This window comes from Pan troglodytes, chromosome X (assembly GCF_028858775.2).
Source record: "Pan troglodytes isolate AG18354 chromosome X, NHGRI_mPanTro3-v2.0_pri, whole genome shotgun sequence".
Lineage (NCBI taxonomy): Eukaryota > Metazoa > Chordata > Mammalia > Primates > Hominidae > Pan > Pan troglodytes.
The window spans coordinates 83470563-83714355 of record NC_072421.2 but is presented as its reverse complement, the minus strand read 5'-3'; the positions used below and the strand labels follow the sequence as shown (position 1 = coordinate 83714355).

At 37.0% G+C, this 243793-nt stretch overlaps 1 protein-coding gene, 1 non-coding gene and 1 pseudogene across 11 annotated transcripts; all 3 read left to right on the top strand.

Moving 5' to 3' along the window:
* The first annotated feature begins 269 nt into the window (after window positions 1–269).
* On the top strand, window positions 270–188033 carry CHM (CHM Rab escort protein). 10 transcript variants are annotated; one of them, XM_063804186.1, is made up of 16 exons: window positions 285–358; window positions 15512–15595; window positions 20830–20896; window positions 66506–66578; window positions 69424–69548; window positions 84281–84668; window positions 89366–89482; window positions 90369–90489; window positions 91964–92189; window positions 137026–137103; window positions 147209–147313; window positions 147688–147751; window positions 154886–154982; window positions 170136–170234; window positions 175999–176159; window positions 184387–188033. In XM_063804186.1, the coding sequence occupies exons 6-16, from the start codon at window positions 84411–84413 to the stop codon at window positions 184576–184578; spliced, it is 1518 nt and encodes a 505-aa protein (XP_063660256.1). In that variant the 5' UTR covers window positions 285–358; window positions 15512–15595; window positions 20830–20896; window positions 66506–66578; window positions 69424–69548; window positions 84281–84410; the 3' UTR covers window positions 184579–188033. The 10 variants fall into 10 exon arrangements, with proteins under 10 accessions (XP_001146272.2, XP_024208996.1, XP_054532695.1 ...); XM_063804189.1 differs by lacking the exon at window positions 15512–15595 and adding an exon at window positions 53899–53973 and having other exon boundaries at window positions 288–358; XM_001146272.5 differs by lacking the exon at window positions 15512–15595 and having other exon boundaries at window positions 270–358.
* MIR361 (microRNA mir-361) lies at window positions 144680–144750 on the top strand. Its single transcript, NR_035766.1, has one exon. It is a non-coding gene; the product is annotated as a microRNA mir-361 (primary transcript).
* Window positions 188034–199084: 11051 nt separating the features above from the next.
* LOC100609563 (swi5-dependent recombination DNA repair protein 1 homolog) lies at window positions 199085–199812 on the top strand (annotated as a pseudogene).
* The last annotated feature ends 43981 nt before the right edge of the window (window positions 199813–243793 follow it).

Genomic DNA, 243793 nt, shown 5'->3' with positions numbered 1-243793 from the left:
CTTCAGTATTGTCAAGGGGTATCCAAGTCTCCCACATTCATCCTAGCTAACGGAATAAAAATCTACATTTCTTTCCTACTTCAACCCTCCAGGCTACATGAGCTACAGCATTCAGCCTGGAAAATGAGTCGAGCTTTTAACTTACGTGTAAACATTTTAAATATAATACTGTAGTCGCCTGCCTGGACCTTCCACCCAAGAACTACAACACCCAGAATGCACTGTTTTCCTTTCCGCCTTCCACGGAGGGAATGCCTAACTTGATCTCATTTCCACCAGTAATAGTCACATGACACGTTTCCCGTCAAGATGGCGGATACTCTCCCTTCGGAGTTTGATGTGATCGTAATAGGGACGGGTATGTGTAGCCTGGTGCTTCCTGGACAAAGTTTAGGAAGACTGTCTTGTTTCGTTTTTTCTGTCAGTGGCGAGTTTTGGGACAAACATCGTGGGTCGAGAGTGGGAGGGAGAACTGAAAGGAAGTGAGGTAGTCCGGAGTCAGCGCGGGAGTTGGCAGTTACAGGGAGGGGCTGGGACCCGCAGTGCTTATCGCCATTTGAGTAGGGGTTGATCTGGTCGATGCTGATTGCTGAGGTTGGTTGCTGCGGTGATTCCTGTTAATTTCCTTAGAGGGAAGTGGATGTGCAGTGTCATGAAATGGAGGGTCGGGATTTTATCAACGGAGACGACTTTGGCAAGACATTATGATTCCTTCCTTATTGATTTGAAGGTGATATTCCCCATCATTTTGTCTCGCCATTTCATAGGACTTTTTCATAGATTTGTATGATCTTAGCGTACATCGCAGCTCAGACACAGCTTAATCCTCAGTTTTACAAGAAAGATGCTCAATTATTGCCCATGTGCGTATGAATTTACTAGGGAAAGTAAACGGATTCTATTTTGTTGAGAAACCTAGGGAATTGTATTTTGTTGAGGTAGCCATTATTCCTGCTTTATGGTGCTTAAAGCATCTTGCTTTCTACCATCAATAACTAAATGTGCTGAGAATAAGGTCCTGAGTTCCAGTTCAGGTGTGTGACCTTATCTAACTCTTGTTTTCCCGTCGTTTGTTCTTCATGTTTTGGGTGGAACCAGACACTCCTCTGCAGTTTCTAGTTGACATATTCAGTGTACAACACGTAGCAGAACACATGTGGCAGCAATTTCAATTTTTTTTTTTAATAGTGTAAGGGATGATCATTTTAGATGGAATGAAATAGGTTGTTTGATGGGGTTTTTTACTGTTTGTAGAATGTGGTAGGCCAGAGAAGCTCTGGTGGATGGGACCCTGTCCATTGTGTTAATGAATTCAGTTCGTTGTCTTCTCATACAGCCATGATTAGGAGCAGCCATGTTTTCAGGTTGGGAGTAAAAATAATAGCTACCTGTTTTCGAATGCTTAAAATTTCCTAATCACTGTGCTAAGCACTTTACAAGCCGAACATAATCCTCACAACCTTGTTAGAGTAGTAGGTACTCTCTGCATTTTGTAGAAGAGGAAAAGGGGACTTGGAAAAGTTGTAATTTGCTCAGGATCACACAGCTGGTAAATTTCCAAAGGCCCATTCCATCCCAGGAAAACAGTCAGTGGTTCTGATCCTCAGAGTTGACCCATATTCATAGAAACAATTGAGAAAACTTGGTTTTAGGTCTTGCTTAGTGCTAGTATGAATTGCTTGAATTGGGAGGGCTAGGCACTAAATCTCTCTGAGCCTCAGTTTCCTTGTTTTTGAATATAAGGAAGGTAAAATAGATGGTCTTTATGTTATCTAACAAAAAATGCCTGGGTAACAGTTCTCAGAACAGCATGGACAGGTTTATTCTTAGCCTGAAAATAACTGCATGGCTGCAAATAACCTGGTTGTAGTTGCTATGAACAGATGTTGGATGAGAGCTGGAAAGAGCCAATGGACTATTCATTTTTTCTTTTAAGTCTATACTAAAACTGAGAACAGCATCCATTTTGGAATAGTTGTTATACCATACTTGAGTTTTATAATCCTGCTTTTTTTGTGTAGGAACTTGAGGTGTTTTTAACAATTTTTTTAATCAACAATTTTTTTTTCAGGTCTGGGTTCAAATTTTAATTGATGAATGTTAATTCTTATGAATGATGCTAATGTTTTTCATAAATATTTTGCCTTCTGTACAGTTCAGAATTGGAAGACATCCATCCTGATGGAGTCTGTTATGGTAGAGGTAGGAAGTTACAGTGAGTGAGCCAGAGAATTGCATCAGGTGACATCGCTTATATTTGGAAAAATACTCATTTTATACTTATCCCAGTGAGTGCAATGTTATTTTTCAGTGTTTGGGAAGAACTTATTTGAAGTTAATCTTAAAACTTAAATTTTTCATGTTGTTTATTGGTGACACATTCTAGGTTTTATCAAGCACATTGCTTAAATTTATGATATGTAATTTTGCTTTTAGGTACATCAAAAGTGTAAAAATTGAATAAAAGAGTCATTCCCCAAATAAATGATTCCAACAATTCCAATCATGATTTAATTTGATTTATTTTTTAGTGTGCTTGGGATATTTCTCTTGTGAAATAGTTTGCTGAAAGTAGCCTTTAAAATGTTTGCTTTATTAAATGTATTACATTGAGCAAATCATAGAAAAAGCAGTGTTTCATAGATTCAGTTGTATTAACAAAAGTAGAAGCAATAATGCATGCATCAGAAACATGAAGAAATAGGCTATTAGATATACTTTTTAGCAGATTTAGTCCTAGTTAAAATGTCATAAAGGAACAATTGCTTCATCAAATATAATCATGTGAAGATAATATTTTATAATCCCTTTCACCTTGATTAACTTGCATTATCATTTTCTGTAATGCAAGATGGAAATTGTTCCTTAAGATCATATTTTTGGGAGATTATGGAAAAAAATAAACTTTGTATTTTCTTAGTTAAGCCCATTTCCTTCTGATTAGAAAATACAGTAAATATCTCTTGAACATCCAAAGACAGAAGAGTAAGCTAAAGTGGAATTGCGGAAAAAATAGAAGAAAATGGAATAAAGAAGGAGGGCCAACTGGAGTCTCAAGGGAGAGGATAAAAATAGATATATGTGGTAAGGGTCTAGAAGGTGCTCTTCAGCTTGGGTACAGAATTGTCATTTTCAGGGTATTTTGCCATTTAAAAAGTCATTTAAATGACAGTTTTGTGGATTATAGACAAGTACCATTGGTTGAAGGTTAAAAATAGTCCCAGTAACATTACATCTCACTGGAGGTGACTTATCTGGAAGCCTGTGTAATCTGCAGCACAGCAGAGCCAAGAACTCAACAGAAGAGCAGTCAAGATGGAAGTTATAAGATCTATATGATAATATTGACATGCTTCATACATAGGGGAATCCCTGAGATCATCACTTAGAACATATTTATCCTCATTTTAAAAATAATTCTAGCAAGCTCAGCATATTAGAACCACCCCCTTAGAAGATGCAAGGAATGTTATCAACTTCTGCAAAGACTATGTTTGGTGGGGTTGCTATTAGACATATAAATGACAGTTTATATCTGTATAGGAAAGGGAAGAGAAAAACACCTAAAATGCAAACTTACATCAAACATCACAAAGGCCTGATAACATTTAGTGTAGTGACAAATACTCATTTTTCAGGTCATTCAACCCACATTTACTGAGAACCTAGTCCCTTCCCTTGTGAAGTTTACTGTATTGCCTATTCTCAGGAACATTCTGGCCTTCCTAACAGTCATATCCCCAAAGCTGTTCTTAAGACAATGTAGGCTTTTCATTGCATCCTTCTTTCTTTTTGAAGACCATGTAGACATTCAGCCTGCATTTTTTCTTTTTAAAAGCACACTGCTCACATCTTTTGGAGTTCTTCCACTAAGATGGGCTGCAGAGTAGGTTAGCTTAATTTTTCTACTGCATAGGATAAACACATATATTCTTTTGATTTAAGAGTTTTATTGTTAGCCAAGCATGGTGGCACGGGCCTGTAATCCCCATTACTCTATAGGCTAAGGCACAGGCATCCCTTGATCCTGGAAGGCGGAGGTTGCAGTGAGCTTAGATGGCACCACTGCACTCTAGTCAGAGAAACACAGTGAGACTGTCTCAAAAAAAAAAAAAAGTTTCATTGGCCAGGTGCAGTGGCTCAGGCCTGTAATCCCAGCACTTGGGGAAGCCGAGGCAGGTGGATTGCTTGAGCTCAGGAGTTTGAAACCTCAGCCTCCCAAGTAGCTGAAATGGGCGACACAGCAAAACTGTATTTCTACAAAAAAAATACAAAAATTAATTGGGTATGGTGACACGTGCCTGTAGTCCCAGCTACTTGGAAGGCTGAGGTGGGAGGATTGCCTGAAACTGGGAGTTTGAGGCTGCAGTGAGCTATAGTTGTGTCACTGCACTTCAGCCTGGGCAACAGAGCAAGACCCTATCTCAAAAAAAAAAAAGTTTTATTGCTAAAGATTATGGGGAAAGAGAAGGGATAGCAAAGATAAACATGGAAATTATAAGGAGTACTGCCCCTAAATCCTGATTATCTTGCTAGATAGTGTTTAGCACCATACAGTAGTAGATGTGGCAGCATGGTGTATGATAATCACATGACCATCCTATTGTGTGATTTTGGGAAAATTACAGAATTTCTTGTGACATCATTTAGTTCATCTGTAAAGTGAGAAATTTCAATAGTTGATCTCCAAGGTAGGGATCTACCAGCCCTAAAATTACCATTGTATATATCTATTTATGACACCATGTCCTTGAGAAAAGGCTAAATTCTGTTCTGTGTAGTCTTTTTAAGAAGGAAAGTCAGTGTTTCATATACTTCAGAAATTTTCCTATAAAAATGGCTGATATGGTTTAGATATTTGTCCTGCCCAAATCTCATGTTGAAATGTTATCCTCGTTGTTGGAGGTGGGGCCTGATGGGACGTGTTTGGGTCATGGGAGTGGATCCCTCATGGCTTGGTACTCTTCTTGTAATAGTGAGTTCGTTCTTGCAGGATCTGGTGGTTTATTTTTTAATTTTTTTTTTTGAGACAGGGTCTTGCTCTGTCACCCTAGTTGGAGTGCAGTGGCACAATCATGGCCCACTGCAGCCTTAACCTCCTGGGCCCAAGCAATCCTCCCACCTCAGACTCCTGAGTAGCTGAGATTACAGACATGCATCACCATGCCTGGCTAATTTTTTTTTTTTTATTTTTGTAGAGATGGGGTCTGCCTATGTTGCCCAGGCTGGTTTTGCACTTCTGAACTCAAGCAGTCTACCTGCCTTGGTGGCCCAAATTGCTGGGATTACAGATGGGAGCCACTGTGCCTGGTTGACTGGTTGTTTAAAAGTGTGTGGCATCTCCCCACACTTGCTTGCCTTGCCTCTCACCAAGGGAGATGCCTGCTTCCCCTTTGCCTTCTGCTATGACTAAAAGCTCCCTCAGGCCTCCCCAGAAGCCGAGCAGATGCCTGTACCATGCTTGTACAACCTGCAGAACCCTGAGCCAATTAAACCTCTTTTCTTTATAAATTACCCAGTTTCAGGCATTCCTTTATGGCAACACAGGAACAGCCTAATACAGTGACTGATTAGAAAAGGCATTTTCTTAAAAATGATAGGCTGCTTTTTTCAGAAAAGGTCACTTAAGTAGCCTTTCCTTGATGTTGGGATGTTCCAGTCCCATTCCTTGATGTTGGTGAATTTAAACATTAAGGTAGTTAACCTTGACTGGCAGCTCATTGACTTATGATGATGTTGGAATAGCATCACTTCTGTAAGCCTTGGGGGATAGTAATATTGCAGGAGGAGTTGTGAAAACTGATATTTACCAAATATCTGTTTGTGCCAGCCTTAGCACAAGTGATTTCCTATATTTCTAACTTAATCTTCTCCCAGGATGCCTGAATGTGGTTCTCACATCACAGGATGTCCATAGTCCTCCCTGTGTATTTCCAAAATCTTCACATCTATTGTCTACAGTGGATTTTTAAAAATTGTAAGATGCCACCTATTAGTGGATCATGGAGTGAATTCCAGCATTATAAAAATGAGGTAGAATATATCAGAATGCATGTAGTAAGGATGAATGTTGTTTTATATATATATATATATATATATATATATATGTATATATATATACACACACACCATATATATAACATATATATACACACACATACCATATATATAACATATATATATACACATAAACACACATACACACATATGTTTTTGGGGAGGGCAGGGTCAAAAAATTTAAAGCATAGAGTATATTGATCAGCTGAATGACATAGTGAGTAGGAGTGAAATGGTATTTCAAAAGTCCTTTAGTTTTAGAAATGCCGTACATTACATATATATATATTTTTTACTTTGACATACGTGTGTTTCATTTGAGCAGTATAGTGTAGCGATTGACAGTGTGGCTCTGGAATCAGACACTCTGGATTTGAATTCCAGCTATTCCTCTTGTGTCATCTTAGACATTTTCCTTAATCTCTTTATGTTTCAATTTTCTTATCTCTAGGATAAACTTAACAAGACTGTTGAGGATTCAATGAAATAATTCCTATAAAAAAGCTTAGTAGGTGCTCACAAAATGCAGTTAATTTGTGTGGTTGTAATGCCATATTGAGGTGCTTTTACTACTACTATTATTTCATGAATGCTTTCCAGGAAGGGGTCATGATTTTCGTGAAGAATGGTGGAAGGATTCAGTTGTCTGATTTATGTTTCTCGTCTTCTCATTGGCTGCTTGGTGGGAAAGACCTTTATGTGTCTATTATCACTATTTCTATCAGATTTCTTACCTAGTGGCTTACTGGTTTTATTTTTTTCTTTATTTGTTGTCTTCTCTTTTGTTCACCAGCTTGCATTATTTATCATTTGTTTTCCTCATAGTTTTTGGAACAGATTTAGTATCGGTCTTATTTGAGGTATAGTATGAAACACTCCGTTGTCAATGTAAGAGATGCTATAGGAGTGAAAGATAGCCTGCAGATTTTGCTGTTCTGAAAAATGCTTTGCACTTCTTCAGGCATTTATTGATGGAAAAGTATGTTTTTGTTTGCTTCCAATACCTAGAAAAGTAAAGAGTTATCTAACTCTGGAGAAGACTCTCTGGGAGATGCTTACCCTTCTCTGTAAATCGTGAATTTGAGCCACTACCTCAGAGAGAGCCACATCTGTTGCCATAATTTCCTCTGCAGCATCATTTTCATCTCCCATGCCTCATGTCATTTTTCTCATTTTCTCCAGTGTTTTCTTGATGTTTTGGATAACAGGCTACAGTAATTAAATTCAAATATGGCAGCCCACCATTACATTCTCATGTTTAACATAAAATCCCAATGCACAGAAACAATTATAATTCCATATAATTGACCTGTTAACTCATGCTAAATCATCTGCTATTCAGTCTCAGTGCATTCTTTAACTAAAAAGTTAGTCTGTGCGTGTTCTGTATATAAATATATTTAAAAGTAAAATAGGCTAAAAATCACTGTTGGTACTCATTGGAAACATTTTGGGGGCGTTTAGTTGTGGCCAGCAAAATAGGGATACATTGAAAGGTTGATGTTTTGTTTTTGCTTTTCTAATAATTTCATTTAAGGTTTGGTGTAAAAAGAGTTGATAATTTATCACAGATATTGCTTTTTTAGAGCATGATTATGAGAGCTAGCATGTTATCATATTGAGGGTGTTTTTGAAAAGAACAGTTTGCAAATAGACAGGAGAAGAGACCAGAGGCAGCTTGGCCAGTATGGTGCTTAAATAAGTGTTTCATCTCATACTGGATTTTATCAGGAGCTGAAGTTGGTAATGTATTCCTTGACTGATTTGGTTTTTATCACATTTTAAAAAGTACTGATGAAGCAGGATATTTTCCTGACCCCTTCATGGGACTTGTGAAAGGGGCACCCTGTTTACTCAGCCCACCACTTTCAACTCCTCATAGGAGGGAGCACGTGAGTGAACAAGGCAGGAACTGGAATACATGAGTGCTGGAGTCAGCCTGCCGCTCTTGTGCCAGGAGGAATGAACTCCACTCACTCGGACCTGCTGTGTTTCACCCCTCACAAGAGGGGATGTGCAGTTGAGTGGGTGCAGGAGCCGGGGCGAGTGCTTTTGGGCACTGGCAGGAGTCAACTCTGTGCTGGCCCTGTGGTAGCATCTCTGAGGGTGGTGCCTGCAATCCCTGAAGCTCCAGAGGGAATGTTACAGTGCTCTTTTAGCTGTGCTGTCCGCAGACGGCTTAAGGGTTAACAGCTCAGTGGGCCCTCTGCCTTTTTGTGTTAATCGGCTGCCTTCTACCAGTGAGGGCAAAGGGCAAGTGTGACAGCCTTTTTGTGTCCACACTCATTGTTCCCGAGCTCTTGTCCGGCATCCAGGAGAAATGAGGTCACATGAATGAATTGAAGGATGGTAAATGTAGGGGATCTTATTGCTGATGGAGATGGCTCTTAGTGGGAAGGGGAGCTGCAAAGGGCAGGAAGGTAGTCTTCCCCTGAATGCCAGCTGTCTCTGGCCAGATTCTTCTTCGAAGTTAGGCTGTCAAGGTGTCCCTCTGAAGTCGAGCCACTTCTCTCTGATGTCCGGCTGTAGTCTCTAATGTCCAACTGCTTCTCTTCTCTCTGCTGGCTGAAGCTGGGGTTTTTATGTACACAGGATGGGGTGTGGGGTGGGCCGTAAGTGGTTTCGGAAAAGGCAACATTCGCACGGGAAAACGGGGATATAAGTTCTCACTTTGCGTCATGGTTTCAGGCTTGAGGGTGGGGTTTTCTCAGGGACCTGGCCTTTTCTGCCTAGAATTTCCCTGCCTCCTGTCCCTGTCACTAACTTCTACTCTTTCTTTTGAGTATTCTCACCTGTCTTTTTTTTTTTTTTTTTTTTTTTGGTCTAGGCCAGTGTTCTCATTGAGTTATTATGGCTACTAGTTAATGGTGGTTTTAATCATTTTATATTGCTTTGAAATGTTTTGAATCATGTTTCTGTGATCTGACTTTGCACATTTGTTAAACTAGTCTTATTTATGTGGATTTAAAATCATCATGAGAAAATTTACACAAGCTAAAGTATAGAGAAAATAAAGTTTTACACATGGATATGAGGCATATTAAGAAGATGCTGAGCTGTGAGTTCAAATCCTTATTTTCTACACCTGTGTTACTTTGGTTTAAGCTATGTAAGCAAAATCAATGATAATTAGAAAATTGTTTTTAGTACCTACAACACACTGTCAAACACATGAAAAATATTGTCTAACATTTGTTATATGCCAAGCACGGTGATAAGCCCCTACAATGCATTGTCTCATTTTCACAGTAACCCTGCGGTAGATACTATATCATCTCCATTTTTCAAATGTGAAGCCTGAGGCTCAGCTAAGTTTGATGTAGGTGAAACAGTTAAGACGAAAGTTTTTCTGACTAAGGTTGAGGTATTAGATTAAGTTTGCTAGAATCTTTCAATTGAAAAAATAGCTCATAGTATCAAGATTAGATTATTTTAACCTGGGTTTGTGGTTGGCAGTTGTTTTATTTTGGAGAGTTATCATTGTTGACATTAAAATCCTGATTCCAGCAGTAACCTCATGATGTCAGCTTCTTATTATTGACAGCATCATGACATCTGTGTCAGCTTGCAAACCTTCTTTTGATGAAGGTGAACGGAATGACCTGGTTGTGTTTATCCCTTAAAACTGAAGAGAGAATCAACCACTAAAGCAATGGCCAGAAATGGGATCAGAGATTACAGTTACATTTTAAGAAATGATTTGCTTCAGTAGGAATTCTTCATTGATCCTGTAAACCAAAATAATTTAGATTACCAAATTAATTTAGAAAGTTTATTTTACCAAGGTTAAGGATGCACCTGTGGCACAGCCTCAGGTCCTGATGACGTGCCCCAGGCGGTAGGGGCACAGCTTGATTTTACACGTTTTAGGGAGACATGAAACATTAATCAACGTTTGTAAGATGTATAATTCATTGGTTCCATCAGGAAAGGCCAGACAACTCGAAGTGGGGAGGAGGCTTCTGGGTCATAGTTAGTTAAGAGACAAATGAGGAATAGTCACTTATGCCTTAGTCTGTAGTGAAACAGTAGGGCGGAGGAAGCCATCAGATACGCATTTGTCTCATGGGAACAGAGGAATGACTTTGAGTTCTGCCTGTCCTTTGGTTGTCCACAAGGAATTTCCTTATGGGCAAATTGTGAGGGAGGTATGTAGCTTTTTAAAAATCTTTGTAGTGATCTTATTTAGGAATAGAAAGGGAGACAGGTTTGCCCAACACAATTCCCAACTTGACTTTTCCTTTTGGTTTAGTGATTTTGGGGAGATTTGTTTTCCTTTCACAATCCCAAGGTACATAATTTCCCACTGAAATACTTGTGCATGTGCTGGGGTTTGCCATTTTGTGTCTTTTTTAGTGTTCTTCCAAATTAAATTTTCAAGATCAAATATGGGACTCATTGTCCTGTTTATGGAGCTTTTTTTCTTTTGGTTGACTATTCTTTTGTTTCCTACAGTCTTCAACAACTGTCAGTGCTTACAATGGATACATCATGCATCTTAATTGATAGGATGGATATGATAATACCTTTTTTGGTCCAAGGGCCCGCTCATTAAAAAAAATAGTTTATAAAGCTGAAAAGTTTTTATTTCTATTTTTTGTAAAATGATTTTCATGATAGGATTTTATATAAAGGGGAAGGGTTTTTTGTATCATTTTTATAACATTTTTGAAATGAGTACTTATTCTCTTTCATCATCTATTTTAGACTCACAGTTTTATGAGTAATGCAGTAAAGGTCATGTTTCTTCTGTGGCACATTAGTAAAATATGTTCTGAACACAGAAACTATTCTCCTTATCACAAATTAAATTTTATGTTAAGTTTGAAGAGCACTGGCCTGGGGTATACTTTGCTGTGAAAAGATCATTTTGGTCACTTAAATTACAATAGAAATATTTGTGTTAAGAAAATTAAGTAAAAATTAGGCTGGGCACAGTGGCTCACACCTGTAATTCCAGGACTTTGGGAGGCCTAGGCAAGTGGATCACCTGAGGTCAGGAGTTCAAGACCAGCCCGACCAACATGGTGAAACCCTGTCTGTACTAAAAATACAAAAATTATCCAGGTGTAGTGGCAGGTGCCTGTAATCCCAGCTCCTTGGGAAGCTGAGGCAGGAGAATCGCTTGAACCCGGGAGGCGGAGGTTGCAGTGAGCCGAGACTGTGCCATTGTACCCCAGCCTGGGTGACAAGAGTGAAACTCTGTCTCAAAAAAAAAAAAAAAAAAAAAAAAGGAAAAATTAGTTGTAGTGGAGATTATTTCCTGGCAAGGATAAGGTCTTCAGCAAACATTTATATTTATTTAACAAAACTTCAAGAGATTTTGAGTTGATGTAGTTTTCTCCATTTAGATAAAAAACAGGATGCTACGTCCATTTTTAAGCTTTTTACAATGGAAAATTTCAAACATAAAAAAGTAGAATAAAGTAACCCTCCACATACCAGACTCCCAGTTTCAACAGTTATCAACTCATCGCCAGTCTTGTTTTCTCTGTAATGAGGTCTAAGCTCTGATTTTTTATCTTGCCCAAATTCCTACCTAAGGGGTCTAGGGAGTCATGCCCTACAAACCATAAATTCTCATCAGATGGGTTTTATTTGACCCTATGTATTGTGACTTATTTTTCAGTCTGACTCTGGCATAACATTATGAGACAAGGAAAAGATATTTAGCCCCAAAATATATTTCCTTGCCATACCTTGAAATTGCCCTGCAAAGTCTCTTGTGGGAAAAATCCACATTCTATAGAGAATACCCTCCCCCCTTTATTTTGCTTCCTTTCTTTCCAGATCCAGGAGGTAATCAACTAAGAGCCAGGCACCCTTTTAGGTCCAATAGGAAACATTTTACAACCTGCTCTGTCTCTGAGGTCTGCTACCTGAAAGATTCCTCTGCACAATAAAATTTGGTCCCCACAATCCTTTATTTTAACCTGAACTTTCCTTTCCATTAATCCCAGGTCTTGAGATAAATTCAACAAATTGTCAGCCAGAAAATGTTTAAATTTACCTATAGCCTGGAAGCACTTCCCCCCCCACCAGCTTTGAGTTGTCTCGCCTTTCTGAACCAAACCAATGTATTTCTTAAATGTATTTGATTGATGTCTCATGCCTCCCTAAAATATATAAAACCAAACTGTACCCCAACCACCTTGGGCACATGTTCTCAGGACCTCCTGAGGGCTGTGTCACGGGCTGTGGTCACTCATATTTGGCTCAGAATAAATCTCTTCAAATATTTTACAGAGTTGGCTGGGCATGGTGTCTCACGCCTGTAATCTCAGCACTTTGGGAGGCCGAGGCGGGCGGATCACGAGGTTAGGAGATCCAGGCCATCCTGGTTAACACGGTGAAACCCCGTCTTTACTAAAAATACAAAAAATTAGCTGGGCATGGTGGCGGATACCTGTAGTCCCAGCTTCTTGGGAGGCTGAGGCAGGAGAATGGCGTGAACCCGGGAGGCGGAGGTTGCAGTGAGCCGAGATCGCGCTACTGCACTCCAGCCTGGGCAACAGAGCGAGGCTCCATCTCAAAAAAAAAAAAGAACTCTTTTCGTCGACAGTATCTTCCACTGTTTCTCTCATTTCACCATCCAACCCTGTTATTTTGAAGCAAATCCTAAATATCGTATCATTCTATCTGTATATATTCCAACATATAACAAAAAGTGTAGGGCTCTCCTTTTTAAACATAACTACTGTTTTGTTTAACATGTGCTTAACACTTACATCACATGCCCTCCTTTGCATCTTCAGTTTTTTCTAAGGCATCTATCCATTTTGTTTCTTTGGTCTTGTGCTCTTCCTAGTTTAGTTTTCTTATCTGAAATGATTTTTTCTTTAATTTTTTAACTCCATTTTTTTCAAAATGTTCCTGTTCTCTAATCACCTTACTTTTGAGTTTTTCTAATTTTGATTCATGTTGTTCTCTCAGAGCTGCCACCATTTTGTTAATTTCTTTTAGCACATAATACCATAATTAGCTACGTTTTTCATCTAATTTGTGAGGCTGACATTCTTTTATTGTCTATTGGGATATTATTTTGTTCCTTATTCCCTTTTTTCCAATGTACATTGAATGTGATTCAACTGAAATCCTTTTGCGTTGCTCATTTTTAAGTGAAAAATGTTTTCCTTTTGTTTTCAATAGGAAGGAGGGGCCAGTAAAACTATTCGAACTGTTTTGCTGTAGACCTCTCTTCTTTGTTTTCAGGAAGTAATCAAACATGTAGCCTGAAATCTGCTGGCTCTGTTACCCTCCCCTAGTTTTGTCTAGACCTTCTCTTTCCTTTGCCTCTATTTTCCCTGCTGAATTTGGATTAGGTTCCCAGCAGTTACTCCTCAGTGTGGGACTATCCCCTCATTCACAAGGTGAAGTCTGCAAAACCCCTTCCCAGTTTCTGCTGCTGTTCTCAGAATGGTCTGCCAAGCTTCCAGTGAGTGCCTGATAGCACTTTTGGGGTTTTCTGGCTCTCAGGGCTGTAACAGTTTTTTTGATCTTCTCTTCATTTCCTTTTGCACACTTTCTTTTTTTTTTTTGTTTTGTTTTGAGACAAAGTCTTGCTTTTGTCGCCCAGGCTGGAGTGCAATGGCGTGATCTCGGCTCACTACAACCTCTGCCTGCCAGGTTCAAGCGATCCTCCTGCCTCAGCCTCCCGAGTACCTGGGATTACAGGCACCTGCCACCATGCCTGACTATTTTTGTGTTTTTAGTAGAGACAGGGTTTCACTATGTTGGCCAGGCTAGTCTCGAACTTCTGACCTCAGGCGATCTGCCCACCTCAGCCTCCCAAAGTGCTGGGATTACAGGTGTGAGCCACCACACCCAGCCTGCACACTTTCTAATACCATGTGGGTGTTACAGCTATTGGTGGCTTGTAACTACCCACTTCTATTTTGGGGTTCATGATGATATTGTATCACCTTGCTTTGTTATGGATGTTGTCCCTGGGAGTTTGGTTTGGGTATCCTGATTGTACTGTCTGTTTTTATGGGAGTTATGGGGGAGATTCAACAACTGCTGCCATCTTTACAGAAGCCTCTTTTTATCTTTCACTTTATCATTTGCTCAAGAATAGAGGTCAAGTTGTTGACCTAGCATAAACATTCACTTTTCAGAACTTGAAACAAACCTTTGGGTCACTTATTCCAAGCCCTTTATTTTATCTAATAAGGATATCTATAAGGAATCTGAATTCTAGAGGTTAAGTGACTTTCGTGAGGTCACAGCTATTTAGTATCCACCTAAAAACAGGAAGCCAGTCCTTCTGATTCTTAATTCAGTACTCTTGAATACTGAAACTCTTTTAATTAGCCATCCCTAAAGGCTCACACCATAGTGAATTTTTAAAAATTAAAATAAATTTTCCAAGTTAATGTTTTAATGGGTAGTATATTTTTCAAAAAATTGTAAAAATTACATGGCTATAAATACACATTTTGTTCCACGAGGAAGAAGTTCAGAGATTTTAAATGACATTTACTAATATTTAGTATTTTGTGGGGAGGTTAGAGTGAATAAAAATAATTGTCAATTTAAAAATGATATTTTTATCTTTATGTTGTGGTAGTTCCCTAGGCTACTTCATTTGCAATTTTTCCCTTTTTATGGTAGCCACTAAAAAGTAGACTTAAGATGTAAATATTTAATATAGAATTTAAGATAGGAATCAACAAAACTACTTAAACCTGGGTTGAAATTCAGTTTCTGCTTAATTTTGTGATGTCATTATTTTGAGTGGCTGCATGAATTAAGTATGTAGTTTCACCTTTGCATTCATTGCTCAATCAAGTTTTCCTTGCCAGCAATTCTGTTTTTCCTAAAAAAGAACTTACTCTTTATTAAAGCAGTCACAGTAAATTTTCTAGTTCTATGTAATTTTCTTTCCATTCTGGTCTTCACTGGTTATAAATAACACATGGAATGACTTTCAAGGTAGAAAGCAGAAATCCATTTTGAAATGTTCTATAAAATAAAGAGTGATTTATGGTTTCATATGATTTGAGCTGAAAGTACTTGGGCTTTGCCAGGTCATCAAAGTCCTGTCAGGGGAATCTATTATTTATTGTTCGATATGCTGGGAGTGGTGTAAGTACTTTATTTTATGTTTATCTCGTGTAAGCATAGTGTTAGGAAAAATCAATCCCAGATACTAATACATTTTAAGAATATATCATGGGGAACTAACCTAAATGTTATAGTTGTAAATGATGAGATTTGACATTAAGAATTTGGATTAAAGGGGGGTTTTGAAAAATGAATGGATAATGGTTTTATCCCTGTAAAATATCTTAGGTGAGGTTCTTGGGTCCTGATTTTAGCCTAGCTCCTTCATTTGATAAAGAAACATCTCTATTTCATCTAGACAGGTTTTTAGAAAATTGCAGAAAGCTGGTACCATACATATTAGTGTATGATGATATAACATTCCATAAGCTTCTAATTTTTTTTCTAGCTGCCACCTTTGTAACAGAACCTCAACTGTGAAAGTCATGATGGAGGAAACCTCAGTTTCCCCCACTACAACTGTTATGAAATGGTAATTTAATACCTAATATTTACCTGTGTTTAATAAAAATGACTTGCCAAAGTTGTTGTCTTGCATCAGAATTACACATGCTTGCTTATAATACTGTGGCAGAGCAAGTTGTTTGGTACAGCCTCTCTAATGAATGTAATAATTATATTTAATAATGTGAAATGTTTAAATGATATTAAATGTTTGATGAACCTCTATAGTTTACATAAAGAAAAGGTTATTGGACTTTTTAAAAAATGATTTTAAGTTGCTAGATCTTTGAAGGTAACTTAAGTAAATAGTAAGCAAGTGATACCTTTTTTTTTCCTTCAAATAACTAATCTTATTGAAGGGGAAAGGAAGAGGAGGGAAGAGAAGCAACATTTACTGAATGCCAGTGACATGCCAACAGCCACTGTGTATAGTGTTTGATATCGTTTTGTACCTGTTCTCCCTGCACCCATATGAGATGTATTATTAACCTCATCTTACAGTTGAAAACGTTGTACTTGTATATTTGTGCTCACACATTTTACAGAGTGTTTCCAGTGGAATGCTGTAGGATTTGACCCTCATCTAGGTTATCTGTTTCTAACTCATGTCGGGCTTTTCCTTGTGGGAGAGACTGTATAGTTCAAAATAAGCACGTACATATTTCATCTAAATGCCTCACAAATATATTGTGTGAACTTGAGTAGTAGTTCACTTTTTTAAGCATTGAATTTGAACAGGTGTTATTTTGAAATTAATCAAGAGTTTAAGTGCCATTAAAATTGAGCTTAGAAATATTAATTTAAACAAAAGTCATTATTTTACTACATTAGCAATAAGACCAAAAACTTTTAAGTATGCACTTAGAAATATTAATTTAAACAAAACAAGCAGTCATTTTATTATTTTACCAAATTAGCAATAAGACCAAAAAGTTTTAAGTATGTTAACTTTTCCTAAATAAATTTTTTTTTTTTTTGAGACGGAGTTTTTCTCTTGTTGCCCAGGCTGGAGTGCAATGGTGCGATCTTGGCTCACCGCAACCTTTGCCTTCCGGGTTCAAGTGATTCTCCTGCCTCAGCCTCCCGAGTAGCTGGGATTATGGGCACGCGCCACCGCGCCTGGCTAATTTTGCATTTTTAGTAGAGATGGGGTTTCTACATGTTGGTCAGGCTGGTCTCGAACTCCCGACCTCAGGTGATCTGCCCACCTCGGCCCCCCAAAGTGCTGGGATTACAGGTGTGAGCCACCGTGCCCAGCCCTAAATAATTTTTAAAAACCATGAAGCATAAAGCTCCAGTTTTATACAAGTTTATCCTCCTTGCTTTGACTACAGTTTTTATTTTTATTTTTTGAAACCCTGATTTGACCATGATCTGGCTAAAGTCCTTTCAAGACTCCCTATTCCTTAGAGGCTCAAGTTCAGATACTATAATTTGGCTTCAACCTCTTGGGAATTTTTTTAAATTTTGTTTTATGTTGGTAAGAAGACTTGACATGAGATCTCTGCTCTTAACAAATTTTTAAGTGTGCAATACAGTGTTGTTTACTATAGGTACAATGATGTAGAGCAGTTCTTTAGAAATTATTCTTCTTTCATAACTGATACTTCATGCTAGTTGATTAGCAACTCCCCATTTCCCTCTCCCCCAAACCCATGGCAACCACCATTCCACTTTTTGATTCTGTGAATTTGCCTATTTTTAAATACCTCATATAGGTGGAATCATGTGGCATTTGTCCTTCTGTCACTGGCTTTATGTTTGTTGCAGCAGTGTTCACAATGGGTAACATGTGAAAACAACCTAAATGTCCATCGACAGAAGAATGGATAGAGAAATGTGGTATATCCATATAAGGGAATATTACGTGGTTATTAAAAAAAAAAGTAATGAAGTACTGATCCATGCTGCAACATGGATAACCCTTGAAAACTTTATGCTAAGTGAAGTAGGCCAGTCCAAACACTTTTTTTTAAAGCATCACTTTTTGGTTCTCCCTTCCTCCTTTAACTTTGCCAGGAATGCTCCTTTCCACTTCCTTTTTCCATCTTCTGCACTCCTCAGTTAGGGTTGTTAGAGACCCTGAAAGACCCAGCTAATTTCTCCTGTTCTTTGGAGCTTTCCATGACTCCCTCTACAGAGGGAGTGTTTCTTTCCATTGTGTTTCTATCACAGTTTTAAATACACTTATTATTTTAATCTCTTTAAATTCTTGTTACATAGACTCTGAGCTCTAACAGGCTAGGGATTATCTTGCAAAAAACGTATGGCAACCTCTCACTACCTAGCACAGTTTGTTCTCTCTCTCCCTTCCTCTCCCCTTTCCCCATTTTCTTTTTCTTTTCTTCAGCAAATATCTATGGAGAACCTACTACATGCCTCCTGTATCCTGGAAATTCTGTTTATTGAATGGGTGGGAAGAAATATGAAATCTTGGCCAAGAAGACATTGTTAACTGTATTATTAGTTTGCTATTTTAGTCATTCTAAGCATGAAGATAATAGGCCCTTGCCATTTAACATTAGAACAGCTTATGAATTTCACAAACTTATGGGAATGTTTGGATGGAAGTATTAAGGAAAAACACAAATGATAGTCATTTTGGCTTTATGTAATTTGGACTCAAATCATGTTCAGTATTGAAATCCATTCTTGGCTTTGCTTTAATAGCAGAGATTTGACTTCTGACATTGTTGATCACAGCCATGGAAATAACCACGTGTATAACTGCCTACCCTAAGTAAGAGTTATTTTTGGCCAAATGGAGGCGAGTAATTTTATTATTGTTCACTATTGGAGCTGGCATCTGGTGAAAATAGGTTTATGTTTGGGGTAGTGTTAGATGGAAATAATGCTTCTAAAATATCATTCTGAAGGATAATAAGAGTAGATAGTGTTCATAGGGCAAGTACCCTTGCTAACAACAGAACTGAATTCTGTGAGGTAGATCATGATATTCTCATTGATAGATGAGGAAACAAAGGCTCAGAGAAGTCAAGTGACTTATCTGAGGTTGTGCAGCTAGGTGAGTAGCAAAACCAAGATTCAAGTCTAAGTCTGTCTGATTGAGACCATGCCTGTTTCATTTTGTTGCTGTATTGTCCTTAAATCTTCATTTTCAAACTTGCATCCAAGTTGGAGATAGTGAATTATCATGGTAATTTGAATTGGGGATATGGAATTACCAAATTACTTGGTATTTGGCAAGTTATTTAACCTTTCTTAACCTATTTCCTCACATAGATAATACTGCCTGCCTCCTAGGATTATAATGAGGAATAAATAAGATGATGTATGTGAAAATACAGTTTGGAGGATGAAACCCTATACTAATATTTGGTGGCATTGTTATTAATGCTGTGATTATTACACATAAGAGCATTAATCTTTAACTACTAATTCTGCTTCCTGAGTATTTCTTTGCCATTATCCTTTTAACTAAGCTGCTTATCAGCTTTTAAAGTACCATAATGACTGCATTTCACTAAAAAGGAACTTTATTTCTTTAAGTGTAGCAAAAAGTTCAGATGGTCTTTTGATTTCAATAAGGGTTTTAACTTAAAAACTGCATTTAGCTATTTAAAACTTTCTCCTATTTCCCTCTACTCCAGAAATTCTTATTTTGTTTACTTAAATTATATCTAAAGTTAAGCTTGGAACTTTATGATGGCTTGTTTTCAATGATTGATATTTAATGGTTATTTTCAGTACATTTGTTAGAACTTCTTTTGTTTTGAACCAAGCATTATATTCCCACAAAATGTTCAACACTGGAAAACTAGTTCCTCTGTGAAGGCAGGCTGGAGCTTGTGTTTAATATGGATTTTAGCTAGAGATTGACTGTATCAATTGTTTCCATATGCATATTGCTTTTTATATACAGAAGATGACTTTCCCCTTTCCTGAAATCCTTGATGCTTAGTGTGTAGTTTAAACCCTTGCCAAAAGACTGGTGCTGTTTTTTTTCCACTAAGTAAAAACATGAGAGGATCAGGATGTTTCATCATGGTGAAGGAGTTCGTAGTAGCACTATAGAATTGCACTAAACTTTTAAAACATGCTTTATTTTTATAACTAATATAAAAAAACACTAGCTTCTATCAACATGGTAGATCATATGACAAAAATTTTTGAAGAGTCTGGAACTTACAGGGTATTAACTATCAAATAGAAAACTTGAATTTTTAAAATCATAAAACATCATTATCTTTGGCAACTTTTAATTTTTGGTTGGTGCTGGTAGAAATAATATATATATGTCTTTTTATGATAATCAGCTTTATGGTATGATTAAGTTTGATTTTAAAGCATAAATGTTTTGTTTTTATACTGCTATATTGGTCAAAAGCAAAATAATGTATCTTGTAAGCAGCCCCTTTCTAAACTAGCTGACATATTTCTTAAGCTAAAAAGTGTGTGCCATTCCCCCTCAGAGGCATTGTGGCTTCGGAGTTATATCTGGGTTTAAATTTCAACTCTAGAACTTTTTTTTGTTTGTTTTAAGCATTGGGCAGAAAGTTAAGATATTCATGTCCCGGTTCTTTTTCTTCTTCTCTAAAATGCATATGCATATGGTTATCTCTCAGTGCAATTGGGAGACTCAGATGAGCTAGTGTGTGAACATGGTTTTTAACTGAACAATATATAGTAGTTACAGTTGCTCATTGATGGTAATTTACATACAAAAAGATTGTAAGTACTTTTAAAAATTATTTTTTCTTGCCAAATTAAGCAGAACTGCTTTTTAAAAAATATCTCTGGCCGGGCGCGGTGGCTCACGCCTATAATCTCAGCACTTTGGGAGGCCGAGGTGGGCGGATCACAAGGTCAGGAGATTGAGACCATCCTGGCCAACATGGTGAAACCCTGTCTCTACTAAAAATACAAAAATTAGCTGGGTGTGCGGCGTATGCCTGTAATCCCAGCTACTCGGGAGGCTGAGGCAGGAGAATCATTTGAACCAGGGAGTCGGAGGTTGCAGTGAGCCGAGATCGCGCCACTGCACTCCAGCTGGTGACAGAGTGAGACTCCGTCTCAAAAAAGAAAAATGTCTTCCACATAATAAAATTTTCAGTATGAGTGGTATATGTTTAAGAAACATCTTACAGTATAATTAATATAAACTTTATAATTCTGAATACAAGCAAGGATGGGTCTCTTTGGTTGTTAAACTGTTCTATACAGCAATGGCATGTATTGAACATTTTATGTAAAATATGTATATTTCTACATTCTAAATGATACAGGTGTGTGTTTTTGTAGGTTTGCCTGAATCCATCATTGCAGCTGCATGTTCAAGAAGTGGCCGGAGAGTTCTGCATGTTGATTCGTAAGTTTATCAACGATAGCATTTAATACTTCCTAAATATCTCTATACAGGATTAAAATTTACATAAACACATATATGTCTGTACGTATGTACATGTATGTGTATATCATACATAAACTTAAGTTAGAAGAAAGATTGGAGTTGTTTAATTTTAACCACTAATATGTGAAATATATAGCATACAAGTTTTACTGTTTTGTGAAATAGTGATCTTTCCTTTGAGAATAAACCAAATGCATCATTTTATTTTTCTCATGAGTGATTTTGTTTAAAATAACAAGTAATTCTCCAAGAGGCTTGGAAACCTCATGCCTGCCCCTTTTCCTACATATGTGTGTGGGTATATACAACCTATATATGCTATTGTATTTTAGGCTTCATATTTGATGGTTGTAAAAGTCAGCCAATAGATTTTGAGCATTATTTTCTTAAACTTCATCAAAATTTAAACTTAGGAAGTCTTAACTAGGAAAAATATCTACCATTATGTTTTTCCCTTTTTTTCTTAAATGTGATGATAAACAGGAGGTTGATGGAAAACTCAAGTTTAAGATAAAGCATAGGTTAAATCTCTCCATTTCTATATCCGCCCAAAACAAACCCCTAATCTCCCACCTATTAAGTGCTTTTGACTGTTAGATCTTGGCACTTTAATTCTTCATTGAATAGGAATAGAAAGAAGAAACACACTTTTTATTTTCTGTTAGATATTAACTACAGTGTTTTTCAGAATGCTACAATATAAAAAAAATTAGATTTGTCATAGCTTATAGTGTCTTCCCATATGTTATCTCATTGTAAATATGTAGGAATCCAAAAAGTAACATGAGTTAATCTTCTTTTAACCTGTTCTAAATTCATTTTGAAAGCATATTCTGTTATAATAGCTAAGATTTGGGAGCAACTGGATGAAATTTCTAAATTGGATTCAGTTTTCTACACGTCCTGCCTTTGTAATTTGCTTTTACTATTTCACTATTGTATGCACGACTGCTTGTGTCAATCTCTCAATTCAGTCTTTTTGACATATCATGGGTTTACATGTTAGAAAATCTGCTGCCTTGGGCCAGGTGTGGTGGCTCATGCCTGTAACCCAGCACTTTGGGAGGCTGAGGTGGGCGGATCACTTGAGGTCAGGAAGTCAGGAGTTTGAGACCAGCCTGGCCAACATGATGAAACTCCATCTCTACTAAAAATACAAAACTTAGCTGGGCGTGGTGGTGCATGCTTGTAATCCCAGCTTCTTGGGAGGCTGAGGCAGGAGAATTGCTTGAACTTGGTCCGGTGGTGGAGGTTGCAGTGAGCCGAGATTGCGCTACTGCACTACAACCTGGGTGACAGAGAAAGACAGTCTCAAAAAAAAAAAAAAAAAAAAAAAAGAAAATCTGCTACCTTGAAAGCCCAGGTACTGAGACAGTATACTTTAAAATATTAATTCAGATATATTTTTCATGACCTTATTTAACCTAAAATTAAAAGTAAAATTCTTGCTTCTCATTTCTCAAAGGTAGAATGATAGTAAAAGTTATTGTTTGTTGAGCTTGCACTACGTGCTAGTCAACATATTAGTTTCTTTACACATGTTATGTAACTTAATTCTCATCACAGCCAAGTAAGGTAGGTGGTGTTATCCCAATTTGACAAATGGGGAATATGGGACATAGAGACATTAAGTAATTTTTCGAAATTTACCTTCCTAACATGTATAATTTTAGTTTCAGATTTACTTTGTGTGTAGGTATGTGTTTTTTTTTCTTTTTCTCTTTCTTTCTTTCTTTCTTTCTTTCTTTTTTTTTTTTTTTGACACAGGATCTCACTCTGTTGCCTAGACTATAGTACAGTGGCATGGTAATAGCTCACTGTAACCTCAAACTCCTGGGCTCAAGTTATCCTCCTGCCTCAGCCTCCTGGGTAACTAGGACTACAGGTGCATGCCGTTGCACCCAGCTAACTTTGAGCATTTTCTTTAGAGATGGAATCTCGCTATGCTACCCAGGCTGGTCTTGAACTCTTGGCCTCAAACGATCCTCCCAAAATGCTGGGATTACAGGCATGAACTACCGTACCTGGCCTATTTTGTGTTTTCTTATTCCAGAACATGAGGTCTTCCCAGAATGAAGACTATTTTACAAATCAAATTGGGTTTACTCATATTCCAAAAATAAAGTTTGATTAAAAATATAAGAACCTAGGTCTTACTTTGACAAGCAGTGAATCAATTAGAAAAGCTTGATAATATGGTTGTCTTAAGACATTATAGTATAATAAAAATGGCATTTCAAAGTGACAAAACTTTTCTTCTTCTCTTGTACATCCTCAGACTTGGTGGCTTTTGAAAGTTTAGATACATCTAGGTATTGATTCTCCCACATCTTAAGCTTAGATTTGGGGGCTTCTTTGGCACCACTATCTGAGGGTAGTGGTTGTCTGCATACTGATGATATCTCCTGATCTGAATCTGTTCTGAGCCCCAGTTTCATATAGTCTATCATCTGATATCTTCATCTAGATGTTCCACAGGCACCTTAACATGGCTAATATTAAGCCATGAATTCATCCTCCCCATTCTCACCTCAAAATGTACAGAACCCAAAAAACAGCATCCTGCTCCCAGTCTTTTGGAATGATAACACCGTCTACCCAGTTTCTCAACTTAACGAAACTTGTAAACTTCTGTTGATTTTCTTGCTTTATCCTCCAGATTTATTCAGATGATTTTGATAATAATAGAACACATTTATTGATCTCTTCTAGGTACTATGATACATACTTTGAAAACATAATTTCACTTATATCCCCTAACTTTAATAGGTCTCCATATCTCTTTTTCTTTATGCCACTGTCATTTCCCTAGTTCAAACCTTTGTCATTTCTCAACTGAATGAGCTCATAACCTCCTGACTTTATCTCCAGCTCTCTAGTTTATTTATCACACTGCCACCAGTCACATCACTCTGCTGCATGAAATCCTTCAGTGTTTCTCTGCTGCCTATGTTAGTGATTTTCCAAGTTTAAAAGAAAGACTTAGTGAGGGAACCGAAACAACTTGAAAAGATGAAAGCAGAGCTGCTGTGGTTGAAATGAGTGGGTCTGGGTCAGTGTAGGTATAACTGGATTTTAGGAGAAAGTCCAAATTTTCTGTATGTCATACAGTGCCATCTATGATGTGGCCTTGCTTAAAACACCTTCAGCCTCATCTCTTGCCACTTCAGTCTTTAGGTGTAGACACCAGCAATGCTGAAATTTGCAGTAGCTGAACATATTGTAGTCTTTACTTCATCTTCCCACTTTTTGTCTGGGATTTACATAAGGCATCCCCTCAGCCTGGATTGCCTGTCTCTACCCCTCAGCCTGGCTAACTTCTATTTGTCTTTCAATGTTTAGCTTACATACCACCTCCTCAGGGAAGTCCCACTTCCTTAAACCCCACTGGCTATGTGTCACAACTATGCCCAGGTTTTTGTAACACTGTATAAGAGTGCCATGGCATTTATCATACTCTTAATCATTCACTTCCCTGTCTTCCCCACTACCCTTTAAGCCCTTACATCATAGGTCTTATTCATCTTTGTATCTCCAGCACCTAGCACAGTTGCTGGTATACGTTAGATATTTGATGGGTGGATAAGTACTAATACATATTTGTGTGTATGATTTTTTTTTTGTTAATGGTTAGTTTGGTGTTGTATAATCTTTATGTCACACACATTTTGGATAAATAGCCGTTGTTAGAGATGTAATCTGTGGCTAAAAATTAAAGTATGCAGTCAGTAACCTTGACTTTTAGTGTCAAGTTTTTAAACTATCACTATTCATTCATTTTTATTGAGAATCTTTGTGCAAGGAATTGTGCTAGATGTTAAGAATGCAAAGATAAATAAAAATACACTGACTCACAATCTAGTAAGGGAAGTAAAGAAATAGACACACATGCTATGCTATTTGATGGAGGTATATATAAGGTGCTATAGGGGGACAACTAACTCAGTGAGAGGGCTTCCCATAGGAGTAGGTACCTTATCTAAGGTTCTAAGGACAGGTAGGATTTCATCGGATGAGATGTACTAGTAGGGGTTGGAGCTGGGAGTAACATTTTGGACAGATGGAGCAACATGTACAAAGATTTGAGAGATGAAAGAGAATGACAAGTTTGGGAAACTACACGTAGTTGAGTATGACAGGTGCAGAGAATATACAATTAAGTACAGGTTGGGGTGGAAAGTTGAGGGTACAAAGGTAGGGCTCAGGTCAAAGAATTACTTTATCTTATAGATATTAAAGAGCTATTAAATGCTCTTAAGCAGAGGAATTAAATGATCAGATGTGTGTTTTAGTACTACACAGTAGAGGGTTGGTTGGAGAAAGGTAGGCAGACTTGCTAGGTGGCTGTTTGCAATGGTCTAGTTTATGGATGATGAACTGAAGAAGCTATTGGCAATCAGAATGAATAAAAGGTAGAAGGATTTGAGGTTATAGCAAGAATTTTTGGTGGTGGATCAGATAAAGTAGGTGAGGGAATGGAAGGAATTACAGATGACACCAAAGATTCTGGTTTGAGCCGTTTGGTGGATGGTGGTGACAATTTCATTTACTTACGCAAGGAATTCAAGAGAATGTTCAGACGTAGGGATAGAACTGAGGAAGGGAAGATAATGTGTTCAGAATTGAAGATGTTGAGTTTGAGGTACCAGTGACATACCTTGGTGAAGAGATCCGTTCACCTAGGGATGTGTATGTGTATGTGGGTATGTGTATAAGGAGCCTGAGTGGAAGATCTAGAGCTGGAGATAAGAGATTTGGGCATTATTTGTGAATAAATGGCTGTTAAAACCAAAGAAGTGAATAGAATCATCCTGAAAATGCATATAGTGAAACACAAAACAGGCAAGTATAGAAACCTGGGCAAGAGCAACTTTTAAGGCATGGGTAAAAGGAGAAAAGCCATCAAAGGAGATTGAAAGGAAACAATCAGAGGTTGAGAAGAAAAGCAGGAGGGTGTAGATTTTCATATATGGCGACTTCACTCCTTGAAAACCTTAGTGTCTCTCTACCCATAGAGGAGAAAGTCTGAAGGAAAGGAACATTTATGTAATGTTTTCCTGCTCTGGGCCAGGATTAAATATTTTATCATTTAAAATTCATTTTAGCATTTAAGACTCTTCATCAGGTTCAGTCTACTTCCCCAGCTCTATCTGTCATGTCTGCTTTACATGTAAAATTATACCATATATCTGTGTTCTGTGGACATGCCTTTATTTGCTTTTCTAAAAATAATTTTTAAAAAATTGTCATTTAAACATGCAAAGTTTACCATCATAACCATTTTTAAGCATAGAATTCAGCAGTGTTCAGTATGTTCACATTGTTGTGCAACAGATCTCCAGAGCTCTTTTGATCTTGCAGAACTGAAACTGTGTACCCATTCAACAATAATTCCCTATTTTCTACTGCTCTTCCAGCCACTAGCAACCACTACTCCACTTTCTGTCTATGATTTTGACTACTCTGGATGCCTCATTCATATAAGTGTACTTATGCAGCACTATATTTGTCTTTTTTTGTGACTGGCTTATTTCACTTAGTACAGTGTCCTCAAGGCTTATCCATTTTGTTGCATACTGCAGGATTTCCTTCCTTTCTAGGCCTGGATAATATCCCACTGTGTGTGTATGCCACATTTTGTTTATCTCTTCATCTGTTGATAGATATTTGAGCTGCTTCCACTTCTTGGCTATTGTGAATAATGCTGCTATGAACATGGCTGTGCAAATGTTTTTTCAAGATCCTGATTTCTGTTTTTTTGGATAAATTAAAGTGGGATTGCTGGACCATATAGTAGTTCCACTCTTAATTTTTTAGGAAGTGCCATACTGTTTTGCATAGTGGCTATACTGTTTCACATTCCCACCAACTTCCTATTCTTTGGCTTTATTGGGAAGTTGTATGTGAGCTTTTAAGCCAGAGTGCCTGTGTTCAGATCTTGGTTTCTCCACTTACTAGGTGTGTAACCTTTGGCAAGTTATTTAATCTTTCTGTACCTTAGTTTCTTTATAAAAATGACATAATATTGGTACCAATGTTAGCAAAAGAAAAAAGGGCATAATAATATTTAATATCTAAGATTGTTGATGGGATTAAATCAACTAATCTATGTAATGGATTTATAACAGTGCTTCATAGTAAGCCCTCAGTAATGTTAGCATCTACTACTCTTAACAATGCTGTTTCTGCCACTACAGGTGAATAGCCCTTATCTGAAATGCTTGGGACCCAAAGTGCTTCGGATTTCATATATATATATATACACATATATATATGTATATATATATGTGTATATATATAAAATATATGTGTATATATATGTGTATATATATGTGTGTATATATATGTGTATGTATATGTGTGTATATATATGTGTATATATATGTGTGTGTATATATGTGTAAATATATATATATATACACACACACATCTGGGATTCAGATGTATATATACACACATCATATATCTCTGATAGATAATGATATATATCTCTGATATATAAGATATATATATCAGATGTATGTATCTATCATATATATCAGATATATATGATAAATATATATAAATATGATCTATATGATGTATCACATATCAGAGATATATATAAGAGCATCTACTGCTCTTATATATTTAAATGCTGCTTCTGCCGCTACAGGTGAATGAATAGCCCTTATCTGAAATGCTTGGGACCAGAAGTGTTTCGGATATCGGAGATATATATCAGATGTATTTCATATATATCGGAGATATATATCAGATGTATATCATATATAAATTTTTGTAATATTTGCAATATATAGTAATATTTGTAATAGATATATTTGTAATATGTATATTTTGTAATGTTTGCAACATATATAGTAATATTTGCTATGTATACATATATTTGTAATATTTGCAGTATACTTACTAGCTGCGTGTCTCTAATCTGAAAATCTGAAATGCTCCAAGGAGCATTTCTTTTGAGCATCATATTGGCACTCAAAAGGTTTTAGATTTTGAAGCATTTCAGATTTCGGATTTTCTAATTTGAGATGCTCAACAGGTACTAATACTACTGCTACTATTAGATAAGAGTAGTAGGAAGCCAGATTAAAGGCGTGACTAATTATGCCTGTGAGATTTGTGGAAAGCTTCACAGAGGTGACATTTCAGCTGAGTCTTGAAAGATGATTGGGATTTAATGAGGAATTGGAGCATTTCAGAAAGAGGGAACATACCGAAAGAGCGTGGGATGCTAGGTGAATGGTGAGAATTTTAGTAGGACTGGAAGGTAAGCTAAGTGAATTGGGTTCATGAGAGTTGAAATTAGAAGAATTAAACTGGAATCATTCTGAGGACCTTGTATGCTGAGGTAGGAAGTACTGATTTTTGTCTTTAATAATTATCTTTAATCTCATTCTGTCTTTCCTTCAAACTCATATTTCATGCTTCAGCATATCCTGTCACCTCTACTTCCAAAAACAGTTTAAATCTGTTTTCTCTGTCTCCACTCTTCCTCACCATCATTGCCATTGGACTACTCTGATAACCTCCTTATTGATCTTTCTGTTTCTACTACTACCCCAATTTTTGGCCTTTTCCCCATTTCTAACTGCATCATTTATATTCTCTTTCTTGCTTACTATACTGTGCTATTGCTGTAACTATGCACTCATTTTTTATTTTTTTTTTTAGGCTAGTCAAGTGAAGCAGTGGGAGTTGAAAAGGAGAAGGAACAAATAAATCTGTAACTGATTATGATCAATTAGTTGTAAATACCACTGCACTTGGACCAGCCTCTGGACATTTTTTTCATTGTTAATATTATTTATGCCTCTTCTCTGTTTCTTTCTCCTTGATCTTTCTTGCCAGATATTTGTTTGTTTTATTAGACTTTTCAAATAACCAGCTTTAGCTTTGTTGACTCCTTCAGTGTTATCTTTAATATGTACTTGTATCTTTATTTCCTTTCTTTGGCTTGGAATCCCTCTTGTGCTTTTTCTAACTTTTTGAATTAAATTCTTAGCTCTTTATTTTTAAGCCTTCTTTTTTGCTTAATATAATCATTTATGACTATATGGTTTCCCTTAAGGACCACATTAGTTCTCTCCCATGAGTTCTATGTATTTTCTAATAGCTGTTATGATTTCTTCTTTGCTCTATTGGTTATTTAGAGGTTATTGTTTTAAATTTTGAAATATATTTTTAAATTTCAACATCTTTATTGACTTTTAAATTCCAACACTCATGACAGAACATGCAAATGACACAAAGTAAAAAAGTTCAAGTGTGCCTCCTCTTCCTGCCTACACCCCACCCACTCTGTCCCCTGTCCCATCTCCCAGAAGCAGCTACTGTTACCTTTTATACATTCTCCAGAGAAGTAAGTTACAGAAAAATATGTATTTATAATGTGTATGTTAGATTTGGTATAGAAAAATTATAAGATACTGAGCAGTTAACACCAAGGATCTCTCATGTTGCCTTTTTATAACTGTATCTACCTCCCTCCTCTGCCACTCCCCTGCCTTCAGTTCCTAACCCCAGTGACCACTAGTCTGTTTTTCATCTCTATTACTTTGTCATTTCATGTATAGAACTGTACAGTTTGTAAACTTTTGGCATTGGCCTTTTTCACTCAGCCTGTTTCCCCAGAGATCCATCCAGGTTGTCGCATGTATCAGTAGTTCATTTATTTTTATTGCTGAGTGATATTTCATATTATGTATGTATCACAGTTTGTATAAGTATTCCTCTATTGAAGGGTACCTGGAGTGATTCTATTTTTTGGTTATTACAGATAAAATTGCTATGGGAACATTTATATAGTTGTTTTGGTGTGTGTGAATGTAAGTTTTTATTTCTCTGGGATAAATTTCTAGGAGTACAATTGCTGGGTCATATGGTAATTATATTTATTTAGCTTTTTAAGAAATTGCCAAGCTATTTTGCAGAGTTCCTATACTATTTCCCATTAACAGTGTATGAGTGATGCAATTCCTCTGCATCTTTGCCAGAATTTGGTGTTGTCACCTTTTTTTGTATTTTTGGTAATTCTGATAGGTGTGTAGTGATATCTCCTTATTTTAATTCACATTTTCTTACTGGCTAATGATCTTGAACATTTTTCACGTGGTTATTTGCCATCTGTATATCTTTTATGATAAAATGTCTTAATGTATTTTGACTGTTTTCTAATTGGATTGTTTGTTTTACTGTTGGGTTTTGAATTCTTTATGCCTTCTAACCAAATACATTTTTAACTTTAGTTTTTCTTTTCATAAATGGTTTCCAATTTAATTACACTATTGTCAGAGAATGAGCTCTGCATGACATCAATTATTTGGCATTTTTTAGAATTGCTTCATGGTTTGGAAGTATATGGCTTCATGTGGCTTGTTGTGTTTTCTCTAATTGTTAGAGCTTTATATGTTAGATCAAATTTGTTAATGTTATTGTTTGAAATTTATGTTATCTATTAATTGAAGAGTATATTAAAATCTCCTATCCTGATTGTGGAATTCTTATTTTTCCTTGCAATTCCAATTTTTGCTTTATATATTCTGAGTATAGATAGGGGCATACAGGTTTAGAATTGTGATATCCTTGTGTAATTACTCCATTTGCCTAGATTTTTTCTTTTTTCTAGCTTTTTCGTAGCTTTTTTCTTTAAAGACTATTTTGTGTGATGTTAATGTAATGACATTAGGTTTCCTTGTTGTATTAGTCTGTTTTCACACTGCTGATAAAGACATACCTGAGACTGGGAAGAAAAAGAGGTTTAATTGGACTTACAGTTCCACATGGCTGGGGAAGCCTCAGAATCATGGCGGGAGGCAAAAGGCACTTCTTATATGGTGGCAGCAGGAGAAAATGAGGAAGATGCAAAAGTGGAAACGCCTGCTAAAACCATCAGATCTCGTGAGACTTATTCACTACCATGAGAACAGTATGGGGGAAACCATCCCCATAATTCAAATTATTTCCCACTGGGTCCCTCCCACAACATATAGGAATTATGGGAGTACAATTCAAGATGAGATTTGGGTGGGGACACAGAGCCAAACCATATCATTCCGCCCTTGGCCCCTCCAAATCTCATGTCTTCCCATTTCAAAAGCAGTCATGCCTTCCCAACAGTCTCCCAAAGTCTTAACTCATTTCAGCATTAATCCAAAAGTCCACAGTGCAAAGTCTCATCTGAGACAAGGCAAGTCCCTTCTACCTATGAGCCTGTAAAATCAAAAGCAAGCTAGTTACTTCCTAGATACAATAGGGGTACAGGTATTGTGTAAATAAAGCCATTCCAAATGGGAGAAATGTGCCATAGCAAAATGGCTATAGGGCCCATGCAAGTCCGAAATCTAGTGGAGCAGTCAAATTTTAAAGCTCCAGAATGATCTCCTTTGACTCCAGGTCCTTTGACATCCAGGTCACCCTGATGCAAGAGGTGGGTTTCCATGGTCTTGGGCAGCTCCGCCCCTGTAACTCTGCAGGGTACAGCCTCCCTCCTGGCTGCTTTTATGAGCTGGTGTTGAGTGTCTGCAGCTTTTCCAGGTGAACGTGCAAGCTGTCTGTGGATCTACCATTCTAGGGTCTGGAGGACAGTGGCCCTCTTCTCACAGCTCCACTAGGCAGTACCCCAGTAGGGACTCTGTGTGGGGGCTCTGACCCCACATTTCCCCTCTGCACTGCCCTAGCAGAGGTTCTCCATGAGCACCCCGCCCCTGCAGAAAACTTCTGTCTGGGTATCTCGGCATTTCCATACATCCTCTGAAATATAGGTGGAGGTTCCTAAACCCCAATTTTTGACTTCTGTACACTTGCAGGCTCAGCAACATGTGGAAGCTGCCAAGGCTTTGGGCTTGCACCCTCTGAAGCCACGGCCTGAGCTTTACATTGGCCCCTTTCAGCCAAGGCTGGAGCTGCTGGGGCTCAGGGCACCAAGCCCCTAGGCTGCATACAGCTGGGGGATCCCCGGCTTGGCCCAAGAAACCATTTTCTCCTAGGCCTGCAGGCCTGTGATGGGTGGGGCTGCTGTGAAGACTTCCTACATGCCCTGGAGACATTTTCCCCATTGTCTTGGGGATTAACATTGGGCTCCTAGTTACTTATGCAAATTCCTGCAGCTGGCTTGAGTTTTTCTTCAGAATTTTTTTTTTTTCTATCACATTGTCAGGCTGCAAATTTTCTGAACTTTTATGCCCTGCTTCCCTTATAAAACTGAATGCCTTTAACGACACGTGAGTCACCTTTTTTTTAATTTTTATTTTTTGAGACAAAGGCTCACTGTGTCTCCTAGGCCAGAGTGCAGTGGTGCGATCTCGGCTCACTGCAAACTCTGCCTCTCGGGTTCAAGTGGTTCTTGTGCCTTAGCCTCCTGAGTAGATAGGATTAGAGGTGCCCGCCACCATGCCTGGCCAATTTTTGTATTTTCAGTAGAGACGGGGTTTCACCATGTTGGCCAGGCTGGTCTCAAACTCCTGACCTGAGGTGATCCACCTGCCTTGGCCTCCCAAAGTGCTGGGATTACAGGCATGAGCCACCCCACCCGGCCCCAAGTCACCTCTTGAATGCTTTGCCGCTTAGACATTTCTTCTTCCAGATACCCTAAATCATGTTTCTCAAGTTCAAAGTTCCACAGATCTCTAGGGCATGGGCAAAATGCCACCAGTCTCTTTGCTAAAACATAACAAGAGTCACTTTTGTTCCAGTTCCCAACAAGTTCCTCATCTCCATCTGAGGCCACCTCCGCCCAGACCTTATTGTCCATATCACTATCAGGCTTTTGATCAAAGTCATTCAACAAATCTCTAAGAAGTTCCAAACTTTCCCACATTTTCCTGTCTTTTTCTGAGCCCTCCAAACTGTTCCAACCTCTGCCTGTTACCCTGTTCCAAAGTCACTTCCACATTTTCGAGTATCTTTCAGCAACACCCCACTCTACTGGTACCAATTTACTGCATCGGTCTGTTTTCACGCTACTGATAAAGTCATACCCGAGATTGAGATGAAAAAGATGTTTAATTGGACTTACAGTTCCACATGGCTGGGGAGGCCTCAGAATCATGGTGGGAGGTGAAAGGCACTTCTTACATGGCAGCAGCAAGAGAAAATGAGGAAGATACAAAAGCGGAAACCCCTGATAAAACCATCAGATCTTGTGAGATTATTCACTATCACAAGGACAGCACGGGTAAAACCCACCCCCATGATTCAGTTACCTCCCACCGGGTCCCTCCCACAACACACGGGAATTCAAGATGAGATTTGAGTGGGGACACTGTCAAACCACATCAGAGTGACACATGAAGAAGTTTCTATTCCTTTAGAATAAAAAAAAATAACTTTTTCATGTATATATTGAAACTAAACTTCTAAGCTAATCAAAGTGTTTTCTCAAGCAATGCAAGGCCCACCCCTCTCATGTTTTTTGTTATGTAGCATTTTGGTGACACTTTGACTTTAAAATCCTTATTTTTTTAATCCTTATTGTTATTATGTTTGATTTTGTAAGTCAATGCTTATCTAGATTTGCCTTTTTGTACCAGTTTCTTTGCTTGCTCTTCATTCTGGCACTAATGTCCTGCTTCCTGAAGTTCTTTCACCCTGAGTCTGTTGTTTCACACTCTGTCTTTGTGATCCGCCCGCCTTGGCCACACAAAGTGCTGCGATTACAGGTGTGAGCCACCGTGCCTGGCCTATTTCATTGTTTTAAAACATGTAAAGCATACTTGTTATATAGTGATGCAGGATTTTTCTTGGCCACTTTGCCAACCAGAGACCTCCACAGCCGGGGACACCCCCACTGCCTGGGCCTCGCCTGGTCCTGGCAGTGTCTTGATTTCACCTTCAGTCTCAAATTACAGTTTAGTTAGTTCTGTAATTCATAGTGTTTTCCATCAGCACTTTGTCCTCTGGCTTCTTTTATTGCTTTTGAGAAGTCTGCTGTTAGTCTGTCATTCTTTTGTAGATGAATTCTCTTTTCCTTCTGATAACTTTAACATTCTCTTGTTTGTGTTTATAGTCAGGCAGTCTTGCTCTTAGCTGTCTAGATTTGGGCTTTGCTTTTATTTATCCTGCTCGGGACTTGTTTTGCCACTTGAAATCAGATATTTTATGCCTTTTATTGGGAGGAAAGTGCCGATATAGTTTTTTTAATGTTGCCTGTCTCTTATTCTTCCTTTTGGAAATTCTTAGAAATATATTGGATCTTCTCATTCTTTTATTCCTCATAACATCTCTTTCCCATTTCTTGTCTTTTTCTTTTCGATGCTGTATTCTGAGTAATTTCCTCAGCTTTATCTTCTGGTTTTGAGTTTGCAAACTATGGCCCACTGGCCACTTGGTTTTGTAAGTAAAATCTTATTGGAACGCATATTTACACATTAACTATGGCAGGTTTCACACTACAAAGGCAGAATTCAGTAACTGCAACAGAGGCTGTGTGGCCTGCAAAGCCTAAAATATTTACTCTCTGGCCCTTTATAAACATTGCTTGCAGGCCTCTTTGCCGGTTCTTCAATTCTTCCTTAAGATGTGTCTGATTTTAACTTAGCTATCATTTTTATCTCAATGGCTTCTAGAAGTTCTGTTTGGTTATGTTTTTTAAAGCTGTCATGTTCTTTGTGTTTCAGTTTATTACATTGTTTTTCTTTTCTTTTTTTTTTTTTCTTTTTTTTTTTTGAGACGAAGTCTTGTTCCATTGCCAGGCTGGAGTGCAGTGGCACAATCTCGGCTCACTGCAACCTCTGCCTCCCGGGTTCAAGCAGTTCTCCTGCCTCAGCCTCCCGAGTAGCTGGGACTACAGGCACGTGCCACCATGCCTAGCTAATTTTTGTATTTTTAGTAGAGACGGGGTTTCAAAACATCTTGGCCAGGATGGTCTCAAAACTCCTGACCTCATGATCCGCCCGTCTCGGCCACCCAAATTGCTGGGATTACAGGCATGAGCCACTGTCCCTGGCCTATTTCATTATTTTAAAACATGTAAAGCATACTTGTTTTATAGTGACGCAGGATTTTTCTTGGCCACTTTGCCAACCAGGGACCTCCACAGCCAGCAACATCCCCACGCCTGGACCTCACCTGGTCCTGGGCCTTCCACTGGAGGTGACCCGCCCACTCAGCCTGTGTTGCAGATTGTACTCGAGTTTGGTGGTTCCCCGAGCTCTTTTCCCGTGTTCAGGAAGAATGAGGACACACTGACAATTAGAAGGGTCTGGATGGGCAGAGAAGAATTTTATTGAGCGATGGAAGAGGAAAGGGGACTCCAGGTGGTTTCTCTCTCTCTCTCAGTATGGCTGTGTCCGGGGTTTTTTATGGGCTCAGAATAGGGGAGTGTGTGCTGATTGCTGAGTATGCAAAGAAAGGCTAAAGCAAAGGCACCACTCAAAGTTGGGCATAGCAGTGTAGAAAAGCAATTAGGAAAGGGTAGCTATAAGTAAAATAGGTGAAGGGTGGGGATCAGTCAGAGAAAGCATGCCAGACAGGAACACAGGTTTTCAATCCGATCTGTGGATTTGACTTCTAGCTTGGCTTTCAGGCTTTAAACTGTCTTCAGCTTGGAGGTGGGGTTTCACTGTAGACCTGCCACTGTCTGCCTAGGCCTTTGTCTGCCTCCTGCCACTATCAGTAGCCTCTTTCACATATTTCTATTATATTGCCAGGTGAGGTATCAGAGCCCTGGCACTGGGAAGTGGTCAACTTCTGGGTTGGTAAAAAGAATTTGCCAACAACAGTATAGGTTTGAAAAAGGAGTTTATTAGGAAGAACTCTGCAAAAGGTTCCAGCGGGGTGCCTCAATGAGAGGACTGAGCATTCAGCCTTGGCTTTTTCCTTAGGGGTATTTATGGACCTTAAAGTGGGAGCTTAGGGTTGTAAAATGAGTTTCAACATGGCATTCCAGAGATGTATAGAAATTTTAGTTACTTATAAAAGTTGAAAGAGGCCTGGAATCAGATGTCAACTTTATATACCAGGGAAGTTTAATTATTTCTAAATTCCCTAGATAAGGAGTTTATCCTCCAAATGGCCTGTTTGATGGCCACCAGGTGGTCTTTGCTCCCTTTTAAATTCCTCAGATAATGAGTTTTTGTCTCCAGGGCCTGTTCAATTGCCACCAGGTGATTTTCACTTTCCTCATATATAATGTTTTTGGAGGGTTTAATATGATTTGTTATTTTCTCTCCAGCTTTAGGGTCAGTATTTTTCCTTCCTTTTCCCCCTGAAACGTTGAATTTTGAATTTCTCTTAAGTGGCACTTTGCCTGGAGGATCCCTATGTTTCTGCTGAGTGGTTTTGCATTTCCTTTTGCCTCATCACTTACTGCTATTACTAGTGGTCTTAGTTTCCTATTACTGCTGTTATAAATTACCACAATTGTAGTGGCTAAAACCAATACAGACTTATTCTTTTACAGTTCTGTAGGTCAGAAGTTCAAAATGAGTCTTACGGGGACGAAGTCAAGGTGTAGGCAGTGCTGCATTAGTTTTGGAGGTTCCAGGGGAAAATCGGTTTCCTTATCTTTTCCAGTTTCTAGAGGTCACCTGAATCCTTTGGCTCATGGCCCTTCCTCCAACTTCAGAGTGCATCACTTCAGACTCTGCTTCTCATTCCATCTCCTTCTTCTGCCTTTGAATTTTTTGCCTCCCCATTTTAAGGAACTTTGTGATTACATTAGGGCCTACCTGGATAATCCAGGATAATCTTCCCATGTGAAGATCCTTAATTGCATTAACAAAATCCTTTTTGCCATATAAGATAATATATTCATAGCTTCTGGGTATTAGGACTTGAGCATCTTTGGGGAGCCATTGTCTACCACCTTGGGCCAAAGCAATGTTTGTGTTTATTTCTAGAATTGAGGGTTCCTGTTGTATGTGAGTAGTATAAATTAGAGCACTATATTTACTTGTGCTCCAAGTTTACAGTTATATATGCTTCTCAGGAAAATTTCCCCTCCCTCTACAGTCATGCTTCAGCAGCATGACACCATGCACCTTGCTGTCTGAATATATATTCTCTCATACCTTTATGCCTTTTTTATGCTGGTCCCCATTGTACGTGAACAATTCTTTCTCCTCCTTCAGGACCCATCTAAAATACTGCTTTCTAGTGATGGCTTATTTGATAATCCCGGTAGTATCAATTTTTCTCTTTGTGCTTTCAAGTACCATGCATGTTTTTGTAATATAACATTTTTCATACTGTATTATTGTTTATAGATCTGTTGGCCCTATTAGACTCTTAAAGATGGGGGATCATGTCTTATATGTCTATATATCCTCAGTGCCTAAGATTGCCTGGAATATAACAATCCCTCAATAAACCTTTGATAAATGAATAAAGTTTAAGAATATGTATATGTGCCAAGCCACTGTGCTGTTGGTAGTAATTTACAATTGCCTAGTACAATTGCCTAGTATAAGGGAAGCATTGATCCCTTGCTGATCATCTGTAGATTTATAAATTTATGGTAGTTCAGATGGAAGTCATCTGTTGATGAGAAAGTTGAGGTGAGCCCAGTGTCAAATGGACAGACCACAGCAGGACTGGTGCCAAAACTAAGATCTTCTTGTTCCTATTCCAGCATTCTTTGAAATATACCACACTAACTTTGCTGTTGATGATTTGTATTACTCTAATTATAATTTATAGACAAAATACATCATCACCTTATATTTTTGGATATTCCTCAATTAAGTTCTGCTTTTGAATAGGCTAGAAGCATGCTTCTAAGAAACTGTAGTCGTATTCTGGCACTTGGTGGGGTGGTGGTGGAATATAAAGCCACAGGATAAACACTGGAGCATCTGCCTGGTATATACGTTTTATTAAATTGAAAACATTAAAGTTTTTATTGGTCTAAGTTTAGACTTACAGAAAAGTTGTGAAATTGGTATAGATAGTTTTTGAATATATTTAATTTTACTTTCCCTAATGCTAATATCTTATATATCCATAGTATAATTATAAAAACTCAGGAATTAATATTGGTAGAATACTATTAACTACAGACCTTATTTGAATTTCACCAATTTTTTTTCTTTCTTTTTTTTTTTTTTTAATTATCCTTTAAGTTCTAGGGTACATGTGCGCAACATGCAGGTTTGTTACATAGGTATACATGTGCCATGTTGGTTTGCTGCACCCATTAACTCATCATTTACATTAGGTATTTCTCGTAACGCTATCCCTCCTCCAGCCCCCCCCACCCCCCTACCCCCCCACCCCTCTACAGGCCCCGGTGTGTGATGTTCCCCTCCCTGTGTCCGTGTGTTCTCATTGTTCAACTCCCACTTATGAGTGAGAACATGCAGTGTTTCGGTTTCTGTCCTTTTAATAGTTTGCTGAGAATGATGGTTTCCAGCTTCATCCATGTCCCTGCAAAGGAAATGAACTCATCCTTTTTATGGCTGCATAGTATTCCATGGTGTATATGTGCCACATTTTCTTTATCCAGTCTATCATTGATGGACTTTAAAATTATTATTATTGATGGATTTTTTAAAAAATGTTATTCTGTTCCAGGATCTGGTCCAGGATACTACCTTGCATTTAGTTGTTAATAGTCTCAGATCATCTTCCCCATGATACACTGTGGTGTTTTCCTATGCTGATATTTTTCTTGCTCTTGCTATAGAATCAACCACTTACCTCTATGAAAGAGGTTTACATTAGGTATTTCTACAAGAGCCTTGCCTCTATGTATTTGAGAGTGATATTTAGAAACCAAGATCTGAAACACTAAAAACCATAAATCTGTGTTGATACTTTCAATTAAATGGAATACATTTAAGAATATTATTTAAAACATGGATATACAGTGGAATAAGATGCAAAATATACCAGATTTTTTTGTTAGGATGACCCATGAAAATTAAACATTTTGTGTTTATATAGGACGACTGTAAGCTCTCTCCTGGCTTCCCCTAGCATAAGCTTTCCCTTAAGCCATGAGAGCTGCTTTGAAGGAAATGTTGGAAGCCTTGTGTTAGTGTACACTTTGTCTGCTCTGAGATGGTTGGCACATAGTAGGTACTCAGTAAATACTTTCTGGATGTATGACTCAATATAATAGTATATGACTGGTGGGACCAGAAACTTACATTGTTCCATGATCATGGTCAGAATTTGTAACCCTGGCCATCTTGCCAGATGTATATCATTGACCATATGGGAGATTCAATAAATAAATTAACCCTTTCAATTCACCATCACAGCTAGAACAACAGCAGTTAGCACATATCCTGGCATCATCTTGTCATATGAAGGACCTTCCTTATTTTTGTTACTTGGCAGAGCACCATATGAGGGTAGACACTTCACAAATGCTATTTGGTAATAGGGTAGTGTTGAAGATAGCTTACTGTTCATTTCTATGAGGATTAGTATATGAAAGTTTTCACAGAACTCGTTTGATTTGCTTTTCACCTTTTCAATTTTTAAAGATTTTTCCATTCATGGAGAATGAATGCTACTTGATATTTTCTTTAATATTTTAAAACAATCTAAACTATAAAAATAGTACAATAAGGACTATGTTCTGAAAGGGTTGGCAAACTGTGGCCCACAGTACAGTTGCTTTTGTGAATAAAGTTTTTCGGAAAACAGACATGTCCATTCATTTTTGTATTGCCTCTGTCTGCTTTTGTTAGACAATGGCAGTGTTGACTAGTTCCAACAGAGACCATATGGCTTAAAATATTTACTATCTCATCCTTTACGGAAAATGTTTGCTGACCCTCCACTAGAAAATTTTTTTAGCCCATATAAACGCATATATTGTATATTTAACTGTACAATAGCTGTTTATTAAGGGAAGACAGCGAAGTAAGGATCAGAGAATAATTAAATAATGATTCATATTTTAAAATTTATTAAAATACTACTTTTAAAGTTTATTGCAAAATAATACATGTATACAAGATCATGAAGACAACAATAAAAAGCATACTGCTATCACTTTTTAAAATATAGGTGCCATGAACATGTGTCATGGCAGTTTTTTAAATTATACTTTAAGTTCTAGGGTACATGCACACAACGTGCAGGTTTGATACATAGGGTATACATGTGCCATGTTGGTGTGCTGCCCCCATCAACTCATCATTTACATTAGGTATTTCTCCTAATGCTATTCTTCCCCCAGCCCCCCACCTGCCGACAGGCCCCGGTGTGTGATATTCCTCGCCCTGTGTCCAAGTGATCTCATTGTTCAGTTCCCACCTATGAGTGAGAACATGTGGTGTTTGGTTTTCTGTCCTTGTGATAGTTTGCTGAGAATGATGGTTTCCAGCTTCATCTATGTCCCTACAAAGGACATGAACTCATCCTTTTTTATGGCTGCATAGTATTCCATGGTGTATATGTGCCACATTTTCTTAATCCAGTCTGTCATTGTTGGACATTTGGGTTGGTTCCAAGTCTTTGCTATTGTGAATAGTGCCACAATAAACATACGTGTGCATGTGTCTTTATAGTAGCATGATTTATAATCCTTTGGGTATATACCCAGTAATGGGATGGCTGGGTCAAATGGTATTTCTAGTTCTAGATCCCTGAGGAATTGCCACACCGACTTCCACAATGGTTGAACTAGTTTATACTCCCATCAGCTGTGTAAAAGCGTTCCTGTTTCTCCACATCCTCTCCAGCTTCTGTTGTTTCCTGACTTTTTAATGATTGCCATTCTAACTGGTATGAGTTGGTACCTCATTGTGGTTTTGATTTGTATTTCTCAGATGACCAGTGATGATGAGCATTTTTTCATGTATCTATTGGCTGCATAGATGTCTTCTTTTGAGAAGTGTCTACTAATATCCTTTGCCCACTTTTTGATGGGGTTGTTTTTTTCTTGTAAATCTGTTTGAGTTCTTTGTAGATTCTGGATATTAGCCCTTTGTCAGATGGGTAGATTGCAAAAATTTTCTCCCATTCTGTAGGTTGCCTGTTCACTCTGATGGCAGTTTCTTTTGCTGTGCAGAAGCTCTTTAGTTTAATTAGATCCCATTTGTCAATTTTGGCTTTTGTTGCCATTGCTTTTGGTGTTTTAGACATGAAGTCCTTGCCCATGCCTATGTCTTGAATGGTATTGCCTAGGTTTTCTTCTAGGGTTTTTATGGTTTTAGGTCTAACGTTTAAGTCTTTAATCCATCTTGAATTAATTTTTGTATAAGGCGTAAGGAAGGGATCCAGTTTCAGCTTTCTACATATGGCTATCCAGTTTTCCCAGCACCATTTATTAAATAGGGAATGCTTTCCCCATTTCTTGTTTTTGTCAGGTTTATCAAAGATCAGATAGTTGTAGGTATGTGGCATTATTTCTGAGGGCTCTGTTCTGTTCCATTGGTTTATATCTCTGTTTTGGTACCAGTGCCATGCTGTTTTGGTTACTGTAGCCTTGTAGTATAGTTTGAAGTCAGGTAGCGTGATGCCTCCAGGTTTGTTCTTTTGGCTTAGGATTGACTTGGCAAAGTGGGCTCTTTTTTCGTTCCATATGAACTTTAAAGCACTTTTTTCCAATTCTGTGAAGAAAGTCATTGGTAGCTTGATGGGGATGGCATTGAATCTATAAATTACCTTGGGCAGTATGGCCATTTTTATGATATTGATTCTTCCTACCCATGAGCATGGAATGTTCTTCCATTTGTTTGTATCCTCTTTTATTTCCTTGAGCAGTGGTTTGTTGTTCTCTTTGAAGAGGTCTTTCACATCCCTTGTAAGTTGTATTCCTAGGTATTTTATTCTCTTTGTAGCAATTATGAATGGGAGTTCACTCATGATTTGGCTCTCTGTCTGTTATTGGTGTATAGGAATGCTTGTGATTTTTGCACATTGATTTTGTATCCTGAGACTTTGCTGAAGTTGCTTATCAGCTTAAGGAGATTTTGGGCTGAGAAGATGGGGTTTTCTAAATATACAATCACATCATCTGCAAACAGGGACAGTTTGACTTCTTCTTTTCCTAATTGAATACCCTTTATTTCTTTCACTTACCTGATTGCCCTGACCAGAACATCCAGCACTGTGTTGAATAGGCATGGTGAGAGAGGGCATCTTTGTCTTGTGCCTGTTTTCAAAGGAAATGCTTCCAGTTTGTGCCCGTTCAATATGACACTGGCTGTGGGTTTGTCATAAATAGCTCTTATTATTTTGAGATCGTTCCATCAATACCTAGTTTATTGAGAGTTTTTAGCAGGAAGGGCTGTTAAATTTTGTCAAAGGCCTTTTCTGCCCCTATTGAGATAATCATGTGGTTTTTGTCATTGGTCCTGTTTATATGCTGGATTACATTTATTGATTTGCGTATGTTGAACCAGCCTTGCATCCCAGGAATGAAGCCGACCTGATCGTGGTGGATAAGCTTTTTGATGTGCTGGTGGATTCGGTTTCCCAGTATTTTATTGAGGATTTTTTCATCGATGTTCATCAGGGATATTGGTTTAATATTCTCTTTTCTTGTTGTGTCTCTGCCAGGCTTTGGTATCAGGATGATGTTGGCCTCACAAAATGAGTTAGGGAGGATTCCATCTTTTTCTATTGATTGGAATAGTTTCAGAAGGATTGCTACCAGCTCCTCTTTGTATCTCTGGTAGAATTCGGCTGTGAATCCATCTTGTCCTGGACTTTTTTTGGTTGGTAGGCTATTAATTATTGCCTCAATTTCAGAGCCTGTTATTGGTCTATTCAGAGATTCAACTTCTTCCTGGTTTAGTCTTGAGAGAGTGTATGTGTCGAGGAATTTATCCATTTCTTCTAGATTTTCTAATTTATTTGCGTAGAGGTGTTTATAGTATTCTCTGAAGGTAGTTTGTATTTCTCTGGGATTGGTGGTGATATCCCCTTTATCAGTTTTTATTGCGTCTATTTGATTCTTCTTTCTTCTTTATTAGTCTTGCTAGTGATCTATCAATTTTGTTGATCTCAAAAAACCAGCCCCTGGATTCATTGATTTTTTTGAAGGGTTTTTTGTGTCTCTGTCTCTTTCAGTTCTGCTCTGATCTCAGTTATTTCTTGCCTTCTGCTAGCTTTCGAACATGTTTGCTCTTGCTTCTCTCTAGTTATTTTAATTGTGATGTTAGGGTGTCAATTTTAGATCTTTCCTGCTTTCTCTTGTGGGCATTTAGTGCTATAAATTTCCCTCTGCACACTGCTTTGAATGTGTCCCAGAGATTCTGGTATGTTGTGTCTTTGTTCGCATTGGTTTCAAAGAACATGTTTGTTTCTGCCTTCATTTTGTTATGTACCCAGTAGTCATTCAGGAGCAAGTTGTTCAGTTTCCATGTGGTTATGCAGTTTTGAGTGAGTTTTTAAATCCTGAGTCCTAGTTTGATTGCACTGTGGTCTGAGAGACAGTTTGTTGTGATTTCTGTTCTTTTACATTTGCTGAGGAGTGCTTTACTTCCAATTATGTGGTCAATTTTGGAATAAGTGCGATGTGATGCTGAGAAGAATGTATATTCTGTTGACTTTGGGTGGAGAGTTCTTTAGATGTCTATTAGGTCTCCTTGATGCGGAGCTGAGTTCAATTCCTGGATATCCTTGTTAACCTTCTGTCTCGTTGATCTGTCTAATGTTGACAGTGGGGTGTTAAAGTCTCCCATTGTTATTGTGTGGGAGTCTAAGTCTCTTTGTAGGTCTCTAAGGACTTGCTTTATACATCTGGGTCCTCCTGTGTTTGGTGCATATATATTTAGGATAGTTAGCTCTTCTTGTTGAATTGATCCCTTTACCGTTATTAATAGCCTTCTTTGTCTCTTTTGATCTTTGTTGGTTCAAAGTCTGTTTTATCAGAGACTAGAATTGCAACCCCTGCTTTTTTTTATGCTTTCCATTTGCTTGGTAGATCTTCCTCCATCCTTTTATTTCGAGTCTGTGTGCGTCTTTGCATGTGAGATTGGTCTTCTGAATACAGCACACTGATGGGTCTTGACTCTATCCAATTCGCCAGTCTGTGTCTTTTAATTGGGGCATTTAGCCCATTTACATTTGAGGTTAATATTGTTATGTGTGAATTTGATCCTGTCATTATGATGTTCGCTGATTATTTTGCCCGTTAATTGTTGCAGTTTCTTTATAGTATCGATGGTCTTTACAATTTGGCATGTTTTTGCAGTGGCTGGTACCGGTTGTTTCTTTCCATGTTTAGTGCTTCTTTCAGGAGCTCTTGTAAGGCAGGCCTGGTGGTGACAAAATCTCTCAGCATTTGCTTGTCTGTAAAGGATTTTATTTCTCCTGCATTTATGAAGCTTACTTTGGCTGGATATGAAATTCTGGTTTGAAAATTCTTTCGTTTAAGAATGTTGAATATTGGCCCCCACTCTCTTCTGGCTTGTAAGGTTTGTGCCGAGAGATCCGCTGTTAGTCTGATGGGCTTCCCTTTGTGGGTAACTTGACCTTTCTGGCTGCCCTTAACATTTTTTCTTTCATTTCAACCTTGGTGAATCTGACAATTGTATGTCTTGGGGTTTTTCTTCTTGAGGATTATCTTTGTGGCATTCTCTGTATTTCCTGAATTTGAATGTTGGCCTGTCTTTCTAGGTTGGGGAAGTTCTCCTGGATAATATCCTCAAGAGCGTTTTCCAACTTGTTTCCATTCTCCCCATCACTTTCAGATACAGCAGTCAAACGTAGATTTGGTCTTTTCACATAGCCCCATATTTCTTGGAGGCTTTGTTCGTTTCTTTTTACTCTTTTTTCTCTAACCTTGTCTTCTTGCTTTATTTTATTAATTTGATCTTCAGTCACTGATACCCTTTCTTCCATTTGATCAAATCGGTTATTGAAGCTTGTGCATGCGTCATGAAGTTCTCGTGTCATGGTTTGCAGCTCCATCAGGTCATTTAAGGTCTTCTCTACACTGTTTATTCTAGTTAGCCATTCATCTAACCTGTTTTCAAGGTTTTTAGCTTCTTTGCGATGGGTTCGAACATGCTCCTTTAGCTGGGAGAAGTTTGTTATTACCGACCTTCTGAAGCCTACTTCTGTCAACTCGTCAAAGTCATTCTCCGTCCAGCTTTGTTCCATTGCTGGCGAGGAGCTGCAGTCCTTTGGAGGAGAAGAGGCACTGTTATTTTTAGAATTTTCAGCTTTTCTCCCTGCTTTCTCCCCATCTTTGTGGTTTTATCTACCTTTGGTCTTAGATGTTGGTGACCTACAGATGGGGTTTTGGTGTAAATGTCCTTTTTGTTGATGTTGGTGCTATTCCTTTCTGTTTGTCAGTTTTCCTTCTAACAGTCAGGTCCCTTAGCTGCAGGTCTGTTGGAGTTTGCTGGAGGTCCACTCCAGACCCTGTTTGCCTGGGTATCACCAGCGGAGGCTGCAGAACAGCAATTATTGTAGAACAACAAATATTGCTGCCTGGTCTTTCCTCTGTAAGGTTTGTCCCAGAGGAGCACCTGCCTATATGAGGTGTCTGTCGGCCCCTACTGGGAGATGTCTCCCAGTTAGGCTACACGGGGGTCAGGGACCCACTTAAGGAGGCAGTCTGTTCGTTCTCAGAGCTCAAACCCCATGTTGGGAGAACCACTGCTCTCTTCAGAGCTGTCAGACAGGGACGTTTAAGTCTGCAGAAGTTGTCTGCTGCCTTTTGTTCAGCTAAGCCCTTCCCACAGAGTTGGAGTCTAGAGGCAGTAGGCCTTGCTGAGTTGTGGTCAGCTCCGCCCAGTTCAAGCTTCCTGGCCACTTTGTTTACCTACTCATGCTTCAGCAATGGCGACGCCCCTCCCCAGCCAGGCTGCCTCCTCGCAGTTCTCCCTTGGTTAGGAAAGGGAAATACCCCGACCCCTTGTGCTTCCCAGGTGATGCGACACCCTGCCCTGGTTCCGCTCTCCCTCCGTGGGCTGCACCCGCTGTCCAACCCATCCCAGTGAGATGAATCAGGTACCTCAGTTGGAAATGCAGAAATCACCTGTCTTCTGCGTTGATTACACTGGGAGCTGCAGACCAGAGCTGTTCCTATTCGGCCATCTTGGAACAGTTATGGCATTTTTCTATGTTGTACTACATTAGTTAGAATGAAAGAATAAGAAGCTGTAAAAAAAAGACCCAGACACAATGGCTTGAAAACAATAACTGAAAATATTTTGTGGTTAAAACAAATGTGAAGAGTCCATGAGCACTCTGGTTCCTTTTATCTCATTTTCTTTACCACCCCCTAGGGTTTTCTTTGTTAGCACAGTCTAAAATGGGTCACAGGTTTGCCCAGGTTCCAGCTTTCAGAGAGGAGATAGAGAGTGGATAGACCTTTGTTCTTTTAAGTCCTGGACCTGGAGTGGCATATATCATCTTTGCTCATAGTTCCTGGACAAAAACTAGTCATAATCCACATACAGTTTTATGGAGTTATAAAACTCATCGCTAGCTTGATTGCCATATGTCTATATCCACCTGTGGGAGATGGGAGATTCGGTAGAGAGGTAGTGGTCTTTGCTTGTAATTGCATGCAATTTTCAGAGTCCAGGGTGTTGACCATTACACCATGGGGCTGGCTTAATTGCATGCAATTTTCTTACAGAAAATGTACTTCTTGTTGTTGTTTTAAACAACACTTTAACAACAACTTTTTTTTTTTGAAAAAATTGTTTTTCAATTGATTGTAATGGGCTGTGATATGGCTCGGATATTTGTCCCCTCCAAATTTCATGTTGAAATGTAATCCCTAGTTTAGTAGGTGGGGCCTGGTGGGAGATGTTTGGATCATGGGAGTGTATCCCTCGTGAATGATTTAGCACCATCCCCTTGATGATAAGTTAGTTCTCACTCAGTTCACGTGAGTTCTGGTTGTTTAAAAGTGTGTGGCACCTCCCCCTTGTTCTTTTGCTTCCACTCTCATCATGCATGGTGCCTGGTTTCCCTTCACCTTCTGCCGTGATTGTTAGCTTCCTAACTAAGACCCTTTCCAGAAGCGGATGTTGGCACCCCACTTTTTGTCCTGTCTGCAGAACCTTGAGCCAACTAAACCTCTTTTCTTTATAAATTACCCAGCCTCAGATATTTCTGTATAGCAATGCAAGAACTCCCTAATACTGGCAGTATAGTATTTTTTTTTTTGCAGATGAACATGTCATGATTTATTTAGCCATTTCTCTACTGTTGCATATTAAGCTGTTCCTGATTTCTTGTTATGAACAAAATGTAAACATTCATATATGCATGTCGTTTCTATTTATAACTGTCCAATATTTTAAAAAGGGGCATTGTCCCACATCTTTATCACATTTTTGTGTTTGTAAAATGGACTTATGATATTTTTCTTATTTATTTGTATTTTTAAACAATTGATACACCATAGTTGTATATATTTTTGGGGTATATGTGATATTTTCATACATGTATACAATGTGTAATGATCAAGTCAAGCTAATTGGGAAATATATCATCCTAAACATTTGTCTTTTTGTTGGAAACATTAAAATTCTTCTCTTTTAGCTATTTTGAAATACATAATTATTTTAAACTGTAATTTCCCTACTATGCTATCAAATACCAGAACTTATTATATCTACCTGTATTTTTATACCTATTTACCAACTTTACTTCATGCCCTCTGCTCCCCTTTCCTTCCCAGCCTCTGTTAACTATCATTCGACTCTCTACCACCATGACATCCACTGTTTTAGCTCCGACATATGAGTGAGAACATGAGATATTTGTCTTTTTGTGCTTGGCTTATTTCACTAAACTTAATGACCTCCAGTTCCATCCATGTTGCTGAAAATGACAGGACTTAATTCTTTTTCAGGCTGAATAATATTCCATTGTGTATATATACAATATTTCTTTATCCATTTAACCATTAATGGACATTAAAGTTGATTCCATATCTTCGCTGTTGTGAGTAGTGCTGCAGTTCTTTGATATACTGATTTCCTCTTTTTTTTTTTTTTGAATATATTCCCAGTAGTGGGATTGCTGGATCATATGCTAGTTGTACTTGTAGTTTTTTGAGGACCCTCCATACTGTTTTCCATAATGGCTATACTACTTTACTGATCTTTTTCTTTTTCTCTAATTTAAACAACTGTCACAAAGTCAGTTTGACTTATTGAACTTGTATAACTTCTGTGCCTCAATAAAACTGAATGTTACAGTAAGGAATAAGGTGAAATTTACTTTTTTTTTTTTTTTTTCAGGAAGACTTACTTAGTTAGGTAGCTAGTAGAATAGTAACCTGAACTCAAGAAATGTAATTTCATCCTGATAAAACTGCTGAGTAGGGCTATCTTCCTTATTTTCATTAAATATTTCTTACTTGGAAACATTGAATATTAAATGAGACAAAAACTGTAAGACTAACAGCAAACAAAAATACACTTTGACTTTTTTATGTGCGTGTATTACATTCATGACTTTGTGAAGATCATCTTAGTACTTGTAATCTTTTGCTATTGTTTGCATGTATATTCTATTCAAGTGATATTGGTTGATGATTCTGAAGTGCCCCACTATAAATATCAAGTACAACCTCTGTTGATTTATAAACAGTGTCTGTCATTATCAAGAGCAGCTAATCTTATTCAAAATAGTCACTTCATTGTTGTGTTGCCATAAATTTCTGTAGACATATTTTAAACTAAAGTTAACTTCTGCTATATTGTAATTGAGGGAGCTCTATTTTTGTGTGCCAGCTATCTGTCTCAGTAAATGTAAAATCTCTAGTTTTTTTCAGAGGCCTACAATTGCTGTAAATATTAATGAGCTGCAGACACGTGAAATTTAAAGAATAGATGTGATTTAAAAGAGCAATTTGCAATTCTTAAATGTAGAGATTGGCATTTACTTTAAACTCGAAGTTGTTAAATGGAGGTGTAGTAAGCACAGAAGTTTATACTTGAACAAAATCTACTTCTACCAATAATTGTTCATTTACGTGACCTCAACTGATCCTTTTTTCTGATCATTTATGTCATTTGGCTTTATATTTTTTTCATAACAGTCTTCATGTTCTGTTATATACTATATATATGCTAACAATTCATTTAGATTCAGTTTTTCTTAGTCATTATTAAAAAGAGAATACTTAATATTTGGGGTCTTTAAATCTCATTATACTAAGTGTTTGGTGAATTTATGTCATGGGTCCAAATAATTGTCATAAATACAGTTGTTGATTTTTAAATCTTATATAATAACCATATTATTCCTAAAAGGTGAAAACATTGGTATGTTTTAATAATTTCACCAAGTAAGCATATTCATCTAAATAGTATTATCTTAGATTAAGAATTGATGATGTCATTGTTATATGTCTGTCAGTCCCTGGACTAGATTTCTCTTTGGCCTGACAAATGAATTTTTTTTTTCTAGGTAGGAGTTGTGACTATTTAGGAATTGTGATAAAGAAAAATGACCAATTATCTTTGTCTCTGTAGTTGTTTTTTGTTTCTTGGTTTGAAAAAAACCTTTTTTTCTGTAATTATAAAAATATACATATGCTTGTCATAAGAATTCAAGCAACGTATATATCTATATATTACAAGCATATATGCATACATACATGAAAGATATACATGTCATCCTTCCCATATACCACTCCCAATAGACCATCAATATAGATTGTCCCCAACTTCTGATGGTTTAACTTACAGTTTTTCAACTTTATGATGGTACAGAAGCCATACTCATTCAGTAGAACTCATATCTCAAATTTTAAAATTTGATCTTGGGCAAACAGTATGCGATAGGATACTCTCCTGTGATGCTGGGTAGTGACAGCCAGTCACAGCTTCCAGGCAGCCATGTGATCTTGAGGGTAAGTAGCTGATACTCTACAGTGTTGCCTGATGATTTTGTCCAACTGTAGTCCAATGTAAGGTATGCTTACATGTTTAAGGTAGGCTAGGCTAAGCTATGGTGTTAGGTAGGCTAAGTATATTAAATGCATTTTTGATTTATGATATTTTTAACTTATTGTGGGTTCATCAGGATGTTATATCATAAGTCAAGGCACATCTGTATACATGAAAAATGAAAAATACGCGTTATCCTTCCCACATACCACTCCCAAGAGACTCATTATCGTTTTTTATGTTCTGTCTGGGGGACTTAAGAGAGAAAGTTTCATGACAGATGAAGGAGAGTATGAGTGAAAGGATAAAATGAAGTGAATCGATGTAGTGAAAATATGCCATGATAGTATCTCACCATCACCTCTGTGTATTTACTCATTCTTTTCACATTTGAGAATATTATTTAGTAATATTATGCTGTAGTACTAATAGTGAAAGAACAATAAAAAATTAATTTTTTTTTTTTTTACAAATAAATATTTGACAAAAGCTACAAAACGAAATGAGACCATATAGGAATGTATAAAGAAAATTCATCCCAATAGATTTCTTGGGAGCTGTAGAGCTATGGCCAACAGTCATTTCAAAGTGTAGCTTGAAATCTCTATTGTGCTACTGAAGATTATCAGGATTTTTTGTAGCTTCTTTACTTTTTTTTTTAGACGGAGTCTCGCTCTATGGCCCAAGCTGGAGTGCAGTGGCGCCATCTCAGCTCACTGCAACCTCTGTCTCTTGGGTTCAAGCAATTCTCCTGCCTCAGCCTCCCCAGTAGCTAGGATTACAAGCATGTGCCACCACGCCTGGCTAAAATTTGTATTTTTAGTACAGACGGGATTTCACCATGTTGGCCAGCCTGGTCTCAAACTCCTGATCTCAAGTGATTTACCCATTGGCCAAAGTGCTGGGATTACAGGTGTGAGCCACCGCCACCGCCCCCAGCCAGCTTCTTCACTTTTAAGGGAGAGTTAGAATTTCCTCCTTCAGGGCTTTGTAAGGTAGGGTAGGTAGTAGTGGTGGGGAAAGTGGAGTAGGGGCTTTTTGTGCTCACTTTTTCTTCAGCATTGACTTGACATTGTATTGGCATCCGTTTTCCTACATGTCATTGTTGGCTATGTTGTGGCACTCAAGTGGGATACCCTAAAACTTGTCAATAATTGTCACTTCTCAAGAAATATAGAAATTATAATATAATTAGAAAGCAGTTGTAAAACTGATTGAGGTTATGTTCTTTTCTAGTTCCTGGGTATCGAGGTGAACAATAAAACAGACTATGACCCCTGCCCTTGGACCCTAGGGGGTAGAGACATTAAACATGCTCAAATTTTATATTATAAACTGTACTATGAAAGGCAAAAGGGGAGTACTACTAAAGAATAATAGGGGCATCATTTAGATTTGGTGGTAGGAGGTTGGAGTGAATTGGAGTGGCCGCAATGCAATAATCCCTTATTGACTTCTCACTGTGGATATGACACTCTGAAAATGTTTGAAATACAAATGAAAGAAAATGACAGAGGCAAGTCTTAATCATATTAGGTTAATTTGCCAACATTAAGGACATGTGCCTGGGAGGCAGGTCTGTGCCTTTCTCCAAAGATGCTTTTGAGGGCTTCAGTATTTGAAAGGGAAAGGGCAGATGTTGAGGGAAGAAAAATCTTTAAAAACTGTGTTGATAGATAAAAAGACAAAAGGGTTGCATCCTTTTGAATCTTTGATCAGCCTTCACTGAATACACAATTTTCATATGAGTCTGGGTAGATAGAGGAAATAGCCACTCATACCTTCATCTGGCTCAGTGAATCTGCATTTTTACATAAGATAGTGTAGACAATAGGGCGGAGGAAGCAATCAGATACTCATTTGTCTTAGGTGAGCAGAAGGGTGACTTTGAGTTCTCTTTCCTTTGTCCAGCACCTGTGAAGATAAGCTATATATATAAGGAATTTCCTTGTGGGCAAATTGTGAGGGAGGTTTGTTGCTTTTTATCTTCATAGCCATCTTATTTAGCAACCAAATGAGAAGCAGATCTGCATGACCCAGTTCCCAGCTTGACTTTTCCCTTGGGCTTAGTGAGTTTGGGGTCCCAAGATTTATTTTCCTTTCACAGGGAGCCAGCATTATTTTCCTCTGTAATCCTTTTATAGAAATAGTTGATTTTTTAGTAGAGCCGGATTTTTGTGGCTTGGAAAAGCTCTACCTCATTGACTTATTTCAGAAATTGCATCTATATTCATCAAGTCAATTTTATGCTATTTTTTCTGCCTTGGAAATTAACTGTACATATGTAGAATTGGGTGAGAAATTTAGTTGTGATGCTCTGCTTCAGTAATGAAAGGACAAAAATACTTTGTATAGATGCTCAATTATTATTTGCTCTTAAGAAAACAATATTGATTCAACAGCTATTCATGTGAGGTTTCTTTTTAGTGGCTTGTTTGGAAATTAAGGTTGGTTAGTTTATATTTTCTTTACAGCAAAAGTAAAATAAAATGGCTCTTTCTCTTCTACCAAAATAATCATATATATGTGAATAAGGTAACTCAGAGATAAGTATTTTAAAGGTTTTAGATTCAAGACTACCATAAAGGGATAGGAGAATAAAGTAAACGTAACTTCACTTAGAAGAAATTGTCTCTTTAGATAAATAAAACAGTGCAACCCTGTAAGAGTGAGAAAAATGAACAAGTATCAAAGAATCAGTGTTACCCTAGTTTTCTCCTTTCCTTTTTCCCCCATGTTGTAGACAGATTTTATGATGTCTGTGGAACTAATTTATGAATGAAAGTGATTGTCATTTGTTCAAACTAATCTAGTATTCAAGATGTAAGCTGTTGAAGCCAACATGTAATAATAGCTACCATTTACTGAACAGTTACTTGGTGCTCTACTAGGTATTTTACAAGTGTTTTAACATTTAATTATTACATTTCTCTAAAATAAGTATGATTTCCCTCCTTTTGCAGATGAGGAAACAAACTCAGAGAATTGAAATAACTTGTCCAATGTCACATGCATATTAAGGGAAAGAACCAGGTTTTAAATCTAGGTCCATTTGACAACAAAGCTTGTGCTCTTTTCTCTAAGATAAGCTGTAGGGTTGGAAAAGACACAAATACTGGGTTTGATGGTCAGGAGATCTGGTTCAAGTTATGACTCTCACTGATTAGTTATGTGACTTGTCTTGTTTTCCTCAACTGTGAAATGGGTCTAGTGCAAAACCTCATTTGAAGAGTCACTGTGAGGGTCCAGCGAGTTACCTGTAAAAAGTTGAGGTGTGGCTGCCAAGGCCTGATAATAAAATGTAGCAGGTTCCACAAAAACTTTTTTTTTTTTTTTTAGTAATAAGGAATGTTTTCACCCTTTACTTTGGAGGGCAGAATGGGAAAAATATTTAAAAGTAATTTATGTATTTGTATGGTCTTAAACCAAATGTCATTATATTTTTAGGTCACTGAAATCCGTATTGACATTTGCAAATTTCAGGAGCTTCATTTGCAAATGATATTATAGTTTTTACATGAGGAGATAATTTTTTTCCCATAGAGCTCAAACAGAGGCTAGATTGAGACAGCTCTTAATGTAGAAATTGTGAAACGTCAGCTTCTCTCTACATACTACTTTGACTTGTTTATTCAGTGGATTTGAATTAGGACAGCTTTCATATGACTAGAAAAATACAAGCAAAGATAATTGAAATGTACTGCTTCTACATACAACTCTCTTCTCCCCTTGAGCAATTTCTTTACTATCCTTCCTCTTTCGAAAATAAAGAGAAAACTTTTTCTCTTGTATTTTTCCTCCTTATTTTTTTTGTTTGGTTTTAGTTTTATTGTTTTGTTGGCTTGCTTTGACTTTGAAATGGCAACTATCCCTACAACCATTGGGTGGGGGTGGTAGTTGAAGAATGTCAGTCAGTTTCACAGCTGAAAGTGTGCTCTGCAGCAATAAAGCTTTAAGCTTTTTTCTGACATTCTAATTTTGCTATTTTTCCTATTAATGAAAATAGAGTTTAATTTTCCCTTCCAAGACAAAGGAAGGGTTAAATTTAAGGAACCATGAATATTCTGAAGTAGAGGATAGGGAGAAAGGGAGAGGGAATCAGCAGTCCTTAACCCTTTGATTTGTCATTTCTGTTCTCTCATCTGTGTCCCCATTCTTGTTTCTGTTTGTCTTCTTCCTTCCCAGGGTTGTCAGTGAATGTAGCAATGCCTGACTGGCACTGGACTGTGTTAATTGCTTGCAGAAGTGTGCTGGCTGTGGGTACGTTCTTCTGTGTTCACATTTTGCAAGGAGCGGAGGATGGTGATGATGCTGTTGATAACTTACTATGTGCTAGGCATTGCTTCAAATACTTTCATTTCTATGTTACAGGTAAAGAAAATGAGTTTTAGAGTAACTTCTGTAAAATTACTGACTGAGGTCATGCTGCTAGTAAAAGGCACAACTACAATTTGAATCCAGATTTGTCTGGTGCCAAAGGCTTGATTAATATCATTGCATTAATCGTAATAATTCCCTTAGTTAACTATAATTATTATGCATTAAGGATTCAGAGATGACTAAGCTACTGTCCTTGCCCTTAAGTTGCTCTCAGTCTAGTCACAGGAAGCATTCATGTAATCTGATTATAAGACAGCATGACAAAACTCTAATGGAAGTATGTGCAAAGCTATGGAAGCACAGGGATCGGTTCTTTTTGAAGAGTTGAAGGCTTCACAGAAGAGATGATACTGAATTTGAGTAGTTCTGTCTTTTTTTACTAGTTCCATCATTAGTTTTATGGGGGAATAGCATTTGGGGCATAGGCAATAGCACTAATAAAAGCAGAGAGATATGCAGGCCCTTGGCTCACTCAAACAATGTTGAGTGTGCAGTTGTGGCTGATGCATGGCAGAGAAAGGCAATGTCCAGAGATAAGACTGGGGAGTTAGGTTGGCACTAAGTTTTGAAGGGTCTTATAGCAATGCTAAGAATTTTGGACTCTACTGTAGAAACATTAGTGAGCCATTAAATATCTTTAAGCCAGGAATGGCATAATACTGTTTGCCAACACCTGATCACAATGGCAGTAGTGTGAAGATTGAATTGGAAGGGGAAGAAACTACAGGCAGGGAAACCTTTGATAAGACTAATGCAATAGATAGATAAGAGGGAGTGAGGGCCTGAAATAATGCAGCAGTGGTAGCGATAGCAAGGATAGAAGGGGCTTAAGAAATTAACTAGAATGGATATGTGAGGAAGGAATGATGAATGAGTTTAAGATTTTTTTTTTTTTCAGCATAGGAGGCTGTAAGGATGGTGTTGCCATTTATTGAGATAGGGAAACTGAATGGATGACCAAATTGGGGGTGTGGGACAGATAATAAATTTGTCTTTTGGACATGTAGAGATTAAAGTACATCTGGGACTTTTAGTGAAAGGAGGTGTCCAATAAGCTCATGACTCATGATCTGTGTTTTCAACCAACTAGAAGTAGATTTGAGTCTGGAGCTCACCAGAGGGGCCCAGATTGGAGATACCAATTAGTGAGTCATCAACAGAGAAGTGATAATTGAATCAGTGAAAACAGATGAGATCACAGAGGGAAACAAAAATTGAGGGCAACCTTTGTGTATTATTTGTTCATCTACCTGCCTTGGTTGTCTATAAACGGATTTGAATGGGTGGACTAATGTGGAATGAGTAATAACTCAAACACAGGAAAATCTCTCTCCAGCCCTAATGACTGCGAACACGATCTGGTATTTCTTTCTGGCAGGCTGATCTGATTGCCAAAGCAACTTCTTGTAGATTCATAGGGCTCTCTTAAAACCAAGTAACATTTCAAAACAACATGTTGTACGTGAGAAATATATATACACTATTTGCTTGTCAATTAATAAAAGCAAATAAGATCCTGGTCTTCCTCTCTGACATTAGAATTGCTTTGCATACCTTGTCATAGAGGCCCACTTTCCTTGGTCTTGGAATGAGGAGATGGTGAAAGGAGCTCAGCTTTCTTGTGTAGCAAGTATGTGGAACTTACAGTAAATGAGAATTTGTGTAGGGAGTAAGTCCAGTATATTTTCTAGCCTATTCTATTATTTGTCACCAGGGAGATGTCATGACTCTTTGTAGTACTTCAACCAAATTTAAATGAAATAGAGCCTCTTTTAATGTCCATAGTATATTGTACTCAATAATATCTGGCAAATCAATACTAGTAGACATGCCAGACTATTATTTTCCTATTCTTATCATATGTGTGAAGATATTTGTGCACATTAAATGTGAGATAAGCAATAAAATTGGTTGTATTTTAGGTCCTAGAAATGAATAGTTTCCCCAGCTCTGACATTAGAGTAATCATAGCCATGGAATTATTATCCAGATGAATTGGGGTAACAAAATAAAAACTAGATTTCATTCCATCTGCTGTTTGTGAATAGATGCCACTGTCTTTACTTATAGTAAGTCAGATTCCAGGATTTGTATTATATGCTTATGTTTATAATTTAAATATTCTAATCTTGTAAATTATAGGAGACAGTGTATTTAGTGGAAAGAGCAGAGGCTTTGGTGCCTGATTGTCCCTGGTCTTAAATCTGGGTTTTGCCATTTCCTAGCTGAGAGAGTTAGACAATATTCAGCTTCACAGTTGTTGTTGTTTTCTCCCTAATTGTAAAATGGGGATAATTGTAGCACCAATCTCTGGATTCTTGTGAGAATAGTGAATATAAAATGCCAAACTCAACGTATTTAGTAACCTATTTTTGTTGTTCTACTTAACATGGATTAAGCCAGCGTTTCTCAACAGATGCTCTATTAAGCCCTAATCCTTTAATATACTTTAAAAAAGAAAAAACATGTTTGTTGGTTAACTGAATTTGAGAAATTCTGCCTACTGCTATAATTCCCTCTTGGAGAGCTATAACAGACATTAACATATTTAATCGTGCTGAGAAGCCATCATATAAACAAACCTTTTTTTGTTGCTGTTGTTTAAATTTTTCAACCTAGCATTTTCCAAGTTTATTTTGTCACTGTGCATTTTTTTTTCTTGGGAGACCTATTAATAATAGCTCATTTTGATGGGGTACATTTTAGAAAAGGTTAATTTAGTAATCAGGACCAGGCACTACTCAATTAAGTGTTTGACTTTATTGAACCACAGCTACCATTATATCTTGTGGACTAAATGGTGCTAGCCAGCTTAAAAGTTTGGGAATTTGTATGTTGTAATGGACAGGATTAGAGTTCAGGAGAACTGAGTTTCAATTGCAGTTCTGCAAATTGTAACTGTGTGGCCCTGACTAGTGACTAAACTCTACACAGACAAGTCGTAGTGTCCTCATCTATGAAATAACACCCTTTCTATCTGCCTCACAAGATTGCCAGAAGAATCTATGAGAGAATAGTTGTAAAAACAAGTTGGGAAATTAAAACTGCTGTCAATGGAAGATGGTATTACTACTACTCTAGGAAAAGGAATTGTAAGAGCAGTGAATGAATAATAGGACAGTCTGAGGTTGAGCTATGCTGCTCTTGTTCCCATCGAGCAACCTTGGATCCCATTAGCTACCTGCCTGAAAACATTTTCAACTCCTAATTTCTTAATAATTAGAATGGTTCCCAGATGAATATGCTTGAATGTCAGTAGCTTCATCTTTTGTTACTGTTCTTGGACTTGCTTAAGAAGCCATTTCACAATACAATATGTAGTTTATTAGCATTTAGCTATGCCTGCTGCTGAATATTCAACACTGAATTGTAATTATGATGCACAATGGAAAAGAAGATTGTTAGGATTTAATTAATAAGCTCCACTTAATGGGTTTAATGCTCAGCCTTCTCATATAGTTCAACTTTCTTTGAGTCTACCTGTAGTATTGCTTTTCTGTTAAGAGATGTTAAGCAAACTGATATTGCTTCAACATTAAACACCATATGAAGGATGAGAAAGATCTTGATTTAGTTTCAGTACTATTTTTTTCTATTATCTTCTTGATTAGTGTTAAGGGAGGGTTGTATAACTTATTTCCTTATTGTTTCTGGAAAACCTTAGGTGGCACTCTGAATAAGCTATGCGAAGCTTTCAAAAGATTACAACCATGTTTTCTACAATTTTTTTAAAACTTTTATGTCTGCAGGTACATGTGAAGGTTTGTTACATAGGTAAACTCGTGTGATGGGGGTTCGTTGTACTCATTATCTCAGCAACCAGGTATTAAGCACAGTATCCAAAAGTTATATTTTCTGCTTCTCTTCCTCCTCTCACCCTCAAGTAGACTCCAGTGTTTGCTCTTGCCTTCTTTGTGTTCATAAGTTCTCATGATTTAGCTCCCACTTATAAGTGAAAACACTTGGTATTTGGTTTTCTGTTTCTGCGTTAGTTTGCTAAGGATAATAACCTCCAGCTCCATCTGTGTTCCCACAAAAGACACAATCTTGTTCTTTTTTATGGCTGCATAGTATTCCATGGTGTATATGTACCACATTTTCTTTATCCAGTCCGTCATTGATGCACGTTTAAGTTGATTCTATGTCTTAGCTATTGGGAATAGTGCTACAGTGAACATTTGCATGCATGTGTCTTTATGGTAGAATTATTTATATTCCTTTGGGTATATACCCACTACTGGGATTGCTGGATTGGATGGTAGCTCTGCTTTTAGCTCTTTGAAGAATTGCCCTAATGCTTTCCACAGTGGTTAAATTTACACTTCCACCAACAGTGTACAAGTGTTCCCTTTTCTCTGCAACCTTGCCAGCATCTGTTATTTTTTCACTTTTTAGTAATGGCCATTTTGACTAGTGTGAGATGGTATCTCATTGTGGTTTTGATTTTCATTTCTCTAATGATTAGTCATATTGAGTTTTTTTTCCATATGCTATTGACTACATGTATGTTTTCTTTTGAAAAGTGTTCATGTACTTTGTCCACTTTTTAATGGGATTGTTTTTCTCTTGTAAATTTGTTGAAGTTCTTTTTAGATGTTGGATATTAGACCCTTGTCAGATGCATGGTTTGCAAAAATTTTCTCCCATTCTGTAGGTTGTGTGTTTACTCTGTTGACAGTTTCTTTTGCTGTGCAGAAACTCTGAAGTTTAATTAGATTCCACTTGTCAATTTTTGCTTTTGTTGTGATTGCTTTTGGTATCTTTGTTATGAAATCTTTGCCCATTCCTGTGTCCAGGATGGTATTGCCTAGGTAGTCTTCCAACAATTTAATAGTTTTGGGTTTTGCATTTAGGTCTTTAATCCATCTTGAGTTGATTTTTGTATATGGTATAAGGAAGGGCTCCAGATAACAGTCTTCTACATATGGCTAGCCTGTTATCCCAGCACCATTTATTGAATAGGGAGTCTTTTCCCCATTGCTTGTTTTTGTCAGCTTTGTCGAAGATCAGGTGGTCATAGGTGGGCAACCTTATTTCTGGGCTCTCTATTCAGTTCCATTGGTCTATGTACCTGGTTTTGTACCAGTACCATACTGTTTTGGTCACTGTAGCCTTGTAGTATAGTTTGAAATCTGGTAACGTGATGCCTCCAGCTTTGTTCTTTTTGCTTAGGATTGCCTTGGCTATTTGGGTATTTTTTGGTTACATATAAATTTTAAAGTAGTCTTTTCTAGTTCTGTAAACAGTGTTGTTGGTAGTTTGATAGGGATTGCATTTAATCTGTAAATCGCTTTGGGCAGTATGGCCATTTTAATAATTTTGATTCTTCCTATTCATGAGCATGGGATGTTTTTACATTTGTTTGTGTCTTTTGATTTCTCTGAGCAGTGGTTTCTAATTCTTATTGTAGAGAACTTTTACTTCCCTGGTTAGCTGTATTCCTAGGTGTTTTATTCTTTTTGTGGTAATTGTGAATGAGATTGGCTTTCTGATTTGGCTCTTAGCTTGCCTATTATCGATGCATGGGAATGGTAGGGATTTTTGAACATTGGTTTTGTATCCTGAAACTTTGCTGAAGTTGTTTATCAGCTGAAGGAGCTTTTGGGCCGAGACTGGGGTTTTCTAGATATAGAATCATATAGTCTGCAAACCAAGACGGTTTGACTTCCTCTTTTTCTTTTGGATGCCCATTATCTCTTTCTCTTGCCTAATTGATCTGGCTAGGACTTCCAATACTATGTTGAATAGGAGTGGTGAGAGAGGGCATTCTTGTCTTGTGCCAGTTTTCAAGGTGAATCCTAGCTTTAGCCCATTCAGCATGATGTTGTCTGTGGGTTTGTCATAGATGGTTCTTATTATTTTGAGATGTATTCCTTTAATACTTAGTGTGCTGAGAGTTTTTAACATGAATGAGTGTTGAATTTTATCAGAAGTCTTTTCTGCATCTATTGAGATAAACATGGTTTTTGTCTTCAGTTCTGTTTATGTGATGAATCACATTTATTGATTTATGTATGTTGAAGTAACCTTGCATCCTGGGGATGAAGCCTTCTTGATCGTGGTGAATTAGCCTTTTGATTTGCTGCTGGATTCCGTTTGCAAGTATTTTGTTGAGGATTTTTGCATCAATATTCAATCAAGGATACTGGCCCGAAGTTTTCTTTTTCTGTTATATCCCTGCGAGGTTTTTGTTTCAGGATGATGCTGGCCTCATAGAATGAGTTGGGGAGGAGTCCCTCATTTTTTTGGAATAGTTTCAGTAGGAATGGTACCAGCTCTTCTTTTGTGCATCTGGTAGAATTCGGCTGTGAATCCATCTGGTCCTGGGCCTTTTTGGTTGATAGGCTATTTATTTCTGATTCCATTTCAAAGCTTGTTATTGGTCTGTTCAGAGAATCAGTTTATTCCTAGTTCAGTCTTGGGAGGGTGTATGTGTCCAGGAATTTATCCATTTCTTTTATGTTTTCTAGTTTGTATGCATAGTGGTGTTAATAGTAGCTTCTGATGGTTATTTATATTTCTGTGGGGTCAGTGGCAACATTCCCTTCGTCATTTGTAATTGTGTTTATTTGTGTCTTCTTTCTTCTCTTCTTTAAGTCTAGCTAACATCCTATCTATCTTATTAATTTTTTCAAAAAGCCAACTCCTGGATTCATGGATGTTTTGAATAGTTTTTCCTGTCTTCATTGACATTCTTGGTTGCAAATCTTTTTCTTTAAGAATGTTGAATATGGGTTCCCAATCTTTTGTTGCTTGGGTGGTTTCAGCTGAGAGGACCACTTTTAGCCTGATGGGGTGCCCTTTCTCTCTAGCTGCACTTAATGCTGTTTCTTTCATTTTGCCCTTGGAACATCTGAAGATTATGTGTTTTGGGGATGATATTCTTGTGTAGAATCTTGCAGGGGTTTTATGTATTTTCTGTATTTGACTGTTGGCCTCTCTGGCAAGGTTGGGAAAATTATCATGGAAGATATCCTGAAATATGTTTTCCAAGTTGTTTGCTTTTCCCCTGTCTCTTTCAGGGATGCCAGTGATTTATAGATTTTGCCTGTTTACAGAATCCCATACCTCTCAGTCATATTGTTTATATCTTTTTATTCTTTTTTATTTTTGTCTGTCTTATTTTAGAGAACCAGTTTTCAAGTTCTGAGATTCTTCCCTCAGGTTGGTTTATTCTGCTGTTAATACTTGTGATTGCATTGTGATATCCTTGTATTGTGTTATTCCGCTTTGTCAGATTTGTTAGTTTTTTTTTTTTTTTTCCAGCTGTTTCATCCTTCAGCTCTTGTATTATTTTATTGTGATTCTTAGCTTCTTTGGGTTGGGTTTCTCCATCCTCCTGAATCTCAAAGATTTTCATTTCTTTCCATATTCTGAATTGCATTTCTGTCATTTCAGGCGGCTTAGCCTTGTCAAGAACTCTTGTTGGAGAACTGGTGTGGTTGTTTGAAGGACATACAACACTGGCCATTTGAGTTACCCGAGTTCGTGCATTGATTCTTTCCCATATCTGCCTGTGGGTATTCCTTTAACTAAAGTGTAGAGTGAGTACAGTCAGTAGACTTCTTTTCTGGTTATTTTCACAGGACCGAGGCTTCGTACAGGGTCTTTATTGGAAGCTGACTTCTTGTCTTTGGTTTAAGAGAGGTACGTATGTTAGTGAGTATTTTTGGTCTTGAAGCTTTGGCGTGTCATCCAGTAGGTGGCATTTAAGTGTACTGTTTAGTTGGTAGATTCTTGCTTGGTTGTGTGCCTCTGCTATGTTTCCTCACAGTTGCAGCCATGTTCCCTATCAATGCTCTGAAAGTGTGGGTTCCTCTCCCTCTTGAGTGCTGGCTGTAGACCATAGCTTGGTGCTCCTGGGCTGCCCACTGAAACTCTGGGGTGATCTCAGCATTTATGTTTTTTCCACAACTTGGAGGCAGCAGAGTAACGGACCTTAGTAGTGATTTTGGCCAAGGGTTTTTTACTTGTATCCTGGGGGCTCCACCCCAGAGAGATGCAGGTCAGCAGTTGCTCAGTGAGAGCAGTCCAGGATTCAGGATCTGTGCTCTGGGCCCAACCTGGGTGTTCTCTAGTGGCGAGCAGTCGGGGGTGGGTGTGACCTATGGGAAATGGACTGACCCCTTTTTCTGTTGACTACAGTTAGTTGGAGGTTTGGGTAAGGCACTTAGGGTCTTTGCTTCTTCGTTAGTCCAAGGGTAGCAAGGGAAGTCTGCTGCAGAGGCAGTGGCAGAGAGGCTTTCAGTTGCTCCTGGGGGCTCTGTCCAGGGAGTTGCCGAGCTGCTACTGGCTTAAATAGCTCTGGTGAGGGTAGCTGGTGACCCAGGACTGGAGGACCTGCCTGGTGTGGAGTTATGGGAACAGGCTCCCATGTAACAGTCTGGCTGCTTTTCTGTAGGGCTGCTATGGTATACTGGGTGCCTGCTCCAGTTGCTAATGACCTTGGATTTTCCAGTACCTCAAAATATCAACATTGAAGGTTGTGAAGCAGCAAAGATGGTGGCCTGCCCCTCCCTCTGGGAGATCTATCCGAGGAAGATGTGGACTTGTTGCCAGCCTTAAGGCACCTGTAGAATATGGCTGGAGACTTTGGTTGGGAGGTCCTGCCTCATGAGGAGGAATGGGATTGAGGTTCCACTTAAGAAATGCTGTCTGGCCATCTTTTTGTAGAGTAGCTGTGATGTGCTGGTGGACCGCTTCCGTCCCTGGTTGGCTTGGACTCTCCGAAGCCTGAAGGCTGGAATGGCTATGTCATCCAAAGAGCAAAGATGGTGGCCCACCCCTCCCTCTGGGAGCTTCCTTCCAGGGAGGTTTCAAATCTCTTTTGGCCAGAGAACACTGGCAGGGGCTGCTGGTCCCAGTTGGGACATCCCACCCAGTGAGGAGGAATGGAATCGGGGACCACTTATAAAAGCAGTCTGGTCACGTTTTTGTAGAGCCGCTGTGCTGGGCTTGGGGGACTGGGTCTGACCTGCGATGGCTTGGAGTCTCCAAAGTCCAAAGGCTGGAAAGACTAAGTTGCTCAAATAGCAAAAATGGCAGCCCGCCTCTCCCGCTGGGAGCTCTGTCTCAGAGAGGTGTGCAATGCGGCTCCCTTTGGCTGGCTAGACTTCCAAGCCAGTGGTTCTTATCCTGTGAGGTGCCATGGAAGTGGGGCCTGCAGATTGTTGCTGCCCAGTCCTCTGAATTCAGCCCCTTTCCTAGGGGTATGTATGGGGGTCTAACCTCCCACTTCTTTGGAGTCGCAGCTTCTTTAGCCAGGTTGCCTGGAAAGTCACAGTCAAGTCCTGACCCCACTCCCAGTCTTGTGATATTTTTCATCATAGATTAACTTTTTCCATAATTTTATATAAATGGTATCATATAGTGTGTACTCTTTGGCCAAGGCTTTCACTCAGCATAATGCTTTTGAGATGCATTTATGTTGTATATAGCAGGTGATTATTCCTTTCTATTGGTGAATAGTATCCCATTTTATGGATATACGACAGTTTGTTTATTCATTCTCCTGTTGATGGATACTTGGATTATTATCAGTTTGGGGCTATTAATAAAGCTGCTGTGGAAAGACTTGTACAAGTATTTTTGTCAGTATATGCTTTTCTCATGTGTAATTTCCTAGAAATTGAAATTACTCGATCATAAGGTGGGTATATATTTATTTATTAAAAAACTACCAGATATTAGAAAGTGCTTGTACCATTTTGTATGTTCACCAAAATATATGAGCATTCTGGCCATCCACATCAATACCAGGTATTGACAATCTTTTTAATTATTTTGGTGGCTACGTACTGGTATCTCATATGCTCATTTGTAATGCTATTATAATATGCACTTACCTAATGATATTGCGTACTTTTTCATGTGCTCATTAACCATGTTCTTTTGTGAAGTGTCTCTTCAAACCCTTTGCCCATTTTTACCTTTTAATATCTGTCTTATTAAGTTGAAAGAGTTCTTTATATATTCTGGATAACAAGTTTTATTTTTATTTTTTATTTTTTATTTTTTTTTGAGACAGAGTTTTGCTCTTGTCACCCAGGCTGGAGTGCAGTGGCACGATCTCGGTTCACTGCAGCCTCTGCCTCCTGGGTTCAAGCAATTCTTCTACCTCAGCCTCCTGAGTAGCTGGGACTACAGGTGTGTGCCACTACGCCCGGCTAATTTTTTTCTGTTTAGTAGAGACGGGGTTTCACCATTTTGGCCAGTCTAGTCTCGACCTCCTCACCTCAGGTGATCCGCCCACCTTGGCCTCCCAAAGTGCTAGGATTACAGGCGTGAACCACCGTGCCCGATCAATACCAAGCCTTTATTAGATATGTTTTGTGAATATTTGTGTCTGGCCCATTCATTTATTAAAATAATTTATTTTTTAGGGAAGTTTTTCATTTTGAGGAAACCTAATTTATCAATAGTTTTAATTGCTTTTTGTGTCCGAAGAAACTTTTGTCTGTCCCCAATGTTAGATTTTTGATATATATTTATTACTTATATATTGGTATATCCATTCAAATAAATTTTACTTTGATCTTGAAGCTTTCACCCATTAGCCAGTGCTGCTCACTTAAGACTTTATGTTGATTGCAAATAAATCTAAATATCTCAACAAATAAATATAGTGTCAGTAGTTTCAGGTTTTTTTCCCCTCCTTCAAAACCTAGGATATTTTCTAGTTTTGTTGAGTATTATATTTGGAGGATGGGAAGAGATAGCAGAATTGTATTCTTCTCAGGTAAAAGGGATGGAAGTATAAATTGCTATGGGAAAACCTCAAATTCTAACATTCCTCTGTCTTCTCTATACCTGCCATCACCCACCTTCTCCTTCCTTTCACTGTTCTCTCTGATGCAAGGGGTCACTGCTTGTAGGTTTCCTGATTCCAACATTTTGGTAAAGGGTGACCATCTAGAATTGCTACTATAGCTGAAATTCTAGCTAAATTTTAAAGACCATTGGAGATTCTGGACAGTGTATGAATTTACATTATTTCCGAAGAGACCATCAGATGTAAGTACGATATGATCTATATTAATAAAGCTACTTTCACAGGCATTTTATTTAACCCTTTTCTCTGTTAGAGAAAAGCAGTATTTGTTTGGTAAAATGCTTGAGCCTAAAATCTGCTTACTTTTCAGACCTGTGTCGACAGTTGATTTAGGAAACATGAATCAGAATTGGGAGATGATCTCCAGTAGCATTATGGAAGAGTTATTTTATATTTTATTTCATTTCATTATTTTATTTTATGATAGGGTCTTGCTATTTTGCACAGGCTGGTATTGAACTCCTGGGCTCAAGGACTCCTCTCTCTTCAGCCTCCCAAGTAGCTGGGATTACAGGTGTGTGCCACTGTGCCTGGCTGGAAGAGTAATTTTAGATATCACATTATAGGTTTTATTTTTTGTTTAATTGTTTAAAAACCTTTCATGGATTTTTATTTTATTAGAGAAACAGAGAAGCAAAAATGAAAATGGAAACAAAACCAAGAATCCCTCCCAACCAGAACCAGAATGGGTGTTGTAGGTGGGATCAAGTGTACTTGGGGGCTCATCATACAGAGTCAGTAAGTGCAAATCGTTTTACAAGGATCCGGAGCCCCAATATGCAGTGAAGAATTAAAGAGTTCTGGTTGCAAAAAATCCCCACTTAATGGTCTAATGTCTACAAGGTTTACCTGACCTATTTAGGAGACCTCTGGGTTGTCCAAAACAGCGATCTTCACAGGACTGAGTAATGAAGAATAATAGCTCACCCGGTTATTAGTGATAGTTTTGTTTCTATTATACTTATTGCAAATATCTTGATGTGATGTGAATAACTGTTTCCCAGTATCTCCTTTTATTTTTGGCCCTAAAGGCTAAGAATAGCACAGGGTCTTCCACTTTATCTAGAGTAGCCAATTGTGTGTCTGTGTGTATGTGTATGTTTTGTGTTGGAGATGGGTTTGGTGGTGGTGGTGGTGGAGGTGGCGGAGGTGGTGGTGGAGGAGGAGGAGATTTAAGTACTTACAGAAAACTTAGCAGTTTTTCAGTAGCTTTCTTTGAGATCTATCAAGGTTTTCTTCCTTGCCACATTTGTTAACCCAAGAGTCATATATATTCATGTTACCTGCTAAATGCCCATGTCAGGCGGTTCACATAATCAGTGGAGAAAGCTTTAAGGGAGCCAAAGATGTTTTTTAACTCCTTATGTGATGAAAAATTTCTTTTGGGATCTGAGAGGCCCACTTTTAGCCTACCACTTCCACTTATGTGAGCCTTCCAATTATGTGTACTTTTGAACTCTTGAGGCAGTAATATTAAAAAGTGAAGTAAGTTTAAGGGTTAAAGATGGTTTGTTGATGAAGATCAGTGAATTGATTTTTATACCATTTTCTTTACTTTTTTTTTTTTTTTAATTGTTACAGAAGAAGCTACTATGGAGGAAACTGGGCCAGTTTTAGCTTTTCAGGACTATTGTCCTGGCTAAAGGAATACCAGGTAAAGTTTGTATCTGACCTTTTAATTTGCTTTGTTTTATTGTATGTTACATAGTAACCCTGCACTGAAGAAAACCCTAAGCTTCACCTGTAATACAGGATTGATTCTTTATTTTTATTCACTTATTTTACAAAAAATATGTAAAGTCACCTTTTTAGCTAATATTTTCCCAATGTCTTTATCCCTTTTTAAATATAAATAGAGCTCGGGTGCGATGGCTCATGCCTGTAATTCCAGCGCTTTGGGAGGCCAAGGTGGGCGGATCACCTGATGTCAGGAGTTCGAGACCAGCCTGGCCAACATGGCGAAATCCCATTTCTACTAAAAATACAAAAATTAGCTGGGCATGGTGGCACGTGCCTGTAGTCCCAGCTACTCAGGAGGCTGAGGCAGGAGAATCACTTGAACCTGGGAGGTGGAGGTTGCAGTGAGCCGAGACTGCACCTTTGCACTCCAGCCTGGGCAACAGAGTGAGACTCTGTCTCAAAAAAAAAAAAAAAAAAAAAATATATATATATATATATAGAAATAGAAATAGAAATGTTGGTTGAAGAGTAAACTGTTTGTACTTAATAACTATTTCCTAATTATTTATGTGCCCAAATATAAGATAATAATTTTTTCCCCAAAATCATCTTTAGAAAAAATATCCTAGTCCTTATAAAATCTCACATTTACTGGTTGCTCTTAGAGTCAGTATATTTTGAACAAAAACCTTTTTTGAAAAAAAGAAAAAACCTAACAATTTGGGGAATATACATTAATTTGAAATGATCTCAGTGGTGATTTTGTATTTTATAGAGGTCACCTGACACAATCAGCCAAAAGAAAAAATCAAAGAAATTTAGTATGAATTCAGTAATTTTTTTTCTAAGAGTAGGATCTCAATACTAAGCTGTTGAATACCATTATAAAGAAACTGTTTAGGGATCACGTATAGCATAATATGGAGAGTCAGTTATGGAGCTTGCCAACTTTTATAAGACAGATTTAAAAAAATCTGTCCTACTCTTATGCAGATTGGTACATGTGGCTTGAAATGAAATTTCTGCTGAGAGCATCATACAGAAGATCAGAAACTGCTGTATCGCAAAAGAATTTAGATGTTTGGAAAGGAGGATGATGTAGTCCAGAAAATTGTATTCAGTTAGCTAAGACTTGTTAAGCATTTATCATGTGCCAAGCACCATTGCACTGATTGATTGATTTAATCAATGTACATGACTTAATCAGTATACATGACTCAAATAGTGCCTCTCATGATGACAAAGACACTGATATTGAAGATGCAGTGAAAATTCAGTTTGAATATTGTTGCATGAAATGAGTATAGAGAAACAAGCAGTATTTGTAAAGTAGCATTTCATATAATAATTCAAACTGTGTAAGTCAAGAGAGTAAATAAGTAGATATTTAACTGTTTAGTCTGTGCTTAAACATTCATGTATTTACTTTGATCAGAAACTCTTTTTTGCACCTTATTTTTGGGAAGTGTATGTGAGGGTCACCTTATATTTAGGCATATTTAGTACTTCCATGAGAAAATGTAGTGTAGATTCTCAAAACAACAATAACAAAATATACCCCAATAGTCTGAATGGAAATTTAAAAAAATAAATTTGGTAATGTTTATTATTTATTCAAATAAAAATGTTTTTCTTGAAGTTTAGTTTATTTTAATGATTGTTTTACTCCAGAATCTTGACCCTGCCACTGTCTTTGTCTCTCCACTCCCTTTCCCTGGTCCACAGTTCTTTTCTTAGGCTGGTAACCTCATGTCTACACATTCAAAAATCTTGTATTTCACCTTCTCTTCTACTTATGTTTGGATGTTTAGTACTATCTAATATTATACTTGATAATAAGAGCTGTATGTCACTACTTTTCTTCAGTTTAAAATGTTAAACTCAGGACAACAAAGCCTTTTAAAAATATTTATTGCCTTTATGACATTTGTAAGTTTAAAAGTTTTCTGAGATGAATTTACTTAAAAGATATTGTAATTCTATTTTCCTACTAGTTCCTTCAGTATGTATAATACAGTTTCAAAAAGTTTTCTCTGAGAAAGATGTGTATTAAACAGCTTAAAATTTTAAATAGATTAAAAATTGATCCTTGACATTTGAAAAAGGTATATCTTGACACCTTCAAAAATACTGTGTATTCAAATACTCCATAAAATATAATTAGGAATTACTGAACATTTTAACGGACCACTTTCAACACTTAGTGAGAGTTTACATGCTTTAGTACACATTCTTGTTTTTTATTGTCTTTCTTGTTTTTTAAGGTATTCAGGGACTAATTATTATAAAGCCCTTAGTTATACTGGGCTGAATATTTTTCATAAGTACTTTTATATGTAATCAAAATTTGATATGACTAGCGACCAACCTTCAAAGATCTGAAAATAAATAGAACGAAGTTATTTTAACTCTGCTGTTTTGACCAAAAAATGTTAAAAAAAAGGCTCTGTTTTTATTAATAAGTAATGTATATAACAGATATACTTGATTCTCAGCAGATAGAGGGTTAGTTGTCCTAGTTCTTAAGCAATGCCCAAACAGCCATGTCCGAATGACTTTTTCAAAATTTCATATACCCTGACAGAAATCTGTAAATCAGATCTAGTTTTTGATAGTATAGATTTTACACATTGTTTTTCTCCCCTTCCTTTGAAGTTGAAACACTTGTTGGACTTTCTTTGGTGACTCTGAGGTGATATCCTTTGAGTTTTGGTAAGATGAAATAAGCATGAATTTAGACAAGAGGTAAATTTTCTCAGAAAATTGCATGTTTCACACTGCCCACTTTGATTAAAACTTCTTATCTGTGTTTTGTTTAGGAAAACAGTGACATTGTAAGTGACAGTCCAGTGTGGCAAGACCAGATCCTTGAAAATGAAGAAGCCATTGCTCTTAGCAGGAAGGACAAAACTATTCAACATGTGGAAGTATTTTGTTATGCCAGGTATGAAAAGTATTTACTGCAGGTAAACTAAATTAATGACTTTTTCACTCTTCTTTAGAAGAAGCCAACAATAAAGATTTATGTGGCATTGGTTGCTACAAGTCACGTTAATATGCTGGTTTTGCCTGTTTTTAAATGGAACTTTCAGTTTTCTCTGTTTAGGTAATAATGATAACATTTTACCTTAACGCCTCCGAATTTACCAAGCCGTTTTAAATATATTATCTCATTTGATCATTAAAACAATTCTTTGCTAGGGTAGGGCAGATAGTAGTATTAATAGTTGGATTTTTTTTTACAGAATCCTCAATGGAACTTAAGGAGATTAAGTAGTTGCAGAAGGTCACGTGGCTTGGTAAACGGCAGGGCCGCACTTAAGCTCCAGAGTGGTAGAGCTCAAGATTAAATTCCAGAGTTTTTCCTACTGCTCCAGTGTTCTTCCAACTATATCATCTTTCTTAGATAATACTCAGTGTAGCAAAATGGAAGATTATCATTTTTGAATACATAAATTTTGTGGGCATAATATTTGGGTACATATTTTGGTAAATTAGGATAGAACAGTTGGAAGTAATGTTTTAAGTATCTCCCTCTGAGTGAGAGATTCACTGTTTAAAAACAATTGGATTAGTATACTTTTTCAAATGATATATGATTGACAAGTTAAAAGGTAATAATCACATAGTTAAGCCATTCAAGTAGTTATAGAGTCCAGAGGCTTAGAACATCAGTCTGTCAGGCACTTTAATAGTAATTAAAACTTAAAATTCAATACACCAGAGATTCTTCAGGATACGCTTTGTCATCTTACATATCATTGTTGTGGCAGAGTGTTAAGCATGAGCCTGTGAAAAGTTTGGTAACATGTGCTTGACTTCTTAACCTATGTTCATATCTTCCATGTAAGTAGCATTCTTTCCCCATAATATACTGTTTGTGTTCTGTGATTTTCTGTAAAAGCACAGCCTTTGAAATGTCTGGTATAGATTATAATTTGTATAATGCTAAATGCCATTTGGTATGAAAAGGTACAGCTCACTAGATATTCTTCAGAGCCAGTGCTGAAAGATTTAAAACGGAAGATGATTTCAACTGAAAAAACATATGCTTTAACGAAATGAGGAATAAATATTTGGTAACTTTCTTACGTGCTTTTGTGTGCCCATGAATATTATATTACTTGACTACAATATAGTGACAGTCACACTGGCCTTCTGAGAGGTATTATACTTTTGTTACTTCAAGGCCACTGATTACTTTTTATGATAATTGAGGTTAATAGTTTCTAATGGCTGAGTTGATACATTTTGAGTGCAAAGAAAATTATCTCATTTTCAGTTCCTGATCTCTTCAGTTTCATTTGTATAACTTCTCAAAGTGAGAAACTAAATGGTTGTTGGTGGAAGGTTTGTTTGAAGACAACGAAATAGAACTCTGTTATATGTTCCTCTTGCCAGTTAGAGCGTGGAGCATAAAGTGAACTGGGATAATGTTTTATATGTCTTAATTCACTTGGAAAAGTTAGCTGGTTATTAATGTCATAGTAGTAAGCAGGAAAAGCCTTGAGAACATCAGGAAAGTAGAGAAAGTACAGAAAATCCATTTGTAAGGGCTATCTATAGTAAGTGCTGGCAACATGGGTAAATAGGACTAACAATATCTCACTTAGCCCCAGCAAGACTGGCATCCTTAATCTTTTGGATCATGTTCACAAACTTGAAATTATATGAAAGGGGCTAGGGCCAAAATAGTTGTCACAAAGTTTTACATTATACAGGAGGTTATCATCAGCACTCACTGACTTAAAAGCCTTATTTATTTAATACATATTTCTGACAACCTCATTTTCTTTCTCTCTGTGTGTGTGTGTGTGTGTGTGTTTGTGTGTGTTTTCCCCCTAGCATTGTAGTTTAAAGCAGCAAATAGGAAAGGGGTATCTGCTAGAGGCAAGCAAACTGAGAACCACATGGAGACTAGGGTTATAGTCCTTGACTTGCTATGTGATACTGAGCAAGGGATGTCTCTATTTTGAGTCTATGTTTTGCCATTAATGAAACATGTTTGGAAGGGTTTGGACTAGGCAATCTCAGAAGTCTCTCTGGGCTCTAACATGCTACTATTTTTTTTTTTTTTTTTGAGACGGAGTCTCACTCTGCTACCCAAGCTGGAGTGCAGTGGTGCGTGGTCTCTGCTCACTGCAAGCTCCGCCTCCCAGGTTCATGCCATTCTCCTGCCTCAGCCTCCCGAGTAGCTGGGACTGCAGGCGCCTGCCACCACACCTGGCTAATTTTTTGTATTTTTAGTAGAGACGGGGTTTCACCGTGTTAGGCAGGATGGTCTCGATCTCCTGACCTCGTGATCCACCTGCCTCGGCCTCCCAAAGTGCTGGGATTACAGGCGTGAGCCACTGCACCCGGCTCTAACATGCTACTATTTTAAGTGCTGCTTGGTAGAATAATAAAGGAGAAGACAGCATCGGCAAGCTGAAAGCAGACTTTGGGCCATTTAGTGTATGGGTAAGTGGCTTTTCATATCAGAAGATCCCTCAAGGCCGTCACTATATTATAGTACAGTGTAACAGCTGATGATCACAGTTGTATTCCAGTGTCTTCAGGCAAAAGTTAAATAATGTTCTTTATCCTCCACTTGAAAAAGTAGAGGATTTGAAGTACGTTTTAGAAAGATGAGTATTAAAAATGATTAGAATAAAAATTGTACCCTTTTAAGAGACGAGGTTTTGTTATCTAGAAAATTCTCTTATTTCCTCTTGAGTAAGTAAGAGTATCACTATATAGTAGATCTTTAACATTCTTAAAGGATACATTGCAAAATCTTCATGGATACCCTTTTGTAAATAATGAAAAATATGGTACAGGTTTCTGGCTTTTTGTCGTTGCTTTTTGAAACATATGTGTTAGTGATGCTAATGTTACATTTTGCAGATATGGAGTTTGTGTGTATTTAGTTCCATACAATTTTATCACATTTGTGGGTTTATGTATTCACTATCACAGTCAAGTTACAGAGCAGAACAGTTCTATCACCACAAGGACCCCTACTATTATTTTTCTGTAAGCACATCTGATCTACTTCTTACTCACCCCTACCATTCATAACTCCTGACAATCACTAATCTGTTTTCCAGCTCTATAATCTTGTCATTTTAAGAATATTATGTAAATGGAACTGTATAGTATGTAATGTTTTGGCATGGGCTTTTTTTTACTCAGCATAATTCCCTGGAGATTCATCCAGGTTGTTGTGTACATTAGTAGTTTGTTCATTTTTCATCACTGAATAGTATTCCACAGTAATGGGTTTACCACAGTTTGTTTAATCATTCACCCATTGAGAAACATCTTACTGTTTCTAGTTTTTGCTATTATAAATAAAGCTGTTATGCAATTTTGTGCATTGGTTTTCATGTGACTTTCTCTGGGATAAAAGTTTTCATTTCTCTGGGATAAATACCCAAGTGTATAATTACTGGGTCATATGGTAATTGCATATTTAGTTTTAAAAGAAACTGCAGAGCTGTTTCAGAGGAGCTGTACTATTTTACATTCCCACCAGAAATGTGTAAGTAATCCAATTTCTCCACATACTTACCTTAATTTGGTGTTGTCACTTTCTTATTTTAGCCATTTTGATGGCTCATTTTGAACATTTTTTCATGTTCTCTTATTTGCCATCCATATACCATTTTTGGTGAAGTGTCTGTTCATGTCTTTTGCTTGTTTTTAAAATTGGAGTAGTTTTTTACTGTTGAGTTTTCAGAGTTAAAAAAAATCCATTCTAAATATGTGTCCTTTGTCAGATATGTGGTTGGAGAATATTTTCCCCATGACTCTAGCTTGTCTTTTCATCCTCTTTAAATAGGATATTTTGCAGAGCAAATATTTTTAATCTTGATGAGGTCTAATTTATCAATTATTATTATTTTGATTATTTTGATTATTTTGGTGTGAAGTCTAAGAACTTTTTGCCTACCTATAGGTATAGATTTTCTCTTTTTTTTTAATTATAGTTTTATGTTGTACGTTTAGATCAGTGTTCTTTTTTGTTTTTCGATCTAAGGATATCCAATTGCTTCAACACCATTTATTGAAAAGGCTATTCTTCCTCCATTGAATTACTTTTATACCTTGGTCAAAAATCAGTTGATTGTACTTGGATGGGTCTATTTTGAGGTTCTTTATTCTGTTTGATCTATATGTTTTTTCCTCCACCAATACCACATTATCTTTATTACTGAAGCTATGTGATAGGCTTTACTATCAGATAAATTCCTCCCAATTTATTTTTCCTTGTCAAGATTGTTTTAGATATTCTAGAGTTTGTGCCTTTCCATATAAATGTTTAAATAAGCTTGTCTATGTCTAAAGAAAAATCTTGTTGAGATTTTGATAACAATTACTTTAATACTATAGTTTGGGAGGATTGACCTCTTTATTATTTTGAGTCTTCCAATCTATGAACATGGTATGTCTCTCTACTTATGAAGCTCATCTTTGATTTTCTTCAATAGAATTTTGTAATTTTCAGCATACTGATCCTGTACATGTTTTACTAATTGCATACCTAAATATTTAATTTTCTTTGGAACAATTATAAATGGTATTGTCTTTTTAATTTTGGTTTTCACATATTCATTGCTACTATCTAGCAGTGCACTTGCCTTTTATGTTTTGATTTTGGATATTTCTTGAAATCTTGCTGAATTTACTTCCCAGTTCTGGAAGCTTTTTTGTAGATTGCTTGGGATTTTCTACCTAGATAATTATGTGTACAGTAAAGAGGAAAAGTTTTATGCCTTTCTTTTCACTGGCTGCTTTTTTGTTTGTTGGTTTGGTTTTGTTTTTAAGAATCTATTTTCTCTTGTGAGTCATGTGTTTTCCATCCACAGCCATATGGCAACAGGTTAATTGTGTTTTCTACTTATCCTTAGGCTCACTTAATAAGCCCTACTTTGTTCTTTTTTCCCAGAAAGGAAGTTCTCATCACTTCCTGAGGACATTTTAATTATATGCTAATGCTGGGCAATCATGTCTCTCATTTGCTGAATATATTGTTCTTGCACATGGTGTCTCAGCATATGCAATTCAAATCCATAATCTGGCCAAATGACAAATTACCAAAAGTACTACCCTTAAATGATCATTCATGCCAAGAGTTTACTGTATTTGCTTGTATCAAGCAATATAAATAGATATGTCAAACTTGAATCATTGGTGCACTATGTATGTGGGATATTGTTTTAAATGTTTTTGTAAATTTCCAAAACATCATGTAAAAATTACTTTTTAATGATATGAAGGCTAAAATATTATGACATGTCTTGTCACTTTAGACCAGATGACTTAGCTTATTTATAGAGTTGGTGTATATTAGGGTAGAATCTATGGTTTGATTTCTTTCTTTCTTTTTTTTTTTTTTTTTTTTTGTCGAGACAGAGTCTCACTGTGTCACCACACTGGAGTACAGTGGCGTGATCTCGGTTCATTGCAACCTCTGCCTCCCGGGTTCAGGTGATTCTCCTGCCTCAGCCTCCCGAGTAGTTGGGACTACAGGCACGTGCCACCATGCGCAGCTAATTTTTGTATTTTTAGTAGAGACTGGGTTTCACCATGTTGGCCAAGATGGTTTCGATCTCTTGACCTCATGATCTGCCCGCCTTGGCCTCCCAAAGTGCTGGGATTACAGGCATGAGCCACCGCGCCCGGCCTATGGTTTGATTTTCATATATGCCACTTGATTATTTAACATTAAGGAAGAGTAAAATGTGTATTTCTTGGTTATAAACAATGTCATAGCCATACTGATGAGAGGTGACAGCGTGCTGGCAGTCCTCAGAGCCCTTGCTTGCTCTCGGCGCCTCCTCTGCCTGGGTTCCCACTTTGGCGGCACTTGAGCCCTTTGGCCCGCCGCTGCACTGTGGGAGCCCCTTTCTGGGCTGGCAAGGCCAGAGCCAGCTCCCTCAGCTTGCAGGGAGGTGTCGAGGGAGAGGCACGAACGGGAACTGGGGCTGTGCGCGGCGCTTGCGGGCCAGCTGGAGTTCCGGGTGGGTGTGGGCTTGGCGGGCCCCGCACTCGGAGCGGCCGGCCGGCCCTGCCGGCCCCGGGCAGTGAGGGGCTTAGCACCTGGGCCAGTGGCTGCGGAGGGTGTACTGGGTCCCCCAGCAGTGCCAGCCCACCGGCGCTGTGCTCAATTTCTCACCGGGCCTTAGCTGCCTTCCCACGGGGCAGGCCTCGGGACTGCAGCCCACCATGCCTGAGCCTTCCCCCGCCTCCGTGGGTTCCTGTGCAGCCCGAGCCTCCCCGACAAATGCTGCCCCCTGCTCCACGGCGCCCAGTCCCATCAACCGCCCAAGGGCTGAGGAGTGTGAGCTCATGGCGCGGGACTGGCAGGCAGCTCCACCTGCAGCCCTGGTGCGGGATCCACTGGGTGAAGCCAGCTGGGCTCCTGAGTCTGGTGGGGACGTGGAGAGTCTTTATATCTAGCTCAGGGATTGTAAATACACCAATCAGCACCCTGTGTCTAGCTCAGGGTTTGTGAGTGCACCAATCGACACTCTGTATCTAGCTGCTCTGGTGGGGCCTTGAAGAACCTTTATGTCTAGCTCAGGGATTGTAAACACACCAGTCAGCACCCTGTGTTTAGCTCAAGGTTTGTGAGTGCACCAATCGACACTCTGTATCTAGCTGCTCTGGTGGGGCCTTGGGGAACCTTTGTGTCTAGCTCAGGGATTGTAAATACACCAATCGGCACTCTGTATCTAGCTCAAGGTTTGTAAACACACCAATCAGCACCCTGTGTTTAGCTCAAGGTTTGTGAATGCACCAATCGACACTCTGTATCTAGCTGCTCTGGTGGGGCCTTGGAGAACCTTTGTATCTATACTCTGTATCTAACTAATCTGATGGGGATGTGGAGAACCTTTATATCTAGCTCAGGGATTGTAAACGCACCAATCAGCACCGTGTCAAAACAGACCACTTGGCTCTACCAATCAGCGGGATGTGGGTGGGGCCAGATAAGACAATAAAAGCAGGCTGCCCAGCCAGCAGTGGCAACCCGCTCCGGTCCCCTTCCACACTGTGGAGGCTTTGTTCTTTCGCTCTTTGCAATAAATCTTGCTGCTGCTCGGTCTTTGGGTCCATGCTGCTTTTATGAGCTGTAACACTCACCGCGAAGATCTGCAGCTTCACTCCTGAGCCCACCGAGACCACGAGCCCACCGGGAGGAACGAACAACTCCAGATGCTCTGCCTTAAGAGCTGTAACATTCACCACGAAGGTCTGCAACTTCACTCCTGAGCCAGCGAGACCACGAAGCCACCAGAAGGAAGAAACTCCGAACACATCTGAACATCAGAAGGAACAAACTCCAGACGCGCCACCTTAAGAGCTGTAACACTCACCGCGAGGGTCCGCGGCTTCATTCTTTAAGTCAGTGAGACCAAGAACCCACCAATTCCGGACACACCGATAGCATTCTAATATTTTATCTTTGATTGCAAGGAGGACTGGGCGAGAATTCAAATGGATTAGTGCAAACCCATTACCACTGCTTGGAAAATACGTCAAAGTATTTGGGCAATATAATTCTAATATATGTATTCTAATATAAATATATAGGGTGTATTTATATATTATGTATTCTAATATAAATATATAGGATAGTTATTTTTTGATTACCATGACTTATTTAAAAAGTATTCTGAAGTATTATTCAACTTAAAGGTTTTCATGATCATTTCAACATTAAATTTAATACATTGGGTATTGCAAAACAGGCTAAAGACTAAAATGTAAATTGTAGTAATTATTCTATCATAGGCTAGGTTCAAACATCATAGACTGTAAAGAACTATCCAGATTGTTTTATCAGAGCTTTGTTTTCCTGATTCTTCCTTACAATAAGTGGGCTACTTAATATTTTGGACCTAAAATATTTTTGCTACACAAAGATTGTTTTTCATTGAAGTGATTTTTTGTGATTACACAATCGAGTTATGGAAGGGAAATGAAAAAGGACTAGTGTTTATTGGATATTATCTTTGTGGCAACTGCTGTAACCTGTTGCTTTACATATTAATTTCATTTATTCTGTGCAGCAGTCATGTGCGTGAGCTATAGGTACATCTTACTGACAAACAGAAGCTCAAGGAATGCTAGAGATAGCAGAGCCAAATTTGAACTTGTGTTTTTCTAACTCAAAAACGTGTGCTATTTCCATTGTATCATGTTGTATTTCAGTCATCAGGTAAACACATGTATGCACATCAAGAGAACCAACTGTTCCACCAAGTGAATTAAGTATTTCCTTTGTGAAGACTAGCACCTAAGAAAGTGCATTTACTTCTTTAATTTACTGGAATACTATATAGTATTGTAATGTAGTTATATCTGTAATGAGAAATTAAAGTGCCTAACTCCCAGTGTTAGGAAGCTATGGGAAGAATCCAATATTCTTTAGTTGTTGAGACCAGTTTATATGCCATGGGATTTTTAAAATTGATACATAATAATTGTATATATTCATGGGATACAATATGTTTTGATACATATAAACATTGTGGAATGATCAAATTAGGCTAATTAGCATATCCATCACCTTAAACCTTTATTATTTTTTGTGAGAACATTCAGAATCATCTCTTTTAGCTATTTGAAATATGCAATGCATTATTGTTAGCTATACTCACCTTACTGTGTGATAGAGTACCAGAATGTATTCCTCCTACCTAACTGTAACATTATACCCATTGACCAACCTCTCCTCATCTTCCCCTCCCTCCTGTTCTCCCCAGTCTCTGGTAACCACTATCAAGTTTTTTAGATTTCACATATGACTGAGATCATTCAGTATTTTTCTTTCTGTTCTCAGCTTATTTCACTTAATATAATGTTCTCCAGGCTCATCCATGTTGTCACAAATGACAGGATTTAATTTTTTTTATGGCTGTGTAGTATTCTATTGTGTATATATGCCACATTTTCCTTGTTAATTCATTTGTTGATGGGCATTTAAGTTGATTCCATATTTTCGCAATTGTGAATAGTGCTCCAATAAACATGGAAGTGCAGATGTCTCTTCAACCTACTGATTTCATTTCCTTTGGCTATATACCCAGTAGTGAGGGTGAAGATTGCTGGATCATATGATAGATTTATTTTTAATTTTTTGAGGAACTTCTGTACTGTTTTCCATAATGGCTGTGCTGATTTGCATTCCTACCAACAGTGTGTGAGAGTTCTTCTTTCTTACCATGTAATAGTTTCATAGTTTATGTGGGGAAATAAAAGTAGCTATTGTTTCTAGTTTTAGATCTTGAACAGACTATAAAAAGGTGCAATATATTAATTCACACTTAAATCACACAAACTCAAGTTATTCTTAGGTAAAATATCGTTGCTTGTTAATTGCATAAAGTCATCTAGTTTCTTTAGTGAGAAGAGATTTTATTTTTCTAAAATATTAACAATAGCTTTATACATTTTCTGTCCTATTTTCTGCATTGTACTGAACATTGTTTCCCTTTTTCTGGTATAATATTAAAGCAGGATGAAAACTTATTTGTTACCTTCAAATGAACCAACTCTAATGTATTCATACCAAAAATAAAGATTTTTTTGTAATAGGAATCTAAAATTCTACTGATTTATTTTGAATTCTTAAATTTCCACTTAAAAATTATACAAGCAACAGGAGCTTCTCGAACACTAATACTTCTAATTTAGATGAAGCCAATACAAATAAAATGTAAAATCACCTGTAATTTTTACAGTTTAGAGGAAATTACTCATCACTGTCTACAGTTAAGTGTGTTTTAGGCCAGAATTGAAACACTGCCCAACTAAATGTGGTTTAAACAAGTCCATAGGTAAGTGGGTGGGTGGGTAGGTAGAGGATTTGTAATTGTGCTGCTTCAGCCCATCAGAGCCCTGGGGCAGCACTCCACACTTCTCTTAGCCTTCCATTTGGAGTTACAAGATGTTTGCCAGGATTTCAAAGAGGTTCTCACATAAGAAAAAAACCTCTAAACATGAGGAAAAGGGGAAGAGGTTTTCTTAACATGTTTATGCTTTTTTATTTTACTGGAAAGTCTTCAACAAGGGCCCCCAGCAGACTCATCATTATCTTATTGGCTGAAACTGGATAATGTACTCACTTCTAAATCAATCACCAGCAAAGGGAGGTAAAATTATCATAATTGGTTTTGATCTGTCATGATCCATCCCCAAGGACTGAGCAGCTTCTCTCTAATATTGGAACAAAATTGGAGCTCTTAAAGCAAGGAGAAAAAGGGTATTTGTTGTTGAGTAGACAACCAACAGTCCTGCTGCACACCATTTTATGAAGTTTTGTTCTTGGGTAAACATGACAAGAGGTTGATATTTCACCTGTATTCTATAGTATGTGTTAACGTTTTAGGTTGGTAACAAACTGGGAAATATATATCTACCAATGTATCATATTGCAGCAATTCAAAATTGATTTCACTTTTTATATTGCTATTTTGTAGAACAACAATTTCTGAATAGTCTGATTTTTGTAATTCTTATGAATAGCCATTAAACATTTATTTTAGGAATAAACAGCTGGGTAGCAGTATAATATATACTGTGAAAATCAGAAATAAATGGCCTTAGAACAAAGTATAAACATCAAAGTAAAAGAATACAATGTCTGCAGCAAGTCGTATTGGGTAAGAGAAGGTGCAAATGGCTGAAAAATAAATGGTGAACACCTGTGCTGAATAAATTAAACACCTGTTCCTCAGTTTTTCATTTGATTCCTCTAAAAGGCTGTTACAAGGTATTCATAAGACACATTTACTTTGAGGTGTTTCTTTGTTATTACTATTAATTGGGAAGCAGTACTAGATGATATCAGAATATATACCTCCAAACTCTCAGAGTAATATATGAATTTTGGCAATTAGTGAAAAATGCATTTACAAAAAGCAGTGTTAAGCAGTTTTTATTAAGAAAAATTATCTAAAAAATATTGTTACATTATAAATGACCTTTGGAATTAAAGCTAGCAATGTAAATGACACTAAATTTAATTTGTGAAATCAATTTTGATAGTGAACATTTTTATAAGAACTAATGATGCAGATTGTTTTCCTTTAGATAAACAGTCTGCAGCTTAAGATGGTTCGACTTAATGGTTTTTCAACTTTGTAATGGTTTTATTGGGGTGTTAAATGCACTTTGTCTTACTATATTGGGTTTATCAGGACGTAACCCCATCATAAGTCGAGGAGCACCTGTGTATGTTAAAATCATTGTAATATCTTAGAACTCCAAGGTTCATTTGAAGGCTTATAATGCAGCTACATTGTTTTGTAATTGGTAAATGTGTTTTTATAGTTTTCAAACACTTTTAAATTAGTAGAATTGAACTATTACTGGATTCTGAGGTTTTCTCTGAAAGGTTGAATATCTTTTTAAGAAAATGTCTTTTACCACAGTATAAAGTTTTAAATTTGGGGAAAGATAACCCTTTTAGATGAACAGAATTTTGCTTTCTGAGGCTGTCAGTGGAGTTTTAGGAGCTTTTGGGTGTCTTTATATTTTCTCATTAGGTATTAACTTCAACCTTGGCAGAACTCCAAAAATACTGTGGTTGTTTTTAATGGAAAGTGAGGACAGTGTCGTGTTTTTATTGCTTGTGTTTTCCGTAGTGCTAGGAATCTCACCAAATTATAATGTTGAGAACAGTAAAACAATAGTTTATTGATGTAGAAAAAATTTCCGAAGAATAATTTCTTCTCTTCGCTTATACCTTTAATTAAGTATTTTGACTTATATCTTCCAGGTTGTCCAGTACTGGTTAATGTATTTCATTCACTCTATAGGGCCCCCATCACAGAATGTAATAGAGAACCACTGACTAGATCATTTGCTATGCTCAGTTTTCACAGTGTCATCATCATAGTCTGTAATAAGAGAAGTTGCCATATTTTGTCTTATCTGTAAAGTGTAATTAATTATCCTTTCATTTCTTAAAATTAAAGGCATGGAACTTTTGCTTTAAGAGTTAGGCATGGAACTTTTACTGAAAAACAAAAAAGTAGGTGTGGAACTTTTGCTGAAAATTGTCCCCTTAGATCCCTCATGTAACACACTTTAGTTTTGTTGGTTTTCAAAATAATAAAAGTGAATAAGAGTGTGAACAATTCTGTAGAAAATATATAAATCACCTTTCATATTATGACTCTTCATTCTTAATGCTGTTAATAGCGATGCTATTATGTGCTTATATGGCCAATGGGCTTTTGTCATGTGAATGCAGAAAACCTAGGTATACAGGTTTTGAGTTGACTGTTGAGCTGTGGGCAGTTTAACAATATCTTATTTTTGAGTAGTTTTTTTTTTTTAGACGGAGTTTTGCTCTTGTTGCCCAGGCTGGAGTGCAATGGGACGATCTTGGCTCACTGCTACCTCCGCCTCCCGGGTTCAAGCGATTCTCTGGCCTCAGCCTCCCAAGTAGCTGAGATTACAGGTGCCCATCACCACGCCCAGCTAATTTTTGCATTTTAGTAGAGACTAGGTTTCACCATGTTGGTCAGGCTGGTCTTGAACTCTTGACCTCAAGTGATCCACCTACCTCGGCCTACCACAGTGCTGGGATTACAGGTGTAAGCCACCGTGCCCGGCCTGATTAGTATCTTATCTTTGATTAACCTTTTAGAGTTTATAAACTACTTTTCATATATGTTAGCTTTCTTATCTCACAAGAGTTTCATAAAAGGTAAGGCAAATGGACTGATCCCCATTTTATATGTGGTGAATCAGAGAGATTAAATGACTTGCCAAGTATTTCCTAAGTGATAAATCTAGGATAGAACGTGGGTGTTTTCCTCACTTTGGTTTCCTAGATCTCAAAAATATTCATGTAACATTAATGATATCAATTTGTTTTTTCATTAGATTTTATTAGAATTACTATAACAGTAAATATGACATTTTATTTCTTGACATTTGAGTGTTATTCTTTCATTGTCCCTCATTTTTTTTGTAGTGTTCATTGTGTTATTTTTAATAAGGCACTTATTTTTTTCACTTAACTCGGACTTTCTAATTTACAATACCGTGTTTTTTTCTTGGCCTTATTTTTTGTGTTTTTTTGCAACAAGTTTGTTTCGCATTTGAAACAAAAATAGTCTGCACGTATAAACCATTATTAATTAAGCATTTATTGGATACCACATCTATAGAGCAGTGTGGTAGGTGTCGTGAGGGGCACAGAAGGAGCGGTGCTAAGGTATTCCCTCAAGGAATTACAGTCTGATTTGGAAGATAAAGGATATACTGGAAAACTAAAGGACTATTAAAAAGGAATGGATAAATACATGCAAGGTAAACTGCATATGTGTATTATGGGAGCATGGTATAATAGAGTGATGAGTGTAATTGGAGTAAGGAAGACTAATTGGAAGTTAAATTTAAACTTTTTCTTAAAGTAGTTTGTTAAAGTATGTGATTATGTTTGAGAATGGAAGAATTGTGATATTATGCAGAGTGGGAAGAAAAGGACAGAAGAAACAAATGATATGAACCAAACTGTCATGATTTGACAATTAGAATTGATAAATTCGGAGTTAGAGATGCCATGTTGGAAAGTAGGTGGAGATGAAACCAGAAGATTAGTAAATAAGGAAGGTGGTTTGGTTTAGAGACAGGAAGAGGAAGATTTTTTTGTGGGGTATTTGATATAAGGAAGGGCTACTGTTAGGGCTACTGTTAGTCAACTAGCAGATTTTTACTTGCCAAGACCAATCACATACAAGGCATTCTGCCAGGTATTGAGCAGTGTGGCAACTCAGTGAAAATAGTGGGTTCTGTGGAGGATAAAATATCACAGAAATTCATAAAGCAGGCAGACTGAATGGGAGCCTGTTCTATAAATCAAGACAATGGTGGACTGAGAATGTTAGCTCCAATAATAAATTTGGAAATGGGGCTTCGACTAGAGTAATAGACGTCAGTACTAAAATAGGCAGGAAATTATACAGAAAGGTCCTATTAGATACCACATTGTGATAGGCCAACTTAATCTTTTCAAGGCAGATATTTTTCCCTTTATTGAAGGTCTTCTGTCGTATCACCAAGTCAGGAATTCCTCAGTAATAATCATCTTTGATAACTACCACTGTTGAGTATTTACTATGTCCCAGGCACTGTGTCAGGCTCTTTGCATGCAGTACTTAATTTAATCTTCAAAACAACCTTGTGGTAGGTGGTATTATCTCTGTGTCATAGATGGGTAATTTAGGTGGTCTCAGAGAGGGTAATTTAGGTAATTACCTAAATTTAGGGTAATTTAGGTGGTCTCAGAGAGGATACATAAGTATCTAAGTTCGCAGAGCTTACTAGTCATATGGTCAGGGTTTGAACCAAGATCTGTTATTCTGAAGACTGTGTTCTTCATCACTGTGGTAATTTGCTTCCAATACAGTTCCCCTGTCTGCCTTAAATTCTCAAAAATGTGCATGTGACATGAAATCTTTATATCTTTCAAATCTTAATTTTGTTTCATATTTTACTGAAACATTAACAGATGAATGTTTAATGTCTGAGTCACATAAGCAAAACGTACACTGAACTTGATAAAAGGGGTAAGGGAATAAAAGTTGCTGTGAAAAGTTAAAGCAATATAAAAATGTAGCAGGGTAGAATTATCAAAAGCCTGGTGTTTATTATTATATTTCTTATTAGTCAGGATTTGCATGAAGATGTCGAAGAAGCTGGTGCACTGCAGAAAAATCATGCTCTTGTGACATCTGCAAACTCCACAGAAGCTGCAGATTCTGCCTTCCTGCCTACGGAGGATGAGTCATTAAGCACTATGAGCTGTGAAATGCTCACAGAACAAACTCCAAGCAGCGATCCAGAGAATGCGCTAGAAGTAAATGGTGCTGAAGTGACAGGGGAAAAAGAAAACCATTGTGATGATAAAACTTGTGTGCCATCAACTTCAGCAGAAGACATGAGTGAAAATGTGCCTATAGCAGAAGATACCACAGAGCAACCAAAGAAAAACAGAATTACTTACTCACAAATTATTAAAGAAGGCAGGAGATTTAATATTGATTTAGTATCAAAGGTAAGTACTAATTTTACCCATCTTTGCATTGAAAACAGTATCTGGGCCCATAAACCCAGTTTTTGTAATTCTCTGAGATGCAGAACATTTGTTTTGTAAAGAGATAGTAGCCAGATGTTTGTAATTCATTTAAAATATTCCTTAAGTACAAATTAAAAACACATTTAAAGTGCTCACATTAAAATGCTTTAATTATGTTTTTAATCTATACCTGAAGAATACTTTTGTGCTTGAGCACATACTACAACCTAATATTCTCTGGACACTATGAATTCTATCAAAAGAAAAATTCTAATGAACCTGTTTAGAAATCCATGTTATTTACAGTCAATTTCCATCGATTCTTTTAGCCTTTATGTATAGTAACTATTTTCACAACTGTATGATGATGAATACTCAGAATAAACCAATGAATTTTTAAAAATCGTGTTCACATGGACACAGCGAGGGGAACATCACACACCAGGGCCTGTCGGGGTTGGGGGTTAGGGAAGGGATAGCGTTAGGAGAAATACCTATGTAGATGATGGGTATGTAGATGACGGGTATGTAGATGACGAGTTGATGGGTGCAGCAAAACACCATGGCGTGTGTATACCTATGTAACAAATCTGAACTTTCTGCACATGTATCCCAGAACTTAAAGTATAATTTAAGAAAAAAGTCTCAAAAAAATCATGTGTTCAGGTTTGAAAGCTTCAGAGGAAAATTTAATAGTGATGGAGGCAGGAAGGCTGGGAAGAAAGCTATTGTCTTCAGTTATGTTCCTGAACATAACTAACTTGAACGTTAGTTCACTGTAACTTCACAGGAGGTCCCTCCATCTTAGAAGGGTACAATATTGCATTTGGTTTATAGGAAGCAAGACTATTTTTAGTGCAAAAGAGTAGAAAATCAGTAAGATAAAGGATTGTGGCCTTAAAGGGTCATGATACAGGACAGGGTAAAAGTAGAGAAAAACAGACTAAATCCTATAAGTTGAGAGCTAACAATAAGTAACTGAAAAGAAGTAGGAGAGGATAGTGAATAGCACAAGACTTGCCACAGAACTAGCACAGAACTAGGCTTTTCAATTTAATGTACTTTCTTCAAGTTCCAAGTGATAGGGGACAGAGAGGGACCAAAACATTTCCCTTGACAAGTTGTTTCTGCAAATCCCATATCCTCATACTCTTGCTCCCTTTGAACTTGATGCCTGAAAATATAAATATCTTTTTACTACCCATTTTTCTTTCTGTCTGTCATGTAGCACTCTGTGTCTGATTTTGCATAGTTGGCTATTGCATTGGTTCTACTTCATACTTCCGTACTCTCTCTCCCACCTCCATCTACTTTGACCCTGTCATGATTTGAAATCTAGCATTTTTTCCACATTACCTTGGCTGTTCATCTGTGGATGGAAGTTTAATCCTAGCTCACTAATAACCTTCCTGGTCCCATGAGCAGTACTCTATGAAATAGGTTAAACAAAACATAAAAACTGAACAAGTCAAATAACAAATGGGCTTTGTGTGACAATTCCATTTTGAAGTAATTACTTGGAATTTGGAATGTTTTACCTAAATAAATGATGATATAAATGTGGTTAAGAATCAAGGCTATTTCATAAAAGTCTGTAACTTTTATGTTAGCTGAAATTTAGTATATATCTTGCAAAGGGAAATGGTAGAAGACGGTGCTGTTTCAATTGTAGGAATTGGTGTAGAAAATTATTCAGTTGTATAAGAAAACGAATGCTGGTTGTGGGAGGAAAAAGACAATTGAATTAGAAGTTGACACATTTGAAGATACCCTGAAGGAGACTTCTGGGTATTTTCATCGGTTTGAATGGTTAGTAATAACCAGTTCTCTTATGGTAAGTAAAAACCAAACATGTCTAGAGGCAGTGGACTAGGCAGTTGGGACTGCGTCCTGCAGAGTTTCATGGGTTCATACGTTCTACAAAATAACTAATAAACATTTAATGTACTCATTTTCAAAACCAGAAGTATCTTAATCACATATAACCATAGTAATACAGGAGATTAATTTTCCGTTTTTAAAATGTAAGTCATTTAATACATATTCAGTGCATGCTAGATGGAAAGCAATGTATTCCATGTTATTGGGGCAATTGGTCACTCCTTAGAAATTTTATCTGTTCTAATAATTGCAGTTAATAAACGTCTAAGTTTAGGATGATTGCCAAATATCTATCTTAAAGCCCTAAAGACCTACCTCCTTTTTTTTTTTTTTTTTTTTTTTTTGAGACGGAGTCTTGCTCTGTTGCCAGGCTGGAGTGCAGTGGCGCCATCTCAGCTCACTGCAACCTCCGTCTCCTGGGTTCAAGTGATTCTCCTGCCTCAGCCCCCTGAGTAGCTAGGACTACAGGCGCGTGCCGCTATGCCTGGCTAATTTTTGTATTTTTAGTAGAGATGGGGTTTCACCATGTTGGCCAGGATGGTCTCGATCTCTTGACCCCGTGACCTGCCTGCCTTGGCCCTCCAAAGTACTGGGATTACAGGCGTGAGCCACCGTGCTCGTCCAAAGACCTACCTCTTTTCTAAAGTCCAACTCAGTATCTCCAAACTAGTTGACATTTCTATATGCGTTCAACCTCAAAGACATCATGATATAATTAAATACTGTGGGGCTTTACAGTTGACAATACACATTCATGTATATAGCCTTTTAAAAAGTAATAGCTCAAGGTAGGTTAGTTAAATAAAATACGTATAGTGTCATACTGCTCAGACTAATAGAGAAGATCAAAGATGAAATTCTTAAAATGAAAGCTCATTTCTAAGTAAGTCCATACTCTTAATAATTATGGAACCAACATGCTAAGTGAAGGAAAAATTGTTAATTGTTAAATCTAATTTCCATTATTGTAATCAAATTGCACTGCTCTTTAGCCCCTCATCACTGTGGTAGATCGCTTAGAGGGTAGTGAAAAAGAGGCTTAGGCTGAGCGTGGTGGCTCAGTCCTGTAATCCCAGCACTTTGGGAGGCTGAAGCAGGCGGATCGCCTAAGGTCAGGAGTTCGAGACCAGCCTGACCAACATGGTGAAACCCTGTGTGCTACTAAAAATACAAAAAATTAGCTGGGCGTGGCATTGCATTCCTGTAATGCCAGCTACTCGGGAGGCTGAGGCAGGAGAATCACTTGAACCTAGGAGACAGAGGTTGCAGTGAGCTGAGATTGAGCCACTGCACTCCAGCCTGAGCAGCAGAGAGAGACTCTGTCTCAATAAAAAAAAAAAAGAAAAAGAGGCTTAGATTCTGATATGTACACATTTATTATTTGTGAGCTTCAGAAACAAAAATCTAGTATAATTTTAATTGAAATTTGTTTTTGTTCTTGTGATATCTTAAATGCATTATTTTTTAAGCTGGCATTAAACCTTAAGGTTTATTGGATCTTATTAAATAAAAATGCAGTTTCATATTTTATATCTTAATGTTTGTGACATTATTATGGCTATGCAGGGATCCTTGAGTCTCAAATGTGTATCTTTTTAAACAAGTGATTTTTGAAGTAACTATTTTTTATCATTATTATAGAGTTAAGAATTGGCAATATATTCTTTAAAACATGGTCTCTTTCAGTAATGTAGTGTGTTAGGAAGAGGGTAATGAAGTAACGTGCCATATTTAATCAGGATGATCAGATTAGCTTCAAAAAAGTGATGTCAATTTTGTTTTGCAGAATGCTGAACTATTAGTTTATAAAATTTTACTTGAATGGTATTGATTTACTGATAGTCTTTACTGACTTATTAGTTGCTCAGACTAATGGTTTAGATTGATTTTTGAGATTCCTTTTTCTTTGTATAGTAAAGCTAATTTTCCCATTTATTTATTATAAATGTAACATTCATTTTTAATATTTATTGAGTTATAGGCATTAAGAGTATCTTAATATAGGAAATAGTCAAATCTGTTGCATTTAACCATACGGTTAACATGCTAGATAATACTGTTTACATTATTGATTTTATCTCTCTGATATTACTTATGAGATGTTGAAAGATTAAATCAATTTCTCCCATACATGCCAGCAATAATCATCATCTTCACTTTTTGAGAAAGACATATCTCATATAAACCCAGACTTCTAGAATTACAGAAGTACCTTATAATTTGACTCTTTCAGTGTAAATGCATCACAAATATTTTTTTCTTTTTTTGATGGGGTAGGGAGGTTCACTGGACTGATTTCTTCTTATAACTACCTGGCTTTGTGTAAGACTATAGATTCTTATCCAAAACCCTCAGGGCCTGGTGTATTCTATCATTAAGATTAAAAAAAAAATATTTTAGAAAGTAATGAAGTACATATGCTGATATGTTATATGTTAGGTTAAATTATTAGCAGGGTCTGAGGAGGAACTCTAACTAAACACATTATTTCTGCAGTGAAATATATGAATATTTATGTTAATTTGGACAAACAAAGCCAGAGTGCCTTATCAGTATGGATCAGGTTTTGCTGCTAAACATGTTTTGTAAAAACTTACGGATTGCAAAGTTTTTTGAATTTTGAATTTCAGCTAATCAATTCTGAACCTGTAATAGATTGTGTTATGTATTATAATATTTATAGGTATGATTGTTTCTACAAATAATAAAAAATATAGCAAAATTATGTATCTTTATTGTTTTTCAATTTTTCTACTATTTCAACTTTTATCTTGTAAAATATTTTCTTTGTACAGCTGCTGTATTCTCGAGGATTACTAATTGATCTTCTAATCAAATCTAATGTTAGTCGATATGCAGAGTTTAAAAATATTACCAGGATTCTTGCATTTCGAGAAGGACGAGTGGAACAGGTACTGTGCTGATCAAGAATTGTAACTGGGCATCAGCTTAAGTTATTATGGTTTGTTTTGGAAAGATAAGCAAATAAGATTGTTATTTTCCTCATAAAGCAGTAAATTCCAGTCCTCCGTGGTGATTTACAAATGTAAATGCTTAATTAAAATTTCTAGTGCTAATTTTCTCATGGCTTACTCTGCAGCTTGGTGTTGGTACCAAGCAGCACACAAAAAACCAAAAAGCACACCAGAGTTACTATACCCAAGACTAGTCACACAAATCCTTTTCTCCCATTAATCAAGATTTTGGAGAGGGAAAAGAAAGAAACGGTGATTTTTGCTGTCCACTTGATCAGATTCCACACAGAGGAGGAGGCCCGGAGCCTGGTTGGGAAAAAATTCTTACCCTTATGACAGCTGATCAGATCCTGGGTTCTTCACTGCAGCTTCCAGAAGAGCAGAGCTTTGCTATCCTGCTCACAGCACCAAAACTGTAGGGGCCAAGGGAAACACTCCCTCTTAAGCCTCTGAAGTTTCACTGAAAAATCAACTCACAAAAGGCAGATTAATTGGAGAAAAGGCATAAAAATGTACTAACATGTACATAGGGAGAACCACAGTGTTTGTTTTAGATAGCACTGCTAAATTTTTCTCTGTTAGGATGACATGCCGTTGGCCTTTTAATGGCATGAGGAGTAACTTGGCAGAATTAAGTAAGAAAGCTCACAATTAGCTCTGAAGTTAGCAGAGATGCCATTAGTACTGATGGACGGTGATGTGAAAAAGCCTGGCTAGAGTGGAAACGATAATCCTGTTATATGTAAAGGGGAAAAAAGTGTAATTTGGAATAGTTATATCATTAGGAAGCAGTTTCTTAACTTAAAATCATAATATTTTTCAGGTTCCATGTTCCAGAGCAGATGTCTTTAATAGCAAACAACTTACTATGGTAGAAAAGCGAATGCTAATGAAATTTCTTACATTTTGTATGGAATATGAGAAATATCCTGATGAATATAAAGGTATTTTTTCATTAAGTAGTGTTCTCCAATTATTTGACATTTCTTACTATTTTAATATGCTTGCTCTGATTTAGTGAGCCACTTATTACTGTTTTAAAATGCATTCTAACTCTGCACTATCAATAGGTTAGCCATTAGTAACATTTAGCTATTTAAATTTAAATTAATTAAAGTGAAATAAAATAAAAAATTCAGTTTCTCAGTCTTATTAGCTGTATTTCAAGGGCTCCATAGCCCCATGTGGCTACAGTGTAGATAGTTTCATTATTGCTGAAGTGGCATGCTAGATTTTAATTTTTATTCTTATTATTTAAATACTACTGTCAACTGGCTCTTCATAGATGATAATCCGTTTTCATGATTCCATTATTTTTTCTCATAAGTAAAAATACTATATATTTTATCATTTTCCAGGATTGCTTTTGCATAGAATCTTGAACTATTTCGTTTGGAAAAAAAGGCTAGATGGTATATGGGGAAAAATACTGGATTCAGAAAAGGCATGGTTTCTATTCTTGGCTTTGACCTATTTCATTATGTGATCTGGGGCCAGTTACTTCACTGTCTGTTAAAAATTGAATATGCCATTTTAGTGTCAGAGCTATATACTTTAAGTCCATTGGTCTGAAAATGTTATCCAAAATTGGAATATACTATTGATAATTTATTTATAAAGTTACAATGAGAAGTGCAGCGATATTTTTTTTCCTCTGTGAAATAATGAAAGTCTAATCCTTGCTCTTAAAGCTTCAAGTCTACTAGGTACTGTCATGTTGTTATCCACAGTGGCTGTGTAAAATTCAATTCTCTCAGTAAATTTTCATAATTTTTATTTATGTAAATTATTTCTGTAAAGTTTTTGTCTTTTATCATGGGATTTATTTCCCACCACTAACAGTCCAATTACATTATATTCTGTTCTTGGTTTAAAGGAGTAACTTCTGGGGGTCCCGTATGTTTTGATGTGATTATGTGGCCATAAGACTGATTCTAGTAGCCACATGGAAATTCATTTCATTATTTTTTAGTTTATTTTCTGAGTATCAGTGAGAAGTATACGTTTTACAAAACTCACATATTTATCATTTTAAATCAATACATTCCCATGTTGTCATAGTTGTTTAATATTTTCAGTACCATTATTGGCATTATCCTGCAGGTTTCATGATAATAAAGTGAGATTATTGCCAACTATGACAACCCATTGAGTTATTTAATATTTTCTAGTTTTTTTTAAATCCATGAAATGCTCAATCATAATTCATCATTTAAAGCTAAAAATTGTGCCATTACTCCAAATAAGAGAGAGAGATTGTTTCCATTTTTTTCTAAGATCAACCATCAGTGTCCAAAATGTAATACCACCTATGTCCTTTGTGAGGTCTGTGAAACACACTTCATCTCCTTTTTGTGGGGTGGTTTTAAATAGAAGTTTAGTTCTGATTTTAAGTGATAAAATTTCATCTTTTCATAGGATATGAAGAGATCACATTTTATGAATATTTAAAGACTCAAAAATTAACCCCCAACCTCCAATATATTGTCATGCATTCAATTGCAATGACATCAGAGACAGCCAGCAGCACCATAGATGGTCTCAAAGCTACCAAAAACTTTCTTCACTGTCTTGGGCGGTATGGCAACACTCCATTTTTGTTTCCTTTATATGGCCAAGGAGAACTCCCCCAGTGTTTCTGCAGGTAAGTTTGCCATTGATTTTCTTGTCCCTTCTAAAGGTGATACTTGAATAACAGATGAAAATTAGGCAGGCAAAAATGAGATTTATTCAAGATTTAGTATATGCAAATATATACTTTATTCTATTTATTTTTTATAATCTATTTACCTACCTATCTACCCACCTAAGTGATATATTCAGTGTGGCCTGTTTTTGAGCTTGATAAAAATACTATAAATTCCTTTTTCCACTCAATAGCATGATGGAAAGTATTGTCATTGCATATAATTTTAGTTAATTTTTTATTACTATATAGTATGTTATTGTGAATACACCACAATCAATTTTTTCATTTTTCTGTTGTTGAACACAGAATGTTTCCAGTTTTTTGAGGTTAACACCCTTGTGTATGTTTCAAGTTGTATATGTTCAAGAATTTCTCTCGGAAACATATCTAGGGGTGGAATTCCCCAGTCCTGAGATACATGAATGTTAACACTTTACAACATCGTGTTCAGTTATTTCTCTAGAGGGCCGTACCAATTATAACCTTTTAGCAGTACATGAGAATACCCAAAGCTTTACATGTTTGCCAACATTTAAAATTTTTTTGTCAATCTAACTCACATAAATTATCATTGCATTGGATTTTTATTTTTCATTTCCCTAATTACCTATGAAGTTGAACCTTTTCTCATATGTTTACTGGCCATTCATGTTTTATCTTCAGGGAATACTTGTTTGTGTCTTTTTTTGTTTGTTTTACACATTTTTAAAAATTTTTATTTTTTGTGGGTACATAGGAGGCATATGTGTTTGTGGGGTACATGAGATAGTTTAATACAGGCATGCAAAGTGTAATCCATCATGGTAAATAGAGTATCCATCCCTTCACGCATTTATCCTTTGTGTTGAAAACAATCCAATTATACTCTTCATTTTAACATGTACAATTAAATCATTATTGACTGTAGTCACTCTGTTGTAATATCAAATACTAGATTTTATTCATTCTTTCTAACTACGTTTTGTACCTATTAACCATTCCTACTTATCCGCTGCCCCCTCAAAACCCGCCCCAGGCTCTGATAACCATCCTTTTACTCTCTGTCTCCATATGTTTAATTGTTTTAATTTTTAGCTCCCGCAAGTAAGTGAGGATATGCATTGTTTGTCTTTCTGTGGCTGGCTTATTTCACTTAATATAATGACCTCCAGTTTCATCCATGTTGTCATGTTGTTGCAAATGTCAGGATCTCATTCTTTTTTTTTTTTTTTTTGGGGAGATGGAGTCTTGCTCTGTCACCTAGGGTGGAGTGCAGTGGTGTGATCTCGGCTCACTGCAACCTCTGCCACCCAGGTTCAAGTGATTCTCCTGCCTCAGCCTCCTGAGTAGCTGGGATTACAGGCACGTGCCACCACACCTGGCTAATTTTTGTATTTTTAGTAGAGATGGAGTTTCAGCATCTTGGCCAGGCTAGTCTTGAACTCCCGACTTTGTGATCCACCCATCTCAGCCCCCCAAAGTGCTGGTATTACAGGCGTGAGCCACCATGCCCAGCCAGGATCTCGTTCTTTTTATGGCTGAGTATTACTCCAAGGTGTAACTGTACTACATTTTCTTTATCCATTTATCTGTTGCTGGGCACTTAGGTTGCTTCCAAATCTTGGTTATTGTGAACAGTGCTGCGACAAATGTGGTATGTAGATATCCCTTTGATACACTGATTTCCTTTCTTTTGGGTATATACGTAGCAGTGGGATTGCTGGATCGTATGGTAGCTCTATTTTTACTTTTCTGAGGAACTTCCAAACTGTTCTCCACAGTGGTTGTACTAATTAACACTCCCACCCACAGTGTTCAAGGGTTCCCTTTTCTCCATATCTTTGCCAGCATTTGCTAGTGTCTTTCTTTTGAATAAAAGTTATTTTAACTGGGGTAATAAAATATCTCATTGTAATTTTGATGTGCATTTCTCTGATGATCAGTGATGTTGAACACCTTTTTATATGTCTCCTTGTCATTTGTATGTCTTCTTTTGAAAAATGTCTATTCAGATCTTTTGCCCATTTTTTAGTCATATCATTAGATTTTTTTCCTGTAGAGTTGTTTGAGCTACTTATATATTCTGGTCATTAATTCCTTGTTAGACGGGTAGTTTGCAAATATTCTCTTTCATTCTGTGGGTTGTCTTTTCACTTTGTTTATGGTTTCTTTTGCTGTGCAGAAACTTTTTAACTTCATGTGTTCCCGTTTGTCCATTTTTGCTTTAGTCGCCTGTGCTTGTGGGGCATTGCTTAAGAAATCTTTGCCCAGACCAGTGTCTTGGAGGTTTTCTCCAATGTTTTCTTGTAGTAGTTTCGTAGTTTGAGGCATTAGATTTAATTCTTTAATCCATTTTGATTTGCTTTTTATATACTGCAAAAGATAGGGGTCTAGTTTCATTTTTCTGCATACAGATATCCAGTTACCCCAACACCCTTTATGGAAAAGACTGTCTTTTACCCAGTGTATATTCTTGGCACCTTTTTCAAAAATGAGTTCACTGTAGGTGTGTGGATTTGTTTCTGGGTTCTCTATTCTGTTTTTTTGGTTTATGTGTCTGTTTTTATGCCAGTACCATGCTGTTTTGGTGACTATAGTTCTGTAGTATAATTTGAAGTAAGGTAATGTGATTCCTCCAGTTTTATTATTTTTGCTCAGGATAGCTTTGGCTATTCTGGGTCTTTTGTGTCTCTACATACATTTTAGGATTTTTTTTATTTCTCTGAAGAATGCCATAGATATTTTGATATAGATTGCATTAAATCTGTAGATTGCTTAGCATAGTATGGACATTTTAACAATATTGATTCTTCCAGTTCATGAACATGGAATAGTTTTCCATTTCTTTGTGTCCTCTTCAATATCTTTCATCAGTGTTTTATAGATTTCATTGTAGGAATCGTACACTTCTTTGATTAAGCTAATTCCTAGGTATTTAATTGCATTTGTGGGTATTCTAATTGAGATTACTTTTTAAAATTTCTTTTTTGGATTCTTCAGTGTTGACATATAGAAATGCTATTAATTTTGTATGTTGATTTTATACCCTGCAACTTTACTGAATTTGTCAGTCTAATAGTTTTTTGATGGGGTCTTTAGGATTCTCCAAATATAAAATTATATCATCTGCAAACAAGGATAATTTGACTTCTCTCAGCCTCTCCCAGTGGCCACCACAGCCACTGGTCAACTGGGAGTTCTGCCAGGCCACCCCTGATGTTCACTTAAACCCCAAGTACCCTTCAGTAAGCTTGTGTTGAATGCTTCCAGGCCTGGGCCTTACCCTTCATGGCAGTGGGCTCCCCTCTGGCCGAGGGTAGGTCCAGAAAGGCTTTCTAAGAGCCTAGGCCTCGACTTGAGTTCCCAAGAGCCTGCTTGGTGCCCTGCACCCCTGTGTCTGAGTTGGTGTTTAACACACAACACAAAGTCCCCTTTACTTTTCTCTCTGCTTTTCTCAAACAGAAGTCTTTTGCCATAGATACCACAGCTGGGACTGTACTGGGTCTCACCTGAAGCCAGCATGTCTCAGAATCTCACCCAAGGCTCACGGCATACTACCTGGGTATTACTGTTGATTATTTTGTAGCCAAGGGCTTTTAACTAGCAAGTGATGAGCCCTGCCAGGATTGGGTCCTTCCTTTGAAGGCAATGGGTTCCCTTATCGTCCATGGTATGTCTAGAAATGTTTTCTGGGAGTTAGGGTCTAGAATGGTGGCCTCATGACTCTGCCTGGTGTCCTATCTTATTGTGGCTGAGCTGCTATCCAAGATGAAAGACAAAGTCCTTTTACTCTTTGCTCTCCTCTTCTCAAGCAGAAGGAATTAGTCACCTTCGTTGCTGTGAGCTGCATGGCCTAGGGTTTGGGGAGGGGTGGCACAAGCAGTCCCTTAGCTGCTCAGGCTGTTTCTCCCTAGGTCATGTGCTGCCCTAGTCCATGGGCTCTAAGCCCAGCCTAGCATTAGCACTTGCCTGGGAATTACAGTCCTTGTGTCCTAGATTGCCTTTCAAGTTTACCTAGAACTCCAGAGCACTTTAGCCCATTGTGACAAGGCTTGCTGAGACACTCGAGTTCCAGCTGTTGGGATGGGCCATTCCTTTCTTGCTAGGGCTGGTCCAAATGTTCTCTCAGTGCCACCTGAGCCTAGCATAGCTTTGCTCTCCACTGACAGGGCAGCACCGAGTTCAATGCTACATCCCCCAGTTGCTATGCTCTCACTCCCTCAAATGCATAGATTTCTCTTTCCACACCATGTGGCCACTGCCGTGGAATTGGGGAGGGGTGGCATTGACCATTCAAGACTGTCTTCAGTGCCTCCTTCAGTGATAGGAAGTTGCAGCCTGGTACTGTGATTGCTTACCTGATTTTTGCTTCTTATGATGGTTCTTTTTTTGTGTGTAGTTAGTTGTTAAAATTCCGCATTCCTGTGGGAGGGATGATCACTGGAGGCATCTATTTGACCATCTTGCTCCACCCTCTCATTGTTGACTTTTGCCCATTTGTCTATTGGGTTGTGGTCTTATTGATTTGTAGGAGTTTTAAAATATATTCTGATTAGTGATCTTTTTTCAGTTATATGTGTTGGATGTATTTTGTCTTATGGTTTTTATGATACATAAAGGTCATGAAGATTAATATAGTCAAATAGAGCAATCTTTTTTTTTTATGCTTAGCTTTTTTTGGGAGGTCATTTAGTATACCTGAAGTATAGAGACAAGACTGCTTAGATTTAAGTCCTGACTTTTCTGTTTATTATCCATGTAACTTTGGGCAAGTTTTACGACCTCTCTCTGTTTTTCAGGAATCAAATTTGGGATTTTTTTATTCAGTTGTAGCTTTGTGTCCTAATTCATTATTTTCTGCTCTTTATTATCTCCTTTGTTTTGCTTTCTCTGGATTATATTTAGATCATCTCTCCCCTCCCCTGCCCTTGGCAATTATTAGGCTGAAGTTCCGTGAATTAAGTATTCATCTTTTAAATATTTTTTAATATAAGCATTTAAGAATAGTTCCTCTAGTTTACATCTACTGGTGGCAAATGCATCCTAGTTGTGTGTATCTGAAAATAACTTTTTCTTCTTTTTTCTCTTGAGTGGAAGTTTACTGAGTAAACAATGCTAGGCTGACAATTTTTGTTAATACTTTAAAATTTTATTCCATTGTCATTTGTGTTCCATTTTTGCCGCTGAAAAGTTCAGTGTCAGCCTACTTTGTCATTTTTTATTATGACAAGTTACAAAGATATCTTTTTTTCTCTCACATTGTTTTTAATATAGTTTGTCTTTTGTATTCTGTATTTTTACTACAGTGAATCTTAGGTGTTAATTTCTTTGTATTTATCTTGCTTAGTATAGGTTGAACCATATGAAATTAACATTATTCAACCATTTTAGACCTACATTATCCTGTGGTTCAACTAAATACATTGTGCTTTTTCTGTCTGTAAATTTATGTTTATTGTTTTGGAAATTTATCAGCCAATATCTTTATAAGTATTGTTTTTTCTTCCTTTTCTCTTCTCGCCTTTTTGGAACCCTAAGTAGGTAAGTTTTAGAACTTAGCATTCTCTCTTCTATATCTCTCAATATCTTTTTCATATTTGCTATCTTCTTGTCTTTCTGGCTGCATTCTGGGTACCTAATTAAGATCTGTATTCCAGCATATTGATTCTCTTCACCTGTAACCCATTCATTTTCTTTCTTCAATATTATCTTTCATTTTTAGAAATTCTACTCACCATCTTGTCATTCTTGATTTTTTTTTACTTGTTCATTTTTGAAATTATTTATTCTATTCATTTCATATATAGATATTTTACATTCTCTTTCTGATAACTCTAATATTTAAACTTCATAACGATATAATATTGCCGTGTATTGTTTCTACTGATTCATCTCAGTGATTTGTGTGTGTGTGTGTGTGCAATGCTTTTCCTTAGCTGAGAGTTTATATTTGATTGATTTTAATCTGGGGACCCAAATTGGGAGTGCCTTTCTTCAGGGATTATTTGTGTTTGCTTCATCCTCAGGGCACTACAGAATTAGGATCATTTTAGTTCCCTTTGGGGGTCGTCACTTAATAATGCAATACAACCTCCACATAGTGATACCATTACAAGATATATATATATATATATATATATATATATATATTTTTAATTTCAGTGTTTATTGCTCAAAGCTTTTATTTCAGGTTAGGGTTTGTATTGTATGTACATGGGGATCAGTGTTTCCCATGGACATTCCCCTTCCTTCAGTGTCATTGGTTCGATAACAATTATTTCATCCAAGACCTAGTTTTGGTATTAACTGGAAGTGTCTTCACAGTATCTAGTTCAGTTTACCACTGGAAGTAGGTATTCTCAAATTTACATTACCTAAATATGCGATTTTATGACTTTAGGTGGGAACGTTATAAATTTGGAAGTAACTTATTTCCGAATATGATGGATCTGTGTATTTCTAGACAAGCTCTTCCTCTTCTGATTACTTGTCAAAGTAGGAATAAATGGGGAGTGCCATGTCCCCCAGGAACCAAAGGTCCTTCTATCAACTTAATACAAGCGGGGGAGTTCTATGGTTTTCTTAGTTACTCTTTCCCTCTTCCTGTGTCATTGCCTGATTCAAAGGAGACACACCATGTTTCCTCTTATGTTGCCACTTGCTACTCACTCCTATGGAGCTTAGGGTAAGGAACAGAAACAGAATGAACAGATCACTGGGAAGTGATCTAAAGCTCACTGGCCTCCTTACTAGTGTTTTACAAAAATGGAATGTTTATATTTCTCTTTTTTCCACTAAATCCCTCTATTTCTAATTCATACATTAAAAAATGCATTTTGTTTTTGTTTATTTCTTTTGAAGGGAAAAGACATTTACAAGTTTTGTTTGTCATGTACAGATATAAAATTTCAGAATGTGATCTTATGTATTGAATCTTAGACAAAGAAAATATTTTTCTCCAAAGATGGTTGTAACCTTAAGGCTGAGATTTGTCAGCCTTACATATATTTTTATTCTCTGCAGAGCCTACATGTGGCTCAGATTGAATGTTTTTTATAAAAATTATACCTCATCCTGCCGGGTGCGGTGGCTCATGCCTGTAATCCCAGCACTTTGGGATTAAATATATTAAACTTCTGGGTAATTCTCTTGAGTTCTTACATTTTATATACAAGAGTCTGTCTGTGAATTATAATAAACATGCATTTCCTTGACCTACAGATATTAACTTTTAATTTTATATTAGATTCTCTTCATAATGCTTTATAATTCCATATAAATATTGTTTTATTTTTATCCTAAAGTAGTAACACTATTACCATCTATACATCATAGCCTACACTTTTTATCACCAGGTTATCAGAATAAGGTGTCACCTGTTCTGTGATTTCTAACCACCATTCTATATTCTGTTTTAATATAAGCCTCTTAAGCATTTCTCACAGCCAGTTACAGCATGTTCTCATCAAGGCTACTATTATAAATGGTATGCATGCATATTTATGTGAAGGATTCAAAGACACTTGGAGGTCATATCCTTGCATTCTAAATGATTTCTGCATGTGACATTTTAACTACTAGAGATAACTTTCATGAATAAATGTCCTTTGAGGCTTTTATCAATTTAAATAGATAGATTTTTTTTTGGTAAAGAAAATGAAACATATTTATGTTGCTACCTAGTATCCATTAATATGTCAAGATATAATAATTGGAGCATATTGGAAGAAAAGTCATTAAAACCTATATATTTTTCTAGTCTAGCAAGCTTTACAGTTTTCCCTAATGTAAATTAATTGGTTGATACATTTTCTGGCACATTGCACAGGATATATATGCAGTTTATAGACTTTAAAATGCTCACAATATATTTTCCAAACAGAAGTCCTTTTTAAGCCTTAACTGACCTATTTGTTTATTTGTGTGGTCGGTAACATAGTAGCCTTTATAACTACATTCTAGTTTGGAATAAGTTTTATATACTACGTCAGGTATTTATAACCTGTTAATTGGAGCAGTATCAGTGGGAACAAACTTCACATTTTTTTTTATGTGTAGATGTGAACTGCCCAGAGATTGTTACTTAATTTTGTTAAAATAGGGCATTTAACTGTCAACCTTCTAGATAATTCAGCCTTTCATTATTCTGTGGCCTAGATTTGATCTAATTTTTTCCTTTAATGTGGTAGAATTGTTAGAAGATGAAGGATGAATATGTTTCACTTGTAGCTTGTGGTATAAATTTATGTATGTAAATAAATCATGTAAATTATCACCACCAAACAGTTTTTTACCAATTGTTGAACCTCAGATGAAATTTTCCTGACTGTTGTATGTGGAAAATTGAAGATGTGAGATTTATAGGAAATTGTGTAACACAAGCTGATCTCTAGCTTATAGCTTTCATTTATTTATTTATTTTTAACTTTTAGTTTCAGGGGTAGATGTGCAGGCTCTTTGTTCTATAGATAAATTGCTGTGTGTAGTAGGCCATTCTTGCATTTCTATAAAGAAATACCTGAGACTGGGTAATTTATAATGAAAAGAGGCGTAATTGGCTCATGGTTCTGCAGGATTTACAGGGAGCATGGTACTGGCATCTGCTCAACTTCTGGGAAGGCCTCAAGAAGCTTACAATCATGATGGAAGGCGAAAGGGCAGCAGACATGTCACATGACCAGAGCAGGAGCAAGATAGAGGGAGGTGCCACACACTTTTTAACAGCCAGAACTCATGAGAACTCACTCATTATCATGAGGGCAGCACCAAGGTGATGGTGCTAAACCATTCATGAGAAATTCACCTCCATGATACAGTCACCTCCAAATAGGCTTCACACTTCCAATACTGGGAACTACAATTCAATATGATATTTGGGTAGGGACAAATGTACAAACTTATTCTGTCCCTGGCCCTTCCCAAATCTCATTTCCTTATCACGTTTCAAAATACAAGCATCCCTTTTCAATAATCCCCACCAAAATCTTAACTCATTCCAGCATTAACTCAAAATTCCCAAGTCTCAAATTCAAATTATTTTCTGGAAATGAGTTCCTTCCACCTCTGGGCCTATAAAATCAAAACAAGTTATTTACTTCCAAGATACAATGGGGGTTTAAGTATTGGGTAAACATTTCCATTCCAAAAGGGAGAGATTGTCCAAAAAAGGGGGGCTACAGGCCCCATTCAAGTCCTGTAAGGAGTGGGCTCCCAAGGCCTTGGGCAACTCTGCCCTGTGGCTTTGTAGAGTTCAGCCCCTGTGGCTGCTCTCACAGGTTGTTGAGTGCCTGTGGCTTTTTCAGGTGCAGGGTGCAAGCTGCCTGTGCCTCTACCATTCTGGGGCCTGGAGTATTGTGGCTCCCTTCCCACAGCTCCATTATGCAGTGCCTCAGTAGGGACTCTGCATGGGGCCTCCGACCCCACATTTTCCCTATGTAATACTGTCCTAATACAGGTTCTCTGTGGTGGTTCCATCTGTGCAGTAGGTTTCTGCCTGGACACCCAAGCTTTCCCATATATTCTCTGAAATCCAGGTGGAGGCTGCCAAGCCCCTTCCACTCTTATACTCTGTGTGCCTGGAGTCTTAACACAATATGGAAGCCACCAAGGCTTATGGCTTACACCCTCTGAAGTAGCGACCAGAGCCAAACCTGAGGTCATCTGAGCTGAGGCTGGAGCTGAAGTGGCCTGGATATGGGGAGCATGTTGTGCAGGGAAGCAGGGCCCTGGGCCTGGCTCCTGAAACCATTTCTTTCTAGCCCACAGGGCCTGTGATGGGAGGGGCTGCCTCGAAGTTCTCTGAAATGCCTTCTAAGCCTTTTTCCCATTGTCTTGGCTGTTAGTACTTGGCTCCTTTTTAGTTATGCGCATTTCTCTAGAAAGAGGTTGCTTTGCAGCTCACTTTGATTCTTCTCCTAAAAATGGGCTTTTCTTTTCTACCACACGGCCAGGCTACAAGTTTTCTAAACTTTTACACTCTGCTTTCCCATTAAATATAAGTTCCAACTTAAGTCATTTATTTGCTCCCTCATTGAGCATAGGCTATTAGAAGCAGCCAGGTCACATCTGGAATGCTTTGCTGCTTAGAAATTTCTTTAACCAGATACCCTAAATCATCACTCTCAAGTCAAGCTTCCACAGATCCCCCGGACATGAACAGAACGCAGCCAAGGTCTTTGCTTAGGCATAACATGGGTGGCCTTTGCTCCAGTTCCCAATAAGTTCCTCTTTTCCATCTGAGTCCTCCTCAGCCTGGACTTCATTGTCCATGTAACTGTCAGCATTTTGATCAGAGCCATTTATCCTGTCTCTGAGAAATTTTAAACTTTCCCTCATCTTACTATCTTCTTCTGGGTCCTCTAATTTCTTCCAACCTTTGCTCATTGTGCAGTTCCAAAATTGCTTCCGTATTTTCAGGTATCTTTATAGCAATCCCCATTCCTCTGTACTAGTTTTCTGTATTAGTCAGTTCTCGCACTCATATAAAGAAATACCTGACACTGGGCTATTTATAAAAATAAGAGGTTTAATTGGCTTACAGTTCTGCAGCCTTTAGGAAGGATGCAGCACCATAGGAAGCATGGTGCCGTCATCTGCTTGGCTTCTAGGGAGGCCTCAGGAAGCTTACAATTATGACAGAAGCTGAAGGTGGAGCAGGCACATCACATGGCAAGAGCAGGAACGAGAGAGAGAGAGAGAGAGGGAGATGCCACACATTTTTATACAACCAGATCTTGTGAGAACTCATATAGTGAGAACAGCACCAAGAGGATGATGCTAAACCATTCATGAGAAATCCACACTCATGATTCAGTCACTTCCCACCAGGCCCTACCACCAGTACTGGGGATTACAATTCAACTTGAGATTTCGACAGGGGCAAATATGTAAACTATATCATGGGGCTTTGGTGTACATATTGTTAGCCAGGTAATAAGCATAGTACCTGATAGGTAGTTTTTCTAGTTTTTCAGTCCTCACCCTTCTCCCATCCTGCACCTTCAGGTAAGTCCCAGCATCTATTTTTTCCCTCTATGTGTCCATGTGTTCCTGTCATTTAGCTCCCACTTATAAGTGAGAACATGTGGCATTTGGTTTTCTCTTCCTGCGTTAGTTTGCTAAGGATAATGTCCTCCAACTCCATCCATGTTCCTGCAAAGGACATGATCTCGTTCCTTTTTATGGCTGCATAGTATTCCATGGTGTAGATGTACCACGTTTTCCTTGTCAGGTCTTCCATTGATGAGCATTTGGGTTGATTCCATATCTTTGCTATTGTAAATAGTCCTGCAGTGAACATGCTGGGGCATGTGTTTTTATGGTAGAATGATTTGTATTCCTTTGTGTATGTAACCAATAATGGGATTGCTAGGTCATATGGTAGTTCTGTTTTAAGTTCTACTTAAACTTAAGTTTAAGTAGAAATCACCAAACTGCTTTTCTTAGTGGCTGAGCTAATTTACATACCCACCAGCAGTGTATAAGCTTCCCTTTTCTCTGCAGCCTCACCAGCAGCTGTCTAACTTACAGCTTTTAAAAAGAGATTTAGAGAAGGCCAAAAGTTACAAATATATAAATGGATATATGTATCTTTAAGCAGCTTGCTCAAAATTATAGGAGCAACATGGAGAGAATGGAAAAGGAATCTCCCATTTAATGAACTTATTCAGTGATGACAGGACTATGCCCAAAATGGGACAACATGCTACTGTGATTTTGTCATAACCATGGAATTTGTGCATTTATATAGACTGTAAGGTATTTTATATTGTTTTCTCTTTTCCCCCTGCTTTTAAAAATCCCCCTCTTCATTGCAGAGTCAATACATTTTACGGAGTGTTTTTTAGTTCATAAATCAAAAGATAAAGCATCTCTTAGACCAAAGGAACTACCTTATTTTATTCTATGATAACCATTGTGTTTTTCTTCAGAGAGTTTTCAGAAATCTAAGAAACATTTCCTATCCTGGATCAACCTATTAGAAAACCAAGAGAAGTCTTAAAATTGGCCAAGGAGTATACTGTTGGAAAATTTAAAGAGTTTATATATTCAATTGCATGTGAAGTCAGAGCAACATTGAGATGGAATTTTAGTGTCTGCCCCCGATGTTGTTGCTCCTCTACCTTAACAAGTTGGAGTTAGATTATAGATGTAGATTCTTCAACAGTACATTATTTTTTTTTTTCTTCCATAGTATTCTCCTTAACCTCTTTTCTTGTAAAAATCTACCTACTATTCTGGTAGCAGTACAAAAAAAATTAAAGTTGATAGAACTCTTTTATATTGTTTTGACTGGTTGTCTAATTTTTACAAATGAACAAAGTTAAGATAAAAAGGCTGAGGCTAGAAACCAGATTTTCTAATATGCATTTTTCTTGACTCACCTATTATATTTTTAAACAACTTTTTTGAAAATAATTAAGACATAATTTGCAAAAATATTGTGTTATTTTCTGGAACTTGTTATATTTGTGGTATTTCTTAATTTTTAACAACTTGTAATTTGCTATGACTTAATTATTTTCTCATTATGGATGCATATTCAGCTTCCAGAAAAAGTTGGAGAGAATACGGGGCATTCTTACAGTATTCTAGAAACATGTTCCAATTCTGTGCCCAATACAAAATGCCAGTTTAGATAAATAAAGAATTTATTTCAACTTTCTATATTTTAATTAATTGATAAAGGTAAAAGGAAAAACAAGCCATGAGCAAATTATCTCCTCCTTACCCCTATAACTTGAATTTGTGCATTCGATAAGCATTAATGCTGAGGAGCCCAGTAGCGGGTAGAATAGTTAGCATTTTTTCATGTGTCTTTTGGCTGCATAAATGTCTTCTTTTGAGAAGTGTCTGTTCATATCCTTTGCCCACTTTTTGATGGGGTTGTTTTTTTCTTGTAAATTTGTTTGAGTTCATTGTAGTTTGAGTTCATTGTAGATTCTGGATATTAGCCCTTTGTCAGATGAGTAGATTGCAAAAATTTTCTCCCATTCTGTAGGTTGCCTGTTCACTCTGATGGTAGTTTCTTTTGCTGTGCAGAAGCTCTTTAGTTTAATTAGATCTCATTTGTCAATTTATGAAGCTGGAAACCATCGTTCTCAGCAAACTATCGCAAGGACAAAAAACCAAACACCGCATGTTCTCACTCATAGGTGGGAATTGAACAATGAGAACACAGGGACACAGGAAGGGGAACATCACACACCAGGGCCTGTTGAGGGGTGGGGGGAGGGGGGAGGGATAGCATTCAGAGATATACCTAATGTTAAATGATGAGTTAATGGGTGCAGCACACCAACATGGCACATATATACATATGCAACAAACCTGCATGTTGTGCACATGTACCCTAAAACTTAAAGTATATAAAAAAAAAAAAAAAAGAAAACATTGACCTGTTTCATGTCCCCATCCCCATTGGTTTCCTCCCACAGTGTCATAGAACCACGTGATATAGCTAAATCTAGGTGCAGAAACTGACCCTGTGTCAAATGGGTAGATTTGACTAGTCCAGATGTGTGTGTGTGAAGCTCGATTATTGAATCACAACATACTATCCTTTTGCAGCACTGCAGCTGAGGAGAACTGCATTGAGATATGCGAAATGTTCTTGATCTAGCGTCCATAAGACCTTGAAATTTATTTACAAAATGTTTTATGTTTCTTCATAAAAGAAGTCCATAGTTTCATCGCATTTCACAGGCATCCATGACTTAAAAACAAGGATTGAGAACCGTTGTTAGGAATTTTTATTATTTTTTAAAACTCAGGTAAACATTCCTTAAGAGCTTATAAAAGGAAGAGGTCCTAAAGAGTGAATACAAGAGTGCTTCTGGGATGTAAAGACTTGGGGTTGGGGGTTGGGGGTTGGGGGCTAAGGGAAGGGGAAAAGTTGGAAAATGTTGCCGTTAGTACTATGATATATAGGCACCTCTTCATATAACATGCAAGCAGATGATATCTATGCCTTAGTCATATGGGACAGAAATATTATAAGTGTAGAATAGTGAATAAGAAAGTATATTTTGGAGCCAGACCAATGGGATCATCTCCTGATTCTGCTATTTATTAACTGTGTATCATTGGGCAAATTATTTAACTTTTCTGTGCTCATCATTTTTGGTGGGATAATAGTACATACCTCATAGGTTGTGAGGATTAAAATGAGCTAACATGTAGAAGAAAGTGCTTTTAATATTGCTTGCCCAAGTACTACATAAGTGTTAGCTGTTATTACTATTACTGTTGTTACTGTGATTGTTTTTAACCATTGCTGCTGCTGCTGGTGCTGTTACAGAATGCCAGCAGGGAAAATATGAGGCAGTTAGAGACTTAGCTAGATTTAGTGATCTAAGTTAGGAATCAGCGATTTTTTTTTTCGTAAATAGACAAATATTATAGTACATAGTTTAGGTATTGCAGTCCGCATGGTCTCCATTGAAACCTTTTGTAGCCATAGACAATATGTTAACAAATGGATATGGCTGTATTCTAAAAAATTTATTTCTAAAAATAGGTGGCAGGTTTTTCCAACTTCAGTTGAATAGTCTTTTTTTCCAAAAATTGATAATTTTAAAAAACCCCAGTATTAAGAGATTATACAGGAATGTCTCAATGCAATGCCTAGTGTATATTAGTCATGCACTAAGTATTTGATGGATTAATGAATGAATAGCAGATGATGTATAACTGAGGAAATTGTATGTTAAGGAAACGATAGAGCAGTGTTTTTCCAAGCTTTCAGGTGTGTCAAAAATTAACATTACTGAGTTCCATCTCCAGCATTTCTTACTTGTAGATCTGGGTGGAGCATGAGAATGTGAAATTTTAACAAATTCCCAGGTGTTGCTCATGCTGCTGGTCTAGGGGACACTGCTGTAGAAGAAGCAATCACAAGAATTGTTCTCTGGGCCTAATTCTAATGAACAAGAAAGAAAGGGTTTAGTTAAAATGACCAAAATCTTTTGAAGAAGCATCTGTGTCTTTATTGTAAATGTAATTTTTTTCATTTCTTTCCATTTAATTCAACAACAACTTTTTAAAGCATCTATTCTCTGCATAATACTCTTCTAGGTATAGTGGATGTACAGTATATGAAAAAGAATATGACATAGACCTTGATATCAATGTCAAGAAGCATCTAGTTAAAGACAGATGGTATGCACTTATGGACCAATTAGAGAATTAGAAAATGTATTTTATCGGGTTCCAAAATTTTCAGTAGAGGTATGAATGCATGATCAGAAGGGGCCTAAACAGTTATGACATGAAACTAATCAAAGTAGGCTGACTACTTTGCTGAAGTTATAGGAATCTCAGATTACTGTTAACCCATCCATTCTCAGAAAAGAGCAACAAGATTGGGCTCCACTCTAAGCCAATAACCATCAGTAGTCTGATCATACCTATCTTTAACATGGTGCATATATGTTTGAGATACTTAATTGTTTCAGAGACTCATGGTTTAGACCAGAGTTTCTCAATCTCAGCACTATTTACATTTTTTTGCCAGGATAATTTTCTCTGTGTTGGGGAAAGGGCTGTCTTGTGCATTGTAAAATGTTAGCAACATACCTGGATTCTACCCACTAGATGCCACTACCTTCACCCAACCCACTTGTGACAGACAAAAATGTCTCTAAACATTGCCAAATGCCCTATAGAGGCAAAACCATAACCGCTTGAAAAATACTGGTTTGCTCCAACTCAGTATATATTGAATTGTTGTAGTCTTTACAATAATATGATAAATATATGATTTTCTTTCTCTTTAACAAGTAACCTCAAACTAGTTCAATGTTGAAAGGCAGTGATGTCGTTTGGCTCTGTGTCCCCACTCAAATCTCATGTCAAATTGTAATTCCCAGTGTTGGGGGAGGGACCTGGTAGGAGGTGATTGGATGAGGGCAGATTTACCCCTTGCTGTTCTTGTGATAGTGAGTGAGTTTGTAAGACATCTGGTGTTTAAAAGTGTGTAGCACTTTCCCCTTTGCTCTCTCTTTCCTGCTTCGTCATGGTAAGACGTGCTTGTTCCCCATCACCTTCTGCCATGGTTGTAAAGTTTCCTGAGGCCTCCCAGCCATGCTCTCTGTATAGCCTGAAGAACTGTGAGACAGTTAAAACTCCTTCATAAATTACCCAGTCTCAGGTAGTTCTTTATAGTAGTGTGAAAATGGACTAATAGAGGCAGGAGGAATAAAATTTTCTTGCAGTCCTTTCTTTGAATCTTATTACTCATGTTTTGATTCTGTAGTCTGGCACAAAGTAAAATCTATTTAAGGAACAGGACAGTTTTAGATGTGTTGGCATTTGAACCAATGGGCTAATTTGTGAGGGTTATTTAGCAAGGTGCCAAAGCATATAGGAGATACTGAGTAGCCATTGATGAGCAAATTCTTGTATACCATATCTTAGTAGTTAGAAAAAGAATAAGAATATGGGGGGAATAATGTGCACATACGCATATCCTCCTCAATTTTATAAAGAAATAGAAGCACCATTCCGCACCTTCATATTCCACCCTTAATCATTGTTAAGTTGGTTGCATGTCTTCCTACATTTTACATGCTTGTACAGGTAACTGTGTATAAATGAGTACATATATGCATACTTTAAAGAAATTTAGATGGCTGTATTGTCTGGTATGAGGATGTATATGCCATAATTTAATCACTTTCCTTGTTGGTGTAAGCATTAAAATTATGTCTTTGATATGGAAGAAATATCTCATATCTAGAAATTTTAGAAAATAACATAAGTATTATTTTTTGTTACAAGAATTAACTGAAATCCCATCACTTGTTAACAATAGCACACTGAATATTTTGGTGTATTTTCTTCTACATTTTTTAGTCCACACATTTAAAAAAGTATATAGCTTTGTGCATCACTTAACAACAGGGAAACATTCTGAGAAATGCATCATTAGGTGATTCCATAGTTGTGCAAACATCATAAAGTGTTCTTACACAAACCTAGATGATACAACCTAATATACGCCTAGACTGTATGATATAGCCTATTGCTTCTTGGCTACAAACCTGTACAGTGTGTGACTGCACTGAATACTGTAGGCAATTGTGTAACATAATGATAAGTATTTGTGTATCTAAACATACGTAAGCATAGGAAAGGTACAGTAAAAATACAGTATTAGAATCTTATGGGACTTTCCTCATATATGTGGTCCATTATTCTCTGAAATATTGTTATGTGGCGCATGGTTATAATCTCAATATTTTTTGTATTTGGGCATCTTCAACTATAGAATAAGCAGACTTACAGCCATCATTAAAAACACACACACACACATATATCAGCTTAAAATAGCAACAGAAGGCTGGCTAGATTAAGAGGAGGTCTTTAAATTCAGGAGGCCTTAAACTGATATTCAATGTTTGTAATCAGTTACTTGGGTTTCAGGAATTTAGGGGGTAAATACCCTGAAATTGCATGCCAAATATTGTGCGTATAATGTGCATAGCTACATTTTTCTAGGAAGGAAGTTCATAGTGTCTCTATTAGTGTCTCAGAGGAGTGTGTGACTGCCCCCTGCAACCCCACCACCAAAAAAAAAAAAAAAAAAGATTAGGAACCACTGAGATATACTATCTCAATTGAGAACTGTCTTTACTAAATTAGAAGAGTAGTATGCAGTAGATTGACAAAAAGCTTCTATCCCAAAAGTTTGAAGGTTGCTATTTGAATAGAATTCTTATAAACTATGGAATTTTGGAGGATAAAATAAGCACAGCAACATACTTTATTTTCAGAATAATTTGTATACAATTTTAAAGACAATTTCCTCTCTAGTTGATAGTTTATATTAGCATGGAGATGATACATGATTATGTTTGTATGATCATTTATTTGTTTTTCCCTTGAGGAAAGAGTGTTTCTTGGGATAAACAGAAGGGGGTGGTGAGATAATCCATCATTTTGAAACCTGTTCTCTGGTGATGGATGGATATATTGGTAAAGTAACTCAATAATCTTCATTTTTTTTCCAGGTTATTCACAGATCAGTGAACAATGTCGTTAATAAAGCAATGGAATGCTTTTGTGTCCTTGCCTGCATTATTCCTTACGTTTTGACAGAAAAATATTTCCCATTTGGGAATAACCTCTTTTAAAACTTACATTTAAGTATATTTTGTGGAGGAATTATTGTGACTCTCATGAGTATATTGGAATTACATTGGCTATATAGATTATAGAGTTTGATTTCCTTCTTTTTTAAACCTTTCCTATGGTGTGGATACAGTTTAATTTCCTTTTTTTTTTTTTTTTTTGTTTGAGACAGAGTCTTGCTCTGTTTCCCAGGCTGCAGTGCAGTGGCAGGATCTCGACTCACTGCAACCTCTGCCTCAGGGATTCAACTGATTCTCCTGCCTCAGCTTCCTGAGTAGCTGGGATTACAGGTGTGCACCACCACGCCATGCTAATTTTTGTATTTTTAGTGGAGGTGGGGTTTCACCATGTTGCCCAGGCTGGTCTCGCACTCCTGACCTCAAGTGGTCTGCCCACCTCAGCCTCCCAAAGTGGTGGGATTACAGGCTTGAGACGTGAGCCACCATGCCTGGCCTGATTTTCCGTTTTAATAATAGCCCCCTTCAGTGCTAACTAACTTAGATACTAGATTACCCTCATAGGTAGATACAAAACTTACCCAGTCCAGTTTTCTCTCTATGCTATATATGTATACTATTCCAGCTCTTAAAATAATTTTAATAGTTTGTATGAGAATAAAAGGTGGTTGACTCATAATAGGGCAAGGCTGATATTTGAATTAAGGCAAGTGTTTGGAGCTGAAATCTTAGTTTGATTAAACTGAAAGATAGTATTATTACACAGACTGTTTTTTTTTTTTTTTTGACGGAGTCTCACTCTGTCACCAGGCTGGAGTGTAGTGGCTCAATCTTGGCTCACTGCAGCCTCCGCCTCCCGGGTTCAAGTGATTCTCCTGCCTCAGCCTCCTGAGTAGCTGGGACTACAGGCGCCCGCAACCACACCCGGCTAATTTTTTGTATTTTTAGTAGAGACGGGGTTTCACTGTGTTAGGCAGGATGGTCTTGATCTCTTGACCTCGTGATCCACCTGCCTCAGCCGCCCAAAGTGCTGGGATTACAGGCGTGAGCCACTGCACCCGGCCTGCACAGACTAATTTTTTAAAGATTGTTCAAGATAATTCTTGACCCATCTCCTTGGAACCAGTATACTGTTACCCAGTTGTGATAGAAATAGTATGTGAAATGTGTTTATTTGCTAGCTAAATTTAAGATTGCCATTCAATAAAAAGTATAACACAAAACAAAAACACACAAAACAAAGGCAGCCAGATCTAAGGCTTTACTTGCTGGGTTTCCGTGTGTTCTCTACTATTCCCCAGTGTAAATTTGTTTTTGTTCTAGATTAAAATAATCCAATTAATGTGATTGGTATAAATTGTAGCAAAGCTATTTATTTCTGATTCTTCATCAGTTTACCTTCTACTTTGGAAGGGAATACTCAAAAACTGAGTCTTTTTATAAAATCTTTGTTACATCTTATGAACTTTGTAAGGTTTTCCATGTGCTACAGAAGTATCAATCTCAGAAATGGGTTTTGATTCTAATTTTGTCATGTTGTTATTTAGGTGGACTTGAACATGTCATTTAAATTCCCAAAGCCTCAGTTGTCTTACCTGTATTATGGAAAAGGCCATAATCTAGTCTTACCTCCTACCTTTGGCTACTTTGAGACTTGTATGTGATAATGTAAAGAAAAGAGTGTTGAATTTTATCCCACACTAATGCAGAGTATTATTACATAAAAGTTGCATGACTTTGCGGTCTTGATGTTTAGAATGAATGTTTTGGTGATTACCGAAAGATTAATTTATATATTATAGATGATTCAGTTTATACAAACTAGATTTGGTATTAACATTTAATTATGTAATTAAATTAGCTAATAATTTATGTCTGTTGATAGATGTATTTGCTTTATAAAAGTCATCTTCATCTCTCCCATAGTTCTGAGCATATTGCCTTCTACAAAATGGGTACTCCATAATTTTTTCTTATCAAATTCTGTGTTTTACTCATACACAGTTAATTGCCTAGAACTTTGGTAGGCACATAGTAGGTGCTTAGTAAATTGACTTTTTAAAATTTAATTAGCAATTACCATAAAAAGAAATTAAATATTATGGGACAGAAACTTTTCCTTTCATGTACTAGAGAAATAATTTGTAAAAAGAACTCTGTTAGGACTGAAATAATTAATGTAGCTTTTACTCTTCCTCCTTTTTATTTCTGGATCTCTTCATGCTCCATCCTCTGCCTTCCCTCCAAATTAGGCAGTAGATTCATGCTTGCTTAATATAATAAAATAGTATGAAAGTTTTGACAAATACTTTTACAGTCATGTGCTGCATAGTGACATTTCAGTCAACAACAGACCACATATATGATGGTGTTCCTATAAGATTCTATTACTGTATTTTGACTGTACCTTTTCTATGTTGTTTAGATATGTTGAGATACACAAATACCATTGTGTTACGTTTGTCTACGGTATTCAGTACAGTCACACATTGCACAGGTTTGTAGCCTAGGAACAATAGGCTATATAGCATATAGCCTAGGCATGTCATAGGTCATATCAGCTAGGTTTGTTAAGTACACTCTATGATGGTCACAAAACAATGAAATTGCCTAATGGTGCATTTCTCAGACCTGTTGTTAAGCGATGGATGGCTGTTGACATGGTTTAGATACTTATCCCCTCCAAATCTCATGTTGAAATTTGATCCCCCAGTGTTGGAGTTGGGACCTAGTGGGAAGTGTTAGGGACATGGGGGTGGATTCCTTATGAATGGCTTGGTGCGATCCTTGAGGTCGTAAGTGAGTTCTCACTCTATTTCACATGGAAAGTGTTAAAGAACCTGGCCTCCTCTCCTCCCTCCCTTGCTTCGTCCTCTTTTACTGTGTGACACATCTACTCCCTCTTTGCCTTCCACCATTATTGGAAACTTCCTGAAGCTCTCACCAGAAGCAGATGCTGGCACCATGTTTCTTGAACAGCCTGTGGAACTGGGAGCCAAATAAACTGCTTTATAAATTACTCAGCCTGAGGTATTCCTTTATATCAGTGCAAACAGACTAAGACAGTTTTATTTGGTAAAACTTCTCTGATTTTAATCTCACCAAATTAGAATTTATAACAAAACATTCATAACAATTTTAATGTTTTTACCTCCTACTCTGTATGTAAACAGTTTGCTGATCAAATGAATACCATGAACAAGAAGGTATATTACCTTCTTATTATACCTACTCAAGAAACCAAACATTACTGGGTATATACCCAAAGGATTATAAATCATGCTGCTATAAAGACACATGGACACGTATGTTTATTGTGGCACTATTCACAATAGCAAAACTTGGAACCAACCCAAATGTCCATCAGTGATAGACTGGATTAAGGAAATGTGGCACATATACACCGTGGAATAATATGCAGCCATAAAAAAGGATGAGTTCATGTCCTTTGTAGGGACATCAGTGAAGCTGGAAACCATCATTCTGAGCAAACTATCGCAAGGACAGAAAACCAAACACCACATGTTCTCACTCATAGGTGGGAATTGAGCAATGAGAACACTTGGACACAGGATGGAGACAGGATGGGGAACATCACACCAGGACCTGTCATGGGGTGGAGGGAGGGGGGAGGGATAACATTAGGAGAAATACCTAATGTAAACGATGTGTTGATGGATGCAGCACGCCACCATGGCACATGTGTACATATGTAACAAACCTGCACATTGTGCACATGTGCCCTAAAAAAATAAAAATAAAAATAAAAGGCCGAGCGCAGTGGCTCATGCCTGTAATTCCAGCACTTTGGGAGGCCAAGGTGGGCAGATCACAAGGTCAGGAGATCGAGACCATCCTGCGTAACACAGTGAAACCCTGTCTCTACTAAAAATACAAAAAATTAAACTGGTGTAGTGGCAGGCCTTTGTAGTCCCAGCTACTCAGGAGGCTGAGGCAGGAGAATGGCGTGAACCCAGGAGGCGGAGGTTGCAGTGAGCCGAGATTGCGCTACTGCACTCCAGCCTGGGCAACAGAGCGAGACTCCGTCTCAAAGAGAAAAAAAAAAAAAAAGCTAGTTTCAACCATTTTGTAAATGACTCCTGCAATCTTGAATTCATGTACTGAGTGACAACACTTGAATTTAAAAACCTATATTTTATAATATGCATCCTTCATTTATTTCATAGAAATTAAATTTTGCCATGCAGATACACACGTGTTTGTAAACAGCCATACCTATTAAATGTTTTGCTTTTCCATCTGCAGTTTTTAAAAGAAAAATATGATTCTGTGTGGCTGTTTTTCTTAAGTAAATCTCTTTTCACTCTGTTAGAATGTAAAATATTCCTTCTCGATCCCCACAGTCTTTAATTGTGGTCCTATCTGCATAGAATCTTATTCTTCAGGTGTATTTAAAGGAGAAATTAACTCTAAAATAACCCTTTTAAATAGCACACATTTATTGAACAAATAATTAGCTTTGATCCTAACTTTGTGTTTTAACTTCTTGTATTATAAAAGTCTGCAAAGTGTATATAGGCATAGTGTGGTGGTCAAGAGCACAGACTTTGAAGCCAGACTTTCTGAGTTAGAATCCTACTGTTTAACCTCTCTGTTTTACAATTTCTTCCTTTATAAAAAAGGAATAGTACCTATATCATGGGGTTATTATGAGGATTAGGAAATTGATATTTGCAAAGCTCTTAGAATAATATCTGGCACATGATCAGCACTATATGAGCCATTGTTAGTTAAAATAATTTCCAAACTGTGTTAAATTGTGAATATATGAATTCAGATTTTTTTTCTTATTTATTTATTTATTTTATTTTATTTTTTGAGACAGAGTCTCACTAAATCCCATGCTGGAGTGCAATGGCTCTTCAGAGGTGCGATCTTGGTGCACTGCAGCCTCAAACTCCTGAGCTCAGGGGATCCTCCTGCCTTAGCCTCCCAAGTAACTGGGACTACAAGCACACCACTGTGCCTGGCTTTGAGTTTAGGTTCTTAGGTATAGTAGGCTGGTCTCAAATGCCTAACAAATTGAGAGACAGACTTCTGATTGGAGTGTTTCTACCTTCCATGATGTTTTCATAATCAACACTTAACTGCCAGGCTGTAGTGATCCTATAACAAGTGTAAATGTACCAAGAGCAGAGCTGCTACTGTCACATATCTTGTGTAGCACCTGCTTGTCCCTCACTGAATTAACTTTCTTGCTTGTCTTTTTTTGTGAGGTTAGGCCTCACTCTTTTCCATGCATTGTGGTGGGGCAGTAGTGTATGCTATGATGTATTTCTTTCCTAGAATATACAGACGAAAACAAGCATTAGTTTTCTTTGTGCTCCAAAAGGAGAAATAAGAAGTTCTGTTTAATGTCTAATTAGGACATGAAAGTTTTAATGTTTGAAATGGGCTCTTTAAGGTCTGCAAACTAAGGCAATCACTGTATTGTACAGATAAATCAAGTGCGACTCAGAAGTGTTTTGTCATATGTTTTTATATGTTCAGTATTCTAGCCACGATGAGACTGCACTACTCATGTCCAGTGCAGTTTCTGTTTTATAATAGAGATTTAATAATATCACAATTTATATGAGAAAAGAAATATTGCTTTATTTCTGAATAGTTACTGGGGTAGAAAATAATTTTCCTTGGACATGTAAACTTTGGAAATGGTATTTTAAGGCCCTAATAAACACATTGATGCTTGTTAATATTCACAGCCAATTGAACAAACCAAATATTTCTGCTGTTCACTTTAGCCATTCTTTAGAGAGATAGTCTTAATCCTAGAAATGTACTAATAAAATTGGCCTATTGCATTCGGAAAGGTTTTAGAAGTACCCTTATATAGTGAGGTTAAGAAATACGAATCTGTCAACCTTGCAGATTAAATTAGAGCTTCTGTGCAGTTTGCTCCCCCTGGAAGATATCAAAGGAGCTATGGGTGACATATCTCCATAAGTAGGGATATTTTCTGTAGTGATACAAAGCTAAGTTTGCCAAATTAAATTGAATTTAATTCCTTAATGTCAGTTTGGAGCATATTGTTTGTATGTTGAAATGGCATGAGGAAAAGATACTATCAGAAATCAAGCTAGTAAAAATGAGGACACTGAAAGCAGCAAAGCACAAAAGCATAGTGCAAGGTACTTTGAGGTCCTCTCTGGCAGGATGCCCTCTTGTTCTGCTAAGAATTGAATACTTAAATAATCATTAGTTCTTTAAACCCATTTATATGTCAGCATACATGGTGGATGCGTTTTCACATGTGACTCATTCCCAGGGATGTACCTAGAGTTTTTACAGGCTTTGGCATAGATGAGAGGCTGTAGTCTCTGCATGGGTCCCACTGTGACACCATTTTTTTCTCCTATGGGATTGGGGTACAATACTGCCTCTCAGACCATCAAGGTTAAGACCACTATATTATAAAACTAAGCATGAAATTCATAGTAGATCCGTAAATCATCTAGGAGTGATAGCTTTTATTGATCTTGTTAGGTGGAATTTGGCTTATTAACAACTGATATGTGTGTTTCCTTATGTTTTAAGGAAAAAAGAAAACACAATTTTAGATTTCTTGTTTGGATGAAAAAATAGTATCTAAGATATGTGAACTATATCTCTTTGTGGGTCTGGATTTTTACGCATTTTTAGTTCCATAAAGCAAATCGAACTGGTCTATTTTTGGCAGTGCATATATTAGGTAAGGATAGCGTTCTGTTTATTTTTTTGCTATTTTTTTTCCCTAACTTACTGCTGTTCTGTTTTTGGTTGTGCCTCATAGCAAGTTGACCGTTTTTTCCCCTGAAATAAAGTATTTTTTTCTTATGAAAATAATGCATGCCTATGATTAGGAATTTGGATAGGAAAGAAGGTATTAAGAACATAAAATTTAAATTAATAATTATTTTTATCAGAATTACCTTGATTCATTTTGGTTTGTTTTAAAAATGGCTTGTATAGGCTTGTCTTTACTTTGACCATCCTGTTACTTAGTATCCCTGCCTTAATTTATGCATAGTGTCAATACTACTAGAATACTTGAAAACTAAGAAGAGCTCTTTCATATTGCTCAATATGGTATCATTTTGTAAACAAGTTTGTTGTTAAAGTTTGAAAATTCTCAGGCTTTTTTCACTCTTCTGTGGCTTCCAGTGTTGCAAATATGTTTTGCCTTTTTAATATTTACATGATTTATTGGCAAAGGAAGAAATTCTGATCCTCCTACAAATAACTCGATAAAGACTTGAATTTCTCATGAGGGGAAGGTTACAAGACATAATAAACTTGAATCCATAAGTTGGAGAAATTAAGTTATGGGAAAGCATCTCTCTGTCTCTTTGTGTGTTTTTTAAAAATAGTATTATCACAAAGTTTCTGTGAGGACTGGGAATAAGAGAGTGGATTTCAGAGGCCCATCCATCAAAGTTGAGGCATTTTTCCCTAGAATGTAGGAATAGAAAACAGTATATATGTTTATATGCTACTTTTTGCAAGACTAAAGCGTGCCAGTTATGATGTTAAATTAGAAACTAGACATTTCAATAAAATCAGCCTTTTCTACATCAGAGGTTTTTTAAAAACAAAACTGTAAAATAAATTTAAATAGGAACTTTGACCTGGGGGACTTGTACTAGTTTTGATCTAATTTTCTTCTACCCATTGACTATGTCCTCTTTGAAAACAGACTGCTTCCCTGTCCAAAGATTGAGGCCCTAAACCTGTCTTGCAAGTACGTACTCTTGGTCACAAGAGGGACCTCGTGAGAGTAGGAGTGGTTCATGTGTCTGTTACTACCAGTACCTTAGTGAATTTCTAACATTCTTTGATAGCCATATGAGTTTTGTCTATGTATGCATACACAGACACACTTTAAGGCATGTTAAGTATGGTTTAATGGTTATGGAATTTCTTTCTTTTTTTAAAAACTTATTTTTTTATTTTCTATTTTGAGACAGAGTCTCTGTCGCCCAGGCTGGAGTGCAATGGCATGATCTCGGCTCACTGCAACCTCTGCCTCCCTGGTTCAAGGGATTCTTATGCCTCAGCCTCCCAAGTAGCTGGGATTACAGGTGCATGCCACCACACCTGGCTAATTTTTGTATTATTAGTAGAGACAGGGTTTTACCATGTTGGCCAGGCTGGTCTCGAACTCCTGACCTCAAGTGATCCGTCTGTCTTGCCCTCCCAAAGTGCTGGGATTACAGGCGTGAGCCACCACACCTGGCCTGGTTATGGGATTTCTTACCAAAGACCTAAAACTAATATTAAATGAAAAGGGAGGAATTGACTATAAATTCGGGCTGTTTTATCATATGCATATTTAGAATAAAAAGAGCTAAAACTAATATTTTATTAAATGAAAAGTTAAGGGAGGAATTGACTATAAATTCGGGCTGTTTTATCTTATGCGTATTTAGAATAAAAATTAGGATTCATTTAGTAAGTATATACTGAATGTATTGATCCCAGCTCTTTTGTAGACATTTGGAATACACTGCTGAAAACAGAAACTCTCTGGTTGTGGAAGATGTTGAAGGCTCTTCCCAGAGAGACAGTAGACAAATACAATTTGAGAGAATGAATGTGCTGTGAAGAAAAGAAAAAAAACAAATAGGGTAATAGACAGGCCAGGGAGTGACAGTTGGCAGGAACAGGGAGGAATTCCTCTTTAGAGGGCATAATGGTCAACGAAGGCCACTAAGGAGGGTGGCATTTGAGTGTGTAATGATACCAGAATATGATGGGAATGGATGAGTTTTTGAATATTTGAGGGAAGAGCTCTCTAGTCAGAAGGAACTGTGAGTGTCAGAGGATCTTTTGATATGCAGAAAGGTTGAGTGAGGGAGTTAATCAGGAGTGTGTTTGTGACAATACCAATGGAGGCCATTGGTGAGCATACACATCATTGCTGCTTGCTTTTTTGCTGTATCACTGTGCTTCCCTGATTTCTTACGTTCAAGCTTCCTGTCTTTTGGTATATGATTTTCTGAGTTTGAGACTTTTTACTTCTTTTGGAAAATATGCATCATATTTAATTTGCTTTATTGCTTTTATATAGTTGTATGACTCAACAGCTTTGATGATAGAACCTTAGCTGAAGGGCTGGGGAACTTTAAAAAACATAATAAAATGAAGCATTAAATTCAGGACACAGAATGTTCTGTGTATAAAAATAGATTAAATAATAATAATATATCAATGTCCCTTGACATTTTTTCTCTGATCTCCCTCCAGCCTGTCATGGCCTTGTGCCCAGTGTTTATCTTAAGGGGCAGAAATGGCCTCTTGTCACCTTTAGGAAAAACTCCAGTTAAGGCTAAGACCTACTGTTCATTTTTCATATATAGAATCCCACATGCATAATTTTAGAAATGAAAACATTGCCTTACATATTGCACTTATGAATTTGGAAGCTATTTTCAAAGATTCTTTTATGTTTTCAGTTTCTAAAGCATTAATACAGTTCAGTTATTATAATTTTTTATTTTATTTATTTATTTTTTTGAAACGGAGTCTTGCTCTGTAGCCAGGCTGTAGTGCAGTGGCGCGATCTCGGCTCACTGCAGCCTCTGCCTCTTGGGTTCAAGAGATTCTCCTGCCTCAGCCTCTCGAGTAGCTGGGACTGCAGGCGCCCGCACCATGCCCAGCTAATTTTTGTATTTTTAGTAGAGATGGGGTTTCACCATGTTGGCCAGGATGGTCTCAAACTCCTGACCTCAGATTATCTGCCTGCCTCGGCCTCCCAAAGTGCTGGGACTACAGGCCTGAGCCACCGCGCCCGGCCCTATTTTTATAATTTAAAATTAGTACGAATGCATATGTATATAATAGTTCTTATGTTTTGACAATAAAGATACTGAATAAAGAGACACTTTCATTGTGTCCACACAGTATATTTCTCTCTTAACAGGTTCCCTAACCCTGAAGCCTGTCTTCTTTCTTGTTATACAGATTAGTTTTTAATTAAAGAAAACTAGTTGGATGCAGTTACTTTCTGTGAAATGAAGATTTATTTTGGAAGTGACCTTCACTTTATTAGCTGAAGCAGTAATCAGAAGAATTAATAGAATAATCAAATTATATACAAACTCATAAATCATCTTGAATAGTGCTGTCAAAAGTTCGGCTATTAGTGGGTCATACTGTTTTGCAGCTATGATTAAGAAAATTACAACTGCTGATTTGTACCTTGATAGGAACCAAAATTGCTTTTGTAAAGCATATGTAGAAGGGGGGCTACCAGCCAAAAATTTTGACAACTCTTAGTTTATCTGTAGTGCAATTTGATGTCACCAGGGCAAAGTTGAAATTCAGTACATGTTGGTATGCTCTCTTTCAGTAAAATCTGACTCGTTGGATATAATATACTCAATTAGAGTTATATTGATTTAAATGTCTGTTGTTTGGGGTTAATAACATCAAAGAATTAGATTATACTCCAGATATACGCAATTATCTGAATAATATACTGTAAAGATATTAAGTTGCTTTAGTGAATGTTTCTCGAGTTTGTAAACAAGTAATTGAAGTGGCAGTTTAATAATTGAAACTTAAGCAGGAAAAATATCTCATTAGACTTAGTACTTCACATTACTCAGAAACTATTTATATGGATTCCCATATTCTTTTTAACTTCAATTAAAATGGGACAAATGGGAAATTCCTTGCTGCTGAGTTTTGTATTTTCTTACAGTTGCATATACAGGAATCGTATGGGAATCGTGAAGCTAGCTGGTGATACTAACCACAAGTTTCAGCCACAGCTTTGTACAGTCAAACATTATACTCTTGTCAGAGCCTATTAAAGTAAATTTATTTAAAAAAAAAAATCCAAGACTGTACTAACTTAGAAAACAATTTAAATTACTGGGCAGTATAATTTATTTTGTATAGTTGAAAGTGACATTTTCTTTTTTTGTAACTAATTTTTTACAAAAGAAAACCATGCTTACAAGTGAGGAAAATTGTCTTTACTCTTGGTCAGTAGTCAGACACAGGTATTAATTTCAAATAAATGCCAATTTTTTCAAATTAGTATTCCCATTGTGTTAATTTCAGAACTCTCCAAAACTTCTGAAAAGTATGAAGATTATCTTGGTATTAAATGGCAAATAACTGTTATGTAAAACGTATGAGCATTCTATGTAAGAATAACTCAGAATAAGGCTTAAACTTTCTTTTATCACTGGCTCTCATCTCAGAGAGAGATATTTTTATTTTAAATTAAATTTTAATTATTAAAAAATCTCTATTAAAAATGGAAGTAGTACAAATGAGGCCAGAGTGCCCTTAAGGCATTTATCCTCCTCAGTTTCATCCTTAGCCCCCTAACCCTCTATCGGAAGGTAATAGCTCTTGCCAGTTTGTGGTGTATCTTTCCTGATCTTTTTCTGTGCATTGAAATATATATATTTTTTCTCATCAGAGGAAATATATAGTATTCTATAGTTTTTTTCTTTTTTTTTCCTTCTGAAGTTTCAAGAAACAGGCCAGAAACCACAGAGAAGTAAGGCTAACTATTACCGTGGCATGACAGTCAATTTTGTGAAAAATAGCTAAAGGGTGAAATTCTTGAACATATAACCCACAGGAGGGAAGAACATGGTTTTTGTGAGGTAATTATATCTCAACCATCTAACAGAGTTCTTTGAGAGGGGTAAATAAGGTATGAACAAGGGGGAGCCAGTGAACATTTGAATTTCCAAACAGCCTCTGAGAAGATTTTATACCAAAGACTGCTTTAAAAAATAAATGTTCTCCCACCATGGGGTTGGGAATAATGTTTAGTCATGCATAAAGATCCAGTTTAAACACAATATGGAAGGAAGGGGGTGGTTTATATGAGCTCTTACTTGCATGGGGAGATTTTTACAGTAGGCTTTGCCAAGAATCAATGTTTAGTTTTTTGTGTTTTTTTTAACATTTTTATAAATGATTTAAGAGTCAGCATAGTAACACACTTCCAACCCACCTTCCAGTTTATTGTTGATGCTGAGAGCTTATAGATAGTAAAATAAAATGCTAAGCTGAAGAGTATTTGCTAACGGACTATTTCACAAGGACCCTGTGAAAAAGCAGGAAAATGACATGAGTGGCCATGTTTCTAAGAAGATGGTCTCTGTACATTTTTCAACCCATGAAAGAGATCTAGGAGTTGTTATGTAGGGCTCCCTAAAGACATTCACTTTTGATATTTTTGTTTCTACATTCAGAAAAACCAACATAATCCTGAACATAGCCATGAAGAGCATTAGAAGTAAAAGAAGTATATTCTTATCTGGATTCAAAATGGATGTCTCTTTACCTTTATGTTATTTGTACAATTTGAATTTTCAAGACTGGGCAGCAAAATGGAACAATGATTTAAATAAGGATTACTCAAAACAAAAATGAATATATATCATACAGGACATTAAACCAGAGAAAGAGCCCAAGAAAGGAGATTGAGCAAAAGAAATCTTATAGAGATTCTAAGTAGGATTGCTATAGGCTAGTTTGCTATACCCCAAAAGTTTGAACCAAAGGCTTTCTTTTGAATTTAAAAAACCTATTTTTGAATGAATTTGCTTAGGTATCTCTGTGGCAGATAATAAAGATGGGGCAAATAGCATGGGTGTTCAGACTGAAAAATGCAATTTTATTAAGAGCTTAGTTTAAATTATGATGTGTTTAAAGAGTAGTCAGGAAACACCAGTGCTTTTCCATCAAAAGTTCCATTGAAATGATGTCCATTGACATCATTGTGATAAGCTATATTGAGGAATCATTGAGTTGGTTCGGTGGTTCTGGCCCTTGTACAAACCAGGTGGTCACTGTACTTATGAAACATAGATATGGAGGCTAGGTTTTGACCCAGACATATAAGTTGACCCTCAGTATTTTAGAAGGCTTTATGTTTTAAAGATTGAGTGATCACTTGTAGTCTATAATTTGTGCTAATTTATTCTGGACCCCTGGTACAATTACTAATACAGATCTGTTTTTGTCATCCAATACATAGTTTTATTGTGACTGTCCTATAGAAGGTTAAATTTAAGGACAGCTGGAAAAACTGAAAGATAATGAATGTATCATCTACAGTCTCATCAAGAATAGAGGAAGCTAGATAAATGGCTAAGATTTATAAAAAGGAGGCACTTTTTGGGAGCAAGTTTTCTGAAGGCTATGTGTTGTTTTTTTTGACAGCTTTTTCTAGATTAAGCATGATGATTATGCCTTCCAAGATAGACAGCAGTTCCTAAAGTGCAGTCCATCTGCCCACAACCTTTTCCTTGAGTGGGAAATCTACACCAGAAGCCCCACTAGACTCAGATACTTGTACTACATAATTTCTTGAATTAGCAGCAGTGCTGTTATTCCAGGTCCATGATGACTCCTTAAGGCACAGAAACTAACCTGTTCTTGTGCCCTCCTATGTAGAAATTAGTACCCAGAGTATTAAGTTGTAATCTTGATGAATGGCCAAGAGATAGTAGTGGTTTTTGAGGTTGGTAACAATTTGCTGTCTCTAATAATCACTCCACAGGTGGAGTAAGAGTGCTTTCTGGGTATTCCTTCACAGCAATACTTGTATAGGAAGACTACCAGGCTTGAGCAGTTGCATTTGATTGCTTCACATTTCATGGGGGAGACTGCTTTCATGAATGTGCACATTACCTTATACTTGTTCTGAGGAAGACACCTCCCTTCTGCCTCCAGTCTATTAGCAATTCTTGTCAGCTTAATGTCTTATATATGTCCCCAGCCTCTCCACTTCTTCATGTGCACTGCCATTACCTTGCTTTAGGTCACCATCTTCTCTTACTTGGTTTATGGCAGACATAACTGGCCTCCCCTCTTTCACTCTTGCCCCTTTGAGAATTCTCCACAGAGCAGCCAGACCCATTTTAAAAATAATACAAATCTGATCATGTCGCTGCCTTGCTCAAAACTTGCTGGTTGTACTACTCATTGTACTTAAGAGTAAAGTTTAAGATCTTTACCCTGGCCTTGAAAGCCTTGCATGATTAGGCCCCCAACTATATGCGTCCTCGTTTCCTACTGTATTCCTCCCTATTCACTGTGATCCAGCTCCATTAGCCATCTCTCTTCTTCTTCAAATACACTGAGCTAGTTTGCACTTCAAGTTTTGAAATTTCATTTTCTTTCTGCTTGGAATGTTCTTCCACCCTTTCATGTGGTCAGTTTCTTCTGATCATTCAGGTCTCAGCTCAGATACCAGTTCCTCAAAGAGACTGTCCCTGAATACCCTGTCTAATGTTCCAACCCCCGTATCACCTTCACCTTATCCTGTTTTATTATCTTCAGAACACTTACCACTATCTACTCTTATTTCTTGTTTGTTGTCTCTCTCTTGTACTAGGTAAGTTATATGACAGCAGGGACAGCATTTGTCTCGCATACTTTTTTATCCCCAGTGCCCAGAATTATACCTGGTACACAGTAGGCCTAGTTCTACAAATATTTGTGCATAAAGGTATAAATGTTGTTGCTTGTTGCCATCAGCATTAACACTTCTCTTAAAACTGTCACAAGTTCCTCTGTAGAAGGTAGTTGAATTGACCAGGTCCCCAAGTTGCTTGAATTCTGTTAGAAACTACAGGGCTTGAACACCTGGAGGTGGACTGTCACACAGTCAATAAGAGCAATGTAGCCTACAAACCCCACATTGGTGGTACAATCTGTAATTATTATCTCCTTTGCTACGGAAGATGATAGCTAACAAAAGCGTTGATGTATTTAACATTTACCATGCACCAGGCAGATAGTAAGCACTTTACATGTATTAACCCATTTAATCCTTGTGGCAAGTCTATGCAATAGATATCATTATCCCCATTTTATAGTCTTGAGAACTGAAGCACTGTCACACAGCTGGTAAGTGGGAGGAATCGGGAAAGGAACCTAGGCAGTCTGACTCAAGAGTTAGAATGTCCACATTAATTTCACAATCACCCCCATGAGTTGATCTCTTTGCAATTTGCACATCATTACTAAAGTTACACACTTGACTTCTGGTGACCTAGTAATTTTGATTTTGGTGATCACTGCTTGCTAAACAAGCCCACTCAACTTCTGTCATCATGACTCATATCAGGTCACGCTTGCTGTTTTGGCAATACTGGATCATTGTGAATGAGGCTATGTTGTAGTGGAACACTCATTTGAAGGCTTTTTTGATGGCCTTGCTGAATAGAGTAAAACCTTATAGATAATGAGTTTCAAGAGCTTGTAGCAGAGGATGAGGCCTGGCTTGGGATTGTTTTGAACGTAACTGTTTCCTGAGGCTGCAGGAGTCATTGCCTATGAAAGATCATCCCCAACTTGGTTTGATTTAAGGTTTTTTTGACATTAAAATGGTATGAAAGTGATACACATTCAGTACACTCCTCAACTTATGATGGAGTTGTGTCCCATTATACCCATTGATATTTTCAGTTTACAAGGCAAGGAGCATCTGTATTTAGCTACTGCTCTTGAGGAAGCATTCTGTTTCAGGCCAATAGGAAGTCCATGCTGAGTTGGATTCCAATAGCTTGAGTCTTAGCAGGGATCTTGGGGAGAGATGATGCTATGGCATATGCCGTCCAATTTTGCCTTCCCAGGAGCCAGACCCACTACAGCAAAATACAGCATTTACTTCTGACACCCACCATACAAATATTCTCCTTCCCTCTACTTCCTGCTCAAAGAAAGATACCAAATACCAAGAAAGGAAGAAAAAAAAGGGGGGGATGTTAGCATAAGTGAAAACTCTGATAATTTACTTTATACTGTAGATCATATAGCATGTTTGTGGGTTACATATTTATATTGCATATTTATATCATTTATATTACTACTACATGATTTAGTAATATAAATATGCAATATAAGTATGTAACCCACAAACATGCTATCTGATCTACAGTATATAGTAAAACTGCATTTATAGTGCATGAACATGTGTGTAAACAGCACTAAGACCATCCTGTGTAAAAACTGCATTTATAGTTCATGCACATGTGTGTAAATACCACATGCACATGTGTGTAAATGCACATGTGTGTAAATACTGCATTTATAGTTCATGCACATGTGTGTAAAGACTTTTGGGATCCCCTTCCCGTGTGTGTGTGTATATAAAAATAAATACATGCATTTAGGTTTCCCTATATGTATTTTTTCAGACTGGCAGCCACCAATCAGGTCAACATTACAACATGACAGAAAACTCAATATGTTGTTTTAAATATAGTGTTATGATAAATGCATATGTATGAATATAGTTACAAGAAACAAAGTTGAACTTTTTATAGATAGATGCAATCACTGAAGCCTTATAGTGTCTCGTGACATGTAGGCATGCCTACTTACTGTTGGAATGGAACTTCTGCTTTTCAGTTTACGGTTTTAGCTGGGGTGTCACTAAAGCACATTGATGATCAATGGTCACTCTAATTTTTCTCTTGTAACAGACCTTTTTGTTTGGTTTGTTTTTAATGGAATTTGATAAAGAGTTCAAATGTATTTTTGTAGTGACTTTTTTGGGGACAGTCCTACCTACTGTGTTTAGTAGATTTCTTTTTTAGATAAGTCCTGCAAAATTTATACTTGCTTGCCTCTAGGCTGCATACTACCCTTTGGAAGGGAGGTGTACAGAGCTGTCTTGCCAGGTGTTATGTTAGGCCTTAGGATGGCTTCTGTAAACTGCACCAAAGATGGAGCCTACCTGACATCTCAGAGATGTTTGCCATCTTTGGTTGCTTAATTGTCCTTCACTAAGACGTGTTAACCTTTGGGTTGTTAGGCTGCCATTTAATGCACTGGAAGAAAACGTGTCATGTGGAAACTTATTACCTCCCCCAAAATCATGGTAAAGTATTTACCTTCTACTCACAGCATTTTCTTTATTTAAAAATTTCTAGCTTACCAGTATACTTATACATCACATTTTAAAATATGGATTACAAGATAGCCATAATTTGCTAGGTACTCTGAAGACCACTATTCCCATGGTTATACTTCCTTTGAGTTTTTGCACTATCTAAAATGAAGTCACACATAATCCATTTAACATGTACAGACAGAATAAACATGTACTTTCTTGAGAGAAAATAATGTGTAGAAGTTGAGGGATTATTTTACTCTTTGTAATAATTTTTGCAATTCAACAGGAATTAGAACAAGTCTTAGAGTAACTTTGATCATCTGATTCTGTTGCTTTCCTTCATAATCCCAAGAAAGATAATACTGACAATGGGGCAGGTTGGTATGATGGTTAACAGAGAAACCTCTGAGACCAAATCACTTGGATTTTTACCCCAGCAATACCATTTCCTAAATGACCTCAAGCAAGTCACTTGACCTCTTCCTCAGTTTCCAAATCTGTGAAACCCTGGCTTATAGGATTATTGTAGGATACAATGTGTTAATACATGTAAAACATCTGTTGTGTAGTAAGCACTCAATGCTAGTTGTGATTATTATTTGTATGGTTGTTGTTGTTGGCTGTGTGCCCCAAAGAACAGTATGTAGCCAATAGTTATTTCCCCACATGTAATTCCCTACTTCTCATGTAAATGCCTCCTATTTGGGTTTTGAATACAGCTCTCAAGAACTCCCTACTACTGTGCTTCTTACCCACTTACAAAAGATTTCCACTATTGGGCCGGGCGCAGTGGCTCACGCCTGTAATCCCAGCACTTTGGGAGGCTGAGGCGGGCGGATCACAAGGACAGGAGATCGAGACCATCCTGGCTAACACGGTGAAACCCCGTCTCTACTAAAAAATAGAAAAAATTAGCCGGGTGTGGTGGTGGGCGCCTGTAGTCCCAGCTACTCGGGAGGCTGAAGCAGGAGAATGGCGTGAACCTGGGAGGCAGAGCTTGCAGTGAGCCGAGATCGCGCCACTGCTCTCCAGCCTGGGCGACAGAGCGAGACTCCATCTCAAAAAATAAAAATAAAAATAAAAATAACAAAAACAAAAAAGATTTCCACTATTGCTCGTTGACACCAAGTAATCCTTACACCCCCAACCAAAACTTATTTTTTTTAAAGACTATCGGAATGACTGATAAGAATAGCATACAGAGGAGTCTTTATATCAATACTCATTTTGTGTCGCACTTCTTACAAATCACTTTTTTTTTTCACTTGGGCATAAGATACATGAAGAAAATACAGAGGTGACAGAGAACAAATGCTGCCATTATGAGCTACACATAGCTTCCCTTTCTAACAAAGACTGGTATGGGGGAAAAACAAATGAGAAGCAATATGAAAAATGTATGTGCACATGTAACCATATACCTTTCCAAGAGCACAAAATACTTCTTATGTTCTCATTTAAAATTAAGAGGATATTTAAATGAATTATCACAATTCTGTCTCATTATTAAACTTCTTCTATAATATTTCCCATCATTCACACTAGTTCTTAACATTCTTTACATTCTTGTGTTTTTTTTCCATATAGTGTATATCCACTGTTAATAAATCATATTGTTGAAAATCAGGTAATTTTTTGATGATTTACTATAAGTAGTTATAGATGTCCCTGTATCTCGGCATCTATAACTGTATTTAAATGTATTTGAGGCCCCATTTAGCCTAAAAATACTTCATAAAATTAATTTTCAAGGAAAAGGATACTTAATATTATAAAGTAATAGTATATTTCATAAACATTATACTATTTCATAAAAGGAGGTCTTTATAGAAAATTACATTTAATTTTGGTTAAGTGGATTATTTAGGCTTTTGATAATGTAATAGCCTGTGGCATATTGTTTTATATATTTTTAACCTTTATATATTTTTAACCTTATACAGCTTCCAGTGGGTTCTGAATTTATTCCTTTGTATTTCTTGTAATGTGGAAAGACATTTAAAAGTTATTTTTCTCCAGTGGAGAATTGATTCAATAATATTAAGTTTTATCTAATGCTCTTTTTCTGTGTGTATATGCTTTATGGTTGAACATGTGGTCGATTTTAGAGTATTTGCTATGTGCAGATAAGAATATTGTATATTCTGTCGTTGTTGGGTAGGGTGTTCTGAATTCAGGTCCTCAATATCTTGGTTATTTTTCTGCCTCAGTAATCTAACACCATCAGTGGGGTGTTGAAGTCTCCCACTATTATTGTGTGGTTATCTAAGTCTCTTTGTAGGTCACTAAGAACTTGTTTTATGAATCTGGGTGCTCCTGTGTTGGGTGCATTTAGGATAGTTAAGTCTTTTTATTGAATTGAAACCTTTATCATTATGTAATGCCCTTCTTTGTCTTTTTTGATGATTTTTGGCTTAAAGTCTGTTTTGTCTGAAATAAGAATAGGATCCCCTGCTCTTTGTTGTTTTCCATTTGCTTGATGGATCTTTTTCCAACTGTTTACTTTGAGCCTGTGGGTGTCACAGCATGTTAGATGAGCCTCTTGAAGACAGCATACTGTTGGGTCTTGCTTCTTTATCCAACTTGCCACTTTGTGCCTTTTAAGTGGGACGTTTATCTTGTTTACTTTCAAGGTCAGTATTGATATGTGAAGATTTGATCCTGTCATCATATTGTTAGCTGGTTGTTTTGTAGACTTGGTTGTGTGGTTGCTTTATAGTGGCAGTGGTCTATGTACTTTAGCATGTTTTCTCTGCTGGCAAGTATCTTTCTTTTCCATATTTAGGTCCCTTGAGGACCTCTTTTAAGGTAGGTGTGGTGGTAACGAATTCCCTTAGCATTTGCTTGTCTGAAAGTATTTTATTTCTCCTTTGCTTATGACACTTAGGCTAGATATGAAATTTTGTGTTGGGATTTCTTTTTTTAAGAATGCTGTATATAGGCCCCTAATCTCTTCTGGCTTGTAATGTTTCTGCTGAAAGGTCTGTTGTTAGCCTGATGGGGTTCCCTTTGTACCTGATCTGCCCCTTCTCTCTAGCAGCTCTCAAGACTTTTTCTTTCATATTGACCTTGGAGAATCTGATGACTGTGTTTTGGGGATTGTCATCTTGCATACTATCTCACAGGGGTTCTTGGAATTTCCTGAATTTGTGTTTTGACCTCCCTAGCAAGGTTGGGGAAATTTTTATGGATGATATCCTCAAATATGTTTTCCAAGTTGCTTGCTCTATCTCCATCTCTTTCAGGAATGCGGATGTGTTATAGGTTTGGTCTCTTTATGTAGTCCCATATTTCTCAGAGGTTTTGTTCAGTTTTTCAGTTCTTTTAAAAAATTTTGTCTGTGTTGATTCGAAGCATCAGTCCTCAAATTCTGAGGGTTTTTTTTTTTTTCCCTCAGATTGGTTTATTTTGTTATTTATGCTTCCAATTGCATTATGAAATTCCTGTAGTGATTTTTTTTATTTCCAGAAGTTCTGTTTGGTTCTTTCTTAAAATGGCTAAGTCATCTTTCAACTCTTGGATCATTTTACTGCTTTACTTGGATGCGTTTCAACCTTCTCCTCTATCTCATTGAGCTTTCTTCCCATCCAGGTTCTGAAATATATGTCTGTCATTTCAGCCATTTCAATCTGGTTAAGAACCACTGCTATAGAGCTAGTGTGGTTGTGTGGAGGTAAGAAGACACTCTGCCTTTTAGGGTCGCCAGAATTGTATTTTGTTTGTTTTTTTCTTTTTTAAAAAACTTTGATTTTAAGTTCAGGGCTACATTTGCAGGTTTGTTACATAGCTAAACTTGTGTCATGGTGATTTGTTGCATAGATTATTTCATCACCCAGGTATTAAGCCTAGTACCCAATAGTTATTCTTCCTGATCCTCTCCCTCCTCCCAGCCTCCCTTGACCCATAGGCCCCAGTGTATGTTGTTCCCCTCTATATGACCATATATTCTCATCATTTAGCTCCCACTTATAAGTGAGAACAAGTAGTATTTGGTTTTCTGTTCCTGTGTTAGTTTTCTAACGATAATGGCCCCCAGCTCCATCCATGTCCCTGCGAAGGACATGAGCTCATCTTTCTTTATGGCTGCATAGTATTCCACAGTGTATATGTACCACATTTTCTTTATCCATTCTGTCATTGATGGACATTTAGGTTGATTCTGTGTCTTTGCCGTTGTGAAGAGTGCTGCAATAAACATTCATGTGTATGTTGTCTTTACAATAGAATGATTTATATTCCTTTGGGTATATACCCAGTGATGGGATTGCTGAGTTGAATGGTATTTCTGTCTTTAGGTCCTTGAGGAGTCTCCACAGTCATCCATAATGGTTGAACTAATTTGCACTCCCACCAACAGTGTATAAGCATTCCTTTTTCACCACAACCTTACCAGCATCTGTTATTTTTTGATGTTTTAGTAATAGCCATTCTGACTGGTGCTAGATGGTATCTCATTGTGGTTTCGATTTACATTTCTTTAATGATAACTGATGCTGAACTTTTTTCCATATGCTTGTTGGCTGCATGTATGTCTTCTTTTGAAAAGTGTGTGTTCATATTCTTTGCCCACTTTTTTAATGGGGTGATTTTTTTCTTTTAAATTACTTTAAGTTCCTTATAGATGCTGGATATTAGACCTTAGATAGATAGATTGTAAAAATTCTCTCCCATTCTGTAGGTTGGCTACTCTGTTGATAGTTTCTTTTGCTGTGCAGAAGCTCTTTAGTTTAATTGGATCCCATTGTTCAATGTTTGCTTTTGTTGAAATTGCTTTTGGCATCTTCATCATGAAATCTTTGCCCATGCCTATGTCCAGAATGGTATTTCCTAGATTGTCTTCCAGGGTTTTTATAGTTTGGGGTTTTACATTTAAGTTGTTAATCTATCTTGAGTTAATTTAGATATATATATGGTGTAAGGAAGGGGTCCAGTTTTGATCTTCTGCATGTGGCTAAGCCAGTTATCCTAGCACCATTTATTGAATAGGGAATCCTTTCCCCATTGCTTGTTTTTGTCAGGTTTGTCAAAGGTCAGATAGTTGTAGGTGTGTGGTCTTTTTTCTGGGTTCTGTATTCTGTTCCATTGGTCTATGTGTCTGTTTTTGTACCAGTACCATACTGCTTTGGTTACTGTAACCCTGTAGTATAGTTTGAGGTCAGGTAGCCTGATGCCTCCAGCCTAGTTCTTTTTGCATAGGATTGCCTTGGCTATTCAGGCTGTTTTACGGTTCCATATAAATTTTAAAATAGTTTTTTTTGTAGTCCTTTGAAGAATGTCAGTGGTAGTTTAATGGAAACAGCATTGAATCTATAAATTGTTTTGAGCAGTGTGGCCATTTTAACAATATTGATTTTTCATATCCATGAGCATGAATGTTTTTCCATTTGTTTGTGTCATCTCTGATTTCTTTCAGCAGTGGTTTGTAGTTCTCCTTGGAGAGATCTTTCACCTCCTTAGTTAGCTGTATTCCTAGGTAGTTTATTCATTTTGTGGCAATTGTGTATAGTGGTCTTTCCTGATTTGCCTCTCAGCATGACAGTTGTTGGTGTATAGGAATGCTAGTGATTTTTGTACATTGATTTTGTATTCTGAGACTTTGCTTAAGTTGTTTATTAGCTTAAGAAACTTTTGGCTGAGACTATGGGGTTTCTAGATATAGGATCATGTCATCTGCAGACAAGATAGTTTGACTTCCTCTGTTTCTATTTTGATGCACTTTATTTCTTTCTCTTGCCTGACTGCCCTGGCCAGAATTTCCAATACTGTGTTGAATAGGAGTGGTGAGAGGGCATCCTTGTCTTGTGCCAGTATTCAAGGGGAATGCTTCCAGCTTTTGCCCATTCAGCATGATATTGACTGTGGGTGTGTCATAGATGGCTCTTATTATTTTGAGGTATGTTCCTTCAATACCTAACTTATTGAGCATTTTAAACATGAATGGATTTTGAATTTTATTGAAAGTCTTTTCTACATCTATTGAAATAATCAAGGATATTGGCCCGAGGTTTTCTTCTTCTGTTATATCTCTGCCAGGTTTTGGTATCTGGATGATGCCAGGGTTTCCAGAATTCTTACGGTGGTTCTTTCTCGTCTGTGTGAGCTGGTGTTTAACCTCTGAAGTTGCCGGGTTTTTTTTTATATGGGTTTTTTGCTTTTATATTTTTTTATTTTTTTGAAGGTTTGTTTGTGGTATAAGTTGGGTTTATTTCATTGGCTTCCTTTCTGGGTACTTTCAGGTGGCCAAGGCTCAGCTCACCTGTCCTGGGCTGCATGCTCTAACCCTAGGTGGCTGGGACCAGGCCTGCTACTTTGTTCTGGTTTATTGAGGTCAAGCACCTGCTGTGCTGGAGAAGGTGAGGTGTTCCCATTCCAATGGCAACAATTCTTCAACAGGGGCTGCCAGCAAAACTGCTGCAATTGGGCGTGGGAGGCACAGAATGGGTGCTGTGGCAGCTGGGGCACAGGCAAGTGTACACTAGCAGGGCAGTGTTGGGCTCCATGGGTGACTGCAGCAATGGTATCGCTGAGGGAAGGGCTCCCAGTGTGTCAGTGGGACTGTGGTTGGTTTGTGTGTGCATGGGCGCTGATGTGGTGGTGGTAGATTCTTATGCATGTGGGCCCTGGCAGCGTGGCTTGGGGAGGCTGTAGCTGAGTGCGCACCGTTGAGGGGAGGCTGCAAGTGGATGCTCACTGGGGGAGGTTTGTCTTCAAAAATACTCTGATGGGAAGGTGGAGACTGTCAGTCAATGATCTATGACAGTGAACTCTGGCAAGGATTTTGTCAGGGCAGCCGAGGCTGTGCTGAAAGCAGGTGTGGCCAGAGGAGATATCAGCACATGGGGGTTTGTTTAGATCACACCGGCCCAATCCTGCAGGTAAGATAGACTTGCAATCTCCAGGTCCAGTTGCTCACAAAGGGTAAAACCACCTAGAGGAGCATGGTGAGCCTTGGGGGATGGGCTCTCTTGGTTGTGCTCCACTGCAACTCTTCCCGTGCCAAACCTTCTGGGCTCCAAGTATACTGGATTTCTGTCTCTACCAACTCTCCGAGCAATTCTCCTTGCCATCTCAAATGTCCATGGGGCTCATAGGGGCTCCTGCATCTAGCATTCCAGAGGTCCATGACAAAGGTGAACCATTCTATGCCTATTTCACTCACCCCTTCTTTAGGAGCCGCTAGTGGCCAGGAACAAGTTTTGGTGTTTGGCAACCCCATGGAGTCTTCTCGGCCTCCTCCCTTTTCAGCCCTGGGGCCTGCATTCTTTCTCCGTATATCCACTCTCAGTGCCTTCTTCCTGAAGATCTGTTCGCAGTATGCTTGTCTACTTGATTGTCTGGTCTCTCTTGGTGGGAGAAGCTTTTATTGGCTGTGTCTAGTGTGCCATCTTGGCTCTTCTCCTTCCAAATCATTTTTTCAAGGTTCCATTCTTTCCGCACTGTTTTGTAATGCCACTTCTGTCATCATTTCCATACATTCATGGATCTTTTTATTACTTTCCTATTGGTGCCATAACAAACTTAGTAGCTTATAACAACACAAATTTATTATCTTACCATCCTGGAGGTCAGAAGTTTAAAACTGGTTGGCAGGGCTGCATTTCTTCTCGGGCCACTAGGGGAGAATCTGTTCCTTGTCTTTTCTAGCATATAGAAGCTGCCTGCATTCCTTGGCATGTGCCCCACTTCCAACAGTGGGATCATTCTGACGTCTACTCCTGTCTTCACATCATCTTCTTTGACTTTGGCCTTCCTGCCTCCTGTCCTCCCCTCCCCTCTCCAGTCTCCTCTCCCGTCTCCTTTCTCCTTTCCTTTTCCTTTTTTCTTTCTTTCTTTCTTTTTTTTTTTTTTTTTTTTTGACAGAGTCTTGCTCTGTTTGTTGCCCAGGCTGGAGTGCACTGGCACAATCTCAGCTCACTGCAACCTCCGCCTTCCAGGTTCAAGTGATTCTCCTGCCTCAGCCTCCCAAGTAGCTGGGATTACAGGTGTGCACCACCATGCCCAGCTAATTTTTGTATTTTTAGTAGAGACAAGGTTTCACCATGTTGGCCAGGCTGGTCTTGAACTCCTGACATCTGGTGATCTGCCTGCCTTGGCCTCCCAAAGTGCTAGGATTACAGGCGTGGGCCCTGCCTCTTTCTTTCCTTTTTTTTTTTTTTTTTTTTTCTGAGATGGAGTCTCACTCTGTCACCCAGGCTGGAGTGCAGTGGCGCGATCTTGGCTCACTGCAATCTCTGCTTCCCGGATTCAAGCAATTCTCCTGCCTCAGCCTCCCGTGTAGCTGGGATGACAGGCATGCACCGCCGTACCTGGCTAATTTTGTATTTTTAGTAGAGACGGGGTTTCACCATGTTAGCCAGGCTGGTCTTAGAACTCCTGACCTCAGGTGATCCGCCTGCCTCGGCCTCCCAAAGTGCTGGGATTACAGGTGTGAGCCTCTGTTCCCTGGCCACTTCTTTCTTTTACAGACACTTGTGATTATGTTGCACCCACCAGAATAATCTCCCAGTCTCAAGATCAGTGCATTAATCACCACTGTAAAGTCCTTCTTACCAGGTATGGTAATATATTCACAGGAGCCAGAGATTAAAATGTGAGCATCTTAATGGGAGAGTGCATTTTTCAGCCTACCATAGTCGTCTTTCTGGACATTCCATTATTATTTTCCTGTGTTTTTGATTCATTCACCCTAAGCATACCCATTTTATAATCTCAATCAGATAGTTATACCATCCGAATAACATTTTGGGGAGTTTAATCCTATTTCTTTTGTCTGCTCACTCAAAGTAAGATGTGTTTCCTCATGTGTTGTATAATTTTAGATTATAAACTCATCATCTAGGGACTCTATCTGTGGCAATCTCATGTGGCCTTGGTTAGTCTTATTCCACCAGAAAGCTTTAGCCATTGCTTCCCCTAAGTGTCCAGGAGTCTACTCACTGACCCAGAACCACTTCTCATGATATTTTATATTTTATTGGCTAAGAGTTTCTTGTATCATATAGTGGTATAATTTCAAACCCCTAACATGTATGAGGGCAGACTACTGATAATATTAATAAATACACAGTGTAATCTTCCTCCATTCAGGGATCCACCCAAAGAAAAATGGGGTTTTTTTTGCTTGTTTTCTCCCTCTTTTTGTACGTGGATTTCTTTTCTTGGTTACCCTTTAACTGAGGCATAGCTCTTTAATAATCCAGATATTATAAGAAAATATCTCCTTTCCTACTTACTGCCTTGTTTGGATCTTAAGGCCTCTCCTCTCCTTATGTGTGCATTAAAACTTATGCACTTAGATTACTACTGAGATAGACACACTCCCTAGGGCTTCTGCTGCATTTACTCATGTTTACTGCTCTAGCTTTCAGTTCCCAGTTTAGTTTTGGCTACTGGAGATTTTGTTTACATTTATTGTAAGTAAAATATCTAGGAGTTTTCCAGAGTCTTCCCTGCTTAATTCCTCTTTAACACTTCTCAATGGTGATTTCTCTTGGGTTTGTCATACATGCATTACCTCTTGAAGCTGTTTGTGTTCTTTGTACCTTAGGTAGGCAGGAGTTGATTTTCGGGGGATAATTGGCTCTTGCTTAGGGACACTTCTGGTTTGCTCACAGTTCTAAGTGTCAGCATTGTATTATTATCAGTAACACCTCTACTGTGTCAAGATATTACTAATCTTGCCTCTGAGAGATTTTTAATACTATGATAGAGAAAATAATACATTATCAAAATGTTTTTTCTGTAATCCCAGTTATGAAGTGTAAAATACTTAAAAGAAAATACTTTTACCTTTATTTTCAACCCAATTACCCTAATTCTTATTTTTCTGTTCTCTTTCTAGGATGTGTGCCGTGTTTGGTGGAATTTATTGTCTTCGCCATTCAGTACAGTGCCTTGTAGTGGACAAAGAATCCAGAAAGTAAGGATGATATAAGTAACCTTCATATATATATATATGAATATATATATATATTCATATATATATATATATATGAATATATATATATATTCATATATATATATATGAATATATATATATTCATATATATATATATATATATATATATATATATATATATATATATACACATATCCCAAACACAAGTGAAAAATGCTGAAGTCAGTTTTAAGAAAAAGATTCTTCAAAGATCCTCCTTGGTATTAATAACATATCAACCTTGATTAAAAATAATTTGTGTTTAGGTCCTCCAGAACAAGAATAGTGAGTTCAGAATATAGAAACTAAATTAATTTCCCTGCAATATGCCTATAGCTCCTGGTCATCCAAGCTTGGAAGACAAATCATTTCAGCTGCCAGGGGGTGGGTGATGAGTGATGTTAGTTTTCCTTGTGGCCTTACCTCCTCTAATTGATTTTCATCAGATGACAACAAAGCCCTCTGTTATTGCATTTTTAAAAATGGAATTCACCTAAAGACTCATCAGATTAATCTCTGCTGATAATGCATGTCACTCCAAGAGAAAAGACTTTAATGAGTTTTTAGGTAGATTGTTGTCATAAACTATGCTGCCCTCTTATCTGAGGATAAATTTTTTACAATAGTATCAGGCCTATAGGCTGCTTTAGGATTGAAATAAGAATTTACCTTTTCTTTAAAAGAGCTGAACACCATCTGTTTACTGTGTATTTTATATTTCAGTTATAATCACTGGTCTGAATTACACTGGATAAAATATTCTTTGATTTCTGCCTTCTACACTGAAACTTAAATATTTTAGATCCAGTTTTAGAAACTATCTAAATTGCAATGTGTTTTTCTTTTTTTTACATGTTCTCAACAATCTACTGACCTGTGTTTCTTAGATGATTGTTTTTAGGAGTATATAGTTAAATAGTATTTTTGAGGTTATAAAACATTTTAATATTTGAACTGGAAGCTTAAATAATATAAATTTTAAGCTATTTCTTTCATTTTACAAAAGTTTTGTATTGTTTAAGTGGCATACAATGTCTATTAACTTCTTATAGACTAGTTGTAGTGAAAAAACTAGTATTTTGAATTACGGTGAAGAAAATCCTCAACTCTGGAAATATGTAATGCTTAGATAGTAAATTTGCTTTAGAAGAGTAATTCTGTAGTATAAGATAACATTGATACGTATTTTAAACGGCTTGTAAAGTACCTTTAGCACTTTTATAGAAGGATAGTACAAAATGAAACATGATAGTTTGCAGAGAAAAATTAATCCCTAAAGGCCCAGGATGTTAACATCTTGATTCATGAAGAACTCTGTTGAAGTTAAGGAATAGTTGTCTTTAGACTTCTAGAATCATTTTTCTTTGTGCATTCATTTTGCTACAAGAGTATGTTCCCATGACAGAAAGCCAGATAATGAATTGCTTATTTGGTGTTTATTTGCTTAGATTCTTTTACCCTTGGGGTCCCATTTCAGTCCCATGTGACATGAATAATTTGCATAGCTCATGTTTGTTTGTTTGTTTGTTTTTTAAAGGTATGCTAGTATAGTAATTGCCTTTGTTGAACTAAAGGCTACCTTTTCCTTACCTTTGACTTAGTTTTTATGACATGCTCTAAACAGAGGAGCTCTTTTTTATGATCTGGTACAGATTCCAGTTGCAACAGATAGCTGAAAGCTAATGGTCTAGAGACCAAATGAATCTCTAGATTGGTGGTTTTCAAACTTTAATGTGCCCCAAAATTACCAGGTAATCTTGGCAAAAATGCAGATTTCTGTTCTTCACCCTCAGAAAGTGAAATTGGTTAATATGCTTAGGGGGAATGCAGTAATTTGCAGTTTTAAAGAAAACCCCAAGTGAATCTAGTATAGGAAGTCCTTAGATTAGATAACACTGATCTGTAAGGTAAAATTGAGGGTTTAGTAAAGGGTACTGTGTTCCATGACAAACTGGGGGCTCTAGGTCTTAATTCAGTCTAAGGCCGTATCAATATGAAACTGCCAGATATACCAACAATCAAACGTGAATTTTAAATAGCAGGCAGACTGCTTCTAAGAATATCTTCATAGAAAGACATGTCTTGTTTTGTAACTTCTAAGGCATGAGTAAAGGTTGTGTAGCCCTTGAATGAGAGGAGACTTGGATTTCCACTAGTGCCATGAATGACAGTGGGCAAATCCTTTCCTCTGGACCGGATCCTTTATCTGTAAGATGAATGACATGGACTCTGCAGTAATCTCTGGATATCTTTCTAGATTTGACATGCCTTGGTTGAGTTCTTAGATAGTTCTTTGATAATGTTCTTAGAAAGTACTTGGCTTTTCCTTATTTAGAAATAAATTATCTTAAAGTATTTTATATGCTCAAATGTAAGCCATTCTCACATAATGCATAATCTTCAGTCCCAGTGAGAAATTTAAAAAAGTTGAACAACTTGGATGTGCCTGCTTTTATGAATATAAATTAAATAGCACACAGTCTTCTTGTGCTATTAATTATATTGTTATATTACTAGAACCCCAGTTTTCCAGTGAACATGATCTTCTTGTCCATCTTGTTTTTTCAGAATGCAATGATTTTGGATTCTGTATATGAATCTCTTCCTGGAAAATATATTCTAAGCTATAATTATTTATTTCTGTAACTTGCCAGTTTTTAAAACTTGACCTGTAATCATAGTACTACTGTCATCTACAATATTCTCACTATACTAAATTGCTTAAGTGATCTTTAAAAGTTTTAAGACTCAAGCAATACTTGAAAAGTATAAGTTCATATTTATACCTTCAGTAATAATTACCATATTTATATTAAATGTTTCCTCTTTAAACTAGCAAGTCAAATAGTCTCTATAAATAAAAGCTAGCATTGACTGAAGTTGGCTCAGGTCAGCGTATCTTTACCAAACACAGCTTTGCCATTCAAAATCAAACATACAAGAGAGATAACCAGTAATAGGAGATATTTTGTTAGGACTTGAACATAAAGTGAGGGATAGTTTTTTGAGGGAAAAACCTTGACATTGTATTAGGCAAATCCAACATACATTTCTTTTTAAGGATTCAAGGCTGGCTTAAACAATTGTTATGTTCTAAGTATAATTAGGGTACTCACTAAGGAATCTGCAAAGATTTGCATTTGTCTCCTTATGGTTTTAGTTTGCCTTTCTTTTCCTAGTTTTCTATATGGAACACTTGACATCCTCTCTCCTCTTTAGGACAGTTAAGAACTACTTATACTTTGAGTCAAAGTTCTGAGTTTATTCTGTGATCCCACAGACTACATCAGAACCCTCTGTCAGTCTCCACTCCCCACTGTCACATCCCCTCGTATGATCATTTTATAATTTCTGTATAAGAAAAGGCAGGATCTCACTGTTGTATCTCCAGAACCAAGGCAGGTTCCTAGTAGCCATTATACTGAATAACTTTGAGTTAAATAAATGATTAAAGATTAAAGACTGGCTATAACCCTTTTTGTGCTTTTCTTTGCACTCTCCGTTTAGGAAAACTGAGAGAGGCATAAGTGATCATAGCATTGAGTTTAATGTGGTGATTATACATCAAAACACTGTACAAACTTTGACCGAAGAAATAGGGCATTGAGGAGGCACACTAAATCATGGTATATGGAATATGTAACCAAATGCATACCTATTTTCAGCCAGGTTTTATTTTTCATTTTTGTTTGATTGGTTCTGCTTTCTTATTTGAGAGGATGTAGGTATGCATCAGTGGTTCTTTTCTAAACCTTTTCACTAAATTCTAATACTGCATGCTTCCGTTGACTGTTTTTAGAAAAACTGAATGTTCTAGTTGAACAGTTTTCTTTTCCTTTGCAGCTATGCTGACCAGGTAAAACTCCTGTAAATTAGATCTGGCCATTTAGTAGTATAGTATTTGATATATCGGTAGGGTAGAGATGGCCTTGGACTAGGACCAGATACATCTATAACCAATAGTTGTAATTAATTACTTCAGCTGCTGTTTCCTGTGTACTTCACCTGTCTCACTTACCAGCTTTCCTACTATGACTCTTTCTTGATGTCAGGAATATATTTTTCTGATGTCAGGAATATATATTTTCTGATGTCAGATATATTTTTCTGACTTTTCTTTTCTTTTTTTCTATTTTTGAGACAGAGTCTCGCTTTGTTGCCCAGGCTGGAGTGCAGTGGTGCAATCTCAGCTCACTGCAACCTCTGCCTCCCAGGTTCAAGCGATTCTCCTGCCTCAGCCCCCCTAGTAGCTGGGATTACAGGCCCGTGACCACGCTTGGCTAATTTTTGTATTTTTAGTAGAGACGGGGTTTTGCCATGTTGTCAGGCCGGTCTCGAACTCCTGACCTCAGGTGATCAGCCGGCCTCAGCCTCCCAGAGTGCTGGGATTACAGGCGTGAGCCACCACGTCCGGCTGTCTATGCCTTTTCTAGATACTTGGAAGTTAGTAATGAATAGAATGTGAGACCAAGTTTGAGGTGACTGACTGTTAATACCATTTGTCATTGCTGAAGCACTGATTTTAGCATGGCCTGCTTGCAAAATGGTAGTGGTCATATTCTGGATACTTAACGTCTGCCAACCCCCGTGCTAGTTGTTATGGGGATAAAGAAGTGAATGAAACATGGACCTTGCCCTTGTATACAAGGAGACTTCAGTAAAGAGTACAGCTCTAAAGTTAGATAGATTGGATTTGGATCCTGACTTTGTCACTAGCTGTGTGTACTTGAGCAATTGTTTAACTCTCTGTGACCCAGTTTCTTTATCTAGAAACTTGGACAATTGACTACACCTACTTCATAGGGTTATTATAAGTATTAACTAAATAGACAAAACTTGTAGAACCATTTGTTACACATTGTAAGTGCTAGCTATGTTAGCTAACAATAACTATTAATATAATTGGAGACCTTGGAATCCAGTGGTGGGGGAGACCTATTGTGAAGATTCTTCTGTGCTATGCTAATAAGGAATTTGGACTATAATCAGAGGTAACAAGATTAAATTTGCTACTTTAAGTTAGTAATTCTGGCAATGATTTGGAAGAAGCACTGTGATGGAAAGTGATTCTTTTCCTCCTAAATCAGAGATTCTGTATCGTTTTTTTCCTGTCTCTACACTATTCACAAAGTACGGAATACTTCATTAACCATCCATCCATTCACCCATCCATGCAACAAGTATTATTTGTTTTCTTTTTGCCAGGCACTGGGGATACAGCAGAGAATAAGACAATCAGGGTCTTTGTTCTAAGGAACTTACAGTCTACTGGGGGACATTACAGAACAACTAAATTTATAAGATAATTGCACATTGAGATCTGTTCGGTATGCAGATCTGGCCCCCTCCTTATTTAAAAAGCTTCAGTGCCTTTATATAATCTCAGAATAAAGTGTAAGACCTTTTTACATGACATATGACGGGTGAGACTCTGTAATCTGGCCTCTGTCTCCCTGTCTAGGCTCATCTCTCTTCCCTACTTGCTTTTCATTTTATTGTCACATAATACTGATCTGTTCATGGGTCTCTGTACCTGCTCTTCTCTTACTTGCCTTTGTAACCCTGCAAATTCTGCCCTTCTACCTGAGATATCTGTATCCTTATTTGCTTGCTTAACTGTATGTTATCCTTTAAAAGCAACAAATGTGTCACTTCCTCCAAAGAGCATTCCCTGATACTCCACCCCTCCACCATAAGATGAGTTAGGTACCTCTTCTAGTACTGTGTAATTCCCTATCCTTATCTTTTATCACTGGACTTTGCTATTGTCTTAAAATTGTCTCTGCCTGAATCTTCAAAAATTGTCTCTGTCTGAATCTTGTCCTTTAGGGCAAAACATTTTTATTCTTACCTCTTAGAACAGTGCTTGGCACATGGTTGTTATGCTATACATTTATGTTGAACAAATGAACTACCAATTTGCTAGCAGGTCATTATCATATTAGACATTGTAAGAGTCTAAGGCAGTATCAGTGGAGACGGAGAGAAGAGGCTAGTTTCAGGAAGTATTTATAAAGTGCAATCAAAATGTTATAGCAGACTAGATATAAAAAGAGATTTGAGGTAGGAAAACTGCTGATTATGCCATTGCCTGACATAGGGATTCCAAGGGAGTGGGAGCAGGTGAGGAGCCATGATAAACTCAGTTTGCAGCGTGCTAGTTTTAAAAAATGCTTGGCTAATAATAGTATATTATTTCCTTGAGATTTGGTAAGAGCAGGTATTAAGTTCCTCATGACACCCACAGATGGTAATGATGGGTGGCAATAGATGTGTTAATTCATTTGTGGTAATCATTACACAGTGTATATCAAGTCATTACATTATACACATTGACTATATACAATTTTTGTTTTTCAATTAAGTATTTATTAAAAGGGAGCTTGGAGTCTATCCAGAAAGTAGTAGATAATAGACAATTACAAATATGGATACAGAACTTAACAGAAGTCAGAGCCTAAAACTATAGATTTGAAGTTATTTGCCTGTTAATGGTGTTTAGAACTAGTAGAGTGTTTTTCACCCAAGAAAAATGAGTGGGAAGCATTTGAAATGGTTTTATGGATGAGGTGGCATTTGAACTAATGTGTTTGAGAAAGCTCAGAAGGGCATAGTGACTAGGGAAAATTATTTTGTTTTCTTCAGTGATTGAGAATCTTCTAATTTCCTTAGTACATTTTCCTTTAAATTATTCCATATGTGATTTCTGCTTTCTTTATCATAAAATTAGTTGGTATATTCATTCTGAAGATCACAGAGATTGAATACTTGTTTTAGTGTTATTTTTCTCTTCTGGGCCAAATTCCAGATTTTGAGTTTTCATCTTACTATTTTCTTCCTCATCATCATTTTGCTATCTACACACTTATATTGTTGAACCAATAACTGAATAACTTGTGATTTATTGATTTAGAAAGCTTAGCTCTAGAAATGTTCTGTCTGGCTTGAGTGTTCTGTATGGTCAGCTTGGTCATTGTGTCCCTGTAACTGGAGACACCTGTTACGTTCCTCCTCAAGTTACTATTTATGAGGCTCAGCAAGGCCCTCAACTAAATCTTACGTGGTTTAATCTTTCCTGCCTTCCTCAGGTTTATGTGGGAGGGGTATTTTCATGACTCTGGCAGCGCTGTTTATTTTGCTGCTTTCTGTTAATTAAATGTCATCTAATTTTTTATATGAATCTTTATAATACAAAGACTAAATTTAGATCTAAAATCAATGTTTTTTTATTCATTGTTTTCCCAATTACGCTGAATATATGACAGTAAGTTAAATGTCTGAGAGGAAAACATATCTTATCACTTGCTTAAACATGTCTTGATTTGAGCAGTTTTGCTTAAGCCTAGAGTCTTAGTACTTCAGCGTGATATTATCAGGTGAGTCATGTTACTATCATCTACCAGACTGAGACTTGGGCATATGTGACCATCACCTCAATTTCTGCAGAAACAAATATTTTATCTGTACCAATAGCCCTTGACTTTTCTCCACCTAGCACAACATAAGAGATACAACAGTAGCAGTGGCACGCTTGACAGTGATTTTTTCCTGGGATTTGGGAGCTTATCAGAATCTCCAGGGGTACTTTATAATTTCAAAAAGTCCCCCAGGTGTGATTCTGATTTGCTTCCTTTTCCTCCTCCTGCTCTGAGAATCACCGTTTCTTTAGAAGCCTCAGCATAAATAGGCACATGTATTAGTATCTTCTCCTGGTATGGTTGAGCTCCCTAACTCCCAAACCCCCATACTTGCCTTTTGAGTGATCTCCATTAGTTCTTTCTAATATCATAACTTTTGAAACAAATGTCTGTCACCAAAGGTATGGCTACCACCAAAACAACCTTGTTCATGTTTAGAAGCCTACAAAGCTTGAGGGCCAGGTTTAATAATACAGTTTAAATGGGAACCCTTTTTAAAGACTTACACTCAGGTCTGAGATTTATATTAACACTGACCCCCTCCCCCAGTTTTATTTTAACATTTTATGATGAACATTTTCAAACTTATACTGACATGGAAGGAATTTCAAGAGAACACCTGTATATCCACCTCCTGGATTCTATAATTAACATTTTAATAAACTTGTTCAGTCACACGTCTACCCAAATATTAACCCCTCTATCCATGTATCGAGTCATCTTTTTAATGCATTTGACTGTGAATTGCAGATGTCAGTAAAATTTCCCCTAAATACTTCCAGCTTGCATATTATTACCTGGAGCTCAATATTTGTTAAGTGTTTTTCTTTTGATGTAAATTTATATACAGTGAAGGGTCCAAATCTTAAGTGCTTCTTAACTGAGTTTTAACAAATGATAAATCTGTATAACCTAAGCCCCTATCAAGATATAGAAATTTAACAACCCCTTTTTTCTGCCCAGTTATTTCCTCTTGACTTTACATAGTCTCTGAATTAAAGGTAAGAAAAAGATTTGTCAGTGCTTACAGGACAAATAGAGATTGATGTTTAATGACAGCAGATTTCTCTTCTCAATTGCCTGAAGCACTTTGTGTTTCAAATGGTATATGAGTGTTTTAAAATAGAAGACTGAGTGAATTACTTATATTTTCAGTTTTTAAAACATTATTTTGGAGAATATCGGATGTAAATACTTCAGATCTATTTTGTTAAGTATTTTATAAGGCAAGAGCTCTAGTTCAATGAAATATGAAGAGGTATGTATAGAAACAGAAGTGTAGAAGAGAAAGAAGGTGGAGATGAGATGGAAAAAAATCATGTAAATATTAACCTAATATTACAAATGTTATATTAAAAGGTGGTTAATTGGTTAAAATATCTATTATGTACATGTAACATCACTAGACATCATAGACTATCCTTACAACAGTGGGATGCCATTTATTAAAAAATACCAGCATATTATAATCTGCCTTTAGGAAATACAAATTAAATTCCTCTCACTATTGGTCTTGAGTGTTAGTCATTTTATTTTTAATGCCTTTATTCCTGGAAAATATCACTTATATGGCTTATTTTTTAAGTGATTGAACAGATTTTAACTTATACCAGTATATTTTACAGTATGCTTTTGGAATTAATTTGCTTGCATTTTATGAGGGGCAACAACACATAAGTCATTTCTAATAAAATAATTCTGTTCCCCAAAGGAGAAGCTGTGACACAAATAAATTGATATTTCCATAATCAAAAGATATAGCAAACACATAGTCATTTGCATATAGTTCCTGAAATATTGCATACTGGCTTTGTCAATGCTGGTAAGTCCATTTCAAGGATGTTGCCCTTAGTCCATTAGTTTGGATAATGAGCCCTATAAAGTACATTTATAACTTGTGGCACTGCAAGGAGATGGATTCTAATTTTCATCCTTTTATCTAGACACATTGAAAGAAGGTCAATGGAGGGTTCTATATGATTCATTGTTCTAACACATATCAGATGACAGAGACCTGATAATGTCCGTGCATAAGTGTTTTCCTTATTTGGAAACAGCACTTCAAAGAAATCTTTCTATGATCATCCTTTGAAGTAAAGTGGAAACAGATATTAAAAGAAGCTCTATCACATTTTTCTGTTTCAAACATTATCCAACACGTGACCATATAGCTATTCTTGGACAAAAGAGAAACCAACATTTAACAGAAAAATAAAAACCTCGTAAAAGCCCTTTACAGGCTCTGAATGGTATAGCAAGGTATTTAATCAATTTTTCTCTCTTTCTTTTCTTAGAGCTGTGAAGGGGGGAAAAAAAAGCCTGTTTTCTAAACAAAGGAAATGCTTTTATGTTCCTAAATATTAGGAAATTTATGGTTTACTATAATTCTTATCCTGACTTTATTCTTATTAATGGCATTCAAAATACATGTTTAAGTTGTATTCCATGTTCATTTTGTACTTTAAAAGCCCTCAAAATAGCAACAAGAATATATATTCTGTCATTTACTGTCAGTTTTGTGTCAGAAAACGTGGAATTGTAGGCAAGTTTTAAATCTTGTCTTCACGAGAAATTCATTTTAGATTCAAAATTGGTAGCCGATTACGTTGTTTTTCTCAATTATTTAATCATTAATATGAACTTTTATGGTATGCTTATCTTCTTTATAGATGTAAAGCAATTATAGATCAGTTTGGTCAGAGAATAATCTCTGAGCATTTCCTCGTGGAGGACAGTTACTTTTCTGAGAACATGTGCTCACGTGTGCAATACAGGTAAGGCCCCCTCCACCCATTAGCAAGCGAAGGTAATTTTATTGACATTCCTGTATAATTCTGTTCTTCAGGTAACATGCAAATAAATGCCAAACCAAAGATATATTCAATATCTTACTTCACTTACAGGGTCTGGTTTTAGGGAAGCCTAGCATAATTTCAACTCCTTTGCTTCAGCTGGGGTTTGTCTGTAGGTCAGGCATTCTTCTTTCATGAGCCAAGGAAAGATTAAAGCCGAACTTGACTTGGTTTTGGGAGGTGACACTTTTATCCTGACTTAAATCTTTGAAATGTGCCTTCTGGTGGTTATATAACTATAAACGAAACTTATCCATGGAATCAGAATTACTGCTTCACTGTTTTGTGCATTACAGGCAGATCTCCAGGGCAGTGCTGATTACAGATAGATCTGTCCTAAAAACAGATTCAGATCAACAGGTAAATTCAGTCCTTTATATTTTTAATAAAAGTTGTATATATGAAGATGTTTCTGTATATATATACATGGTGAACTAATCACTACACTCAAGCTAATTAACATATGTCTTTACATAGTTACCTTTTTTGTGGTGAGAACACTTAAGATCTACTTTCAGCAAATTTTAAATATATAATACCATATTATTAACTGTAGTCTTGTACTGTACATTAGATCTCTAAAACTTATTCTTTTTGTGTAACTGAAAGTTTGTACTCTTTGACCAACGTCTCCACATTTTGCCTAGCTCCTGGCAAGCACCGTTTTACTCTCTGCTTCTATGAATTTGAAGCTTTTTGTATTTCACATATAAGTGCAATCATGCAGTACTTTCCTTTTTGTGTCTGGCTTCTTTCACTTAGCATAATGTCCTCCAGGTTCATCTATGTTGTTGGAAATGGTAGGACTTTCTTCTTTTTTAAAGATTGAATAATATTCCATTGTTTATACATACACACACCCCATTTTTAAAAAACCCATTCTTCCATTGATGAACACTTAGGTTGTTTCCAAATCTTCGCTGCAATGAATAATGCTGCATTGAACATGGGAGTGGTGGATCATAGGATAATTCTATTTTTAATTTTTTTGTGGAACCTCCATACTGTTTTCCATAATGTTTGTATAGATTTGATTTGCATTCCAACCAACAGTGTAAAGGGTCTGCTTTTTTCTGTATCCTCATCAACACTTGTTATGTCTTGTCTTGTTAATAATAGCCATCCTAACAGGTGTGAGATGAAACCTCATTCAGTCCTGTGCTAATAACATTGTTACGAACTTAATCTACATGGTAATATGTATAAATCAATACTGGCAAAATACAGCGTATTAAGCTATATGTACTAAAGTTTGAGTATCCCTTCTCCAAAATGCTTGGGGTCATAAGTGCTTGGATTTTAGGGCTTTTTTTGGGGGGGGGTGGGTTTAGAGCGTTTTGGATTTCGGATTTTTGGATTAGGGTACTCAGCTTGTCATATTTTTTAAATGTGTTTTTAAAAAATACATGATGGCAATAATGTAATGGCATTGGTTTCTTAAGGATTTCCATCCAGTGGAACAAATAGTTGCATCTTATATAACAGATTTATTTTAGGAAAATCAGACTAAATACTAGATTTTGACGATTATTTCTGTGAAATTGAAAATACATTGTTATGAGGAGAAAAAGAGAATCCCCAGAGAATACATTTAAAAATCTGGTAGGAAAAGACAGTAGCCAACCCTATGGCAATGACTATAAGTCCACTGTTAGGCCTGGTTTGAATGTATTTCCACACATGTCCCCGGTTATGGTATTTACTTACCACCATTGTTCATTTCAGTACCCTCTTCTTTCTCCTTACCCCCAGTTCCATAGAGGAATGTCATTATGCCTCTGATTTTTCCTCAGTCAGACCTCTTAAATTCCAGGGTACCAGTTCTCCTTCTGACCATATTTTATAGTGATTGATAAACTCACCTTACTCAGTAGGCGTGACTTTCAGTTCTGTATGCCACTGCTAAAGGTAGGCTCCTAAAGTTCTTTAAGTTGAAAGCTTCTTCTTATATAAAAGAAATATGTGAGTGGATAAAGTCAATTCATTTGTAACAATTTTTATTGCTAATAAATGAACGTTATATACAAAAAAGTCCCCCAAATATACTTGTTATATGTGTAAGCATAAATACTTTCATTAAGCCATTCAGCAAACAATGAGTGCCTTTTACCTTCCAGCCAGTGTTGCTGGGTTCTAAGGAGATAGTGGTCACTATGATAGCATCTCTGCTCTCAAATAGCTTACGGTCTGGAGAATACAGATACTGATATGTAGCAACTGTAGTTCAGTGTGACAAGTATGAGCATGGGCGGGTAGAAGAAATAGTACAGCAGCTATTATATTACTTACTCCACTGTCCTACAATTACTGATTTATTGTCTGTATCTCCCAGTAAGCTATGAGGTTTGTGAGTGGATCAAAGAGTGCCAGGGAGGCAGAAGAGTGAAGAGAGCAAATAGAGATAACTCTTGGAGGAAGCTAAGCTGTGAAGAGTAAGAGAGAGGAACTGGTCTTTGAAGAGGGATGTGGAGATGAAGAGGGTGTCTCTTTACTTTAAAAGATTAGTATATATTTCAGCTGATGGGATGAAGCCAGTAGAGAGGGAGAGGTTGAAGATACCGAAGTAAGAAGGAGGATAATTGATAGATCAAGGTCCAGGCAAAGGCTGGGGAGGCTAAAATTCAGAGAACAGGCAAAAATGTTGCCCTTGGATGGGATGGGAGACACGTTGAAACCAGAGGGTGAATGCATTTGTAGATTTGGGAATTCACATCTTATGGGTTACATTTATTCTTTAAATTATAAACAAGGTGAGGTCATCTTTTGAGAATGGGGGTGTGCAAATGTGGATGGGTAGAAGCTCAAGGAAAGATGTAAAATAATCACCATAAGGAGTTGGAGAGTGTACTGTCTCATGGTCAAATTGCTGGGCAATATTAATGGACCAGTTGAGTCTGAAGGTCATGAATCTATAGTGGCATTAATCTGCTCCTATCCTTCCAGCTCTTTCATTCTCTTACCCCCACCCAGTCTGTTAAGAGACGTACAACTCCTCATTCCCTGTTTCTTTTCAGTTTATCATCTGCCTTCTGCCCTTTTCCTTTTCCCTGTGCTAGACCCCATAGTAAATCTTCTGAATTGCTCTTTGTCTGACACTCTCAGTACCCATGTTGTCATGTCCTTTCACTACACCCACAGAGGAAGATCCCATCCCTGAGTCAGGCTGTAATCTTCATCTGGATCACTGATGGCTGCTTAAGAAAACCATGCAACCAGACAGACTAACCATGCCACAGACACAAGGGTGCCAGCGTTATTCAGCTGGACCTTCAGCACACACCACCAGTCAGTTCTTCCACTGGCCTCAGACAGCCCCTTTCCCTTTTCCCTCAGTGCCTAATCCTAGTCTTCCTGATTTTACCCACCCTGCTTATCCCCTGCTCCTCTCAACCTGCCGCCCCTCCCCCACCAACCTTGCTTCGCTGAAAATAGTGAGGCTGTCCACCACGCGCAGTAGTCCTTGACTTCCTGCCCCACCACCACGTGTGTACTTCAGCCCAGGAATGAATCAGGAGGCTCCCCTCCTTGTTCAAAGCCAGCCCTTTTGACAAGTGCTCTTGACACACACACACACCACCCTTTATTGCCTGCTCTCTCTCCTGTATCTTCAGCCTCTCCCCACTGCTGCTGGCACCATTTTTTTAAAACAGACACAGACACATACACACACACACACACACACACACACACATACACAAGCATTTTCTATTTCATATATGCTAGTATATATATATACTACTTTCTATTTCATATATGCTAGTATATACTTTCATATATGCTGGTATATATACTATATAATATATAGTATATATATAATATATATTAGACATATATGCTATATATTATATATACTTATTATTTATATATTATATATACTTCATATATGCTGTTATATATTATATATTATATAATATATTATGTAATGTATTATATATTATATATTATATAATTAATATATTATATATTATATATGTTATATAAGTAATATATAGTATATATTATGTGTATTATATATTATATATATTTCATGTATTATATATTATGTATTATGTATTATATATTATGTATTATATATAGTATGTATTATATACTATATATAATATGTAATACATATATTAGTATATAATACTATATATACATTATATATATAGTATTATATAATACATTATATAATACATTACTGTATATAATATGTAATATATAATTATACATTATATAATAATTATGTATATATAAGATATATAATACATTATATAATAATTATATAATACATTACTATATATAATGTGTAATACATATTATATACTATATATAATGTGTAATACATATTATATACTATATATAATGTGTAATACATATTATATACTATATATAATGTGTAATACATATTATATACTATATATAATGTGTAATACATATTATATACTATATATAATGTGTAATACATATTATATACTATATATAATGTGTAATACATATTATATACTATATATAATGTGTAATACATATTATATACTATATATAATATGTATTACATATTATATACTATATATAATGTGTAATACATATTATATACTATATATAATATGTATTACATATTATATACTATATATAATATGTAATACATATTATATACTATATATAATACGTATTATATAATATATTATATAATTATATATTATATAAGTTTGTACTCTTGGCTTCCATGAAACTGCTCTTATATACTATATATAATATGTAATACATATTATATACTATATATAATATGTAATACATATTATATACTATATATAATATGTAATACATATTATATACTATATATAATATGTAATACATATTATATACTATATATAATATGTAATACATATTATATACTATATATAATATGTAATACATATTATATACTATATATAATACGTATTATATAATATATTATATAATTATATATTATATAAGTTTGTACTCTTGGCTTCCATGAAACTGCTCTTTGGTTCCCCTCATGACTCTGGCTGTTTCCTCTCTACTTCTTTAGTCGGCTCTTGTTCCTTTACCCAGTCCTTAAATATCAGGGCTCCTCAGTATTTTTCCCTCAGCCCACAGTATGTCTTGCTTTGGGCATACTCACTAGATGACTCTGTGTAGTCTCATGATATCAATTCTGCATAAATCTTGGTGACAGACACTTCTGTATCTCCCAGGAGTGTCTGGCCCACATGCTAAGCTTCCTGCTGGACATCTGTCAAATGGAATACACTCAGAACTGAACTCACCATCTTCCCTCCACAAACTGCTCCTCATCCAGTGTTCTCTACTTCTGGGAACAGTTCTGACATCCTTTCAATGGCAACTTCTTCCTTCCCTCTCTGACATCTCATCAACTTCACGTCCTTCAATGTACTTCCTAAAAGTTGCTTTGATCTGCCTTTTCTCACTGTTCCAGTTAGGTTCTCATCACCTCTGACTTGTAATTGGTCACCCTGCCTCTCATCTTGTCTACTTCAAATCTGCCTTCTACATATCCTTCAGAGTGATCAGTCTAAAGTGTGTGTCCTGATAGTCTTTCTTTGTTCCCTGTAGAGAGTTTTCTTCTTTCATCTTCTCTCTTTTTTTTTTCTTTTTTTTTTTTTTTGAGTTGTGCAGTATTGATAGAATGATGAGACTTAGAGGGAAGAATAGGTGTGGGTCCAGGTAAATTTTATGGAAGTGATAGTAGAGGGTTGAGGGAATTCTTTTTTGATGGTTTTTTATCATCTCTATGAGGTTTGAGACAGTTAACTTCTCAGAGTTCAGGTGACGGAGGTACTGTAGTAGGAGGTTACTAATTGCATCTCAGTTAAAAAAAAAAAGGTGATAGTCGTAGAAATCAAAAGACGTCCTTACATGTTATTGAAGTCATTAAGGTACTTTTCCAATTATGGTCATGTTTTTAGTTGTACTCATTTAACTATTGTTCAACATTCAATGTCTTAGTGGCTTCTATCTCTTTAATGCTAAAGTACATTTTCTATCATGAACAAAGGGAGTTAAGAGGAACATGGAGAAATAAAGTTTTGAGACATTTTGAGGCTAGAAATGCACATAAAAGTAGGATAGTCATGGTTATCAAAATAATTTCTATGTAAAATTTGTTTTAGGTGTTTCCTCTTTGGGCCATCACTGTGACATTCTCAGTCAAAATGTAGCATAGCACTTATAGGGCAAAGTGCAAATGGGCTTTTCCCTTTTGACAAGTATTTTCTATGTGAGAGGATAAAATTTCCTCAGATGAATATTAGTTTGAGGATTAGTATTGAAACTTTAGGATCTACAAAGAAACATTGACCTGGGTCGGGCGCAGTGGCTCACGCCTATAATCTCAATACTTTGGGAAGCCAAGGTGGCTGGATTGCTTGAGGTCATGAGTTGGAGATCAGCCTGGCCAACATGGTGAAGCCCCATCTCTACAAAAAATACAAAAAAAAAAAAAAAAAAAAAAATAGCCAGGTGTAGTAATGCATGCCTGTAATCCTAGCTACTTGGGAGGCTGAGGCATGAGAATCACTTGAACCCAGGAGGCGGGGGTTGCAGTGAGCCGAGATTGTACCACTGTACACCAGCCTGGGCAACAGAGTGAGACTCCATCTCAAAAAAAAAAAAAAAAAAAAAACATTGACCTGAAGGTCATTTAAAGTTTTAAAATATAAAGCCATCTAGCATATCATTAATGCCTAGGATAGCATACTACATATAAATAAATAGTACTTAAGAATAATTTTACATTTTACTTTTGATTCTGAATTTCTAGTTTTATTAATGGAGTCTTTAAAAATTGTTTTCAAATGTTTTGATATATATATAGTTTGACTGCTTGCTTCAATATAATTGGAATGGGTAACATCTTTAATTATTAATGCTAACTGCTGTTTTTAGCCATTATGAGTAATCAAGATTGATTTAATATGGTCTGATTTCAAACAGCAAAATACACATATTTCAGAACTAAGAAGTCATAATTGTATCCTTTGAAAAATACAGATTGAGTATCCCTTATCTGAAATGCTTGAAACCAGAAGTGTTTGGGATTTCAGATTTTTTTCAGATTTTGGAGTGTACCAGTTGAATGTCCCTAATCTGAATATCTAAAATCTAACATGCTCCAATGAGCATTTCCTTAGAGCATCATGTCGGTGCTAAATTTTGGATTTTGGAGTATTTTGGAATTTAGATAATGGTTACTCAACCTGTAGTAAGTTTATAGTAAGAAACCTATAGTAAGTAAGGATTTAATAAATATTAAAGATATTTAAAAGTTATTATCTATGAGAATTATGAAAATGATACATAAATATGTTTCAAATTCTGTTCCAAAATTAAATCCTTACAAGCCATATTTTTTTCAGACATCAAGAGATGTTTGAAAAAGATACTCAGTTTAGAAGTTAACAGCATTTTAATGTTAGAAGAATGAAAATGAGATCTAACAGCTGTGTCTGATACTTTATTTTTGCTTTTTAGATTTCCATTTTGACAGTGCCAGCAGAGGAACCAGGAACTTTTGCTGTTCGGGTCATTGAGTTATGTTCTTCAACGATGACATGCATGAAAGGCACCTGTAAGCATAGTAGAGTGGTTATTTGTATTTTGTGTTTGTTTAGGGGGTAAAGGGGGCAGTTATTACAGTTGTGAAGGTTGTATTTGTAGAGATTTTCTCACTTTTTTATTATTCACAGTTTTTGTTTATATAAAAGATGGTTATAGAGTAAGTCATTTCACACCATCCCCTTACCTATAAACATTTCAGTGGCTAAATCTTCACAAGCATGATGTTTTAGTTCTCCAGTTAAGGAATTTTATGACTTTCAATTCTAATTTTTATTTAGCTTATTGAAAACCTGGTTGCATAACATTTTTTTATTGTTAATTTTTTTTCTTTACTTTCTTAGTCCATTTGGGCTGCTATGAAAAAATACCTTAGACTGGGTAACTTATAATAAACAATAGAAATTTATTGCTCACAATTCTAGAGGCTGGAAAGTCCAAAATCAAGGTGCCAGCAGATTCAGTGTCTGATGAGGACCCGTTCCTCATAAGTGGCACCTTCTGTGTGTCCTCATACAGGCAAGGGGATAAAAAAGCTTCCTTGAACCCTTTTTTAAGAGCACTAATCCCATTTATGAGGGCAGAGCTCTTGTTACCTAACCATCTTCCAAAGCCCCTACCTCTTAATAACTTTTGCATTGTGGGCCTACTTGAGGTATTAAGAGGTAATACTTTTGTATTGCATATGTCAACAAATGAATTGTGGGGAGACACAAACATTGAAACCATAGCACCTTGAATTCTAAATTCTAAATCCAATTACTGAACTTTTTTCATGTATAAATTTTCAATTTATTTTGTTTATTTATGAGACTAAAGTTAAGGACTACTTTACCTGCTCTTTCACTTATTTGTTTCAAATTTTTTGTTTCCAGCATTAGATATCATGCATTCTACAACATATTTCTTGAGGCTATTTCAGTAAATAGGAGTCAATAAGTATACATTATACATCACTGTGTCTAGACCTAAGCTATGTACTATAAGTATTAGAAGCAGAAGGTGAGATACCTGATTTGAAATGCTCATAATCTTACTGCTCACCTAATGGAACAAGACTATTTATTAACCAAGTACAACATATTGTGCTAGGCATTTCATGGTACGTAAAGATGAATAAGATATTCCCTGACCATAGGAGATTCACAGTCTAGTTGAACAGATAAAACAAGCACAGAAGTAGCTGGAAGATGCAAAATATGAGAGGTACCAACAAACAGTGTACTCTAGGGATTCATAGGAGGGAGACATAATATCATTAACTAGAAAAAAATTTTTTGTAAAAAAATATTTGAGTAAACGTAAGTGTTACTCAGATTGTCATGTGAGTTCTGAGAAGCAAAAAAACTAATATGGTTTTGCGTAGTCACAAGGAAAACTTCAGTGGGGAAATGTAGAGCTACTACTTAAAAATGGGAACATGTGGTCAGGCAGAAAAGTGGGAAGTCTGATGCCAGCAGAGAGGGTTAAGAAAACTTTTCAACATTGCTATAATCCTAAATTTCCTTTGGAAAAGTAGCTCAGAGGACCATTTCTCCTTTTATAGTGTATTAGTCCCTTTTCATGCTGTTAGTAAAAACATACCCGAAATTGAGAAGGAAAAGAGGTTTAATTGGAATCACAGTTCCACATGGCTAGGGAGGTCTCAGAATCATGGCAGGAGGCAAAAGGCACTTCTTAACATGGCGGTGGCAAGAAAAAAATGAGGAAGAAGCAAAAGCGGAAACCCCTGATAAACCCATCAGATCTTGTAAGACTTACACACTATCACGAGAATAGCACAAGAAAGACTGGCCCCCATGATTCAGTTACCTCCCCCTGAGTCCCTCCCACAACACGTGGGAATTCTGGGAGATACAATTCAAGTTGAGATTTCAGTGGGGACACAGCCAAACCATATCATTCTGCCCCTGGCCCCTCCAAATCTCATGTCCTCACATTTCAAAAGCAATCATGCCTTCCCAACAGTCCCCCAAAGTCTTATTTCAGCATTAACCCAAAAGTCCACAGTCCAAAGTCTCATCTGACACAAGGCAAGTCCCATCTGTCTATGAGCCTGTAAAATCAAAAGCAAGTTAGTTAACTTCCTAGATACAATGGGGGTCCAGGTATTGGATAAATACAGCCATTCCAAATAGGAGAAATTGGCCAAAACAAAGGGTTTACAGGCCCCATGCAAGTCCAAATTCCAGCGGGGCAGTCAAATTTTAAAGCTCCAAAATGATCTCCTTTGACTCCAGGTCTCACATCCAGGTCACACTGATACAAGAGGTGGGTTCCCATGGTCTTGGGCAGCTCCACCCTTGTGGCTTTGCAGGGTATATCCTGCCTCCCGGCTGCTTTCACAGGCTGGTGTTGAGTGTCTGCAGCTTTTCCTGGCGCAACCTGTTGGTGGATCTGTCATCATTCTGGGGTCTGGAGGACGGTGGCCCTCTTCTCACAGCTCCACTAGGCAGTGCCAGAATAGGGACTCTGTATGGGGCCTCCAACCCCACATTTCCCTTCCACAGTGCCCTAGCAGAGGTTCTCCATGGGGGCCCCACCCCTGCAGCAGTCTTTTGCCTGGGCATCCAGGCATTTCCATACTTCTTCTGAAATCTAGGTAGAGGTTCCCAAACCCCAATTCTTAACTTCTATGCACTCACAGGGTCAACACCACATGGAAGCTGCCAAGGCTTGGGGCTTGCACCTCTGAAGCCACAGCCTGAGCTCTATGTTGGGCCCTTTCAGCCACTGCTGGAGTGGCTGGGACACAGGGCACCAAGTTCCTAGGCTGCACACAATATGGGGGGACTGGCCCATGAAACCACTTTTTCCTCCTGGGCCTCTAGGCCTATGGTGAGAGAGGCTGCAGTGAAGGTCTCTGACGTGGCCTGGAGACATTTTCCTCATGGTCTTGGGGATTAACATTAGGTTCCTTGCTACTTATGCAAATTTCTGCAACAGGCTTGAATTTCTCCTCAAAAAATGTGTTTTCTTTTCTACTGCATCGTCAAGCTGCAAATTTTCTGAACTTTTATGCTCTGTTTCCCTTTTAAAATGGAATGCTTTTAACAGCACCCAAGTCACCTTTTGAATGCTTTGCTGTTTAGAAATTTCTTCCACCAGATACCTTAAATAATCTCTCTCAAGTTCAAAGTTCCACAAATCTCTAGGGCAGGGCCAAAGTGCTGCCAGTCTCTTTGCTAAAACATAACAAGAGTCACCTTTACTCGAGTTCCCAAGAAGTTCCTCAGCTCCATCTGAGACCACCTCAGCCTGGACCTTACTGTTCATATCACTATCAGCATTTTTGTCAATCCCATTCAACAGGTCTCTAGGAGGTTCCAAACTTTCCCACATTTTCCTGTCTTCTTCTGAGCCCTCCAAATTGTTCCAACCCTCTGCCTGTTAACCAATTCCAAAGTCGCTTTCACATTTTCGGGTATCTTTTCAACAATGCCTCACTCTATGGGGACCGATTTACTGTATTCGTCTGTTTTCATGCTGCTGATAAAGACATACCCGAAACTGGAAAGAAAAAGAGATTTAATTGGACTTACAGTTCCATAGGCTGAGGATGCTTCAGAATCATGGCAGGAGGCAAAAGGCACTTCTTACGTGGCAGCAGAAGGAGAAAAATCAGGAAGAAGCAAAAGCAGAAACCCCTGATAAACCCATCAGATCTCTTGAGACTTATTCACTATCACGAGAATAGCGTGGGAAAGACCAGCCCCTGTGATTCAATTACCTCCCACTGGGTCCTTCCCACAACACGTGGGAATTCTGGGAGATACAATTCAAGTTGAGATTTGGCTGTGGACACAGCCAAACCATATCATATAGTGATTTGTGCTACAGGAAAATCTTCATCATGACAGTTGTTGTTATTTTCTATTATTACTTTAACTATTTTTCATGTCTTTTTATCTGTGTTAGCTTCTTAGATATAAAATAAAACTGCACCTATTATGGTTTTTGTAATTTGTATTTATTTTATGTTTGTGAATATTCTTTTTCAAATTTCCATTTTTAGTTTAGATTCACGGAGTATATGCACAGGTTCGTTACAAGGGTATATCGCATGATGCTGAGGTTTGGTCTTCTATTTATCCTGTCACTCAGATAGTGAACATAGTACCCCATAGGAAGTTTTTCAGCCATTTCCTCCCTTCCTCCCTCCTTTTAGAGTCTCCAGTGTCTATTGTTCCCATCTGTATCTCCTTGTGTATGCCAGATTTAGCTCCTACTTGTGAGTTCATGTAATATTTGGATTTCTATTTCTGTGTTAATTCACTTAGGATAATGGCCTCCAGCTGCATCCATGTTGCTGCAAATGACATGATTTTCTTTGATTTTATGGCTGCATAGTATCCCATGCTGTATATGTACCACATGTTTTTAATCCAGTCCACCATTGATTGGCACCTAGGTTCCATGTCTTTGCTATCATGAGTAGTGCTGTGATGAACATGGGAGTGCATTTTTTTTTCTTTGTACAATGATTTCTTTTCTTTTGGATATATACCCAGTAATGGGATTGCTTGGTTGAGTGGTAGCTCTGTTCTAAGTTTTTAGAGAAATCTCCAAACTGCTTTCCACAGTGGCTGAACTAATTCACATTCCTGCCAACAGTGTATAAGCATTCCCTTTTCTCTGCAGCCTGGACAGCATCTGTTATTTTTTGAATTTTTAATAATAGCCATTCTGACTGGGGTGAGATGGTGTCTCTTTGTGGTTTGATTTGCATTTCTCTGATTAGTGATGTTCAGCATTTTTTCATATGTTTGTTGGCTACTTATGTATCTTCTTTTGAGAAGCATCTGTTCAAATCTTTGCCTGCTTTTTAATGGGATGGTTTTATTCTTGTTGATTTAAGTTTTTTATAGATTTTGGATATTAGTTGTTTTTTGGATGCATAGTTTGTGAATATTCTCTCCCATTCTATAGTTTGTTTGTTCACTCTGTTGATAATTTCTTTTGCTGTGTACACGCTCTTTAGTTTAATGAAGTCCCATTTGTCAATTTTTGTTTTTGTTGCAATTGCTTTTGAGGACTTGGTCATAAATTGTAAATAGTCTTCATAAATTGTTTTGTAAATTATTTTTCCATTTGTCATATTTTAATATCCCCAGTCTAATAATTCATGTTCACTGTTGACAATTTGGAAGATATAAAAAAGAAAAGTTACTATAATCCCTCTACCAAATAATGATAAATACCCTTGGTGTATGATTCTTTGTCCTTTTTTCTTTGTATGGGCATGCACATACATTTTCATAAAATGCAATATTGTTTTATATACTGTTTTATAATATGTTTTTTAATAAATGTAGTACAAAAATGGTTTTGCATGTCTGTGATAGCATTTTCAGTGATTTTGGTTATGCCATTTAAACTGAAGTGAGACCTCAATTTTTTCAGTGATGCTTGGTAGAAGTAGAGCAATTATTGTCTCAAAGTTTTCTATCTTGCTAAGATATGGTCTTTTGCTAGAGAGTGTAGGTTTTTGTTGGGGGTTTTAAAATCTGAGACCATTGGTGTTTCCAGTTGTCAGTTTCTATGGCTCTTACTTGGAGATATATGATACAAAAAGAAAACCCAGGGGACTCTGCCATTTTTCTCTTTGGTCGCAAGTTCTCTAGCCAGTCTGCTTTCTTCATTCCAGCTTTCAGAGTCTTGCTATGTTAGTTTTATATATTATGTCTAAGATTTTTAGCTGTACTCAGGAAAAACCAGGATAACCTCCTTTATTCTTTCTGGATGTGGAAGTCTCAAAGTGCCCCCAAAGTTATATCGACTTACACATCCAATGGCAGTTTATAAACAAGCATGTCTGTTTTCTTCAAAGCCTCAAGAGCACTGAATATTATCTTATCAAAACTCTTTTGCCAATTTGAAAATTGAAATATTGTGTTTAAACTTGCATTTAATAACTCATAACGTTATGAGTTATGAGCTGTACCTTGGCCCCTTTTAGCCATGGCTAGAGCAGCTGGGATGCAGGGCACCACATCCTTAGGCTTCACACAGCAGGGGGCCCTGGGCCTGGCCCATGAAGCCATTTTTTCCTCTTAGGCCTCCAGGCATGTGATGGGAGGGGCTGCTGCAAAGGTCTCTTGACATGGCCTAGAGACATTTTCACCATTGTCTTGGTGATTAACATTTGGCTCCTCATTACATGTACAAATTTCTACAACCAGCTTGAATTTCTCCTCAGGAAATAGGTTTTTCTTTTCAATCTCATTGTCAGGCTGCAAATTTTCCAAACTTTTATGCACTGTTTCCCTTTCAAAACCGGATGCCTTTAACAGCACCCAAGTCACCTCTTGAATGCTTTGCTGCTTAGAAATTTCTTCCACCAGATACCGTAAATCATCTCCCTTAAGTTCAGAGTTCCACGGATCTGTAGGGCAGGGGCAAAATGCTGCCAGTCTCTTTGCTAAAACATAACAAGAGTCACCTTTACTCCAGTTCCCAACAAGTTCCTCATCTCCGTCTGAGACCACCTCAGCCTGGATTTCATTGTCCATATCATTATCAACATTTTGGTCAAAGCCATTAAACAACTATCTACGGAGTTCCAAACTTTCCCACATTTTCCTGTCTTCTTCTGAACCCACCAAACTGTTCCAACCCCTCCCTGTTACCCAGTTCCAAAGTCGCTTCCACGTTTTCAGGTATATTTTCAGCAGCGCCCCACTCTAATGGTACCAATTTACTGTATTAGTTCATTTTCATGCTGCTGATAAAGACATACCAGAAACTGGGCAATTTACCAAAGAAAGAGGTTTATAATGGACTTACAGTTCCACGTGGCTGGGGAAGCCTCACAGTCATGGTGGGAATCAAGGAGCAAGTCATGTGTTACATGGATGGCAGCAGGTAAAGAGAGAGAGCTTGTGCAGGGAAACTCCCTCTTGTAAAACCATCAGATCTCATGAGACTTATTCACTGTCACAAGAACAGCATGGGAAAGACCTGTCACCATTATTCAGTTACCTCCCGCTGGGTCCATCCCACAACATGTGAGAATTCAAGATGAGATTTGAGTGGGGACACAGCCAAACCATATCACCATAGTTTAATCAGTTTATCAGTACAAAACTAGACAAATGGACTGGATTTGGGTTTTTTAGTCTTAATAGTAAGGCTTACACCAGGAAGGTTGACTGAGAAAGTTAAGTTTCAATTTATTATTTATACTATGCCTTGTTCTCAATAAAAAGAGAAGTTAATGTTCATTTAAAAATCTTGTATGCATTCTTTTTAAAATAACATTCATTACTGTAGTAGTGCTATAATAGAGTTAATGTGTAATATATAACAAGACTTAAGAAATACACTGAGATAAAACTGATATTTTTATCATTCACTTGTTCTTATTAAAGCTTAGATTCTTTTTTTCTCCTCCTTTTTTAATGCTTTTGGCCTGTTCATAGACATTCAGGAGCAATTTGTAACTTGGACATTAAAAGACTTTAATGATATATTTTCTTGCTGCTGCCCTAATTGAGAGTCACTGACATCACAAATAGTTGCAAGTTGTTCTGTTCTCAGTCTGTCTTCTGAAACAACTAGCCTTATAATCTCATAGAAGGCTTTAAACCACCTTTTTCTTTTCTATTGATTTCTTTCTATTTCAAGTCAGAAAAAAGAAGAAGAAGCAAATATACCCTGTGTTTATTTTATGTATCCAAACCTGTTCGTAACTCATTTATTTTTCTCTTTTTAAGCTCCCCAATTATGGGCAAATTATATAGTTTAGAATGTTACACAGTCATTCTCTTTCCTAATTACTTTTACTTCCAAATCTCTTTTAAGGGTTTTGACTTTCCTATACCTTTTGAATAAAGCATATCCTGAGCACAATAGAACATGTTTTAAAATTCACATAATTGTTTCTTTACAGAATAATGTAGAAACATAATTTCATTATTTTCCAGGTCAAGCACCAAAAACTGAAAATGCTAAATATGCTTATTATGCCATAACATCCCACTTTTGGGGGGAAGGATGTGTGGAATTTGACATTACTCATAATTGGAAAGAAATGTATATTCAGAACAATTTGTTTCAAATAGAATTCTTGGTGGAAGGCTTTTTACCATTCTATCTGAATGTTGTTATTTATATATGTCTACATTAGCTATGTGGTGGAATTCTCATATTTGTAGTAATTATGATGTTGAAATATTTGTGATCATCCATTTGATCATGGTTTTGTAGAAATCAGACAATAAAATCGTGTTTAAGAAGAATAAATTTTAAATGTAAATTTTATATTTTTAAAAAATCATTAACTCTAAATGGATTTTGTTGTGACTTATTTTCCCTTCAAACAACTACTTAAAATAAGTGGACAAACACATCTATACATTTAAACTTTGGTTCCATTGCATAAGTGAGAGACATGTAATCAGTATTGCTAAATGAGTGGAACCAAGTGCCTTCCCTTGCCCTAAAACTTGATGCTGTAATAATGAAATCATGAAATAAACTTATTGTTCTTCCTCTTGGAAGAATCATTTGACAAATATTGGCAAGTACTGTAACTGATTTAGTTATACTTGAATAAATCAAATATAATCAAAATATAGACCAATGAGACTTTGTGACTTGTACGCATACCTCAAAGTTTATAAAATGAATTTTATAGAAAGTAAATGATGTAAACTTTGGTGATTTAATTAGAGTTCAATTGTTTAACAAAGAATGTGTTTTAAAGATATATTATTCATGAGCAAATTAACTTGGACATACTTATTACAAAATTATGGTTTTTAGAGAAATTATGGGAATTCTTCAGTAAAAATTTAAGCCTTTTTGTAGTTTTAAACACTGGATTTCATTTATGTCTAATCTAGTTTGTCCATTATTCATTAGCCATAACAATCTATATGTGAAGATGTATTTTTCTTTGAAAAATAGTACTGATTTTAAAGGTATTTTCCCCACATAGATAAATCCAAGCAGATGAGGAAGTTTAAATTTGTCACGGGTACTCTACTCTTAACTAGTGAAGGTTTTATGTTGTTGTCTTTAAGTACATATTAAGTATTCACTTGTTAACTAATTCTGATACTCATTTTATCTTTACTTCTCTTCAGTATCTACTACTCAAATTCGTCCATTCTTAAATCAGCACAAGCTTTTACTTCCCATTGAGCATGGGGTAGAAATTTGTGAATTTTTAGTGTTGACTAATCAGGTTTGACTAATATTGTGGCACTTTATATTAAATATTATTTAATTACTGTGTCACAGTGGCGTATAATATATAAAACATTAAATCTTAATGTTTTAGATGTCATGTAATAAGATAAAATGTATAATTCTCAGTGTTTTCAACTTCTCAACCACTTTTTTCTTTATACAAATCACACTTTTTACACTTTTTATTTTTAATCCTGTGCTATGCAAATGCTGTACTGTATGTAGTCTTAAGTGTGTGCTCAAGAATGTGCTTAAGACATAAAACTACCTCAGAGTTCACTTATACTTTTTATTCTCTTTAATGACTTTTCATAGATGTCACATTGCCTTAAATTTGGTTTGATTTAGAATTTGTAAAACCATACGTATGCCACTGAAGTTTACCTTCACATCATATGGGAATAGTATATATGAAAGGTTCTTGAAAGGCAAATAAATAGTTCAATAAACAAGGGAGGTACATTTCATTAACATACTACCTTATAGTGGTGGAGAACATAGGCTAAGTTCAAATCCCAGTTTTTACTAACTACTTGACTAACCTTAGGCAAGTTACTTAATTTCTATGTGCCTCAGCTTTCCTATCTGTGAAATAGGAATAATGATACTATCTGCCTCAGGACCTTATTAGTATCAATGTTACTTAAGCTGATATTTTGATAGACCGATAGGAAATCATGATTATCCAGTAATGCAGGGGTTTTTCTAAGCAACTTTGGGTTAGCATCGTTATTGCATCTTTTTTTAAAGTAGTAAAGTTATGTTTTGTAAAATCTATAAGTCCACTTAAATTTTCCTCCCCTCAGCTAATTTGGTTCAAGTTACTGGGATTGTTAAATAACTGAAATGTATTTATTTATTGTGTTTTTCAAAGCTAAACAAGCCATATTTTTTTTCACAGAGTTCATCTTTCAGGACATACCCAATATATTTATTTCTATTCATCTTATATCCTAAGTGAATTTAATATGAGATTTACTTTCTTTTAAAGTCATTTGTAAATGAACAAAACATTATCTTTGCAGCCCTTCCATTCGACATTCATTTTCATGTTCTTTGCAGTACTTACTCATACACTAGACATTTTGAATTTTTTTCGTACATACTAATCAGGCAATAACAGCTGTTTTATTCTGGGATTTGATGTTACAGGATGTTAGTTATCTGTGATATGATTATATATTTGTGAATATATAATGTGAAATATATATATGATATATGTAATAATCCAGAATTTCATGTAGGTACTGGTTTATATACTTTTTCTGCTTTTGTGACCCTAGTTTTAAAATGCTATATACCTTTTATAAAAATGAGTTAGATATTGATTTAAAACAATTATCAGTGCCTTTTTCATTTGCTTTTTGAAAATGTGACATTTCAAATTATTATTGTTAGTATTATCACAAAACAAAGATTTGATTTTATTATATGTAAACTAATTTTTCTTCCTGATCTTAAGGTGACGTTCTGGAGTTCTTTTCTTAAATTCTACTGAGAAAGTATAAGCCGACTATAGACTTTTTCATAGTTGAATTAAAAAATTAAATTGTGTGTCATATATCATCAAACTCAGTTCCTTACTTGCTACCATAGAGAAAGTGTGTCTCTGAGGTTCTCTGTTTTATTGATACAGTCATATCCTCATTTGTGCTATGTTACATAAAGTACATGTGGCCTTTATAGTTATATGAAAGATATGTTACCAGCCACATTGATCTCTATGTAAATTAATTACATATTTCTAGTTAGGTTACACAACAAAGCCTACTTGCTGACTAGCCTATAAATAAAGATTCTTTAAATGCATTTGGAACAATTTTGCCTGCTTGTATAGAGTGAATGACTGCTGTATGTGGTAACCTCAGAAGCTTGAGGAATAGATTTCCTACCTTTTACAGCAAGCATTTACTTAGGTTTTACATTCACATTTGTAATGCCATCCGTTTTGATTTAAAATCTGTCATCATTGAAAGAATCGTAGCTGGTGAGTAAGGAATTAGCTTCGTAAATTTGAGACCAGAAGAGGTCTTAAAGATGGACTAATTGCACCCCTTCATTTTAATTATGAGGACACTGAAGCCAGAGAGAAAAACTGACTTGGCCAAGTAGATATAGAGAGCTGACGTAATACCAGACCCACGTAATCATCCTATAGTATGTCACTCTGCTACTGTACATTGGACTTGTTACTTTTAAATGTGCTCATTATTGTGCACATTCTGAGCAGAAATCCTACTTCTCATGTGTTTCAAAACAACTCGTAAGAGCGATCAGCATTCCAAAGGCAGTTTTGGAGAACTGAAAGTGTGTTGTTATTTCTAGTTTTGTGTTGTTACTTCTCACTTCTAAATTAAAACTTATTTTGCACTAAGATTTCTTTAATGCCAAAACAAATGTAAGTGTATTGCCAAAAGAGGGATTGTGATAGAAAACACATTTTTTCATTAAGTCTTTTGCCATTTTTAGCTCATTAAGCCTTTAAGCAGTTGCTAAATGAAGTCAAAGGAGCATAGTTTATAAAAAGATATTAAATTTTTTTTGTTCAGTTATCTCACGTGGTGCCTGTGGGAAATGTTTCCACTTGTATTGCATCTTCCACAATCTTAGTGATAGTTGTCAATTGGTACTAATGAAACGTAATACTTTTAGGAAAGCATTTACCCTGTATGATCTAATTTGTGGTCGTTGTTGGCCTGTATTGAGCAAGTTCATTATTTGGAGAAGAATTAAAGTCACATAGATGCAAAGAAGTATTTTACATAATTGAATTTTAGTAGAAATGTGATAGCATGTTCTACATGTTTGGTTTTGAGTTTACCTTATACCCTTAAGGTCTTCAGACTTTTTGCTCATTTATCCCTTGAACCCTTTACAAGTTGACATACACAGTTTTTCATCAGAAGAGTCAAATAATTGCAAAGAATATAATTTCTAACATCGTAAATATTGACTTATAGTAAAATTATAACATCAGTCATTTAAATGTATTCAGTGGAATCTAAGTATCAGGGATATTTGATACCCATCACCCATTTAAAAAAATAAATGGAAATAGAATTTTTTTGAAACTTTCTAGGGCAATAAGCTTCTAATCTAAAACTTTCTTCTGGATTTAGTAATTAATGCAATTATTATTTCTACAGAATTAATCTAACTGTCATAAATATATTACAGTTTTGGTAAATAAATATTAAACAGAATAAGTAAAATTTGTTGAAATGTGTCACTGAATGAAGTAGGAGAGGTGGAGCTGAGCATCTGTATGAGAACCCCCTTGTAGGTGATATAACTTGTGAAAAGTCCTCTTGTATCCTCACACACATCCCAGTCTGAATGCTGCTGACTTAAGTGACTGACTGTGCCTTCTGCAGGAGATTATTAGAATCACATAATATAATTTAGTGACTAAAGGCAGACACTCTGCACGCAGGCCATGTGGGCTTCAATTCGAGCTCTGAGTCCCAGCTCTTCCTTCTACTAATTGCATGACTTTAGGAAATCTGCATAGCCCCCCATCCCTGTTTTCTCATCTGTAAAATGAGAATAACAGTTTGCTGTTGCACAAGTGAAGTGAAATGATACTTGTAGCATGCTTAAAATAGTGTCTAACACATGCATGTTATTTGTACAGTCAACTCTAGATATTCTCTTAAATGTATTTTGAGAATTTTATAGATATATCTTAATGTGTTTATAAGCATTTCTCAGACAGATTTAAATAATTTGAGATTATCAATTGGTACTTCCCTTTCCTCTTTCCTGGTAAATCAGATAATTTCCCAAATTTTATACAAGAAACTAATCAGAATTTCCCCATGAATATGTACACATAGATCTATTGGTATGGGAATGCATATCTATTTAAACACAGGAATACTTGATGTTTGTCCGTGACAGTGAGACAAATTATAATTAACATTTATTGAATACCCACTCTAAGTAAAAGTTGTATTTAACAAAAAGGAGAAAAATCGACTCTAAAGCTTGCCCCTGCAAAGGACTTACAAGATATATTAAGATTAATAAACAAATGTTGAGAATCAATGAATTTTAAAAATAGCACAATCAGCAATCTCTGATTTGAAGAGAACCAAAATGAATTCAGTAATCTATACTAGAAGGTGACCTAGGTAACAGGAAAAGCAGGAAGGGTAAGGGGAAAAAGTAGTTATTCATACCTTAAATGTGTATTAATAGATCAATTAACAATGTAGCCTCTAAGCAAAGTCAATGTATAGGGATTATAATTCAGCTTATGAATGTCTTTGTAAGAATTGTTATAAAACTCATTAATCATGAGATGATAATCTTACTTCACTACTAGACATTTTTCCTAGCATAACCTGAACTGTCTGTTATGTTGCTAAGAAATATAATGATATACTAACTTAAGTGTATCTCTTTAAAATATATGTCCTGTTTAACAGAACCAATAGTTTACCCATTAAGATATTTTCCAAAATATACTTATTTATGTCCAGGTTCATCTGCTTTTTCCCAAATAGACATTAACAAACAAACAAAAAACTGGAAAATTGAGAACTTTGGGCATTGGTATTTCACGAGATTTTGAAATAAGAGACGGGATAGATTCTCTCCTATGGATTGCTGACCTTTGTAATTGCATACCCTGTTTACTTCAGTAATTATCTAGGAGGATTAAGTCTCATCCCAACTAATGCTATACAGCATTTGAAAAAAGTTAACCAAAATAATTTTTGTTATGAAGCTCATTATATCTTTGGAAATAATTAGTACCATACATCCTACAGTATCCCAGAACCAATGAGAATCATTGTTAAATTCATGTGAAAACAATGCTTAAATAAGGTAGACCTATTATTAGGCCATAAGTAATTCAGGAACCATCCGAAAATATACTTCCTTTAGTGGATCTGGGAGGGAAAAAGCTACAACATTTGATTTTAGTTCCATGGTTATTAGAGTCCCTCAATTTATGCTTAGATATATTTTAAAGTAGTTGAATGTAGAATAAATTTTGATAATGAGAATCTTATTCTGATGTTGGCTTTCATGATAAAATTTGAACTATCTTCCTGGAGTTTAAAAAAAAAATTCTAGTAGTCTGAAATAAACTATTGGAAGAGAAGTGGGTGTATCTTTCTCCCCCTACTAATATAGTGGGGGGAGGAATTTCTCGGTACTGGTACTTACTGTTCTCTAATATATTCTTTCTGCCATTATTGTATCTCATCCCAAATAACAGGACCATAAGAACTTCTCTCATTTGGAGATCCCTTTACTCCTTTATTGCAAAACACAGAACTCTTTATTCTTTCTTCACCTTTGTGCATAGGCCTTTAGGAGTTTTAACGGAGTTAGGCTACAATATTTTACTTCCATGAAGGGCCTTGTTTGTACGTGATTTTCTCTAACATAAACATTCTCCAAGATTCAGGCCCCATAACTCTGTAAATGCAAAAGGAAAATAATTTGAAATTCCTGAAAATATTATAGACTGTTTTAACCTATGCCGTTTTATGTGCTTTCAAGTATATGTGTGATTCTAACTAAGTCAGCAGTGTTCTCCCAAAAGGTTTTTAGAGAACCCTGTAATTAGTAGATAATTTGTTGTTAACTTATCAGCAAAACATGTATAAATGGGTGTTTCTGTCTGCAGTATATGAAGTGTGTTCTCTTAGGTAAATACATACCTCACTTTCAGCCTTTTTTTGCCCAGTTATTCTTTAGGAATGTCATAAGTATAACAAGCTCTTTTCTGTGAATAAATGATTGTCTAAGATTTTCTACTCTGTTTTATCAAATTAACATCAACTGGTACTTCTTGGGTACTTGTTGGGTACTTCCTTTAGCTGTTAGTTAACAAATGTTGTAACCACCATGACTTGCTCAGCTCTCTATTATCCATAATACCAGCTTAATGCCTTAAGTATAAGTAAAATAGATTTGTGATGAGAAGGAACTCAAATATTTTTTTTTTTAACAGATTTGGTTCATTTGACTTGCACATCTTCTAAAACAGCAAGAGAAGATTTAGAATCAGTTGTGCAGAAATTGTTTATTCCATATACTGAAATGGAGATAGGTAAGAAAAATAATTGATAACTCATGATGGAAAGGTAATGTAACCATCATAATCTTCTTAGATATATCATGAAAGTTTCTGCAACCTGAACTGAAATGGGATGTATTCAACAACAATTCACATGTTTTTATAAGATGCTTGAGCACAGTGTCTGCCTAAACATGTGAGAAAATGTTCACTCTACAATGTTAAAGGAAGTATATACATCATACACACACAAAAAAAACATAATTAAGCACAAAAATATACATTTATATGTATAGTTACACAGAAAAAGGATTGTTAGAAAATCAGTTAATTTTGGTGGGATTATGGGCAATTTTCCTTATAATTTTCTTTATTTTACAAGTGTTGTACAAAAAGCATATATTCCTTTATCAGAAAAATGTATCTTTCTTTAAGGAAAAAAGATTCAACTAACAGATTAAAATATTAATTGGCAGATGTAGAAATCCTTTCCTATCTAATAGTCTTTTTTTTTTTTTTTTTGAGACAGAGTCTCACTCTGTCGCCCAGGTTGGAGTGCAGTGGCATGATCTCGGCTCACTGCAGCCTCCACCTCCCACGTTCAAGCAATTCTTCTGCCTCAGCCTCCTGAGTAGCTGGGACTACAGGCGAGTGCCACCACACCCAGCTGATTTTCGTATTTGTAGTAGAGACGGGGTTTTCCCATGTTGGCCAGGGTAGTCTGGAACGCCTGACCTCAGGTGATCCGCCCACCTCCACTTCCCAAAGTGCTGGAATTAAAGGCGTGAGCCACTGCATCCAGCCTCTAATAGTCTTTTAATACATAGTGTGCTAGTGATTTAATATTTAACTCCCAAAAGTGTATATGCTACTTATTCATGGGGGAAACACATTTTAAAACTTTCTCCCTACATAATAGGGTAGCACTTGCAGCTGTGAATGGAGAAAATATGGCATATTTTCTGTGTAAATGATACAAGAAGCCTTTTGCATTTTCTTTTATATGAAGTGAAGGTGATTTTTATTGTAGGATTTGCATGTGCACTTGAATCTTGATCATTTTCTTCCATTGATGTATATATCTTTATTTTCTTTGCATGTTACTTTTGTTCATGCAACCATTTATTTACTCATACCTGTTCTGTTTCCTTGCAGCTCATTTCCTATGTGGGTTGCTTATTTTCTTAATGCAGAGATAGTGCATAGAGGGGGGTTTATTTACATAAGAAGACAAACTGTTCTGTTCTTTAATTTTTTTTTTAATTTTATGGGTACATACTAGGTGTATATATTTATTGGGTACATGAGATATATTGATACAGGCATACAATGTGGAGTAATCACATCATGGTAAATGGGATACCCATCACTTTAAGCATTTATCATTTCTCAGTGTTACAATCATTCCAGTTATACTCTTTTAGTTATTTTTAAAGTACACTGTAAATGACTGTACTCACCCTGTTGTGCTATCAAATGCTAGATCTTATTCATTCTATTTATGTTCTGCACCCTTTAACCATCCCCACTTTTCCCTCTTCCTTCTCCATTACCCATCCTAGCCTCTGATAACCATTGTTGTACACTCTATCTCCATGAATTACATTGTTTTAATTTTTAGCTCCCACAAATGAGTGAGAACACATTAAGTTTGTCTTTCTGTGCCTGGCTTATTTCACTTAACATAATGAACCTGTTATGTTCTCAGAGGCTAATATCAATTATGTTTTTTGGGAGCTACCCAAATAAAGTATTTGAAAACTTCACTTTAATTTGGGGGTTAATTTACAAATTAAATTATTTTAGTTTTAATTTATTAATTTGTAAGTTACGTATTTTCTTTATTGGAAAGTATCATATAAATGTTTAGATTATTAAAAATTTGATTGCTAAGGTAAAATACATGATAATATTCCTTAATCTAATATGGAGTCATAGTTTTTTCTTTTGGCTTTAACTACAACTATACTTTGTGTAGAAACCCTGAGTTTCTTAATTATTTCTGAAATTTTAAATCATTCTTATATTGTAATTTCATTGTGTAGTAGTCTCAATGCACTAAATATGAATCATATCATTACTCTTCACTTTTTAAATGCATTTAATTTTCTTTAAAAAAATCAAGCTGGGGGAAATTACATGTTCATTACTTAGCATCCTCTATCCATTTTAGATTTTTAAACATTAATCTTAATAGTTAAAGTGATCCCATTTTGAAATGATGTATTGTTTAGAACCTGAGAGGAATTCTTTGATAAGAACTATGTGCTCAGAAGGGTCCTCAGGTGCACTGAGGCACTGAAAAGCTAGTTTTCACTGACACATAGGCCTTTTTATCATCAGGATGAGGTAGTGGTCATATTTTAATTAAAATGTCAGAACAAATACTGTTGGAGTTATTGAAAATGAATCACCAGATAAAGTGAGCACTGGGCCATAGCAGGTCAAAGAGGCAAAGTCACCTGGAGAAGAGAACTCAATTCATTTTCCTGCCTTAATGAGGAAGAAGGAACTTTATGAGCAATATGAACTTCTAATACATTAAAGCACATTCTTCTCTGTAGGAGAAGCCCCTATTTTCACAGATTGATGGCTTTTAGTATTATGTTTTGATTATTTGACATTCATATAATACCTTATGCTTTACTGCATTGTAAATATTTTAGTTTAAAACATGTACCAAAGGAATAACATTATTTGGGCATATTTTCTTTTTGTTTGTCTTTGAATTCTACATTCTCTGTGCTTCATAATCCTCAGTGAAAGTCAGCCTAGTCACCTTTTAAAAAAAATCTATATAATAGCCATCCTAGTACGTGTGAAGTAGTATCTCATAGTAGTCTTGCTTTGCTTCTCCCCCAGCGATTAGTGATGTTCAACATCTTTTCAAGAACTTATTGGCCATCTGTCTATCTTCTCTGGAGAAATATCTATTCATTTCCTTTGCACATTTTTTAATTGGATTTTTTGTTGTTGTTGAGTTGTAGGAGTTCTTTACATATTCTGGATATTAATCCCTTATCAGATACATGACTTGTAAATATTTGTTGTGGCATTGTAAATAGGATTGCATTCTTGACTTAGCCCTGTGCTTGATTGTTATTAGTGTATAGAAATCCTACTGATTTTTGTGTCCTGAACCTTTACTGAAGTCATTTATCAATTCAAGGAGCCTTTTGATGGCGTCTTTAGGATTTTCTAGGTATGGAATCATATGGTCAGTGAAGCGTCTCACTCATTTTCTATCTCAAAGAGCAGCACTGCCTAAAAAAACAGAAATTTCCCTTATAGGTGTAGTTTAAAGTCCATAGCTAGTGTGTTAAGTAATTGTTGGGCTGTGAAAGCAAATGTCTTAATTCCTTTCTGTGTGTGCTGTATCCAGACTCAGTCAGGGCTATGACAGTCTCCACCACTCTGCTGGTATTACTAACATAGTTTACTCTATCCCTAAACATGGCATGCAGCTGTAGACACCATTTCTTGCTTTCTTGTTATTGTTGTGCTATAGTTGCTTTTCTTCTACCTACCCTATTCTACACTTACTCCAGTTTAATTTGCCCAAGACCCTATTCTAAATTACCTGTTACATCTTTAGTCCTTCTTACTATCAAGTTGAATGAAATGAGCTACTGCAGAAAACCAGTTCTACCCCTGGCAACTTGTGATGCACTCCTAGCCAAAGCTCAGCAACTTTAATATTTTTTGACAGTTTTGCACTTCACAACTGCATATTCTTTTTCTAGCTATCTCTTTGCCTTCCAGCTGACCTCAAAGAAAGATGAAGCAATTATATATCTCTTTAAAGTTTTAAGGTCAAAGCCTGATAATGCCCTAGTATCCAGAGCATTTATCTTCAGCCTATGTCAGTTTTTCACCTTCCTCATGGTTTCTTTTCAAAGGCGCAACGTCTATGAAATTAGTTTAAATCTATTGGATTATTCATTTCCTCCAGCGTTTATTAAGTGAAGTGTTCCTTTGAGCTGGATGTTTAATGAGATACAAGATAAGCTCTCCTAGTATATGCTTAGAAATGGGCTGGACACTATTAAAGACTTTCCAGACCTTAGCCCACTTGTTAGCAGTGCTCCCCAAGTCTGGTATCCCAAATCATAGGAGATACATTTAAGTATCTTCCCATAAGATTCGTGTAACTAAACTCATTAATCAGTTTACTAAGAACCATATGATGTTAGCTATAAAATATGAATTCCTTATGTTCCTTTATTTTGTCAATAGATTTAGCCACCTAATATGTTCCTACATGAAGTTAGCGATATCTTAGATGACTCGTAGATCTTAGCACCAGAAAGGGGCACCTTAGGAGATCACTTCTTCCACTCAGTTTCTTCATCCTATTCCACTAATAATTATGGATTATTCAGGATGAACTAGGAAAATAACTTATTTGGTGTTCTTATAGTGGAGATACTGTAAATTAAAGATAATAAAATCCTGTTTATCCTGATGTGGGAAATAGGGCTTTCTTGTTAATTGAATACTGCTATTAGGTGAAGATTTCTCTACATTGATTAACAATTAAATAATAGTAATTAATGAGATAATTATGCCTTTAGCATTTTCTTTGTTATTCATGAGGTGCCTCGTGGTCTTGGGCAATCTTCATAAACATTCATTATTATTGTACAAAATTTGAACTTTTGTTCAGATTCAGGCTAAAGAAAACTCTCTAGTCAATGAATGTGTATCAACAGCAATATTTTATGTTTTCAAACAGAAAATTTAATTATAACAGTTTTAAAGAGGAGAGGCAAATAAATGATTATCAAATTAGCAAGAAATAGGCTTTATGCATTGAGATTAGTAATGTTGGACCTTTTCATAAGCACGTCGTACTTTGATCATACCTGAAAATACAATAACATCAATTCAGAAATTATTTACTGAGCATCTGTCGTGTGCTAGGCCCTATATTAGGGAACCAAAAACAAGGAAGGGGAGAGTAAGAACTAAGTCTACTTCATGTGTATATCCCCAGCTCCTAGCTCAATGCCTAACATGCATAAAAGACACATGCTCTTAAATGAGAGAACATGTGCTCAAAATGGCATTCACTGTTATGACTTCATTTTTGATATTTGTTGGTTGTCATTAATTTTTTAATCCAATAAGACAAAGCATTAGGATGTGAGTTAGGACAACAAAGTTTTAATCCTGTATTTACTATTTTTTTAATAATAACTTTATTGAGATATCATTCATATACCATATGATTCACCCATTTGAAGTGTACAATTCATTGTCTCTTAGCATATTTGTAGAATTGTCCATACATCACCACCATCAGTTTTAGAACATTTCCATCACCCCAAAAGAAACGTCATACCAATTAGTGATCACCTCCCATTTGCCCCCAATTTCCTTCAGCCCTAGGTAACCTACTAACCCACTTCCTGCTTATCCTGGATATTTCATGTGTATATACTATTGAATAACTATATAATTTATCAAGTTGGTTTGTCCATTTGAAACATAAGGAAATCAATTTATGTTATCTTCTCTCTTTATAGGGAAAATTTTAGGATGAATGTGATCGTAAACCCTTTGATACTAGTGAGAAGAAGTAATAGAAGTCCAAAGGAGCATGACTGGAGTAAAATCTAATTAACTTACTAATCAAAATAGAGTGTGTAGATGCAAATTTACTAAATGTTTACATACGAAGCTCTGATTTCCTACAATGTCTAGTCATGGCTTAATCGGTAATAGGCTACACAGTGTAGTAATTGACAAACATATTGTATTTTAGAATGTAAATAAAATTTATTTCTATATTTAGAAAATGAACAAGTAGAAAAGCCAAGAATTCTGTGGGCTCTTTACTTCAATATGAGAGATTCGTCAGACATCAGCAGGAGCTGTTATAATGATTTACCATCCAACGTTTATGTCTGCTCTGGCCCAGATTGTGGTTTAGGAAATGATAATGCAGTCAAACAGGTAAGGCTCTTGATGTTTCTCAGTTTTGTATTAAGATGTTGGTGTGGTTGGGAAATATTTTTTCCTCTGGGAGGAGAGAAGTCTAGAAAAGCATCTCTCAGTAGTACCATTTCTGTAATTTTCCCTAAAAGTTTTTTCTATGACCTACAAAGCTACTTTAAATATACTTTAAATACAGGATCAGGTATTTTCACTTTCTTGAATAAAATGTTGAGTTACAGAGATTTTTTATGAGTTCCATCGTGGGAATGACGATAGAAGATGCTAAAAATACATATTTCATAAGAATTTATAATGCCAATATTTTAAAGAAACATTGTTTCTAACTTAAACAGTTGGACGATTGCTATATTATTTTGAAATACATAAATTATTTTTCTTGGTAAACAGTCAAGAAGGTTGTAACTACTAAGGCTTATAAAATTAATTTTACAGTAGTCTTAATGCATTTTTTTAATCATAGAAAATAAGTTATAGCATAGTTTTTACATAGTTAACTTGATTCTATTTATGTTTTGACACAAATTCCTGTCCCAGGAGCTACCATTACTGCTGCTGAGGTCTATTGTAAAGTAAGGTGGAAGTTTGTGATAGCCATCCCGGTCAGGGCTATGAAGAGGCACAGTTTGATACAAGCTGCTAAAAGTGAGCCATGATTCCATTAAGCTGAATATTGATATGTATATATAAATATACTTCTTTGCCCTGGACAGGACGAAAACAAACAAAATATTTTTTGAGACACATTTCTAAACTTTTCACGGGTAGAACTGGCACATCTGTCCATTAAGTCAATAATTGGGTAATTTAGCATTGTTCTAAGACCACAGATGGAACTTTCATTCCCGCCAGTGGCAAGGATCTTATAGTAGCAAATGTCCTGGTTGAGCCTGTAATCTAATTTTGAGTCGTTGTAGCAAAGCTATGTCTATCATGAGGATACAGACATCTGCAGTTTTTTTCTAGAATTCTTGTGTATTTTCTTCAGTGCCTGATGGTGATCCTGGATAATCATATTCAGCCAGTGACACCAAACAAAAATAGGAAGTCACATCTCTCATCCATCATTCCTTCTGTTAGTTTAGTAAGAACCCAAGATGGCTGAAGATCTGCATTTATAGCTTGAAATGATCAAGTCATTTTTACCTTGATGTTCTAATTTTTTGCAAGTAGAAATTGCCAACAAGTTTTTAGCAAGGTAGCTTAGGTCATTTTTATCCCTGAATGAACTTTTAATATTTTTTAACCAAAAAAATTTAAGTAAGGGCTTATAATACAAGTACTAATGTAAGCTAAACATCTAAACTGCATGCTAGAAGATTATAATTGAGGGATAATTTTATCATGAGGTAATTTGCTTCTCAAGAAGATAATCTTCAGAGGTAACATGCTATACAGTAGAAAACAGTATAGTGCTAATTTTGGTACTAATTAATATATGCTATTAAATGTAAGCAGTTTTAAATTTGTTGTATAGCTTTTAATCTCATCAATTTTGGGGGAAATATTATAATGCCTACTTTAAAGAGCATTGACAATATTTATAAATAGCTTGTGTATTCAGATAAACTGCATGCTAATTCCTGTGTATCAGCCTGTAATTATGTCAGTCACTAATTGGTGATTTCTGGTGATTGGTATTTTCCAAATGAAGATTATCCATAAAAGCTCTCAGAATATCACCTAGACTTTGCTTGTGTTGACAACACAAGCCCATGCAGATTTCTTCTTTTTTTTTTTTTTGAGACAGTCTTGCTCTGTCACCCAGGCTGGAGTGCAGTGGCGCAATCTTGGCTCACTGCAAGCTCCCCCTCCTGGGTTCATGCCATTCTCCTGCCTCAGCCTCCCAGGTACCTGGGAGGCGCCTGCCACCACGCCCAGCTAATTTTTTGTATTTTTAGTAGAGACGGGGTTTCACCATGTTAGCCAGGATGGTCTCAATCTCCTGACCTCAAGATCCACCCACCTCGGCCTCCCAAAGTGCTGGGATTACAGGCGTGAGCCACCGCGCCCGGCCCGATTTCTTCATTTTTAAAAAGCAAATGAAATACTTCATTTTACCAGTTGGCAGGTTTACATCTTTTCTTATTTGTAAAATGTATAGAGGTTGAGTAATGTAAACTTGACACTCTTGTTTTCATAGGGAACCATTTATGATTTGAAGATGCACCGAAAACATAAAGTGATCTGTCTTTAATACCCACAAGTTCAAATTGTGTGCTCCTGGCCTCCAAGACATTCTCTATTGCCACCGCAATACCAACCTAAGTGATAGTTGTGATTCTTTCTATGACTTGCTCATTTTTGTATTTCAGTTTTGTTTTTATTTTTCTGAAACTGACATCTGATATATCTCTTTTCTTGGTAGATGTTGTGTACCATTTACCCAAACGTACTGATGGACAGTTCCATAGTCCTCATTCCCAAGACATTGATAGCTCACTCCTTCAGGAGCCCCACCCTCTTGGAGATGTCACTACCATGGGAATAAGAATAAATAGTACCATACTCTTTGTATTTTACTTCAAGTATAAAATGAGTTAAATTGGCTGATGTTGGGCTGGGCAGGCAACTTAACCACCATTTAGAGCATTGTTTTATGGACAGATTAGCCAGTCACTTACGACGTTTGATATACAGCCCATTATTAAGTTGAGAGCTAACTGTATAGATTGAACTATCAGGTTGTTCACATACGGTAGTGCCATTTGTTTTCTCATGCCTTTGAGAGAGAGAGGGCAATTTTAGATGTCATATTTTCTGTAGCTGCCATTCATTTGAGCACTTTCTGTGTGTCAGATTCTATCCTTAGCATCTCATGTATATTATCTTATTTGGTCCTCAAAACAATCTTACGAAATAAGTATTTGTGATATACCCATTTATAGATAAGGAAGCTAAGTCCTGAAGGGGCTGAATAACTTGTCCAGAGGTCCCATAGCTAGTAAGTTCTTGAGCCAAGAATTAAACTCAACTCTTTTGGATCCCAGTGCTTTTACACTCACCCAGTGTTATATGCTACTTTCAGCTTATGAGTAGGCATACATCCTAAAAACATTAAAGTACTATATTGATGAAATGTTTAATTTTGTTTGTGTTGATGTATGTTAACTAAACATAGAAATATTTTAAATGATTCACTTTGTTCTCTCTGTACTTCCAGTGTGAGCACACCAAGTCACAATATAATTAGCCCTTTCCAATGTTTTAACCACCTGAAATTTTTTACCCTTTGATCTAACTTCTGGCTTAAAAAAGGTGAAGAGGATGAAAAGTTGCCAATCAACTATTCTATGCTTAGAACTAGGTTTAGTTGGCAAACAAAATGCAGCAGACCAAGAAGCATTAGATACACTTTCCAGAGCATGGCAGTTGACCCTAAGAGGTTCCAGCAGTTAGAGAGTGGAGAGATTTGGGAAGGGCTGGAGTCCGGCTATTGGAAATTGGCATCAACAAGGGCCAGGGCAGATGGGCTATAGGTGGGAGTTTCATAAGCAGGTAGAACACAAGGAAGAGTGGTGTGACAACCTGCAACTGGTGCTAATCTTAGGAGGCAGGTGGTGCATGACAAGATATATGGAAGTATGTGGTGTGGGATCCAGCCACAGAGACTGGAGTTTAGGGTAAAAGCTATTCTATGGGGAGGAGGCAAAAGGGAGACAAGGTGTCAAACACAGAGGAACTAGCATAGAAGAAGTAAAAGAATTAGTAATAATGATTATTATATTTATACTTAATATTTGTATTAAATGTTACTGACATTCTATTTTATGCCAAGGCACTAAGGATCCAGAGTTGACTAAAAGTATTTGTCATCCTGGAGGAATCACTGTCAGGTAAAGGAGAAAAGCATGTAAACAAATGACAGTGTAGTGTGGCGTATGTACTAATATATCCAAAGTCTAGAAATAACACAAAGGAGAAATGAGCCCAATCTAGGAGTCAGAGAACCTTACGGAGAGGGATATAACAGAAGAGTAGCAATTCTCCATCTAAATCAAAGACAGTAGAATTGAAACATTCTGGATGTGAAGAATAACATTGGTACCAGTCCAGGATGTAAAAGATAAATATCATGGTGTATTGTTTCATACAAATAAACAGGTATTAGTAAATCAAGAAGTCTGAGAGATGGAGGCTAGATGAAATGGTATATGATAAGATCAGAGAAGGTAGGCCTGAAGGGTTTTATTTTCTATAGTAGGAATCTTGGATTTTATCCTATTGGTGATGGGGAGTCATTGAAGAATTTTAAGCCAAAAATGGAATAAACAGAATTTTATTTTCCATTGACCCATCTGAGGATGGCATGGAGATGGATTATATGGGGGAACTCTAGAGGCAAGGAGACCAGTCCAATTCTGAGGCTATTGTAGTTGTCTAGTTGAAAGATGGTGCATGTCTGGGCTATGTCAGTGGGGAAGGAACAGATGAAGTTAAGAGATAGAAGATAAAATTGATAGAATTTGATGATTGTTTGCATGCCAAAGATAAAAGGGAGGGAGAACTTTTACAGATAGTAAAAACAGAGATGTAAGACAAAAAGACCATTAGGGGAACGGAAGTATGAGGTAATGGCTTTGTCTGACCTAGGTCCTGCTTCTACAGGGGTTGCGTGTCTCTAGCAAAGGAGTATGGTGAGTCTCCGGGATGGAGAGCAAAGACAGGCATCTGTAATGTTTAATTTCCAGATAGCCATAATAAAAAATGCAGTTAGCTATAGTTACCATGCTGTACATTAGATCCCCAGAACTTATAGCTGAAAGTTCATACCCTTAAACCAACAGCTCTTCACTCCCCAGCCCCTGGCAACCACCCTCAACTTTTTTAGATTCTACATATAAGTGAGATCATGTGATATTTGTCTTTCTGTGCTTGGCTTATTTCACTTAGCATAATGTCCTCCAGGTTCATTTATCTTGTCATAAATGACAGGATTCTTCAATTCAAATTTGACAAGAGAGCAGATTTTAAGTATTCTTACTACAAACACACACACACACACACACACACAAACACACACACAGTGGTAACTATTAGTGGTGATGGACGTGTTAACTTAATTGTGGTAATCATTACACAGTGTATATCAAGTGACCTTGTACACCTTAAATATATATACTTTTTGTCAATTAAGTATTTAAAAACTTAAATTGTCTATAGTAATTGGCATGTCCAAAAACATATCCTTGAAGTTTTTTTATTCTGTTACCCTGTCATACTAATAAGTTCAGCTTAAATCTTGACATTTTTACTTATGTTATTATTAGTAATAATGAAAATAGCTACCATATATGTCGGCTTAATCTCTGATATTTTATAGATAAGGAAGCCAAAGCTCAGAAATTGAGAAAGCATTCCCCAAATCACATAGCTGCTAAATCGTAGAGCCAGTATTTTTACTGAGGCTATCTTTTCAAAACCCGTGAGCTTAAACAAGTGCTATAGTCCTTAAAGTCCAGGGAATGGAAATTCTATCAAAAAGCAAATAGTTGAACAAACAGTGAAGAGTTTTCTTCATTTGAACAGTGACTTGTTAAAATTACTATATGCTAAATTAGACTATACCAGTATCACATGTAGGCTTGTATTAGTCTGTCCTCACACTGCTATAAAGATACCACCTGAGACTGTGTAATTTATAAACAAAAGAGGTTTAATTGACTGACAGTTCCTCATAGCTGGGGAGGCCTAAGGAAATGTAAAATCAGGGTGGAAGGCAAAGGGGAAGCAAGGCATGTCTTACATGGCGGCAGGAGAGAGAAAGCAAAGAGGGAACTGCCAAACACTTTTAAACCATCAGATCTTGTGAGAAGTCACTATCACGAGGACAGCATGGGGAAAAGTGCCCCCATAATCCATTCATCTCCCACCAGTCCCTCCCTAATACTTGTGGATTACAATTGCAAATGAGATTTGGGTAGGGACATAGAGCCAAACCATATCATTCTGCCCCGACCCTTCCCAAATCTCATGTCCTTTTCACATTTCAAAACCAATCATCCCTTCCCAACAGCCCTCCAAAGTCTTAAAACTCATTCCAGCATTAACTCAAAAGTCCACGTCCAAAGTCTCATCTGAGACAAGTCAAGTCCCTTCTGCCTATGAACCTGTAAAATCAAAAGCAAGTTAGTTACTTCCAAGATACGATGGGGTATAGGCATTGGGTAAATGTCCCCATTCCAAATGGGAGAAATTGGACAAAACAAAGGGGCCATAGGCCCCATGCAAGTCCAAAACCCAGCTGGGCAGTCATTAAATCTTAAAGCTCCAAAATCTCCTTTGACTCCATGTCTCACATCCAGGCCATGCTGATACAAGGGCTAGGCTCCCACAGCCTTGGGCAGTTCCAACCCTGTGGCTCTTCAGGGGATAGGCACTGTGCCTGCTTTCATGGGCTGGCATTGAGTGCCTGTGACTTTTCCAGGTGCATGGTGCAAGCTGTCAGTGAAGCTACCATTCTGGGGTCTAGAGGACAGTGGCCCTCTTCTTACAGCTCCACTAAACAGTTCCCTAGTGGTGACTCTTTGTGGGGGCTCCAAACCCACATTTCCCTTCAGCACTGCCCTAGCAGAGGTTCTCCATGAGGGCTCTACCCCTGCAGCAGACTTCTGCCTGGCCATCTAGGCGTTTCCTAACATCCTCTGAAATCTATGCAGAAGCTCCCAAACCTCAACTCTTGTCTTTTGTGCACCCTCAGGCCCAACATCACGTGGAAGCTGGCAACGCTCGGGGCTTGCACCCTCTGAAGCAACAGCCCAAGCTGTACCTTTATTCCTTTTAGCCATGGCTGGAGCTGGAGCAGCTGGGATGTAGGGTACCATGTTCCAGGGCTGCACAGAGCAGTGGGGCCCACCCAGCCCACTAAACCATTTTTCCTCCTAGGGAAGATCTCTGACATGCCCTGGAGACATTTTCCCCATTGTCTTGTCTATTGACATTTGGCTCATCATTGCTTATGCAAATTGCTATAGCCAGCTTGAATTCCTCCCCAGAAAATGGTTTTTTCTTTTCTCCGACATGGTCAGACTGAAAATTTTCCAAACCTTTATGCTCTGCTTCCCTTTTAAACATAAGTTCCAATATGAAGCCATCTCTTTGTGAACACACATGACTGAGTGCTTTCAGAATCAGCTGGGTCACCTCTTGAATGCTTTGCTGCTTAGAAATTTTTTCTGCCACATACCCTAAATCATCTTTCTCAAGTTCAAAGTTTCACAGATCTCTAGGGCAGGGAGAAAATGCTACTAGTCTCTTTGCTAAAGCATAGCAAGAGTCACCTTTGCTCCAGTTCCCAATAAGTTCCTCATCTCCATCTGAGGCCACCTCAGCCTGGACATCATTGTTCATATCACTATCAGCATTTTGGCCAAAACCATTCAACAAGTCTCTAGAAAGTTCCAAATTTTCCCACATTTACCTGTCTTCTTCTGAGCCCTCCAAACTGTTCTAACCTCTGCCTGTTACCCAATTCCATAGTCACTTCCACATTTTCAGGTTATCTTTTAGCAGTACCCCACTCCTGGTACCAATTCTCAGTGTTAGTGCCTCTTACACTGCCATAAAGATACTACCTGAGACTAGGTAATTTGTAAACAAAAAAGGTTTAATTGACTCACAAGGCCACATGGCTGGGGAGGCCTCAGGAAAGTTACAATCATAGCAGAGGGTGAAGGGGAAGCAAGGCACATCTCACATGGTGGCAGGAGAAAGAGAAAAGGGGGAACTGCTAAATACTTTTAAACCATCAGATATTCTGAGAACTCACTATCACAAGAACAACATGGGAACAGCTGCCCCCATAATCTAGTCACCCCCTAACACGTGGGGATAACAATTTGAGATGAGATTTGGGTGAGGACTCAGAACCAAACCATATCAAGGCTCTATAAGAAATCATATAAACAATATTAAGGAAATTGTATTTCTATTGATATATAGAATGAATGTGTTTCAGTTCTCAACAATCTGAACACTTGATAATGAACCTGATGAGGTACTGCCATCCTTGAAGAGTGGACCTGAATACATGTATAGAATTAAAGGGAGAAGTCATAGAATTCTGAAAACAGACTTACGGAAGTTCATGTATTCTGATAAAGTGCTGTAGCCTGTTTAAGCAAATTTTTAAGGATAAAACACTTAATTTTTTTTAGTTAATGCCAGAAATGCACACACATTTTAAACCGATTTCCAAAAACGATTTTATCTTTTCTTCCTTGGCCAGGCTGAAACACTTTTCCAGGAAATCTGCCCCAATGAAGATTTCTGTCCCCCTCCACCAAATCCTGAAGACATTATCCTTGATGGAGACAGTTTACAGCCAGAGGCTTCAGAATCCAGTGCCATACTAGAGGCTAACTCGGAGACTTTCAAGGAAAGCACAAACCTTGGAAACCTAGAGGAGTCCTCTGAATAATGGATATACACCAAACTGGATACCCAACTTTGGAAATTTTGACTGATCTCAGAGTCTACTTGATAGAAGGACTGTTTGAGAAATGTTAGAAAGCAGCAGCAATTATAAGGCAAAATAGGTAATAGAAATCCAAAAGGGGATTTTCCTTATAGAGGACATTCCAAGAACACACAACACTTATAAAGCACATTGACTTGCTCATTTTAAATACCAAACTTGTGTGACTAGCAGATGAAAATTATAAATCAATTGATTCTCAGGAATGTAACTGTGGATATGAAAGTGATCCTATGCATTGTTAATAATTCCATGGTCTTAGGACAATTTTGCTTACCACTTTGGATCTTTGTTTGAAAGCCACATTTTCAGAACCAGCTCATGTATTTTCTTTGGTTATTTGAATTATATTTTCTTTATGGACAAGAGCATCATAACATAATGATAAAAACATATAGAAAAACTAAAGTATCATGATCTAGATAGAAGCCTGTATTTGGAATACAGGTTTGTTTTGCTTTCTATGTTGAGAAGCATTGAAAATGCTAATATAAAGGTGTTTAGACATTTTTACGAACAAGTCAGTGGTGTTTTTTAGTATCAGTAGTGATATTTGTTTGTAAATTATTTACATATTGGGAAAGGTCAATAATGAAGAAATGAAAGAATGGAAGGAAAGGTGTGGATAGGCTCATTGGTATTTGGATATTCTGTCTGTCAAGTAACTAGAGTATTAGGCTAATTGTCTACAGACCTAATTTAATCCTGGCTGTCCTACTGATGATATTTGGTAAATTGTTTAACTTCTGAGCCTACGTTTCTCCATATATAAAGTGGAAATAGTATTACTATGCCTACTATATGAGAATGGTTATGAAGACAATGCAATGCCATGTTTAGACTCGGTTTGCCAGAAGAAAATTGTTTTAGAATTTTCCCATTGACTTGATGAATCTCAAAAGTCTCACGCAGGAAATAATTGCTTGCTGTCAGTCAACTTCCAAACAAAATAGATCACGGTGTTTTTATTGCATTAAGCTTTTTAAATGAAAATTTCTTTTTTAAAGTAGTATTTTATAGTCTTACAGACCAGTAAAAATAGTAACAAGTAGAATTGTGGTTTTGAAATATTACTAAGGAAAACACTCTATAAATTGTTTTATTCCTTTTCTGGTAGGTAAACCTGCAACCACCAAGGACTCCAAATTGTGTATGACAGTTGGTAAGCCCTAATATACACTACATAAAAACGTTAGGGCTGCCTGTAATCCCAGCACTTTGGGAGGCTGAGGTGGGTAGATCACTTGAGGTCAGGAGTTCGAGACCAGCCTGGCCAACATGGCGAAACCCTGTCTCTACTAAAAATACAAAATTTTAGCTGGGTGTTATGGTGGGCACCTGTAATCCCAGCTACTTTGAAGATGAGGTAGCAGACTCACTTGAACCAGGGAGGCGGAGGTTGCAGTGAGCCAAGATTTTGCCACTGCACTCCAGCCTGGGTGACAGAGCAAGACTCTGTCTCACAAAAAAAAAAAAAAAAAAAAAAGGGCTGTACATAGGCAGCAAACTAAGCTGCAGTGACGTTGCCTATATTTAAATTTTCTCAAATGACCAAGCTCTGATGGTCTACTTTATTTGAGCAATAGTTGAGACTTATAATTGCCTGTAAATAAACAAACAAATGAACTATTTGTTTTTTTTTCACAACATCTGGCCTATATTGTCTGTCAGGAAGCCATGGCTCCAATGTAAAGTACATAGTTCTTACATACTTCAACTGCAGCTGGTCCCTGACCTCACCAGGTTTCAGAGATGTTCTTAAAGGAAGCCAGCTGTGGCAGGTCACAGATTCATGGGAAATGGAAAGAACCAAGGAATATAGCTCTTGCCTCACCTTTCTACCCACTGCAGATATAGTTCAAGCCAGAATAATGGAAGAACTTAACTTACTAGCCTCTCAGGCTGCTCCTATCCCTACCTCCCAGTGTACAGCCCCTCCCCATCTCTTTAGTCCCCTTTCCCTCACTTCCCCTTTTATAATGTCACACAAATCAGGGACAGTAGGATCACATTATAACCTACTTTGTCACAGGGATTCGATTTTTCTTATATCAAATCATGTTTCCTGAAACCCAGCTGGGGCATATGCACTCAATGTCTAATACATACTTATTAATGTACCGGATATTGGCCTTGCCCCTGGATATCAGCAATATATTATAAAAGGTTCCAGTAGATGAGACGATTGAGTCTGAATACAATTGCAGTAAATTGTGCCAATAAAGATATTGTACTGTTACGGTCTTAGAGTTAAAGCCGCTTGAATGCAGCATGCACATTCATGTAAACAGACAATCAGGGTAGGCCTAGAATAACCACAAAAATTCTATTGGCCTTACTGCAGCCACCTATATGTAGAACAATGGAGGAGATAGTTTGTGGTCCATTATTGTACCCTGTTTCATCCATTAGCATCAGAATCTCTCTTTCAGGTCATTTATTAAATATGATTGAAATGTTTAAAAGTTCCTGAACATGATTCATGATGATTAAAATATCATACAACTGATAAAAGACTTTAAGAACTTTATATATTTCCCGTTGCCTCAAAATGTAACAGAAATTATTCTTAGAGCTTTGTTTTTAGCTATCCTAATTACTGCAAATAAATATTTGTTCTTATAGTTTTAAATCAAAAAGAAAAGTCTTGTTATAAAACCTTAAGCTTGAAATCATATTAATAAAATATATTGTACATAGTGGAAAATTTTCAGTAGCTAATTTAAAATTTCAGAAAATGCTATTAAAGAATTTTGATTCAAGTATTTAAACTGTTTAGTTATGCATGCTTCTTATTAACCGAAAATGATAATACCATTTAGTTTAGTGATCAGTATGAGAACCAATACCTAATCCTATGTTGCTATTGTATTTTTTCCTAGTTGGTGTGCCTGCTCAGAAAAATATATACTGTATGTGTATACATACCTGTGTATATATAAAAGGTCAATTTATATATTTTTCTATAGGAAAATGGAGTAACAAGTTCCCTATCTCCCATATTTATTTGTCCATAGTAAAATGGCCACATTGATGATAATTTCTAGAACTAGTTTCTGAGATTGTCAGCCCTTTGTCTAAAATAATGGCAGTATTAATGATTGACTTCTGTCACTGCCATAGTTACCTGTATTGGCAGCCTTGGTAGCCTTTGTCTAAAGTCCTAAAGAGTTCCAAAAAAAATTTGTTGAAATTTAATTGCTAAATAGTGGTTGGTGATTCTTTACAGTAGGAATTGTAATAATTTTCATGCAAGTAAGTTATTTACTGCTATTGATATTGAATAATTTGTCTTTTACTCAGATATATTTCAAAAAGCATGAATATATGATTATTCATAAATTGTATACTTTACCAGTAAGTTTTCAGAGGAAATAAAGACTTTTAAATCCTTTTCAGTCATGGTGTCATATTTTGTAATACTTGCATCTTTTATATATGCCAAGAATTTGAAGATTGCCTTTAACCTGATTTATGTTTTAATATTAGTCTAGTATGTAAATACTTAATTGTCAAGCTGTATATTTGGTTTTGTTTTTAGGCATCTGCCAACTGTGCTAAGTTTGTGAGAAAGGCAATGAAATAATATAGGGGCATGAGCTACTTTGCAAACTGTTCTAGATGCCAACATTAGTGCCAATATCAAACAAAGGTGGATGAGACCTTCCTCTGTTTGGAATCAGTGCTGTAGAGGCTGTGCGGCATGGGCTGTGAATTTACAGTACATTGATTGCCTACAGACTGTTTTCACATCTCACTTACATGATGAGAATCTGAAAGGTTTTTCATATCTGCTTTGTAAATGAGAACCTGAAATGTTTTTCTTTAAGGGGTTTGAGTCCCCAGCAACTCATTTGCAAGAGACAAGAGACTGCTGATGTTCTTTTTATGCAGAAATTATTCACTAAACTATGATTTGCTATTGAGTCAAATAATTAAAGCAGACTCACACTTTTTGTCAATTTCAAGTAGTTTCTAAAGTTCCTCAGTAAGGAGACATTAAAAAGATAACAGGACTCTCAAAACTGGCAGCTTATCTGTGAGATTATTAATTAATCAATTTTAAGAAAGATAAGATTAATTGAATTTTTAAATAAACAGCTGTATTATCCTTCAAGCACCTTGAAACTCATACAATAGTCACACTTTAAAAAAAATGGTTCCAAATGTTTGAATTTTCTTTAATGATGGCTGTTTAAAAATACTGGTTAAGTGGTTTAACACTTAGTATCCCAAGTCACATTTTGAAGGCCACTTTTCTTTCCATTGATGCACAATTTAGCTTTGGGGCTGCAATGAGATACCCTTGTGGTATAAGTTGCCATGTCTGCTCTTTCTGGTGATGATGACTCCTAGGACAATATGACAGGTAATCATTAGAACCTGGATCCTGGTAGACTGTAGGGTCTTTTTGGTCTATCGTTGAAGGGGGATTTGTGCTTGTAACTCCTATTAATAGGACTTGCATGTGTAAATCTTCCTCCTGTCAATGAGACAGTTGACTCCTAAAAGAAACATTCTTTAGAGGTGGACACTGTAACTGATCTAGAAGCCTCAGTGAATTGTCCTATTCAGGATTTTTATGTGTGGGGAAAAAAATAGAATGAGTGTACCAACTTAGCCAAGCATTTTCTCCAGAACTTGAAAAGATGAAATACTAGCACTTAATTTTTCCATTTCCATTTCTAAAATATGTTAGAAACTACTGCTCTATGTGTACTATTAACATAGCATTTTTTCTCTTATTTTTAAAAGTAAAATAAGTTTGCCCAAGGTTGTGTTGAAATCACATTTTAATATGTCAATACCATCCTGAAAGTTCTGGAAATTAACATCTTAAAGCTATATAATAAAATCCAGTCTCATAACAATCAAGGAAATGCAGACAAACCCAGGAGATATGTTTTGTTTATCAAGTTGGCAGAATCCCAAATACTGATAATAGCCAGGGTGGTAAGGATGTAGGGGAAAAGACACTCATACATTGTGAGTAAGAAAGTACATAAGTAGGTTACAGCATATTCAAAGGACAATTTGGCAGAACCTGTCAAAACTTTTTTTTGCAGATTATTAAAATGGCATTATTTTTAATATTTACAAATTTTTTCAGTGCCACTTTTAGCTTCAGGCAGTACATATGAAGGAGTATTACATGGGAATATTGCATGATGCTGAGGTTTGGGATATGAATCCCATCACCCAGATAACATAGTACCCAGTAAGTAGTTTTTTTTAAATTATTATTATACTTTAAGTTTTAGGGTACGTGTGCACAACGTGCAGGTTAGTTACGTATGTATATATGTGCCATGTTGGTGTGCTGCACCCCAGTAAGTAGTTTTACAATGCGTGTCCCCCTCCCTCCCTCCCTCCCTCCCTCCTCTAGTAGGCTGCATTGTGTGTTATTACCATGTTTATGTCTACATGTGCTCAGTGTTTAGCTCCCACTTACAAGTGAGAACATGCTGTATCTGGGTTTTCTGTTCCTGTATTTGTTTAGGATTATGGCCTCCATCTCCATCCACATTGCTGCAAAGGCCATGATCTCGTCTTCTTTTTTTTTTTTTTTTTTTTTTTTTTTAATGGCTGCATAGCATTTCAAGGTGTGTAAGTACCACATTTTCTTTATCCAGTCTGCCATTGATGGGCACCTGGATTAATTCCAGGTCTTTGCTATTGTGAATAGCACATTGATGAATATATGAGTGCATGTGTCTTTTTGGTAGAATGATTTATTTGGCATCAGAAATGCAAATCAAAACCTATCAAAACTTTAAATGCAGATAGCCTTTGGCCAAACACTTTCATTTCTAAAAACCCAGCTTATAGAATGTTTTGTACATGTGCACAAAATACAAGGTTCCACACTATAGCTTTGTGGTTTTATTTAATTTTTGAAATAACCTATATGTTCATTAAATGGAGACTGGCTTGAATTGTTAATATAGGCATTTAATAGTATAGAATACTGTGCAGCTGCGAAAAGTGAGGTGCATCTGTATGAAATATATCTCCAACATGTTTAAAAACCAAGTCACAGAATGGTAAGTATATATGTGTAAAAATCAAAACCCTGTGTTTATTACATATATATGCCTATCATAGAAAATTTTTGGGAAGTTACATACTAAAATGGTAACTGGTTATGTTGGGAAGAGATTAGTATTCGTAGGAGGAGAATGAAAAGACTTCTAATTCTACATAATTGTTTTAGTTTTCCAGTTTTTTATAACTAGCAAGTATTCACGTATTGTTGTATTTAAAATTTGAATCTGTTTAGTAATCCAACGCCAAGTTCTTAGGTGGCATGTGGGACCTCCAAAAATAGTGACTTCAGACTTTGGGTTACATTGATGTTTTATAAAGTGCAGTTCAGATATGAAAGGTAATAATCAACGGGTGACTAGTTACATAAACTATGATTCATCTCTTACAATGGAGTACTATGCAGTTGTAAGATGGAATTAGGAAACTACTGCTTATGTGATCACCAGAATACACTTTTAAGTGACAGAAGAATATACACAAATGTGCATGTATATCTTCATTTTGTGTGAGAAAGGTAGGGGCATTCCAAAACGCATATTAAAATAGTCACCTATTGTGAAAGGGAGGAGGCAGGGTGGAGGAATGGAAGCTAGACCTCTTTGTACCTTGTTTTATAGTTTTGACTTTGAAACCAAAAGCAATCCATAAAATGTGAAGCCTTTAATAACCATGTATTGAGTTGTTGGCATAACTGTATGTAGAATTAGGTGACTTTAAAGCATTGGTATAGTTTGGATCTATGTCCCCACCCGAATCTCATGTTGAATTGTAATCCCTAATGTTGGAGATGGGGCCTGGTGGGAAGTGATTGGATCATAAGGGCATATTTCTCATGAATAGTTTAGTACAGTCCTCTTGGCACTCACCTCATGATAGAGAGTGAATTCTCACGAGACCTGGTCATTTAAAAGTTCTCTTTTGCTTCTGCTTTCACCATGATTGTAAGTTTCATGAGGCCTTCCCAGAAGCCAAGTAGATTCCACCATCATGCTTCCTGTACAGCCTGCAGAACTGTGAAACAATAAAACCCGTTTTCTTTATAAATTGCCCAGTCTCAGGCATTTCTTTATAGCAATGCAAAAGTGGACTAATGCAAGCATAGTATTTAAGTATATATTGTAAGATATGGAGATGGGTAGAGAACACAAATCTTAAACTTTATTGAGTGGACTTGATGATAGTGCTAATATTTATTGTGATAGATAATGTTGATGGGATTATTAACATTTAGAACAAGAAAATAATATAAAAACAAAGATAAGTAAAAACCCTGTGCTCTTTAGTTTGAATCAGATCAGTGTATGCATATGTTCAAACTCATCAAATTGTACAGATTAAATATGTGCAGTGTTTGGATTTCAATTATACCCCCCCCCAAAAAAAATCAATATACACTCAAGATGCAGTTACTTCATTCTAAAAATATATTTTCTAGCTAGAAAATTGGCAAAGGCTACTGGTGTTATGTCAAAAGGACATAAGAACCAATGTGAAGGAACTCCCATTGGTCACAGATAAGGCCATTTGAACATCAAGAGTGAATAATGATACTCCAAAAAGCAAACGAACCTCATTGACCAGCCATGAAGATTGCTAAGGCACTCTTTGTTCTAGAAACTAATAAAGAGACGGAAGCAATTATCATATATGTCCTGTAAAGACTGTATTTCAGGATATCCAAATAGTTGTTAAAGGAAAGTTCTTGTAGAAGAATCACAATTAATAAATGCATGAGGAATGATAGAATTAGAAAAATCACTGTTTTATAAACTCAATATAGTATAATAATGTACCTAGGCAATGATTATCAATGACTGCTAAAACCTGTAGTTGAAAGGCATCACTCGAACCTACTGATCAATCTTAAAATTATTATAAGTAGAAAGGCAGACATTATAAGTTTCCTTGTGTGTTGAAATAGAAAGCATACAGCATTGCCTAGGAAGAATTCTTGCCAAAATAAAAAAATAAAATGAACCTAAATCTAATCAAGCCTTTAGCTCTAACTACCAGCTTACAGGCATGAGGGGGACAGGAAAGCATGCTAAGTGACATCATGAAGATACAACATGTAAAATTCTACAGGACAAATGACCCAATTTTATCAACAATTAACTGGCACAGGAAAAAAAAATGGAGGAAGCATTATTACAGACTAAAGGAGATTTTAGAGATATCAAACAACTGCAACATGCTGACCTTGTTTTGAACAAATGACATCTTTTTTTTTTTTTTTTTTTAAGATGGAGTCCTGCTCTGTTGCCCAGGCTGGAGTGCAGTAATGTGATCTGGGCTCATTGCAACCTCTGCTTCCCGGGTTCAAGTGATTCTCCTGCCTCAGCCTCCCAAGTAGCTGGGATTACAGACGCAGGCCACCATGCCCAGCTAATTTTTTTCAGCTAATTTTTTTGTATTTTTAGTAGAAACGGGGTTTTATCATGTTGGTCAGGCTGGTCTGGAACTCCTGACCTCAAATGATCCGCCCACTTCAGCCTCCCAAAGTGCTGGGATTACAGGCATTAGCCACAGCACCCAGACTGACATCTTTTTTTTTTTTTTTTAAAGCAAAATCCAGACCGTTTTGAGACAATCAGAGGGAATTGAACATTTACTGGATGATAGTTGATATAAGGAATTCATATTAATAGTGTTGAATGAGATAATTTTAATTTTTAAAAGATATCTCAGAGATTTTAAAAATAGATGAAATAAGTAGAACAAAATATTAATGATTAAATACATGATATATGGGGAGTTGTTTCTATTATGCATTTTCTATTGTGTTTAAAATTTTTCATAGTAAATTTTTTAAATGACAGATAAAGGTTAATAATAATATATAGGTTAATAATAATAACCTACCTGTACATTGTTTCTTCCTTTACAACATAACTACCCTCCACTATTTCTGAAAAGGAGGTCCTATAGGATTCAGTTCAGTCCTATATACTTTGTTTTATAATGTTTTGAAACCAGGGACTCTAAAAATCACCTGTTTAAATTTATTACCTTTGATTGATGTCTTCCCAGGCCAGAGGAAGAAAGAGAAAGAGGTAGTGTGGCTGAGCAACACTGGCACAGGGCAAGGTCAGGAAGAATAAACATGTTTACAGAGTCAGCCCCTCTCCCTCTCTCTTCCCCTTAGTTAAAAATTTAAAAATGAAAATGGCATTATTGAGTACCATGGAGTGGAGGGAATTTATAATCTTACGACTTAGATTGCCTACTTTATTATCACCAATCTATGATGAAATTGTTAATGCTTTTTAACCTCTAAAATGTTTCTATCTAGGCAGTTTTTAGACGTTGCAACATGGAGTCTGCTACTAATTTCCACACATGAAACCTTTTTGATGCCTCACATTTGGACTTGTGACACTATTCTATGAGAATCTGTTGAATATTTTTTTTTCAGAAACAGCCGAAAATATATATTGTATAATATATGCTCCAATTATCCAGTCAAAAATTCAATCTTTGCCCTATATTAAAAATATAATTTATTGTGAAATGATATATGTATACATTGTGAAATGATTACCACAATCAAGATAATTAGTATATTCATTTATTCACAGTTTCCTTTATGTTTGTATGTTTGTGGTGAGAACACTTATGTTCTACTTTCTTAGCAAATTTCAAATATACAATACAGTATTATTAACTATAGTCACCACGCTGTACATTGGATCATTTCAAAATATATACATGTATCAAAATGCTTAAACCATAAATATGTGTAATTTTATTTGTCAGTTATATCTCAGTAAAACTGGAAGGATATAAATATAGTTTCACTGTTACTAGCTGTTGCCTTCAACAATTGTCAGTAATGGCGCAGTAGATCTATTGTGTTTTTTTTAAATTTTTTAAATATACTTTAAGTTCTGGGATACATGTGCAGAACGTGCAGGTTTGTTACATAGGTATACACGTGCCATGGTGGTTTGCTGCACCCATCAACCCGTCATCTACATTAGGTATTTCTCCTAATGCTCCCCCTCCCCTAGCCCCCCACCCCCCGACAGGCCCTGCTGTGTGATGTTCCCCTCCGTGTGTCCATGTGTTCTCATTGTTCAACTCCCACTTATGAGTGAGAACATGTGGTGTTTGGTTTTCTGTTCTTGTGTTAGTTTGCTGAGAATGATGGTTTCCAGCTTCATCCATGTCCCTGCAAAGGACATAAACTCATCCTTTTTTACGGCTGCACTGCATAGTATTCTATGATGTATACATGCCACATTTTCTTTATCCAGTCTATTATTCATGGGCATTTGGGTTGGTTCCAAGTGTTTGCTATTGTGAACAGTGCCACAATAAACATACATGTGCCTGTGTTTTTATGGTAGAATGATTTATAATCCTTTGGGTACGATTTTGTCAGTTATATCTTAGTAAAGCTGGAAGAAATAAACATAGTTTCACTGTTACTAGCTGTTGCCTTCAACAATTGTCAGTGATGGGGCAGTAGATCTATTGTGTTTTTAAATTTATTTTTATTTTTCTTAGAGACAGGGTCTCACCGTGTCCCTGAGGCTGGCGTTCAATGGCGCAATCATAGCTCACTGCAGCCTTGACATCTTAGCCCCAAGCAATCCTCCCACCTCAGCCTCCTGAGTAGCTGAGAAAACAGGCACACGCCATCACACCTGGCTAATTTTCTTTTCCTATTCTTCTTAAGGGCTGAGTGGAGATCATGCCAGTTATTTTTGTCTAACTTGTGCTACCAATGGAACAAGTGAATAAGCCAACTGAAATCTAGGATTTTTAAAAATCAAAGTAGTTGATCCAGTAGAGTCAAAAGATCTATTCATCTTGCTTACACACATGGTAAATTACAATTCATCACTTTTCCTCAATTTCCGCATGCATTTGGGCACACAATCTTACTGATTTTTTATCTCAGAATATCTTCCTGATCACAGCCACCTCCTCTTTATTCCCACGACCCACTGTTATCATTCTCTTTCAGACTATTCTAATGAGTCATCCTGACACCAGGCTCTTCTGTCTACTCCAATACCTATTGAGGTAGAAATCACCTCATTGGTTCCTTCTTCTGCTTACGCATTATGAGAAGGAGGTCATTTAGCATAGGAACACACCACAGATATGTAAGAATGAAGCCGTTAAGTAGGTATCCCCAGCCTGCACCATATGTGGCTGTGACAAGATAGAGCTTGGGACCCTGAGCATAGCTCAGAGGATAGGAAAAAAATTACAGGTAACACTCGTAGTGCCTACTATGTACTAGGCTCTCTTCTGTTAATCTCATAATAACTTGTAAGTAATTATCCTCCATTTTATAGATGAGGACATTGATGAGGAAACTGAAGTGCCGAGAGATAGAATGACATCCAAGGTCATAGTTGGAAAGGCTTGGATTGCTCCTCTGAATTGGTACACATCAAAACATGTTTATGAACTAGTAAATAGTAAGATTCTGTTCTTTCTCATCATAATGAACTACATCTGCCTGTCCTACCAGTGGCAGAGTTTCACCTAAAAATTAAAAACACATAAGAGCCCTGATCATGTCAGTCCTTTAAAACTGCTGCCTATAAAATACAATCTGACCTCTTCAGTATACATGTGAGTTCACCTCCCCAAAATACAAAATATTCCTCTCTTGCTTCATCTCCTGTCATTCCACCTCCCTTCTCACCTCTCACTCTATTCTTCAATCACAATGAACTTCCCACTATCCTCAGACTCTGGCCCATTGCACATATCATTTATTTTTCTAAAATGCCCTAACTCAGCGGTCCTCAACCATTTTGGCACCAAGGACCAGTTTTGTGGAAGAGAATTTTTCCACAGACGGGAAGCAGTACAGGGATGGTTTCAGGATGAAACTGTTTCACCTCTGATCGTTAGGAATCAGATTCTCATAAGGAGCGCACAACCTAGATCCCACGCATGCCAATTCACAATAGGGTTTGTGCTCCTATAAGAATCTAATGCAACTGCTGATCTGACAGATGGCAGAGCTCAGGCACTAATGCTTGCTTGCCTGCCACTCACCTCCTGTTGTGCTGCCCAGTTTCTAACAGGCCGCAGACTGGTACAAGTCTGTGACCCAGTGGTTGGGGACCCCTGCCCTAACCTCTAACCTCTCTCTGCTACTACCACACCCCTTTTCTTACAACAAATTTATATTCTGTCTTTAAAATCCAGATGTAGTGTTACTTCGACTGCTAATACTTTGGCAAAATTACTTTTCCCTCTGTGGAACCCCCAGTACTGTTCATAAAGTACTTACTTCGTTGGATTCTAAGTTTTCTGATTTTGTTTCTGTCTTCTAGACAGTGAACAACTTGAGTGCAGGGACCCTGTCATTCATCCTTGTGTCCTCAGCACATGACAATGCCTGACTCATTGCCATGCATCACCTGCATAACCCTGCTCCTCTGGCCACAGTAGACTCGACCTAGGGTGGGGGCAGGCCCCTGACCCACTTTGAAATTGAGATCCATAATGAGTTTTAAATTTTCTGGGTGGCTGATACGTACCATGAAACCTCTTTAGCTATAGGCAGCCATATTTTCCACTAGGTGGACAGTAGAGCAGAGAAAATCTGTTTGTAAAGAAAGAAAAAACAGAGATGAGAGACACAGAACTGCCAGGTGAACCTAGAATTGGTTTCTGAGAGCTTTCTAATTCTAATGATACTGGAGGTCCAGTATCATTCCTGCCCTGAGGGTTTGTGATACACTCCTGTATCCTTATAATCAAATCCCCTGCTTTGATGTTCAGAAAACACCACTGGATTTCTGACACTTGCACACAAAATGTTTAAACGAAATACACACTTCTGGGAAATGTCATTTATTAGAACCTCTGAAAATGCCTCTACCTGCTTGAGTGCAGGCACATGATCACCTGCACCAAGTGTAGCAAGCGCATGAGCAAGTGCCCCATCTGCCGGCAGTATGTGGTGCAAGTCGTGCACATGTTCAAATCCTGAAAACAAGGATCTCCCAACAGGGAACTTGCCCCAAAAATTGATCCTTAACATTTCAAAGCACAGAAGGGACCAGAAAATTACTCTAAAAAGGCTAAAACTGTTTTTAAAAACTATTTTCACAACTAACTGGGGACAGAAAGGTTCACCCTAAATTGTAGAAACATCAGTCCATACTACACACCTGTCTGCCTGTGGACACACTGGATTTCTTGGGTTCTACCAGGCTTTATTACATGTCCCCTATCACTCACTGTCGAAGTCAGGCTGTTTACAACGTATGGTCATCAGCTACTGCTCTTTGGAGGACACTTGTCCTGTTTTCTTGTTTTCCTTTCATAATTTTTTTCTAACTTAAACTACTCAGATGTTTAAAACGTATGTTCTTTTTGGATGAAATCACTGTCCACAAGTGGCCAACATGAAACATGCTGATCAATGGTCTCTCTTATTATTCATGCATATCTATATGTGTATGTCTGTGAATGCATTTGTGTACTATGCAAATTTACATTTATACTGATTAGCAAGTGTCATAAAAGGTTCAGGTCCAAAGCTCCATACAGAAGGGACAGTAAAACACCAGCACCATTTATTGAGGAAGGTATCCTTTTCCCTATGTATATTCTTGTCACCTTTGTCAAAAAATCAGTTGGCTGTAAATATGTGGTTTTATTTCTGGGTTTCCTGTTCTTTTCCATTAGTCTATGTGTCTTTTTATATCAATGCCATGATGTTTTGGTTTCTATAGCTTGATACAGTATATTTTGAAGTTAGGTAGTATGATGCCTCCAGCTTTGTTCTTTTGTTCAGGATTGCTTTGCCTATTGAGGGTCTTTTGTGTTTCCATATGGATTTGAGGATTGTTATTTCTATTTCTGTAAAGAATGTCACCTCTGATCATCAGGTGTCAGTTAGATTTGCATTTTGATAAGTATTGCACTCAATCTGCTTTGGGCAGTCTTCTTACTTTAATGATGTTAATTCTTCTGATCTGTGAGCCTGGGATGTCTTTTCATTAGTTTGCATCCTCTTCACTTTGTGTCATTAGAATTTTTTAGTTTTCCTTGGAGAGGGCTTTCAACTCCTTAGTTAAGTTTATTCCCAGGTACCTTTTTGTAGCTATTTCAAATGGGATTGCTTTTTTTCAAAATTTTGGTAGGTACATAGTAGGTGTATATATTTATGGGGAATATGAGGTGTTTTGATACGGGCATGCAATGCATAATAATTGCATAATAGAGAATGGGGTATCCTTCCCCTCAGGCATTTATCCTTTGTGTTACAAACAATCCAATTATACTCCTTGAGTTATTTTTAAATGTACAATTAAATTATTATTGACCATAGCTCTCTCGCATGGCCCCACCTTGGGCACAGGATAGATTTATGGCTGCAACTGCATGTGCTTTCTGCTCATGCTGGGGAGAGCAGAGAGGTAAACCAAGATTTCATTTTCAAGATGGAAAGTCAGTCAGACTCAGCTGTGGTTTTGCCTAGTACTCCACAGGCCTTTGTGAATCCATCATCTCCCCGTACAACTAGTTCATGAAAACAACCTATGAGTGCAACACTTAAAGAAAGATTAAGGAAAACAAGATCTTCATTTAATTCCTGTTACAATGTGATAAAACGTCTTAAAGTAGAGAATGAAGAAAACAATCAGAACTTTTCAGAGAAACCAGCGTATTCCACAGAGGAAAACTGTTCGGAATTTCAAGAAAATTTTAAACACATAGACAAGTGAATTTGAAGAAATCACATATTTGAAAAATACCTTCAAGAATATCAATGTGAGTGAATCTCAGTCACTTGATTCTGTGTCATTCAGTGCTCTCCAAAATGAGTTTGTGAATTAGAATCTTCCTAAACAAGAATTAAACGAAGAAAAAGCCAAATTGGTGAAGCAGGTTCAGGAGAAAGAAGACTTTCTTTGGAGGCGAAATCTTGTCCAAATGTATATAGATCAAAGAATGTTGATCGTCTCAGTTACAGTTGTTAATAAAGAAGTAGAGAAGCTGTAGCCAGCCGTTGCTTTATGAGTTGTAGTCAGCTATGTCTGCAGAGAACAAGAAAGTAAACCTACTCAATTGATAGACCACTATGGGTTAGATAATAAATTGCTACACTGTAACAGAAGTGAAGAAGAATTTATAGGTGTTTAATTCCTAATCATTTCTCCAGAATATCTTTGAGAATAACAACTTAATTAAAAGATACTTGTACATTTTAAATGGAAGATAGAAACCATTAGGGCTTAGAGGAAGGTATCCTGATGAACATCAATTTAGGACACTCTACTATATTAATATAAATTAAGTTGTAGAATGAAAATGTAGTATTTGGATAGATTTGCCGAAGAAAATTTGACATTTAATGTAATATGAAAAAAATTCAAATCATGTTGAAAAAATCATTTGGGCAATTCTCTAAACCAGTTTTAATACATTGCTTTGTGTTTTTTGTGGCAAAATGATTTATTTTAAATGCCCAAAATTGTCCAATCTGGTGAATGTCTAAATTTCAAGTGGTCTAAAAATGCCCGCCTCTCTCCTAAGTTTATAAACCTTTTTTCCATCCATTTACTACTACATATTTCCATCTGATGACCTAGCAGGTAATTAAACTCATATGTCCAAATTTTTTTAAAAAATAAAAATAAATTATTATTGACTCTAGTCACCCTGTTGTGCTATCAAATACTAGGTCTTATTCATTCTATTTTTTGTCCCCACCTCCTTCCCACACCCCCATTACCCTTCCCAGCCTCTGGTAACCATCTTTCTACTCTCTATGTCCATGAGTTCAATTGTTTACATTTTTAGATTTCATAAATAAGTGAGAACATATGACATTTGTCTTTCTGTGCCTGGCTAATTTCAGTTAACATAATGACCTTCAGTTCCATCCATGTTGCTGCAAATGACAGGATTTCATTATTTTTATGGCTGAATAATATTCTATTGTGTACCAAATTTTCTTTATCCATTTATCTGCTGATGGACACTTAGGTTGATTCCATATCATGGCTATTGTGAATAATGCTAAAATAAACATGGGAGTACAGATATCTCTTCAATATACTGATTACCATGTTTTTGGATATCTACCCAGCAATGGGATTGCTGGATCATATGGTAGCTCTATTTTTATTGTTTTGAGGAACCTCCAAATTGTTCTCCATCGTGGTTGTACTAATTTACATTCCCACCAACAGTATACGAGTGTTTCCTTTACTCCACCTCCTTGCCAGCATTTGTTTGTTTGTTTGTGTGTTTTGTTTTATTATACTTTAAGTTCTGGGATACATGTGCAGAACATGCAGGTTTGTTACATAGGTATACATGTGTCATGGTGGTTTGCTGCACCCATCAACCCGTCATCTACATTAGGTATTTTTCTTAATGCTATCCCTCCCTTAGCTTCCCCATGACAGGCCCCAGTGTGTGATGTTCCCCCCTCCCTGTGTCCATGCGTTCTCATTGTTCAACTGCCACTTATGAGTGAGAACATGCGATGTTGGGTTTTCTGTTCCTGTGTTAGTTTGCTGAGAGTGATGGTTTCCAGCTTCATCCATGTCCCTGCAAAGGACATGAACTCATCCTTTTTTATGGCTGCATAGTATTCCATAGTATTCCATGGTATATATGTGCCATATTTTCTTTATCCAGTCTATCATTGATGGGCATTTGAGTTGGTTGCAAGTCTTTGCTATTGTGAATAGTGCTGCAATAAACATACATGTGCATGTGTCTTTATAGTAGAATGATTTATATTCCTTTGGGTATATACCCAGTAATGGGATGGCTGGATCAATTGGTATTTCTGGTTCTAGATCCTTGAGGAATTGCCACACTGTCTTCCACAATGATTGAACTAATTTACACTCCCACCAACAGTATAAAAGTGTTCCTATTTCTCCACATCCTCTCCAGCATCTATTGTTTCCTGACTTTTTAATGACCGCCATTCTAACTGGTGTGAGATGGTATCTCATTGTGGTTTTGATTTGCATTTCTCTAATGACCAGTGATGATGAGCTTTTTTTCATATGTTTGTTGGCCACATAAATGTCTTCTTTTGAGAAGTGTCTGTTCATATCCTTCGCCCACTTTCTGATGGGGTTGTTTTTTTCTTGTAAATTGGTTTAAGTTCCTTATAGATTCCGGATATAAGCCCTTTGTCAGATGGATGGATTGCAAAATTTTTCTCCCATTCTCTAGGTTGTCTATTCACCCTGATGATAGTTTCTTTTGCTGTGCAGAAGCTCTTTAGTTTAATTAGATCCCATTGTCAATTTTGGCTTTTGTTTCCATTGCTTTTGGTGTTTTAGTCATGAAATATTTGTTCATGCCTATGTCCTGAATGGTATTGCCTAGGTTTTCTTTTAGGATTTTTATGGTTTTAGGTCTTACATTTAAGTCTTTAATCCATCTCGAGTTAATTTTTGTATAAGATGTAAGGAAGGGGTCCAGTTTCAGTTTTTTGTGTATGACTAGTCAGGGGCTTATAGATAAAACTCCCATCTCCCTGGGACAGAGCACTTGGGGGAAGCGGCAACTGTGCGCACAGCTTCAGCAGACTTAAATATTCCTGCCTGCTGGCTCTGAAGAGAGCAGTGAATCTCCCAGCACAGCGCTGGAGCTCTGCTAAGGGACAGACTGCCTCCTCAAGTGGGTCCCTGACCCCTGTGCCTCCTGACTGGGAGACACCTCCTGGCAGCGGTCAACAGATATACAGGAGAGCTCCAGCTGGCATCTGGTGGGTGCCTTTCTGGGACGAAGCTTCCAGAGGAAGGAACAGATAGCAATCTTTGCTGTTCTGCAGGTTCTGCTGGTGATACTGAGCATTTGTTATTGCCTGTCTTTGATATTGCTTTTTCAGTTAGTTTCTTATTGTTGTGTAGAAATGCTGTTGATTTTTGTATGTTTATTCTGTATCTGAAATTTTACTCAGTTTCTTTCTCTATCCTAAGAGCTTTTTGTGGAACCTTCAGGTTTTGCTATATATACGATTATGTCATCCACAGAGAGGGACAGTGCGACTTCCTTTTTTTCCTATTTGGATACCTTTCATTTCTTTCTATTTCCTGATTGCTCTGGCCAGGACTTCTAGTAGTATGTTGAATAGGACTGGTGAAAGTGGGTATCCTTGTCTTGCTCCCGTTTTTAGAGGAAAGGCTTTCAGGTTTTCCCCATTCAGTATGTTGTTAGCTGTGGTTTTGTCATAAATGGCCTTTATGCTGTTGAGGTATGATCCTTCAGTGTGTAGCTTGTTGTGAGTTTTTACCATGGAGGGATGCTGAATTTTGTCAAACGCTTTTTGTGCATCGGAGTATATAATCACATTGTTTTGTCCTTCATTCTGTTGATTATTACATCAACATTTATTGGTTTCCATATCTTGAAACATCCTTGCATCCTGGGGATAAATCCCACTTGATCATAGCGTATTATCTATTTGATGTGCTGTTAGATTCAGGTTGTTAGTATTTTGTGGAGAATGTTGTGTCCATCTTCATCGGGAATATTGGCCTATAATTTCTTTTTTGTTACATTATTTTCTGGTTTTGGTATAGGGTATTTCTGGTCTTGTAGAATGAGTTAGGAAGAATTCCCACCTTTTAAAATTTTTGGAATAGTTCGAGAATAAATGGTGTGAGTTCTTCTTTGTAATTTTGGTAGAATTCAGCAGTAAAGCCAGTCCTGGGCTTTTCTTTGTTGGGAGACTTTTAATTACTTATTCAATCTCATTATTCATTATTGTTCTATTCAGGTTTGCTATTTATTCTGCATTCAATCTTGATAGGTTGTAAGTATCCAGGAATTTGTTCATTTCCTCGAGGTTTTCCAGTTTATTAACATATAGTTAGTTGTTCATAATAGTCTCTAATGAGCTTTTGTGTTTCTGTGGTATCAGTTATAATGTCTCATTTTTAATTTCTGATTTTATTTGTTTGGGTCCTCTCTCCTTTTTTTAGTTAGTCTAGCTAGCAGTTTAGCAATTTTGTTTATCTTTCAAAAAACCAACTTTTTGTCTTGTTGGTCCCATATATATATATATATATATACACACACATATATATATATATGTATATATATATACACACACACACATATATATGTATCTATATATATATACACACACACATACATACATACACATACACACACACACACACATAGTATATATGTATTTTTTGTAATACATATACATTTGTATATATGTAAAATATATATGTATTTTTTTTCTTCTGAATTTTGCCTAGTTCTCCTCTGTTCTTTGTTTTGTTTTTCCATCTGCTAGTTTTAGGTTTAATTTATTATTGCTTTTCTAGTTCCTTGAGGCACATTGCTAAGTTGTTTATTTGAAATCTTTCTACTTTTTTGATATGGTGTTTATTGCTATAAACTTCCTTCTTAGCATTGCTTTTGCTGTATTCCATAGGTTTTGATATGCTTGTATATTGTTTCTTCTTTCCCTCCCTCCCTCCCTCCCTTCTTTCCTTCCTTCCTTCCTTCCTACCTTCCTTCCTTCCTTCCTTCCTTCCTTCCTTCCTTCCTTCCTTCCTTCCTCCAGAGGTGCTAGGACTACAGGCATGTGTCACCATACCTGTCTATTTTTTATATTTTTTGTAGAGACAAGGTCTCACTATGTTGCCTAGTATGGTCTCAAACTCCTGGCCTCAAGTGAGGTTCCTGTCTCAGCCTCCCAAAGTGCTGGGATTGCAGGCATGAGCCACTGCACCTAGCCTCCATTTTCATTTATTTCAAGAAATTTTTGATTTCCTTCTTTATTTCTTCCTTGACACAATGCTTATTCAAGAACATGTTGTTTAATTTCCATGTATTTGTAGTGTTTCCTCTTGTTATTGATTTCTACTTTTATGTAATCGTGGCCTGAGGAGATACATAATTTTTTTTTTTGAGGGAGAGAGAAAGAGAAGGGAGTCTTGCTTTGTTGCTCAGGCTGGAGAGCAGTGGTGTGAGTGTGGTTCACTGCAGCCTCAACCTGCTGGGCTCAAGCAATCTTCCTACCTCAGCCTCCTAAGTAGCTGGGACTACAGGTGCATGCTGCCACAACTGATTTATTTATTAATTTTTGTGTAGCAACAGGGTCTTGCTTTGTTGCCCAGGCTCTTCTCAAACTCCTGGCTTCAAGCAATCCTCAAGCAATCACACCTCCGTCTCCCAAAGTGCTGGAATTATAGGCATAAGCCACCGCACCTGACCAGGATATGATTTTAATTTTTAAAAATGTGTTGAGGCTTGTTTTGTGTCCTAATGTATGGTCTATCTTGGAGAATGTTCCATGTGTTAATGAGAAGAATGTGTATCTTGCAGTTATTGAATGAAATGTTCCTTAAATATTTGTTAGGTCCATTTTAGTCTAAAGTACAATTGTTTCCTTGTTAATTTTGTCTATAGATGACCTGTCCAATCCTGAGTGTGTGGTGTTGAAGTCCCCAACTATTATTGTATTTGCATCAATCTCTCCCTTTATATCTAAAAATGTTTGCTATATATATCTGGGTTATCTGAGTTTTGGTGCAAACATATTTAGAATTCTTATGTTCTTTTCATGAATTGATCCCTTTATCATTATATAGTGACTTTCTTTATCTCTATTTACTATTTTTGACTTGAAGTTTCTTTTATATGATAGAAGTATAGCTATTCCTGCTTACCTTTGTTTCTGTTTGCGTGGAATATCTTTTTCCATCCCTTTACTTTCAGTGTATGCATGTCTTTACAGGGAACTTAGTTTCTTGTAGGTAGCATATAATTGGGTCATACTTTTAAAAATCCATTTTAACCTGTCTATATCTTTTAGGGGAATTTAATTTGCTTACATTCATGGTTATTATTGATAGGTGAGGACTTATTTCTGTCATTTTGCTAATTATTTTCTGATCGTTTTGTACAACCTATAAGAAACATGAAAAAGCAAGGAACTGTGACAGCTCCAAAGAACTTAATAATTTTCTAGCAATAGATTCCAATGAAAAATCCATAAAATTCCTGAAAAGAATGTAAAATAATGATATTACAGAAGCTCAATACTATGCAAAATAACACAAATAATGCAAAGAAATCAGAAAAAGAAAGATTTATAATCTCAATGAGAAATTCATCAAAGGATATCAACTGTCCTTATGTTGGTATCTGCATGTCTCATGTAACAGTCACCTCTTTTATTTTATGGATTGGATTTTGTAGGTAAATACTGTTTCTTATGGATGTATCTATAGTGTTGGTTGGGTAAGGCACTTTTGCTTTGATTCTGGGTGCATGCTTTTGTGTAGTCTCTGTGTGATTTCTTTGGCTGTAATAAGCATAAGTGGTGTCTGAGTCCTTCCTTCCTTCCTTCCTTCCTTCCTTCCTTCCTTCCTTCCTTCCTTCCTTCCTTCATTTCTTCCTTCCTTCCATCCATTTATCATTATGGCTTTGTGGTTTTCTGTAGTGGTAATATTTGAGTTGCTTCTCTTTCTCATTTGTGTATCTCCTTTATACTTTTGTGTGTGTTTTTGTGATAATAGGTATTGTCCTTTTGCTTCCAGATGTAGGACTCCCTTAAGTATTTCTTGGATGGCTGGTCTAGTGTTGATGAATTCCCTCAGTTTTTGCCTGTGGAGGAAAGAGTTTATATCTCCATTTTTGAAGACGAACTTTGCTTGTTATATTACCCTTGACTGGCCTCTTTTTTTTTTCTTTTCAGCACTTTTGAGTACCTCATCCCATCCTCTCCTTTCCTATAAGGTTTCTGTTGAGAAATCCATTCTTACACTGATGGAGTTTCACTCATATGTGACTTGACACTTTTCTCTTACTGTTTTTAGAATTCTCTCTGTCTTTGACTTTTGACAGTTTGGCTATAATATGCCTGGGAAAAGACCATTCTAGGTTGAATCTCTTTGGGGATCTTTGAGCTTCCTGCGACTAGATGTCTGTATCTCTTGCAAGACTTCAAAGTTTTCAGCTATTATTTCATTAAATAGATTTCTGTGCCTTTGCCCATGTCTTCTTCTGGAACACCCACAATTTCTTTTTTTTTTCTTTTTATTATTATTATTATTATTATTATTATTATTATTATACTTTAAGTTTTAGGGTACATGTGCACAATGTGCAGGTTAGTTACATATGTATACATGTGCCATGCTGGTGCACTGCACCCACTAACTCGTCATCTAGCATTAGGTATATCTCCCAATGCTATCCCTCCCCCCTCCCCCCACCCCACAACAGTCCCCAGAGTGTGATGTTCCCCTTCCTGTGTCCATGTGTTCTCATTGTTCAATTCCCACCTATGAGTGAGAATATGCGGTGTTTGGTTTTTGTTGTTGCGATAGTTTACTGAGAATGATGATTTCCAATTTCATCCATGTCCCTACAAAGGACATGAACTCATCATTTTTTATGGCTGCATAGTATTTCAATATTTGGTTGCTTTATGTTGTTCCATATGCCACATAGGCTTTCTTTATTCTTTTTTAAAATTATTTTTCCTCTTTTTTTGTCTGATTGGGTTATTTCAAAAGACCTGCCTTCAAGTTTAAAAATTCCTTCTTTTGCTTGATCTAGTCTATTGTTGAAACTCAGTTATATGTTTTATTTCATTTCACCCATTGAATTCCTCAGCTCCAAGACTTCTGTTTGATTCTTTTTTATGATAGTTATCTGTGTTGAATTTCTCATTTAGATTATAAATCTTTTTTTATGATTTCTTTGTATTGTTTATCTGTGTTCTTTTGCATCTCACTGAGCTTCTCTAATATCATTTTGCATTTTTTCAGGCATTTTATGGATTTCTTTTTCAGTGGAATCTATTGCGGGAGAATTATGTTCTTTGGAGGTGTCATAGTTCCTTGTTTTTTTCATGTTTCTTGTGTTCTTATGTTGATATTTGCATGTCTGATGTAGCAGTCACTTATTTTATGGATAGGATTTTGTAGGTAAAGACTGTTTCTTGTAAATTTATCTATAGTTCTGGTTGGATTGGGTGATTTTCCATTGATTCTGGGTGCACGCTTTTCTGTAGTCTCTGTATGATTTATTTGACTGCAATCAGCATAAATGGTGTCTGTGGGTTCTTCAGTGGCTTAGGCTGAAGTTGTTAGTAGAGGATGTGGTAGGGCCTTACTGGAGACAGGGATGCCAGATGGGCTGATCCTTGAGCCCTAGTGGTGGCAGCAGTGGGCCAAACATGCCAGTCATTGGGCCCCCATGGAAGTGTATGTGAGATCTGGTGGTAGTGGGTCAAGGCAGGTTGATCCTTGGGCCTCCAGGTATCGTGTTCATGTTCCAGCAGTGGAGTGGTAACAGTAAGTCAAGTGTGTCTTTGGGTCCCTGGATGGTGTGTGTAGCAATTGACAATGGTGGCAGTAGCTGTGGCAGGCCAGCTCTTGGCCCTTCATGTGGTATGCACAGACATCAGCAGTGGCAGCTGCAAACTGGGTGGGCCAATCCCCAGGTTACCAGGTGGTTTATGCAAGTAGGTGCTGGCAGTGGTGGTGGTAGCAGGACAGGTGGGCACATCCTCAGACCTCCAGGAAGAGTTTCTGGATACCACTGGCAGCAGGTGAGGCAATCCGATCCCCAGAACCCCCAAAGACATATATGGGCACTAGAGGAGGTGGTGCCAGGGAGAGCTAGCCTGTCCTCAGGCTCCTGATGGTGCACACGGATGCAGGCTGTGGCAGGTGTGGCTGGTTGATCTCCAGGCTCTCAGCTGGTGTGCATAGGCACCAGCAGGCTGGAATGGCTTGTCCTCAGGTTTCTGAAACATGTGGGTGGACACTGATGGCATTGAGCTAGTGGGTCGATCCCCAGGCCCCTTGTCCACATGCATGGGCACTCATGGGTGTGATGCTGGGCTGTTAGCTGTAACTCTTAGCAAATCATTTCAATCTTTCTAGTTATCAGTTTCCTTGCCTGTTAAACAAGAATAATGATAGTACCTACTTCATAGGATGTTTGTAAGAGTCAATATGTCAAAATCCATGTGAAGCACTCAGCAAAGCACCTGACATGTAGAATAGAACTCAAGAAAAGATAGCATTACTGTTTGCATGATTAAGGACAGAGCCAGGATTAGGAGCCAGGTTTTCTAATTACCAGGCCACTCTTCTCTCCACCATGACTGTAACAGCAGATGTGCTGGAGAATTTTTAGTGAACTTGAACCGAGATGTTTAGTATAATCAGACTAGAGTCCTTCTCATTACTTGGTGTTAGTGGTTTTAGATACTTAAACCTGCAAGTTGAAAAGTGACATCTATAAGAGTACATTCAAAGAGGCAATGAAGTCTAAATATTCAGGTTTAATCCCAAGAGAAATGGCCCATCTCTTATCTCCAAGTGACACTTTATCAAACAAACTTTCCAAATACCTGAAATTTGGTCATGAGACACAGGAAATTTAGGAGGTGTGTGAAATTCAAGCTTTTATTGTGAGAAAAGCATCTGTTATGGATTCCATCACTATATTTATTAACAGGCTTTTTGCCCATATTCTAATAGTGATTAGTGCTATACAGGCTGAAATGGAAATACTATAAATCTCTGTGGCAAATGGGACTTGTCTTGAAAAAAAAAAAAGATCCAAGCATTTGCAGTGGCTACCAGCATGGGAGGTCTAATCAAAGGAAGCTTGTGTCAGAGCTACTTGACTGGTAATTCTCTTTGTGGTTTAAAAAAAATTACTTGGATGTATAACAAAAATGTGCTGTGTATATGAATAGAGTTTTGTAAAAAGAGTCATTAACTTGCTTCTCTCTTCATGTTGCAGTCCAGATCCAAATAACATTTTCCAGGTATTCTCTAGAAAGGCCTCAACCTGTGCATGGAAGGTCCTCTGAAAATTATCTCAGTTCCATTACAGTGATAGGCACTCTTTCCTTATTTCTCCTTCATCTGAATGATTAATGTTGATGTTACATACACAAATGATAATGCTTTTATAGCAGTAACAATAATACCTTTAAAAAGCATTGAAAGAATTCAGATTTATGTATATGTATGGTATTTGGGAAAGTGCCTGGAATATAGTATGCACTATAAGTTATTGTTAAATAAATAAAATAGGCAATTAATGTCATGAAAAAAATCCACAGTGTATGGTTAAACAAAAAAGCAAGTTATGAAAGTAGCATGTATGTGGGATCCCACATTGTGTAAAAGAGAGCTAGAGATATCTACGTGCATATATGTATGTGTGTGTACACAGAAGGGTAACAATAGTTAGCTTTGAATTGAGGGAATTTGTGAACAGTCTTTTTTCTTTCTACTTTTGAATTTTCTACATTTTTTGAAATATTCCTTTACCACCATTTATAATATAACTTCTTCCCAGATGTAAAACTGATGTTTGGTGTGTTCTTTCAGATATTTTTCTCCACTTATGCATGTGTATACAAACACACACACACACACACACACACACACACACACACACTGAGTATAAGGGTATAGGGTCTTTTTAAATGTTTTCTAAAAAACATAAGTTGGCTCACATCATAGTTCTGTAATTGGCTTATTTCAACAACTGTATCTTAGACATCATAAAATATCAGCACATAAGAATGTTCTTCCCTCTTATTTATTGCTGCGTAGCATTCCATGGTATGAAATCTATTTATCCAACAATTATTAATGAATATTTGGTTGTTTTCAGTTTTATTGTTCTTTTAAGTAATGATTCAACAAACATCTCATACTTATATCTCTGTTCACACGCATATCTCTGGTAGATAGAGTCTTAGTGGTTGAATTACTGGTTTAAAGGGTATGTACACTTTACATTTTGATAGACTGCCAAATGGTACTTTAAAAAAGCTGATTTCCACTCACTGATACTAGATATTATTACTTTTTAAATGTCTGCCAATCTAATGAGCTAAAAAATATGGTATCATATTGTTATACTATGCATTTCCCTCCTTATACATCGAAGCATATGTTCAATGCCAATTTTCAGTTACCTCTTCTATGATTTCTCAGTTTATGCCCTTGCCACTATTATAACTTGCAAAAATTCTTTTTATATTTTCATATTAATACTTCATTACACATATTGCAAATCTTTTTTTCATTCTAGATTTTAACTTTTATGGTGTGATTCATTACCTAGAAATTTTAAATTTTGATATAGACAATTCACTTAATATTTTCTTTTATGGCTCTGGACTTTGCATCTTGTTTAGAAGAGTCTTTCTCAATTCATTAGTAGGAAAATATGTCCCACATGTTGCTAAAACACCTGTGATGGTTAATATTGAGTGTCAACTTGATTAGATTGAAGGATGCAGAGTATTATTTCTGGGTTTGTCTGTGAGAGTGTTGCCAAAGGAGAATAACATTTGAGTCAGTGGACTGGGAGAGGCAGACCCACCCTCAATCTGGGTGGGCACCATCTAATCAGCTGCCAGCATGGCTAGAATAAAGCAGGCAGAAGAAAGTGGAATGAGGAGACTTGCTGAGTCTTCTGGCCTTCATCTTTCTCCTGTGCTGGATGCTTCCTGCCCTCGAACATCAGACTCCAAGTTCTTCAGCTTTTGGGCTCTTGGACTTAGACCAGTGATTTGTGGCTCTCAGGCCTTTGGCCACAGACCAAAGGCTGCACTGTCGGCTTCCCTACTTTTGAGGTTTTGGGACTCCGACTGACTTCCTTGCTCCTCAACTTGCAGATGGCCTATTGTGGAACTTCACCTTGTGATCGTGTGAATCAATTTTCCTAATAAACTCCCCTTCATATACATATACATATATGCTAATAGTTCTGCTGCTTTATAGAACCCTAATACAATACCTTAAAAAAAAAAAAAGAAAACTTTTAGCTCTTTAACTGACCTGAAATTTATTTGGGGGATTTATGTGAGATAGAAATCTAACATAAATTTTCATATATGAATATCCAATTTTCCTCATGCCATTTTTTGAGATCATCTTTTTCACACTAATCTGAAATATTATCATTATCAATTATTAAATTCTTATACATGAAATCTGTTTCTGGACTATATTCAATGTTATTGCTATTTTGTCAATTCCTATACTAAGATTATGTTATTTTAATTACTGTAACTTTGGAACACGTATTGATACCTGGTAGAGTCAGCCTTTCTGCCTCATTTTTTTTTTGTCTTAGTTATGCTTGGCCCTTTGCTCTTTCATATACATTTCGGAATCATTTTGTCAAGTTCCACACACATACACACGCAAATCCTTGTTGCAAGTTTGATTGGAATTGCATTCAATATTACTTCACTTTCCCATCCATGAATGGGAGGGTATATCACTCATTTTATTTAATTTTTTACTATGTTTTCTAAATAATATTATACCTTTTGGCAGACACTGATAGTGTCCACCAAATATCCATGTTCAGATCCGCATTTCCCACTCTACTTTGAAGATAAGTTCAGGTAGCTGGGCAGTTAAGAGCCAGTTTGCCTCTTGCATTTCTTTTTCTCCTTTCTATAACTAACTAGTAGTCCAGATGGCATTGCCACAGTTTGGAAGCTTCCAGGAATCTTGAGTCAGCTCTTAAAGGGAAGCTGTGCCAGAGAGCCACCTGACTCACATTAACTGTAACTGGAGCAAGAAATAAATTGGTGTTGTGTTACAACATGGCTATTTCAGGGATTATGTGTTACCACAGCATAGCGAACATTACCTGACTAATTAAAAAGTCTTGACCATCTTTTATGTATTCCAAGGCATCATATACTGTTTCTTAAACTTTTCTTTTATAATAATTTGCTGTTGATGTATAGGAAAAAAATTAATGTTATATGTTGATCTTGTAGCTAATAACCTTGCTAAACTCTCTTACTAATAATATATCTATAATTCTTTTTAGTTTTCTATGTTGATAATTATATAATCTGTGATCAATGACAGTTTTATTTTTCCTTTTCAATCCTATACATTTTAACTCTTTATCTTGTCTTACTGAACTGCCAAGGACCTCCGATACAATGCTAAACAGAAGTGGTGATACTAGACATGCTTCTAATTTTCCTGGCTGTGAAAAAGGTAAGGTTAAAACAGTTCACCGTTAGGTGTATGTTTATTGTAGGTTTTATTAAGTTAAGGGAGTTGACTTCTATTTCTAGTTTGCTAAGGAGCTTTTATCACGAATGGGTCTAGAATTTTGACCAAAGCCTTTTCCACATCTATTTATTGACTGCCTATTATGGGCTAAGCACTGATCATGTTTTTCACTCCTTTCATCTATTAATGTAATAAACCATATTAATAGTTTTTAAATGTTAAATCATCCTTAAATTTCTCCTGGTGACATAGATGCTCCCACCTCTGGGTTCATTGTAAGCCTGTGTGTGTTGCCAGTGCATAGCATAGCTGCTGGCATAATATAGGCAAAATGTTTTACTCATGTTCCTTATTATTTTACTTAATAAATGATATATTTTATTACTGTATTTGTAATATTTCCAGTAGCAGAATACTATAAAACACATATCTTAAATAAATTTGAGTTAGAATAAGGCAGACATGCTCAACCAATCCCAAGAATCATATTGTATATTGTTCCACAAGAAGAGCTAAGAAAAAATATTTAGTGATTAGAAAAATTATATCACTATCTCAGGTGATTTTCTTAATTTCTTCATTATATGGTTTTAAGTGGGATTTTAGATTTCATTAATATAAACTCATAGGGAGCAATAAATAGTGGGAAGAAGAGAGATTTGAAGTCAGACAGACTTAGGCTTGAATTCTGTCTCTTTAACTTTCTTAACTATATATCTTTGAACACATTCACCTCCCTGAGTTTATTTCCTTATTTGTAAAACAGGGATAATAATACTTGCTTCATAATGTTGCTATATTTGCATTAAGTAATCAAAAAATAATATAAAATATCTAGCATATTGTGGACCTTAAATAAATGTTAGTTCAAAAATGAGTATGAATAAATGAATATACATTTTTTCCTCAGAAAAATTTAATATGTCGAGAATTCTAAAAATAGAAAATCTATGAATGAGGTGTGCCCAGCTTTACACATCTCTGAATAAATTGGGGTTCTTTGTTGGTGACTGTTTATCGGTGGTTGATAATTGTTCCCATTTAGAAATATATTATTAATGTCACAATGCAACAATTTGTGAAATTTATGTTATTAGTCTATATATTCTTACCTTTGGAACTACTGTTAATCCCAAATAGGTATCACGGCTCTATTTTCAAATATTTATATAACAAAACGATCAGTAAATATTGTTCAGGGTTTAATTACATTACTCTACTTTTTTCCTCCAAATAAATAGTTATTCTAATCCACTATATGTTCAGACATTCTCTCTCTCTCTCTCTCTCTCTCTCTCTCTTCCCTCCCCCTCTTCTTCTCTCTTGTTCATTTTTGAAGTAATAGAATTATCATTTTGGGGGAGAAACTTGATGTTCTCAAATGTGTTTGGAATAATAATGTTCTAATAAATAAATTTGAGTTTCCCAAACTTTTACATGAGAGTAAAGCACTAGAACCAAGGTCTCTATAGAGAAGATGAAGCAAAAAGAGGAGAGTGTAGAGAAAGGATGAAAAAGGAAAAGGAGGAGAAGAGGGAGGAGGAGGAGCAAGGTTTCAATTAAGTAACTCAAGTGTAATGTGTGCCCCTCTCAGTTTCCTGTCTGCTGCCAAATCTAGGGAGTTGCTAAACTTCAGCGGTCTACCCCTGAAAATTTTTATTATTAGAACCATCATTTTCAGTGAGTGGAATGAGGTTAGAAGCTATGTGGTCTCTATATTACTTGGAAAACATGTCATTTGGCACTCCTCAATGACATTAGACTGTACATTTCTAGATTGATCTGCACAGTTCTTGTCAATTGGTAGGGATTCAATCTATGTTGAGTTAAACCAACTGAGATAAACTGCATTAAACCCTTTAATTTTACATAACACACCCACCACAGAAAAAATTTAATGGTAGTCCTTATCCCCAAATAATTTTCAAAACAAAGCAATAACAAAAACAGTCACTGAAGGGTAACTTATTGAAGGTATGAGAAGTTTTCATTGAAAATGCTCCCAAGTGACAGGCTTACAGTTCATAAATAAAGATGACAATGCAATGGCCCAGTATTTTAAAATCTTAAACACTTTTTTAGTGAAGGCCTGTGAGGTCATGTGAGCTAATATGACAGACACTGAATATTTACTACTCAAAAGCCATTCAGAATCCACTTCTCCCTTGCCTTCATCTACTATGGACGCTGTCTCACATGCAGATAAGAGTGATTATGTGACATGAAAGTAGCCAATACTGAGTATTCTTTGCCCCCAGTTGCAATTTCCTTTGGTGATATGAAAAATGTTTCTAGGTTCATTGTAATATATTAGCACAAAGTTCTTGTCTTGTTTGTTCCTGGAAAAAGTCTTTACAGTCCATAAGTGCTGTTTTCCAAATTGGTCCCTGTAAGCAAATCAAAGAAAGCCAATCAAAATGACGATGTACATACTTTAATGTTAAATACAAAAAATCAGAATAAAAAATTATTAGTATATATCTCCTGATTTTGTTCACATACACATGAGCAAAGAAAAAATACTTGATGGAAATGAGGCTTATAGGAAACATATTAAAGTAGTAAACTCAAGGTAGGATTTGAAGTGATTTTTATTTTGTTAATTAGAAATTTTTTAATTGAAAAATAATTATATATATTTACGGAGTACAGTGTGATGTTTTGATATATGCACACATTATGCAATGTTGAAATCAAGCTGATTCCTATATTTGTCACCTCATCTTTTTTTTTTTTGTGGTGTGTATTAGTCCATTCTCATGTTGCTGCAAAGATACTATGCAAGACCAGGTAATTATAAAGGAAAGAGGTTTAATTGACTCACAGTTTAGCATGGCTGGGGAGGCCTCAGGAAACTCACAGTTGTGGTGAAAGGGGAAGCAAACACGTCCTTCTTCACAGGGCTGCAGGAAGGAGAATGAAATGAGTGCCCAGTGAACAGGGAATCCCCTTATAAAACCATCGGATCTCGTGAGAACTAACTCATTATCAGGAGAACAGGATGAGGGAAACCGCCCCCATGATTCAATTATCTCTGTGGGGACACAGTCAAACCATATCATGGTACCAGCATTTAAAATCTATTCTCTTAGCAATTTTGAAATATTCATTATGTTATTAATAACGGTTGTCGCCATTCTGTGCATTAGATCTCAAGAACTTAGTCCTCCTATCTAACTGAAATTTTGTACCCTCTCACCAACATGTCTCCATTCCCCTCTCACCCACCTCCTGAGGCCCTGGCAACCACCATTCTACTCTTTTACTTCTATGAGTTTGACTTCTTTAGATTCCACATATAAGTGGAATCATGCAATATTTGTCTTTCTGTGCCTGGCTCATTTCACTTAGCATAATGTCCTCCAGGTTCATACATGTTGTTGAAAATGACAAAATTTCCTCTGTTTTAAGGCCAAATAGTATTCCATTGTACATATATACCACATTATTTTTATCCACTCATCCATTGACAGATACATTTTGCTAATACTTTTTACATTTAACATATATTAAAAATAAGTCTTATTAATTTTATCATTGTAAAAACATACATTTTAATCTTTCCTGTAATTAGTTAATGCTTTTAATTTAGATTTTATGTGTATTTTAATGTGAAGGGTTATGTGTTTAAGTCTCTTGGAACTATTGTGTATTAATATACAATAGGACACCATGTGTGAAAGTTTTTTGAAATCCCTATATGATTATTCATTGGGTAAGTAACAGGCCTACACCAGAACCACTGTTTCAAAAGTCATATTTTCCCAAGATAATTTTAAATGCCATGGCTAACCTACAAATCCAGAAATCAGCCCACTCTACAAACAAGGAATTAGAAGGGTGACAATTATACATAATGTTAGATCTCTTCATCTCTGTTCTTCTTCCCTACACCCTCTTCTCAATCTACACACTCTCTTGGGGTAATTGCATCTTCTCCCATGGCTTCAGGTATCCTCTCTTTGCTCAGGACTCATATTTTACTGTCTATGGAACATCTCCACTTAAATGTCCCTGGGGAGCACTCACACTTAACTCATCCAAAATAGAAAGCAACATCTCACAGCTTCCTACTCTCAGATTTTCTCTTCCTTCAGTTAATCCTTATTTTTTAATAAATGACACCCACCTGAAGCCAACCTATTGACCAGAACCAGAATCCTAGGAATCATCCTGTCATTCTTTGTATCTTTCCCTACCCTGTATCAATTTTTGGTAACAAATCCTTGTGATTTCTACTTCTGAAATTTTTCTTGAATATGTCTCCCTATTTCCATCCCAACTCTCTGGTCCAAGACATTATCATCACTCAGCTTGACCCCTAGAATAGCTTGCTAACTGGTCTGCTTTGCTTGCCTCCACTTTTGGTTCCCTATAATCCTTTTAACACAGTACAATCAGAACAATCTTTCTTAAAAAGATATGTAAATATAATCACATCATTTCTCTACTAAAAATATTTTAATGTCTTTTCAATCACTACTCCACCTAGGGTACCCCACTACCGTACCCTAGGTACCCTACCCCACTGCAGCCTATGCTCCAATTATTTAGAATTATTTGCAGTTCATTGAAGATGCCATGCTCTGTCTTGCCTCTGTGTGTTTGCACATGCTATTCTTACTTTCTTGAATGCCCTTCTCTGCCTGGATATCTCTTACATAGACACTCACAAGTTAGCCAGGCACAGTGACTCATGCCTGTAATCCTAATGCTTTGAGAGGCTAAGGCAGGAGGATTGTGTGAGGCCAGTAGTTTGAGTTCAGCCTGAGCAACATAGTGAGGCCCTGTCTCTACAAAAAATTAAAATTAAAAAATTAGCTGAGCATGATGGAATGTGCCTGTAGTCCTAGCTACTCAGGAGGCTGAGGTGGGGAGATTGCTATAGCCCAGGAGTTTGAGGTTATAGTGAGCTATGATTGCACCACTGCACTCCAGCCTGGGCAACAGAGTAAACCTTGTCTCAAAAATGAACAAGCAAACAAACAAAACCAAAACAACAACAACAACAACAACAAAAACAAAACCTCTCAAGCATCACCTCTCCCAAAAGCCTTCCTTGTTACCCCCAGTCCAGGTTAAGTGCCAAATTAGGGTACATTCTCCATACCTTCATTACATTGCTTAACATTGGCACTGCCTAGTTTTACAGGTTACTCTAATAGACTGGTGAGCTATTTGAGAGCAGAAACTGTGTCTCAGTCATCTCAGAGTTTCAGAGTTTTGTTCTTTTAAGTCTTTGGTTATGCATGTTTTACAATAATATATCTGCTCTTCTCAGCAAAGCTTCAGTTTCAGGTTTTTTCAATATCTTGCATTCTACAATTTTCCTTCTATGGCAACACAAAATCAGCTAAAAACTACCATTCTCTGAAAAATGTTGCTCAGAACTCAGAATACAGAAGTTTGTCTCCTTTCTTGGAATGAGAAAGAGAAAATGTCTACAAGCTATGAGAACAAACCCAAATTCATATGTCAATAAATGACTTTGTGATAGAATAGAGATGCCACTTAAGGAAAATAAACTGCTACTATGAGAAAAGCCTTGAGAGGTTCTCAGTTTTGCCTTCTTTATTATCCTAAAGCAGGTCAAAATTCTCTATTATTTTCTCTAAAGCACAAAACACATTTGGTAGTAATTAAATTGTGCATTCAGAATTCAGTTCAAAATTAAGTAATTATAATAAAATAAAAATTATTTTGTTAAATTAAAATGGTTTGAATAGAAATGAAGTTTATTTATGCCATACGGGGCCTGGATTTGAAACATCTAGCATAACGGTTTTTGATTAAGAAATCTTAGAATTATAGGACTAATAAAAATATTCTTTTTTTCAGATAAGGAACCGTTTCAGGATTGGTGTGGTGGCAAAAAAAATATTACATGCATTTACAATTTGGAAAATTACACGATTCTAACTCATACATTTTGTCAGCTAGGAAATTTCTACTTATTCTGCTTTCTGTTTCTGCTGTATTGTTAAGACTGAAAGGCTTTAAGAAGAAGACAGCTGCTTAAAATTGAACATCAAAAGTGCTTCCAAATTGCACTTGGAACTTTCAGCATGGACCCAAGTTAATGGGTCAAGGGCAGGATGTTACAAATGCTGCTCTTATTCTGCTTTAACATGCTCAGAGGTAGATACAAGATACCTGTTAAAATGGGAGTTTTGTTTTCTGGACAATCTCAATCTGAGAGCAGGAAAGGGGTCAGAAGAAATATCGAACAATTGAATAAATGAGATCAATAGGAAAAGCACAACAAGCAAAAGAAACTTCTTAGAACGGCAAGTGTGTGTGTGTTTAAAAAACAGGCTTAACTTTTATTAATTAGATTTTATCATTTACTAAGACTAATTAATAATTAGCTAATAGCCAACACCCACATAGCACATACTCTGGAACAGGCATTGTTTTAGATGCTTTATGTACATTAGTTCAGCCAGGAATGCAGACACTATTAATCCTCATTTTTATAGATGAGGAAACTGAGTCACAGAGAGGTTAAATGAATTGCCCGATATCACATATTCAGTGGCAAAGCCAAGGTGTAAACCCAAGCAATCTGATTCCAAAGCTAGGGCAATTAAAACACGTGGGGTTTTGGTTATTTGGATCTTGTAAAAGCAATAAATAAATCTGAATGCATAGTAGCGACATTCCCTGACCCCTTTCCCCTACTAACTTTGCATTGTCTCTTTCATTTGATGGTAGTTTAGGGGGTTAAACTAAAAAAGAGAGAGCAGTATCCAAATGTTTGATTCTGATGCAAATCTCTCACTTATTTAAAGTACAACATACTGGACAATTTTAGTAGCTCAATTTCTGTAGAATTTTTTACCCAACAACTTTAGAGTAGAAATGCCGTGATAGGCCGTCTATAACCTCACCATGGCAGAGTTTTCTTATTTGACCTCCATTAAGAGAAAGTAACATATTTCATATTTAGAATCTTCCAGTCTAATAATGTAGTCTGCTGAGAAATAGTTTTATAGGCATAGTTTTCACTAGCAGAGAGAAGTGCAGAGTTTACTACACCATCAGATAAATGAATGCCTGGTCTAATATTTCAACAAAATTAAATGAATCTCATCTTAAGCAGGCCATCTTGCCCAGGAAAACTGGGCCCTGACAGGAAAGCTGGATCAATCAGGCCCAAGTTGTTTGCTAAGGAGACTGGATTATATCCAAGATGTGAAAGACAGATTACATTCTTCCTCACCTAATGCAAGAGATATGGCCCTGTTCAATTCTTAAAAGACACTAGGCAGTGAGCAAAATATAAAATTTGAGCTAAGTGGCACTGCTCAAGCTTAATTGGTGGTGTCAAAACAATTGTATAAAGATCATGTTTTTCAAATGGCTCTAAATTTTAATCAGATATAATGTGACAATAAAATGTAGCCATTGCTGTCAGTGTATCCTTGAAAGTGTATTGTCTCAGTATGCAACTCAAATTATTTATTCTGCCTGATTTAATTATATAGCCTGATTGACAACACTAAGTGCAAACAGTCCATTCTAATGCCTTTTGACTGCAATACCTGCGTGCAGGTTCATAAGCGCTGCCAGAACAGTGATAAATGGCTAAATAATCTTCTTCTGACATGTATAGCAGCACAGTGTGAAGTGTTGTTTAGCAGAGAAAATAGGGAGTGTTAATGATAAGCCAAGAATATGTGCTGGAAAAAAATGCTAACGACAGGTGCAAACAATTTTCTGTGTGGAAAATCAAATATAGTTGTAATAATGCGTGATGGAACAGCAGATGTTTCCGAGAACAAGTACGACTTCCATCACTAATATTTATTTTTTTTGAGTCACTTTTATTGACCCACAAAACATTGCTTTGTTTGGAGTTTAATCAAAACAGAAGCAATCAAAGTATAACACAAAATGACATTTTATTAAAATATATTTTACTTCTGCACATGATTTGCTAGCAGAGTAAATGTTAATGTCATTATATTCTTGCTTGATAAGGCTGTGAACTTTTCTTTTATGACCAGGTGCTGAAAAAGGTCATATTTACAAACTAACATTTTTCCAACTCTAAAATACATATTTTAAGTTTTTCAAAAAATATTCATTTTATGCATATTTCAAATGAATTGGCATTCTTTTTATGTTTTATAATTTTTTTCCTTCTAACTTTTAGGTTCAGAAATACATGTGCAGGTTTGTTATATAGGCAAATTGCATGTCACGGGGGTTTGGTTTACAGATTATATCACCACCCTGGTAATAAGCACAGTACCTGATAGGTAGATATTTGATCCTCACCCTTCTTTCGCACTTCACCCTCAAGTAGGCCCCAGTGACTGTTGTTCCGTTCTTTGTGTCTATGTGTACTCAGTGTTTAGGCTTTAAGTGAAAACATGTAGTATTTGATTTTCTGTTCCTGTGTTAGTTTGCTTAGAATAATGGCCTTCTCCTGCATCCATGTTGTTGCCAAGGGCATGATTTCGTCCTTTCTATGGCTGCATAATATTCCAGGATATATATGTACTGCATTTTTTTTATCCAGTCTACCACTGATGGGCATTTAGGTTGATTCCATGTCTTCGGTATTGTGATTAGTGCTGTAAAGAAAGTATGTGTGCATATGTCTTCACGACAGAGTGATTTATGTTCCTTTGATTATATACCCAGTAATGGGATTGCTGGGTTAAATGGTAGTTTTGTTATTAGGTATTTGAGGAATTGCCACGCTGTTTTCCACAACTGCTGAACTAACTTATACTCCCACCAACAGTGTATAAAAGTCTTCCTTTTTCTCCACAGCCTCGCCAGCCCCTGTTATTTTTTGACTTTTAAATAATAGACATTCTGATGGATGTGAAATGGTATTACATTGTGGTTTTGATTTGCATTTCTCTAATGATCAGTGATATTGTTTTTGATATACTTGTTGTCCAATGTATGTCTTCTTTTGAAAAGTGTCTGTCCATGTCCTTTGTGCATTTTTAATGGGGTTGTCTTTTTTAATTTTTTATATTTTCATTGGTTATTGGGGAACAGATGGTGTTTGGTTACATGAGTAAGTTCTTTAGTGGTGATTTGTGAGATTTTTGTGCACCCGTCACCCGAGCAGTATATACGCTGGACTCAATTTATAGTCTTCTATTCCTTAACCCCTTCCCATCCTTTCCCCCTGAGTCCCCGAAGTCCACTGTGTCATTGTTATACCTTTGCATCCTCATAGCTTAGCTCTCACTTATGAGTTAGAACATGCGATGTTTGGTTTTCCATTCCTGAGTTACTTCACTTAGAATAATAGTCTCCAATCTCACCCAGGTTGCTGTGAATGCCATTAATTTATTCCTTTTTATGGCTGAGCAGTATTCCATCATATATATCGCAGTTTCTGTATACACTCGTTAATTGATGGGCATTTGTATTGGTTCCACATTTTTGCAATTGTGAATTGTGCTGCTATGAACACGTGTGCAAGTATCTTTTTTGTGTAATGACTTATTTTTCTCTGGGTAGATACCCGGTAGTAGGATTGCTGGATCAAATGGTAGTTCTACTTTTAGTTCTTTAAAGAATCTCCACACTGTTTTCCATAGTGGCTGTACTAGTTTACACTCCCACCAACAGTGTAGAAGTGTTCCCTAATCACTGTGTCCATGCCCACATCTATTATTTTTTGATTTTTTTGACTATGGCCATTCTTATAGGAGTAAGGTGGTATTGCATTGTGGTTTTGATTTGCATTTCCCTGGTCATTAGTGATGTTGAGCATTTTTTCATATGCTTGTTGGCCATTTGTGTATTTTCTTTTGAGAATTGTCTATTCATGTCCTTAGCCCACTGTTTGATAGGATTGTTTGTTTTTTTTCTTGCTAATTTATTTGAGTTAGTTGTAGGTTGTGGATATTAGTTTTTTTGTCAGATGTATAGATTGTGAAGATTTTCCCTCACTCTGTGAGCTGTCTGTTTACTCTGCTGACTGTTGCTTTTGCCATGCGAAAGCTTTTTAGTTTAATCAAGTCCCAGCTATTTATCTTTGTTTTTATTGCATTTGCTTTTGGGTTCTTGGTCATGAAATCCTTGCCTAAGCCAATGTCTAGAGGGTTTTTCTGATGTTATCTTCTAGGGTTTTTATAGTTCCTGGTCTTAGATTTAAGTCCTTGATCCATCTTGAGTTGATTTTTGTATAAGGTGAGAGATGAGGATCCAGTTTTTTTCTCCTAAATGTGGCTAGCCAATTTTTCCCAGCACCATTTGTTGAATAGAGTGTCTTTTCCCCACTTTATGTTTTTGTTTGCTTTGTCAAAAATCAGTTGGCTGTAAGTATATGGGTTTATGTCTAGGTTCTTTATTCTGTTCCATTGGTCTATGTGCCTATTTTTATATCAGTACCATGCTGTTTTTGTGACTATGGCCTTATAGTATAGTTTGAAATCAGGTGATGTGATACCTCCAGATTTGTTCTTTTTACTTAGTCTTGCTTTGGCTATGTGGGCTCTTATTTGGTTCCATATGATTTTTAGGATTGGTTTTTCTAGTTCTGTGAAGAATGATGGTGATATTTTGATGACAATTGCATTGAATTTGTAGATTGCTTTTGGCAGTATGATCATTTTCACAATATTGATTCTACTGATCCATGAGCATGGAATGTGTTTCCATTTGTTTGTGTCATTGGTGATTTCTTTTAGCAGTGTTTTGTAGTTTTCCTTGTAGAGGTCTTTCATCTCCTTGGTTAAGTATATTTCTAAGTTTTGTTTTGTTTTGTTTTGTTTTGTTTTTTTGCAGCTATTGTAAAAGAGGTTGAGTTCTCAATTTGATTCTCCGCTTGGTCACTGTTGGTGTATAGCAGAGCTACTGATTTGTGTACATTAATTTTGTATCTGGAAACTTCGCCAAATTATTTTATCAGTTCTAGGAGCTTTTTGGAAGAGTCTTTAGGGTTTTCTAGGTATACAATCATATCATCAGCAAACAGCAAAAGTTTGACTTCTTCTTTACCAATTTGGATGCCCTTTATTTCTTTCTCGTCTGATTGCTCTGGCTAGGATTTCTGGTACTATGTTAAAGAGAAGTGGTGAGAGTGAGCATCTTTGTGTTGTTGCAGTTCTCAGAGGGAATGCTTCAACTCTTCCCCATTCAATATTATGTTGGCTGTGGGTTTGTCATAGATGATTTTATTACATTGAGTTATGTCCCTTCTATTCTGATTTTGCTGAGAGTTTTAATCATAAAGGGATGCTGGATTCTGCTGAATGTTTTTTCTGCATCTATTGAGATGATCATGTGATTTTTGTTTTAAATTCTGTTTATGTGGTGTATCACATTTATTGACTTGCATATGTTAAACCATCCCTGCATCCCTGATATGAAACCCACTTGATCATGGTGGATTATCTTTTTGATATGTTGTTGGATTCAGTTGGCTAGTATTTTGTTAAGGATTTTTACATCTATGTTCATCAGGGATATTGGTCTGTAGTTCTCCTTTTTGACTATGTCTTTTCTTGGTTTTGGTATTAAGGTAACACTGGCTTCATAGAATAATTTAGGGAGGATTCTCTCTTTCTCTATCTTGTGGAATAGTGTCAGTAGGATTGGAACCAATTTTCTTTGAATGTCTGGTAGAATTCAGCTGTGAATCCAGCTGGTCCTAGAATTTTTTTTTGGTAATTTTTTTATTACTATTTCAATCTTGCTGCTTATTATTGGTCTGTTCAGGGTATCTAATTCTTTCTGATTTAAGCTGGGAAGGTTGTAAATCTTTCCACGAATTTATTCAGCTCCTCTAGGTTTTCTAGTTTATGTGCATAAAGGTGTTCATAGTAGCCTTGAATGATCTTTTGTAGCTCAGTGGTGTCAGTTGTATTATTTCCTGTTTCATTTCTTAATGAGGTTATTTGGATTTTCTCTCTTTTTTTCTTGGTTAATCTTGCTAATAATGTTCTATCAACTTTATTTATCCTTTCCAAGAACCAGCTTTTTGTTTCATTTATTTTTTGCATTGTTGTTTTTTGTTTGTTTCAATTTCACTTAGTTCTGCTCTGATCTTGGTTATTTCCTTTCTTCTGCCAGGGTTGGGTTTGGTTTGTTCTTGTTTCTCTAGTTCCTTGAGGTGTGACCTTATATAGTTTGTGCTCTTTCAGACTGTTTGATGTAGGCATTTAGGGCTATGAACTTTCCTGTTAGCACTGCTTTTGCTATATTCCAGAGGTTTTGATAGGTTGTGTCACTATTGCCATTCAGTTCAAAGAATTTTTTAAATTTTCGTCTTCATTTCATTGTTGACCCAATAATCATTCAGGAGCAGGTTATTTATTTTCCATGTACTTGTGTGGTTTTGAAGGTTCCTTTTGGAGTTGATTTCCAGTTTTATTCCACTGTGGTCTGAGAGAGTGCCTGATATAATTTCAATTTTCTTAAATTTATTGAGGCTTGTTTTGTGGCCTATCAAATGGTCTATCTTGGAGAATGTTTTATGCACTGATGGATAGAATGTATATTCTGCAGTTGTTGGGTACAATGTTCTGTAAATATCTGTTATGTTCATTTGTTCTAGGGTATAGTTTAAGTCCATTGATTCTTTGTTGACTTTCTGTCTTGATTACCTGTCTAGTGTTGTCAGTGGGGTATCGAAGTTCCCCAGTATTATTGTGTTTCTGTCTATCTCATTTCTTAGGTCTAGTAGTAATTTTTTTAATAAATTTGACAGCTCCAGTGTTAGGTGCATATACATTTAGGATTGTGATATTTTGCTGTTGGATGAGGTCTTTTATCATTATGTAATGTCCCTCTTTGTTTTTTTTTAATTGCTGTTGCTTTAAAGTTTGTTTCACCTGATATAAGAATAGCTACTCCTCCTCAATTTTGGTGTCCATTTGCATGCAATGTCTTTTTCCACCCCCTTACCTTAAGTTTGCGTGAGTCTTTATGTGTTAGCTGAGTCTCTTGAAGAAAGCAGATAGTTGGTTCATGAATTCTTATTCATTCTGCAATTCTGTATGTTTTAAGTGAAGCATTTAGGACATTTACATTCAATGTTAGTATTGAGATGTGAGGTACTATTTCATTCATCCTGCTATTTGTTGCCTGTATACCTTGTTTTTTTGTGTGTGTGGTTTTTTAATTTGTATTTTTGTTTTATAAGTCCTGTGAGATTTATGCTTGAAAGAGGTTCCGTTTTAATGTGTTTCCAAGATCTGTTTCAAGATTTAGAGCTCCTTTTAGCAGGTCTTTTAGTGCTTGCTTGGTAGTGGCAAATTCTCTCTGTATTTGTTTGTCTGATAAAGACTGTATCTTTCCTTCATTTATAAAACATAGTTTCACTGGATACAAAATTCTTGGCTGATAATTTTTTTTAAAGGAGGCTGAAGATAGAGCCCCAATCCCTTCTAGATTTTAATGTTTCTGCTGAGAAATCTGCTGCTAATCTGATAGGTTTTTCTTATAGGTTACCTGGTGCTTTTGTCTCACATCTCTTAAGATTCTTTCCTTTATCTTAACTTTAGATAACCTGATAACAATGTGCCTATGTGATGATCTTTTTGTGATGAATTTCCCAGGTGTTCTTTGAGCTTCTTGTATTTGGATGTGTAGGTCTCTAGCAATGCCAGGGAAGTTTTCCTCGATTATTTCCCCAAATATGTTTTCCAAACTTTTAGATTTCTCTTCTTCCTCAGGAACAGCAATTATTCTTAGGTGTGGTGGTTTAATATAATCCCAGCCTTTTTGGAGGCTTTGTTCATATTTTCTTATTCTTTTTTATTTGTCTTTGTTGGATTGGATTAATTCAAACACCTTGTCTTCAAGCTCTGAATTTCTTTATTCTGTTTGTTCAATTCTATCACTGAGGCTTTTCAGAGCATTTTGCATTTCTATAAGTATGTCCTTTGTTTCCTGAAGTTTTTATTGTTTTTTAAATTTATGCTATTTATTTCACTTAAGATTTCCCCCCTCATTTCTTGTATTATTATTTTTTATTTCCTTAAATTGGGCTTCACTTTTCTCTGGTGCCTCCTTGATTATCTTCATAACTGACATTCTGAATTCTCTTTCAGGTAAATCAGGGATTTCTTCTTGGTTTGGATCCATTGCTTGTGAGCTAGTGTGACATTTTGGGGGTGTTAAATAACATCGTTTTGTCATATTACCAGAGTTGGTTTTCTGGTTCCTTCTCATTTGGGGAAACTCTGTCAGAGGAAAACTATAAGGCTCAAGGCTGTTGTTCAGATTCTTTTGTCCAATGGGGTGTTCCCTTGATATAGTACTCTTCTCCTTTTCCTAGGGATATGGTTTCATGAGAGATGAGCTGTAGTGATTGTTATCTCTATTCAGGATCTAGCCACCCAGCAGGTCTACCAGGCCCTGGGCTGGTATGGGTGGTTGTCTGCACAGAGTCCTGTGATGTGAACTGTCTATGGGTCTCTCAGCTGTAGATACCAGCACCTGCTACAGTGGAGGTGGCAGGGAGGTGAAATTGACTCTGTGAGGGACCTTAGTTTTTGGTTGCTTAATGCACTATTTTTGTGCTTGTTGGCCTCCTGCTGGGAGGTGGCACTTTCAGGAGACCATCAGCTGTGGTACTATGGGGAGGATTAGATGGTGGACAGGGCCCTAAAACTCCCAAGAGTATATGCCTTTTGTCTTCATCTACCAGAGTGGGTAGGGAAGGACCATCAGGTTGGGGCAGGGATAGGCATGTCTGAGCTCAGACTCTCCTTGGGCAGGACTTGGTGTGGCTGCTGTGGGGGATGGGGGTGTGGTTCTGAGGTCAATGGAGTTATATTTCTAGGAGGATTATGGCTGACTCTGCTGTGTCATTCAGGTTGTCAGAGAAATGGGGGGAAACTGACAGTCACAGGTCTCACCCAGCTCCCACAAGAACCCGAAGACCGGTCTCACCATGCTTCCCCCCAGCAGCACCGAGTCTGTTTCCAGGCAGTGGGCAAGCAGGGCTGAGAACTTGTCCCAGGCTACCTGCCTCCCAGCTGCAAAAGAAAGTAGGGCTTTGTGCTTCCCTGCCAGTGGAGACTGCACACCGGATTCATGCCTTCCCCCAAGTTCTGGCCAGGAGACTTCTCGTATGGTTGGAATTGTTACAAAGTTCAGCTGGAGGTTTCCTTCTCCTTGTAGCCTTTTCCCAGTTCCACTGGCAGCCCTCTCTAGGGAACTCTGTGAGACAAGTCAGAAATGGCTTCCCTGGGAACCCAGAGATCCCACAGGGCTTTTCCTGCTGTTTTCTCTACCCCTTGTATTTCACTTGGCTATCTAAATTGACTTAGCTCCAGGTAAGGTCAGAATCTTCTCCTGTGATCTAGACCTTCAGGTTTCCCAGCGAGGGTGTATGTTCAGGGGCAGATAATCCCCCTTTCTTATTTCCATAGTTTGGGCACTCACAGTATTTGGGTTATCTCTCAGGTCCTGCAGGAGCAATCCACTTTCTTCAGAGAGTCTGTGGGTTCTCTTGGCTTTCCTGAATTATTCCTGCAGTAGTCCTGGAGCAACAGTTCACGATGTGAGACTCCATAAGCTGCTCTTTCCATCTGAGTAGGAGCTGTAATCTAGTCCTGCCTCCTGTCTGTCATGATCTTCAGGACTCTATTGTCTTGTATATTAAAGTTCCTTATAGATTATTGATATTAGATCTTTGTCAGATGTATAGTTTGCAAATATATTCTCCCTTTCTGTAAGCTGTCTGTTTACTCTGCTGATAGTTTCTTTTGCTGTGAAGAAGCTTTTTAATGTAATTAGCTTTCACTTGTCAATTTTTGTTTCTGTTGTGATTGCTTTCTTTGGGGTTTTCATCATGAAATCTTTGAGAGCTCCTATGTCCAGAATAGTGTTTCCTAGGTTATCTTCCAAGGGTTTTATAGATTTAGGTTTTACATTTAAGTCTTTAATTCATTTTGAGTTGATTTTTGTATATAGTATAAGGAAGGGGTCCAGTTTCACTTTTCTGCATATGGCTAACACCGGTTATCCCAACACCATTGATTGAATACAGAATCTTTTAAGCATTGCTTGCTTTTGTTAATTTTGTCAAAGGAAAGATGATTGTAGGTGTATGGAATTATTTCTGGCCTCTCTATTCTATTCCATTGGTCTATGTGCCTGTTTTTGTACCAGTACCATACTATGTTGTTTCGGTTACTGAAGCCTTGTAGTATAGTTTGAAGTTGAGTAATGCAATGCCTTCAGATTTGTTCTTTTTACTTAGGATTATTCCCTTGGCTATTCTGACTGTCTTTTGATTCTATATGAATTTTAACATAGCTTTTTTCTAATTCTGTGAATAATGTCATTGGTAGTAAAGTGGTTACATTTTCTAGGGTGTATACCGTGGGGTTCGTTGTCTCATGCCAGGAAAACTTAAGACACAGAAATGCACGAGGAGTTTAGGAGCAGAGGTTTAATAAGCAGAAGAGAAGAGAATGATAAACAGCTCTTTCTAGAGAGAGGGGGTCTCCAAGTGGAAAGGACCGGCAGACAGTGGATGCACTGGATTTTATAGTCAGGTTTGAGGAGGTGGTGTCTGATTTATATAGGATTCACAGATTGATTTGATCAGGTATGACATTTACATAGCATGTGGGGAAGGCTGGCTGCTCCAGCCTAATACTATTATGCAAATGAACTGTCCCATTGACTGGCACCACCTTATCTGCTCCTTACTGTACACATGACTGATAAAGAGAAGGGAAGATGGAACCACCATTTTGAACATGATTACCACAGCTGCCAGCATCTATGTCTGCAGCTCAATTTTATAGGCCGCTCTTTGTTAGAAAGGAGAATGATTTGGGGCTGCTTTTCATTAAGAGGAAAACCTTATGAGGACATTCGTACCCTCAGTATCTGCCTAAGTAATTTCTTCTTAACTCCTGTATCATTGCCCCCTGTGGAGTGCTAACCCTTACTGCTGTGAGAGGTATTGGATGACAACTCTTTCTGCCTACTTCCTGCTGAAAAGAGACATTATGCGGGGAACAGCAGCTATGGCTCCTCCTGTGGTCAATCTAAGGGTCCTAAGGAGAAAGGCATGGTCATGTGTGGTTCTGTCTGCAGCACCATTTGGAGTTTGATTGCTGTCAGCCATTCCAATGAGTTGTAACACTAGTGTGCCTCCACCAGATGTTGCTGAAACATTAATATAAAAGTAACATTTCTTTCAGGATAAGTGGCATTGGATTTGGGTGGCTAAAGTAACTTTAGCATTAACCTTGGCTAAATCTTTCCTACAATTATTAATCCCTTCATGACTTCCATAGACCATTGCAAACATGCTTAAACTTTCCGACTTGTCCTAAACAACCTTCTTTTTAAACAACCAACTATTCTGTTTGGGGCAAGTATCTGCCATACAAGATTCTTTCTTATATAAACTCTGTTTCCTTTATAACCTTCTTTGCATAGCCAGGGTGTGACATATTACCAAACCCAATAAAAAGTCCTAGCAGGCTAAGTGATAGAAAAACTTTCACGCTTCCTTTATGTTGGTAACTATTATCCCTGCTATTAAGATGATAATTAAGCAAAATACTACAGCAATGGAAACTCTCTGTTTGATATTCCAGTTAGAAGATGCAACAGTATATCGTCTCACTGCAAATAGAGTGAGTATAGCCATTCCCACGAGTGTGACATCGTTACCTGGCAGAACTTGCAAGATAATTGCTCAGAATTAGCATATTGATCCAGATATTTGCATTACCCATCCCTTTTTTGTTTCTCCCAAGCTGCAAGAGATCACCACTTAATTCACAGGAATAAGAAGGTTAGTCTAAAATGTAGACAAAAAGCTTAAAAACAATTAATGAGACTAGGATTTAATGACAAATGTATGATAATCTTTGGAGCATAATTTCTCTCTCAAGTCCTTATTTTTGGTAAAAGAACAATTATGATAGGACCGTGTTGTTCATAGAATAAACTTCAGTCTTGTACTTGGTCTGGTTATTTGCATAATGTGCAGCAGAAATAATTATCTCTAAATGGGTTTTTTGGGTTAGCTTTGATGGAACTCTGTTCCACAAGGAATCTCAGATAAAACCTTTTAAAGTGGAGCTCAGCCATGGGTTTGTATCCTCAAATAGCTGTGAGTTGCATGAGCCTTTTCTCTTGAGATCTCAAGATAAACTTGGAGCTCCTGGACCTGTTAGAAAGTGACATTCTTTACTGACCACAGGTCAGAAACTCTGTACAGGGACTGTGTAGACAAGGTATGGTGCCAGTCTTCCCCAAGGGGATTTTATTGGTTCTACATGTCAAGATTGATTCCTTAAAGGGAAACACACACTTCCAGTCAAAGCCTTGGTAAAATATCCAGTTTCTCTTTCCAACTGTGTCCTGTTGCAAAAGAAAAATATATTCTTATTGCACTGATGCAAAAATTATATTGCCATAAGTTAAGTTTCCAAATTCTAGAGGAACTAGGCAGAGCGAAACAAACATGCTCCAACTTTTGTTCACATAAGCATAGTTTACTTAATTATTGAAGGCTTTAAATAGTTCAAAATAAGTTTCCTTGACTCTGAAAAACAAAATAAGGATCAGCAATATTCCAATGAAAAGTCAAAAGAGGTTGCTTTAACTTTCTGAGTGCAGTCTATTCAGTTAACTCTTGTTTTGCTCTACATTCGTGAACATTTCAGCTCTTCATGAGTCATGTATGTTTTCTCTATTCCAATGTTACAATCTTCAAAGCTATTAGAAACCTGCATTTGAGAAGACCTTTAAAGTCTTACAGCTTGATTATAAACCATCTTTTGAGAAGGAACAAAGAGAGACAACAATCATATGTGAATGACAAAATTCCCAGTATAGTTACAGTTAAAAATATGACAGACAAAGAAGTTTAATTATCTCTGTAGTTTACAATAACTTTACCCTTAATTATGATTGATAGTGTATACTTAGACATTAGAATTTTAGAAGTCCCATACAATTTTGGAACATATATTAGTATTATTCACTAAAATGTAACTTAAGTTTGGACATCATTTTGACAATCCCATGTAACTAAACATGTCAAATAATCCTGTTCACCTCTTTTCTGGATGTTTCAGGGGCCCTCTGAACAATCTAGAAAGCCAGACATCAGGAAAGACAATTTTGAAGTTTGATTTTTGGGAGCCTGTTAAATGTTAGGGGTTTAAAACACTTGATGTTATGAAATAGAATTCCAGATTTCCATAAATTATTTATTTTGCCAAAATGATGACTTGAGAGAAAAAAAACCTTTTATTAGCCTTTACTATTATGGAAAAATCCTGCTTAAAGCCACATTTTATCCTTGCCTTAGTTTATTAATGTTAACCCCAACTTTTAATGAAACCTCATAGAAAATTCCATCTAATCTTAACCAATTTGACCATGAGGTGAAATGTTTACAAACCTATTATAACCCCTTTTGCTAAAAGGCAGATTAGCATCTTAAGACAACCTTGCTGTGTTTTTATTTCAATACTCAATTTATGAAAAGACCTTATAATACCCGTTTGAGTTTAATGTTTAAAAATGGGATTTTGTGAGATTAATTTTTATAATATTTCTGTAACTTGCTTAAGCCTCTAGCTTTATCTTATTAAATCTAAGATAATCCCTCATCCCTTGGAAAAATTTACATTTCCATGCTTTCTTATAATCTTTTACTAAAAAAAAACACATTTTCCTGTTTTCATATGCCTTGCATGTAAACCTGTTTAGCGGTCTCAAATACATGTTGTACTATTAACTCTTAGCCACTTTTACTTTTGATTAAAAACCTGGTTAGTAAGCTATTTCAATTATGTACCAGGTGTGGAGTCTAGAACCCAAACAGAAGTGCAGGTAAGGTCTGACTCTTTCCAACGTCTAACCCCACATGTCCCAGGCCTTACCTATTTGTAAAATAGGCAGTATACAACCTTGGAACATTTAGCAAACCTAGTATCTAAGTTGTATGATTTAGACCACCTATTTGCAGTTTGACAACACTTGAATTTTACAAATAATGCTTAAGACTATTTTTATTTCTTAAAGATTAAAGTAATGGGAACTAAAATATATTTGATTTAAGCACTTAGTTTTTCTTTAAGCCAATCAATTAGAGCTCTTTTTATAGACATTACACACAACGCATATATAGCAACACAAACAGAAGATTCAGCACTTGTAAGATGTTTCATTTGCCAGTTTCTTAATTGGATTACTGGCTTCAGGGTGTAGCCCTTGGAGGAACAGGGCCAGAATATCATACATTTTTAGGGCCTAATAATCAGGCATAGCTGAAAGCAAAAGACAGATCCCCAAAATTAAGGGTGCTATTCTATACTGGATCTTGGATCCCCAAAAGGAGGGAGATACCATGAGAGAAGACAGTGCAGTGCTTCTACCATGCATTTCATTGAAAGGCAACCCAAAGCCAGTTTGGCTTATTTTGTAATCAGCCCATCCCCTGTGGGAGTCTCATCTCTTAGTGTGGGGTAGGGATGTTTCCATATCTTCTGGTGACCAAGAGCATGCTTCTCTGATTTAAATGTGCAAAGAGTTAAGTATTCCTCCATAACTACTATTAGCCATCGCTTAAGGTATATTTCCTACCTAGTTATCAAAACTGTTAGATAACACAATGCAAAACAGAACAGAGCCTTTAAATTTAAGAATGAACTATCTGCTTCTAATTCCTGGGGTTTCATGAGGAAAATAGGGTTTTGTTTCCCAAGGAGTCCCAGGCTACCAGAAGTTATCTTAGGACCTCTCTTGTGTGCATTATGAGTGGCAAGACAAAAAATGGAGAAAAATAATTCAATTGACTGAAAATTAAAAAAAAAAACTTTTTCCAGAAAAACAAGATCCAAGAAGAGAAAAACATAAAGGCCTTTGAAATATACCTACAACTTGAATATACACTTTTAATTAAGCTGAGCACTCTTTAAGAAAATCCTTTTAAATCCCTTGTTACTCTACTTTAGCCATGCTGAGAGTTAAGATTTTTGGCTTTTGAGCTTCACAAAAAGTAACCTAACAGGTGAAACCAACAAGCCATAATTAGGTTATGACTTAACCACGAATGTATGAGGTATTTTCAAAGGGGTGATAAGCAGCTTTTGAAACCATTATTGCAAAATTGTGACTGAGAAAGTGAAAGAGATTCGACCCAACCAATTCCATTTTGTTTTCAGCTCCCAAGCTTGCCCATCCCTGGACATAGGCCAAACCAACATTGGGAGGAGCCTGGTTTACACTTTATAGTCCAAAACAAAGGTGATGACAACGCCTTCCTAAGACAGCTTCCCTTTTGCCTGGGGAACAGACCAAGAAACTCGTCACAAGATTAGAAACCGTGGCTTAGGAATCACGTAGGTGGAGGCTGCAAGATTTTGACTCTCCCTTAACTACTCTCAAGATCAGTGCTTAAGGTATTTTGTAAACCCTGCCTTTGATGGATTAGCTGGCCCCTCCCCTATTGATAAACTGGCTTATCTGATTTTATGGTCCTCACCCAGGAACTGACTTAGCACAAGAAGACAGCCACCATTGTAAAATGGCAGAGACTAAAATAAAGTATTGCCACGTGGTTACAGGTCATTTTGCCAAGAACATGTAACAAGATGGAGACCTGTTGACGTGTTTGTTATTGACTATTTTGTTGGGCTGGCTTGAACAGCAGGTTTATGGAGTCCTACACCTGTATCCTAACCTAAGGTATCCTTTCTTTTGACAGAACCATACAGAAAGACACACAAAGTACACCAGATTGGCTACAGCTTAAGAACAACCTTGCAAATACTTTTTCATCAATTAAAACTTAAGAATATAAACAATGATCCTTATTATTTCTTTTACCAGTTTTCACAGGGAGAGAGAAACAAAAAGGCCAACTGGTAAGAAATTTTTACCCTTTTGCCAGCATGTCAGGCTTCTGGGTTCCCTTCCCCATAGCTCAACTCTAAGCCAAGCATTTTAAGGTTTGCAAATTTAACTTTTCCAAGGTTGGAAGAGCATTATGAAAGGAGATAAAGCCATTTTAAACCATGAAAGAAGGAAAAATACCATAGAAAAGTCTGGGGGTTTCAATTAGGGTCATCAAGACTGCCTCTCTTCCTATTGGGAATGTGTTTCCCCTATTTCTTTGCCTTCCCTATTTTTTCTTTTCCCTTTTGGCCTACTATAGGAGAGATATTGCTCATCTCCAAAATTCTCTCCTGATTGCAGAGCTGCCGGTTTTTCAGCTGCAGTTAGGGTTTGGCTTAGGAGCATCCTAACGTTCCTTCATGAGAGATCAAAAACCTGAGTTAAATTTTGGAAAGCTTCTATATACTTATCAGCATCATTAGAAAATTGGCCTAAATCTCCCTTTATTTGAACAAGGTCCTTTAATGAGAGGGGAACTCAATGGGGCCCCAAATAAGGGGGATCCTCAGATGGTGCCCCTGGAAGTTGTTTCTCTAATTTGGGTGAATCATTCTTTATAGGTCTGCCTGATATGGCTGCTAAAAGAGCTGGGTTGATTGTGCAATGCTTACAAAGGTCTAGTAAGAAGGCCATGCCCTTGTGCAAAAGAAAATGAGCCACTTTTTCTTCAACATCTCAGGGTCAAAGGAGCTCCTGTGCTTCAGAATGCACTCCAGGAGTGCAAGCTGAAGATGGTCTGTTACCCATCTTGAAAGAGATGTGAGAAAAAGGCGTCCTTTTAGTCTCCTTCCTTTTGGTGTGACCCAGGGTGTTGAGGAAGACAGCAGGGGCATCCTCCCTGCTGTTTCCCCTCCACGGTTCCTGGGTACTGGCACCTTGATAAATGTGCTGCCCATGGCTGCAGGCATGAACTCCAGCCATGGAACCAAAGGAACTAAGTGATTAAGATTAGTCACGCTCACCCATGTGGCTCTGGTCATCTGTCTGTGATCTCTGTTTGACTTCTTAGACTTGTGTGACCTGCCTGACTCCCTGAAAAATGGATCTCAGGGGAGACTATGTGACAGTTGCATTTCCCTCCTTAATGGAGGAAGTGTGCTGGTTTCAGCTCTATATCCTGCTTTTATGGCCCATGCTAAAGCATTTGCCCTTAGAGAATGGTCCTGGTTAACTTCTGAACTTTAAATCCCCTTACTTATTAATTACCATTTAAATTGGAGGCAGAATAGATGCTTTAAAAATGTAGGGGCTGAATGGCCATTTTCCTGCTGATGGGACAGTATCAAGAGTAAAATTTGATTCCAGAGAACATTTTACTCCCAATTGTTGAAGGTAAAGTTTTCCTGTTCACAGAAGCAGCATAAAACCTGGTCTCTGGTAAAGAGGCAAAAAAAAGGAGAATTGGGAAGCTAGAGTGTTTCAGGAAAGGACCAAAAATGTGCCTCATGGAGAGGATCTCTATTCCACTAGGTGGGTCTGTTGACCTTGAAATGCCGTGTGCTCTCCAGACCAAGGGCAGAGAGTGATGCTCACTGTGGTGGGTGGGGACCCTCTGTTCCTAGAAAATCACAAAGGTGCCTTCCCTTGAGCTATATCCCCAGTTACTATGACATTCCCTGATCTTGCCAAACAAGATTACTTCCCTGAACTCTAAAACTTCCTGCACATTGCATACACAGAGAGGATAAGAGATATGGCAGTTGCAAACAGGAAAGGAGGTAATTACAATAGGAAAGTTGGAGATCCTATTGCCAAAATCCCATCAGGCAGTTGGAGGCAGGGGTCAGTCCAGAAGCCTTTGGATAACACTGGGGATAGCCTCAGCCAGAAATCCTCAGTTACCCCAGGACTTCTTCCAGCTCCACATGACAGCTAATTCCTCTATGAAAGGAAGCTGGTTCAAACATGGCCAAGATGCCCAGCAACCCATGGGTGCTGGGGAATTCTCCATGTTCTCCCCAGTAAGCCTGTCCCCCAAATCTTGTAAGGCTGGCAGCCACACTAATCATTTTTAAATGACTGAAAGGAGACTAGTATTTGGTTTGATTTTGTTCTAAAATGGAGGCCAAGAATCTCAAAATGAAAAGACAGAGTTGAAGTCTACTCCTCTACTCACTGTTACGATGAATGTTGTACCTTGATATCCTGGACGAGCCCCCAATATGAAGTGGATATGTTGTCTGGGGTATATACCCTGGGTTTGTTGTCTCACACCAGGAAAATTTAGGACACAGAGACACATTAGGAGTTTAGGAGCAGAGGTTTAATAGGCATAAGAGAAGAGAAAGAGAAGCAGCTCTCTCTATAGAGAGAGGTCTCCAAGCAGAAAGGACCAGTGGGCAGTGGACGTGCTGGACCTTATAGTTAGGTTTGAGGAGGTAGTGTCTGATTTACATAGGACTCACAGATTGGTTTGATCAGGTATGACATTTACATAGTGCATGGGGAAGGCTGGCTGCCCCACCCGACTCTTACTATGCAAATGAACTCTCCCATTGACCACTGCTATCTATTCTGCTCCTTACTGTACACGTGGCTGATAAAGAGAAGGGAAGTTGGGGCCACCATTTTGAACATGATTAGCACAGCTGCTGGCATCTATGGCTACAGCTCGATTTTACAGGCTGCTCTTTGTTAGAAAAGAAAATGATTTGGGGCTGCTTTACATTAAAAGGAAAACATTACTGAGGACATTTGTGCCCTCACTATCTATCTGCCTAAGTAATTTTTTCTTAAGTCTTTTATCAGTAGTTTGATACAAGTAGCATTGAATCTGTAGATTGCTTTTGGCAGTATGGCCATTTTAAGAATATTGATTCTTTTACCAATGAGCAGGGAATGGTTTTCCATTTGTGTCAACTCTGATTTCTTGTAGCAGTGTTTTCTAATTCTCATTATAGAGATTTTTCATTTTCCTGTTTAACTGTATTCCTAGGTATTTTATCCTTTTTATGTCTTTTGTGAATGGAATTGTGTTCTTGATTTGGCTTTCCCAGCTTGGATATTGTTGCTATATAGACGTGCTACTGATTTCTGTACATTAACTTTCTATCCTGAAACTTTGCTAAACTTGTTTATTAGATCAAGGAGCTTTTGGGAAGAGATTATGGGGTTTTCTAAGTATATAATCATATAATCTGCAGAGATATTTTGACTTCCTGTATTCCAATTTGGATGTGTTTTATTTCTTTCTCTTGCCTGATTTCTCTGGCTAGGGCTTCCAGTACTATGTTGAATAGGACTGGTGAGAGAGGGCAATCTTGTCTTTTGCTAGTTTTCAAGGGGAATTCCTCCAGCTTTTGCCTATTCAGTATGATGATTGTTGTGGGTTTGTTATAGATGGCTCTCATTAATTTGAAGTATGATGAACTGAAATTCACATGAGAATGAATGCTATTGAATCACATTTATTTTTCTATTATTGTAAACATGCAAAATAGCAAATCTCACAGACAAATCGTCTTATTTCTAAAACTTTGTGTCTATAAGAATGGAGGGAGAGTAAGAGAAATGAAATGAAGCACATGGGTGTGTAAATGTATAACTGCAAAGAGCTAGGATTGGTGAAGAAGGGACACTCGTTCTGTAATCAGCATGTTACCACTAAGAGGGTTTTTTAATGGATGAATGGGAGAAGCCTTCCCAGGTTCTGGGATTAGGGAGGAGTCATGCCTTTTTAATAAGGAAGCAATACAAGAAGAAAGAAATTACAATTTTGTTTCTTCTCTTCCAGAGTTAGGGTATTGTAAGCAGAGTATCGTAGTGTGAACTAAGGCACTCAGAATAGATGAGGATGTGCCAGAATTCAGAAGGATATCCTCAGGTTCTGAAATGGCTGCTGGAAACAAAACCAACTAGAGCTTTAAGAAAAGTGAGAGAGTTTGGAACACTAGAAACAGTATAGAACGTTGGGGAGCTGAAACAAATGTGTTCCCTAACTTTTCAGTTATTAAAGTTGAGATAATGAGCATTCAAAAGAGTAGGGTTTGGATTAAAATGTGGAATTTTAATCTTGCATAAATTATATATGGACATTACTTGTTATAACTTATTTTTGTTAAAATTATATTTTTTATAAATTTGTATTAAGAGCTAAGAAAGGGATATTCAATATGCGTTTTTAAATAGAAGCTATTTCCAGAACTGCTAAAAGGGATGTGTGTGTGTGTGTGTGTGCATGTGTGCATTTGTGTGTGTGTGTGTCCAGGAGCATAGGTCTGGTAGTGTGAGTGAAGCAGATAGAAATGTTAGTCAAAGGTAAGTTATGTTATGACAATTTCAGTTTCATGAAAGATAAACAAACTCAGACTATTTAAAGAAGACAGAAATTTTGTTTTGTGGAGTTGGAAGGTTCAGAGCTTCAAGCAGAATTGATGCCAGACCCTCAAGGAATGGCTTTCTCTTTCTCTTCTTTATTCTGATTTCCTCTGTGTGTGCTTCATCCTCTGGAAAAATCTCTTCCCACAGTAGTAGCAGGTACAGGCTTACATTATATCTCTCAAATTGCAAAGATAGGAAGAAATTTATTAAGGTCCAACAAGAGTCCTAGAATCTTCCCTCATTGAGAAACTTAGGTCACTTGCTCATTCCTGGACTAAACATTTTGTCCAAGAAGATTGGACACTCCTATTTGAAAAGTCTAAGTCATCTTACTACTCCTATGGTCACAGAGAGCAGTCAGCCCAACAATAATTTTCGGTTACCAGAGGGGGAATGGGGTGGGAGAGGAGCACATTGAGCAGACAAAACTATAGCTAACACAAAAGACTACCAGCAACATTTCCAAACTGATGATATGAGGCCACACATGAATGTAACAAACCCCAAAATAAATAACTTCAATCATAATTGTCTGGATATTTGGTGTAAAAGTATAGCTGGGATGTTTGCCCATTTTTAAAGAAAATAGCCTTCTTTCTTATATTAAGCTTTCTTCATTGTAGTCTTTGGACAAATTGTATCAGAATTATTTCAGGATGCTTGTTTAATAATGTAATTTCCTGGGGTCTACCCTAAACCTCTTGAAGCAGAATCTGGATTGTTGGCTAGGAATCTACACCACCTTAGGTAATTATTAAGTGCACTAAAGTTCCAGAATAATGTCCATTTTTTATTTAGACACATTGAATTTTTTTTTTTTTGAGACAGGGTCTCACTTTGTGACCCAGGCTGGAGTGCAGTGGTGTGATCTTGGCTCATTGCCTCCACCTCACAAACTCAAATGATCCTCCTGCCTCAGCCCCCCAAGTAGGTGGAAATACAGGCTGGCTAATTTTTGTATTTTTGTAGAGATGGGGTTTCACCATGTTTCCCAGGCTGGTCTCGGACTCCTGATCTCAGGCAATTCTCCTGCTTTGGCCTCTCATAGTGCTAGGATTATAGGCATGTGCCACCATGCCTGGCCTAGACATCTTGAATTTTAATACCAGGAGAAGCCATTATGTTTGGGTTTGTAATTGGGTTGTAATCCAGTCAATATCATTGTTGTTGCTCAACAGATACTTGATTTATTGAATAATCATATCCTACTAGTTTAGACTAATTAGTTGGAAGCCCCAAGACTTATTGAAAATTCAAAGCTATAAGTCATTTTAAAAAAGAAATAGGAGATGGCTGACTAGATACAGCCAGGTGGAAAAGCTGCCACCAAGAGACCAAGATGACTGGTGCACTCCTAACATATATTCAGAGAGAAGGCATGGAGAATAAATAGAAGGAAGACATAGCAGCTGGTCTGAAGGGGGAGGAAGCTGGGAACCCTGCATGGGGCTACCCCACACCAGGACTTGTTTCTGGCCCCCAGTGACCCCTGGGAATGGGTGAGTTGAACTGGCAAGGAGCAATCCATTCTTGCCATGGGCCTCTGGAATTTCAGCAGTAGGAGACCCCTCAACCACCACGAACACTTGAGTTAGCAGGGAGAGGTGCTTAGAGAAGTGGTAGGGGCAGCATGCCAGTTGAGGTGGAGCCCAGAGGGTTTTGTGTGGGAGCATCTGTAGTGGTGTAAGGCCAGGAAAGCCCATCTCCCTAGGCTCTATTTGCTCCTTTAGCTTTAGGGGAATTGTTATGCCTGAACTCTTCAGGGCCATCTTGTGAGGTCGGTCCCACCTGAGTACCCCTTGATCTGCTGGCCTCTCCCTGGGCCCTAGCCTGGCTGGGCCTGCTTGCAGGGAAGCCTTGGGTGCCCTCGGGGCCTGTATCATAGCTTCTGTGCTGGTGGACTGTTTTTGACTAGTGAAGAGCTCCAGCAGGGTGGCCCCCACAGCCATATGCCAGCCTGCCTGCTCATTTCCCATACTACAGCTTCCTCTGAGCTCACAGGAATTCCCCACATCACTTTGCTGCTGTGTGTGTCCACAGGCAGGTTTTGCCTTCCTTGCCTCACCAGCATGCATGTGTGTGGTCACCTTCCCTTGCCACTGCTGTGGTGGATTCACTTCACTTCCCCCTACCCCGGCTGGACCATTATTGCAGTCACAGCTTTGGCAGGCACAGAGCCAGCCAGCCCTGCCCCCTCCAGTGCCACTCCCTTGAATCAACACTGCCATGGCAGTGAAACTGGGCACAGGGAACAGCAGACACTCCCCCACCCTGAGAAACCACCCCTGCCTGTGGCACAGAGAGTGCACACAGAACTGTGCCCACCAGTGCCTCACCCCTGTGCTAACACCACCACCAGGGTGACTGTGTGCACACGTGACAGCAGCCCCTCCCCATCACCCCCAAGCCATGCTGCCTCTGCCACCATGGTGAATTCTGGGAAAGAAGCAGTCACACTGGCACCCAATAGCACCTTCCTGCAGCTGAAGAGTATACCCCCCGCTGGGCTGCTGCTCCCACTGCTGCTGGCACATGTGAATAGAGGATGGATTTTGCTGCCACCTCACTATGAAATGGTTTGACTGACAACACCCATCAGAGTGTAGTGACTAATGGTTCAGGAGCAACTTGGCCACTCCAACACAGTGGTTTCCTAAACTTGAGAGACAGAGAACAAAGTTGAGGACCAATACAAGTCTCTCAGTATTAAAGAATACAGTCCAGGAGTTGGAAGGGGAGCATTGCCTCCCCCCCTCCCCACCCCATTCAAAGTTGTCCAGAAATGAAGCCAGTTGGCCGAATCCACCTTATACCACAATAAAACCCTCAAGGTCACTAAATGGGATAAAAGAAAAAAAATCTGAAGCTCAACAACTTCAAAGATTGAAGAAACTGCAGCCCACAAAGATGATAAAACCGACACAAGAACTCTGACAACTCAAAAAGCCAGGATACCTTCTTTCCTCCAAACAACCACACCACTTCTCCAGCAAGGGTTCTGAATCGGGCTGAGATGGCTGAAATGACAGAAATAGAATTCATGATATAGATAGGAATGATGATAACTGAAATGCAGAAATATGTTGAAACATAATCCAAGAAAGCTAATAATCACAATAAAATGATACAGGAGATGACAGGCAAGATAACCAGTATAAAAAAGAATGTAACCAACCTCATAGAGCTGAGAAACATGCTACCAGAAGTTCACAATGCAATCACAAGTATTAATAGGAGAATAGAACAAGCTAAGTAAAGAATCTCAGAGACTGAAGACTGGCTTTCTGACATAAGACAGTCAGACATGAATAGAGAAAAAATAATGAAAATGAACAAACAGAACCTCCAAGAAATATGATATTATGTACATCTAGGACTCATTGTTATTCCTGATAGAGATAGGGAGAATGGAACCAACTTAAGAAGCATTTAAGAATATCATCCATGAGAACTTCCCCAACCTAGCTAGAAAGGCCAACATTCAAATTCAGGAAATGCAGAGAACCCAAGTAAGATACTTCACAAAAAGATCATCCTTAAGACACAAAGTCAACAGATTCTCCAAAGTCAACATGATAGAAAAAATGTTAAAGGCAGCTAGAGAGAAAGGTCAGGTCACTTACAAAGGAAGCACCTCAGACTAATAGTGGACCTTTCAGAAGAAACCTTACAAGCCAGAATAGATTGGGGCCTATTTTCAACATTTTTAAAGAAAAGAAATTCCATCCCAGAATCTCATATCAGGCCCAACTAAGCTTCATAAGTGAAGGGGAAATAAGATTCTTTTCAGACAAGCAAATTCTGAGGGAATCCATTACCACCAGACCTGACTTACAAGAACTCCTGAAGGAAGCACTAAATATGGAAAGAAAAGATCATTACCAGCCACTACAAAACACACTAAAATACACAGATCAGTGACACTATAAAGCAACCACACAAACAAGTCTGCATAATCCCCAGCTAACATCATGATGACAGGATCAAATACACACATGTCAACACTAACCTTGAATGTAAATGGGCTAAATGCCCCCAATTAAAAGGCACAGAATGACAATCTTGATAAAGAACCAAGACCCATTGTTATGCTGTCTTTAAGAGACCCATCTCATGCACAATGACACCCATAGACTCAAAATAAAGGGATAGAGAAAAACTACAAAGCAAATAGAAAACAGAAAAAAGCAGGGGTTGCAATCCTAATTTCAGGCAAACAGACTTCAAGCCAACAAAGATCAAAAAGGACAAAGGAGATCATTGTATAATGGTAAATAATTCAATTCGACAAGACCTAACTATCCTAAATATATATGTGCCAACACAGGAGCATTCAGATTCATAAAGTAAGTCTTTAGAGATCTTCAAAGAGACTTAGATTTCATACAATAATAGTGGGAGACTTCAATATTCCACTGACAGTATTAGATAGATCATCCTGGCAGAAAATTAACAAAGATATTCAGTACCTCAACCCAGCACTGTATCAAATGGACCTGATAGACATCTACAGAACTCTCTATCCAAAAGCAACAGAATATACATTCTTCTCTCCACCACATGGCACGTACTCTAAAATTGACCACATAATCAGACACAAAACACTCCTCAGCAAAGCAAACGAACTGAAATCATAACAATCTCTCTTTCAGAACACAGTTCTAAATTACCTTTGGGTAAATAATGAAATTAAGGCAGAAATCAAGAAATTCTTTGAAACTAATGAGAAAAAGATATAATGTATCAGAATCTCTGGGACATAGCCAAGGCAGTGTTAAGAGGGAAACTTATAGCACTAAATGCCCACATAAAAAAGTTAGAAAGATCTCAATTTAACAAACTAACATCACAACCAAAAAATAAAAAAATAAAACCCCTAGAGAACCAAGAGCAAACCAACC

Coding starts and splice junctions, on each gene's coding strand:
- CHM (XM_001146272.5), top strand. CDS start 310: ATGGCGGATACTCTCCCTTCGGAGTTTGATGTGATCGTAATAGGGACG. Junction 137,104..147,208: donor GTGGACAAAGAATCCAGAAA/GTAAGGATGATA, acceptor TCTTCTTTATAG/ATGTAAAGCAATTATAGATC. Junction 147,752..154,885: donor AAACAGATTCAGATCAACAG/GTAAATTCAGTC, acceptor TTTGCTTTTTAG/ATTTCCATTTTGACAGTGCC.